General features: G+C 38.5%; 4 protein-coding genes across 18 annotated transcripts in view; 3 read left to right on the plus strand and 1 right to left on the minus strand.

Annotated features, from left to right (window-relative positions):
• The window catches only part of SYN2 (synapsin II), a 48,505-nt gene extending 44,682 nt beyond the window's left edge, over window positions 1-3,823 (plus strand). Inside the window, exons 11-12 of the mRNA XM_081071968.1 lie at window positions 1-63; window positions 2,908-3,823. The exon at window positions 1-63 is cut by the window's left edge and continues 187 nt beyond it. Of these exons, the coding sequence (XP_080928094.1) occupies window positions 1-63; window positions 2,908-3,043 (199 nt within the window). The 3' untranslated portion in view covers window positions 3,044-3,823. The remainder of the gene's footprint in view (window positions 64-2,907) is intronic.
• A 76,747-nt stretch (window positions 3,824-80,570) lies between these two features.
• PPARG (peroxisome proliferator activated receptor gamma) lies at window positions 80,571-207,081 on the plus strand. Of its 10 annotated transcripts, none has more exons than XM_081071982.1 (9): window positions 81,001-81,134; window positions 103,295-103,365; window positions 146,768-146,865; window positions 156,284-156,511; window positions 158,122-158,291; window positions 168,835-168,973; window positions 178,635-178,834; window positions 188,359-188,809; window positions 204,996-207,081. In XM_081071982.1, the coding sequence occupies exons 4-9, from the start codon at window positions 156,292-156,294 to the stop codon at window positions 205,241-205,243; spliced, it is 1,428 nt and encodes a 475-aa protein (XP_080928108.1). In that variant the 5' UTR covers window positions 81,001-81,134; window positions 103,295-103,365; window positions 146,768-146,865; window positions 156,284-156,291; the 3' UTR covers window positions 205,244-207,081. The 10 variants fall into 10 exon arrangements, with proteins under 10 accessions (XP_080928105.1, XP_080928101.1, XP_080928108.1 ...); XM_081071974.1 differs by lacking the exon at window positions 81,001-81,134 and adding an exon at window positions 81,183-81,246; XM_081071978.1 differs by lacking the exon at window positions 81,001-81,134 and adding an exon at window positions 82,088-82,166.
• A 38,599-nt stretch (window positions 207,082-245,680) lies between these two features.
• TSEN2 (tRNA splicing endonuclease subunit 2) lies at window positions 245,681-280,780 on the plus strand. 5 transcript variants are annotated; one of them, XM_081071984.1, is made up of 12 exons: window positions 245,681-245,801; window positions 250,803-251,009; window positions 252,467-252,548; window positions 258,276-258,312; window positions 262,525-263,056; window positions 263,930-264,007; window positions 268,940-268,990; window positions 270,912-271,050; window positions 275,768-275,804; window positions 276,320-276,431; window positions 277,564-277,653; window positions 278,627-280,780. In XM_081071984.1, exons 2-12 carry the CDS (start codon window positions 250,821-250,823, stop codon window positions 278,684-278,686), a joined length of 1,407 nt encoding a protein of 468 aa, XP_080928110.1. In that variant the 5' UTR covers window positions 245,681-245,801; window positions 250,803-250,820; the 3' UTR covers window positions 278,687-280,780. The 5 variants fall into 5 exon arrangements, with proteins under 5 accessions (XP_080928110.1, XP_080928109.1, XP_080928113.1 ...); XM_081071983.1 differs by having other exon boundaries at window positions 245,686-245,801; window positions 250,808-251,009; XM_081071985.1 differs by having other exon boundaries at window positions 245,791-246,127; window positions 250,808-251,009.
• Window positions 280,781-286,813: 6,033 nt separating this feature from the next.
• The window catches only part of MKRN2OS (MKRN2 opposite strand), a 4,283-nt gene continuing 2,738 nt past the window's right edge, over window positions 286,814-288,358 (minus strand). For both annotated transcript variants that reach the window (XM_081071879.1, XM_081071880.1), the window contains 2 exons: window positions 288,048-288,210; window positions 286,814-287,234 (listed from right to left, as the gene is read on the minus strand). In XM_081071879.1, coding sequence (XP_080928005.1) covers window positions 286,994-287,234; window positions 288,048-288,210 — 404 coding nt within the window. In that variant the 3' untranslated portion in view covers window positions 286,814-286,993. The remainder of the gene's footprint in view (window positions 287,235-288,047; window positions 288,211-288,358) is intronic.

Here is a 288,358-nt window from a genome sequence, read left to right on the forward strand (position 1 = left end):
GGCAGAGGTCCAGCCGCCCACGGCTGCTCCACCACAGAAGCCCCAGCCTCACCCACAGCTCAAGTAAGAGATGCCTCAGCAGCTCCCTCCCCGCCCCTCTTCCTGCCCCTCCTCCAGGGCCTTGGGCTCCAGAGCTGCTAGAAAACACCTTCAGTCAGGCCTCCTCCTGTAGATACTTTTGTGGGGTTTTTGGGGGTTTTGGTTTTGGGGGTTTTTTTGCTTTTTGTTTTTTGGTTGGGGGCCTGTTTGGGGTTGGTTAGGAAGGATAGGAAAAAGGGAAGTGAAAGTCTAAGATCTAGCTAGAAGCTCAAACCCTCCCCTTTCTCCTGGGGAGTGGCCATAAAACAGTTACTACACCGTCTCCTTTTCTTATACTAGCTTAGGGGTAGTTTTTGTTTTTGTTTTTTATCCCGTCTCCTACTCTTTTTTCCATTCCTTTTCTGTGTGTGTCTCTCTCTAAAAATTAAAAAAAAAAAAAAAAAACCATCTCTTTCCTGCCTCTGACTCACAGTGTAGGGTGTGCAATCAGCAAAGCTGCCCAGAAGGAAAAGGGGGAAGTAGTTAAATCCATTTCAACTTTTTACCCACGTCTTTGTCAGAAAGAGGTCAGTTTCTGGAGTGGTCATCAGAGAAAGGCCCAGCTAGAGACCCGATCCCCTCATTTCCCACCATCACGCTAAACCCCATCACACTGTCCTGCTTCAGAGGGGGAGCTGAGGATCCCTGGGAAACAGTGCAGCTGAACGGAGGAGGGACCGCACTGGGTGTGAATGGTGGGCAGTTCTACCCTCTCCCGCAGACCCAGAGATGCTTCTCTTCAATTTCCTCAAACGGCCGCCTTCTGTCGTCACTGTCAGCACAGACGGCTGTAGCTTTGGGGAAACAGTAGAGATCCATCCATGCTTCTCAAAGTAAAATGATGAGAATCTTCAGGGAGGGAGAAAAGGGGGTTGTAGAATTTCAGAGATTGTCTAGTCATTGCATAGATGAGAAAACGTGGCTCAGAGAGATTGGATTAATTTTATCTTTCAAAGCTGCTCTGCTAGTTAGTGGCAGAGCCAGGACTAGGGCTCAGGTGGTCCAGACGACCCCTTTCTCTGGGTCTTCAGTCCTACGTGACAGGAGGAGCACCACTCACTCCTGCTTCTGCTTCCCAGCTCTGGCCAGTGGCACATTTCACATCTCACTTGCCTGGTAACCTCCCATTAATCCAGTATTTTTTCTGTGTGGTGATTTTTTAATCTCTCCCAGCTTCTCATTTGCCAACACTGGCCCAAGTCTGAGGGCAGATCTTTGGTTTGTCACTGCCTCTGGGCTGAAGTTGTTGAGTAGAGCCTATCAGCCTTGATGACAAGCGGGAGGCTGATACCGGGTGCCCTCAGCCTGTGCGTGCAGAGGAGTCCCCTGTCTCTGAGCCCAGCATGTTGGGGCTCATCCCCAGCCCTCATGAAAGGCAGGGCATCTGTTCATAGTCACTGCAGGAGGAGAAAAGCTGCTCACGCACACTTCTGTAGAAGGGAGTTTCTGGGGCTGCACCCTGAATTTAGACGAGGGCTGGGAGTTCTAAGACACCTGGAGAAGAGTTCTGGAGCCAGGAACCAGGAGGAAGGAGACACAGTAGGAGTCAAGAAGGAGAGAAGATGGGCCACTGGAGACACCAGGCCTCACGTCCTCTTCTAGAGTGCTGGGCTTGGCCTCCCCTCGACCTTCTTGCCTTCACCTTTTTTCTCTCTGAATCAGTAATCTCTCAAGGGAAAAATTGGTCCCTAAAGTATGTGTGATTTGGGCTTTGTCATTTAAAAACTGCCGAATAACCTTATGGAGGCCTGATATGTACAGTTGTCCCCAGTATCCACAGGGGGTGGGTTCCAGGACCCCCTGCAGGTGCCAACTCCGCAGATGCCCAAGTCCCTTACATAAAAGAGTGCAGTATTTGCACATAACCTCTATTTGCATAGAGGCTACAGGAGGGGCTGCCTACACGTCTTTATTCACATGGATTCGGTGTGGTGCTCGGCTGAAGAGAAATTCAAGTTTGCTTTTGAGAACTTTCTGGGATTTTTTTTTTCCCAATGTGTTAGATCCGTGGTTGGTTGAATCCATGGATGCGAAGGGCCCACTGTATCTCTTGCCCCTGGGCACCCCGAACCCCACAGACTTTATATTAGGCCTCCTCTGAGGAAGGCTGCAAAGGGTGATTATGTCCATTTTAAGACCAGGTAAACTGAGCATTAGAGTCTGTGCCAAGCCAAAAGGTTCTTTTGGAATCAAAGAAAAAAGCAGAATAGAAAGAGCTGAAAAGGCCTCAAGACCGTTTGCCCAAACATCTAAATACTGCAAATTAGAAAACAAGTACCGGAGAAGCACATGGCTTGCTTCTAAGGTCAAGAGTGAGTGAATGACAGAACCAAGACTTTGACCCAAGTCTTCTGATGCTGGCTCCATTATTTACCAGTCCATAGAAAAGAGAGTGCAAGAGTCCACGCCCTGGCCCCTAGTCACTACGTGTCATCAGAGGGGAAGGGTGTGAGATTCCTAGATTAGTACTTACCAAGGGCCTCTGCAATTTAGCCTTTGACATTACATGAAAGAAACATCCTTTGAGTCACCCTTTCTTCCTCTTTCCCTTCTTTCTCTTCTCTTTTCCCCCCTTCTCCCTCTTTCTTTCTTTGTTCCCTTCTCCCTTGCTGCCCCCATCATTTCCTCTTTTAGCAGCACCGAAGGTGAAGAAAATAGCACAGGGACCTCCCAGGGTCCTGGCAGAACGACCACTGCTGGCTTTCTCTCTGACCCTAGTCTCCCTGGGGTGGGAGTGGGCGTTCTGGTTGTGTATCCTCATGTCATCGTCCTTCCCTACTTTGCTGGGAACACCACCCTCTCACGTTCTCTCTGGTTTTTATCTTCAAGCAAGTCGCAGTCCCTGACAAATGCCTTCAGCTTCTCTGAGTCCTCCTTCTTCCGGTCTTCAGCCAATGAGGATGAAGCCAAAGCAGAGACCATCCGGAGCTTGAGGAAGTCCTTTGCCAGCCTCTTTTCAGATTAGCTCTCCAGACACATGGGGGCACCCAGCCCAACCGGGAAAGGCATCTGAGACATTTGCCAACAACAGTCAGCCATGCTTGGTGGTAGTGTCCCATGACCTTGACTTGTGTGGCCCCTTCCTCTGCTCCGTTGTGCTCAGTGATGTTGTGCAGCTCAGAGAGGACCATCTGAAGGTCTCAGGGCAGGTGCCTAACCAGCAAGGGGCACCTGGCATCAGAGAGGATAGAGCTGCTTCCTCTGAGATCATCGTCGCTGTGAGTTTAGTGGCCTTATTGTGAAAGTGCCATCATGTCTTATTCTTCCTCATAAAAACCAGGATTCACTTCACTGAGGACTCCTGGGAGCTTAACTTAGCTCAGATGCAGTGCTAAGCATGCCGCCCCCTCCCCTCGCCCCTTATAGTCAGTGCTGCCTGTTTGGGGAGTACGTATACTTATCCAGAAATACTCTTGGCTCTAAGTGTTAGGAACTTACCACACCTGGGTCCTTTGTCACACCTGTTTAGCTGTTTAAAACACACCTGCCCAGCACACGAGATTCCTCTCCTGCTGTCGTGGTGAAGCACCTTTAGTCCTCCGGTACTGGAGAGAACAGGATCTGCTGTAGCCCCTTTCCCCTCCTCTGGAGCGTGTTTCTTCTGTGCGTGCTGCAGTGATCTTGTGCTCCGAAGCTGCACTGTAGAGAATGCATGCCACTGTAACAGCAGCATACCAAGTTTTGTGTTCATCTCCAAATAAATGTTAAGACCTGTGGTGTAATAAAAGCAGCAGCATTAATCAGCATTTGATTCAGCCATGAGGTATCCCCTAAGCCAGCCTTTTGACTGAGACATGAAGAATGTGTGTGTGTTTGCGAGTGTCGGGAAGGGAAAAGTCCAGGAGGGTGAGGCTGTTTGTGTCGGTATGTGTGTGAAGGTGTTTATGTGTGAGTGTGATCGTGCATGTCCGACTGTTTCCAAGTGGATGCGAGTATGGCTGCATTAGGTGCTGCTTTAGACAAGGCTTCCTGACACCTCCCCATTGAACCAGTCTCCTCCAGGACAGCTGGACTTCCTTCAGGGACTCAGCATGCCTTCCCATTTTACTGCATTTGGAGATTTTCTAATAAGCATAGCACCTTTGCTCCCATGGCAGCCAAGTTAGACTTCTTGTTTGGTCCATTAAGCTCCTTGGCTAAAGCCCACGTGGTGGTGCCACGAGGCTGGACCGACCTGCTCCACTGAATGGAGTCCCACAAGCCCCAGGCACCCTGGAGGTCTGCGATGGAGGGTGGGTTCTGGGGGATTTCACTCTGGCTTCTTCATGACTCTCTGGGACTTGAAAGTATGTTCCCCTAAACCACAATGCTGTGAGGATGAATACCATATCTGCACTGATAAAAAGAAATCAGCATATTAACATTTTATCTAAATAATCTCCTGTACATGATACCCATTCTATTAGGTTGGTGGAAAAGTAATTGTGGTTTTTGCATTTATTTTAACCTTTTAAACCACAATTACTTTTGCACCAACCTAATAGTAACTCAACAAAGTAATGCTCATCCACATGTCACTATCTTGTTAACCGTCCTCACAAGCAGTGGATGCTGGGAGGTCAGAGAATGAAGTTCTCTGGTGCTGGGGTCTCCTTTCTAACTCAGCCCATGCCTTCAGGGTTCAAGGATTTAGATCTGTACCTTCTTACACTTAAAAAGCCAGACGTAGAACCTCCCGTTGAGTGACACCTGGGGGGAGGTGGCGAGCCCTCCTCTCCCCACAATACGCATAACTATGGAACAAACTACTCACAAACCAAATGAAAGTGTGGGGGGTAAGGAGCCCCTATGCTCAAGGGAATTGATCTTTATGGTTCCTTCTCTTTCCAACCAAGAGTCTCCCGCTAGTAATCATGTCTATCCCCCGATTCCAAATATGTTTTAATAGAATGTATTCATTTCATTAAAAAGCATTTATCGACCATTTAATAGGAATATAAACATTGTGATGGATTCAAGGAAATATTTACTAACATTTCCATAGTACCTACCAAGTACCAGGTAGAATTTTAAGCACTTAACATATATGAAATCATTTATTCCTTACAACAATCCTATATTATAGGTACTATTATTATTTTACAAATGAGGAAATGGAGGCACATCAAGATCCAATAACTTGCGTAAGGTCACCCAACTGGTTTGTGGTGGAGCTGAGATTTGATCCCAAGCAGAACTCATGGCCTTGACTACTTCGCTATATTTTACTTAATCTAACAGAGGCAACAAGATATCATTTTATTAAATTGTATATAACATGGTAACAAAATAGAAGATGTACAGAAACATTCTTCACACCTATACCTATGTCCTTCCTTCACCTTCTATCTAGCCATTGGCTCCAGGGAAAGGAGGGGTGGGAGAAGGTTGGAACACTTGTTACCAGTTACCAGTGTTTACCCCTTATCCTTGAACCATGAGTAACATACACACAGTATCTTATTCTGCTCAGATATAATTCTGATTCTTAAAAAGTTACTCATTCTTCCACATTTGATGTCAGATCAAAAACCACAAGTGTCTTATTTAGAAAATGAGTCAGCCTGGAACTGCTGGGGTGACGAAAAGGGGAGGAATTTACCATAGGTCATGCAGCACCCCAGTCCAAAGGACGCATGGATTCTAGCCAACCCTTAGTAATGGGGTAGGGCCAGAGTGAGGGAATTCTGCTTAGAAACAGCCCTCTTGGTACATAATAAAGATGTCCCAGAGACTGGAAATTTGCCATGTATAACCATAATAAATATTTGATGAATACCATGATAGAAAGTGATCTAAAGCTGGGATCTCGAAAGGTTGGTGACAGTCCCTTACAGATCTTGAAACCTTTGGTGTATAGGCCAGTTGTGACCACTGTGCACCCCTCTGTGCAGCTGATGGGATTTCCTACCCACAGCTTCCTCCCAAATTCATAGATGGAACATACCTCATGCCTGCCCTCGTGGAACTCCCCATTTCCTTGGATCAAGATGGATTAATTCTGCTCGTCATGTATTTGTTCACAATATATACAACTCTTTATTGTATATTCACTAAGATCAATACATTTTGTGGGAAGGATATAAAAATGAGTTAAGTAACGATTCTGCCCACATACATAAATATAAAGAAGAAAGTGGTAAGTGCCATACGACAAATGCAGTCAAAAAGTTGGTAGCTACTGGTGAGGATATAGGAAATGGAAGTCTTACACACTGTCAATGGGAACATATGATGGTACTACCACTTCGGGGAAAAATTTGGCAATATCTAACACACAAACCCTATGACTGAGCAATTCCATTTCTAGACATGTACTCTAGAGAATCTCTTACACATCTACTCAGAGGCAAGTAAAAAAATTAGTCTCAGCACCATTTGTGAAAAATGGAAACAAACAAATGTTTCTCATGGGGGAATTAAAATATAAATTGATTTATTCATAAATTGGAATGATATATAGGAGGTAAATAAACAAAAATATTTGAGGAATTCAAATAAGTTCAGATAAGATATGGAAGGAGAATGAAAAAGATGAGCCAAGTAAGTATAAAATGGCCCAAAGCAGTACATGCTGTTGGTGTCAAGCATACTTTCAGCTGGGGTGGTCAGAGAAGGTGGCACCCAAGAAGTGAGCTGTGAGCAGTCCACAGGAGAGGGGGAATGCCAGATGGGGGGAATGGGGTGAGCAATTCAGACACTGAAGTGTTCAGCTGGAAGTCTCATCTACTTTTATGCTCTCATTTTATAGATGAGAAAACCGAGGCCCAAGAAACTTAAGGAGCTTGTCACGGTCATGAAGGAAGTTAGTTATAGAAGCAAATGAGTCTCAGTCCTAGGTGTCTGAGGGGCCATTCGATGACACTGTCTTTGTGAGGTAAATGGTTGGGTTTTATTTCCAGCGGCCCTCCAGGGAGGGAGAGGCTTTCTAGAGCATTTCAGAGGCCAGGGAGGAAATGGGAAGAGAGTCTGGGCTCTGACATTAAATCTGAGTTTAAATCCCAGCTTTACTACTTATTAGCTAATTGACTTTAAGTCTTTTAGCTTTTCTATGTCTCAGTTTTCTCATCTATAAATTGATGAGAACAATACTACCTTTCTGAGGAGGTCTTTTAAAGAATTAAATGAGTTCATTCATCTCACATCTGTTGCTAACAGTAGTTGGCATGTGAGGGGATGATAAGAAATCCTCTCTGTCTCATAAAAAGAACACAGTGTAAGCCCCAAATTCGCCTTGGCCAGGACTCTTCTACGAGCAGCTAAAGGGGTGCTGAGCCTGCTTTCCTTCCTCTTCCATAACCGGCTGGGCCTCTGCGGCAATGTCAGCCCAACGGACGCCTTTTCCTAGGGCTCTGACTCTTTTAGGTTGAGTAGGTTAAATTGAGTTGAGGTAGACACCCGGGAAGGTATATGCTTTTACCTGGGAAGGTAAAAGTATGTTCACATCCTGCTACAAGTGAACATACGCACATCCGAAACCACTGCCTCTATAGGAATGACAACACCAACCCCATGTGACTCGATGGGCTAATTTTTGAACACTCATAGCATACGATTATTTCTACAGCCGTGTGCTTTCCTTCAAGCGATTTCTTTGGGAGGCTAAACATTTATTCCAACAAGCCTGCTGCTTATGCTCAGAAAATAATTGCCCTCAGACCTATAGCCCTCAAATTTGAATTCTGCAACTCTTGGAAGATCAGGAGTTCTTTACCTGGGAATCTCGAGATTCCCATGCAACAGTTTGCGCATTTTGGCAGGTTCTCAACACACATAAAAAAGATTTAGAGTCATTGCTTTAGGGAGTGAAATGCGATGTTTTAAAAAACACTTAAAATTCTTTTGGAGTCAGCTCTATGATTAAACTAGATAATATGTAAGTTTCAAAACACAATGTGACTATAAATTAATGAGATAATAATTTTGTGTGGCTTGTAAACTGGTTCTGAAGGAAATTAATCCCAGAAAAGGAGTCTCATATGTTTTTAATAGTTTCTCTTTGAAATAAATGTCAAGTACCATCAAGATTATTGATTTTGAGAGAGAGAAGATGCATTTCAACAGGCAAATTCTATTATCTGCTAAAAAAATAGCCTTATTACTATCTAATTGTCAAGTCAAGGACTATATTCAGAATGTTTTCCTCCTCAAATAATCAATCATTGCCCCTTACATTTCTGTACTATTTTACAGCTTATATAGCACCTTGCAGTTTAAAGGAGTTATACGGTTTATAAAGCACTAATTCATCTATCATTTTGTTAGATTCTCACAATAGCCCATGTAGCTATCCCTCATTATAGGGGACTTCCCAGTGTCTGAGCTTTCGGCTCACATTCAAATCATATTGAGTCATCAATGTTGAATCATAAATATTGAACTCTTCCTTCTACAAATCGCCTTGGATTTGAAAGCCTGTTGATTGTAAACATGTGGGGGGAAAGTGCAGTTATTCATTTCCTCTGATGTTCTCTCCTCTCATTTAACACCCTATCACTCTGATAACTTGCTTTGTATCTCTCACACACACACACACACACACACACACACACACACACTCACACACATTTGTGCCTGTCCCCTGGTCTATATTTTCAGGAATCTTTTTTTCTGTTTCATGGTCCATACTTCCAAGCGTGTCACCTTCCTCAGAGAAATAACCTGAGAGAGAAAGGGGAGACAGGAACACCAAAAAGTTGTTTCAGGGACTCCACCCCACGTGTAAATGAATGCTCCCCAGGGAACACTGCCCCTCTGGTCATTTTCCTGTTCCTCCATGATAAGCGTTGATAAGCATTTGATAAGCATTTGCACCCTTCCTCTAACTCCCCCAAAGCACTTCACAGCAGAAAGCCACAGCCGTCCCAGTGGATCAGATTAAATTCAGTGACCACCTCACAAACCCTGGTTGTTCTAGATCCAATTCTTGGGGAAACGGGATTACTCTATCCGATTACTGATGGGATGACACAGGTTTGGACTTCTTGGATTCACTCTGGAGCTCACGGGTAATGATAGAGAATTGCTGAAACTAGGCCCAAAGGGGCCCCATCGATGGCTCAGCCACTCAGCACTCAGAAGACCTCCAAACCAGCCCTGAAATCTGAGTGGCTTGGTGAATGGACTGGAATGACACGTGGGCGGCTCATTTGCCTTTGGTGTGTCACTGAGCTGACACACTATAACTGTTGGGATCTGAAAGGCACTTTTCATTTCAATATTGAACACCTAAACAGTAAATTTCTTAACATATGTCAATATAATATTGGTAGGAAGAGGTCAGTAGATTATTTCTTCTTAAAGGCTATTCCTTTATTTTTGTCCTGGTAGCTGTTGTTCTGGATTAGGGCCTTTATTCACGCCTCTTCTTATTGTGACAGCCTCCTATCTGGGCTTCCTGGCTTCAATCTCTTGCCTATTTCTGCAAGGTACACTTGTTTAAAAACCTCTGATCATCAAAATTTTTCAGGGGATCTCCAGACATAGAGAATGGTGCCCAAACTCCTTATCTTGGTATTTAAGTCCCCTTAGAGTCTAGCCTCGATTTACCAGGGAGGGAATGTGTCTAATGGTTAGGTACGTGGACTTTGGGGCCAGGCAAACCTGGTTTCAGTACCGGTTCTACCACTTGTTTGCTGTGTGACCTCGGGCAAATGACTAAACTTCTCTAAACCTCAGTTTCCATACTAGTTACAACTGTAATAGTAATAGCTGATGTAGTTGTTAGAATTGAATGAAAAGCACTTTCCCACATGCATGGAAAGTGCTTTGTGCAGGTACCACACACATATGAGGAAGATCCTAATATTTTATTTATCATATTGTGTTTCAACCTTATCTTCCCCGTTTAGTTGCAGCTAAGCTGATGTAAACTTCACCGTCTGCTTTTGCATTCTTGCTTCACACATACGCGTGTACTCATTTTACCATTTTCAGCTATCCTCAGCCCCTTAAAAATTCATTTTCTTAGCCCCTATAGATTATGTATATCCTTCAAGGCTCAGCTGGAAATATCCCCTACCCTCGAAATACTTTCTGCCCACCTTAGTAGTCCCCCGTGATGGTTCTCTCTCCTCTAAACACATACAATACACTTATTGCCTCTACTATTTACATAGATTTTTTTTTTTTGCAGGTTCACACAATTTCATTAAAATGCATGTGTCTCTTTTGTCCCTTGTTCTATTCATGATCTTGAATTCACATTAATGATTTTCATATTCAATTGTTTTCTTCAGTTTTCTTCTACCAAAGTGCATGTGTTAGGCTATTCTGAACCCTACATTTCCCCCCAACTTATTATGAAAAATGTAAAATTCGCCAAAAGTCAAAGTAACTATAGTGACCGTCCTTATACTCACTACCTATATTCTACAAATAACATTGTATTATTCTTGCTTTATCCCATAGCTATCCATCCCTCTATGCATTTAACAATCCGTCTGACGTTTTTAATATTTCACAGTAAGTTGCAGGCATCAGTACACTTCAGTAATCAGGAAACAAAGTTAGTTCCATCGGATGAGGACTTTGAGGATGACCTAGTTTATCCTCTGATTTTATAGATGAAAAAACTAAAGCCTTAACAATCTACCATCAATCAATCGATCAACACAATAGACTGATCACCTACTGTGTGCCTGGTGATCACCTACTATGTGCCTGGTGATCACCTACTATGTGCCTGCTAGGCCCTGGGAATAAAGCCTGTGCCTTCATGGAGCTTACAACTCCACGCGGAAGATAGATATTGAACAGATATTTAACTATTGTTAAATATTTAACTATTGTTATAAATAGTTAAATAGTAAAGTACATGGGGATCCAATTAAGTGGTGGATTAGTAAAAGGATTCTGAGAGGAGGCATTACTTACTGTTCTGATCTCCAGGCCCTTATTGTTGCTGATCTCCATGAATAGGTGACTATACTGTAAGATCACTATCATAAAAATAAGAGATTCCTGCAGAAGAAACCAAATACTGCGAGTTGAAGATGAAGCCTCTGTGGAAGAAAAGATTTTCAGGAACACGGAGATGTTACCGTGTTTCCCCGAAAATAAGACCTAGCCGGACGCAGCTCTACTGCGTCTTTTGGAGCAAAAATTAATATAACACCCAGTATTATATTGTTATATTATACCTGGTCTTATATCATAGTAAAATAAGACCAGGTCTTATATTAATTTTTGCTCCAAAATACGCATTAGAGGTGATTGTCCAGCTAGGTCTTATTTTCGGGGAAACACTGTAGCTTCGGCCCTGTCGTTAAAGCTATAAAGCAGAAACATTGGCCTCTGAGAGCTAGGGCAGAGATGCTCTGGTCAGACTACAGGAAACGTATGAACTCAGGTAAAAGTTCCCTAGACTTGCTGGAAGCTCAGTGTAGGGTGGGATCAAAGAATTACAGATATAAAGAGTTCATTAAGAGAGGCCTCCTGAGCTGGACTTTGTACCTATTTTTAGAGTTGAATTTCCTAGTAGGCTGAGTACGTGTGAGTGAAACCTGACTTTTCCTTAGGAAATTTCTGTAAGTTTCTCTCATACTGAGTAATTTAAGGATTTCACAGTTTCTCTTCTCAGGGTCCTGCCTGTTTGAAATATCATTTTAATTAAAACATTTGCTCTAAGTGACAGGATCAGTCTAATGAAAGATTACAAAGACTAAGGGAAGACAATATTTAAAATGTGTTTCATATTGCCCTTTTGTCACTAACGCCCCTCCCAGGGTCTCTTCTACAATGAAATCCAAGACTTCAAAAGGTAGGATCTTCCAGGATCACAAAATGCATTGATTTTGTTCTTTCATGGAAAAGGGAGCTTCTGAAAAACGAATAAGCATTTAGATGGCATTGTGAGAGGACGGTTTCCTCATGCTAGCTTCCACATCCAAATGAACTGAGGAAAAGCACTTTGTGACGGATAATCATGGATAAACATGAGTGGGAAGCTTAACTTCCTACTGCTGGTTGTCCAGAGCTTGTTGGTGTAACCACAGGCGGGGCTAAGCCCGAGTTTCCACCCCCACCCCTAAGTTAGGTGTTCTTGCCTTCCAGCAAACCCTCAAAGGGCCCAGTGTTGTGAGATAGATGGGTAGAGAGGAAGGCACAACTCTGTATGAAAGAAAGTGATTCATTTTAAAATATACTTTGTTTAAATACAATATGCAAGTGAGTATTAGAGCCTACATTCTACTGTGAGTAAGAGTGTGGCTGCTGGAAGCCAACTTGGGAAAAAACAAAAATACCAAAGTTGGATTTTGGTAGATGGGTACCAGCCCATGGGTGAAATACCAGCAAGGTGCCAGCTGGGAGCATGTACATGAGTGAGCACAAAGGTGAACAGTGTTTCTGAGAGAACACCTGGCAAGCCCTCCGAACTTAGAATTCAGGCCATCAAACAGAGAACCATGAAACAAACACATCAACATAAAACCTACCAATCCAACACTTTGCTTCTTCTGAATTATGCTGACAGTGGTAGTATTCTTCCAAGTACAGGGGGCTTGTTATTTAGTGGGTAGCAACAAGTTGCTGGCATAGGTGGTTTCATGTTGTCAGTGTATAAATAAGTCATTTGGGCTCTTTGCTGCATAATTCCCCTCGCTGGAGGTAAACAGTGTGTGCAATTTCTGCCCCCAGCAGAACACAGTGTGAAGTGCCTTTAGTGAGATGCAGTGGCACTGGATGGTGGCCCTGAAAGCAGGGGCCTCTGGTTAGCAATGGCCAGAATTGTATTCAATCTTCTCCACTTTATTCTAAACTCACCTCCTCTTAGAAGTTTTCTACTTTGCTGCAGTCAGTCTAGGTGTGAGGCTCAGAATGAGGACATTTGCTTTCTCTTTGAGAGCCATACAATCTTTCTGAGGAGAGAAACATCCATGTAAAAAAAGAATTTTAAAATCTAATTTACAAAAAAAAAAATCTAACTTACATGCACATTTAGAATAATTGAATCTTAAAATTGGAAGTAATTTCAGGGGGCATCTAGTTCAAACTCACCCGTCACAAACCTGGCGTGGAGCTGTCCCTGGAGCTTGCAAAGTACAAACAGGTAAACAGTAAAACTTCATGCTTTCAAATTCTATTATTTCAAATTTTACCATATTTCACAAGGGGCACAGAGAACCAATAAAAAAGGTCCATACTATTTATGATATTTAAAATACATAATCAAGGAGCTCAAGGATCAGAGATGAAATGCAAAATGATATGGTAGACTTTCTAGAAAATCGTTATATTGAAAAGACATGTCAGAATCTCAGGAATATAGCACAATGAAATTTGCTTAAAGAAAATTAGTCTAAGGGGGATCAAATATATGGTGATGGAAGAAGAACTGAATCTGGGTGGTGAACACACAATGGGATTTATAGATGATGTAATACAGAATTGTACACCTGAAATCTATGTAATTTTACTAACAATTGTCACCCCAATAAATTTTTTAAAAAATAAATAAATAAAATAAATAAAAAAGAAGAAAAAGAAAATTAGTAGTATTAAATATCTATGCTAATAAATATTAAAATGAACAAATTAAATATGCAAATTAAAAATAAGAAAACATAAATGAAAAAAGGCAGAAGAAAAATTCATAAGGATAAAAGCAGAAATTAGTGAGATTTAAAAGCTGACACTAATATATCAAAAAGCTATTCATTGAAAAAATTAACAAAAATAAACAATCCAACAGCCAATCTAATTTTTTCACAGGGAGAAAACACCCAAAGACATGAAATAAGAAATGGCAAAGGCAAAGTAACCGTCAAGGGAAAGGTAATTTTAAAAACCACAACTCTATGCAAATACATTTTAAAACCTACATGAAATAAATAACTTGGTAAGAAAACAGTTCTCAAACTTTTTTAGCTCCTAAAACTTACTGAAGATCTAAAAGAACTTGAATTTATGTGGTTTATATATTAATATTTACCATATTAGATATTGTTTGAGAATGTAAAAAACATCTGTTTACTTTTTAAATAATAATAAACCCATTACGTTACTATAAATAACACTTTTATGAAAAATAATTATATTTCCTTTAAAACTTTGCTGACAAGAGTTGCTTGTTTACATGTTGCAGATATCTTTCTTTAATAATTGTCTTCACAGAAGACAACTGGATTCTCACCTGCTTCTGCATTCAATTTGTTGTGATGTCACACGCACCGTAGCCTTTGCATACCTCCACTGTGTATTTGTGAGAGAATGAGAGTGAAAGAAGTTGAGACTTGATGTTCTAAGAAAATATAATTGACCAAAACAAGTATAATTCATCAACAAAAAACTACAGCCCAATCTCACTTATGAATATTGATGCAAAAGTCTTAAATGGAATATTTGGAGACAGAGCCCAACAACGTATTAAGCAAACATCATGGTCAAGTGGGACTCATTCCAGAATGCAAGAATGTTTCAGTATTAGGAATTATAAGTCATCGTAAGTCAAATAAGGAAGTCATCATTTTAATAGAGCTAAGCATTTGACAAAATTAAAAACTCATTCCTGATAGAAATAATAAAATAGAAACCAATGGATACTTTTCTTAAAATGATAAAATACAAAAATTGTCATATTATTTTCTTAACATGAATGTATGTACATAAATTTTATATATGATATAGATATGGAGACAGAGACAGAAATAGAAATAGCGATATCTGAGTCCCCAAACCAGCATTTTACTTACTGGGAAACATTAAAGGCATTTGCGCTAAAGTTGGGTTTAAGACAAGAGTGACCACAATCACCATTATTAATTAACCTGATAATGGAGGTATTAGTCAGTGCTGTTAGAAAAGAGAAAGCAACCAGCATAAGAATTGAAAAAGATAACAAACATTATCTCTTTTGGGGACAATCCAAGAGAATTGATGGAAAAACTACAACTTTTGTTAAGAAGCAGGCAATTAGGTATTTTCCCCCATTTATTTAACATACCACATTCCTGTTTACTCTGTTTTAGTCCATTAGTCTATTTTTAGACCAGTACCACACAATTTTAATTACTATAACTTTACAATAAGTTTTGATTATGTTAGAAAAATCCTAGCCTTTTCTTCCTTTTTGAAGTCGTCAGATTGTTTTCTCTTGCACTTTTTCTCTTCTGTATGAAATGTAGGACCAAATCGTCAAGTTACATTAAAAAGCCTTTTGATGTTATGATTGGGAAGACATTGAATTTGCATATTTATTTTTGGGGAGAATCGACATCACTACAATAAAAGACTTCCCATTGTGTAGCATACCCTGTCCCTCGAAGCAACGCTGTCCCTGGAAATTGGAATTCCTTATTCTCCTCCCCTGCTTTATTTTTCTCCATAGCACTCGTCTACCATATTTTATACTTTATTATTTACCTTGTTTATTGTCTGTCTCCCTTACTAGAATGGAAGCTCAGTGAGGACAGGGACCTTTGTCTATTTTCTTTATGGCTGTATATGGCTCCAAAACCTAGGACAGTGCATGACTCTTAAAAGGTGCTTAATAAATATTTGCTGATTAATTAATTAATACATTTGGATCTCTTTTTATCCTTAAATAACATTTTATCGTTTTCTTCATATAAGATTTGCCAATTTCTTGAACATTTGTTCCAGTTACGTTTGTTGTTGTTGCTATTGTGAAGAGATTTTTTTTATCGATTTAATGTTCTAATTGATTGGAAATTAGAAAATTCTAAAAGTTTCTTACTTGATAGTCTTGAACTTTCTAAATACATAACCATATAATTTGCAAATATTATCCTTTCCTTTCTAATGTTTATACCTGAAATCTTTCCCTGTTTTGTATTTTCATTGGTTGGGACCTCCAGTAAAATGTTGAAAATTATGAGTATGAAGCATCTTGTTTTGTTTCTGACTTTTAGGAAATGCTCATCATGCTAAATTATTAAATATGATTAAATATGATAGTCTTTATCAGGTTAAGGAAGTTTCCTTTTATTCCTAGGAAACAGGAAGCTCAAAAAAATTAAACTGTAGTCTACTCAGATCATTAATATTTTTCTCTGTGGTTTGTAGTTTTTGCATCTTGTTTGAGAAATCCTTTCTTACCTCAAGGTCATAAACGTACTTTCCTGTACCTCCTTCCATGTATCTACCATATAGGTATTTAATGGAGCTGAAACTGATATTTGTGGTATTTGTGAGGTAGGAATATGATTTCATTTTTTCCCCATATGGGTAAACAATGATCTCAAAATTTCTTCTTGAAGAGTCCACTTTTTCCTTATCTACTTGCAGTGGTATTTTTGTCATATGTTAATGCTGGGGTCTGTTTCTGGCTTCTCAGCTTTGTTCCATTAATTTATTCATTTATCCTGCTCAAATACTGCACTATCTTCTTATAATTGTATAATAAATCTTAATATTTGATAGGAAAACTCCATCACCATATTCTCCTTCAAAATTATCTCTGTAATTTTTGGCCTTCTGTCCTCCCATAAGAAATTTAGGATCATTTGGTCAGGTTGACAAAATGACTCTATTGAAATAGACTTTGATTGTAATTGTATTAAATACATAGATTAATTTGGGGGGATTGCCATTTTTCTAATACTGAGTTTTACAGTCCATAAATGTGACATATCTCTCCATTTATTTAGGACCTCTTTTATGTTCTTTTATAATGTTTTAAAATGATCTTCACACAATTATCTTGCATAAGCTTTCTTAGATTTATTCCTAGATAGCTTATCATTCTTGTTATTATGATAGAGATTCTTTATTGTATTTCTAATTGATTTATTACTGGTACCTAGGAATACTATTGTTGTTGTTGTTTATAATGTTGATTATCTTCAGGAACCTTGCTGAATTCTCTTACTAGCTGTCTGGTTTAGAAATTTTTGGATTTTCTATGTAGACATTTATGATTGCCTGCCAAGAAAGACGATTGTCTATCTTCCTTTAGAATTCTTTAGACTCTCATTTACTTTCCTTATCTCTTGGACTGAAGTTCTTAATTTTAATAAGTCTAATTATCAATCTTTTCCTTCATGGTTATTGTTCCCTGTTTCTATTGGAAAAATTGTTACTTATTTTCCTTCTGTTATCTTCTAAAAGCTTAATTGTTTTTTCTTTTATATTTAGATCTACAAGTCATCTGGAATTGATTAGTGGGAGATAGGAGTCAATATTTATTTTTTCATAAACATATCACATTGATTCTACACTATTAAATGAAAAGACCACCTATTACCTACTCAATTACAGTGATGTCATAAAGCTGTAGAGGTCTGTTTCTGAAACTTCCTTTTATTTTATTCATCTATCCTTTTGTAATAGCGCATTGTCTGAATTACTGTAGCTTTATAGTCAAACTCATCATCCAGTAGCCTTGCCCTCCAACATTCGTCTTCATCAAAATTATCTTTACTATTCTTCAGCTTGTTAATTTCCACAAAAAGCCTTCTGAAATTTTTATTAGGATTATATCAGTTTGGAAAGAATTGACATGTTTATAATATTGAGCCTACCGATCCATATATAGTATACCTGTCTCCTTATTTAGGTCTTCTTTAATTCCTGTAAGTAATGTTTTATCGTTTTCTATGTAGAATCTTTTTTGCTAGGTTTTCTTTTCTGAATATTTGATTTTTTCTATTATAAATACATATCTATAATATATTATAAATATATGTAAAATAATTTTAAATTTTGTATTGTCTAATTTTTTATTTCTAGTGTATAAAATACAGCTGATATTTTTGTATATCGATCTGATATCTTGCAGTGTTGCTAAATTCACTTATTATTTGTAATGGTATGTCTACAAATTCTTTTGGATTCTACATATGTCATCTGGGTGATAATAGTTTTGTTTCTTCTTTTTCAATCCTATGTCTTTTTTCTTTCTGGCCTTACTGTACTGGCAAAGACTTCCAGTATAATTTTGACTGAAATGGGAAGTGGTAATAGCAGATATTCTTGTCCTGTTTCTGTTTTCAGGAAGAAAGCTGCAATACTTCTCCATTAAATATATTTGCTGCCTCTTTACCTGTTATTTGGTTGGTTGGTTAATTTTTAACATACCCTTTATCAGATTAAGGAAGTTCCCTTATATTGCTTGTTTATTAAGAGTTTTTCAAATCCAAGAGTGGATGTTGAATTTTATCTCCATCTATTAAGCTGATCATATGGAGTTACTTCTTTATTCTATTAATATGTGAATCACATTGTTTGACTTTCACATTTTAAATCAACTGTGCATTCTTAGAATAAACCAAACTTAGTCTTAATGTATTATTCTTTCTATATATCCAGGGATTTGATTTGCTAATATTTTGCTTAGTTTTTTTTCTATATTTATAAGAAAGATTGATCTGTAATTGTATTTGTTATGTCCTCGCCAGGTTTTGGTATCACAATTATATTGACCTCACACAATGAGTTGGAAAATTTTCTATTTTTCTTTTCTCTGTGAAAGGTTTTCCTTAGAGTGATATTATTTCTTCCTTTAAGAAATAATTACTTTGAAAATTCACTGATAAAGCTATCTGAGACTGGCATTTTCTTCATGAGAACGTTGTAAATTACAATTCAATTTCTTTAGTAGATATAAGACAATTCACATTTTCTGGTCTCTTGTGCCAGTACTGGTAGGATATGTTTTTCTAAGAAATGTGTCCATTTCATTTAAAATTATTCATTTAAATTTATTGCATAAAGTTTTTCATATCTTTTTAATGTCTTCAGTACCATGTAATTATGACTCTTTTTTCATTTCAAATATTGGTAATTTTGTTTTGTTGGGTATTATTATAGTTATAGCATTTTTTTTGATTATTGTTAATTTATTAGTTCGATAAGGCTACCATAACAAAATACTACAGAGTGGATAGGTTAAATAATAGAAATGTATTTTCTCACAGTTCTGGAGAGTAGAAGTCCAAAATCAAGGTGTTGACAAGTTTGGTTTCTCCTGACACATCTCTCCTTCACTTGCAGATGACTACCTTCTTGCTGTACCCATGCAATTCACTCCATTGAAACATCCAATTCAATGTTATTTAGTATATTCACAGGTTTGTGCAACCATCACTACAACCTAAGTTTGGAGCATTCTCATCAGACCCCAAAGAAACTGTGTACCATCAGCAGCTACTTCCCCCCAGGCACAGGCAACCACTAATCTACTTTCTGTCTCTATGGAATTGCCTGAGCTGGACATTTCATATAAATGTAATCATATAAGATGTGGTCTTTTATGTCTGACTTCTTTCACTTACCATAACATTTTCAAGGTTCACCCATCTTATAGCATGTGTCAGTACTTCATTCCTTTTAATGGCTGAATAACATTCCATTGTATGGAGGTACCACATTTTATTTATCTATTCATCACTGATGGACATTTGGGTTATCTCTACCTCTGGGCTATTATAAATAATGCTAGTATGTATATTTGTGTACCAATTTTAAATTTTCTTGGGTAAGTGCTTAGGAGTGGAATTGCTGAGTCATGTGATGAGTGTTTAACCTTTTGAGGAACTGCCAGCCTGTTTCCCAAGAAGCTGCACCATTTTACATCCCCACCAGCAGTGTATGAGGGTCTCACTTCACATCTTTGCCAACGCTTATAATAATCTGTCATTTTTATTATAGCCATCTTAGTGAATGAGAAGTAGTATTTCCTTGTGTTTTTAATTTGCATTTCCCTAATGGCTGATGATGTTCAGCATCTTTTCTTGTGCTCATTGGCCATTTGTACGAGTATATCTTCTTTGGAGAAATGCTTATTCAGATTCTTTGACCATTTTTAAATTATTTATTTTTTTATTGAATTGTGAGAGTTCTTTATATATTCTGAATACTAAACCATTAGCAGATATATGATATGCAAAACTTTTCTCCCATTCTGTGGGTTGTCTTTTCCCTTTCTTGAAAATGTCCTTTGAAACACAGTTTTTAATTTACCTATTTTTTTCTGTGGCTGCTTGTGCTTTAGGTGTCATGCAGATTTATGCCTTATTTTTTCTAAGTGTTTTTATAGTTTTCATTCTTACAATTAGATTTTCAATCTATTTTGAATTAATCTCTTTTGCATGTGTATATCCAATTGTCCCAACACTCTTTGTCAAAAAGACTATTTTTCCTTCCATTGAATTATTTTGGTACCCTTTTTAAAAAATCAATTGACCATAAATGTAAGGCCCTTTTGGGTTTTGCTTTTTGTGTTTTATAATCATGTCTACATATTTGAAGCACAGAAGTTACATGAAAGTGTGAACTAACTGCAGTATCTCAATGGAAAGTTACAGTATTATTTCACACTCTTCTGTTAGCTAAGGAATTATTGTCTTTATTGAGTTTGATGCTTCTGAAATCACACTATTGATTTCTTTCAAATATTTGGAGATTTTTGTGTGTGTGCTTATCTTGTGTTTGAGATTCCTTATTTGGAGACTTTTTCTGTTTGCCATTGTCTAATGCAGATGCTAAATCAGGGAGGGCAGACATTCTTCCACATATTATATGTCAAAGGTCTGTTTTTTACCTATGGAACCTGTATGTTTCTCCTTATGGTGGGCTTTTCCTGGTGCACTGGCCTACTGTTATTATTCCAGTGTCCACATTCAGTGCTTTGATCCAGATGTAGTTGTTGCTGACCATTTCTGAGAACAAGTGGGAATGATGAGAGTCTAGGTGGCTTAGTGGCTCCAAATGTACCTCCCCTATTAATAACCCTGATGAATGCTTCAAGGTCCCCTCCAGCAACTTGAAAATCCGGAGTCGGTAGTTGAAACTTCTCTGAACTGATCGTGATTTTTGAGCAATTTTCTCTTGTATATACTTTAATTATGGCTTCCTTTGAACTTTTTTCTCCGTAGATTGGTTGAATCTCCTATTTTTCACATATTATTCAAAGGTCTGGTCCGTGAGTGGTTTTTTTCTTGTTTTCTTACTATTTATTTTTTATACACATAATTTTTATTATTACATAAAATTTTGCATGGGAGAAATTTGTGGATTTGTTTCACATTTATTCCAATATCTTAATTCAATCTATATATTTCAATGTAATAAAAGAAATTTTTATCAAGAAATGGTTTTCTACATAAATTAAAAATATAAAGATCTTGGAACATTTAAGATACTAAAGAGAATGCTATCATATACTTTAGGACATCCAACTATGAATAATTGGTATTATTAACTGCAAATCGCTGATCATAGGACCTACACAGTGCTTTGAAATAATTGAAATACATGAAATGTTTTCTGAATAAATGACAAACACGGAGTGATTTTTCGTAGAGTAACCACCCCAAAACTTAACGGTACATTAGAATCATCTGGAATTTAGGAACAGAAATTTTAAATTCATGTGATCTGGTTTTCACAACCACTGCCCCAGTGATAACTTCTGAGCAACCAGGTTTGGAAACTACTGTTTTAGGGAGGTCCTACCAGGATATAACACACTTTTATCACCCCCAAAAGTTCCCTTGTGCCTTTTGCATTCAATTCCTGTACTTTTCCACCACCTACCCACCCCTGGGCAACTACTGATCTGACTTCTGTCACTAAAGATTAGTTTTACCTGTTCTAGAATTTCATTTAAATGTAATCACACGGCAGGTACTCTTTTTGTATCTGACTTCTTTTGCTCAGCATAATGTTTTTGAGAATCATCCATGTACACATACCAGTAGCTCATTCCTTTCTATTGCTGATGGTAGTCCATTATATACCACAAGTGGTTTATCCATTCATCGGCTGATGCACATTTGAGTTGTTCACAGTTTTGGACTTTTTAAGTGAAAGTGCTATAAACGTCTGTCCATTGACAAGTCTTTGTGAAGACATATGTTTTTATTTTTCTTGATGGGTATTTAGCAGTTATTAGGTTGGTGCAAAAGTAATTGCGGTTTAAAAGTTTAAAAATAAATGCAAAACCGCAATTACTTTTGCACCAACCTAATACCTGTGTCACATGAGAAGATTAAATTAACTTCGTAGAAGACTGTCAAATAGTTTTCCAAAGGGGTTGGACTGTATGACACTCCCACCAGCAATGTATAGCAGTCCTGGATGTTCCTCTCCTTGTCAAAACTTGATGGTAGGTCTTTTTAATTTTAGCCATTCTAGAGGGTGCATAGTAGTATTTCATTGTGGTTGTAAGTTGCATTTCCCTAATGACTAATGATGTTAAGCATCTTTTCATGTACTTATTAACCATTTGTATATCCTCTTTTGTGAATTTAAAAATAATTTAATTACAGTTGACATAATTACAGTTGACAATTACAGTTGACATAATTTTAAAAATAATCCTCTTTTGCCCATTTAAAAATAATTTATTTCTTTGTCTTCTTCTTAATACATAAGAGTTATATATTCTGGATAAAAGTCTCTTGTCAGGTACATGTACTGTGAATATTTTCTTCCAGTCTTTGGCTTGTCTTTTCATTTTTTTAGTAGTATTCTTCTAAGAGCAGAAGATTATAATTTTGATGAATCAAATTTCTCCTCATTTTTCTCTTATGCTTACTTCTTTTTGCATCTTATATAAGAAATCTTTGCTTATCCTAAGGTTGTGAAGATTTTTATCCTAAGTTTCTCTTCTAGACTTTACAATATTTGAATTTTACATATAGGTCTGTGATCCATTTTAAGCTAGCTTTTTGAGATGAAGGTTGAGGCTCATTTTTTTTCCATGTAGATATCCAATTGTTCTAGAACCATTTGTTGAAAAGACTATCCCCGTGGAATTACTTTGGAATTTTTTTGTTGAAAATCGATTCATTCTCTCTCTCTCTCTGTCTCTCTCAGTGCATGCGTGTGTATAAAGCCTTTTGTTTCATCGATATAGAGTTCAATCCATATGCTAATACCACACTGTCTGAATTATTATAGCTTTATATTAACTCTTAAAGTCAGGTAATATAATTTTCAAATTTGTTTTGGCTAATCCAGGTTATTTATGTTTCCATGCAACTTTTAGAATCAGCTTGTCAATTTCTTTTCTGTAGAAAGCCTGTTGGGACTTTGGTTTGGATTATGTTGAATCTGTAGATCAATTTAAGAAGAATTGAGTCTTAATTAATGAACATATTTTCTCTCTTCATTTATTTTAAGTGTATGAGGGTGTTATTTTTTCCACATCTTTACCAACACTTGGTATTAACTGTCTTTTTTTAATATAGCCACCATAGTGGGTGTGAAGTGGTATCTCATTGTGGTTTTTATTTGCATTTCCATGATGGTTAATGATCTTAAACACTTTTTCATGTCCTTGTTGATAATTTGTATATCTTCTTTGAAGAAATGTCTATTCAGATATTTTGCCTATTTTTTAATTCAATTATATGTCTATTTATTGCTGAGTTGCAAGAGTCCTTTATGTATTTTAGATGCTATTCTTTTACTTTCAACAGTTCTATGTCTTTATATGTAAAATTCACTTTTTCCGAATAGCATACAGCAGGGACTTTTTTTAAAGGAAAACAAAGAATATTTATTAGTCGACTGTGCAGTTGATTTGCTTGTGCAATCTTTTATTAACTTAAATAAGACATTGTGATTTCTTGAGCACTTTCTTTAAAAACAATGACTACACGTGGACTTAGCTAGGAAATATAAGGCGTGGAATTTATATTTGTGGAATTCAAGAACATTACAGTTGACTAACCACATATATAATAACTCTATTTGTAAGAGTTTTATTAAAATATAGCTAGCATACAATATTACATTAGTTTCAGTTGTACACCATAGTTATTCAACATTCATATATCTAAAGAGGTGATCACCGTGATAAGTCCAGCAACCATCTGACACCGTAACGCGCTATCACAATATTAGTGACTATATTCCCTATGCTGTACATTACATCCCTATGAGTTATTTGTTTTGTACCTGGAAATTTGGACTTCTTATTCTCCTTCACCTTTCCATCCCCTTTTAAAAATTTTCAATTACAGTTGACATTCAATATTATTTTATACTAATTTCAGGTGTACAGCATAGTGGTTAGACATTTGTATAATTCAAGAAATGATACCCCTGACTAGCGTAAAACTCACCTGGCTCTACACATAGTTGTTACCATATTACTGACTATATTCCCTCTGCTTTACTTTATATCCCCATGACTATTTTGTAACTACCATTCTGTACTTCTTAATCCCTTCATCTTTTTCACCCCGCCCTCAACCCCCTCCCATCTATCACCCCAACAAATCTAGTACCCATCTGACACCATACATAGTTATTACAATTTTGTTGATTATATTCCTTATGCTATACTCTACATCCCCATGACTACTGTGTAACAACCAATTTGTTCTTCTTAATCCCTTCCCCCTTTTCACTTACCCCCAACCTCCCTCCCACCTGGGATACAATATGTTTTCTGTATCTATGAGTTTATTTCTATTTTGTTTCCCTCCCACCTGGGATACAATATGTTTTCTGTATCTATGAGTTTATTTCTATTTTGTTTGTTTATTTTGCCCTTTAGATTCCACATATAAGCATAATCACATTGTATCTGTCTTTCACTGTCTTACACTCCACTCAGCACAGTATCCTCCAGGTTGATCCCTGCCACCCCAATGACAAGCATCCATTCTCATCCACAGTTGAGCAATATTCCAGTGTATATATGTACCACCTTCTCTTTATCCATTCTTCCATTGACAGACACCCAGGCTGCCTCCACATCTCGGTCATTGTAAACAACGCTGCAATGAACATATGGATGCGCATATCCCCTCGAAGTAGCATTTTGGGTTTCTTCAGATAATTACCCTGGAGTGGGATTACTGGGTCCTTCTTTGTGTCTTATTATAGCCTTTGTTTTAAAGCCAATTTTGTCTGGTATAAGTATTGCTATCCCAGCTTTTTTTTTCATTTCATTTCCATTTTCATGATGTATATTTCCACCCCTTTGTACTCCGTCTGTGTGAGTCTTTCAATCTGAAGTGAGTCTCTTGTAGGCAGCATATGTAACAAGCATATGTCTTATTTTCTTATGCATTCAGCCTTCCTACATCTTTTGAGTGGAGCATTTAATACATTTATTAGAAAAGTAATTGTTGACAGATGTGTAGCTATTGCCATTCTAGCATTCATAATTTTAATTTCTTTTTTTTCATCTCAAAGAAGAAGTCCCTCTAATATTCCTTGTAATACTGGTTTGGTGATGATGCACTCTTTTAGCTTTTTCTTGTCTGGGAAGCTCTTTATCTGTCCTTTGATTCTAAATGATAGCTTTGCTGGGTAGAGTAATCTCTGGTTTTAGGTCCTTGCTTTTCATCATGTTGAATATTTTGTGCCAATCCCTTCTGCCCTGCAAAGTTTTTGTTCAGAAATCAGAAGAGAATCTTATGGTAGCTCCTTCATAAGTTACTAGTTGCCTTTCTCTTGCTGCTTTTAGATTCCCTGTCTTTAACGTTGTCCATTTTAATGATAATGTGTCTAAGTGTGGGCTTGTCTGGGCATCTAGTTTGGAACTCTCTGCACTTCCTGGACTTGTATGTCTATTTTCTTCACCAGGTTAGGAAAGTTTTCAGTCATTATTTCTTCAAATGGGTTCTCAATCTCTTGCTCTCTTTCTTCTCCTGCTGGTACCCCTATGATGTGAATGTTGGTATGCTTGATGTTGTCCCAGAGGTCACTTAAAATATCCTCATTTGGGGAGATTCTTTTTTTCTTTTTGTTATTCTGATTAGGTGTTTTCTGCTACCTTCTGGTCCAAATCACTTATTCGATCCTCTGCTTCATCTAGTCTGCTGGTGATTCCTTCTAGTACATTCTTCATTTCAGTTATTGTATTCTTCACTTCAGACTGATTCTTTTTTATGGTTTCTATGTCCTTTTTTAAGGCTTGCTATCCCTTTGTTGAAGTTCCAACTAAGCTCTTTGAACATCGTTATAACATTGTTTTGAACTCTGTATCTGGTAGGTTGCTTGCTTCCATTTTGTTTAGTTCTTTTTCTCCTGTTCTTTCATTTGGGATGTGTTTCTCTGTTTCCTCATTTTGGCTGCCTCTATGTTTGTTTCTATGTATTAGATAGTTCTGCTATGTCTCCCAGTCTTGACTGGGTGGCTTTCCCTAGTATGTGCCCTGTGGGGCCCTGGCACAGTCTCCCTGGTCACCTGCTCCAGGTGTTCCAGGAGTGTCTCTTGTATTGGTTGGGTGAGCCCTCCTGTTATAGTTGAGCCTTGATTGCTCAACTATTAGCACATCAATGGGTAGGATTGATTTTCAGGCTGATTAGCTGTGGGGTTTTGCCACATCCATAGCTGTGCAGGATACTTACCCAACTGAGTGGAATTAGCCCCAGCAGGCTCTGGTAACTATTAAGGCTGCTTTTTGAGTATGCCACTTGTGGGGCTAATTGGGTGGTGCTCTGCTGTGGTCTGAAGCCAACCTCCAGGTATGTTGGTTCTTGGGCTTCTTGGGAAGGGCTTAGGTGCAGGCCCAGGTCACCCACTGCCTGTGACCAGCTGGGGGCTACCTGGTAGGAGCTACAAAGCAATCCACAGTTGTTTGCAGCCTGTGCTAACCCTGGAGGTGTGTGTGAGAGGCCACGCTGTGAACTGAGGATTGCTGCCACCAGTACCAAGCCTGAGGTAGCTCCACAAAAAGCCAAGACACACCGAGACTTGCCTACACCTGCTGGCTCCCTTAAGGTACAACCCCTGATAAAGCCTCATGCTGTACAAGAGTTGGGTGAGGCAGGGTCTCAGGGAGTCACTAGAGTGGAAAGAGTTATGGTCACCAGGTTAATGTAAATTCTGGTTTGGTGCCAGTACTGAGCCTGGAGATACTCAACAAAAGTCTCAGAGCACACCGAAGCCAGCTGCCACGTGCCGGCATCCTGCGGACTCCTCTGATAATTTTATCAAGAAAGAGTGCAATGGGAGTGGGGCTGGCTCCTCTCAGAGAAAGTGCCTCCAGCCTTGGGAAAGTTGGGCGTGGCTGGGTCCCAGTGAATCAGCAGGGTGCAGCAGCAAGCTCACAAGACCAATCAGATTCAGATTTGGCCAAAGGGGGCAGACTCAACACAGGAAAGATGGCGCCTGCCTGCTGGCTGCCCAGGAAGAGGATCCCACAAAGGCAAAATGCTGACTGTCCTCCAGCCCTCACCTTGAAGCTACATACCTCTTTCCCCGTATGCCTCCAACGTCCCCTGAGTTACTGTCCCTCCATCGGAGCTCAAGGTGAGTGCCTGGGAGTGACAGTCTGTGCACAGTCCATTTAAGAGGACACCTGGGTTTCCCTGACACCTTCCTTCCCACCCAGATGGTCGGAATCCCTACTGTTTTTCACAGTCAGATGTTGTGGGGGCTCCTCTTCCTAGCACCAGTACCCTGTTATGGGGAGGCCAGTGTGGAGCTGAGGTCTCTCACTCCTCTGGAGGGAATCTCTGGCTGAGATATCCTCCCTGGTTCTCAACCACCACATGTAGGTTTGGGACCTGTTCCGCGTCTCTGCCCCTCCTACCAGTCTTGACGTGGCTTGTTTATATCCTTAATTATAAAACTTCTGTTCAACCAGACTTCAGATGGTTCTGCAGGTTGATTGTTCTATAATTTAGTTGTAATTTTAATGTGGTCACAGAAGGAAGTAGGCACAGTGTTTATCTACTCTGCCATTTTGGATTCCTCTCTATATAATAATTCTGGGACATTTTTTGTTTTAATTCAGGCTGCAGATCTCTGCACTCATTTACCTTTATCTACTGCTGATATATTCTCCCAGTTTTTGTCTGATAATGTCTTTATTTCACCTTTATTTTTAGTGATATTTTCTGGTTTTTTTTTTCCTTTCATAATTTAAAAACCATCTGGTTTGAGTGGTTTCTGAAGAGAAATCAGAAGTTGTTCTTATCTTTGTTTCCTCTGTACTGTAATGTGTCTTTTTCTCTTTGGATGCTTTTAAGGTATTCTTTTTGAAACTTGTTTTCAGCAATTTGATTATTATGTGCCTTGATGTAGTTTCCTTTGTACTTATTCTGCTTAGGATTCATTGAGCTTCTTGGATTTGTGGGTTAATAGATTTCTTTTTTTTTTTTTAATTTGGGAAAAAATTGGCTTCTATTTATTCATTTTTTTCCTGTCTCTCCTCCTTGGACTTTCGTTACATCCATATTAGTCTACTTATTATCACACAAGTCACAAAGGTTCTGTCGATTTTTTCCCAGTCGTTTTTTTTTTTTTTTTTTTTGGTATTTATCCTATATAGCCTCTATAGCTACGGCTTCAAGTTCCCTGGTCTTCTTTTGCATTTCCTAAAGTACTGTTAATCTCATCTAGTGACTTTTTCACTCCAGATATTGTATTTTTCAGCTCTGGAATGTCCATTTGGTTCTTTTATATATCTTTAACTTCATTCCCCATTGTGTTCATGTTTTTATTCAAACCCTTAAACACATTTACAGTAGTTTTTAAAGTTCTTGTCTGATAATGCCACCATCTCTGTCATTTAGGACTAATTTTTATCATGACTGTGGATCACATTTCATGCTTCTTCATGAGTCTAACAATTTTTAATTAGATACTGGATGTTGTGATGTTTCATGTTGATTGAATTTTATCTTCCTTCAAAGAGTGTTGTGGGCTTTTGGCAAGAAGTTAAAATACTTGGAGATCAGTTTTGTCCTTTCAAGGTTTGGTTTTTAAATTTTGTTACATAGGTGTAGAATCTCCTTAATCTATGGTTAGTTTAGGCCTAATTCTAAATCATGGTATTTGTGGGGTCTCTACTGGATGCCTCAGGTGTTTAAGGATATCTATACTTGAATGTCTCCATTGTGTGAGCTCTACGAATTGTGTAGCTTATAGTTCCCTGATAGTTATGTTTTTCCCAGTAATCATTATAGTGTTATTAACACTGGAAGCGGAACTATAATCTGCTTTTTAGTCTCATGGAACAATGGTAGTTTATAACTGTGTACCCACTCCAGGTGAAGTAGAAATTAGTGAATGAATGAATGAAATATAGTAAAATAAATTGCCAATGGTGTAATCATATTTCCTATAGCTTGGAGAAACATTAAACAAGAATACATATTACCAGTTTATTTTAAGGTCCATTCTTCCTTCCGGGCCATGCATATTCTAGAAATTATCCCTTCACAGTGGGCCTTTAATTGATCATTAATACCAGTAGAATGCTACCTCAAGTGACATTGGCTGTCTTCTGTGATTCCCTTCAACATAAAGTTAGGAACACTGAATATATTCCAAATGTGCCTATTTCACTAAGCTCCAGGTTGATCCAGTCATGTTGGAATTAAGTCACCTAACCATTTTTTCAAGGTCAGGTAAACTAATTTTTATGACTTTATAGAGATAATAAAGTCTTTCTTTGTAAAATATAAAAATGTAAGTTTCTGCTTTTGAGATTAAGGCCAATTTTCTCACTCAATTTGTGTTGAGTGTTTGGATTTTGTTAAACATAGGGACATGATTAATAGTTTGAATGGATCTTACATATTTTCATGTATTTTCTGATAGATGACCTATGCTTCAAGGCTTGTAACATACTAGATATTTTATCTGGGTAAGATATTAACAATTAGACTAAATGTGAAGTTGAGTCTCTTCCTCAAGTATAAAAACTTATGATTTGAATAGATTTTGTTACACCTGGAGAGCTCTACACACGATGTTAAGCAACTTAACGCAAAAAGATAAGTAAAGGAGACCAGTGTTTTCCTGAATTAATGTTTATTCAAGTGCCCACAGCACTCTTGGTGCTGCGACGAAGTTACAATATAAACAAAACTTACTTGAAGAGCTGGAGTGGACTTAATAGTAGAGAGGTTCCCAGGGTATAATTTGTTATGCTTTTCACACTATGAAAAACACCAAGCTATGTGTATGTCAGCAATGCCATATTAGTCAGGGGACTTGACTGAGAACAAAGAATAAGGGAAGGAGAGAGGCAGAGAATGAATACGATTTTTATGCATTTAAGATTAGAAGATTCCCAGGTCTCAAAGAGATACCAGCACTTCCATGTTCATTGCAGCCCTCTTTACAACAGCCAAGATTTGGAGACAACTTAAATACCCTTTGACAGATGAGTGGATAAAGAAAATGTGGCATATGTATATGATGGAATTTTGTTTATTACTGACTCTGGGTGGTGAACACACAATGCCATATATAGATGATGTATTATAGAATTGTACACCTGAAACCTATATAATTTTACTAACCAATGTCTCCCCAATAAAAGTTTTTAAAAATGAAGGAAATTCTGCAGTATGTGACAACATAGATGAAACTTGAGGACATTATGCTAAATGAAATAAGCCAGTCACAGACAAATATTGCATGATTGCACATATATGAAGTATCTAAAATGGTCAAATTCATAGAATCAAAGAGTGTAATGGTGGTTGCCAGGGGCTAAGGGGAGAAGAAAAAAGTGAGTTACTAATTAATCGATGGGCATAAAGTTTCAGTTAAACAGATGAGTAAGTTCTAGAGATCTGCTATCAACATTGTATCTGTAGTCAATAACACTGTAGTATACACCTTGAAATTTGACAGGAGGGTAGAGCTCATATTAAGTGTTCTTACTACAATAAAAAAAAAGATGAGAGAATTCCTAGTTGTTTTCATGGTACACAGTTCTCATAGGAATGTTAAAAAGACTTCAAGGTAAAAAAAAAAAAAAGAATTGAAGTCTAATTCTTTAATGACTTTCAGGTTTTTAGCACATACCTCGTTCTTTCACTTTATGAATGGAAAAGGTGGCACGTATCCCACTGGCTTAATCTAAGGTGTCAACAATCTCTCTGAAGCCATTGAAATAAGAGGAGTGCCCACAATTACTAAAGATCTTCCGGTGATAAAAGAGAAATTGCGAAAATGTTTGGCTACATGCATCAGAATGATTCAGCATTTCGCAAAAAAAAAAAAAATTTATTTCTGTTGACTTTCCAGTTAGGTAAATTTTCAGGAATACTTTCTCCTCATACTTAGCTGAGTCAGTTGAAAGGCAACAACTGCTCACTCCCACAGCTGTCATAGCTTCTGAAACCTGGTCAGAGATCTGCTTATGTCTTCTATATATCTGCTTTTCCATCTGAGAACACTAGGGAAGAGACTGAATGAATGATTTAGCCAGAGCAGAATTCTACCTCCTGGTAGAAAGATTTTCTAAGCTAGGTTAGCATGGGGAAATGGCTGGTGGAGCAAAGAGCATGATCTAAACATCTTGCAATTGAGTCTAATTCCCCTGAAAGAATCTGTACCTAGCCTTTTGCTTATCAAGTGGACAACCTAGGGGACCTGATTAAGGACGGAGAGAAATAGGATACAGAGCCACTGCCACAGGTCTGTGGTGTGAACACCTACCTACTAAAGCCTCGGTTAAAGCTATGCCTATTAGCCTTTAATTTTTGTGTCCATGCATAGAAGAAAAAACTGGCGATGCAGATGCTTCAGAGAATAGGGTGGAGTTTCAATAACTATGAATAAGCAGTCAAGCTTTTCAACAATTAACTATTCTGGAAGGAAATCATTCTAAAATGTGTTTTACCTTTATAAACTGAATGTATAGAATACCATTTTTTTGAAGACCCAATCATTATAAATATCAATCCCAGTGATGGGCTGTAACGTGATGATGCTCTCAGGCATAGTGAGATGTCAGGACACGTTTTTTCTATGACACTAAGTGGTTCCAGACTCCTGTGCCCTATTAAGTGGTTGTTGTTGTTTTTCTCCCTCATGTCATTCTTTTTGGCTCCTTTCTCACAGGTACTTTGTTAGTAGACACAACTTCTTGTGTTGAGATTTTAAAATATGCTTCTTATTCCTCGTGGGATATCAGCATAGACAATATATGACCAGGTGTCTTACGCAGAGACTCTCCTATGAATCAAGTTCGTTAGCTTTAGTGTATAGACTTGGTGATGTCTGTTTTGTCTGCTAGAAAGCATTTTTTACTGAGTTTCTTTTATGGAAGATATGTTCCAAATAGGTGAGGTTGCTTGGGAGCTGAGCTCTTGTTTGTTGAGATGTTTTCTTTCTTTCTTTCTTTTTCTATCTTTCTTCCTTTCTTTTTTGTTTTTTTTTTGTTTTGTTTTTTACTATTTTAAATAGTTTTTTACACAGGAAAGTGCTAATTCCCATGCTATCAAGCAGAGCATCAAGCCCCAAATGCACCTCCCCCCTTTTCAGGACCCAGGTACTTTTCCCCCCAGCAGCTGACAGTATTGGCTGCTTCAAGCCACAGTCGAGTTTCTCTCTGGGCATTGCTCTCAGCCAAAGAGAGCTGCTTCCCCCAAGGTTATGCTCCCTACCCAGGTGCAGCTTACATCCAGTGACCAGTTTTTGTGAGTGTACAAAGGCCCAGGCTTCTTGTCTTGACTTGAGACAATTTCAAAGGGCCATCCCAGCTCCAGAATTTTCTGTTGGATTGACTGAAGCCTTGTTGTAACTGCATCATAGCCCAACTTCTCCTTCTGCCCAATACTGCTTCCCTCACTCCTTCTGGGTGTTGCTTCTGAAAGAATTCCCATTGAACCTCCTACAAGCAAATCTCCACCTCAGAGTCTGTTACCCAGAACCCACCTAAGAGAGGCAGTAATGAGTTCCTCCACCAACTGCAGCCTGGTTAGTGTCCTTCACAGTTCCATGAATGTTTAACGGTTGGGATAATATCTCTATCTCGCCCCTCTTCTGCTCCAATGCCTTGATTTCCATATTTTCTATAGAATTCCTTCTTTGAGTGGAAATTTTGAAGCTTACCGTGTTTCCTCGAAAATAAGATGGGTCTTATATTAATTTTTGCTCCAAAAGACGCATTAGGGCTTCTGTTTAGGGGATGTGATCCTGAAAAATCATGTCAGGGTTCTTTTCCGGTTAGGTCTTATTTTTGGGGAAATAACTAGTTGAACTAGCTGACCTAGCTGAACTCATAAAAATTAGGCATCCAAAGATAGATTACAGGTTAAAATGTAATCAGATAACCACCTTTATTGAAGAGGTTTGATGTCTTTGCTGACAGAAGTTCAAGGATTTTTTATGGTATGTTATTTTATTTCTTCAGTGTTATAAATGTTCATTTTGATCATCCTGTATGTTTTATAGAAACATAAAATATTTATGAACCCATATTTTCCCATTGGAGCCTTCTTCAAATTTCCTAGCTCTCATATTCTTGCTGCTAAAACTTAGACCAGTATTATACACCTCATCCTTTTCTTTGATTTAAGGTCTTCATCCCACTATTTTGACAGAGTTCTCTGATAATTTCCCTACCCCATGAATTCTTTTTGTAATTGAAGTATAGTTGACAGCCCTACCCATTAATTCTAACTAGAAGTTGCTAGTCTTTATTTAAATAGCCTGGTTAACCAGTTGAATGCAGGGGATTAGAAAAACCATCGAAAAAATCCCAAGCATGCTAATGCAGTATAACTTTTAATTTAATTAAATGCCATATAAACAAAAAATGTATCACTAATCAAAACCAGCATACCCTAAACCAATGTTACCTATTTCGCAGATTAATAGGCATGAAAGAAACCTTAGAGATCATCTAATCTGAGAACCTCGTTCTATAGATGAAGCCCAGAGAGAAGTGAATTCCACAGTGTGGCAACAAAAACTGGAATCTGAAGCTGGATCTCTTGACTGTTGATTCAGAAATCTTACTATCCTACCACATAACCACTGAATTCCTTTTACTTTCTCTTTCTCAAATCACTCCATGAACCCAGAGCATTTTCTTGACTCAATACTTTAGAGACCACAATTATTTTAACTTCATTGCTCTTTTAACCTCAAGTGGGTTTCTGGCATTCCCGCTTCCTAATTCGGTTATGCAATCCATCAGTACAATTTAACCAACTCAAGTTAGTTTGGGTGAGAAAATATTTAAGCACTTTCATTGATATAACCTGATAAGACCTTTTTATAAGCTCTACTTGAACCCAATGTACTAAAATAATTATCAGATAGTGTGCATGTTCCCTTTATAAAGTACTTCACATAATATGCTTCTTTGTGTGAATTTTAGTTTCATTTGTGGTAGGATGAAAATCTTATTCTGATCAAAAAGTACATACAAATTGGTTCACTTCCATATACGTAGGATTCATCTCAAATAAATTAGTTAACTAAACGAGTAACAAACGAACATCACTTATACAAATATTCATCATGGAAAGGCATCAGGGTGAGCTTTCAACTTGAATAAGAGTCTTAGAATTGCTCTAGAAAGATAAGAGTGGTGCCAAGTGGACGGAGCAGGGACTCTGATTCTATTTCACAAATATTTTCCTTTCATATCTCTGGTCTTTGTCAATCTCTTTAGACAGACAGGCAATTGACAGTTTCTTACTGTAAATTATTTTGCTTAGAAATCCGGCATAGCAGGTATTGCCTGACTTAGCTGGAAATGATAAACTAGCAATGTTGTTATTCAAGTTAGAAGGAACTGAAGGAACACAAAGCTACCTGCTGTGTTGTCATGGTGTCTCCTTAAAAAAGTGATAAAGAACTTTAGTTGGGTGGGGGTAGTTTGCAATGTTTCCTTTGGCCTTCATGACACACAGAACTAGAATTTTCCAAAGCTTTCCATTTGAGATAAACTACCCAGAGAAGAAGCTAAACCCTTACTTATAACTCCATTCTCTAGCACTATCTCCAAAGATATCACAGATCTACAAAGGTTTTAGTTATAGAAGTATTTCCCTGCTTCCTGGCTACTTAGGAAGGTTTCTCATGTGCCGGGTGAGGGTGACTCTGACCTTGCTTCTTCTATTTGCCTGAAGTGAATAGATCACACCAGAACGAACTACATCCCTACCATGGGGTTGGTAGGTGCTGGCACCCATGGCACTGTGGGCATTTCAGCATCATGCTGCTTTTCTAGAGTCAGGCATCACTTTTAGATATTCCTGACCCTCCTTGTACACCACCACCCCAACAACAACACCCTCCTGGCATTGTTTACTGGGGGTACTGAGATACAGGCTGAGACCTGCTTTCTCACAAAAAGGACTTGTTTCCTTCCTATCTGGCATATACCAGGTAGAAATCACGTTTCATAATGTTTTTCTCCTTTTGTTCTCAGATGTTCTAAGTTGGCTCCCTGCGGTGCATGTCAACATTAGAACACCTGGGGCAGAGCTGGGCTCCCAGATCAACAGGGAAGACTTGCCAACAAGCTTGCTTAGGATTTCTCTGCAGTGGAAATTTTGGGAATGAGGCCTGTTTGGAAATACCAGAGATAACTTGGGGTGGGGGGAAAAAGTGTCAACACTTCCTATTAGAACAAGACAGAAAACCACATGTATTATTTCAAAGAAGACAAGCTTTTGACTGATGTGAGAGGAAAGGGTTTAGAAAAGGTCACAGGTTACTACTCCTTTTTTGTTGAATGTTCTTTGACTTGGTTTCCTCCATCATGATTGGAAAAGACTGTTGCTAGGCTTCTATCACGATGCTCACCGCATAAGCTGGGGTTCAGTATTAACTCTTTGATACCAAATGTGTGTAGAACAAGAAGTCCTTCCCTCCCTCTATCTTTTCAATCACAAAGTATGTTGATTCATCAAAGTCTAAACTTTTGCCGGCACCATCTTGGCCTCTCATGACCTACTTTGGCCTCTCATGGTCACCCCCATAAAAGCTACGGGTGAGTCAGCTGAAATTGAAAAGGGTAAAGAGGTGTGTTTCTGGCTCCTCCACTCAAGATTCTGAACAATGAACGACTGCAAACAAAGTTTTTCAACCTGAAACTCTCAAGGGCAGGGTGTGGGGCGGTGTGTGGCACGGTGCGTGTTTAGCAGGTTGGACATGTGTACTTTCCTTCCATTTAATAATTAGAAAGGAATTAACTTTCCCCACTGAACTGCAGTCCAGCTTCTGATGCTTTTCATTGAAAATGCCACTAAGACAACACCAGGCTTCAAAACCCTTGTGTTTTCTGGCCAAGGGTAAAGAGTTCCCTCTTTCCCGGTAGTGATATTTTTTCCTAGCTGCACATGTCCTCGAATGTTGATTAATTAAATTTAGCATTTCTGGTTGATTTTTTTTTTTTATAGAAAGATTTTTTTTCCACACACATTACAGTCAAACATCTGCACACATGTTGGTTGACGCTCCATTGGCAGCCAAAGACAGACCAGAAAAGCCCTTTCCTCCCTGCTGTGCAGTGTGACTGCATAGCTCTACCTTTCGTGCAATTCTTCAAGTTCTGCATAACCACAAGAAGTTATCTGCAAGCACACAGAGAAGACAACATCACTCGTCTCATACCTCTGTGGAATGTTGCTAGGTAAGAAATAAGAATTGTTCATCTAAAGCTAGTAGTCTGCCCCTCATGAAGAACCAGCAAATATTTTGTAGGAATACTGCATTGTTTGCCTTAAAGTGAGGCTTAAAAATCTAGAAAAACATTATGAAATGTGATTTCTATCTGCTTGGCAGTGAGGATGTGGTATTAGATTAACACACACACACACACACACACACACACACTTCTGTAGAGACAAGTTTTAACCTATACCTTGGAACCCTCGATAAAATCCCAGGAGACAAAGGAAGAGTGACCGTGTAGAGTGGGGTTTCAGCATGTGTACTTGATCAGAATGCCCAGGTTCCCATCCTAGCTCCTTTACTTAGCAAGTATGAAACTTTGGGCAAGTCACTTAATCTCTTTGTGCTGGGAACAATGGAAGTCCCTACCTCAGAAGGTTCTTATGCACATTAAATTAATATTTCTAAAGTGCTTAAAAGTGTGCTTTGCACATAGTGAGCTCTATATAGGTTTTTGTTAAATTAATAAAAATAAGGATGTATGTTACGAATGCTGCCACAACAAAATATACCGCAGACCGGGTGGCTTAAACAACAGAACTGTATTGTCTCACAGTTCTGGAGGCTGGAGTCCAAGATCAAGGTGACCTGAGGGTTGGTTTCTTATAAGACTGTGAGGGAAGATTCTGTTCCAGGCCTCTCTCTTTGGCTTGTAAATGGCTGTCTTCTTTCTCCCTGTGTGTTCACACTGTCTTTCTGTATATTTCTTTTCTTACAAGGACACCAGTAATATTGGTGTAGGGCCCATCCTAGTGACCTCGTTTTAACTTAATCACTTTCTAAAGAGATGCCGTCTTCAAATACAGTCACATTCTGAAGTAGTGGGGGTAAGGACTTCAGTATATGAATTTGGGGGGCACACAATTCAGCCGATAACAACACTTTTAACAGGAGTTCCTCTGTCTCCAGAGGGACTGCATGGAATTGAAGTAGCCACATGTAATAGCAGCTACCAAACCACATGGAAGGGGGCTCTTTAATCTGCATGTTTTCCTTTAAGCCTGTTATAGTCATCAATTGGTTCAGAGTCCATTTTCTAGATCTATTGGATTCTCCTTAGTTCCAGTGTCCCTTCAAAATCTATCAATATTTACTAGACTTTGATGGCATTCTCATAATCCTTTATCTTTCCGGAATATGAGTTTTAATCCTTTAAGACTGCTTACGTGCACTCAATACATTTTTTGAATAATTAAAAATTTTTGTTTCTAATTTTTCTTCATGATACGTCTTCATGGGTGAAATACCAGGCCATACAGGCAAGGTTTAGCTTATGATGAGTGACAGGGTATGTGTTAGGGTCTACCAGATTTAAAAAAAAAAAAAAAATCTAATGTTCTGAATGCAGAAGGAAAACCAGAGATATATTACAGGATTGATCAGTTGTAGAAACGTAAGTGAAGATAAAAATCCAAGTATAACTTAGGATAAATTGAAAGGAAATTTTAAAAATCAATAATCGCCCCAAACTGGGACACAGTTAATTAGGTATTGAGCTTCTTAAGAGCAGTACCATTGTCTTATATTGATTTTTTAAAAACATATTGCTGGACGTACATAAGTGCTCAGTGAATATTTGTGTATTAAAAACATTTGATTGAGGCTAAGGTTTAAAAGAGACAATCTTAGGGTTTATCTATAGGACTCTTAAGAAACTCATAACATGCCAATAAAACTCATTGAAAATCTGAACAGACTCATAAAAGGAGTTCAAAAGGAGACGTATCTTCTTGTTAATGTATCACTTGCACAAAGGGAAAAAAAATCCAAAATACTCTCACACAAGTGAGGAACAATCTACTTGATTTGAGACAATCTTTAACCCTCCCTCCTGCTTTAAATATAAGAAGAGAAAACTGGAAATCATGGTCTATACCTTAGAAGAAGATTCATCTAGACCAAATCCCTTATTTTACAAATGTAGAGTCTCAGCGATGTTAACTAACTTGTTTAAGATCATACAGTGAATTGGATACCAAGATGTGAAACTAATTTCTATATGCTATGCTTCCTTCCTTTCTCCTGATGATTTCATTAGTAAATAAATAATTTAAAATATGCTTCTGTTTTCTGATATGTACAATTAAGGAAAATGGAAAGGAATCACTAGAAATGAAAAGCATGCACAACAGCCAAGAGGTGGAAGAACCCCAAGTGTCCACCGATAGATGAGTGGATAAGCAAAGTGCAGTCTACATTGCAACGCAATACTCTTCCGCCTTAGAGAGGAAGGAGATTCTGACACATGCTACAGCATGGATATTAAGGAAAATAAGCCAGTCACAAAAGGATATTAAGGAAAATAAGCCAGTCACAAAAGGACAAATGCAGTAAGATTCCACTTATAAGAGGTCCCTGTAGTAGTCAAATTCACAGAGATGGAAAACAAAATGGTGGTCGCTGAGGGCTGAGAGAGGGGGAAATGGAGGGTTGTTATATAAAGGGTGCAGTTCCAATTTTGCAAGATGAAAACATTCTGGAGATTGGTTGCACATATCCTTAACGTTACTGAACTGGACGCATAGAAATGGTTAAGAGGGTAAATTTTATGTTAATGTGTTGTTGTTGTGTTTTACCACAATTAAAAGAAACAAATAAATAAAAAGGAAAGAAGAGACTCACACAAAATGACAAGAGACAAAAAAGACAGAGAGCACAATGCCATGAGGAGAGTTTTTTCCCAGCCGTGGAACTCCTCACCACCCACGTACCCCACCCCAAATCCAGTCTTCTGTTCAGATTCTTAGTTCCACTGACTGTACTTATCCATATGCTTTCTAAAATCATGCTGCTGTTTATACCAGAAGTCCTTGCTCTGCTTTTAAATTCCTGATCCCAATTTACACACACACACACACACACACACACACACACACACACACGGTGGACCAAAACCCTCCTCCAGTTCTGCGGTCCTCTCCTCCCCACAGTTGACCTGTAACCAAAATCCTTGTTATCCCTTTTACTTTCTAGGAGGCCAAGGGCCAGAACTAAAGCAAACCGTGAAGATAAAATGTGTTTAGAAGTCTCTAAGTCTCCTTCTCCCCCTTGCTTTGGCTGCCCTGCACCCTCATGCAGCTCCTGGGCACACAAGGCACTCACTGTGCTCAGCCCAGAGATGCCTGGTCAGCACCCTTGCTTTAAACAACTTCCTCTATGTGGTTCATGTATCATCTCCTTCCCAGTCCTCGCGGGTGTCACCATCACTCCTCCGCACTACCCAGATCTGCTCTCAGGCAACTGTCATGCTGAGGACAGAATCAGACTACAGAAATCACACTGTGGCAGTATGGGAAAATAGCAGTTCATGTCTCAGGGAACATTCACATTGTAGTAGGTGACAATTCAAATGGCCATCTCTTTAGTGGTGTCAGTTAAGCTATGAGAGACAGGCCTTTGGGTGCATGATTTGAGGGGTGTTAGGCCTTTGGGCTACACATCCAAAGGACACTGAGCTCTGCCTCTTCCTTCTTCCCTGCTTTCCCACTCCTGAGGCAGCGGCACCTGTCCCTTGATAGTGTCACCTTAGAAAGAAACACTTGCAGTGTTTTGGTGCTCAGCTCCACAGTCAGAGAGTTAAAATGGCAAAAATCTCTACTTTTGAGGAATTTATATGTAATCCATATATACTGACTTGCCTAGCTCAAAATTGCTCTTTATTTAGATGGTCAATTCCAAAAAACTTTTCATTGAGTGACTTCGAAAGACTGGCCAGATGAAAAAGAATTCTTAAATTCCTGGTAAAGATTCAGCTTCGTCCTCACAGAAGCTTTTCCCAAACCTGCTGCTCTTGCATAGGATGGAAATTCTTGTTTGAGTTGTACGTTTTGTTGGAGAAGCTAATGAGCAGTGATATACGGTCTAAAATTGCTAGAGAAGGTGGAAAAGGAATCAAGAGTATTGAGTAAATAAGGAATGACCAGCTCCTTATTTTTCAGGGCACCAAGTTGGCTCATGTGACTTTTAAAACTATTTGTTTCTTATATGAGGTACACACGGATTGTCTGGGTGAACCCCTTAAAATAAATTCTTTGGGGCGGCCGGTTAACTCAGTTGGTTAGAACATGGTGCTGGTAGCACCGGTTGACAGTTTGATTCCCGCATGGGCCACTTTGAGCTGCACCTGCCTTGAAAAATAAATAAATAAATTCTTCACTGAAAAGCATTTCAGCAAATAGCACCTAAATTACCAAAAGAAGTTCAAGCACTGGGGTGAAACGTAGCTGGCCTCATGATTGATAAGGACATTTGCTAGTCATCCTGAATACAGTAATATAAAGATGTGCAGCTCCCTGTATGCCTTTTTAATGACAGCTTATCTTTTATTCTCTAGTAAGTCACCCAAATATCTGAGTGTCAGTCTTTGTCCTAATGAATAGACTTTCTGTTCTCACTCACCTTGAGTTGTGAGAATAAAAGATCAGATAATGTTCACTGTTTTTAATTGCACTTGGCTTAAGAGATCCCTCCCTTCATTTTCCCTTTTATTGCTCTTGCCTTGAAGTGCCATGCCAAATAAAGCAAGAATCTCTCCTATAGCATATTTAAAACCACCCCTATGATCCTACCACCAGTATAAAGCAGGAGAAAGTTCAAGATGAACATTTGTTTTCTAAAGAAGAACAATACCAATAAATCATCTCTCTAACACAGACTGCAATCAAACAAGCAAAAAAAGATGTAATCACCAGTAAACCAGTGAAACTCCTGTCATGCTAGCTCTTATGGTGCTCGATAGCTAGAATGTCTTCAAAAGACAAATCCAATTCTATAAGAAGAGGAGTTGAGCTAATGTGCTGGATAGTCCAATAAAGCTCCCAGGAATTCTTTTTTTCCTACTCTCCTTCATTTTGTTTTTGTCCTTTGCTTATCATTTGGAATGATTACTCATATTTGCTATAGGCAGTTGCCTTTGGCTATTCAACTTTCATTTTAGACTCAAGGTACATTGCATCCTTTCCAAGAGTATGGAATTCCTTTTCTAGGAAACATGTTATGGCAAATCCTAGAGACCATAAATGTAAGTAAATCTTATTTTTAAACAAGTTACCTTCTTTCATCACCCAAAAAGATTTTTTTTCTTTTAAATACACTTTAACAAAGAAATACCACCATCTTCCTAAGGGGTAAAATCTTATTTAGCCTATATCTCAACACTTGAATTCCAATATTTTTTGAATGGACTAAGTGAAGCCTAGTTAATAGGGGCCAGGAATGAAAGATGCTTCTCCTAGGATATATCTAAACTGAATTAACTTGCCCAGAGTTGTAGGCAATTAAAGACATACTCAGGCTTACAATCTAGGTATCCTAAATCCAAACTTAATATTATTTTCATTTCACTCTTTTGTCACAATGTTTGGCTAGGGATGGACTCTGAAGGTATTTAATTAATTTTCTTCTGCTAAAACCTATGTTTTATTCTTGATCTTTGAAAGGATGAGTAAAACAGAAATAACAGAGATGTTTCTATAACAATTTTAAATGTCAGGCATAAAAGACTATACTTTCAGGAATCATTTCTATAGTTCATTAAATGTCAGGCATTAGAATGTCTATGTTTGCATTATATTTTACCATTGTTATTATCACATTGAAAAATACTTATTAAGCCACTGACTCTGTATGGTGCTGTGGTAGGCAGTGTATAAAGAGAATTATGGGGACAATTCCCATCTGCTGAGTGAAAAAGGGAAGCTAAGACAGACGCACAGATTGAAGAACATAGATTTGTTCCAGTGGGTGAGGAATTATTGAAAATGAAGAAAAATAGAGGGTTTGTTGTTGTTATTGTTGTTGTTGTTATTTCACAATTAAACTTGTTTTTTAAAAAATCATACAACTTTAAAAGTAGAAGAAACCTTAAGGACCATCCAGACCAACTTTTTTATCTTATAGATAAGAAAGCTGCATGTGAAGAGGCACAGTGACTTGCCCAAAGTTACAGAAAATTAAAGACATATTTGGGATCACACATAGGTATCCTAAATCCAAATTTAATATATTTTTTCATTGCACTGGTTTGCCACAGCGTTTTCAAAGTTGTAGATACTACATTGTATCTCAGCAAAGATTCGACATTTTTAAGGTTAGAAGTTACAGGATTAGTTTAAGAGAAGAACAAGGAAACGATTAGAGGAAAACACAAGAGTATGTCTGGGAGAACAAAAAGTTGAAGAGGCAAGTGGAAATAAACAGGGGGGACTGCAAGTTAACACTTAGTCCCTATCACAAATGAGAAGTCATGTGACCTGTGGAGTACAGCAGAGGACACCTGGCAATTCTATGATTTGATGGCCACCACATGGGTAGTTCCTGAAAGAGTATCCTCTATTGTAATGGAAGAATGTGTAAGCTTCCCTTAGGGTCCCCTGTGTAAAGGTAGTATCCTGAATCAAGAAGAAGGATCTCTTTCACTAAAGACCTCAAACTCAACTGAAACAAACAGAAATGCTTTCTGATTTTCTGAGTTTCTTTATCACACAGGAGGATTTGGTTTTGGTCTTTATTCACTTATATGTTCACTCCATGGGAGTCCGATTTTTTGTTGTTGGCTCTAGGTTCGTATGTATGTACGTAAATTATACTAATAATTTTAAGAGTTACTGGTAAGGGAAGCATTTCTTTGTTTTAATCTTTTGATTAAACTCTCCCTCCATCTCCTAGCTCCAAATTGGGGGTCTTAGGTGAGTTTATTAATGTTCCTCTGGTCAAATGGATGCTCCTCACTTTTGAATCCCTCCAGAGGAAAGCTGTGGTTAGAGAGGGTAGTCATTCTTGCACTGTCCTCCAGTCAAGAAAAAAGACAACTAGGTCACACTTGGTTGGCTGCTTTCTGTGATGTTTTCAATTACAGCTACCAGGTTGTGCCCTCGAGACCAACATGACCACTGAGATAAATTTAACGGACTCCTGACCCAGGTTTGGAATAGGGTGCAAATCATTATTTTTCTTGATGTGCTAAACAAAATTGCCAAACTGCAAATGATTCTTAAAAGTATAGAGTTGCAGTCATAACTCATTTTAGCGAAAATTCAAGCTATCGTAAGGCAGATTTAAACGAAGCCTCGTACTTTGGGTAGCTGGAAGCCTGAGACGACAGCAACAAACACTTGGGCACAACCTACAAAGCTCTGTGAAATGTCTGTGTGTTTTGGGTTATGTCATTTGTATATTTTGTCTATATGGCACTAAACATCTAGATGTTTGGAAACATCCAGATGATGGACTTAAAAATTTTTATTTTGATGGGATATTCGGCATTATAACCAAGCATATCCAATCAATAACATTGATATCATCAGCCTTTGAACAAGCATATGCTTCGTGTTAGTTTACATTGTCATGAGAGAGTGAAAAACTTCATGCCCATAACATTTTAACTCAGTTTTGTACATTAATTCCCATTTGTAAGACTTATAGTTTGAAATGCCATGAACTATAAAGCAATTAAAATGTCTCTAAAGTGTTTAAAACCTTCTCACTCATTGTCTACTGGTCTGTCTTTTTTTCCTTACATTAAAATTTTGATCTTTGCCTTATTGGAATGATGAAGAAATCTAAAAATGAATAGCCCTTTTTATAATACACAGTCATTGTTTGTACTTGCAAAATTGGATTAAGAAATCACTGGTATTCTTACCCATGCTTTTTTGCCAAAGAAAATTCAGCATATTTCTGCTTAGCCTTGAAATTTCCACCAACCAGACTGAGAGATTGTGTACCACCCACACTGTTCTCCTTGGCGTCCCTACTTCCCCAGGGAAATCTCAGCTCGAAACCCATATAACATGTATAAACTCCTCTTATGCCTTGTTCTGTTACACCTGTCCTGCAGGTGAAATCATTCCCTAGCTGTACCACTTTACAAGGTTTAGCACTTAAATTAATAAACATCTAATGAACATCTTCCCTATGTTTTCCGCTTTTCCTTCTGTTTTATATCCAAAATGGCAAACAACAGACTTCTATTTGATGAGCACAACTTTCTTCATGCTTCCTTTTCTTATTTTTAGACCTTGAAGTCAACTTTGGTCATAATTACTTTCTTGAGCATAAGCATATTATAAAACATGTAATAATATCACTTCTCGGCCTTTTGGCTAAGATCAAGTGTAGTATCTGTTCTTATCAGTTTAATAAAACATGTAATAAACAGAAGTTCTTCTTTAGTTTTGCAAACACCTGAATTATTCAAAACCCACTCTTCCTTTTCCTCTCCTTTTCAAAACCAACACACATCACATGCACCCCCGCTCACAGCTTTAAAAAATTAACAAATTAAAATTTATAATTAATACAATTATCAAACATTTCTAATTAGCAGCCTCCCTTTGCTTTACCTAAATCCTAGTACCAACAACAAAAAAAGAAATACAAAATAAATACATTGTTAATCATTATAGCAAGAGAAATTCGGAGTTTTAAAATGTTTTTCTTTACGCAAACCTTGCATGTACATAAATCAAATAGTATTATAAAGCTTATTACAAACAAACAAATCCCCCCCAAACTACAGTTCACTTCCCCAAACCACCATCTCTGAGTTCTGCTTCTCAGTCACTTCTCAATATTTCACCTTTCTTCTGCTATTTCTGTTTCTTCTGATATTTCCCTCCATATTTCTAACTGATTTGCTTATATGACTTTATTAGTCCACTTGGGCGTTACCTAACTCGCAACTATGGAAGCTGTGAATTTAGCACTCTTTCCCCACCCCCACCCCCTTTCATTTCTTATTTCTTCCCTTCTCTTATTTATTTCTCTCTCAATACAGTTTTTTATCACAATTTTTAGACAGATGAATATTCTGTGTTTATATTATCATTACCATCTAAATATTATTAATGAATAAGCCAAGTAGTATATTATATTTATTTTCTTGTACAAGTTTATTCTTCCCTGGAGTTAGTCATTGCTTTTTTGTTTCTACTACCACTAATTATTCCCAAAGACTCCAAAAGAACTGGAAGACTCCTTTCAATACAGTCAGACACATCAGGGCATCTATTGTTATCATTTTGAGGGGTTGGGGAGACATCTTTCTGGAATCTCTCCATCCTCTGGCTTCAAGTAGGATTAGTTGTTTCTTTTGGCCTCTTGCAAATTTGCCAACCTTGAATTTGCCATTATTCTGAGAAGTGCCCTCCCTCTCTCCAGTGTTAGTTCCCCAGTTTCCTGTATTTTTATCTTCTTTGTAATGGGCTTACTCCACCTCTTTGTTAGAGTCTATTATCTAGTAGCTTCCTAAGAAAATGTGAGAGGAAGCAATTTTTAGCAATTTTTTATTTGTAAATAACTTCAAGATTACATGAGTGTAATCACATAATTTTCCCCACACTCTCCTATTAACATTTTGCCCCATTTGCACTCACACACATGCACACACTAGATTGTACATACATATGAACACTAAAAATATTTTTTCTGAACCATTTTAAACTAAGTTCTATATGTAATGGGACTTTATCCCCAAATACTTCAATATATATTTCATAAGGATAAAGATATTATGTTACATATTTATAGCTCCATTATCAATTTTGATAAATTTAACATTGATACAATACCTTAATCTATCATCTATATTCTAATGGATCAATTTTGTCAGTTGATCCAAAAATGTTTTTATATTATTTTTTTCCCCTTCAGTACACGATCCAGTCTAAGATCAGCCATTACATTTAGTTGTCATGTCTCTTTAGTTTCCTTTATTCTGGAATATTTCCACAGCCTATCTTTGTCTTTTATGATCCTTTTTTTTTTTTTAAAGAATAAAGCCCCTCTCACTTTTATTGTAAATTAAATGCTCCTCATTTTGATTTCCTGATGTTGCTTCATCGTTAGATTCAGGTTATGCATTCCTGGTCAGAACACAACAGGAGTGATACTGTGTGCTTTTTAGGGCATCACAGCTGGAGACACCCAGTCCTCATCTGTGATGTTAATTTTGGTCACCTGGTCAAAGTGCTATTCAATTTGTTCTCCTTTGGATAGGTATTTTTTTTCTTGCAATAAGAAATCTGTGGGGAGATATTTTAAGGCCGTGCTAATATCCTTTTCATCACTGAACTTCCCCCCTAGATTTTTCATTCATTGATGATTCTGGCCTGAACCAATCTTCGCTTTGATAGTTGCAAATGATGATTTAACTCCGGCACTCCTTTCATTTACCAGCAAGCACTCAGCATTCTTCTGAAAGCAAGAGACCTCTCTTCTTTTTTCATCCATCCATCCATCCATCCATCCATCCATCCATCCATCCATCCATCCATCCATCCATCTATCCATGAGTTCACCTATCCTTCTGTCTACCTTCTATCTATCAATCTATCTGTCTGTCTACTATCTCTCTATCCTTGGTATGTACAACTCATGGATTTTTTTCCCAATGGTTTATAATTCATTTACATCTTTCTCTTTCTAAAATTCCTATTTTTCAAATTCTGGCATGATACTCTGATTTTCTTATCTTTTCTCTCCTGTTTTTCACCTCCTGGTCTTTTAATTCTACTTTCTGGAATAGTTTCTCAACTTTGTCTCCTAATCCTCGTATTGGCTGTTTCCCAATTTTAGCTATCATATTTTTAATCTTCAAGGGCTCTTTCTTGTTTCTGATTGTTCTTTTTATTTTTAATTTTTATTTAAGTGTGTCTTTCTGGGACCCATCAGCTCCAAGTCAAGTAGTTGTTTCAGTCTAGTTGTGGAGGGCGCAGCTTGCAGTGGCCCACGTGGGGATCGAACCAGCAACCTTGCTGTTAAGAGCACCGCACTCTAATCGACTGGGCTAACCGGCCGCCCCCCTGCTTGTTCTTATTTCATGGATGTGGTGTATACTCCTGTCTCTCAGAATATTATTGAACCTGTTTTCTACTCCCTACATTGTTTCTGTTTATTTTCTCTGAGTTCTTTTTTTCCTTTTCTCCAGATTTTTTGTTTGGGTTATTATTATTGTTATTATTACTATTTATGTGTCTTTCATGTTGGAGGTGATCCTCAAATATTTCGTGATCTTTGACAGATTATATTTAAGAGTGAGGTGGGCTTCACTGTGATATGATTTAGTTGGGGGACGTTGGAGGGCTTGTTGGGGGAAATAGGAAGATATAAGCGTGGATACTGGAGAGCCAAGGAGGTGCTTTTGTACGGTGCTCACCCATACTCCCCATTATGCCCACAGTCCCTGTCCTAGGGCCTCTCTCTTTCTTCCAGTTTCCTCAAAGAATAAATCTCCATTCTGTATATGGTAAGAGAGGAGTAGTCACTTAGCTGGGTGTAGGGAACTAAATGTTCTTTTTTTTCTTTTAATGTTCTTGATACAAACTTCCAACCAGTCCTCAATCCTTCCCATCCCATGGTTCTCCTGATGCCTCCAATACCTGAACTTTCTAGGTTCCTGTAGAAGGAATCTTTTTTTCATTGCCTTCGGTCATCTGTAGACTTAAGTTTTAGCTTTCTGCACTCTATTGAGTGAGTTACCACTGGTCCTTCTACTTTCCATTGTTAGAAATTTGTGGAGACTTCCAGTCATTCTTACCGCCTTTGCCATTCCCTTTGTACTGGTGAGTTTATGACATTTTATTTTATTTATTTTTTATTAAATTTATTAAATTTAATTTATTAAATTTATTAAATTTCTTCTGCTATTCTTCTGCAATGTGGTGACAATGTGGTGACAATGTGACCATTGTCCCAATGTGGTGACAATGTGGTGACAATGTGACACCACAATGTGGTGACATTGGCTAGTAAAATTACATAGGTTTCAAGTATACAATTTTATAATACACCATCTATATATTGCATGGTGTGTTCACCACCCAGAGTCAGTTCTCCTCCCATCACCATGTATCTGACCTTCTTTACCCTCCTCTACCACCCCCACTCTAGGAACCACTAAAGTGTTTTCTGTGTATGAGGTTTTATTTGTTTGTTTGTCTTGTTCATTTATTGCTTTCAGTTTTATATCCCACATGTGAGTGAAGTCATATGGGTCTCGATTTTTTTCTGTCTGACTTATTTCACTTAGTACGATAATCTCAAGGTCCATCCACGTTGTTGCAAATGGCAGTGTTTCATCTTTTCTTATGGCCACGTAATATTCCATTGTGTATATGTACCACATCTTCTTTCTCCAATCATTTATCGAAGGACACTTTGGTAGCCATTTTAAATTCCTATTCTGTCATTTTGATGACGTTTCAATGGAGAACAGAAGTAAAGAGATGGATTTGATCCACCTTGTTAATTAGAATGTAAACAAAATTTTGAATCAGGTTGAGAGAAGCTAAGTCTAAGATTAGAATCAGCATCTGGCCTTAATTCTTTCCAATTCAGGTGGAAAGAGCTCCTGGGTGTAAATTTTGTGCACATAAATGTTTTGTGATTGAAGGGAAAGAAAGGATCCTAAAGTACTAATGTAGGGGGGAAAGGTGATATAGCTGCTCAGGGAAGGGTATTAAGAGAAACTATTTACATCATATTTTTAAAATAATGTGTAAAATTGTATCTCATCTCTACTGACCCACATACCTTTCTTTGCAAGAGGGATCTAGAAAAATGGAATAAAATTAAGAAGACCCAGTAATGGGGATCATCATATGGATATGATAGAAATGATCTACATTTCACCATTGACAATTATAATTCAAACACAACATGGGGTACGAAGGTAGATTTAATAGGAAATTCAACCAGAAAACAGAACTTAATTTTCACGTGTTCAACAACTAATATTGAACACTTACTATGTGCCAGATACCATACTAGGTGCTTATTTCCTAGGTTTTCTTGCTAAATTATCATTAATAGCCTCAGCAGGAGAAAATGTGTTTTTGACAGATGCATACAAACCCGAGTTGCAATGATGAAATGGGGAAACTGTGGTTGACTGTATACAGCCGTAAAACTGGAGAGTGACTAAAATATAATCTGCCTTGGCTGCAGTTTGATTTATTTCAGAGGGATTTGACTAATAAAATATTACTTAGATATCCAAAAAAACAATATTTTATGATTCCATAACTAACTGGAAATTAAGCAATTTGGCTGAATCAATAGTTTACTTATTGTGTGTGAAACCACAGCCAGTTTTCTGGTAAAGTTTATCTTCCCAAACAGTGGCACAGTATAGGAAAAGGAAGAGCCATTGGATGGTTCACTAGGTAAAGGGGAAGAAAATCCATTTGTTGTTCAGAATTTTCAACTTGATAGTTCATTAAAACTTGACTGAGTTTTAGTTCAATTGTATAATAAAGGAAGAAAGGAATATTTTTTCTTCCTTGACACACAATTCCTTCACAGAATTTGTTGTTGGTGGGGTGTGGAGGGAAGGGGATTGTGCAACCCTGCACAACATATTGTTGTATGAAAAAAGGTGGTCATGACAAGTATTGTAATATCCAGTCTGTGTTTAAAATGGGGAACATATTCATATATTTATAAAGAGAATTAGAAATATTTACACAAATTGTTAAAAAACATTATATCAAAATTTTAGGCCATGTTAGGCCAACTGATTATCATCTTCGTTTCCCACGTGTCAAGTATAGGCAATGATGGAAAGCAAAGTAATGCTGATACACTGCTAATGGGAATGAAAGTTGGTATAACACTTTGCAGTGTCACAGCACATCAGAAAAATGCAAAATAAAACAGTAATGAGGTACCCTTTTGTGCACATTAGATTGGAAACGATTTTAAAATCTCACAATACTAAGTGTTGGGAAGCAGGTGGGAAAGTTGATACTCTGTATGCTTGATACAGTGTAAATCCAGAGGACCATTTTGAAAAGCATTTTGGAAATCTCTGGTAAAGTTGAAAATAGGCATACTCTGAGACTCAGACTTACGTGCCTTTATTTTATTTCTACTCTTGGATCATCAAACAGACTTTTCAGAAATGGTTTATCTCCAGCATCCATGCCTGTCTGAGACTATGTATTGTTTGTATGTTGCCTGCACTATCTGTTGCCTGAGTGACACTCAGTATAGAATTTTTCAGTAAAATCTCTTATCAGTCAAAGCATTTAGATGTTGCTTCACTGTTTTCAGATAAAAGTTCCTGCAAAGCAGTCTGAAGACAGCCTAATTCCTTTTCCCTGTGTAGGTGGTTTCACCACTTTTCTAGGAGGCCTGTAGCAATTTTTCTCATCATTCTTCTCACCAGTATTCTTGGTGTTCATTCTTTTCTATTATTTTATTCCCTGAAATTCTTTGATATGCAAATTCAACTAATCATTTCAGAGACACTTTTTCCTGACTTTGTTTTCCACATGTTCATTCTGTGCCTTTCTATTTCTAACACATTTCTTTGTTCTGTATTATTTTTTCCTCAGTTCCTTTTCTTGGCGTTTCCAGCTCTCTTTGGACCTTACCGTGTCATTTTGTTATTTTATACTCACCTTAATTTTGTAAAGAGTGTGAAAAATATAGTACCTAAACATTTCTTCTTTTTCCGGGGTAAGTTATCTTCCGGTTTGGATTCTTCACTGCATTTATGTATTTTTTGGGGGGGGTGCTTTGAAGGGGAGACTAACAAAGTTTTGCACAGGTCCCATTTCAGCTTGTTTTGCTTACTCATCTTTAGTACAGCAATCCTAACCTTGCCCTACATATAAATAATGTAGGCCCCAAAATAATGTAGGCAAATTCTCCTTGACTCCAGCCTTGTTTATCTGGGTAATATTTGAATCCTCTCCTCAGAATACGAGTTCAAGGGCTCATATTAATGGGTTGTGGTTTTAGTCTATCCTTTACCTGCCTGTGGGAGCAGGTAGGGGTTTGAGAGAGTTGGGACTTAGAGCCGATGAGATCTTGGAGTTTTATCACCACTCTCTCTAAGGAGCCCTGCATAAAGAGGTCATTCTGTTGAGTTGTGGGGAGAGGATATGCCTTAGTAGACAAATACATCTGAGCCTTGAACAACACAGGTTTGAACTGCGTGACTCCACTTATACGTGGATTTTTTTTTCCCCATAAATATATTGGAAAAATTTTTGGAGATCTGCAGCGGTTTGGAAAAAACTCACAGATGAACCATGTGGTCTAGAAATGTTGAAAAAATTAAGAAAAAAAATAGGTCATGAATGCATAAAATATATATAAGTATTATCTCTTCCTTAATAATATTTTCTCTGGTTTCCTTTAATTTAAGAATACAGTGTATAATACATATAACATAAAATATAAGTTGATCAACTATTTATGTTATCTGTAAGGCTTCTGGTCAACAGTAGGCTATTGACAGTTAAGTTTTTAGGGAGTCAAAGTTATACATAGATTTTCGACGGAGCAGGGTGTCAGTTCAAGGGTCATCTGTAGTTGGGGCAGTGAGGTTATCTTGAGTTTCAGTGTGTCCCTGTTTCAGGGTCATCAGGCTGGTGTATTTAGTAAGAAAGAATTGGGTGTTTCAACGTTTACTTTGGTGTATCCTAATGTTCCTCACTCCCAGCCACCATCCAGAGACTTTATTTGCTGCTTAAAAAAACAAAACAAATCAAAACAAAACCCTCTTTCACTTTCACCTGGCCAAAGTGAAAAAGAGCTAAATTCTGTGAGTTTTTCTAAATTAGGCTCATGAATTATTTATCTGAGGTTGGAGAGAGGAATTTCAAGTTGTAAGTGCTTCTATCTTTTGTCATCTGTATCTCCAGCCTTCATACCACCAAACTTCAATGGGGTTTTCTAGAATTTTTTCTGATTACTGATTGCCCTCACTGCATTTCTCTCTCGAGAAAGCCAAGAGTCTATTCCCTGCATCTCCTTTTAATTTACTAAAATTTGTGTTCTATCTGATGATATTTCTTTTTTTTAATTAAAGTTTATTGGCATGACAATTGTTGGTAACGTTACATAGGTTTCAGTGTACAATTCTGTAATACATTGTCTATATATCACATTGTATGTTTACTGCCCAGAATCAGTTCTTCTTCCATCACTATATATTTGATCCCTTTTACTCTGATCTACCATCCCTTCCCCCCTTGAAGTATGTAGAATGAGATGGAGACCCTGGCATGGTTTCAGCATTAGTAGTGTATTCCTTGCTTTTTGTTTTTTACTTCACTTTGTACATTTGGCTTAATTTGGGAGTGGGAAATTCTTTTGTGACCTTACATTTTAGCTGCAGCTAAAGGTCTTTCTAAGTTCATATTGTATATATTCTCCCTGTTGTGAATGTGGTTGGATTAAGTATAGAAAATTATTTACAGTAAAATGTCCTATGGAAAATTGTGCCTTCAAATTCTTATTTGAATGTTTTCAGCTGGTCTTCTTTAAAAAATATTTTGTGGTCATTATTGCTATTTCTATACATTTATTCCTACAAGCAGTCTACAGCCCAGAAGAATATGAAAGATAGGGCCTTTTAAACACAACACATTTTATTGTTTTTAATCCTTGTAGAAAGGAGTAACTATAATAACAACCTATTAGCGCAGACAATTCTATTTAGGTTAGTGAGTAGCATTATCTTAAAGGTTATCTGTCCATTTTTAGTTTACCTTTAATATTAATAAGTAAACTGTGAAGAAAAATGAAGAAATTTAATAACTTGCAAGATATTCTTAAATTAGGTTTTCAGAGAGTGATTTTTGTCAGGTTTTTTTAAACAAGTATAATATATTCAACTTATATATACCCAACTTATGCCCATACATAAAAAGGTCACTTGGGAATTTATATTAATAGTCTAACACTAAAATTTCAATAGGAACATCAGAAAATAGAATTAACAAGTCATTTGAGGAAAAAAAATACAAATGGCCATTAAAAATGATGTTCACCTCATTAGTCATCAAATATATTTAAATTAAAAGACATCATTATTTGCTTATCAAACTCACAAAGATGAAAAAACAATTTTGTTCTAAGCATTGAGCAGAGTGTAATGAGACACTGTGATATACAGAGGGTGCCAAAAAATGTATACACATTTTAAGAATGGAAAAAACTATATTAAAATTGTAATCCTCAATATATACCAATAACAAAAGATGAATACAAGTCATGTGTATACATTTTTTGGACATCCCAAGTATATTTTTAAAATCAAATACAACCTGTATTGAATGTAATTGAAAAGAAAATTTTAAATGTTTTGCCCTTTGACCTAGACATTCTACTGGCCGGAAACTATCCCAAGGAAATGATCAGAGAAGAATATAAGTATATATATACATATACACACAAGAACATTTATTGCACTGCTACTTGTAAGAAGAAAAAATTTAAAACAACCTAATGTAAGTACTAGGAGAAAGCCTAAATAAATCGTACTACTTACGATGAATCATCGTACTACTTACGATGCAATCATTAAAATTGTGTTTTGGAAGAATTTTAGCAGCATGGGGAAAGTGCAAGATATAATATTAAGTGAAAGAAGCAGACCATTCTACTTATGTTAAATAACAATATCTCATATGCATAAAATAAATCTGGAGAGAAATATGCCCAACTATCATCGGTGATACTGAGTAATGGGATGATAGGTGATAGTTATCTTTTACTTTAAATTTCATTATATTTTCCAAATGTTTGATAATGTGCATGCATTATTTTATTAAAAAGTAGATTTAAAAATATGCGTTATATTTGCGAGGTCTGACAATTAAGTTCGTGAACTTGCCCCAATGCGCTTCATTAGTAACACTGTACAAACAGCTCGGTAAGATGTCATAACCTTGGTATATCAGTGTCTAACAGCTGTGTTCGTGTCGATGTGTGGCGGTGTCTTCCTGAGTGGAATTCATTATTGTGTGTTTTTGTGTGCCGTCGCGAGAGTGTCTGAGCTTGAATTAGAGCAATGAACAAACATTAAATTTCTTGTTAAACTTGGTTGGCAAGAGTAGAAGTGAAATCAGGGACATGTTAGTCCAAGTTTACGGGGATAATGCCATGAAGAAAACGGCAGTGTACAAATGGATTAAACGTTTTTCTGAGGGGAGAGAATGCGTCACTGATGAAGAGAGGTCAGGGCGGCCAGTAACAAGCAGAACTGAAGAAAACATTGCAAAAATTCGTTGAATTGTGCGTCAAAATCGTTGGCTGACTGTGAGAAGCATAGCAGACCAAGTAAACATCAATAGAAACAGTTAGGAAAATCTCAACAGAAAATCTTGGCATGAGAAATGTCTGTGCAAAAATGGTCCCGAAGGAGCTCTTGCATCATGACAACGTACTAGCTCACCCAGCACTGTCTGTGAGGGAGCTTTTAGCCAGTAAACAAATAATTATATTGAAACACCCTCCCTATTCACCTAATCTGGCTCCCAGTGACTTCTTTCTTTACCTAAAGATAAAGGAAATATTGAAAAGAAGATATTTTGATGACATTCAGGACATCAAGTGTAATACGATTACAGCTCTGATGGCCATTCCAGAAAAAGAATTCCAAAATTGCTTTGAAATGTGGACTAGGCATTGGCGTTGGCGCATAGCTTCCCAAGAGGAGTATTTCGAAGGTGACTGTAGTGATAGTTAGCAATGAGGTATATAGCACTTTTCCCAGGATGAGTTCGTGAACTTAATTGTCAGACCTCGTATATATCCACAACATGTCTTCAGCAGGTTTGGGACATATTACACATTCTTACATTAATATGAAAGTTAAAGTCTTTCATGATATATTCTCTTCTTACCTTTTTCATTTTATTGTTCACTCTTCTCAGATTTTTCCACTTCATTTTATTCATGCTTAACTACTTGCAATCTTCCCGAGCATGCCCTGTTTATCTACAGATACTGTATTTTTCCTTCCTGGAATGCCCTGGGCTTCATTTCAGGAGCAGAGACTTTCATTAATTTGGAAGAAAGACTTGTAAGACCAAAACAAGGTCTAAGTTATAGGGAGCCTGGGGTCTCAGGCAAAATCCCAACACAGGAACTCAGGCAGAGGGGAATAGGATGAAACTCGTTATCAGAATCAAGATACCAAGAAATCCATTAAATGGGGAGCTAGAGCTACTTGATGCTGGGCTACAACACTTTCATTCCCACTACCGAAGGATATTAGAGATGGTCGTATTTTCATCTAAACCAAAATCAAACCCTAAAGTTAAATTCAAAAATGACTTGTCATTGTTGTATCATCCTTTATCTTCATGAGAAGGAATGATGGAGAATTTATTACATGGTTTATCCTTATTGAATAATCAATCATCTATGTCAGCTTCCGGCAAACTTCATCTAAATATGAGCTTCATGGAGCACGTAGAAAATGACATTTATATGGCACACACGGGTAACCCAAAAGGATACTTGTGCACAAAGATGGTCAGCCTCCCCGAGACCCGCCCAGCTGTCCTTAGGGCTGGAATGATCACTATCTCTGCACACCTGAGACACATTCCCCTCCCACCAGCTCTGATCTACATCATTCCAGGTGGAGATACATCTGGTCTGTTTGGAAATGTCCCCAGGAAAAGATATTCTACCCCTCTTCCTGAGTTAAATTTTTCCTCTGGCTATTTTCTCAGATTTTGCCACTTGAATAGCAGCCAGAGATCCCTTATTTCAAACCACATCCTAGCCTAGGCCATCACTAACATTTTTAAGGACTTTATTTTAGGTGTACAGCCATGATTTTAGTCCTTAAAGAAGCAACTTTCTCTTACTCTTTTGTATAACACCCTTATTTAATGCATACCTTATATATGGGGACCAGACTGTGACTTGCATTTTCACAGATTGCTTAATAAGTATCTTTTCTATCGGGAGTCAGCAAAATTCTACAAGGAGATACAGAAGTAAATCAGTTATAATCAGCCAACAGTTATCTTAACTCCAGTTGTGTGTGGGACGCTATCTTAGATCCATGGGGAGGGAACACGGAACAAAAGAAGACATGATGAGTTTGTGTGGATCACTATCTTCTGGTGTTTTATTGTTCATTAAAAACAGACTTATTTCCATCGTTCTTATGCTCTGCTAAAGGACTAAGCCTAAAAGTATCCTGCTTAATTTTGGTGATTATATTTCCAAGGAATAATGGATATAGTCAAAGGCAATTATATAGAAGCACTGACTGAATATGTATTTTTAAGGAAACAACTTAAATGATATCTATGACAAACTACTTGAGTTTCATTTCTTTCCACCAGCAACAGGAAAACGATTAAATATCTTTTGACTTTTTAAACTTGCTGATTACCTAGATTAGTTCATACTATGAGTGGTTAACGTGAAGGAGTGGTAGTCTAGACTTTAGAGTCGTTGTTCTTTCTGTCTGCCCTTCCTCTCTTCTCCAGTGTAGGAGTCTCTGAGCTAAAAGCTATATAATCATGTATTTTTTTCTTCTACTAAATAACTTCCTTAAAGTGATACATATATCCCTTACAGTAGAAAGTAGCAGCTACTGCTCTCCCTCTTTAGTTCCTATTTCTTGATAAATAATACTTAGTCTCAGTAGTGATAGTTGCAGCGTCCTAAGAGTTTCTAAAAGAGGATTTAGGCAAACAGCTTAAGAGAGGCAGAGCTATCTCATAACTTTTTAACAGAAACTAGTGATACAGTTTCAGTGCATATAATCTATGTTATTTGCTATAGGTTCATAGACTGGGATATGTAGGCAGGCTTTTATGAAGCTGTTGTCTTTCATCTTAGTCAACATGCTTGCAATTTGAGTACCTGCCAACAGATTTGAGGTGGGGCCTTCCTTGTGTTATGGCTTTATAGGGCATGCGGCTAGGTTTTCCTAGCCCTTGTGGATAACTGAAAGCAGGGACAGCCCACAGCCTAGTTGGCCATGTTTTTCTTATTTTAAAAATAGCTCAGTTATACTCAGCAACTCTACTCCTAGGTATTTAGCCAGGAGAAATGAAAACATATGTCCACATGAAAACTTGTGTACAACTGTTCATACCAACATTCTTCATAGTAATCCAAAAAGGAAAGCAACCCAAATGTCCATCAACTGACGTGGGGGTAAATTAAATGTGATTTATCCATAAAATAGAATATTATTCAGCAGTAAAGAGCAATGAAGTAATGGTACATACTGCAACAGGCATGTGCCTCAAAAACATTGTCGCTAACTGAAAGAAGTCAGTTATGAAACACCGTGATTCCATTTATATGAAATGTTCAGAATAGGCAAATCTATAAAGAAAGAAAGTAGATTAGATTGCCATGGCTGGGGGTGGGGGGATGAGGGGAGCAAAGGAAGGACTGTCAATGGGTATGGGGTTTCTATTTTGGGAAAAGAAAATGTTTTAAAAGTGATTGTGGTGATATTCGCACAACTCTATGACTATACCGAGAACCACTGAATTGTACGTTTTAGCTAGATGAATTGTATGGTATATGAATTATACCTCAATAAAGCTGTTATTAAAGTAATAGCTCAGTTATAACTCTACATCCAATAAGTGTGGCTGGGAATAGTGACTTTCTTTCAAAGAGTAAGGTAGAGAAAGAGGGGGGAAAAGAGTCACTTCATAGTAGAGAAACCTTACAAACACTACCTCAGCCCGGTGGTCAAGTGGACATGATATGATGAGAATGGCACTTTACCTCTACGGTCTTCCTTCCCCATACCAATAACCCTGGTCTAAATATGAGAAAAATATCAGACAAATCCCAGTTGAGGGACATTCTACAAAATACCTGACTAGTACTCTTCAAAACTATCAAGGTCATCAAAAACAAAGAGTCTGAGAAATACAGCCAAGAGGCGCCAAAGGGGACATGACAATTAAATGTAATGTGGTATATTGGATGCGATCCTGGAACAGAAAAAGGACGTTAGGTAAAAACTAAGGAAATATAAAGTATAGACTTTAATAATAGTGTATATCAATATAGGTCCATTAATTGTGACAAAGTTACATTAAGGTAAACTGTTAATAACAGAGGAAACTGCGTTACCTAACTTCCCTGTACTGCAGTTTCCTCATCTATAAAGTGGGGATAATAATAGTTTGGTTTGGGGATTTAAATGATTTAGGCTATTTTATGAATAATGTTTGAACAGTACCTGACAAATGATAAATGCTCAATAAATGTTAGCTGTTATTACTACTATAGTTAAACACTTTATTTCAGATATTTTATTTTAAAATCAGGGAGAGAGATTAAGAAAAAAAATCTACCTAGTGCAATTATAAGGGTGACTGTTTCATAAGAGATTCCAAAATGCTACCCTTTATACTATTTATTAAGGAAATAAGTGCCTGTTTTAGAGGGAAGTGATAGGGAATTTAATGTATGGGTACATTTTTCTCCATAAACCATCTATATTTTTGATGGAATTGGAAAAAAGTGAAATAAAACATATACCCAAGGGGGAAAATATAAAATCAATACATTATTTTGAATTCAGAATTAACGGGGGACAAATAAATGAGAAATGTGCTATTCCCTCCTTAGAACCTCATGCCAGAACAAGTAAATAGGAAAATTAACTAATTTTAATTACAGTTTTATTCACTGTCACTCACCTTTATCTGACAGCCATCCTCAGGAGCAGTAAAATCTCAGTGAGAAACTGCACAAGCAACTCTACATCCAGAAGCAACAAGGAACTCTAAATAGAATTGGTCCCCAAACTAAAAACACAAAACTTACAAATATTACATATATATAAAAGGTCAATCATACTTCTGCCCAAAATACTAAATGCCCAGCTAAATTTGAATTATATATAATATATATGTATATATATATATATATATATATATATGCCTCAAATATTGTGTGGGACATAGTTATAATAAACAATTATTCATTATTTATCTGATATTTAAATTTAAGTGAGTGTCCTTATTTTTATTTGCTAAATCTGGCAACTGTAGGGTAGCTAAGGATGATTATGCTTTTCAATGTTTATCATTGTTTCTTTCTAAGATTATCATAAGAAAAAATTGACAGAAGCACTTTTGAATATCTCATACATTTTTTAAGCAGTAATTCTGTAAGCCATAGTGAGAATACTTTCTATCAAAAGTCACTGGCTCATAGAAAAAAATTAGAAGTTACAACAATTATGTCATTAAAGAAATAGAAATTTGTCAAAGCACTTTCTCGTCTAAATTCAAGAAAGAGTCTAAAATAATATTTTAGAGGTTTTGATGAGAAAAGAGGAGAGAATGTGAATAAATGAGAGAGAAATAAAGAGGGAGAACAGCAGACAGAGACAAAGGGAGGCATGCAGACAGATACAGAAAGAGAAAAAGACAAACGTGAAAGACAGGAGGGAGTAAAAGGGAGAGGGAGAAGGAAATCTAAGAACTCAGCATCATGGGCTGTGAGGCATGTATCAGAGATGACACAATGCTGTACAGAGGCTACCATCTCCCTGGGATAGCCTGGCCGCACAGCTGGGGTTTGGGGGTGTCAGGGGTCAGAACAGCCAGATCAATGTCTCCCTAAGGATCAGATGCAATTAAACTGAGGGTTGATCGTGAAGGTATTCTAGCTACCCTGCTGCAAATGAATCCTTTGCTTTCGGTTTAAGATGAGATTGTTGGAAATGAAGAAAGGAAGGAAGAGAAGGAGTGAGAGAGGAAAGAAGGGAGGAAGAAAGGGGAGAAGGAAGGAAGACTTCCTGGAAGGGAGGGAGGGAGACTTCCTGGGAGAGAGGGAGGGAGGGAGAGAGGAAGAAAGGTTCCCAGCTTTCTCTTTAGTTATATGTATTTTTTTTTTTTATCTACCTCAACAAAAGGGAGACTTTTTTTTTTTTTTTCAAAAAAAAAAAAAAGGACAATCTCCAGTTTGGCTTGGGAATTAAATCAGTCTCTCTCTCTCTCTCTCTCTCTCTCTCTCTCTCTCTCTCTCTCTCTCTCTCTTACACACACACACACACACACACACACACACACACCACGATTACAGTCTACATCATTGACCCTGACTCAGTTCAGCTTCCTTTTCAGCATCCATGAACTTGGCTAAGTGGCAAATATGAGGAAGAGCTGAGTCACTCACCAAAGATAAAATATAAGTCAAGTAATTCATCTATAAATCATAAAGATTTAGTCGTATGTTAAATTGTTACCAGTCCTAAAGAGTCAGACTTTGAGAAAAGATTCTGAACTGCTATATTTTGGATCATTCAAAAACTGAAAAATGATATAATAGCATTTTACTACTGAGGATGGGAAGATTAATTTCTATTATGTGTATCTTTTTTAAAACACATGGATATGGAAATTTCAGAGAAAAATATCCTTATGTATCATTGAAATAAAATATAAATGTGGTCCTGGTTATAATGTGGACATATCAAAACTCTTTCTTATATGTGCTCCAGTTATCTGGAGAGAAAATACCTAATATCAAGAACAAGGATGGTGAGAGTAGTGTTTGGGGTTGTTTAATTTAGAAAGAAGCCTGGATAATAGCCAATAAATTTCTTGGCTTTAAATAAGACCCTGGTGACATGTTTCATTTTGATTTCTGAGATTAATTAATTATGGGAAAAATCTTAGAATTTATTTAAAGCGTCACATGGGAAAAGTCATACACTGTAGAAGGGTTTGGTCTAAGGCTGAGTAGTTCCAAGACAGGATAATTGACATGTGGAAAATTACTGAGAAACAAATTATGGCTAATGTTCTTATTTTCCAAATTAGAAAGAAGTGGTTTTTGATACCACTATAGAGATCATTAGAACCTTTACAATTTTCTTTTTTTTGGAAAGGACTTGGTGTACAGTGAGTCTGAGAAACTTTTCCCAATTGTTCAGTGTTTTATTTCTAGTACCTAGAACAAGATGGTAGATTGTCTTACCAAAACTTTAAATGGAAGATAGCAAATTCAAGAGCAGCTTCAAATCGTGACAAATGGAGCAACTGGAAGATTAATAAAAATGTTCAATAAAGAAAAATATATAGATCATTTTACTAGACTGGCACTGGTTTTAGCAATTTAGATTCTTTAAGCATTGGCTAAGATTATTGCAAAAAGGACTGAAAAACTGAATTCAGCTAAAACATCAAACTTTAAAGAAACCTACCACACTTATATTGAAATTTAAAGTATCATGGTGAAGATTTGTTTTTGGTCTCTTATCTATGTTGAGAATAGTTTCATATGCTTCATTTGCTTTTCAATCTTTGTTGAAAACGGTAAAATATTGGAGAGATATTTTTTTCTACTATGAAATACACCCAAAAAACGAATACTTTTTTTTTTTTAAAGGAATAAGATAGGAGCCAAAGATCTAGTCTAGAGAGCTAAATTTTAGCTTGTCTTCTTCTCAATCCTCTCTCCTCATTAGTCTGAGGTAATAAAAGATAATAAAAATAATGGCAAAGTCACATGTCCCATTACATACTCATTCTTCTTTCTCAACTTTCTTCTTTATCTCAGGCCTCTCCTCTGTTGGAATTCTTTTACAGCTTCTGGTTATTTTTAAGAAGTTGTACTAATAGCTTGTCCAAAAAAGTCATATTAATAGTATGTTCCATATATTAATTACTACTTTTGCCAGAAAAAAATTTTGCCATGATTTAATTCTTCTTTTTTAAATACCAAATGTCCCTTGCCTAATCTGCCTGTAACTCCAGATTTTGCAGTTTTTCACATACATTGCTTCACACTTTCCTATGAAAAAGAACACTTTTCTAGAACTGGCATTATGTAAGTGTTATTCTTCTTACCGAAAATACTGCTAAAGCTAAATTCATCCCTACAAAGGGCATCAGCTTAGGTAAGTAAATCCTCAAATACACAATGTTCTCTGTTTGGTACAAGTAATAGTTTTGAGGAAAATAATCAAGTTAATTCTCAAAACTTACAAAGTAAATAGCTATAGTTTAATTCAAAAATCATCAATTCTTCAATTAAAGCACTTAGTTATAGTCTACAATATCTACTCTTCCACTTAAAACTGTGTAATAAAACTCTGAAAAATACCTTATTAATAAGTACTATCCCATGAATTCTATCACATGCCAAGAGAAAAACTTTCACTTTTGTGCTTAGTAGTAAGTGGAAAAGTGGGCTTTAATTCTTTTTCCTAATTTAGGAAGACTATTTATTCAGTAACTGTATTTTTTTGGCGCTGCATCGGGATACAGGTGCAGTTCCTTTCTAGATTTCACATTGTCTGGAATGTTCCATGTTTTGATCCAAAATATACTTTATGTTCCACAAATGAGAGGAAGAGCTTGGAGGCCTGGATTATTTTACAAAAGTAATTTTTAAATTCTTTGAAAAAATTCAGCGTTTTACATATTTTACTCATGTTTTTATGACCAATGGGAGACCCTTCCCCATGTCTTACTATTTTGCTAACTAGAAAAGTAACACATGAATGTCTGAAAAATTCCAAAAATATCAAGAAAAGAAACATCCCCAGTATTCCATACCCCAGAGATAAAACCTTTTAACAATTTGGAGTATTGTCTTCAAGTTGTGTCAATTTTAAATGTCATGAAAGTTTTGAATCTGCTTTTTAAATAATATATTGCAAGCCCTCTGTTTTCAACTTCCTGAGATGGGAAAACAATTTTGTTAGCTACTGTTTCTCCTCTAAAACAGTCCAGGATTTGATTATGTGAAATTGAGGGGGCGTGAGATTTACAAATAAAAATTTCTGTTGTGACAACAGAGAAAAATGCATCAAAGGGAGTCAGCCTGAAGACAATTTGTGCAAATTGACAATGCCCTAACTACACAGCACAAAGCTTAAATTGCTTTTAATTTCTGCAGATTTCTGAAGTTACTTAAATAAATTTCACCCTACTAGCCCTTCTAGATCCTATCCAGTATTTTTTTGTCTGAAAGGTTATTTGTGGGCTAGCAATGTTCAGAAAAGTATTAGGGTACAAAAAATGTTCATTGGTATCAGTATTCTAGGTTTAAATAATGGTAACAACTCTTAAATATTTTCCAAATACTTTTTTGGCTTGAATAAAATCATAAATTCTTTCCCTCAAAATATAGTAATAAAATAATAACAATCAAGGTCTGAGATATTATAAAAGTATTACCTTTTTATCATATGATGTATTTGGGGTCCCTAAACTATATTTCAATATTAATTAATCATTTTTGAAGGCAAACATTTACTTCCTTTCAAAATTAAACAAACAAACATGAAGTCTTATTTATTATTTAAATTGGGTGATTTATTGTAGGATCTTAGGTTTGTTATGCTTTTCTATGACTTGTCGTTTTGGATGAATGCTGAACAAACATATTTATGACTCCATTTAGCATGCAAAATAGTATGCTTTTGTTGATGTTTGGTTTGGTTTTTGACAATCAATCCCCTGCACTGATGGCCTGGGTGACTTAAACTTGTACATTTTCTTCACGATTTTCAATTAAATTTATCAAAATAACAGTATATATTAGCCTTTGCCCTTTGTGTTCACTAAAAATTAGCTAATTCTTTAAAATGGAATTTTTTTGCAAGAATCTAGAAAAAGAGAGAAGGGGATGTTAGTTGCCAAAAATATTGAAATAAATTGTAATCCTATTTTTATAATTAACTTGTAGAAATGTACTGCAATTTTCCAATAAATATCACTTGATGTCTCAGGCAATTTGCTTCAGAAATTACACTCTCTCCCACAATACAAAAAAGTAATGTCACAAAGGTGAATTCTAAGATACATATTGACAATAAAGGGCCGTAAGCACACAGTGGGCAAAAGTCCTAGCAAACTTGAAAAATATTTAACTGAACAATAATGGAGCAATGCCAAATGCTAAAAGTCACCAAAGATAATTTTAATTGTTGTAGATATAATGGTGTTCAATGACAGCTGTTTTGGAACAAAAAGGTTATTTCCTGCAAATTTCAGTAAGTTTTCTCCTAAAATAAACTCTCATTGATTGTTAAAATTACCAATTGTCCTTAATCGCAAATGGACACCAAAGTTGGCTAATAACTTGGAGTATGGAGTCACTCCTACATGTTGATTTGTAAACACTATCTGGAGGAAAAATTAAAAGACATAATGTAGCCCAGTGTTATTTCTCCCTATGGAGATATTACAGGACTCTTATGTAAGAGAAGTAGTTGAAAAAAATATCTAAAGCAAAAAGTACTTACGAACTGAATGTTGCAATTTTCCCAGTAAGCCCAGCTTCCTCTCTCCTTTCCCCTCACTTTTTTTGGAAATGACAAGAATAAGCTTTTTTAAAAACTAGATTTTGCTAGATTATAAATAAAAATGTAATTATTTAACAAAAGATTTAACTTATTAGTCAATAAAAATGTATTTTGTTCTGTCCTGATAGTGCTAGAATAAGCTACTTTGGATTTTGATTTTATTTGTACAAATCTATTTTTATGTTTATTTGACCCAAGGTTATCATTTTATACATTATGCTTAATGGGTCAATGCTATTTTTTGTTCTTATATATTTTAAAAATTTGTGTTGATAACTACTTGAATAAAAGTAACATGGAGAAACATAGAGAGGGTATAGTTCCCTTAAATCTAGAGACACAGTCATTTAGTTCATTTATTAATTCCTTTCATTGCATCAATATTTTTCTAATTAAGAAAACTAATATGTATTCATTATTTTTAAAGTTGGAAAGTTCAGGAAAAGATAGAGAATAAGAACCACCTTGAATATATCCCACCACCCAGAGATAATGTTGAAACATAAACCTACTTTTTTCTGTACGTATTTATATACAATTATATTTTTAAACAAGATGTAGATGGTGTTTCATGTTTTCTTTTAAATTTAGTTATCAGTTTAACAATGATGAGAAAATAACTGAAACTTTTTTTAAAAAGAACTCTCATTAACGATTCCCATTATCCTTAGATCTTTAAGATTTTTTTTCTTTTACTTGGTTCTATTTCTTCCTTGTGGAATCCATATCATTCAATTATATATATATGCTTTTTAGGTGGTATTCCAGTATTTTCTACTTAAATATTCTTTTTAAGGACACTTCGTTTTAAGCAAAACATTTATTAAGGCCTTTTATAGATCAAAATAACACATTAAATCTATGTTTTTAAAAGATTAAAAGGTAAAAGAAAATTTCTATGAGGCTTGGTCTTCTCAAACAAGTAATGAACCATGAAAGTAATTTAATATAATAATGATTATTATGCCAATCAGAAGTTTTAGAACTTAGTCATTTTGGTTCACTCTCTTTTGTGGAATATATTTAAAATTTTATTCTGTAGTAATACTATACTAACTTTTAAAAGGGTAGATCTGTATGTTCTAACACAAAAACACCTTATTAAGTGAAAAATTCACAGAACCATCCATTTCAAATAATTTATGCTGAACAACTAACTATAAAAGTGTATATGCTAAAGTACATATGTACTTCTATCTGTATGAAAATACATAGAAAAGAGGCTAACAAGAAACACCTTACTTTGGGATGGGAAGTGGAAGTGGGGAGATAGTAAAGGGGAGCTTTTACAATTTATTCTAAATATTTCTGTATTCCTTTCAACAAAAGTAAATTCATGCGTTTCTGGTGTAATGATTTTAAAATGGAAGAAATTAAGGTGACCTAACATCATATGCCCATTTATATTGGCCCTTTTTACTACTCTGAATTCTAGTCATTTGCACTTTGCATTTTCCCCACAGCCCTGGAATTAGTGCCTTCGCCTGGTAGGTCCTAAATATGACTGTCATGTGTATATAAAATTGTGATGTAGAATATGATTTAGAAGCCACTATTTCAACAGAGCAGCAAAATAATTATCTTTTGGAGACAAATCTTTTAAAGAGCTCTGGTTATAGATTTCATTATAAGTCCTTTACAACAAAACAACAACAATAAAAAACACATTGGATTCTATTGCCCTATCTAGTATAATTACTAGAAGCTCAGTTTAACAAACTTGAACCACACTTGGTATATATATACAAATATTTATATATAAATATGTATATTTATATATATTATATATATAAATATATATAAAATATATATATTTTAATCTGGGAGAACTGAAAGTCTTCATTTCTAGTACCACGGCAGGGCCAGCTAAGAGCTCTGCAATGGGCACCATGTTTTCTGTTGTGAAAGAAAGAACTCTGGGCACTCCATTGGAGCAACTGATGGAAGGAAAGTAGGTATTCGATTTTATAATGTCAACATAGGAAGCAAAAGTGCCAAGGGAGCCTATCCATGACTATTAATATTCACCTTGAACCTAGGTAGATATGGCCTACTTTGATATGACAGGTACAATTGTGAATTGTAGTTAAACAAGAATTACAGTCTACTTCATCATGAAATATATAAATGGATTCCAAAGTAAGAAAAGAATGGATGGATATTCATTGCAGGTGATTTCATTCACAAAACATACTTATACAATAGCAAATATCTTCAGTTATTCAAACTGACAGGTTCTTTCCAGATCTACCCTGATCCAGCCACCGAAATACAATTATGGCTAGAAATGCGTCAACCCCTTTATTTTTGAGGCTTCTCTTTTTTTACACTGTCTCTTTTTCCTTAGCTTAAAATTATGTGCAAATCTTTCTCATCTTGAAAACAAAAATAAAAACAAAACCCACCATGTTAAGACTCTGTAAACTCTACTCTCTTTTCTTCACTGACAAACATCACTAAAAGCCATCTGCATTCAATATCGCTACTTTCTCACCACCATTGGTAACCAGAAATGGCTGAGAGACTGGACTCAGGAGTTAGGTAGAGCCAGTTATCTTAGATCTATTGCAAAGTTGTATGACTCGTCAAGACCTTTCTGTGTCTCAGTTTACTAATGTGTAATATGAGGATGACATTATTAATAACATTATTGCCTTACCTTAAAGGGCTGTAGTGAAGATTAAATAGCACAGTGCTTGGCTCATAGTTGATGCTCAACAAATGTTTCTGACTAACATGGCTTCTGCGTCCCGCTGGTCTTTCACCCAAGTTATCAGGCCAATCTTAACTGACTTCTCTGTGTCATCTGAGAGTGGTGTCTGCTCTCTTCCTTTGACCTTCATTATACCAGGCCACTCTCATTTTTCTTTTTTTTCTTCCTACTTCTCTAGCTGTTCCTTCTCAGATTCCACCTATCCCTTAAAATCTCATCTTCCCCAGAGATTTCTCCTCAACCTCCTCACCTTTTTGCTTTCCCTGGCAATCTCATTCACATCCGTGAGCTCAGTTGCGGGGTAAACAATGACAACTCCATCACACACCCCTTTCCGATACTGCAATCTACGATCTGTGGGCATCATCACTTGGCTAGACCCCACAAACACCTGAACCTCAACATGTCCAAACTGAGCCCATCAACTGCTCAAGTCAGAAACTTGAGCATCAGGTTTAGACTCGTGCTTTCTAGTGCATATGGGTTTGTTTGTTTTTGTTTGGTTGTTTTAAAGGCCTTGGATCCTACCTCCTAAATGTTTTTATATGGCTACAGTCTATTCATCCTTTAAGATTAAGTGCAGGCATTATATTTTTGGGAAGCCTTCTTATTAACCACCCCCTTCCTCAACCTGATTAGATTTCTCCCCTTCTATGTACCCCCATAGAACCACATGATGCCACTTTCATAGCATTTATTGCATTGTATTCTACTTTAAAAAAACAAACAACAAAACTTGTCTGTCTCCTCTATGGTACTGTGAGATCCCTAAAAACAGGATTTTTGTCTTTCAGCCTGATACAGTATGTGGCAAAGAAGATGTGTTTAAAAAAGGATTTGAAAGTGAACCTACACTAGCTTGATTAATTCCACTTCTGTCTCAGGCATACTATCAATAGCCTAGAATTTAGCGCAATGATGGAGAGAAGCTCAATGACGTTATAAACAATTTACAAAATATTAAATCTGCTCCTAAATAAGGAAGAGTTAACTATATTACTAGAGTTAAAGGGAGCTTTGCCAAGTCAATAAATTACTTGGTGTTTACTGAATACCATTTCCCCCAAATATTGAATATGTTTACTATTTCCATTGCTCACATTTCTTAGTGAGAGTAACTGGAATTAAACTTTTTTTTTTCATGAGAAGGAGGAGATTCTTTTGGTAAGAAAGCATTTTAAATGATGGCCCTTAAATACTGGAACAGGCAATTCTTCTCTGTCTCAATTGGGATTTGGACTCTGTAATCACATGATAGAAAACATTAAAAATCTGGCCTTATGTTTTGAGTTCTAATAAAATTTTTCAGTTTATTACTTCTGACTTTTTTTGTTACAAGAATGATTCTCAAATTTTAATGTGCATAAGAAGTGAACCCGTGTCAGGAAAGGAGAGAAGGAACCAAGATTGAGAATAATAATGACAATTTGTCATTAATAAAACACCACAAATACTTCATACTAAACATACAATTGTTACTTTGCCAGAATTCTGGGATTTATCTTAGAAATAGTCACTAATTATATCACAGTTTTCACATCAGATAGTTTCCCTTCATTACCTATAGGTATAATTTAGGATCTATTAAGTTCTGTGGTTGTTCACCAGTGTCTAATCTTTAGGTATCACAAATAAACTTTAATTGCTCTTAATTCATTGACAAATATTTATTGAGTACCTACTATGTGCCAGGCACACATACACTTTGAATGTAAAATATCAGGATTTGGAGGTTCTTCCTGTTTGGAATAGAGTGTTATTTTGAACATAATAGTAATTCAATCAATGTGTGTTGACTCACTGATTAAATTTAGTGTAGAAAATACTATTATTTGAGCTCTTTTAAAATCTATACAAGAACGCTGTCAGAAAAGTTGCATTGTTAGAACAAGTTAAGTATCAGGAAATCCCCTTGGTAGTGGTGACACTTTAGTGATAGCAAATATAAAAACTGCATTGGAGGATCATGATCTAAAGTTAAACAATACACCGAATCCTTTTTAAACAAAAAAGGCAAATTTAAAGGAACTGTATAATACACATTTACACTAGAAATGTGCTTTTTAAGATTAATCAAATAATTTACAATTCAACTTGCAAACAGAAGACCAAAGGATCTAGAAAATAATCCATTATAGTAAATCCATTATACTATCATAGTTAAATGAAGTTATCGACTTTTAATACAAGATAGTAAGTAAGTGGACTGAGTATATGTATTTACCAACCTTCCCTACCCCAGAAGCCCATTAAAATGATTAAAGCCACTGCTAGTCCATAAGGAATTTTGGTGTGAATTAGGAAAGTCACCCCTTCTTTCAGGTAGAATGAGTGTGTGGCTAGGGCTTCAGACTCTGTCCACCTAACTGGCCTCTTAGGACAGAGTTATAACCTGCACAACAATCTGATGTGGCCCTGAAATAACAGAATGACATAATAAGGTAGGTGGGGGGAGAAGGAAAAAGTGAAAACATGATCGTTCTTATTCAGTAAAGGAAGGATATACATGATCCTTTTTTTTCCTCAGCATCATTTTTAAATATTGAGATATAAGTTACATAGCCTGAAATTCACTCTCTTGAATGTACAGTTCAGTGGGTTTTAGTATACTTAACAAAGTTGTGTAACCATCACCACTGTCTAGTTCCAGAACATTTCATCACCCCAGAAAGACACTTCCCTATTTTCTCCTCCCCCACCCTCTGGCAACGGCTAAGCTATTTCTGTCACTATGGATTTGCCTATTCTATTACATTTCACATAAATAGAATCTTACAATATGAGGTTTTTTGTGACTGACTCCTTTCACTTGGCATAATGTTTTCGAGGTTCATCCATGTTGTCGCATGTAACAGCACTTCATTCCTTTCTGTTGCTGAATAATATTCCAATGTTTATCCATTCATCCATCAATGAACATTTGGATGGTTTCCACTTTTTGGCTACTATTAATAATGCTGCTATAAACACTGGTATACAAGTGGCTTGACTTTTTACAAGAAGCTTGTAATACTTCTGTGATTTTTTTTAAATAATAAAGAGAGAGGGAAAAAAGTCATTATTCATGTAAAAGGCCAAGGCTGTAATTTCTTTTTCTTTTTCTAGTCTGTTTTGTTTTTCCTCTTAGATTTAAGTATCCTGTCATTATTTGGTTGTATTGACTTCAGTTGCCCACATATTACAATTGTTTTTGAAATTTGGTGTGTAAATGTTTGTTGTATACAACGTTGCCTCCTTTAAGCATGCTATATGCTAGACAGGCAGATTTTTTAAAAAAATTTCTTTTGGAAATGTCTGGTGATACTCTAGGATTATATTCCTGAATAAATCACAGTGAGAATTATGTTTTATAGAACCAGACTAAACAATGCCCTAATGCGAATAATTTGCTTTCTATCATTGATCAATTAAGCAAATTGTCCAGGCCACTACAATTCCATTTATAGGAGAACAGTTGAAGAGGTCAATTAAATTTATCTTTTAAAGTTCTGTATTTGGAAGAGTCAACTTCCTGTTACTGAAGGAATAAAAAAAATTTTTTTCACAGAGCAGGTGCTCCTTATATGTTTACTAAATGAATGATTGAATGAATGAATGAGTAATGTATTGGTGACTCTAAAATTTAGAAAATAGAGATCAGTCATCCTGTTGCCCAATAGCTTCAGGGGCTTGTGAGGATTACAAGGCTGTTTGAACATAAATGGCTCTAGACTGCCGTGCTCTTGGTTGGTTTTGCATTACCTATCTTTCTCTCTTTTAAAAAAAAATTTTTTTTTAAATTAATTAATTTATTTTTCACCCATCCTCTTACCCTCTTCCCTCTGGAAGCCATCAGTTTATTCTCTGTATGGGTCTGTTTCTGCTTTGTTTTTGTTTTTTTAGATTTCACAAATAAGCGAAATCACACGGTATTTGTCTTTCTCTGTCTCACTTATTTCACTAGCATAATAGTGAAGACTGTAAGTCTATCCAAATGGCAAGATTTCATTCTTTTTAATTGCTGAGTAATATTCCATTTCATATATACATATATGGTACTACATCTTTTTTTATCCATTCATCTATTGATGGTACCTAAATTGCTTCCATATCTTGGCTATTATAAATAATGCTGCAATGAACATAGGGGTACATATATTATTTTGAATTAGTGTTTTTGTTTCTTTGGATGAATATTCAGAAGTGGAATTTCTGGGTCATATGGTAGTTCTATTCTCAATTTTTTGAGTTATCACCATACTATTTTCCATAGTGGCTACACCAATATACAATCCCACCAGCAGTGCACATAGGTTTCCTTTTCTCCATATCCTCGCTAATACTTGCTGTTTGTTGACTTTTTTATGATAGCCATTATCACAGGTGTGAGGTGGCATCTCACTGTGGTTTTGATTTGTATTTCTCTAATAATTATTGACATTGATCAACTTTTCATGTACCTGCTGGTCATTTGGATATCTTCTTTGGGAAAATGTCTATTTAGATCCTTTGTTCATTTTTAAACAGATCGTTTTGATTTTTGCTATTGAGCTATATGAGTTCTTTATATATTTTGAATATTAACCCCTTAACAGATGTATTATTTGCAAATCTCTTCTCTCATTCCATAAGTTGTCTTTTCATTTTATTGATGGTTTCCTTTACCGTGCAGAAACTTTTTAGTTTGATATAGTTCCGTTTGTTATTTGTTTGTTCGTTTGTTGTTGTAGTTGTTGTTTTGTTTTTGTTGCCTTTGCCTGAAGAGACATGTCCAAGAAGACATTGTTGAGACCAATGTCAAAAGGTTTACTGCCTATGTTTTCTCTCAGGAGTTTTAGAACGTCAAGTTTTACATTTAAGTCTTTAATCTATTTTAAGTTTACTTTTGTATATGCTATAAGAAATTGGTCCGCTCGTCTTTCCTTCCTTTCTTCCTTCCTTCCTTCCTTTCTTCCTTCCTTTCTTCCTTTCTTCCTTCCTTTCTACATGTATCTGTCCAGTTTTCCTAACACCACTTATTGAAAGAACTGTCATTTCCCCATTTTATATTTTTGCCTCCTTTGTCATATATTAATTGACAGTATAAGCAAGGGTTTATTTCTGGGCTCTTTATGCTGTTCCATTGATCTGTGTCTGTTTTTGTGTCAGTACCATGCTGTTTTGATTATTGTAGATTTGTAGTATAGTTTGAAATCAGAGAGTGGGATACCTCCCATTTTGTTCTTTTTCCTCAAGATTGCTTTGGCTATTCAAGGTCTTTTGTGGTTCCATATAAGTTTTAGGATAATTTGTTCTAGTTCTGTAAAGAACGTCCTGGGTATTTTGATAGGGATTACATTGAATCTGTATAATGTTTTGGGTAGTATGGACATTTTAACAATATTAATCTTTTCAATTCATTAGCACAGTATATCCTTCCATTTATTTGTATCCTCTTCAATTTCTTTCTTCAATATTATAGTTTTCAGAGTATAGGTCTTTCACCTCCTTGGTTAAATTTAGTCTTAGGCATTTTATTCTTTTTTTTCATCTATTTAAATGGGATTGTTTTCTTAATTTCTCCTTCTGATCTTGCATTATTAGTGTATAAAAATGCAACAGATTTCTGTATATTAACTTCGTATCTTGCGACATTACTGAAGTCATTTAGTTCTAATATGTTTTTGATGGAATCTCTAGGGTTTTCTATATATAGTATCATGTCATCTCCAAATAGTGACACTTTTAGTTCTTCTTTTTCAATTTGGATGTTTTTTTATTTCTTTTTCTTGTCTGATTGCTGTGTCAAGAACTTCCAATACTATATTGAATAAAAGTGATGAGAGGGGGTAGGTATCCTTGTCTTGTTCCTGATCTTAGAGGAAAAGCTTTCAGTTTTTTCACCATTGAGTATGATATTAGCTGTGGGTTTGTCATATATAGTCTTTATAATGTTCAAGAATGTTCCTTCTATATCCACTTTGTGGAGAGTTTTTATCATAAAACTATGTTGAATTTTTTTCTGCATCTATTTAAATGATCATATGATTTTTACCCTTGGTTTTGTTGATGTGACTTGTCACATTGATTGATTTGAGGAATAAAATAATATTTAAAAAATTCTGCATACTAGATAAAGGTATGTAGAAATTGACCTATTGAAATTTTACTGAGAGAATGAATAGATAGTTATAAGATATTAAAATCATAAAAATACTTTGGGGAACAAAAAATATCTATGTTGTGCTGGTAGGAAGAGTTGCTGTCAAGACATAATGTCAATAAACAAAGTATTACTCTTTGGTAAAGCATACACGTCTCCCCAACTACCTCCCCCACTTCCTTCCGCTACAGTACAAAACATTTTAAACATATAAATGCAATGCATAACTAACGTACCAGTTAGTCAAACATTTAAAATGCAGTAGAAATGCAAAACAGAAGGAAAAAGTCACCCTGTTCCAAAGTGTCACCTCCAGAAAGGAGATCCAAATTCCATGTTCTAGATGTATGAAAAATGCGCCTTTAGAAGTCAGTGCATGGACCGGCAAGCTGAAGACTGGAAAGAAAGCTGTTGTGATGGCCATAGCAGCAAGGAATCTGTTGGTAGCTTAGTGCATATCCCTCAGGCCTTTAAAAAATAGGTATCTAGATGCCTGAAACCTCTTCTGTGAAAGAGAATAAGGGAAATTATATTATTGAAAAACCATAGTGGGAACAGAACATTTGGAATGTTTCTAAAAGGCCCGTTCTTGAGCTATAGGCTCAGACTTCCCAGTCCTCAGACTGTGCTCAAAACAGAAATTGTGCATCAATAGTAGTTGTTCCATGTATCAAGAGCAAAGTTGGCACAGGGGTTTCCCATGTTCAAAACAAAATTATGTTCATAACAGCAGAAAGGCCTGTGGTTACCTAAGTGAGGCTCATTCAGTAGCTGAGCTTGGGGTTTACATAAATACTAATCAACTTTGTAGACATAAATGTTGAAAATACAACTTTTAAAGGTGATTGAATTTATGACATTCCTATTGTTTCAATAACAAACATTTGTTGAGAGCCTGCCACTTGCCATATGTTAGGCATAACATAAGCTAAGGCTACCACGGTGAATTTAAAAAATCCCTATCTTAGCAAGTACCTGGGAAATCTCTGTTCCTTCCTCTTACGTTTGCTGTGAACTTAAAGCTGCTCTAAAATAATAAAGCCTAAAAAAAAATCGCTGACTTCGTGGAGTTTACAGAGTACAGGGAGACAAACAATAAAAAAATAAATGTTTAAAATTTAATTTCAGGTAGTGATTCATGATATGAAAAAAAATAAAACAGTTAAAGGAATAAAGAACAATAGTGATGGAAGACCTCTTGATGAGGTGACATTTGAATTATTTACTTAATACCGTGTTTCCCCGAAAATAAGACCTAGCTGGACCATCAGCTCTGATGCGTCTTTTGGAGCAAAAATGAATAAGACCTGGTCTTATATTATATTACTTTATATTACATTGCATTGAATTGCATTATATTACATTACATTACATTACATTCTATTATATAAGACCCAGTCTTACATTATAGTAAAATAAGACCTGGTATTTATATTATATTATATTATATTATATTATATTATATTATATTATATTATATTATATTATATTATATTATATTATACCCAGTCTTATATGATAGTAAAATAAGACCAGGTCTTATACTAATTTTTGCTCCAAAAGATGCATTAGAGCTGATGGTCCGGCTAGGTCTTATTTTCGGGGAAACACAGTAGCAGGCTTCAGTTTGCAAGTTGAACACTCAGCAATCAATCATTCAACCAACACTGATTGCCCACTTATTTGGTTTCAGACATTGTAGTGCAGTAGGTCCTGGCATAAAAAGATCAATAAGCCATGGCCTCTACTGTCAATCTTAATGTTAATCTTTGTAAGGGAAGAAAGACACTTCACCAACAACCTACACCGAACCATAACAAGTATCAGACCAGAAGACTGCACTAAGCGCAGAGGAACAAGCAGAAGCACTGAGGAGTACTCTTACTCCTAATGAGGTCTTCTAGAAGGGGAGTGGGGTTTTGCAATGCTCCCCAACCTTCACCACACAGTACTCATTGTACAGCCCAAATAGGGGGTAAAAGACAGTCAGAGAGTGCTGCCAGTGGCTGAAGGTGAGCCCCCCAGGGTTCTGCAACCTAAGCCCCACTAGTTATCCCAAAGCTTAGGGGACCCCTATCTGCTAAAATCTGTTCTTGGCACAGGTACACAAGAGTTGTGTTTTTGTTTTGGGGGAGTTGTTGTTGTTAACAACTGAAACTACCATAACTACCTTTCCCCAGGTCCAAGTTCCTTGTCCATTTCTCAGCCTGAATATATTAATGTCCTTAGGTCCTCTGGAACTCTGTTGCTGCAGACAATGGTCCTTTCAGCAATGAAAACCTTTTACAACTCACCCGTGAGAGACGTTGAGTTGACAAAATTTCAGTAGATAAACTTTTCTGATAAATCCAAAATCTCCCAGAGAAAATCATTCAAACCAGCTTTTATTAGACGATTGAAGAACAACATTTTAAAACAATTTGAAAGTTTTATGATGAACTGTGTTTTGGGAATTTGCTCTAGAATTATATAGAAGAGAGGGAGATGGGAGAGGGTATAGGTGAAACAACGTTGGCGGTATACTGAAACTAGGTTATAGATACCGGGGTTGGGGGTCATTATACTATTCTATTTACTTCTGTATTTGTCTAACATTTTCCATCATAAAAAGTTTTTGTTTTTTAGTTTTATGTGGCAGAGCCTAAGACCTATAAATTCACATGGGCGTCCTGAGAAAACCATCCTCCTAAGGGAATCTGGGTTCATAGCTATTTCAAAATCTACTTATTAGAGTAGTGAATTTTTTTACATGGAAGAAAGACAGTAGAGTATTCATGTAGATTGATGACTAAATATGATGCATATATGAAAAAAACCCTTCAATTTAGCATCCAAACTGGGCTTTAATATATTATAGAATGACTATCAGAAAAAAGCATCCTCAATGCTCTCACCCAGTTGATATACAATATTTATTGAGTTCCTACTAGGAGCCTGACTTGGCATTTTCTCATGTTATTTCATTGATGAAATTATAAAAATATATTATATTTGCACGTTAGAGATGAGGAAATTAAGCCTCAGAGAGGGTGAGTCTCCTGCTCAAGGTCACAGTGAACAGAGATAAAGGTCAGGGCTCTCTCCATTCTACCAGTTCTTAATTAAAACAAAACTCTTGAAAGGAAAAGACAAATGGAAAGGATAACTTTCCTGTCCTGAAAACTAATCTGCTACCCCAAGGTGACTAGTTTGTGTACTTCCTACCTCTTGATAGTCATAGATCAATCTGGTGTGCAAAATTGGTCAATTTTTAGGGGAAAGGATGGAGAAAATTGATAAAGCAGGTCTAAAGTCTCTCTTTTTTATTTCCTGAAAATCAGAAGTATTTTTGAACCTTTAAAGATGTTTCAAACCCTTAAAACTTAACTAGTCTAACTCCAAACTATTCAAACTGTCAAATGGAATTTCTTTGGAATTAAATATCATTATTAATTTCATAGGTGTCCACAAATTATGAAAAATAAAATATTTTCAAAAATAGGGAGTTATTTCATTCAATGTTAAAGAAAAGTGTATTATTGAAGAAATGGCCTTAAAATTATGTTTCTTTTAATTTTTCCAAATTATCTGAAAGAGAGTTCTAAGTTGGGGTATTAAGAAAAAATACTAATTTAGTTATAGTCTCCATGTTTTTTTATTTTGAACCAATACATAGCTGTATTATATTGTAGCCTAATGATTTATACATAATCAAGTATTAACTTTTATTAAGATGGTCCAGAGAAAAAAATTTTATTTACAGGCAAACACCAACAGAAATAGAATGCTGAATTAAGCAGAGACGTAGAGTGAAAAGATCAAGCAATTTGAAATCAGAAGAAATAGGTTACAAGCCTGGCTTTGGTACTTAAGACCTTAAAAATAAGAGACAAGTCATTTGGTGAGAGGCAAAATAAGAGGGGACGGAATAGGGAGAGGAGGAAAAGAGGACCTTAATAATATTTAAAGGTACAGGTAAAATTTCATAACTAGATTTAAAAATCATGTGTGGGAACATAATAGAATCATTCAAACAGTAGATGTATTTGTGAATATCAATGTGTGTGTTTAACCTGTCCAGCATGTTGAACTGGTTATACTTTTTTAAATTTTAAATTAAAATCTTCTAAATCTCCTGAGAATTTATGGTGTCTAAAGACTGATAAATGGTATCTCAGATAAAGAGGAGGAACAAATGTCAGAGCCACGATTGTACACGGCTGCTGTAGATAAGTGACTCGACAGGATGACTGGAAATACAGCACATTAATTTTCCTAAACTCATCTGCAAAATGGTTAAATATCACTATTAATGCCAACATTATTTTGCTGAATCCTTGGAACATAAAATTTTTGACATGATTTAAAATGTTTCCCTTAAAAAGTTATATACCAGAATTTTAAAATACCTGACGTCTGTCAGTGGGACTAGTTTAAATATAGTGGGAGTAAAATGGGAATCAATTCATGTACGACCAACTCCCACTACCAGGCCTGTATTTCCTTCCCAATATAACAATCATATATGCAATTATGAACCTGGGAACAAAGTTCCCCTAGTTGGAAGAAAAGCAAATGTATCGGCAAATCTCAAATGAAATAAACAACTGAGCATTAATTACAAAAATTAAGTGTCACGGGACCAAACATCAATATTCTGAAGGAGTCCCTGTAGTTGGGGAAAACTGAACCAAGGCACAATCTTCTGTCCCTAGAAACTCCATATGGGTCAGACTGCATATGTATACTGTTGCAGAGCGGAGACCATGTGTTGTGTATCATTTTATCCCCAGCACTTAACAGAAGGTCTGGCACAAAATAAGTACTCAATAAATGTTTGTGGAATGAATGAATCTGCAACTGTAGTTTATACAGTGTTATTCCAACTTCTTAAAATGTGGTTAAAAAACACATTTTACACCAACTCGTGGTACACAAAATTGCACATGCATGTATAACACAAAAGTTATGAGGCAATGCTTTCTTTAATTCGAGGTATGCCTTCTGATAGTTTCTGTTCTCTTTTGTTCCTCTTTATTTGACATAAAAAAGAATGCTGGCTATGACCCATTAAACTGATTTAATAAACCACCAATGGATCAAGGCCAATAGTTTAAAATACAGATTTAAACTATTTCAATTTATATTGCTTCTTACATTTATAGGCTTCAGTAATTATAGACCACTTTTTATAATGACAAAATTTTTGTATCTGGAAGGGAATTTAGAAAGTATTCAAATCAACTCTTAAATGTTGCACTGGTTATGAGTTCCCTGCAGTGGGATTCCTTTTAGTCAGTGTTGTTCAATCCAAATTTCCCCCGCCGAAAGCAGATTGGCCCTACCTCACACTATACACAAACTTTAACTCAAAATGGATCACAGACCTAAATGTAAGAGTTAAACCTATAAAACTCTTAGAAGAAAACTTAGGAGTAAATTTCCATGGCTTTAGGTTAGGCACTGATATGCTATTCAGAGAAAAAATAGATAAATTAGATTTCACCAAAACTGAAAACTCTTTTGCTTCAGATGACTCCATGGAGAAAAAAAGAATTACAAGATGGAAGGAAATATTTGCAAATTAAATACCTGATAAGGGACTTGTATGTAGAATATACTATAAACAACTCTTACAAATTAGCAATAAAAAAGACAAATAACCCAATTTAAAAATGGGCAAAGGATTTGAATAGATGTTTCTTCAGAGGACACACAAATGGCCAATAAGCACGTGAAAAGATGCTTGTATAACTAGTCATTAGGAAAATGCAAATCAAGACCATAATGAGATACCATTTCACACCCATTAAGTTAGCTAAAATAAAAAAGACAACAGTGTTGACAGAGATACAGAGAAATTGAAACCCTCATACATTGCTGCTGGAAATGTAAAATGGTACAGCCACTTTGGAAAACAGGCTGGCAGTTTTTTAAAAACTAAACATAAAGTTACCATATGACTCAGAAATTATGCAATGAGGTATATGCCCAAGATAAATGAAAAATATATGCACACAAAATCTTGGACATGAATGTTTATAACTGCATTATTCCTAATAGACAAAGAGTGTAAACAACACAAATATTCATCAACGGATGGATGAATAAACAAAAATGTGATATAGTCATACAATAGAATAGCATTTGGCCATCGAAAGAATGGAAATACTGATACATGCTACTACTACATCGATGAGCCTCAAAATGTTGTGCTAAGTGAAAGAAGCCAGTCACAAAAGACCTTGCGTGATTCCATTTATATGAAATGTTCAAAATAGGTAAATCTATAGAGACGGAAATAAATGAGTGGTTGCCTAGGGTTAGGGGGAGTGACTGTTAATGAGTAGGAGGTTTCTTCTGGGGTGTTCTAAAATTAGAGGATAGTGATGGTGGAACAACTCTGTCAATAAAGTAAAAATCATTGAATTGCACATTTGAAATGTATAGTATTTAAATTTTAGATTTTGTATATTACATCTCAATAAAGCTGTTATTAAAAAAAAAAAAAAGAGCAGATGGGACCTCTGGAATGATCAAGAAGTAGGAAGCGTGCAGCACTTCCAGGCCTGAAGGTGGAATGCTGAGCCACCTCAACCTGACTACCTAAATTGCAGGCGAAGAAACAGGGTTTTTCAGTGGTCAATAAAGTGGTTTTCTTTGAAGTCCCTATAATAGAATTGTGGCCCTTGGCCTGTTATTTTAGGGGATGAGTGGAAAGATACGCACCTATTGATTTAAACTCTGAACTTTCTTTGAAATGATACTCGTCCTCACCAAAAATTGCTTCAAACTACAAATGAGGGCATTCTGCATTAGAGAGCAAAGAACTAAGTAGGCATCCCCACCATATTAAGATGCTAAAGGACTAGAGAGCATCCTGGGCAGGTAATTGATACGGTTCTTGAAATCAGGGATTTTATTCCCCCTTGGGAGGGCCAGGCCTAGAACAGGAGGAGTAGTAAATGAAATTGTTAGAAGGCAAAGAAAGGAGGGCCTCAGGTCCGGAAGACCAGAGGCTTTCTGATTGGGCGTCTGTCAACCCCCTTTGAATGGGTCCTGATGGAGAAAGCAGCAGGAAAAGACGCTGCCCACGGTCTACCTTGCAGATTTATGACGCAGCATGACCCCAACTGCTTCTCAAGCTTGAAAACTTGACGTTCCCACACCTAGCATGTCACCTCTACCCCATGTGTCCGGGTCCCTCCGTGTGAGGAACACTTAAAATAATTCAAGAAATTATGTTAATGATTTAAGAAATACTTTTAATGATTAAAGCTAAAACTCTGACTAATGAATACCCGTTTGAATTACAAATGAAAAAGGGGGCGCTGAAAGTGTGCAGCACCATTGGGATATCAGATAAAAACCAGGTGATCTTAAGTATGCTTTTAACCACTTTTTGTAAAGAATGTCATTGCGAAGCGCAACTGCGGGGCGGGTGGGACTCTCGCAGACCACTCTGCGAAGGCGCGACACACCGGCCTGGAGAGGGCGGGCGGGCTCCGGAACCCCACATCCCCGGCTCTACCCTAACGTGACCCGGGCCATCTTTCGGAGCTTCGCCCGGGGCCCTTCTCTGTAAAATGGGACTATTCGGGGCCGCCTCCCAGCGGTGATCGTGAGGAACAAACGGGCTGGGCGCCGAGTAGGCGCTCAGAAAAGGCAGCCCCGGAGGCGAGGGGCCCTACTGTGCGCCCGCGCGCGGGTGCCGCGGCCGCTCCCTCCCGGCGCGCCCGCCGCCCCCACCCCGCGCCCGCCCCTGGCCCCGCTCGGCCTCGGGCAGGCGGAGCCGACCGCACTCCCGGCCCCTGCGGAGCAGCCGCCTGGGGCGCTCGGTCAGCCGCCGGGACGCGAGAGCGGGGCGCCACGCCGCCGCCGCGCCGCAGGTCAGAATCAGGGTGCCCGGGGCGCTCCGGCCCACGGGGCCGCGGGGCGGGGGATGCGGGGCGAGGGCACGCGGAGGAAGGCGGCGCGCAGAGGGGTCCGGGACCGAGGAGGGTCTGTCTAAGCCGGGAGCCGGCGGGGGCGGAGGGCTCGCTCAGAGGGGACCCGGACGGACTGCGGCGTCGCCGCTGAAGTCTCTGGCTGAGGGGTCGTGGGCAGAGGGCTCACGGTCCGCGCGGACGGGGGCTGACAGGTCCGGGGCTGAGCACTGCGCCCCGAGAAGTTCCGGCGCAGCGCGGGCAAACGCGGCGGTGCAGGGCAAGGGCTGCACGCGAGGCGCGCCGGGGAGCGGCGGTCCCGCCCCGGGGACGCGAGCCCCGGCGCCCCGCGCTGCCCTGGGTGGAGGTCCTGGAGGACCCGGGACCTCCGATCCCCCGCGGAGGGGCTCGGGCTTCCGGGAGCGGCTCGCGGGGACACTGGGGTAGAAACGCGGGATCCCGTGCGTGGCCGTCTGGCGGCCGTGAGTCCTCTTGCTCGGTCTGCAGAACCCAGGCGGCGATCGCTGTGTAGGGTCGTAGTGACAGTTAAGCGAGGGACGCCCTTGGGGTCACCCAGCCCGGTGCCCTTAAGCTCTCTGCTGATTCTGAGCCGAGTGGAGGGGTGGGGGTGAGGGTGGGGGCTGGAGCCCCCAGGGTCGTCGGGGATGGACAGTGCGGCCCCCTCTCATCCCCGGTTCGGAGAGCGAGTGTAGCGTGTTGCAGGCCCCCACTCGTCCGCACAAGCTTTACTACTGCACTTGTAGCCTAACCGAGGTGGGTAATCACGGTCCCTGTGTAGGGGGTGCAAGGTGGGTGTGTAGTCGTGGTACTTTATGCCTTGGTATTTGGGGAGGAGCCTAAGGTAAGGAGGCAGAAACTGGGAGTAACCTATCTGCGGCTTTTATATAAGGTCAGTTAGGTAAAGAAGGGGCCTTTACCACTGCTGGTGAATCAGAAGGCTGCCTTTCTAAATTCTTCTTAACTCCCAGGGCTTAGGTGAGTCGGCTCACTGTAACTGCATTTTGTTGAAATGTTTTGGTGATGTATCCAACATGTGCAAGATGACGATGATGGTTAATTGTATTATATCATTATTATTTTGCTGTGCTCTTGCTTTACGGTGAGAATCTAATTCACTTGAGTTTGAGGATAATGGTTGGAACAATGAAAAATTATTTCGGGAGAATAAAGTAAAACAGTAGTGTGTCATGAAGAAGCTAAAGTTTTTCTTCTTTTCCTCCTTTTAAGCGTGGGGACAAGATGTAAAATTAATTTGTGTAAATTATCATCTGAAAACAAAACCGAGCAAGATGATGAACTGAGTTGTGTGAAACCTATTGCTGGAGAAACTCGATTTTGAAGTACAGTTTTCATGTTAGGTGTTTTTATCATTCATGAAACAAATTGTAATGAGTTATTGGGAGAACAATGACCAACTTACTTTTTAAAGGACCTGAGTAGCTGTTCCACGGATCTCAGGTGTTCTGTGGCAGTCTTTCTTGTTTAGGGCCAAGTGTTCAATTCCTGGCTGAAAGTAGAACCAACCTGATGGTGCTAAATGAGTTAGAAAACCCTCTGGTGTAGAGACTAACATAGACATTCACTGTGGCTTCTCTCTTAAAGAAATACCTTCTACTCCTATGCAAGTTTTATAGAAAATACTCATAGATACTCCCAGTTAGCATGTGGAGTGCTTTTTCAAAAGATCCTATTCAAGTTTTAAAACAATTTTTGTGTTGTCTATTTTTCAATCAGATTCACTCTGAAGGTTACATATGTTCCATAGAATTCTTTAATATACAACATTTTAAAACTAATGTGTTAGCCGAGCAATGAAGTCTGTTACAAAACCATCCAGTTTTGTCTTACTGTGTACTTCATATAATTTTTCTCCTCTATTTAAATTTGATGATATCTGATACTCCACTTGCTGATAATTATATCTTAAATTAAAACACCTTAGAATTAACTAGTGGCTGCTCAGCCTTTTCTTACTGGAAGAAAAATAACTGGTGATTTAATTTTTAAATCAAAACTCTTTTTTCATATTTAAGTTGATTTGTAGCTTTTGCAGTAACTATTGTGAAAGCATGGCATCAATGAAGTATAAAGGTTGGAGAATTTCAAGCTAAGTTTTTTGGTCACAGTTTTTTCATTCTTAAATTTAAAAGAATATAATTTCTTTTTTAAATTAAAACTGCAACTGGTATTTTAAATAATTAAATACACTATTTTCTTTGAAGAGACTAGTTTCCTTACTGTTCATTTCTTTGTATATTTCAGACTTACATTTAAAAGATAAATGATCATTTTTAAAAATCACAATGTTAATTTCAAAATCCCTGTGACATAAAATTATATTATCCCTATATATTAAAATTTGTACAGGAAAAAAGAGTTACTGTAGGAATTTGCATTAGAAATGCACTGCTGATCATGGCTAATTGCTTTTAATTAGTAAGTAACATGACTATAAGCAAATACCTATTTTCTTTCCTCTGTAATTCTCTGAAAATAAGGATGCTAGCCACTAACTTTAATTATCAAGATAATCATGAGTGTAATAGCAGTGTGAAAGGCACTGCTATAAAAACATATGCAAGTATTAATAATGCATTTCGTTTTTAAATTGTGAAGTGGTTGTTAATAACTGGAGACTTTTGTGAAATAGGGAAAAAATGTTAAAATAATACATTACAAATGTCTTATATATTCTGGCCCATACTTTTGTTTCTTTCATAGGCTCTACATATGCCCAATGAATAGAACAGAAAATGTTAGTCATTCTAATTTGTGAGTGTTTTGCTGAATTCATTGTCACTTGAATTTGGAAATATAACATATATCATAGGTGCGGCAAATGTACTGGAACAAGTTTTTGGTCTCATAGGATTCCACTAAATAAATATTAGTTGTAGAGGATGTTTTTTGAATCACTAATCAAGAGCATTTAAGACACCAGTCTATAAGCGTAAACATACGCCCCTCCCCGCCTTAAAAACTATTAAACTGAATTTCTAATTTACTTTTCTTATTTTTTCCTAGCAAATTCCCACGTTAGGGTAGTTGACTCTTGAGCTGTTCCTTTCTCCCTCTTAAGACTAAAAAGTAACAAAAAGAGCAGCGATGTAAAATGCTTGCAAAGGTCCTTTAAAACTGATCGATTTGACTTCACAAAAGTACAGTAAGATCTGTGAATAACCATCTTGCAAGCGTAGATAGCCCCAACATATCATACTTCAGTTAGTTTCATAGCGTTCTAGATAAAAATTTTAAATTTAAGATTATTTGTAATCTTCCTGGGGGTTTCTTATTTACTATTTGCATTTTATCACAAGACAGAGGTAGATTTGGGGGAGTTATATGGCATATGTTTTAAGCTTATTTAATAAAAATATCATATTTTAATTTTTATTTACCTAAAATACTTAAGTACGTTCTTGTAAGGAAATCGGCTCAAATACAATAGGCCATATTTTGGGCGAAATTTTTGTAGATACTAAGACAACAACTATCACCAATAATAGTATATACTTAAATTATTTTTTATTTTAAATTTGGGTTTATGTAATCTTAGTATTTTTCTTCACCAACGCACACCAATATTTTAATATGAAATATTTAATTCAGTATATGAGTGTGTTTACATTTCTAACTGTTTCAGTTATTATAGCGGGGCAAGTCTCTTAACCTTTCTAACTCTCCATTTCCTCATCTGTGAAATGGGAAAAGTATTGCAGTTACTGTTCTGTGCTTTTTTTTTTTTTGTATGATTTTTAAGACTTGATCAGCAACCTGTGTATCTTAAATGATATGATGTTGGCCCTGAATTTAATTGAGCAGATATTTTAAAAAGAACCTTCATAGTTGTCTGCATTATATATAAGTAACTCTTTTACAACTGTTAATAGTTCACCCTAGCACTAATTTTGAGATTATTCTTACGAGTGAACTGAAGATAATGCTTGCCCTGTGGTGATCAATTTATAAAATCCTTCTGGAAATATTTCATTGTTATTTGATTTTAAATTGTCATCATTTTCTGATGACTTTGGATAAAAATCCGCCTAGTAATTATTTTTGGTTTATTGATATTATGTTTGCAAGTCCTATAGTAGACATAACGTGGACCCTCTTGTATCAGTATTGTATGTCTAATGTGTCTAGAAGACACGGATTGTGCTTTTTATATATATAAAGTTCTACTCTGTGTATATATTTATGGTGCACCTTCTGAGTATATATTATAACTTATCTGGGAGCAAGTTTGTTGTATAATGAGGGCTGTGATCCTTTAGCTCGAAATATAGTTTAGTATTACAGCCTTAAAAGCTAAATAGTGACTTATGCTTGTCATAAAAACTGGGTGTCTTTCTAACAAGCTGTAACCAAAAAAAAGGCTTTTAGTGGCTTGCAACGTGAGTATGCCCCCAAAAACCCATCAATTTACTAATAGAGAGTAATTCGGAAAGCATATAGTTAACCATGCATCGTAAATTTTAAATTCTCCATATGAATTGTTAAATAATATGTTTATTATGAATTGTCTTCTGTGCAAGAATGTAAGGGACATGTTTCCAGACCAGAATTCCATTATGTTCCTGGAATATAGAGCTATAAAGCTCAAGTGGGATCATAGTTAAAAGGAAGGGGGAACAGAGAATAAAGAAAGGCGTAGAGCAGTGATTACAGGTGAATGTCCATTTTCCTGTGGCTTCCCTTTGGGATAGGGAGTGGGGAGAGGCATTAACTTCTATTCCCTGAAATAGGTTGGGCTTTACTCCATCATTGCTGTACCTTCAGGTATTCCAGTGACCAGGCCCATTCTCAACTTGAAAATCTGTTTGTGGACAGGGTGCAATGAGTTTCCTTACCCTCCTACTATTTCTCAGATACAAAGGAAAGAGATGAAGTCATCAATTCATGCAACATGAATCAATTAAAATAGAAATTTAAAACCTTGTGGTCAGAATTTAAACTAGACCATATAATGGTTTAGTTCGGTTGGATTCAGTATCTGTTTAGGAAACATTTTTATTCCACTGCATTGATTTTAGAAAACAAATTCATTGCCAGTTTTAACTTAGTTTTGGTTTTTTAGAAACTAATTTGTGGACTCATCTAGGAGAATTATAATACGTAGTTAAGGCTTTTTGAGATAAATTTTCTGACCTTCTGGGAAGAGTTCAGATTAGTACAAACTTGGGGTGAGAAGTCCTTCACAGTTTACCACAGATAAGGAGGCAGATATGAGGGAGGTAGAAAAATAGGGAAATACCCTGAGTAGGAGTCTTTAAGAATCTCTGTATGCTCAACTCTCACTATCAGCAGGTTACATAGTTACTGTGCATAGACCTAAAATATAAGGTTGGTTTCTAAGAATTCATCTTGCTCCTTGGTGACATCATAGCATTTTAGATTAGCTTTAAATTTAAAATTTGTCACTTTGCACCAGTATTCTCTCTGGCTCTCTAAGTTGCCTTTGGGAAAGTGAATGGAAAGAGAATATTCTCAATCTGTATGTTTAAGGAATAAACTTTCCTTTATAGTGAAGGCAATGGGGAAACATACCTGTCAGACTGCCAGAGTGCAATGATGAAATGCTGGGAAGAACCCCTTAACCTTGTCCCTCACCCCCACTGGCTGTCATTCCACCTTTAAAACTGCCTTTGTCATTTAGAGGTTTGGAGTCAACTTTCAAGATGCCAATATTTCTAGCAAAGTTAATTCTTTAAATCACCATCAGCAAAAATTTGAGAGGTTAGTTCCTAGTTTCCTTGCTACCTGAAACAAGGCCTTTAAGGAATGGAAAACACATTTGGAGTTTGAAAGAGAGGATCGGGTTAAAGAAAAATAAAATTAAAGTGATTCATGTCCCAATTTCTCCACAAACCAGCCTTCATGAAACTAAATATGAAGATATCCATTTGACATAGTAGTGATAGAAAAGAATGTATTCTCCCATACATGCCTTTATTTTTCTCCTACAAATCAACGCAATTTGTAGTTTTTCCTCGAACCATTTTTTTTTTCAAAGAAAACAAGTTGTTATTTCCAAATGTCAGTTTACTTAGGAAATGTTATCAAAATTGAGGTTATGAATTAGTTGTTGGTTAATGCAGTTCAATCTCTGAATATTACTTTTCACTCTGTCTTTTATTTTCTCTGCATTGTTAGACAAATTATCTCGTCTGTTCATGAGTTAATTCTTCCAGACTTTTAAACTAGTTTTCTAATAAATTAAAATGAGAGGACTCTTTCAATCTCATCAGAAAAAAATACGGCAAAGAAGTATAAGCAATGCTTAATACTTTGGCCGATCAACAGATCATAAAATTTCATACATGCTTTATTTTTTTTCCAAAAATAGTATGGCGAGCCAACACATCTATGTTAGAAATAGAAAGAAGCTTAGTAGCCACCTCAATAGCAAGTTCATTAATTCTGTGAATCAGCTGATAGGCAGTGTTTAACAGATAGGTAGGGGCCACCCACATGCCTATGACTAAGCATGTTGCTTACTTGTCATTCACTTTTTCCAAAGTGTCGCTGAAGTCTGAATCTAAAGCACAGAATCCCAGTCTTACCTGACTAAATGCCATTCTTTTCTGTCAATTGATAATTACCTGTGTAAACAAATTTTTGGTTGTATATAGAAAAGTACTTATATCAACTCTTTCTTTTGTTTTATATAGAGGATAGAGTTTAGGAAAGAGAAAACGTATGAATGGTGTACATGTAAATGAAGAAGGTACTTTAATAAATTATTTGCATATGTCAGTAAAATCCAGGAGAGTGAGGAAAATACCCAGGCGTTTGCCAATGCGGGATTACTACATGTTTCCTAAAGCATTTGGAACTAATTAGAAACATCCTGGCTTTATTTAAAGGCGATATAATATATTTTTAAACTTGGTTTTCAACAAGGTCCAAATTGTTGTCTTTTAGAACTAGAGTAGTACAATGTCTACAAAAATATAGATTATCCGTTTCTTAAAAAAGGTACTAACTAGGTTTTATTCTTTCTGTCTCCAGCATATAGCACAGCGTACAGCACATATAGGCACGCACGTATTTTCATAAGTATACAGAAATAGTCTAAGGCGGTGGTTCTCCAAGGTGGTGGTGGTTCTCAAAGAGTGGTCCTTGGACGAGCAGCATCAGGATCATCTGGGAACTTGATAGAAATTCTCTGGCCCCACTGCAGACCTACTGAATCAGAAATTATGGGGATGTGCTTTAACAGGCTGTCCAGAGAATTCTGATGTATACTGTTTTGGAACCCCTCACCCAAGATGATCCCTACATTCAATCTGATAGCCTGGAACCCATTAGTTAGTTTGGATTATTTTTCATAGGCCTTACTCTTGCCTACACTTAAGTTCTTTGCCATATTCTCCCCATGGGTAGAATCTCTTGGGATCATCATATTAAATTACCCCTCTTGGTTTGACATTTTATTACTTAAAGAAGCTCAGTGTTGTTGTCAATAAGCTTGTGTCAAGAGAAACGAGCTGGCTCACTTCTTCGTCCAAGCGTCACTGGTTCTTCTCACCTTAGAACGGTTGCTTAGGATCCCGAATCTCCAAGTTCAGAGTATAATTTCCAAGACTGGATTTTGTAAGATCACCGAGGATGCTCTTCCCTAGAGGACTCACATTAAACAGACATACAGGATATGGATTTGTAAACCTTAATGCGAGTTTAATAATAGAAAATAAACCTTTCCTAGGGATTGTTGATAGTTGTTTTTTTTTTAATTCTGTTATTCTGGAATTGAAGAAACTTGTACTCTTGTATATCTCTGATGTCACTATGATTTACTCCAGGCTCTTTGGAAAGCAGTTGGGCAGTATATCGCACACTCTGATGCTATACCCCCACTTGTGGGGCTTTTTCCAAAGAGATGGAGGATATAGGAAAAGCCACATACACAAGAACTTTCATAAAAGCATTGTTATAGGAACCAATATTTGGAAGTAACTTAAATATTCAACAGCAGGGGAATGGTTAAATAAATTATGGTGTAATTACTAGGTGAAATGTGATACAATTATCAATGATGATTTAGAAAACTATAGCAAATCTGAAATTAAATTTTAAAAAGTAGCATTAAATGTATGTGCACTATTGGTTGTAACCTTGTGTAAACATAGGTATGTGAAAAAGTCTGGAAGGGAATATACAAAAATTATGACAGTTATATTAAAAGAGTGAGGTTATGGAGGGCCTTTTTTTTTGTTTCTATATTTTTCTCTTTTCCAAAGTTTAGCCAGTAATATAAAATTACTTCTACAACTAAAAACATACGTATACAGCTTTTTAAAATGGGTCTATGACCCTCATCAGTAAAAATCAAGGCAAAGAGTAAATTAAACATTGAGAATTCTTTAACTATTTTATTCCTTTAAAGCCATTGAAGATAATGGAAGGCACTACATGCATTCTCTTTTGTTGTACCCAATTTTATTTCATAATTAATTTTATTTCATATATTGTGTTTTCCTGTACTCTTTGCTTGACTAGCCTCAATTTGGAAGGGAAGAATATTCCATCTCTGTTACAGCCTCTTGGTTTTGTCAGCCATACCTAAGATGTGATTTTTGTTGATTTCTGGACCTGTGTTCTTTTTTTATCTTTTGTATACACTGACCAGCAGAGCTTTGAAAAATAGTTTCCAGAATTATTTTTTTAAAGTCACCCTCTTTTAATTTTTTAAGAAAAATATGTATATCTATTATGTTTTTTCCCCCTGAAACTAAATAAAGTCATGATGGAGTTATTTGGCCTTCCAACTCTTTACAGAATGCTGAACTTGTAATCAGAAAGAGCTAATGCAGAAGCATGTGAAAGTAAACCTCTACTACTTACAAATGGTCATTATGAGACCTTGATATAATCTGTGATAATAATTTTAAAAATAAAAAAAGATTTAAAATAACGAGTGAGTAGAGGTGTCCCCAAATCTAGTCAGATCTGTGAGTGAACACTTGAAAAAAATATATCCATGTGTCTATATCTATATATCTATGTGCACACACATGTGTATAACACACACACAGAAGTAGCTTTTGAATTAATTAATTTTTCCTTTTTTCTGTTGCATTGTTTTAGAAATCTCAAAGGGAAAATCAAGTATTTTTGCCTTTGACCCAGATTACAGGTTACATTTTTCTTGTCACTTTAATTCGAGACTTTTTTTTGAGAAATTTGTATCAGCCTGATGACGTGAGAATAAACTTTTTCTAAATAAAAACAAAGTCCTAAATGCTTTTTAGATATTTCACATCAGCGATACTAAATATGTCTCTCTTCTTTCTGCCATTTTTGATGATTTAATCCTAATACAGCCCAAGGCAAACCTCAGCTAACAAAATTCGGTTTATAGCTCTTAGAATTTCTTTGTGGATTACACAGATTTGATATGATGATACCTTAGAACACATAGGAGAAGCTTCTTTTTACTGAAGTTGTATTTATTCAATCGATATTTATTGAGCACCTATTTTGTGCCAAAAGGTGTTTTAGAGAAGGAGGATAACGCAGTGAACAAGACAGATAAATTCTGTCTGTCCAGGAGTTTACGATTATTGTTATATAGATTTAACAAGAACATTAGTGGAAGAGATGGTGACTCAGGAGGGGACAGTCTTGACCCAGGCCTGTGTCAGCAGCATTGCTAGGCCAACCTTGAGTTGGCTGTCTGTCTTTGAGTTAGCATGCTATCAGGGAAAACCTGTATGCTTGACTATTTTTTCTAGCTCTCTTAGGATTATCATTATATTATTTTGGGTTACATGTATGTATTGTATCTTATATACAATGTATTTATAACATTACTTCTCTGTCTGTAATAAAGTTATTAACAAAGAAGATAGAAATGCATCCTTTGTTAATAAGGCATTACTATTCTTGAAAATCTAAATGACAAGGTGATTATTCACTTTGCAGAAGGATTATTTATTTTATAATGCTCTCACAATAGATATATTTAAGTGGTGAACTATCCAAGTCAATTTAATTCATAATTTTATTTATAAAAAATTATTTATACCTAACAAAAATGTAAAACAAAGTTCACTGGGACTTTCCCATTAAAATTAAAAAAAAAAAAAACCAACCAAACAAACTTTTTTCCCCCTGGGAAATAAAGTTAGCTACTTTCCTTTAAAAGCCTATTAAGAACTTCTCCATATTTGGAATATAATATTTCAGTAAAAGGGGACCCAGATCCTATTTCAGGTGACCATCCTTTGGTCAAATTAATTTTATAGCTATTTCCAACTTCTATTCGTATAGTCAAAATCAAATTGTCTATTACTTCAGTTCTGTTTTTAAATAGACAGAAAATATCTTATTGACCACTTAGAATAAATCCTGAACGCAAAACTTTTGGGGGGAAAAAGATGAGGAAAATAAATTTTGGAGGAATTTATATGAAGTTAAATGGAATTGACTTTCATATATAGAGTGGCATGGAATATTAGAGCGCAACTCAATGCGGATGGAGCCAAAACTTTCAAATTTTGCAAATTTCACCAGCATTTATTCAATTCCACAAACTCTATAAACATTTATTGAATGACCACTCGCTTTTCAGCATTGGATGTCCTTCTATGGGAAACAGTATCTGCCCACCTGGAAACAGGGCCTTGTAAATGGTGAGTCAGGTGCTTTTTCAGTGTAGAGACTCCACACATGGGCTGAGTAGATGAACCAGCATCTAGCGTGAGGCAGGCAAATAACCCCAGCTCAGTAAAACCTGAGAACATGACTCAGTGATTGAACACAGCATGTTGGCATGGTTGTGTCTGTAGGCCATTCACACGATTCATGCTGTGTATTCCAGTATGCCTGCTGGGACAATCTTTGATCCTAACAAAGCACAACACACACACACAGTTAATTCGTTCTTACTATGCACATTCAGTTTTTAAATGTCAGGTTGATTTCCTTTTCTGTACAACATGTGTGTATGTGACATAGTTACCCTGACCACCAGTTTTTGAATTCAGAAAATGCAAACTAATTTAAATCTTAGCTGAAGTAAAACAGAAGGCAGACCTACTCTGAAATGTAATCTGATGTGGGTGGATACTGCACATTTTAGATGCTGTCATGTCTTACAATTCTTATGTTCAAGTTCTGTGGACCAGGCAACAAAGTTAATTCCTGATGGATAGGAATGAATATTGTATTTCTTATTATTCCTCTTACATATATGTGCATTGCAGACCTTCCCTAATTCACAGCCTGTAACACAGGGGACTGGGTGCATTATAAGTACTTTATAAGTACTTTTGAACTTGATTTGATTTTGAGGACAAGTTTTGCTTCCTCAGTATCACTTGTATGAGATTCTCAGTGCTCCTGCTCTCCACATTTTTAGGGAATTCCGTAAATTACTCTTTAAAAGGTTAATTTCTATTTTATGTAACATTTTTTTATGATACATAGTGATATGAAATTAGTACCAGAAGACATTTCCATTTTGCTATTCTAAAGCGGCAAAATGGGATACGAAAGGGAAAAAAATGTTAATTATAGACTTCAGCATTCTACGTTGGATCTTTTAGTTCTTATGGTCAGAAGAACAGGTTTTAAATGGCCTAAGGGCCAGCACACTGTTTTACATTCTTGTTTGGAGCCTTCCAATGGCAACTGTAACAAATTCTGTTTAGTACCTCTACTGCTAGAGAAGAGTTCAGAGTAATGTGCAGTAGGAAATGTTATTTAGACTTATTACTTCTGCATAAAATGAAATTAGCTTCCTTTCAAACTTTGTGTTAAGTGTTAGAAAAAAATTATCAAATTCTGGTCTATTATAATAGTTGGCTTATAATATGTTAAATAATGTAATCGCTCAGCTATTTCATATATGAATCAAAGTGTTATCATAATTATTTAATAGTTAATCTCCTTTTACAAGGTAGATACCGGTTTATGAGCAACTGCAAATCAAAATACCAAAGACTGATTTACATATAAAAGCAAAGCAAATAGACAAACCTTTTTTTTTTATGTGGACTTGTGACATCTCTGCACACCCACTCTTCTCTGTAGGCCTTCATCTGTGGATGTAGAACGAAGGTAGGAGTCTGTTAACAGACTATCAAGGCAGGGAATTTGCACCCTCTCCACCCTTGGGCATGCTGCCATCATCCTCCTACAGCCACATCTGTTCATCTCCTACTAGGGCAAAGAAGTGCCCTACTAGATACAATACCAAGAGAGAAGCAAAGGGACATTGAGGATAGAGCATGATAGAAGGAAGAACAAAAAACTGAAACAGGTGGAAGCTTTCATGGATGATCCATACTTCAGTTCTCTTAACTTACTATTTATTCACATATGGCTTAACACAATGAATTGCACACACGTTCCAGTAGGTTCCAGTCACAAAGGGACATGCCAAAGCTCCGGGGAATAGGAGCATGTTATCGACATGAATCAAAAAGGGGTCCAGTTAATTGTTGTAAGCAACAATTCAAAGCAGTATATGGCCCAGGACTCAAATAAGGAAGGCAGAAAACAAACGCTACAGAAATTCAGAGAATGGCAGGATCAGTGTGGCGCCGAGAGTATACCCAGGAAAAATCTTGTAGAGAAGGTAGGAGTTGAACTTGACCTCAAAAGTTCAGGGATAGACAGAGTAACCTTATGGGGGGAAAAAATATATGGAAAAAGAAGCAAGGGAATCCAAGTACAATTCTGTTACTACGAAATGTCCAGAACAGGCAAAGCCATAGAGATAGAAAGCAAATTAGTGGTTGCCAGGGCCTCGGGAAGGGGGAAGAGGAGTGACTGCCTAATGGGCACAGGATTTCCTTTAGAGGTAATTAGAATGTTTTGGAACTTGGTAGAGGTGATGGTTGCACAGTTTTAAGAATGTACTAAATGCCACAGACTTGTACACTTTAAAGTAGTTACTTTTATGTTTTGCGAATTCTACCTAAAAAAAAAAAAGGTTAAAGATTTGAGATAGCTGAAGAGGAGGGGGAAAGAATTTCCAGTGTAAGGAAACAAATCCTGCTCACTAGTGAACAAGCATGGATTTGGGGGGAACTTGGCAGAGATCAACCCATTGGACATGGGTAGGACATGTGGGTAAGTTAGTGAGAAATATGGTTGGAAATGTAGATTTTAGGGAAGATGAGAAAGGGCCTGGAATGCAGGCAAAGCAGTGTGGATTTTATCTTATAAGGAGTGGTGAGATTCCAGGTCTTGAGAAGACAAGTGAGATGATTTAGTCAGAAGATTAACCCGGCAGCAGTGTGCAGGGAAAGCGCTCAGGAGAATGTTGCAAAATCTGGATGTAATATGAGGAGGGCCTGTAGGAACGAAGAGGAAGCGAAAATGTGAGGCACGTTCTAAAGCAGTGAGTGGTACTCCAAGTACGGCCTGCGGACCAATGCTCCTCATGAACTTAGTTACTGACTTGGCACGAGGTAAGTACAGATTTGAGGCTCAGCCTTTGAAAGCTTTTATACTGTCATGACCGTCAAGTGCAAGGTTTTGCATTTCTGCATTTTAAAAGTATCCACGATGCATTGAGAAGAAAAGAAAACTTCCTTCATCCCAGGGTTAGAGCACCACTGCCCTAAAGGACGAAGTAAGTGGATTTAGTGACTGGGACATGTAGGGTGGTCATCCGCCATTTGCTCATTTTTATGGCATGCTTACTATGTGCCCCATATTGTACTGGCCACGGGGATGATGGCACTAATGCAAGACAGACTGGTCCCTTCCCTTATGAGGCTTCCTGCGTCATACTCAGTCCTTTGTCGAAGAATTTCTAGATATTAAAAGGAGGCATACTTCAGCTCAGAATAAGGAAAGCATTCTAATAACGATAGTTGTCGAGTGGTGGGAAAGCGAGTTCTTTGTCAGTAGACATATTCATGCAGTCTGACCATCTGTCAAGAAGTCTTGCTTTGCTAGGAGAAACAAACGAGGTGACTTCCAAGGTCCCTTTCAACTCAAAGGTGCCGTGATTCTCTGTTCTGTATTATTCACTTAGTAGAACCTATTTCCTTTGTAATTGACAATGGTGGAACATCAATGCATACTAAGCTTCTGGCCATTTTCATCCTTACTTGTAATTACATTTCCTAAATTTGAATGCAAGTTCTATTTTAAACATATCTGTACAGTTAGTTCCAGTTCTTTTTAAAGAGAGTACTATTCTTTAATGCTTTCTCAGCCGTCATTTATTTCCAATTTTAATATTTATAGTAAGTTCCTCTTCCGCGTGATATTTTTTGCAAGTCATGCAAATTTCTGCAGAAGTGAGTTACGTAAATCATAGTCATGCTGCTGATCTTTAAGTCATTTGTTCTTGCTCCTGTGATGTAATGTCGTGGTTGATCAAGACCAGGCATGATTAGCCTTTTTGGGAATGTCATTGTGATTCCATTTTGATGTGGGTGAAAGTTCAAATAACTTTGATTATTCAGCTTATTTAACTTGCTTATGACAAGCTTCAAACTGTTATTGTCAACATTTAGCAACTCGAATGATCACAGATTAATTGCACTTTGGAGGGTATGGAGAACTTAGGTTTCAATAGGAGAGATATCCTCACTATATTTTGGAGGAATTCTTAAATAAGGGACGTCATTTTCATAGGATTATTTTAGCCTATGGTATCAGGTGGAGAAGAAGTTTAGCTGAAGAGGAAAAATTCATTTCACTTCAAGTCTAGTAGAATATTTTGTTAAAATAGCCCATTTTCATTGTGTGTTATTAAAACAACATGTACTTCTCACAAGAATATGTGTAAAATTTTGAAGTGTGCCTAGAGTGGTGCCTGGCATATAGTAGGTAGACAATCAATATATATTGAATATTGTTCATTGAATGTGGGCTGATGGTGGACAAAGCATTTCAAATGGAAAAATAGTATGAGCAGAGGCATGGAAGTAGGAAACTGTGAATGTGAGTTTAGAGAAAAACAAAGATAGTTTCCTGAAGGTATTAGTATGTATGTGTGATTATGAATGTGAAAACTTTGGCTAAATAATTTTGGTGGCTTATTAATTTCTGCATAATATTTAAAATACCAGTGATGACTCTTTCTGATGCTTATATTCAAAGTGAATAGATTAGCTTAAATAGTAGCAAAAGTTATTACCTCTGACTAATACGGATTTCTGGGCCTCTCCTTTCTATCTTCTTTCCTTTCTTCTTCTCTCCTTCCTTCCATATACTCCATAGTTTTGCTCTAGCTCTAGTTCTTATTCCTTCCTTTTCCACCTTTTGTTTCATTCCTGGAGTGTCCCATATTCCATCTCTCTTTTTCCTTCTTTTTCTGTCTCTCCTCTCTCTGTGATGACTGTTCCTTTTTCTGTTTCCCAATTCCCAGCATCTGTCTTTGGCTAGGTCTCTAATTATAATATGGAAATGAAATGTATTTTTATCTGCTAATCACATGATGAAGTAGAGATTTCTTTTTCCTTTTTGAGATATAATGGACACATAGAATTCTAAGATATTAAAAATGTATATTGTGGTGACTTAACATATGTATGTATGCATTGTGAAAGGATTCCCTCCATCTAAGTAATTAACACATCCATCAGCTCACATATTCATCTTTTTTGTGTGTGGGAATGTTTAAGTTCTACTCTTTTAACAAATTTAAATTATACAATACAGTGTTATTAATTATAGTCATGATACTTTACATTAGGGATGTTTTTATTCTGAATTTAACATGAACACAATGTTTATGTTCCTCTTTCTGAGACTACATAAAATTGGTTATAACTTATAAATGGATTTTGATTGATTTTTCAAAAAAAATTACTGAGTCACTAATCCTCAAATTGGGAGAGGGGGATCAATAGACCTTATGTCATGAATTCTGGTAAAGCATAGTGGCTTGTTAAAATAACCCCTAATTGTCTTTAACAACCTTAATTTCTATCCTTTTTTTCCCAATGGCCGATATAGTATCATAGCATCCTTAGGCATCTAATTACATCTTTACATATGCAGTTACACAAGAGCTGGAATATTTGTCCATTTTGTTCATTCTTTATCCCCAGCATAATGCTGCTAACAAGTATCAGATGCTCAACAAATAATTGTTGCTTTTTATTTCACATCTGTAGTCTCGTTCTACTTCCTAACCCTAAATAGCTATCAGGACTTTTTAGAGTAACATTAATCATTAGGATAACTTAGTTGATGATGGCTTTATAAACATAAACATACGATTTCCTGTTTAGAGAATGCAATTCTTTCCATTTAGCCTACCCTTTAGTGTACTCCGCAATTTTTAAACTCAGCCAAAATGTCATTTAATCATTCTTCTAAAGGACTCTTCCTTAATTATATCAAGCACCAAAAAAATAATCTAGCTATTGATAGTAATATTTATTGAGCACTTATTCTGTATTGGGCTCTATTTTAAGCTCATTCCATACATTATCTCATTTTATTCTTCCAACAGTCACATAAGGTATACACTGTTATCTCTATTTTGCAGATGAAGAAACAAACAGAGAGCTAAAAATAAGCTGACAAATGATAAACTAGGATTTAACCCAAGCAACCTGAACCCAGCACCCTGTGTTGCACTCTTTAACTCTTTAATTGTCCAGTACTTAACCTGCCAAGGAGTGAGATATCTACACCACCCCCAACACCGCCCATTCCACACTTAACAATTAGATCTGCATAAGTATAACCATATTCAGGTGCAACCACGGATTAGATCTAAACTTTTAGTGGTTCTGGTTCACTGCAAATCAGTTTGTGTGTTTTGTAAGTGGTAAGCAACTTGAAAGTACTTGTTTCTGTTACTTGTGACAAGGTAAATTAGATCACCAAACCTTGAACTTATATTCAGTAACTCTGCCATCACTTGAAACCAACCACTGTTACGAGATTCTTTATTTCCGTTTTTCTTTTTCTCCTAAACTCCTCTTACTCTAAATCAAGTCATTTTATTTTGTCATCCCAGGATATAGAGGTGAATTTAATATCAAATTTTATGTGATCATTGTAAAAATCTAGCAAAGGCTGTAATTGATCCATCTTGAGTCTGGCCTCTAATGGAATCAATCAGCAATTTGAGGGAGGGGAGGGAGGTGGCAGATCCATGCATTTAGTTTGATGGGATAAAAATTAGTCATTTGGGAGTTTTCATATACTTTCACTTTCTCCCACTCCACCAAAGAGAATTTTTATTTGACAGCACAACACCCCCTTGCCCTACCTTTAGAAAAGTTGGTCTTACAAGATCGATTCCTAGATTTTTGTGATGAAGTATTGGAGAATGAGTGGAAAATGACTGGACATGAAAAGCTGGAGATTTATGTTGATATACATAATAAAGTGCTGGGAAGGAGAGGAGGAGGGAGAGATTATGAAATTACTGGGCTGAGGATGGAGAAAGCTTTTGGTAAAGGATACACTTTGAGAGTATGGGGTGTGAAAAAAATCAAAGGGAAGCAGGAAAAGGAAAATCAAAGGGGGAGAAGAAAAAAAAAGGAAGGGTTGCTTGCGGTTATGAATTGATCTCCTTCAACATATTTTGAAAGACTGGAGTAGAGGATGGAATTTCTTTTAATCTTGCAGGAAACAAGGAGTGGTCCAAGTATGTTGAATTGTGCTTCTTTAATTATTCCGAGGAAAAAGTCCGTTTGGGCGATGTTGAATTTGAGGTTCCTGCAGAACCTCAGGTAGGGGTGTTCAAAAGAAAGTGGGAAGCAGATTTAGAACTCTTGAGAGAGGAGTTATGGTTAGAGATAAAGATTTGGGAGCTGCAATCAAGTAGATGTGTTTATGGGGAAGTGTGAGGTCGATAAGGCACTTGCAGAACACAAAATACAAGGGCTCCGAGAGGAGAGGTACCAAGAAAAGGGACAAAAATAGTAATGCTGTGGTAGGATAAGAATTCAGAGAAACTGGTCTCTGGGAAGCTAAGGGAAACGACAGTTTCAATAGTAGAGGATGGACAAAATGTCAAATGCTGCAGAAGCTGGAGCCAGCGCAGACCGGCTTGTGCAAGTCAGTTGTGAAACTTTCAGGATTTTTGAGTGATTGTTGTCCACAGCTATTATTAAAAACTAAGTTGTATATGCTGAAGTTAAACAAGTTATGTTAAAACAAAGGCAATAAACACACCAACTGCATCTCTTCCTAATTATGTCACGCTGTTGAGGTGTTCATGTTGATTGTATCTGCAGGGTGGAAATACTATCCACTGCTGTGACCAGCTATTCCCCACTCTGGTCTCAGGGACGGCACATTGTAACCTGAAATCAATCACGGTGGGAGTATATACACCACAGAAATTGGCAAACACTACACATCAGAGTATTTTTCCCTATTAGGACAGCCATTGTTAAACATTTACCAGCACACCATTGGATAAACAGAATGCAAATCAAGAAAAGTCTAATGACTTTAGCAAGGAGACAACTTGTCACTTTTGCTTGAGTTTCAGTAGAAAGATAGGTGAAAAAAAACAGTCAAATGGGGTTGAGGAGTGAAATAATGGCAAGTGAAGAAATAAATGTCTCAATAAATTTGAGAACTAGTGAGTTAAAAGTTAAGAAGATTATTATTTTTGATATTGTTTTTTAAGTTAGAGCTTACAGACTATATATTAATATAATGTTAATGTACTTTATTAATCTCCAAAAATGAACAATATATGCAAATGTATTTTTTGGTGGAAGCTTTTCTGTTGGAAAGTCTTAAGGAACTAGTTATTGATAGAACACATTTGGGGAAATGCTGTTGTAGTATTTCACAATTAAGGTGATATTGTTATAAGTTTGAGATAAATATTCTTGTTATTGAAGTTTCTTAGTTTTTAAAAGAAATATTATCAAGAATGGATGTTGAATTTGGTTGAGTATTTTTCGCATTTTTGAGATTATCATATGGTTTTTTAAAAAATTTAGCTAGTCCTGTGACACATTATTTTAATAGGTTTCTAATATTAAATCGTCTTTGCTTTAATGAGATAGATCCAACTTGGTTATGGTGGTTTATTCTTTTAATATACTGTCAAATTTTTGTATTAGCATTTTATTTATAATTTTAAATTAATATTAATAAATGGGATTAGTATTTTTCTCTTTGTCATTGTTAGTTTCTAATACCAACGTTATGCTACTTTTGAAAAATTAATTTGGTCACTTTATTTTTTCTACTCAGAAACAGTTTACATAGCAAGAAAATTATCTCTTCTTTGAAAATTTATCTATAAAATGATCTAGACCCAGAGCTTTTGGGGAAGTAATTGTTTGATAAGTTTTCAGTGGTTTCCACTGTTAGTTATTTTTTTATTTCTTATGTCAACTTTTACCATTTATACCATTTCAGACAAATTAGTCTGAGTAAATTTCCCCTTGGCTGCATTATTATCTGGTTAGATTCTGGTAAAAATCCTATTTCAGATAAAAAAAAAATTGGATGAGTAGGTATGAACAGCACCTCTCCAATGTAGGTTCTATTGAAATGTGAGGGGCTTGTTTACTGTCTTCACAGCCTAGTTCTCTGACTTAAAAAGATGAGTAGAAGGATTTATAATCTAATAAATATAAACCAATCTTAATTTAACTGAACAGATGGAGAACGTAAAAAACTATAATCCTTGATATTTATTGGCCCCAGAATGGATCTTGTTTCTACCCTATAATAAAATAAATACTATATAGTATATTTTATAGTATTTTAGTGTATTTATAGCATAAATATAATTAAAATGAATAATTATATAATTAATAAATATGAATTATAGGTAACAAATATGATAATTATACTTTATTAATATACTATAAATGTAATAAAATAAAATATATCTAGAAGACAATATATAAATAAATATAATATATAATGAAAATATAATTACACCAGGGGTGCCCAAAAAGTGTATACAAGTGGACACTTTGGTCAACGTTGCTCAAGCAGTAGTTCGCTGTAATCAGAAGTGTCTGGATGCTGATGGCAACCACTTTGAGCACCTCTTATACTTGCAGAAGTCAAACGTGGCTTGTATTCACCTTTTATTACCGGTATATATGGAGTACTACGATTTTAATACAGTTTTGCTTTCTTAAAATATGTATACTTTTTTTTGGCACCCTCTGTATATTATATATAAAATATATTTTAAAAATTTATGTCTGGAAACTATACCTTCTATGGTACAAGGCAATACTGAATGGATACACAAAGGAAATTATGGATCTTAGTTATAGGAGAGGGTTTTGGGAAAGGGTATAGATTTCTGTCTGCTTCTGAAAGTCGGAGCCAGCCCGGTTTTCTGTTTGATCAAATTCTTAGGGCTACAGATAGCAGTTCCCAAAAATCTTTATTCTTTCTTCTTTACTTTCATTCCTTCTTAATGAATTCACATGTATATCAAAGGGACATTAGGATGAGTGTCAGGGAAAACTAGTATGACAATCTTAACGTGGAGTTAGCATTCTTTAATTTTTCAGATAGAGATTTTGTTCAAATTGTTTTAATTAACATTCTTTCCTATTGGTTTAACCTATTAAAGTCCTTTTTAGTTGACTTAAATGTAGAAAAGGTCAAAGTGGTAATCCATTCTAGATAAAGTTGTTTTTCATATCTTATGCCTGTTAAATATAATGAAGAGTTTTGGTCTGGAAACTGCTTTCATTTTGACAACAAATTAGACAGTATTTATATAAATTGCTATGATACAGGTCAGCAGTTAGTCAGAAAACAAAACCTACAGGTCTACAATACTGACAGATTAGCTCTTTCTATAGAAGAGTATGTACGTCTCATTCTGAAAACAAATTGGTACTTTATTATTGATATTGAGTCTACATTAAGAGGTTTTCCATTTCCAAACAAAAATATTAAACAATGCTAGAGGAACAAATAATTAGAACAAATTACATTGGCTATAGTTTATATTCTTTCATACCAGAAAGAACAAAATAGGGAAATGTTTTATATTCGTGATCTACTATTTTTATGTCATGCATGGATAACAGAATAGTTTTTGAAAATTCCAAATTGAAAGGTGTAGATTAAAAAAGAAAAAAATTAGAATTTTTTGTAGGTTAGACTGTACAGAACATTGAGTCTGGATATTGGGACTGTTAAGGCCCTGATGATAAAGCTTGTGGCAGTAGATGGCCGTTTTGTCTTTAGGGGATAGACAGCTATTCTAGGATCCCTAGGCCCTTCATAAGAGCCAAGGATATGTATCCTAAGACCTTTGGCACATTTACTTAGATAATGTGCTCTCTGGGTCTTCCTTTTAAAAATCTGCTTCTCATGGAATGTGCTGCATTTACTGTCCCTAAATAGTTGTGACACATCATTGTACTTTACCTCAGGCGTAACAGCCGTGTGCCATCTAGAATGAGGTTATGTTTTAATATCATCTTTGCTGTGTATAACTTTTATCAAACATCTATCTTTTTTTATTAAATTTATTGGAGTGACATTCGTTCGTAAAATCAAATAGGTTTCAAGTGTACAGTTCTGTAATATGTCATCTATCGATCACAGTTTGTGCTCACCACCCAAAGTCAGTTCTCCTTCCATCACCAAATATTTGACTCGCCTTACCTCTTCAACCTCCTCCCGCCCCCTTACCTTCTGGTAACCACTAAACTGATGTCTGTGTCTATGAGTTTTTGTTTCTTTATTTGTCTCATTAATTTGTTGCTTCCGTTTTATATGCCAGTTTTATATGCCACATTTGAATGAAATCATATGGTTCTCAACCTTTTCTGCGAAGCGAAATAAGTCAAACATCTATCTTTTGAGGTTATTAATCCTTTTCAAATAAGTATTTCTTAAGTCTGTACAATAATGATGGATGAGATAAAGGACCTTAACTCATGATCAGTGACACAACTAGGAAAGTAGGTAAATGAATATGATCCGTTTCTGTGGGAAGATTGTACAGCCCTGTATGATTTGTGAGTCAGTTGGTAGCCTGTTGGTTACTTCTAGAGAATAAAAAAATAAGCTTAGGGAAAGCAAGCGTTCAGAATGAAATCCAACAGAAAACAATAAACTTATTTGTGCTTGTGCACTTTGGCAGCCTAGGTTGTCAAGGGACTTTGATTATATGTGTATATTAAAAATCTTCTTTCTTTTTAATTGTTCAGGTTTGAAAGAAGCCTATTCTAAACCACAGATACACGAGGTCATTTTCTCAATCAAGAGTCACCGTTTAACGGTAGGTAAACTCAGAATTTATTATACTAAATTTGTATTTAAAATTATTTTTTTAAAAGAGCATTCAAATTCTTCATAGTATTTTATTGCAAAATTTCTTAACTTTTATTTTGACTATCAGAATACTTTCTACTGTATAGTTTACCAGTCAGTTAAGGGAGAACACAGTAATATATTTGTCTAAGACAAAACAAAGATAGGAAAGTGACCTAGAAGTTGAGAAATAAACGTAGAAATAAGTCTCAAGTACAAGTATATTATTTTAGGTTATGACACTTAAAATTAAATTGAGATGAAAATTAAAATATCTTTCTAGTTCCCTGTAGGCCACGCAGCCATGATTCCTGGTTAAAAAGTTGCTGCAATATCCAGTACTCATGTATATATATATTTTATTTGGGGAGGGGGATTATAATCCAATATACTTACTTATTTTATTGCTCAAATTGTTCCAGCTCCCAGTGGCCAAAGCTGGAAAATTTGAATAATAAATAACTGTAGTATAACCCCCCCAAATAAAAAATATGTACATGGTTCCATACTGATATAAATAAATGCTGAATAAATAAACAAATGGAAAAAGAAGTTTTCCTTACAGAAGAATTTAAATTAGTAAATGTAAGAGGGAGGTGGGAAATAGCAAATTGCCGTTAAAGAACCACAGTAATAATTGCAGCAGGCAAGATGAATAGTAAAATTGGTTAAAGTGTAAGAAGAAGCAGAATATGTACATAACCTCAAAGTATCCCCCCAAATATTTATGAATTACAAAAGGAAAAATAGTATCTTTACAGTGGAGAATCCTGGCAGACACCACCCTAACCAACTGGTTAAGGTTAATAGCAACAGTGATAAGACATATTGAGCTCATATACCCCCTGATAAATTGCCCTGAAAAGAGCATGTCTTGCCTTTGGTAGTCTTCCATAAAAATCCATCATCTCAATTGAATCGTTAGAAAACCTTAGACAAACCTAAAGAGACAGACATTCTACAAAATACTCAACCAGTATTTTTCAACAGTGTCAGAGGCATAAGAAACATGTAAAGACCAACGACCTATACGTTAAATATGTGCAATGTTTTGTATGTCATTTATACCTCAATAAAGCTGTTTAAAAACTGAGGAACTACTAGATGTTTGGAGGAGAATAAGGAGACATGGCAGCTAAATGCAATGTGGGATCCTAGATTGGATCCCGGAACAGAAAAAGGACATCAGTGGGAAAATTGGTGAGATCCAAGTAAAGTAGTTTGTAGTACTATGTGCCAATGTTAATTTATTGTTTTGACCACTGTACCATGGTTGGGATATGTAGTGTAACAGTAGGGGAAGCTAGTTGAAGGGTACATGGGAGCTCCCTCTTCTATCTTTGCAACTCTTCTATAAGCCTCAAATTATTTCAAAGTAAAAAGCTCTTTAAAAGTAACATTGGAGTCACTAAATAATCACTCTTACTAGATTGTCACTGATCTATAGAGTAAGTTTGTGTGTGTTTGCAAATCTTGGAACAAAGAGAAGCAGGGGTATTGTTTTCTTCAAGGATATTCTTTGCGCTGTGTTGCTTAATCCCATCCCTACACACTGCCATTCTTACCTCCACAAGTTTGGCCTCCACTTAATAATACTTAGCCAGTTACTTCCGGTCACCCTACAAGACTTGTGAAGGGGAAAATTCCATAAGGCTCAGCCTCCCCTTAGCAAAGGTGTTAGTTGGTGACAATCGGTGTGTGATTTGAATATTCAAACCAAAACTGTGAAAATATTTAGATCTCATTAATAATCTCTTGGTCCACTAGTCTTACCCAGGACATCATTTGAACAAGAACTTAGAATTATTAGTCTTGTATTTGAATGGCGAAGATGGGAGAAGGTCATATGGTTTCTAGATAAAATATCTGGGCCTTCCGTGACTACAAGTCGTAGTAAGGGAACTTGGATTCTCCAAGGAAATCAATAGCGGCATTATGTTTGCTTAGAAAACCAGTTCTGAAAAACAAGTTCGCAAAATCTAAAGCCACTTAAAATAAAAAAGACCAAGCTCTGAATTCAAGTATTTGGGCATGAAAAATGAAATGCTAAGTAGTGGGAATTCTTCCCTAAAGCTTTTTGTTTTGCCGGTAACTTGATTGTGTGTTCAACCAATTTAATGAATTACACTAGTTCACAGACTTTAGGTGAAACAAGAAATAGCAGAAGTTGTACCTACAGTAGTCAACTTCATAGAGACAAAAAGTAGAATGGTGGTTACCAGGGGCTGGGGGAGGGGGAGTGAGGTGTTAGTGTTGAATGAGTATAGTTTCGGTTTGGGAAGATGAAAAAGTTTTGGAGATGGATGGTGGTGATGGTCACACAACATTGTGAAAGTACTTCATACCGCAAAATTATACATTTAAAAATGGTTAAAATGGTAAATTTTACGTTATGTATATTTTACCGCATTTTTCAAAGTAAAAAAGAAAATAACAGAAGTCTTCAGGAGTTACATTTCACTTTTTTGCTAGGGTGCCAGCTAAAAGGAGAATCTCTGCCTGTGTGTCTTTATCCTTAGGAATCTCTTTTCTTTTTTTTTTAATCTAAAGATTCCCCTGGACATCATTTACGAACTGGCAGTTTAACTGGCCTCTAAATCATAAATTGTGCTAGTAAAAAGAAACCTGGTGCACAGGAAACAGTAGAGCTGGGGTGGTTGGGAGAGTTGTTTATGGGGTTAATTTATAACTAAGACAAATGAATCTATAAAAAGAAGAAAAGAACATAAGAAATATGTTAACTGATGGTAAGGGAGAAAAAAAAAAAGGTTTAGATAAAAGATATCTGAACTTGTTTGGTCCCAATGATTTTATAGCTGAGGAATTCAATTATAGGTGTACTGGGTGGAGCAAATCACAATTCTGTAAATTACTAATAGGACACAACGATCTTTATCATTTTCTGTATGTGTTCTCATGCAAAGTTCAGTCCTGCCCTCTGTACATAAACTCTTAGCTAGCTATACTGCTACCTATGCACGCATGGCTTCAGGATTGGAACACAGATAATGTGAAAGGTGGGTAGGTAGTACATTTACAAATAAGATTAGAAACCAGGGCACATAACGTTTGCTTATGAATTTTGGCCAATGGTTTTGTTTCATTTTACATTAAAATGTTTTAAGACGTGTTTATTACCGAAAGGCTATGAAAATATTTTTTCAAAAAGACCACAATTAATCACATATAAACTACTAGTCTTACTTCTGCATAGTTTCTTCCAGTTCTTGTCAGCCTGTATACGTTTTCTACTTACTAACAGTTATGGTATATGTAGCATTTTTGCTTCTTTCACTGTTAGATCACATAAATCTTTCTTTGTATCTACCTGACTTTCAGCTCTCTCGTGATGGCAACAAAATAGTCCATCTTAGTGATATCACATAATTTACTAAGCCAATTTTTAGGTGGTTTCTAGTTTTTTTATTGTTGTAGAATTACTGTGTATTCTTATACCATTACATCAGTGGATATCTTTATGTGCATATTTCACTTTTTAAAAATCATTTTTGTCATCTAAATTGGTGAAAGGGAAGTTTCTATGTTGAAGGATTTGAGCAACTATATTGCTTTTGCATTATTTTTATGACATTTGATATTGTCTGAGGATGTAGTAGTAGCAAAATGAGCAAAAACTTATTTCCAAAGCATACGTTTAACTGATTTCTATTCTTTTAAATCTATTATCTTTTAGCTTTGGCTTTGTGGTCGTTATAGTGGAACGTAGGTAGAGAGTGAGGGGATTCACCAATTGTTTAGGTATCAGAATAATATGGGGTTTTTGGTGTTTTTTTGGTTAGGAAAAAAAACCCTGCTTAATTAATTGCAAAGCATTTGCAGATTATTTCCTAAGGCTGTTCTAAATTTAAATAAAATTTAAAGACTGAGCTGCGGGTGCCTCCTAGCCTTTTAAGTCCACATGCTGCTCGTTGTTACTAGAAAGGAATGACTGCTTTTGATCGTGCAGGTTTAACAAATAGGACTTCGAGAGAGATGGATACAAACCAATTTTTAAAAAAAATATATTTAAATTAAATGTTTTAAATATTTGAGGGGAATATTAATTTTAGAATAAAGATACAATGATAAAAAATTTAAGATACAAAATTATGGTTAAAATGTATTACAATAATTAGGAAAAGATTATGGATGATTGTCTTTTCTTTTTATTCTAATCTTTCATTGGGGATTAAGTTACAGTTAATGAAATGAAATAGAGACTATAGCTTTTAACTACAGTACAGGGTATTATATTTTTTAATATCAAATAAGCAATGTAATAGCAAAAAACATCATTTTAAAGAAAAATTATAATCTTAACATCCTTATTCAAACTATTTTAATTTCTGTAAGTTGCCTTCCAATTCTTAATACATATACACACATTTTTATATGTCTGTGTAGTATTTGATAAACTAAATGCATTGCTATCCCTGACCCTCAATGTCTATAAAATTAAAGGATTGTGATAAAAGAATTCTAAATTCTCTTTCGATTCAAAAACGTTTTAAAACCTAGCTGTGTCTACACTATATAATATTTTCTGGAAAAATTATGAGTCCATCACAATGGGTACTATCTTTACTGAAAAACTATGTCGCTACTGTAAAATGTAGAGGGTTAATTCCTAAAAATTAAGCCTGAAAGAAAAGCTTCTACGATACAGAAACTGTGAATTAACAGTTTGTTAAAGTGCATGGTAGGGGGAGGGGTTTGATTATTCGAGATCCTTGAGTAATAATTTAAATAAAGCAGTGTTCTCAAGTAGTAGTTGTAATGAAACCTAATGTACAAGAATGTCGGATAAGAGGGAATACGAAAATTACTTTTGATGATTACTTAATTTTCATTTCTAGCCCACACTTTTATTCTTATAACAAAAAAATTAATCTTTTCATAATTTCTTAATTTTAATCTTTTTATTAACTAACACTATGTAAAGTTATTGATTTTGGCATCTAGCTAAACTAATTAGGAAAAATGTACATATCTTCGTTATCTCCTCTGACACAATGTTGTTTGCCTTTTTAAAAAATTGCCAACAATATGCTCTATCGTCCTAGCTGTAGCGTACTTGATTCTTTGGATGTTTTCAGTAACTCATATATTACAAATAATGTGCATACATTCTACACAGTATCATGTAGTAAGAGATGAATAATTGGACGCCACTGTTATTCCATGGAACATAACGTGAAGCAACTGTGATCTTGTTCACGTTTTTCTGGCTCTTTTTCTTTACATTCACGAGCTCCTTGTCCTTCAGTCCAGATCCTGTGATCTGAAATCATCTAAATTATTAAAAGTTTGATATTTTTAACCTTTTATACTCCCAGTAGACAGGACATAGGAAATTTAGTGACGTAAACATCTTTAATAATCTTTAAAAGTCATAAGACTTGGTAGCTGGGACAAGAAACAATTAGGAATAAATTTCAGGGAAATACCATAATGGCATAACTTTTGTTTTCTTTTGTTAGCAAGCCACATGGCTTTCCTCTCAAACCCAAGGAATACGTAGTATGGTCTCCTCTTATGATTTCAGTTTCATCAGCATCATACAAATATATGTTTCCCTAAGTTTGCTCACTATAATTTGTGATTGCTATTTTTCTTATCTGTGAAGGAAGTACAACAGCTCCCACTGGGGAAATACCATGTTAAGTCAATCCTAAAATAAGAAATCTAAGGGAAAGGTCACATCCTAATAACTTGTACAAATCTAAATTCCCATGGAGCTTTAAAATTATTTTGTAGGAGTAGAGTATTAACAATGTGTTATTGAATTTCTTCCAGATAGTGTCGTAAAATTGAGAGCACTTTGTGTACAGAAGTAACCACTGACGTATAAATACAATTGACAAGACCTAATTTTTTTAGCAATCTATTTGAAAAATCCAGAGAACTCTTGTATGACTAATACACCAACCACAAAATAGTTGTTACTCTCGCTGGAAATATAAGGAGTATTACTCAGGAAGTATTGTAATAACTACATATGAACAGTGAAAATGACTTTCCTATTACTACAGAGATGTTTAATACTCAGTGTTTCACCAACACCAACCTCCAGTTGTACTTTGGAAGAGTGCTATGTAATTCCAGAGAAAGCTGCTGCTTTGGGAGTCAGGACACATGGGATGTAGTCTGTCCTCTTCTGTTAATTGGCAGTCTTTTAAAAACTCTGCACCTCTATTTCCTTATCTTAAGATGTTTATTGTGGAGGTCAACTAAGATCAAATATCTAAGGGCTTAGAAAAAATTTTTACAGCATTATATATCTTTAAGGGATTACTATAATCATTGCCTTTAATTTTACCCAAATGAAAATGTCAGAATAGACAGAGGACAAGTAACTTAGTCTCTCCCACTCAAGCTAAAATTCACCGGTACACCCTAACAGTGGTCTACTCACTGGGCTTTCCAAGTCATTCTTTAAGAGGATGGGATTTGAGTGGAAGCTGTGCCGTCATTCCGAGTACCCAGGTATTCACATTTTGCCATTAGGATAGATCTTTTCCTAACATGTACTACTACTCTATTTTTGAAGACACGTTGTTGGAAATGTGTCTCGAATGTTTGTTTGTTTGTGTGTTTGTTTATTGCTTTAGAGAAATGTACATCTTTATTCCTTAGACTCTACTTTCTTATTACCAATTGAAGCAGAGTGAATGTGGTTTTTGCCTTTTGGACCTATTGCTATTTATTTTCTTAATGGTGATAATATGTTTTTGATAATTTAAGGATTTATAGAACCGTACCTGAGTGGCTTCCTGTTAGAATTCAATCTGTAGCAAGACATGTGTTGAAATGCATTAGATATTTCTGCACTTAGTTATTTCAGTTTCAGACCCCACAATAATATATTGCCACCTAATAAGAAACATAGAAGGCTAGAATAGTTATTTGTACTGAGATTTTTTTTGGCTCCTATTTGTATATGTTACTTATTAAACAAGTATCCATTGAACTACTTTTATATATCCAGCAGTGTTCTGGACAAAATAGAATTATGAGATATTTTTGCTCAGTCTTGTTTCAAAGACAATACTTACATGTACGACTTGAAATAATTAAATACTAGAGCTGGGCAATGGGTGATTGAGGAAAAAACATGTCGTAAAACTTCACAGAAGAAGACACACGTGCAGAGCTGGAATCCTCAATAGTTGTTTCATGAGTGGTTGCCCTCTGAACCCTGAAAGTAAGGATATGCAGGCATGCAAAGGAAGACGATGGAAATTTTAAATATAAGGAGCATCTTGGGGAAAGAATTTGAAGATATCGGTGGGCATGTCGTACTCTAGAATCAGTGGGAAGTTCACATAGGGAAAAGATATGGGCTAAATTTGGATACAAAGGCGAGGGTGAGGAACTTGGACTTTGTCTAGAAGGCATTGGGGAACTTAAAGATTTGGGGATAAGAAAATGGTATGACAAATGCAGCTGTCTTTGGAAGGGACAAGTGAAAGATATTTTGATAACATAAGATTTGGTGACTGAATGACAACTAAAAAAAGTGAAAGAAAAAAGAATCAAAAATGAATTTTTGGTTGATATACGATGTGATAGAGCTATTAAATGAAATATAGGGGATATTCCCCCGTTTGGGGAGAAGAAAGATGCGTTTGATTTTAGACTTGTTGAATGAGAAGTGAAGATGGAATCTCTCACTAGAAATATCCTAGAGAACTGTGAAGATATGGGACCAAACTTTGTTTCAGAGGTCAGAACTAGACATGTGGATAGAGTGTCATTAGCATAGAGTGAAGAATGTATTGAAAGCTGAGGTCTTAAGAAACAACACATAGGTAAAGTTTAAAAGAGGAAGATAAATCTATTTTTAATACTTTGAGGAACCTCCATATTGTATTCCACAGTGACTTTACATTCCCGCCAACAGTGCACAAGTGTTCTGTTTTTCCCGAATCCTCGCCCACACTTGTTATCTCTTGTGTTCCTTTTTTTTTTTTTTCATTTTATTGGGGAATATTAGGGAACAGTGTGTTTCTCCAGGGCCCATCAGCTCCAAGTCGTCCTTCAATCAAGTTGTGGAGGGCACAGCTCAGCTCCAAGTCTAGTCGTCCTTTTCAATCTTTAGTTGCAGGGGCGCAGCCCACCATCCCATGCGGGAATTGAACCGGCAACCTTGTTGTTGAGAGCTCACGCTCTAACAAACAGCCATCCAGCCGCCCCTCTGGGGGCTCAGCGGCAGCACTGTGGAGTGCGCAGCTCACTGGCCCATGTGGGAATCGAACCAGCAACCCTGTCATTCAGAGCTTGCACTCTAACCCACTGAGCCATCCGGCCGCCCCTCTTGTGTTCTTGAGGACAGGCATTCTAACAGGTAACATCTCATTATGGTTTTTATTTGCCTTTCCCTGATGATTAGTGATGTTGAGCTACTTTTCACGTACTTGTTGGCCATTTGGATGTCTTCTTTGGGGAAAATGTCTATTTAGTTCCTCTGCCCATTTTTTGAAATGAATTGTTTGTTTTTTGTTGTTGTTATTGAGTTGTGTGAGTCCTTTATATATATTGTATATTCATCTCTTATCTAACATATGAGTTGCCTTTTCCTTTTGTTAATTGTTTCTTTTAGTGGTTGGAATAATTAAGTTCTAGTCTCTTAGCAAGTTTGATGATTATAATACAATATTGTTGTCTATATGTATTATACTGCGCATCTCTCTGGGGCTTATTTACTATCCATTTCAAGTTTATACCCTTAAATGACATCTGTCCTATTCCCCCACCCACTGATAACCACCATTTTACACACTCTTTTTCTCTCTCTCTCTCTCTTTTTTTTTTTTTTACAAGTTTGGCTTTCTTAGGTTCCACCTGTAAGTGAGATCATAAAGTACTTGACTTTCTCTGTTCGACTTATCTCACTTAGCATAATATGCCCAAGGTCCATCCATGTTGTCCCAAGTAGCAGGGTGTCCCTTTTTCTTGTGGCTGAATAATATTCCGTGGGTGTGTGGGGCGGGTGTGTGTTACTGAAAATTTATAAAATGAAAAGTCAAGAAGAATGAAAAAAGGAGTAAGGCCATTAACAGTTACAAGGAAGAGATAAGTGTTTAAGATTATAGCTTAAATGTAATGGTAGAAATGGATACACATATATCAGGGAGCTTAGAAGGTGATAGGCAGTTTTCCATCTTTTGTTGATGGAGGAATGGTGTTGATTTTAGACCACTGAGAATTTTGGCAGTGACTAGGACAGTTGGGTCAACTGGGAAGAGTGCAAATCAGTGGAGAAGGAGGAAATATTATGGGGGTGAGGTCTCAGATCAACATTAAAAAGAGACAGGCCCTCTAAGGAAAAACTGCTTCCCCTAAATTTGGAAGAAGGGTAATGAAATTAATGTGATGGTTGTCCCAGTGGAGATCTAAATGAGTAAATGAGTAAGGTGTCAGACAAGCATAGATTTATAAAAGCATTAGTTGTAATGATACCTCCAAAGTTATATCTTACTTGGAAGAAAGCTCATAGAAATAAAGACATGGCAGGTAAACGACCTTAATCAAGTCACTTTCCTTCTTCCAGTCTCAGTTTTCCTGACAAATTAGGTTAGGTTAGACAAATTGATCTTTAAGGACACTTCCAATACTTAATTTTCTAAGCATGCACAGATATGGCAATCATCTATCTTTATATATCAAAGGAACTTGAAGGAATCACTAAAATCAGAGATACAAAGGAAATTTTTAGAATTTAAGTCCACAAGTCAGAGTTTCTGGATGTACCCCATTTCCCCCTTATTAAAAATTATTAAAATGTCTGAATGTATTGCTGACTGTAAACTCTCTTGAAGGCAAGGACTGAGTCCTATTCTCTTATGTGTTCTCAGCATGGAACATAATGCCTGATTCACAGTAACTACTCAATCAATATTAAATGAATGAAAGTTGAATTACAAAATAAAATATCACCAATAAAGAGGCTTTGTATAGTATTCTTCCCATTTTTTTTCTCCTCTTTAATCTCTCTTCTCATTCTCTTCCATGACAATTCAGGGACATGTTAATTTTGTTAAGTTAGTCACTTTTTATATACTGCCTTGTTTTGTAGTACTTGTTTTTTATTTAGTTACAATGGTAGTTTTTTGGTAAAAAAAAAAAAAAGGAACTAAATTTGTGAAATTGATTAACACTTAACGGAAATCTTAGGATTTTTTAAAAATCCTGTTACTACAAATCTTTTGTAGTAACTTAAAAGTTAATTAGTAGTCTAGCTTCCCTTCTTTTGTTGGTTTAAATGTTACCAAGAATATCTCCTTTATAAAAAGGAATTGTGCCTTACATTATGGAGGAAAAATGATTTAGAAAAAAATCCAGAAATTATTTGTGAACAAATTGAATGATGCTGGTGTAAGAAAGAAAAAAAAAAAGCCAGAAGAAGTCATCCCAAATTTAGTAACACTTCCTATCTTAAACACATGATTTCAGTTGTCCCTGGGCTAGCTAAAGGTTACAAAATGTCACATAATACCATTTACTTCCTTATGGGTTCTTCCTACCTCCTCCTCACCCCCAAATATGGTAGATGGAGTTATAAAAACCCTGCAGGGTGACAATATAGTTTATTACACTGTGAGTTAGCAGTATTCTGCCAAAATGAGCTGAGAACTAGAGGAAATGGACTGAAATTTACAGCAGTCCAGTCATATAGAACATGCTTTTTCCAGACCGCTCAAACAGCAAGCCAATTTGTAACTTGAAGGCTTTGTACAGTGGAAAAGTTACAGCTGTTACAAAATCAACAGATACATCTCTGGTTAATGTTCTTAAATGAGAAAATTAACTGCAGGAATATTTTCCCAACTACATGTTTTTTTTATATACTTTATACTAATTTCCAGAATATAATCCATTTTACTTAGTTCTATTTTGGGAGGTACGGATTCTTCTCATCTTTCTGATGAGGAAGTACAGCCAGAGTTGACATTTCATTGTCAGCCGACTTTATCTTCAGTGATCTGGTCATAGAAGATATCTTTGTTTCTTATTTCGTTACCAAGCTTCAATCTTACAGATTGTCGTTGGTTTTCCCTTTCCCTAAGGTAGAGTATTTGTTTACAAGAGATACAAAGAAATGCAGGTTTTAGTAAGTACTGTTTGATTCTTAGGTAGAAAGTAAAATATTGGGCTGGACAACCAAGTATCCAAAAGCTGAATGAATATGCAGTGGAAGCTGCACATTTATTCTGGGTTTTCAGTCAAAATAGTAGCATAGTTTATGGAATTAGCCATCCTGTGAAAATATGGACTTGAAGGAAGAGGGTGCTTGATTTTTTTTTTTCCCTTAAAAGTTCATTCAATTTTAAGTATTTGTCTATTTTTTCAAAATATGCACTGTCAGCCGCTATGGAAGGCAGTGTGGAGGTTCCTCAAGAAATTACGAATAGAATTACCATATGACCCAGCAATCGCTCTCCTGGGTATCTACCCAAAAAAATCTGAAAACATTTCTCTATAAAGGCACGTGTACTCCAATGTTCATTGCAGCTTTGTTTACGGTGGCCAAGACATGGAAACAACCAAAATGTCCTTCGATAGATGAATGGATAAAGAAGTTGTGGTATATATACACAATGGAATACTATTCGGTGTTAAGGAAAGATGATATAGGAGCATTTGTGACAACGTGGATGGATCTTGAGAGTATAATGCTAAGTGAAATAAGTCAGACAGAAAAAGCAGAGAACCCTATGATTTCACTGATATGTGGTATATAAACCAAAAACAACAAAAGAACAAGACAAACAAATGAGAAAGAAAAACTCATAGACACAGACAATAATTTAGTGGTTACCAGAGGGTAAGGGGGGTGGGGGGTGGGTGATGAGGGTAAGGGGGATCAAATATATGGTGATGGAAGGAGAACCGACTCTGGGTGCTGAACACACAATGGGATTTATAGATGATGTAATACAGAATTGTACACCTGAAATCTACGTAAATTTACTAACAATTGTCACCCCAATAAATTTAATTTAAAAAAAATGCACTGTCACAGAATTATTTTAAGAGACGACCAATTTACTATGATATACATATAAGTGTCAAAAGAGGTTATATTGTCATTTAAAATCTGAGAGGTAGGGGGAAAAAGAATCAGGTGGTAAAGAGAAGGAAACTGGATGTTTTAATCCAATTCGCTTCTTCCTTTGAACTGCTATTGATTTTATGTTAGCCTGACCACAGGCAGTGTCACCTCTCTGTTACAATCTTCTGCACTTAGAAAGTTAGAACCACCTATAAATCAGCAGTCTGAGTGGAATCTTGGCAGATGAGGTCTCAGGAAACAAGCATTTTGTTTATATTCAGATAACTTGAGAGCCTGGCCTCTGGGTGTTCAGTAAGAAGTCCATTAAAGCGAAGCCTGAAGAACAGAATATTTATTAAGAATAGATGTCACCTTTCTCCAGTCAGAGGTTTCATTCCAAGCAGCCTTGGAAAAACTAAGGACACTGTCTCTTTTGACTTATTTGGCAAGGTTTTTTAAGGAGAGTCAGGAGCCCAAATCAAAAGCAAATGAAGACCACAGCAGAGAATGTAAGGTGACAGCTGGCATGAATGCTTTTTTGGCCCTGTTGAGAAAGGGCTCAGACCCAAAGTCTGAAGAGTTAGGAAGAGTGATAATTGTTCCACAGTACAATTGAGTTATATTTGGGAAAGTCCTTTGAAACATATATTCATGTCACAGAAGAAATTCCAAGGATTTTCAGCCATGAATGCCATTTGCTTCCATTAGAACCACTCATCAAGTTGAAAAACAAAGTAAACAAATTAAACAATTAAAAATAGTATGTAAATGGTGCTGGCAAGCTCTATTTTTATTTGCAAAGCCTAAGTACTGTAAGGTAAAAGCTGAAAGAAACAGTATTAAGTTCCACTCTTAGAACCTACTGTGTAGAACAGTCGTGCTCTAACTTTTCTCTCCAGCATTCTGGTAATCATTTAATCACTTATCACCTCCACTAGAAGGAGATAAAAAGGATAATAAGAAATGAGAATATTTAGATTTGTTTTTCAGTTATCCTTGAGGCCTTTAACATTCATTACTAAGGATGATTAATAATTAACTTGAACCATAGAATTAGAGTTTGTACGGCTTGATAGGTGTAAACCAGTTATGGGGATCTCCATAATTCCAAAATAAACAGGTAGTTGGTGATTAGTCATACACTTATTACACGTATTACTGCTAATTCTTGAAGTCCCTGATTGTGGAGCTAGTTTGCCTACTAAAGCAATTATTGTGTATTTTATATCTATTAGGTTTAGATGTCCAACTGGTAAAAAACAAGCTGCCTATCTTCTTTCACTGTTTTTTTTTCCCATTGTGGCAAAATATATGTAATAGAAAATTTGACATTTTAACCATTTTTAAGCGTACAATTCTGTGACATTAGTGTTCACAGTGTTGTGCAACCATCAGCCCTATCTATATCCAAAACTTTGTCATCACCCCAAACAGAAACTCTGCCCGTTAAACAACTCCCCATCACCCACCTCTCCCCCCACCCCCTGTCGCTATCTCTATTCTGCTTTCTGTCTCTATGAATCTGCCTATTCCATTTATTTCGTATTAAGTGGGATCATAGTATAGCCATCCTAGTAGGTAGGAAGTGGTATCTCATTGTGGTTTTGATTTGCATTTCTCTGAGGACTAATGATGTTGAGCATCTTTTCACATGCTTGTTGGACATCGTATATGTCCTTGGAGAAATGCTTATTCAAGTCTTTCGTCCATTTTTTAAGTTGGCTGTTGGCCTTTTGCCTTTTTATTGTTCTTCACTCACTTTTAATTCACATTCTCACATACTTCTCTATATAATAAAAAAGATAACTTCATTTTAGCCCAGGGAAATGCTTTCTATCAGGCTTTCATTGCCATATACATTGACTTAAGGTCAAATGCTTTTCATCCTGTTGCCAAAATCAATACCTGAGAATCTGTCTGTCTTCAAATGAAAGAATTTTTCTGGATGCCTTGATGCTGTGGAATTCCTTGCGTTCTCTCCCAAATCTCAGTTTAACAAGCCCAGGTGTAAGGTATGATTCATTACAAAGTACTCTGGAAAATAAACATTGATTTTTTTAGAATGATGAAATTTTAGACCTGGAAGAGACCATCTCTTTCTCAAAGTGGGATCCACAGATTCTTAGGGATCCACAAATATATTTTTAAGCTCTGAGAGTTTAAAATTGAAAAATCATGTGTTTTTATATCAATATAATAATCTAAAAGATGATTATAAAGCCAAAATGTCACAAATCAAGGACATTTTAATGGCTTCTTATATCAGTTTTCTCAACCTGGGGTTACAGAACCTCTGGGGAGTGTGAGGACACAACTTTGGCAGGTCTGCAGGGTTTTTTCTTCCTTTTAAAGGGACTCATACGTTGGTAACTGTAAGAAACTCTGGTCAAATCCAACTCCTCTTCTTTTACAAAGGAGGCCTAGAGAAGTTAAGTAGCTTCCCAGAACAACACAGAAAATTAATAAAACAAACCAAAACTAAAACTCAAGTCTTCTAAGGCTTTCGTGAGTGTCCTTCGTGCTAGTGTGGGCATTCTGCAGGGGTCATGTCTTCATGGAGTTTATAATGTAGTGGAGAAAGCAGAAAATGAACAAGTACGACTAACTGAGATGAGTACTGTGATGGGGATGTAATGTACCACGTAGAAATATAGTCAATCACGTTGTGACAGCGTGGAACGGTGCCAGGTGGTTGCTGGGCTTATCATGGTGATCCCTTCTGTAATATAGGGAATGTGGTCAATAATGTGGTAATAACGCTGTATAGTGCGAGGTGGGTCCTGTTGAGTCACTATGATGTACACCTGAAACTAATATAATATTATATGTCAGCTATATTTTCATGAAAATCTTAAAAATAAATAAATAAATCTAAAAACAGTTTGTTTTTTAAAAAAGTAAATAAATAAAATGAGTGCTGTGAAGGAGGAAAAGAGTCATATACGTTGTATAGAATGAGAAGCCATGATAGGGTGATTTAACCTCCTCGGAGGGTTTGGGGAAGTGATTTTTTTGCTGACCATCAAAGAGAGAATAGGAGTTAGCTGAAGGCAGCTGTGAGATGAATGATGTTACAGAGGAAATAACACGTGGAGGCTCTGAGGTGGGAAAAAGCATAGTTTACTTACTGGTTTAAATGGAGAAAAGGAATGGGAGGAGGCTCCAGATTATTTCAGTTTGGATTTAAGACAATCAGAAGTCAATGTACTACTGGTATGTGGTGATGCTCGGATTCTAGCTTGAGTTGATCTAAATATAAAGCCAATGTTTTTTTCCATTTAAAACTGTATTCCTCACTGAAAGTCAGGAGACCTATATTCTAGCTCCTGCTGTATCCTCTAACTATATACCCTTGGATAAATCACCTACTAGGCGACTGTAAAGCACATAATTTGTTTGCACTCACCATCCCCCAGGCATACTTTTGCTCCTTTCCCTTCCCTTGAATGCTCTATACTTCCTCTCCATGTGTTCATTCATTCAATCGTTAATCAGTTTCTCAGTTAGCCAGACCATGGTCTTTATTCTGACAATAATAGTTACTGAGGTTCTGTGACATAGATGCATGGTCACTGTCTTTGAGGAGGCCATGCTCTGGTAGTCTCTATGTATTCCTCACTGTAGGAACTCCAGCTGAAATCCCATTTCTTACATGGAGCCATTTCCATGAATCATCCCATTTCGACATGCTCTTCAGAGTCTCTGTGAAACTTAGTCATTTTTCATTTATTTGGCAACGAACCAAGTGCTACCTTGTGACATCTCTTCTGTCATTGGCTGGAATTCTTATTCAAATCATGAATCATTATTTTTCACCTCTTTGCAGCTTGTTTTCCAACAAGATATAAATTCCTTAAGGGCAGGCTGACACTGCTCTGTATTTCCCACAGTGCCTTATAAACAGAAAAGTTTTTTGACGGCTTTCTTTCATCATATGTTTGTTGATTTCTGTTAAATTTTTAAGTTCAGATTTTACATCCTGTTCAAATGCTCTTGGCCATGTTGCATAGTTTCCCTGAGCCTCAGATTTCAATAAAATGGAAAGAATTCCAACCTCTCAAGACTAAATAAATAATATATGTAAAAATGCATTGTATACTTTAAAAGACTAAACACTATTACTGTGTATTTTATATTTTGTGGTGAAAGTCACCCTATTCTGGATTCTTTTAATTGATCCTTCATGTCCCCACATTTACTTCAGCTGTTCACTTGATGTACTTTCATCTCTATCATCCTACCATGTTGCTCTTTACAGTTTAACGTATTTATTTGCTCTAAGTTTATTTCTAATTTTTTTCTCCTTCATTTTGTGTATTCCCAAATCTTAGTCTTATTTATGGCAGTGGACATGCATGACGTGAACTGTCGTCAGACTCACCTATTCTGATGGGTCACACGTCCATCGGATTAATGGGCCCATCATACTACAAAATTGGGAGTAAGAGAAATTATTGTTTCTTGTCTTTCAAGGTGGCTTAATCCACTCATTTGTAGTTTCAGATTGCTATAAAGGGTTCGTTGTTAGGAATTTGATGTTGAGGTGTATTTTAATCTATATGAGAGCTCTGTATACTCTCCAAAGCATATGTTAGAACTGGTACTATCGAAGCCCTTATTGCCTAGTAGTGTTTAGGGCACTTGGCAGTCTTAGTAATAAAACCCCAAAACAATCATTTTGATAGCTAAGTCATATGATTAAGACTTTCAAGTGGTCAGAATTTACTGAATTGAATTATTCTGGTGTTTGGTACTTTTGGCTCTTTGGTTCATTGTAACTATCAAACCAAGCTTTATTTGACTCCTTTCACTGAAATAGCTTTTTAGATTATTTTAAAAAATACTTTTAATAGGATCATTGTTTTCTCTAGCTTTTGTACAATGTGGTTTCTATGTGGCTAATGTCTCTCACTTTTTGGAAGCCTTGAAATAAAGATATTGACTATTGTTATTGTTATTTATGTTGAAAGATATTAAAATGAGATTTGTAATCCAAATGGGCATTACTTACTTCACATCTGGTTGCTTGAAAAGTGGCCAGATGCAATAATTCTTAATGCAAGACAGCCTAGGGCAAAACCGTTGCAATTCCCACCCTCCTTTGCAAAACAACTGCCCTGTGTGAACCTTCAACATTAAAAAAAAAAAAAAAAAAAAAAGGAAAGCAAGGAAAATTTGCTTCACTTCATTTAATTATAGAGATCCAACAAAAGTGTTAATAGGATTCCTACATTCCTGAGCTAACAACCATTAGAAATGGAAGGCAAAATGAAAAAAAAAAAATCTATGGCAGCATTGACCTAGTTTCTAGTTGCCAGGACCAAAGACATCATGACATTTCTCTCCTCTCTTAAATCTCATTTTGCTTAATTTTAAAGTGATTGTATGTCCCAGTTGCCTGTGACAGTCTCAGCTTGTGCCTGTTGTCAAAGCATAATTTTTAATATTGTCCTCTTTCATTCCTAAAAGTGTCCTAGTTTGAGTAGGACGGTATATGGTCATCTCGTTTAATCCCTCAGAGACACTAATCAGAAGGGGTAAGAAGCGAGAATGATGAGAACATTAATAAAGGGAAAATGATATTCAGGATGAGGCAGTGTTGGAACCGAAAGGCTACTGATCAGAATTTTCAGTAAATATAGTACAAGCTGAGCTGGAAATTCATCTGTGAACACATCCTGAACATCACAAGATCCACCAGATTAATGGTCGTTGCTCTTGGGGAGTGGGGAGAGGCGGGGGACAGTAACCGGGTCAGGAGTTTGTGGTCTCTTTTATGCGATACTAACGTTAGTTAAGCTTCCTGTCTGAGGTTTTCCATTGTGTGAGTCTTTCACCTCTTGATACTCTTTAAGGACTAGTGATGCTGATATCTCATAGAAACACTTAAGAAAGAGAAAAAATAGGTGGGAGATAATAGTTCTTTAGAAAAATGGAAACACCATTATTCTTGATAACTTTCCTTTTCTTTGAAAAGCTATAAACATCTCTTCCATTTACCTTAATAATCTACTCAGCAATTTAATGTTATCAACTGTAGAAGGCTGGCTTGATATCTCTTTTAAAGAATCCTCCATATTTGAAGGCTGTTAACTTTTTTATACTCAAGTTTTGCAATGGCTTTATTTTATTTAAAGTAACTTTTTAAATTCTAAGAGTAATAGCTAGTATTGAAAAAGATGCAGAAAAATATAAAGCAAAAAATAATCCGTCATAATCCCATCACTCGGAAAAAACTAACGTTAGCATATTTAGCATATTTAGCACTATCTAGCATATTTCCTTTCAACTTGCTTACACATATATATATTTTCAATGAAGCTCTTGCATTATAACCTTAAGGAAAATTGTTTTAGTGTTCTGGTAGCAATAGGAAAATAATATGGTACATTTGCACAGAACTTTAAAATGTGTAAAGTTCTTTCATATAGAAACATATTTAATCCTAATAATAGCCCTAAACAGCAGGGCAGATATTACATCCCATTTTACATATGGGGAAATGGAAGCCCAGAAATGTTCCGTGACCCACCCAAAGACACTGGCAAGTAGTAGAACCTTTATTAGAACCCTATGTTCCTTCACAGTCCAAGACTCTTGCTATGTATAACTTAAGGAAGTAATTATATGAGAACTTTCAAGTACCAAAAACAAAATCAAGTCTAAAGAACTAATTATGAGAAACCAATTCTTCAAATGGAACAAGAAAGTAAGGAAGAGGAATATTGTATTTGAATAATATTCTTTAAGAGTTTATAGGGGCATTATTCAAAAAAATGATAATCATCTTTCTTAGAACCTCTTCTGAAAGTAAAACAAGGGGGCTGAGCTTCTTGTGGACATTTAAGTTTGGGGTAGGGTACTTTCCTGAAGGCTTTCGAAAAGATACTATACCATCTGTTTGGAATTAACAATCAATCAAGTTTTGAACACCTGATACTGTACTAAGAAGAATAAATGAAATAAAAGGCATACTCTCTTATGTTTTCAAAGGATTTAATATATCTGGAGAAATTAAACAAACATATAAGAAACAACTGAGGTGTAAAATACGTGGCATTGACTCTGTACAATGAACTATTAGGGGTAAGAACTAATGAATTGACATTCAAAGACCATTTACTTTGCACTAATCAAGGAAAACATATTACGTGTTATAGTATAAATAAGATCAGGAAGCCAAAAACAAGTCCTGATGGATGGCAGAAAATAGGAAAATACACATTCATTCACATGTTAATGCATCCACTCAACATTTATTGAGCACCTACTACATACCACAGGTACAAAGGAGTGAGTAGATATATCCTTTTGAATAGAACTCAAGTTCCTACATGTTAGGAAATAGTGAACAATAAAATGGGTGAGTGGGTGGGTGTGCAGGCAGATTATAGCAATAATATTCTTAATCAATTCAGAGGTTAGACATGATTATGATTAGGGACAAGAGTTTAGAATAGATGAGCCCTTAACACTTAAAATTCATTGAATGGAAATGCCAAAAGAAAATGTTATAAATCATCTAATCTATTCTCCTTTCCTTATCTCCACTTTATCTCCACTTTATCTCCTTATCTCCACTTGAAATATGGAGAATTAAGACCAGAGCCATTATGACCTGCTTAAGATTATAAACAGAGTTCGTGGCAGAACTGAAGATTGAAACCTGGTCTTCAACTTCTTTGCAGTTGTACCATCCTGCCTCTTGACTCTCGAATTTAGCTAAAACATTTTTCCTTCTTCCTTATGCCAACTTTGTAAATACCAGATCTTGGATCCTAAATTAAAGGTTTGGACTGTAATCATTATTCAGTCATAGGTAGAAAATCAGGATTTAGAGAATGAATCTGTTCCAGGTCTCAATGTCAGTGGATGTCTTATTTATAAAATGACCCAAGGCTTAATAAGATTAACAATATACAACTAGCAATAAATGTTTTGTAGCTATGGCAGTTAAGAGCCTGTGTTTTCCACCCAGTTCTGTCACTAATTGGTTATGTAATTTTGCACAAGCCGTGTATCACCTCTTTTTTATTTATTTGTAAAAAATGAGAGAATTAGAAAGTCTTTAAAGTTTGGTTCAGTTATTTTATATAGCGATACCTTATTATTTGAGTAAAGCACAGACTTCCCTTAAGGAAAAAATTTCCTAAGATTCTCAGTGTTCACATAATTTTTATTATAATTGAAATATGTACAAAACTAGCTATTATATAAGCTTTTTATGCTTGTATCTCTTATATACAATCAAAACAAATTAACTAACAAATTACGAGACCCTTAACATTCAAATTAACAGTTCAAAATGGAAATGACAGCGGTGACATGTGCTTTTTTTTGAGGTGCTACATGCTGTGCTCCTCAGTGCCACATATGATTCAGTTCTCTCTTGACTTCTCTCTTGTTGGACCCTTCTGTGAAACAGTGCTTCCTACAGCATTACTGGGTGTTATTTGGCTTTCACCCGACTCAAACGACACATTTATATGTTAAAAGTCTACCTTTGCCCTTCTATCATTAATCCTGGACAACTAAAGTAGTAATACTGGGCACCAATGGAATCATAAATACAAACTGTGGTGCTGACCCTGCTTGTAAGTTTTCAGTTATAAAATCATCCAGATATCCAGATAATCTAAAAAATACATATTTGTAATTTTATGTCATTAAAATGAGAGAAAATTTGAAAGTACAGAATTAAGAACGTCTTATCAAAAATTGGAAACAACTGAAGTGTCCTTCAGTAGATAATTGGATAAAGAACATGTGGTACGTATATGCAATTGAACATTACTCGGCCGTAAGAAAAGATGAAATACTGCCTTTGGCGACTACATAGATGGATCTTGAGATTATCATGCTAAGCTAAATCAGACAGAAAAAGTTGAGAACTGTATGATTTCACTTATATGTGAAATATAAAACTGAAAGCAACAAAGACAAACGGACAAACAAAAACTCATAGACACAGACAACAGTTCAGTGTTTTCCAGAGGGTAAGGGAGGAGGGGTAGGAGAGGATAAAGGGGGTCAAATATATGTTGATAGAAGGAGATTTGACTTTGAGTGCTGAACACACTATGCAATATATAGAAGATGTGTTATAGAATTGTATGTACACTAGAAATCTAAATGATTTTATTAACCAATGTCACCTCAATAAATTTAAAAAATTGGAAACAATTTAAATGTGCATCAACTGAATAATAAACAAAATATGGTATTGTCATACACAGTTTAGCCTAGATTATTCAGCAATAAAAAGAAGTTTACTACTGATACATTCTATAGTATGGATGAGCCTAAAAGATAGTATGATAAATGATAATTTATCATATGGTCGCCAGACACAGGCGACCATATATTGTGTGATTCCACTTATATGAAATGTCCAGTAAAAACAAATCTATAAAGGCAGAAAAGTGGATTAGTGGTTGCCGGAATTGGGGGTGGGAACTGGGATTGATTAAATCAGCATGGGAGATGTTATTGAGTGATGAGAATGTTCTAAAACTGATTTACGGTGATGGTTACAAAACTTGGTAAATTTACTAAAATTCATTGAATTGTATACTTGAAATGAACTTTATGATGTGTAAAATATACCTCAAGAAAGCTGTGAAAAAAAAAGCTTTTTATACAGCTTTTTTTCCTAGGACTTCCTAAGAATATATATCTATAGATATATATACTAAAGAGACCAGTTGAAAAAAATACTGCTTTAGTAGAACTAGAAAGAGGGTCCAGTAATTAGGATATCATGGATTCTAGCTTAGACTTTGTCATTAACTCAATATTATCTATCGTAGGCAAGGGCTCGGGCAAGTCACTTCAACTCTTTGTGCCTTGCTTTCCCCATATGTAAGTGAAGAGGGGGTTAGATTAAATGTTCTTTAAGACTTCCTGCAGCTATGACAATCTCATCTTCACATTTCTGTGAATACCATACTCTTTCTCAGTGCCCCATTTATTCTCTCACCTCCAAAGAGGTGAGACAAGCACATACACATTGCTTGTCTCATTAACTCTTGGTCACTAAAACTGTTTGTTTGTTTCAGGTATACAAAACAATGTAATAGTCAGACATTTATACCCCTTACAAAGTGATGTCCCCCGCCCCCAGAATACTACCCCTCTGACATCGTATACAGCTGTTACAGTTCCACTGACTCTATTCCCTGTGCTGTCCTCCACATCCTGTGACTATACATACCTATATAGCTGAAATTCATTATTATTCAGCTTCAGCTTCAGGCACCTACACCGTCCATGAAGTGGTCTCCCTAATAAGACAAGTGTTCTTTTCAAAACCCCTTTAATCAACTTGGGATATTGCTTGTCTCATTAACTCTTGGTCACTAAAACTTCCTGACCTTAATGCTTAGGTCTTTCAGGTACACAGTTCCCAAAATATTTATTTGAAAGTTCCATACTAGACTGAATGGTGTTATCATTCATTAATCTTCCAGAGGCTATGTCCTCATCCTCTGTAACTCTCTTATGGAAGCTCTCCCATAGATAACAATACACTTCCCCTTCAGGCAGTACATGAAAGAAACAATAGAGGATACAATGGAATCCTATAAAATTACACAGAATGAGAATCTGGCCCATTGTTTTCTCCTGCTGCCTAAGGAAGAAGTTGTACTCTTTGGATCCCCAGAAAGATTTTGGCTTGTCCACCTCCTCAGATTCCCAAGTAACAATTAGGCAATCTGGCCTTCTTCCCACTTCTCATTTCAATGTGTAGGATACTTGTCAGCTTGCCCAGAATGACTTTAGGCATTTTGAACTATTCATCTGACTGTATGCAATAGATAAATAAAAACATAGTTAGAAGGAAGACTGACTTAAGACTACTTTTATTGGGGGAGCACATATTTTAGAATTGAAAAAGTTATTTCTTGTCTGTCTTCATATTTTAGTCTTCCCCCTTTCTTTTACATTCAATGAGGTATTTCTGGAGTGTTTAAAATGAAAAATTTATTAAAATGGAGTTCATGTTTGTAAGTATAAAAACATAACATCTTACTTCCTAGAGCTTAGTATATTTGAAGAAAAGCACCCCTGGAGTGTAAAGAAACTAGGTTGTTGGAATGTGGTTTAATTAGTCCACAAACCTGTCAGGAATCTTAGATTCTTTTCCTAAAGCTATGCTGACACACAACATAACTTTGGAAGAACCAGTTAAGTTTGTATTCTACTTATCCCCTATAATTTAGGAGTAAGCACTTGCTAAAAACTGAAAATCCCTGTTAATAGAAATTGTTAGGTAAAACTGAAACATTAGTTACATTATTAGGGTTGACTAGTGGTTTTGCATATGCAATAAAAAGAAAAAGGATTAGATACCTAAAGAACTATATAGGGACGTGTGTCCTGATTGTGACTGTCATAGGACCAGGGACAACAGAGAAAAGTAAAATTTAAATAAAATTCAATAAAAACAATTAATAAAAGAGAAACTAGGTATGTAAGTATCTTATGATATGAACATTCAATGCCCAAAAGAAACAGATGCCTAGCTAAGAAAGTTTGGTATTGAAGATATTTACATTTTAATAACAGAGAACAAATTAAACATTTAGTTTTCTTTTTCAGTAGAAACTATATTTCAGGGTATCCATAAAGCTTTAGTTCCTAAAGGAAAGACCTATCTCATAGAAAAATGCCAGCTAATAAATGTAGAAAGAGTGATAGAATTAGAAAACTTTATTTCATAAATTCAAAGTATTGATTCAGGAAAAGATTATTAAATGTTAAAATCTTTAGGTGAATGATTGGTGAAACTGAACATCCATATAATGCCAAAGTAATATCACACAGATTACTTTCTAATTGCAAGGAGAAAAAGTAACCCTACAATGGAGAGATCAGACTCTCATTATTCTAAGTTAGTAATCAATCTTAGCATCACTAGTGGTCCGTCACATGCCATGACATGACTCTGAAGTGATGGAATAGGAAGTACAGAACATTACCTATATTACATTTAAGTCAACAATGTTTAGCTTTAATCCATAAACCCTTAGATATAACATCTAGTTTATAGGAAACATAAACCCTTAGATATAACATCTAGTTTATAGGAAACAGGGATAGAGAAGAAAGCAAAATGGTACCACAAGAAAACAACCATACAAATCCAGAGGGTGAGACATTCTACGTGACAACTGGCCTGCTCTCTTCAATTAGTCAGTGGCTGTGCTAGATTTAAACAGACTTAAGGGACATATAACCAAATGTATTTCATCATCCTGGGTTAGATTCAGGTTTTGAGTAAACCAGCTACAAAGAACATTTTGGGTCAACTAAGGGAATTTGAATATGAACTGGGTATTGTTTGAAATGAAAATTTACAAAAATGGAAAGATGGAAATTATTGACTTTTTTTAAAAAGCGGGTTACCATCAGTAACTACCACATTTCACTTTTATTAAAAAATCCAGGGGCCGGCCCGGTGGCTCAGGCGGTTAGAGCTCCATGCTCTTAACTCCAAAGGCTGCCTGTTTGATTCCCACATGGGCCAGTGGGCTCTCAACCACACGGTTGGCACCCCCTGCAACTAGCAACTAGCAACGGCAACTGAACGTGGAGCTGAGCTGTGCCCTCCACAACTAGGATTGAGAGGACAACACCTTGACTTGGAAAAAAAGTCCTGGAAGTGCACACTGTTCCCAATAAAGTCCTGTTCCCCTTCCCCAATTAAATCTTTAAAAAAAAATCCAAATACTCTATGCATATGCATGTATATATGTATATACTTATGTATATGTATATACTTATGATCATACCCATGCCTAGAAAAAGATCCAGTTAGATAAACACTAAGAGTTCAACATTCATAATCTCTGAGTAATAGAAATATAATTATTTTTTACCAGTCTATATTTTTTAAAATTTTCAACAATGAACATAGATTAATTCTGTAATAAAAGCTATTTAAAAAAATTTTCATATAGAAAAGTAGCAGTGTATTTGTCCATTAAAGAAAATAAAATGTTTCCTTTGAAGAAAGAAGGTGCAAAGACTAGAAAACACTTTAGTATCGTTCAAAAAACATTTGGTAATGGTTTCGGCTATAAAGCTTTGTCTATTTGTCTTTAATCAATATGATATAAAGAGTCAAACAGACCTGTGTTTGAATTCAAACTCTGTCGCTTACAAGTGGTTTTACTTTGGGCATGTTACTTTATCTCCAAAGCCTCTGTTTTCTCATCTAAAAGAGTAGTTGTGAGAAATAAAGATGATTTAATTAAATCAGTGCCTGGAATAAAGTAGGCTCTCAAAATTATAATATTATGAAAAAAAATGTAACATTATGAATTCTTATCAAAAATTTAACTCTTACACATGACAACTTGATTAATAAAATAATAAAAAGAGCAGTCAACTAACATCTCTATTGCTCTTAAATACATTTCATGAACATAAATATGTTTCATGAAGAAATGGTATACAAGTACAGCCTGACATCTTCAAAACAAGTATCAATTTTAATACTTGTTAGCAGAAATCTTACTCGTGATAGCAATTAGAAATTTGATAGGAAATAAAGTCTAACTTTATGGCCAAAAACCATTACCAAGTTCCATATTGAAGACTTATTCAACAGCTGCTATTATTTTCTTGTTTTTCTTTGAATACCCTCTCTGTGTCACTGTGAATTTCAAATGGGATAGAAACACTGAACAGCTCTAAGGTACTTTTTTATTAGCGTATTATTAAGTCAGGGTAAATTTTCACATAGTGATTTTATTATTTTCATAAGAGCAAGGAATTATGTCAATAGAAAAGACAACTATTTATACCAGAATAACTCCAGAATACTAGGATGACTCGTGAAGAGTCTATGAATGAGGCAAAAGAACATTTGTCGACAAAATGAATTCTTGAGTTGATTGTTTAGACATTACCAGATATGAATTACCAAGTTGTTATTGAGTACTCTCTGTAGAAAGCACTGTCTCTAAACTCTGTGATGAACTATGGCATTCTCATGGGTGATTCATCCATATTGAGTCATATCAGAGTTCAAATGCTTTCAGGCTGAGACTTCTAACATGATTATTGGCATTAAGAATAATTGATTGGAACAATTTATTTGAACATTTTATTGCATCATTTTAATGAGATAGAGCACAGTTTGGAGCTTTGAACTGGGAATGAGGAAACCTGATGTCTAGCTCAAAGTCTGCTACTAATTATCTGGGTAGTACCTTGGGCAAATCATTTAATTTCTCTAGAACCCATTTTGCTTATGTGAAAAATTAAGAGTTTGAATGTGGTAATCTCCCTGGTATTAAGTTTTGTAAGTCTGTGATCTCAGAAGTCCATGTATTTTCTTTAGTATAGTCACAAAACAGGTAAATTGCTTCTTTTACATAAACTAAACTTGCATGGAACTGAGGTGCTAAGCTTGCTCTAGGATTCTTGTGGATCCGTCGTGTGGTTCACTAATGATAGAACATGTTACCTAGGGAATCTCCATATAACTGATCTTGAAAAATTAATTGATAAAATCTGCAGAATGAAGAAGATACATGTTTTAAAGTTTTAGGATTTCCCACAATGTAAATATGGATCAGTTGATGATGTAGCCTCTGGTATTTTATTGTGCTAGAAACCAAATTACTGGAGAGTTTTGAATATTGCATGCAAAGACACGTTAACATAGTTTAGGTGGGATGTCTTTGGTTCAAAGTATAGTGTTTACTTGATCCCTAGAAAGTGGTTAGACAGGTTAGGCTCTTTTTCAGGTATTACAGGCAAATTAACTTTTAAAGGGGAAAAAGAGGAATTTTTCAGTCGATTTTTCTCTTTGAGACTTTTAATTTATTTCAGGCTTTATTTTTTGAGATAAAAGTGCCTTTCATACTGTCATCCAATTAGCAGTCAGGTATGCAAAGGAAATAGTAACTCAGGATTAGAACATGCATAAGAATACAATATTCAGAATTTTCATTACACTTTAAATAAACAAATCACAGGCATACTATTAGGTATCTCAAAATCAGAACCAAAACGGGCCTGTTAGCTAAACACTAAAAGTTCAACGTTTTGGATAGGTGGAAAGATAGTCAACAAAATTTTCTATTTATCTGCTCACAAATGTGAGCCAATTTGGGGTAGAGTGGAAAGAACAGTTGAATATGAGGTCAGGAGTTTGGTATTCTAATTCCACTTATTTTACCAACTAGCTGTATATGTTCAGGTAAAATGTATTAAATTTTTCTGTGTCTGTTTCCTATAGCTTTCCAACAGAATGATTACATGCAACAAGACTAACCCACCAGTTAAGATCATTTCAACAGAAACTGCTGTGGGGTAGTATAGCCCACGACAGATTTAATGATGTAAACAGGAAATGTCACAAAATGCAAGTCAGGAACTTACTTCTTCTCATCCTAAAGATGAGAAATGTGAACCCAAAGAGTTGACACAAATCTGTGGCTGAACCCAGATAGGAACTGAAAACCTAGGCTTTCTGGCTCCAATGTCAGTGTGCTTTTCCATATACTACACTGCGTCAGCATCTGGAAGACCTTTTTAAATATCAAATCTACACCTACTGGCACTATTGGCTCCAACTTAACATCATTTTCTTGAGTTATTTTTCTTTAAATCAAAATGCTATATTAGTTTAAAATATGAATCTTATATAGACATTATGCGACTTTCTGAAAATCTGAACCAAATTACAGTTTTTGATTAAAGAAGAATGGATTTTGCCTTTTAGAAGAAAATGACAGATGTGTTCAACAGCGGTCTTCCTTTGTCTCTTCCTCTGGGAATACCCAGCTTGCTGTGATGGTCGTGATGGAATTTACATGTAGGATACAGGATTATTTGTTCTTCTCAAAGGCATGTGTCCCATCGGAACATCGTTTCTTCCATATTGTATCCCCTGTGACTATGAAGAAACCCTGAATTGAGGCAACCAGCACTAGAAGATGAGGTTCTCAGCCAGCTTGAATTGCACTAGGAAAAGGCAGCAGTTCTGGGTAGGGGGAGAATGAGCTTAGGTCGTCATTCTAGTTGTTAGCAATTACCTGGCTTCCTTTAAAGTACATCGGGAAATCTAAGTCTTGTTGGAGCAAGAAGGAAACTGATACTGTTGTCAGTTCATTAGGTCTCGAAACTCCTTGAAGGGTACATGTGAGACAGATGTGGCAAGCAGCTGTTCTTTCATCATTCTTGTCACCAACAGAAACAATCAACAGATGTTTTATGCCAACTAGGGACACTGTGCTAGGCTCTAGGGATACAAAGAGGTATTAGATATTGTTCTCTCATGCATCTCCTGACCTCTCAGGAACTAGTGTAAGTGTTCTTAGCACTTATAACATGAAATACAACTTTTAAAATGAGGTTACAGCAAAAGCAAAAACTATTATACCCACAATTGTATGCCAATATTAATACCGATACTGACATAGCTTATTTTACGTAAAAGAAAAAGAAAGCAATGAAAGCAGTTCTTAAAATCTAAATTCAATCTAGAGAATGAAATCCAAACTTAATCTACAGCCGAAATAAACAAGGTTTCAAGAGTAATGCAGCACAACGAGTATTCAATATTTTATTTCCTGGGAATATTTTATGTAAATCATGCTAAACACTGAATAATGTTTTAAAAGCTTTCTACAGATATAATACTATGATTTTATTCATTATAGATTTTTAGGCCTCTTTTTGTTATGAATCATTCATAGCTGCTATTAGTCTAGCTGCATTCTCCTAAATGTACTAAATGTACTAAATTTTTGGTAGTTTTTTGGCTGAGTAATATTCGGATCCTTTTGGCCAAAGACAGGTTTCATAAAGTAATACTGAAGATTAAATATTGAAGAGTAGCCTTCTCAAATACCAAACTGTCCACTGTTTTCAGCTGTCATAAACTGCGATGGTTAAATAAGCTTTACATCCTTCTCATTATATAATCCTCCCTGATTATCCCCATTCTTTTTCCTGCTGAGCGCGTGTACCGTACCCACATCCACGTCCATACCTCTGTGTCTCCAGAGCCCAAGGGGAAATGAACTTCTTCTTACCCTCTACATCACACAAAGCCCTACATCCCTCCATAGAAAAAGTTGAGTTCGCTTTTGGGCATAGTGCGTAAAGAAAGTGGTCTTTTACCACTTATTCACTCTAAAATTACCAAGGACTGTCCTTTAAGGGAATTCTCCATCGAGTGAAAAGCAATAGACTTCTGTATAGAGATACCTTTCAGATACACAGTGCTGATAACTAGTTGATAAACAAAGAATCTAGACACTCTCTGAAGCTCCAAGACCTTACATTACAGTGTAATTCACCAGTATGCTCTTTTGTAGATCTTATAATAGCCATCAGGTTTTGATATAATAAAGAGTAGGGCACTGAAGAATCTTAAGGCCTTGAAGATAGAGATATTCACATGCATGTCAAAACCCATAAATTGTCTTGTGATCCATACTGTCCGTTGATAGTAACAACTTTAATTAAGCAAATATATTATTTCTGATATAAATGCATGCTAACTGACCTTCAAAGTTATTTGGATCATTTTGATTAAATAGTTAAATGTGAACTCCTTGAGGATAAGAACCTCGGCTTATTAGTATATTTATCTCCGATGCCTAGAATAATACCTGGCACGCAGTAGGTATTTGATGAATATTTGAGGAATGGATGGATGGATAGCTATAAAATAAAATATAAGTTTTTTTCAATATCTAAGGACAAAACAGATGCATAATTAGATACAAATGAGATTGGCTCAGTTTATCTTTGTTCATTTTAATGTCCGTGTAAGCAAGTTATTTCTTCAGTGACATATTGCTATGGTGTGATAGGACAAAATATTATCACTAACATAATATGTGATTAAACAATCCACAGTATATAAGTATTTTTTAGTAACTTGGGATGGCTTTATATATTGCTTGATTTGTATGTGCCATCAAAAGTTTAAACATTTATTGAACTTGCTATATGCCAGGCTCTATGTTTATCAAAATTGTGATTTTTGTTTATTGACTGTTTTTGAACTTTACCAGATAAGAACACATCTTATTCATCAAGCCAGCACCTAGCTCAAGGCCTGCCTATATATTGTGATATATTGTCAGTAAATATTTGTTGAACAGATAAATGTGTGAAATACAATGAATAGGACAAGGTTTTGCTTTCAAGTAATATAGTCTAGGGAGAGAAAGGTTAACATGGTAAGTGCTGTAGATGCTAGTAAAGTCTAGTGCTATGGAATAATTAACTATTAAAAATAAAAAGAGTGTGAGAACTATTAGAGGCTTAGAAGGCCTAGCTACATAGTAGGTAGACAAGTGGAATGGCATCTGAGGGGAAAAAAAGAATAGAAGTAACAGTAGGTGAAGAGTCCAGAAATCAGTCCCTTTCAAGATAGTTGGAAGAGGGTAAAAGGGATCAAATATATGGTGATGGAAGGAGAGCTGACTCTGGGTGGTCAACACATAATGTGATATATAGGTAACGTATTACAGAATTGTACACTTAAAACCTATGCAATTTTAGTAACCATTGTCACCCCAATAAATTTTAATTTTTTAGAAAAAAGATAGCTGGAAAGCACGGATCTGTGCATTGCACAAATTGTAAAAGAGACTAGTACAAAACTTGAGAACCAGGTAAGACTACTAGCTTAAGAAACAAACTAGGATCTTCAGATAGAATTATGTGACATAAATAAGCTACATCATAAATGAGCAAATGTGGGAATAAGGACAGTGAGGGATTCCTCAAACATTCCCTCCTCCAGCTCCCAGTATCCATAGGTATTAAAAAACGAGTAACATAGTTATTTATTGATATTCCTTGAAAGAGTTAACATGTTTTCCCATAATTTACCAAATACTCTATCCGCATGGTTCCTGATTTATGAAAAGGTGATTTAGACACTTCTAAGAGTAGAAATTGATGAAGGCCAGTAGAAGACTGGCCTGAAAATTAGAGGCCTAAAATCCTAGATTATATTTCCAGCCTTATTGCTGACCTCGCTGTTTAACCTGGAGAATTTACATGTCATTTGGGGCCTCATTTTCTCATCTTATTAACAGAGTGTTTGACTCTAAAGAGTTTCTCTTGCTCTAAAATGGTATCACTCTGCCCATTTTATCATTCTTATAATCTGGCATAATCTTAAAAACATTTTAATAAACGCCCACTTTTTCAAAGTTGAAGAGACTTTGGAATCTGAGGGCAGGAATGAGGTGATGATCAGAAATTAAGTGAGACACTGCTACTTAATAGGAATAAGGCTGAAGTTTGCCTTCCAGACTCAAACACATCTTAAGATGTCAAGTAGGAGCATCGATAGGCAGAATGGGGCTTAAATTTGTATTCTGTTTTATTAACAAGAAGAAAAGTGTTCTTGACTTTAATCATTTATTTTTGTCTAACATAAATTCAACCAAAAATCTCAGATTCAATCACACTTTTAAATATTGTGTCATTCTGTATGTAATATAAGTAAATTTCCCAGCATTAAGGGGAAAGGGGAGACTCCTTTATTGAGAAATCAAATTGAATATAAATAAATCTAGTTCTATACAACTATAATTACCTCTGTCGTGTGGACTTTTAACTTAATTTACCTTATAAAGGTTTCGGGGCTTTAAGTGATGATGTAATTGCCCAACTGTCCATTTTATTCTGCACTGTTGAGATCCACTAAGCATTTCCCCACCAAGCTATTGCTCTATGACTGACAGGGAAACTTTTGCTAGTTCCCTTGAAGGATGACTAGTTACTCAATGTAGATTAATCAGATAGATATATATTTATTCCACTTGGGGAATATTGGCATAAGTGTAATTCAGAGAATTATTGCCACCTGATATATTGCCCTATGTAGGGCATCTTTTTAAATCCGCAAGTCACCGTAATTATATTAGGCCACTTACATGATGAGAGGAGACCAGCTCCCACATTGAATTTTGGCACAGCTAGTGTTTCTCCTTGCCAAAAAGGGCAAAAGGCCTTGAGCAAGAAGCCAGCTTTTTCCTGATTACAAAACTGACCACATTCCTTGCCAACCTATCAGTATAAGTCGATTTTTTTCTGGTAGTGCATTTTTCTTTTCAGAGCGAACTCCACTTTTTTTCATTATGATATGGCATTTATCATTTACACATCAATCAATGCAACATTGTTGCACAGCTATTGATGGATAAACTTAATCATCAAGTTTTTAAAAAGCAAACCCTGATATATAAAATCGAAAGCATATCAGGCCCTACCTTCATTCTCTCAACTGTTTAATTTTATAGAATTTGGATAGCAGTCAATGTCATTTGGGGCTTTTGTAAAGTAGTAGAATCAATACCTTAGAATATAACATTTCAGTAGAATCCTGATAGCAAATTTTAAAATGTGACTACATGTTTGAAATCAAAATTTTCTTCAGATGATATGATTAGAGATTCAACCAGGGGTGGGCAGTGAGAAAAAGTTTGTCCAAGTAAGTTCATCTTGTGTTTCATAACCCAGAGATGGAAAGTTTTCCATTTAAGAAGCAATTGAATATTGAACAATCTCTTTGCTCTGATAGTTCTAAATACTGCACAGCTCGCTCCTCTCACAAGACACTAAACATGTGGGTCACTGGCGAGACAGTGTGGCAATGTTTTCCTTGTAATGTACCAAGTCTTGCCAAAGCAGTGAACAACATTATGACACAACATTTTGTCACAGCTGGCTCTCTAACAGAAGAGTGCCAGCCAATTCAGGCCTGGTTCTTTGTGTGTTTATTCCCACCTCTCCCAAATATTTGGAAACTGATGTCTTGACTCATTGGTGTGTTCACAAGTTCTACCACTGCAAGTCTTTTTCTTTTAACGGACTCGTCTTTTGCAAGAAATAGACAAAATATCAATGTGAATTACAGCAAATCCCTATTCCATGCTGTTATGGGTGAAACTCTGGGAGATTCTCTTATTGACCCAGAAAGTGATTCCTTCGCTGATACACTGTCTGCAAGCACTTCACAAGGTAAAGTCCATTCTAGATACGGCTATTGGGATACTTTGGGCATTTATGGAAGGTTAAAATTGCTCTTGTAGTTTGCTTTCCGAGTTATATTTGTTTTAATACTGTTATATGTGTAGTCCAGTATTTTAATACTTAGTTTATTGCTAAGTTTATTGCTATAGTGTTCACTTATAAGCATATTCAGAACTTTAAAAAAGAAACCTAAACTCATCCATATTTTATGTCTGTGCGTGGCTCCCGTTTCCTGAATTTTAAGCATTTTAAAGGTAGATTTATATTTAAAAGGCCTATTCATTTTTGTTTCCTGGATTTATATGTTTGCCAAAAATACTTAAGGTCTTTTTATAATACCTGAAAGGTCACTTTTCCCCTTTAATCATATGTTAGATTTCTCTCATAGCAGTTCTTATCCCTCTTACAGCATTTTTATTCTTCTTAAAGCCCTGTCAGCATGTTTTTGTTCTACTTTGAAATCAAGACATTTGTATGTATATTTTAATCTGTAAGCTTCCAGAGTGTAGGAACAACTTAAATACTTCTTTATATTTCTTAGGATATCTGGCATAGTGCCTAATGCATTGTAGAATAGATGGTGGGGACCTTGGCGAATGTCTATTCTAAGCATCTCATTTTACACATAAAGAAAATGAGGTCCCCGAATGTCTAGGGCATGCTAAATAAATGATTAACTATTACTTTTACTCAGATATATAAGACCCAGATACCTAATTTTTCAACATTTCTTTCTTGGCCATTGAAAAATAAAAGTTCTTCATTTCTACAGCTCCTTCTACTGGAGTTTCTTAGCACAGCTTTTTCTGTTTTGTATTTATTGCTATATTTCTATTTGTTTTGTTATTTTCTTCTCATAGAAGATTAGATTGTGTTAAAATAGTGTGATTAATGTTTTATAATATAAGTGCTAAAACATTACAATTAAGTCACTTAATTCTTGAAATAGATGGCTTTACATATTAATGTTTTAATTTTTATGGAAGCCTGAAGTTTGAACGTATTAACCACCACTTTTTAAAACATTAAGGTTTTTTAAAATTAATAAAGAATGTTTCCTGAAATATTATTTTATTTTATTATGATTTGACTCAATGTATATTTCAATCATTGGAGCCTCTTCAATAGATGTTTAGATTCAGATATGACATAGAAGTCTGTTATTTTTCTGCAAGCCATAAAAATTATTTCTCTCTTTCTCCAGTTATTAATTTAGCTGGCATCAAGGAAGAATGTCCTAGGTATACTCTGAAGTCGTTCTTGATTCAAAATTTGGTAGTTTTGCCTATTTGAAAAGACATGTTCAGAATGCAGTTCAACAAATATTTTAGATTATCTGGGGGACAAGTACTGTGGATCGTAAGGGACAGTTGTGTGATTCAAGTTAGTTTTCATTCTGTACTAATCTCTTTATTCTTGTGCCTTGAATTTGCCCTGGATTTAATTCTATGAGGGTCTCGCATCACCTCCAAAAGAACAACCCAGTCCTTTTCTTCCTAATTAACATGGTACAGACTAGAATTATTGGCCATTAAGAAATTATACATCGTACCAAGAAGTTAACTCTTGTCTTACATGGTCTCTGATGACTTCTTACTCCTAAGTGTTGTTTTTCTGTTAAAAATATGAGCTTCTAAAGGCCAAAGACCGGTCGTTGTTCAATTCTGTTGCATTTTATAGGTGACCATGCAACATTTACTCCACCCTTGCCAAAACAAACAGACAAGTTTGAAAATAAACAGGGAATATGATGATAATTAGCTGGTTGGGGTCAGCAGAGATGAAACACTGGAGAGATCAGGTATTTGGCCTTGCTGCAGTAATTATTGAGGTGCTCCTTCTTCCTCGTTATAGGCAAAGTGGAACTGGAGGCTATTGCAAGTAGCTGGGTGCTGCTATTAAAGAAAAAAATAGCTCATTGTGCTATATCGGTCATATTCATGAGATTACAAACTCTCCGCAGCGACTATAACCTAAGAGCACTTCTCTACTTTTTCCTGGGCTCCTTGATCCCTGCGACCCACTTATTCCCCTTTCTGTTTTCCTCATGAGCTTCTCAGGCAACCCCAAGTAACCCCGTGCTGGCTTGGAAACCATTTCCACTAGTAAAAATTGGCAAGGTTGAAGGGAAGCTTCCACAAACTCAAGCTGAATGTGCCTCCTGCTTTTAGTGCCAGACCTAGTCCTGTGTGAATTCTCTAATTTTAAGTTGTTGCACCAGAGCATTGAAAGATGATGACACGCTTGTCCTTTGGAGCTGATTGAGCAATGGAAATATGCCTTGGAGACATGATAAATGCTGCAATAGATGATTCTTGAAACGAGAGTCTCTCCTGAGATAGGAGTGCCTGATTGATTGCCCATCATTTTTATTCAGGGATACTTAAACTGTGTCTGTGTGACTCCAGGCAACGGTATATTTGGAAGCACTTAGGTAGTTGATCAAAGTTTTCACCTTTCCAGAAGTGTGAAGGGACCCCTGTAGTATTAGGGGATGCAATCACCAATCTTGTTTTGGCCATATACTTTCTGTGTGATTCTGAGCACGTCACTTATTCTCTCTGCCCGCCATTTCCACATATGTTAACAGAAAAGACAGAGTTGTTGGGAGGATTAAGTGACACAATATTTGTGAAAGCACATCTGAAGCCCTATATAGTTTATTGTCTTGACCTTATAGTATGACTCACTTGTGGGTAGAGCCGAAAACATGTAATCTTCCTAAATTCCTAGATTTGAAATATTTTAAGGAATATGGGGGTGGAGAACTGCAGAATTCTTTATGCACCAAAATAAGTGGCAGTTTTGCGTGAGATGAGGCTTCTGCATGACCTGTTTTGGTAAGGAAATGATAAAACTTAGAGAAGCATCATCTTTGTGTCTGATTTTTTTTAAATGAAAGAATTACCTCCCACTTTCATTAACATTTGTCTATGAAAAGATTGATTTTATTAACCAATGTCACCCCAATAAATTTAATTAAAAATCGTTAATTAATAAGATTGCATTTCCAAAAGTTGAAATCATTCTTTGGGCCTAAATCAGAGCGATGATTATGGTTTCTTCTCATTGAAACACTGTCTTAGATTATAATGTTCTCTGTATGATAAAGATTTAGGTTACTGATGCGGTTCTGAATTTCATAATCTCAGATGTAATAATAACTCAGGGCCCTTTTCTGGAATTTTACTATTGCCCATATTAATTTTTTCCTTAGAATAGCTCTAGTTTTATCATTTATTTCTGACTTAACTGTTCAAATCTCTTTTCTGATCACCAGGACTTAGTAGATTTAGTAGATTTGTAGACTCTGAGAATCTCCTTATTATTGTTTCCAAAAACTGTCATTTCTCTTGTACTTTCCCCCAAATTATGAATTCCGGGAAACAGTCAAAACAAATGCCATTTATATGAGATGCTTATAAGAAAATACAGCATTTTTAAAAATTTTAATTTCCCCAAGCAGCCTTATGGAATACAACTTGTCTTGAAAGCTACCTGACAGCAATTATCCATTTAAACTGTTAACTCTAGTGTAAAACGTGAGTTGTTAAATGAAAAACAATGTTTATGCCTCTGATAGAGGTTGTCATAGGTGAGTCTGTCAGCATCTCACTTATAACTTGAATAAGACAACCTTGAGAAAATTCTGAAATCATCTTAGCTCTTTGTAAGGTACATAGTCTTTGCATCAGAGGAAATCTGAGCAAAGCACATTTCTTCATTGTTTTAGATCGACATAATTGACACAATGTTTCTGTTATCTTAGCTTCCTGTGGACACTCTTAAGTTAGAAATTTGAAAGTTGTCCAGCCCATGCCTCCTGTCCATCTACTAGTGTTGAATAATTGCAAAAATATGTGATAGAGAATGAATCAGACTCATTTGAATGGAACTAAGTTTCTGTAAAACTCTACCAGATTACCCTTTCTTGGAGACACAGTTTTGCACCTGTAACAAATTTAGGGACATAGGAATTGCACATGTATCTGATAGCAACTGCAATCCAACTCTTACAACCTTGGAATTAAGATCACATGGATGTTTGAGTACACAGTTTTTTAGACCTGTGGAATTTTTATTTGAGTAAGGGATTTGGCAGCACAAGATTGAGATTCCCACAGTGGTGAATGGTTTGCTTATAAAATAGATTTAAAACAGTCAACTGTCAATTACTTACATGTGAAGTATCCCTCATTACCTCATGTCAGGATTTCTATACAACTTTTGAGGTGACCTTCTAAATGAGTAATTTAGCCAGCCAATCCAATCTGCCCAATAAGTCATCCTAAAAGCCTGGCTTTATTACCAGTCTTCTAATATGTACTAAGCACAGACTATATACAAGGCACTATAGTGAATGTTGTGAAATCTGAACATCTTTGCCTGACTTTCAAAGCTCTTTACATTCTTGTTCCACTTTATGTACCTTATTTCCCTACAAACCCCAGAGACTGGCCTGCCTTACTCTCATAGGGCTAATCTCATTATCCGGAGAAGAAGCCATACTCACTCTGACCTCCAAGCCTATCACATCCTGGAAGGCCTTTCCTAATTCTTCTGCCTTTTCACGTCCTCCCTGTCCTTCAAAGTCAGGTTCAAGTAACGTCTAAGCCGTGGAGCATTCTCTGAATGCATTCCTGTTAATTGCCATCCCTCTCCTCTAAACTGAAAATATGTTCAAAATATATATCCTCCTCCACGGCCACTATCCTGACCCAAGCCACCATCCCTTTCCTGGATTGACAGGTTTTCCTGCCTCTACCCTTACCTTCCAACAGCCAAGTCTTAACCCATCATCCAGAGGGATCATGTTAAAATAAGTCAGATCTGTTATTCTGCTCAGAACCCTGTAGTGGCTCTCCAACTTCACGAATGACAAAAGGCCCACTCACCCCGCATGCCCCACCCCGCCCAGGCCCCCTCTGGGCCCTGTCTCCTGTCTGCCTGCCCTTTCCTCTCTGCTCCCACCACACTGGCCTCCTTGCTGTTCCTCCTGCATTCCACACATGCTCTTGCCTTCGTGTGCTTGTTCCTTCCTGGAAGCCTCTTCCTCTGACATCTTAGCTGACTCTCTGAGTGCCTGCTAATCTTTGCTCAGATCAGATCTTACCTTCTAGGGAGGACTGCTTTGACCCATATGTTGAATTATCTGTCCTCCCCACTGCTCTCCCCTTTCCTCTGCTCCACATTTTCTTATATCTACAGTATTCATCATCTTCTAATATACCATAGAATGTATCTATTTATGTATTTTTGGTTTATTTTCTGGTTATCCACTAGCATATTGACCGCAGGACAGCAGAGTTCTTTGTCTAGTTTGCTCACTCACTGATATATCCCAAATGCCTAGGACATGCTTGGTGACTAGCAGGGCTCATTAATACTTGCCAAAATGAAAGAATAAAATCCTCTAACCTTTTTAGTCTATATTACACTATTTAGTCCTTAATTGGAGACTGCCTGATAAAATTTTGTTTTACATACTCCCTAAGCCAAATTATATAGTCCCTAAGGATGAGATCCAGGTTTTATTCTTTATTCCACAAGTATCTAACACATAATAGATATCTAATAAGTGCTTGTTACTCTAATAGGACTTACTTACCAAGCTGACCTCCTGCTGCACCTCAGCATTTCCTGAGATCAGGCACTAGAATATGTTTAGTAAGTAAAAACAAATGTTTAGTGTACACTAAATACTAGTCTAAATAAAGCCAACACTAATATAAACAAAGCAACAATATTATATATGCTAAAAACAGGTTCAAATACAGTTTGAATTACCTACTAGTTACAGTTATTTGAACCATGTCCCTTTATTGGTTCGAATATCACTAGTTGAGTGTCCTTTGAAGATTAATTTGAATATCATAAATTTGTGAATTATCCAAATGCCTGGCTTCTTCTGCAAGTCTGCCGACTTTTTGATGCTTCCAATATTTATCTGAACTTCCAAGAGACTTATTTGCTAGCAGTGCTAAGAAAAGTAACTTATTTGATTAAGTAACTAATATCCAAAATAGAAAGCACTCACAGCAGTGCGGAACAGGTACCCAACACATGTTAGTTTTGTCTTCTCACCCTTAAATTGGAAGCTACCATTTTGGGGATAATATGGATTTTCATTATTCATGCTATCAAAAGTTTTCTACTACCATGGTTAGTTAAGTCAGACTTGTTGCTTACTCTCTTATACTCTTTATTTTAGCATTTTCCCCAAAATATTTAGATATTATCTGATAGATACATATTATTAATCCTTGTTCTATAAAAATGAAACCAAAGTTTAATGTCTTATTTTGGCAAAGAGCCACTGGCAAAACTTAGTAATAGAACAGGAGTTCTAATATCTCCTTTACATGTTCCAGACATGCAAACACAATGGCTCCTCTTGCTTCTTTTAATTAAATCACAGGAAAAAGTAAAATATTCATTATTCTTATTTTTTATTTTGCTTGGCACTAGCAATTAAACATTTTTAATGTAAAATCATTGGCTATTATCTTGTCTTACACTTTACCTAAAACCCTGCGTTTATTTTAGTTTTTAAAATTGTAGACCTATTATATAGACATCTGGGTGAGTACTTAGTTGATTAACATATGATGTTAATAAGAGTCAAAAGTGTGCACTTGACCTAAGTATGGCCAGATTTACATAGAAATCTTTGCCATTCACAAAGATATGGCTTTGCCCCTGATTCAGCCACCTCTCTAGCCAATTGCAAGATACCAACAATTGACCCAGGAGAAACCAATTCAATTTGCAAGTGTATGTCCTATATAAAATCTAATCATCTTTGATATTTTATTCATTTAGTTATTACTTAAACAAACTCAGATAATATAAGGGGCATGCCCCTTATATACAAGTATCTTTTCCTTGAAATTTCTTTATCAATAATAATCCATATTCTAATCATCCCCTAATCAGCCCTCAAAATTCAAAACCCGTCTCTACCAAAAAGTTATTCCCGATTATTTCAGAACATGTTGATGTCTTTCTCCTCTACATTTCTAGAGGAGAAATCGAGAAAGCACTTATCATCGCTATCACTAGTTTGGTCTCTGTACTTTTTTCTGTTATTAAACATCTTTCACCTTGGTAACTTGTCAAGGTGAAGAATTTACTTATAATGTACTTCTTGTGAGGCCTGAAAAATACCTTGCATGTAATATTAGATAATTGGTTGTCTTGATTTGAGATGGTTTTGATTTTATATTAATGATTGCACATATACTGAGATTAAGATATTGAGAAAGAAAAATGCTGAAGAAAAGTAAAACGAGGAAAGGTTTAGGGAAGAGAAACACCATAGTAAAATGTAATGATAACTCTTCTAAGAAGGGCTTATAAAATAAATTGTTGATACAAAGAAGAGTTAAATAATTAACATAAAACTGGTAGCTTGAATTTAATCTACTGACTTTACTTCATTTGGATGGAATGTCTCAAAAGAGAACTCAACTGATCCAAACATATTAACTTTCCAAACACAAGACTCCTGATGTAGTAGGCATTAGTATTTGGAAAAAGATTTCCTACATTGTTAAAAAAATACAGGATCCTTATAAAGCAGAATAAGCCTTAGGTATAAGCCAAACATGTCTAAAGCAAAAACAACTTATAATAGTCAGTCCTTAGGATAAAATGTGTACCCTTTGAATTTCTACCTGCCCTGTTTACACTGATTTGAGGACCTTGGCTGAATATATGTTTAGCCTTTATTGTACAAGGAAGCCAGTTAGAAATATAGGTAGTTTATTAACACTTATTTTAATACTATTTTATAACTTCTGAATAGGAAAATTCTTAAATGAATGCCCTAGAAATTCTATAACAATCCTTTTAATTACAAACGGAAGAGTTTTATTGGCTTATCTGGTTGGTCTGCATGTTTCCTTCTACCAACCCCCACTCCTAGGACCCTTTATGGAACATCTCTCTATTTAGCCTTTTTATTGAAGTATAATATACATAAAGACAAGCGCATAAATCATTTTCACAGATGAACATATCTGTGTAATTCACACTCCGATAAAGAAACAGAACAACACCAGCACTCCAGAAGCCTCTTTTGTGTCTGGATTCTTTTGTTCAACCTTTGCTTGTTGGATGAATCACATTATCGAGTATACTTGTACTTCCTTCTCATTAATGTATGGTATTTCATTGTGTGAATATATCACAATGTATTTATCCTACTGTTGATGGGCTTTCAGATGGTTTCCACAATTGCAAGTACTACAACCGAGAACATTCTTGTACAGGTCTTTCGGTGAACAAGGGTTCATGTATACTTGAGCCATAGGGTTTACGACCCTATAATGATTACATAGGGTGTGTTCAGCTTTAAGAGATGCTGTTAGGTTGGTGCAAAAGTAATTGTGAGTTTTGCAATTATTTTTAATCTTTTAAACCGCAATTACTTTTGCACCAACCTTCTACCAGTTTTGAGCATGGCTGTAGCAAGCGCTTCTTCCACCCACAGTGTCTGAATGTCCCAAGTTGCTTCACAGCTTTACTGGTACTTGGCATTTTCTGTCTTCTTCATTTGAGCCCTTCATTTAGCCACCACATTCCATAGAAATCTTTGCCATTTACAAAGAAATCTCTGCCATCTATACAACCACCTCTCTAGCTTGTCACAAGATACAAACTATTGAGTGTGTGGTGGTATCATATTATAATTTTTATTTCCCTTTCTTTGATGACTAAAACGTTAAGCAAGCACCTTTTAAAATATTTGCTGTCCATTTTGTCTATCCTTTTTTGTGAAGTGCCCATTCAGGTCTTTTGCCCATTTTATAGTGGGTATGAGTTCTAAAGCATGCTTTGTCAGATACATGTATTGCAGATGTCTTCTCCCATTCTCTGTGTTGCTTTTTTATTCACTCAATGATAAGTTTTTAATCTCAGTATAGGCCAATTTATCTAATATTTCTTTTATTATCAGTGCTTTTTATATCCTGTTGAAGAAACCTTTGCCTATTTCAAGGTTGATAGTGTTTTCCTAATTTTTGTTTTAAAAGCTATTTTGTTTTATATTGCACATTTAGATCTGCAATCCACATAGAGTTGATTTTTGAGTATGGTGTAAGGTGGGGGTTGATTCATTTTTTTCCATATGGATATGCAATTTACCTACTCCATTTATTGACAAGATCATCCTTTCCCCCCTACACTTTTTTGTCATGAACACAGGTGACCACATACACGTGAGATTAATTCTGGACTTGTTCTTTTGCTGCATTAGTTACGTTGGTCTTTTTTTTCTTTCACCAATTAATATATTGTCTTAATTACTGTAGCTTTATAATTGGGTTTAATATTTCGTAGCAAAGTCCTCCAACATTGTTTTTCTCTTCAAAATTGCCTTGGCTTTCTTGGTTCTTTGAATTTCCATATAAATTGTAGACTCAGCATGTCAATTTCCACACAAAAATGCTAGGATTTTGATTAAAATTTTTCTGAATCTATAGATAAATGTGGGGATGATTTACAGCATTACAAGATTGAGTCTTCCAATCCATGAACATGGTATATTGAGATATTCTTTAATTCTTTTTTTCAATAATACTTTTGAGTCTTCGGCGCAGAGATCTTACACATATTTTGCTAGATTTTTCCCCCTATGTATTTGATGTTTTGACGCTATTGTAAAAATCATTTTAAAATGTCATTTTTAATGTGTTGCTGGCTTATGGAAATACCATTGATTTTTTAATATTGACCTTTGCTAAATTCTCTTATTACGTGTAGTTTTATTTTTTATACAATTATGTCATCTGGGAGTAATGTCAGTTTTATTTTTTTCTTTTCTAATCCTTATGTCTTTTTTCCCCTGTTGTATTAGATAGGGTTTCCAGTACAGTATTGAATAGAAGTAGTGATAGCTAGTACCCTTATCCCATCCCTTGTCTCAAGAAGGGAGCTTTAAATATTTTACCATCAATATGACAGCTACTTTAGGTATTTTGTGTTTTAGTTTTTTATAGATATTCTTGACCAGATTAATGAAGTTCTCTTTCCTTCTTAGGTAAGAGGTTTTTACAAATCATGAATGAGTATCAAATTATATCAAATGCATTCATAGAGAGTATTTTTGCTGATGCTCAGGAGGAATATTTAAAATGTGAAAAATGTTTCCTCTGGATATTTTAATATCACACTGTAATATGGCTTAAGATAATATGTAGCATAACTAGTTAAGCTCTGCAAATCAGCCACAACCACTAGTGATCTGACTACATCTGTTTTAACACTTTTGTTCTCAATGTTTGTCTAGCTTCAGACCATTGTCTTCTCATTAAGAGTGCTTGGCACACTACATTGAAAACAAAAGAAGAAACAGAAGCATCGTTTTGCCCGACTAAACCACTCCGAGTAAGATAGTGCCTTTCTCTTCTATGACAATTTCAAGCTATTAGAGGGGCTGCAGGGGTAAAGCATCATTGAAAACCACCCACCCACTCCATCTTTTCCTGGTTGCAGGAGGTCCTTTACAATGTTTGCGTGGTGGACAAACCAAAGAGAAGCAGTACTTTGGCAGATCTTTGGCTCCCTCCTTTCTGACTAGTTACAAACTTCTGGAGCATTCTTTTCATTTTTTTTCCCTTTCCATTCAATCTCTTCGCTCCCATTTTCAATTCCCTATCACTGCAAAGCCAAAACCAAAATGTGAAGAGGGAGCTAGCCAGGGGGAAACAATCCAGTTCCTTTTTTCTGATCTAAGCACCATTCTTCATGTGCTAGCAGGCAGTGTAGGAATTTCAACTAAACCAGAGTAACTAACTATTCAACAGATTTAGCCTTCATCCTGATTAGATTATTGGTATTAAGTCTCTTTTCGAAACTTGTGAAGGTTGTTTTAGCAGAAAAACCAAGCTTGAGTTAGTTTAACCATAGGTAGAAAGAGGACATGAATCTCCAGCTAAGGAAGCAGAAAAATTGATGAGTATGGATGAGGACATGATCCTGTAAGCTTTCCTTTGTCCTAATACCTCAGGACTAGATTAGGGAAGCCATCTAAACAACACGTGGCTCATGCAAGAGAAAATAAACATGGTCTCTAAAGTTGATGTTATGCCCCTTGTTGATCTGAGTTGAATATTTGCTATGAGATCTTCTGGTTTATTATAAAGAAATGTGCATATACAGATACATATTGGAATGCTTCGACCTCGGCCAAGGCTATCAATGGGACTGTCAAGGGAGAATCAAAGCACAGAAGCATTGAATTTGGTTTTCAATATGGTCTAAGTAGGCGACAGAATGAAAATATGTTTTCTTATATTGAAGAAACAAATGGCACACCAAATAATCCATTTCTAATCCCTCTCTTAATTCATGGTGTCCAAAATAAGAGGTTCTCTATTCAGAGAAACCATAACAGAATTCAAACTCCAGCTCATATATATATATATATATATATATATATATATATATATATATATATATATGTTATCTATGTGACATTGGGCAAATACTTAACCCCTTTCTGTCTAATTTTTTCAATCTGTTAGGTGGTAATAATAATTGTATGTAGCCCATAGGACTGTTTATGTGTAAATTATGTATTATGTATACATATACGTTTATAAATTATATGTATACATTAATAAATTATAAATTTCATATGTAATGGTTTTAAGGTACAGTGCCTGTCATATAATAAGTGCTTAAAAACTGTTAGCTGTTATTAAATTGTACTTCTGCTAATGGAATCCAGAGTCTTTTTCCTCCTTTACTAATCAAACTCCATGATACCAGTGAAGGAAAAGAAATGAATTCATAGGTTTATTTTTTAAATGTTTGAGTCAAAAGGGCAGTCATCTATTGGTCAAGTATCAAAAATATTTTCTGATTTTCCTTTATTTTACTTGAAAGTACATGAAAGTTCTCTCTACTTTTCCAGGTTATTGCATGATAATTCCTTTTAAGAGGACTGAGAAACATGCAAGAGATATATTTACTCCCTCTGTTAGATGAAATCATGGAGAAAATATTATAATTAAAAGATATTTAACTTAATTTTTACTTTTATCAAAGTCATACGTATACATAGTTTTGAAAGTCAGTATAAGGCTTTTAATGAAAACAGAAATCCTCAGCCCTACACCCAGATTCCACTCATCAGAGGCAATGATTTTTAACTCTTTAAACACTTCTCCTGGTATTTACCTCTATATCTTTAAAATACATGCTTATACTGCTATTTTTAAAATTATGTTCTTTACTCACTGACTTCATACTGTAGAAGGTAGAATTTATCCCTTACCACCACATAACCTTTCCCAAAACACACACTTCCCCTTCCTCCATCTTCACAATATCTTTATTTGTAATTTTAAGTAATCAGTTGTCATCGTAATAACTTTGAAAGAGCTGCTTTCAATTGAGCCAGGCAGTGTCCTACAATTCCATTTCTTTTTTTCTTTTGTTTTCTTTCTTTTTACTGCAATTCTACTTCTGATACCGACTAGCTGTTTGTTTTTCTGGAGTTAATTTTCCTTTTTTTTTTTCAACCTAGTAGTTGCTCATTTTTATTGTTTTTCCTTTTCTACTTTATCTATCATTAGTTCATTCTCAAATTCTCTGACACAGTAATAAAACCTCTCAAAGTGGCCAAATATATGAGGCATTCTAATTTTTCAGGTAGTTTCACATGGCCTTCTTCATCCTCCTGTGCTATTCTCTCTAGGTTGCTGGTATCTATTATCCTGGGATTTCCTTTCACCTCCCTCCTGTATTTAGATCCTTTGTTTCCTGGAACCCATATTTTCCTTTTGTTCTGGTATAGAACTCTGAGAAAGAGTACGTGGGCGGTGACTTTCTTTTGAAACCTTATATTTCTGAAAATGTCTTTATTCTGCTCTTACACTTGAGTGATGATTTGGCTGAGTATAAAATTCTAAATTGGAAATAATTTTTTTCTTTGTATTTTGACAACTTTGCTCTATTCATTTTTAGCTCCCGGTGTTGCTGCTGAGCAGTTGATGTCATTCTGATTACTGATTCTTTACGTGGGACGTTTGTTTTTCTTTCTTTCTGAAGGCTCTTAGGATAGACTCTATTAAAAGAACATTAGTTTTTACAGTGATTCCTTTTTGTGTACTGTGTAGCTTAAGCAAGAAATCCTTTCTGTCTTCTGTTTTGTTGTTGTTTTAACCAACATAAATCCTTGCCCTCAGTCACTCTAAAGTTAAAGAAAACTTGAGGGACAACTTAACACTTTTCAAGTACACATGGTAAAGGACAAATATGCAGACAATGATAACTGTATGTTTAGGAAATGAAACAAAAGTTGCAAACTGCAATATAGATTATACAATTATTTCACAAACTATATTTCATCAAATGTTAAACTCCTCAAATATTGTATACTGTGCTCTCCCCTCTCTTTTGTATTTTCTCATGAGTTATTAGTCTAAGAAGTCCCACAGTAAACCTATTTAACTTACTTACTGGCATTTCCTAAATTTATTTGCCCACTAGAATTTTCTTCTTTTTAATTATTTTCAAAGGAACATCGTTAACATATGTATAGCACAGTTGGGGAAGTGCCAGAGAAGACGTAGACTTTCCTGGCTACAAAATAGCAATTAAGCAATGGAATAAGTAACCAAGAGAAGCTGTGGACTCTCCTTTTCCAGAGGTCTTTAAAACAGGACATCTGTTTTAGGCGTAGTCCTGTTTAAACAATAGGACTTTGCTGGTGTTTCTTCCTCTTCCTGTCCCCTAGTGGTAGCGTTGGAGGCTTTTAGACCACCTTTTGCATGATTCTAGTACTCTGGTTACTAATATGTACAAAAATGACTACTAGTGCCAATAATTATATTTATTGAGAACTTATTAAGTGTCTGGCGCTCTGCTAGATGCTTTAACAACTTCATAATGCAGTGCAGAGTATGCTGGGGTAGGAGACAGAAAACCCGATTCTCATTCATTCAGTCAGTTGGATTTGCCCTGGTGCTCATGGGCAAATCACCTGGCCTCATTTTCATCTGTCAAATAAGGAACTTAGGTTATCTCAAAGAGGCCTTTTCCACTCTAATATTTCAGGATGACTTTTGTCTCTGGGTATCAGCCATGGTAATGGGAAAGAAATTAGAAAACTCCCAGGTCAATTTACACTGTGAAATGATGTGCATGAGTGGGTACAGAGGGGCTGGATAAACAAGTTGGATCCATATTTATGAGTGCTATGATATCAAACTGAAACAAATTAGAAGATACTGAAAAAATCATTGATTGTGTTTAAAGGCACTTCCAACAAGACTACTGAGTTTTAGAGAATCTATAAATGGCTTTTTCCTGGCACCTACTCATATTGCACAGCTTACCACCTTTCTCTAATAAAGCTTTTATTTGAGAATTATTCTTCATAGTATATCCCCAGCCCACTGTACCTGCCACATCATAGGTATTCAGTTTAGAAAGTCAAGTGTGCAGGCTATGGAGTTTTAGACCACCTGGGTTAATAACCCATCTCCACTACTTAGTAACTATGTTCTTAGGAAGTTACTTACTTTTATATCTGTGCCTCAGTTTCCTCTTCTTTAATGAGAATTATAAGTGTACCTATCTCATAGGACTGTTGTGAAGGTTAAATGGGACAATCCAAGTGTTGTAAATGACACAATACTTAGCAATGATTTAGGGTTCTATTAATATTAGCTAATGTAATTATTAAGGAGATGCCGCATTTCCCCAGACATCCTAATAGTTTTTCTTTTCTTTTCATAAGAGACAACATAAAACCCCAAAGACAAATTACATAGTTCTGGTGCTTGATTTTATAATTTAGCATCTTTTCTAACCCTCTTCCGTTTGCACAAATAATAATGCCTACCGGAGAAGTTACTTTATTTTTGCCTGATAGTGATTGTATTTTTATTTGAAAAACATTGTGCTTTGGAATATTGTGCAAAGTCTGCTCACTGACTATAAAAGAGTTTCAAGCCAAGTTTTAAGGTCTATGATAAATGGCATATTTTCAAGCCCTTCCTCACCATGTCTGCATAAAGACTTTTGCCTGCTTGAAGCTCACTAAAGATTGTGAAATTGATAGATACACCCTAATACAACACACTCCTGTCACCCAGCTGGAAAAGTAAGGCCCTGTTACTTATCCCTGAGAAGGGCTGTTGTCCATGCTAATATTTCGTGCATTTGTTTTTTCATGGGTAATTGCACGGAGTAACAAAAAACACCTACTCGACTTACAGCTTGGCAGAAACAGTAGCTTATGTTTTCTAGAGACAAAATTAGAAGCAGGCTCCCTGGACCCATCTCTAAGTCAAAATAAAATAAAATGTCTAGGGAACCACTGTGCCTCCCAGTAAATATGGTCCATGGAGTAATATTGTTCAGGTCAAGATGTCCCAGAATAAGAGGACAGGGAGAAGGAAAATGAGTATTGGAGTAATATGTTTTCATAGAGATGAAGAGGAAAGCTGTTTTTCTTTCTTACTTTGTCTTTTTTCCGTAGGAAAAATAAAACCCAAACTTTGTAGGACTCTAATCTTCCTCCTCTGATTATCAAAAGAGAAAAACTGAGTATACATTGTTGAGAGAAGGGGTTAGAGCCTAAGTTGTGTTTTATTTATAATATTGAAGATTACCATCCTTTCTGGGGAGCTTAAGTCTTAGCAAAATTAAACCACTGAGAAAGTAACTTTAGTTTTTCCATTTTTGCAGAAAAAGGAATACTCATTCTACTCTTCTCTATAAAATATGATTATTACATTGGCAAGCACTTAGTCAAGAACTGCGCATAAGAGCTAAAGGGAAAACAGAATAATAAGACACTGTCCTTTTGCTGCAGATCTTGAAATTTAATGGCAGAGATAGTTATCCAAGTAATGATATCAGAGTTAAAAGAAAACAAACAGTGGAGAGTGTTTTTAAGTTGGAGAACTCCTGGAAGGTTTCATGGAGGAAGTACCATTTGGACTACTGTGGGGAAGAGATGGGATAGGAAGAAGGTAGAGCAGCCTCGGCATGAACAAAGAGCATGTTGAACCTGGGCAGAGTATGATATGCCTCACCACAGGTGACACCAAGAATGGGAGAGAGGTCTGGGATCACTAGTGGGAAAGATCAGTAGTGGGAAAAGTAAGTCAGGGCTGTGTCAAGGAGGACCGTGAATGCCGAGTCAAGACTTTTAAATTTATTATGTAGGTCACAGCTTCTCCTGCTTTCCCACCAATGTGCCCTTAATAGGACAGCAGCAAAAATAGCATTCTTGAGGAAGGGGTGAATAGGTGGAGAACAGGGGATATTAGGGCAGCGGAACTATTCTGTATGATACTATAATGGTAGATACGTGACATTATGCGTTTGTCAAAACCCGTAGAATATACAGCACAAAGAGTAAATAAACCCTAATGTAAACTATGGACTTTAGTTAACAATAATGTTTCAAAATTAGTTCATCAGTTTGTAACAAGCGTACCTCTCTAACTGTTAATAATAGGGGAAATCCAAGTTAATAATAGGGCAAATCGTGTGTGCTTCAGAGGTGGGGGGAAGGGAAAAAGAGGGAAGACTACATGAGAACTCTGTGCTTTCTGCTCAATCTTTATGTAAACTTAAAACCACTCAAAAAAAAGAATCTATCATTTTTTAAAATGGCATTCTTTTTGCCATAAACTATACTAGTAGTATAATTTTAAGGATTTTTATATTATATCTTTATCACATGAATTTTTGTATTCTATTCATTTCCACAAAAAGAGCTATTTTAACATTAAAATTTCCCCCAAACCTTTTCAATAAAATAGATGACTCATAGGGATATGATTCCTGCATTAAGCATGGCTTTGTTGAAGTCATATGTTAAAGTGAAACAAAAGAAAAATAACCCAGTAAAATGATGAGCAACGAATTTTTCTTGCAGCACAGATATTTTTGCATCCTTATTTTCATTTCCCAGTCTTCATACAGAGGCATATACACTAACTCACGTAGTCAACCTTTATTTTGTTTGCATAGACATAATGAGAAATTGTTGATAAACTCACTTTTATGTATATTACAGTCGAGACAAGAGGAGGTATATTTTGATATGAAAGCAATTTATACTAAGAGAAATGGGTAGAGAAATGTGAAATGATCATGCTGAGGACATGGGCAAAGTAAATGGAGTGACCTGGGTTAGGTAGGTTTAGATGAATTTTGATACAAATGATTCAGTTCGATGGGTGCCCCTGTCATTGGGAGCACAAACCTTTTTTTTTGGATGTCATTGAGATCTCAGTATGACCTTTAAGCTATCACCAATGTACGTTCCTCTTTTTTGGCATGTAGTATTTACAGTGTAACACCGATAACTTAAGATTGTTTGGGTACTTATTTATGTAGATAATTCAGACATGTGAACCCAAGGGTGCCTAATGAGTCCCCTTGGAAACACGGAAACACATTCACAGGACTAGTCTCCTTATTTGTGTTTTCAAGGCACTTTGTTTTTCTTATGACGACCACAACTGGAATCTTTAACCTCATGCAATAATCAGGCTTTGAGAGTAAATTCCTTAGCTCTCCACTTGCTGGGAAAATACAAGAGACCCATTCCCAGATACCCTTAGGAGAGCAGGCCTTCCTCCATAACCATTGCCATCAATGAGAGAATAAAGAGAATATCAACAGAATAGGGTTTCTGGGTCAGTCTCAAGTTTGAATTCTCTGCTTACTAGCTGTTGGACACTGGGCAAGTCACTTTACTTCCCTAGTCCTAGCTTTATCTCTAACATGGGGATAATACCTTGGGTTACATGGAATAAAAGGTAGAATGTGTCTAGTATGTAGGAGGTACTCAATAAATACCAATATGCTTACCCCTTTCCCCACCTCTTCTGCTAAAATTTCACAGCCGCCTCATCAATTCATTTAGTATTGAAGAAATAAATGTTTCATGAGCACCTACCATGAGCCAAGCCCTTTGCTAGGTGGTGGGCATATGACTGCAAATAAGGCATGTAAGCCTGTGATTTCAGGAGCCCTAGAGTTTATGAGCAGTTCATTTGTTTGTCTCCAATGTCAAATTCCCACAGCTCTCTACTGGTGTTTTTAACCAGAGTTAACATTTAAAATATTTTGTGACTGCTTTTTTGACACCACTTTGAATAGTGAACTGATTTGAGATAAACCAAGGCAGGCAGCTTCCTATTGCATAAAGGTTTAAAGTCTACACGCTCCAGTCACTCACAAGTCCGCATTAAATACTTAGAACCAAAATCTCAGGGTTTTAGTTTACTGACTGTGACTACAGATAGTATTTAGAAAAATGCATGTGTCATGTATTATCGTAAGGAGGCAATTCATGAAATGAGTTATTCGGTGGCCTTAGAATCCTTATCAGTGTTTTTGCCTTTGTCTTTTATATATTTTCTTATTTCTGTTTTTGTTTTGTTTTGTTTTGGGTTTGCGAGTGGTTTAAAACTAATGCTGGGCTACATTCTCATTTTAACATTCTCACATTGATAATCAAATATGTCCACATATCTCTAATGTCTCCATTCTATGGGGAACACTTTCTCCTCTTTAAGGAAGGCTGTCTACACAGAAAACAAAAATATTTGAGTAACTTTTCATAGCACAGAAGGGATCTTCCCTTTTTAAAAAGATTCATTTTGGTATTACTTTAAGAAGAAAGTTATTTTATAACGCAGTTAAATAATAAATTCTTATCTAAATTTAATGTACCAACTCTTCTGTCACACAAAAGCATCATAAACACAAACGGAAGAGCAAAATTTTCAACCTAAAGAGAAAAATATTTAGGACCTCTAATTTCAAGAAAGTGAAATTAGCCCAGTGCTCTATAACAAGAAACAAAGAAGGACCCAATAATCCCAGTTCTGAGTATTTATCTGAAGAAACCCAAAACACTACTTCAAAGGGATATGTACATCCATATTCATTGCAGCATTATTTACAGTAGCTAAGATATGGAGACAACCTGGTGTCCATTAATGGATGAATGGATAAAGAAAAGGTGGTACATATGTACAATGAAATATTAGCCATAAAAAAGACTAAAATCTTGCCATCTGCAACAACGTGGATGGACCTAGAGGGAATTGTGCTGAGTGGAGTGAGGCAGACAAAGCCAAATGCCATATGATTTCACTTACATGTGGAATATAAAGAACAAAATTAACCAACAAACAAAACAGAAACAAACTGATAGATACAGAGAACGTTTTGATGGTTGCCAGATGAGAGGGGGATTGGAAGGATGGGTGAAAAGGGGGAAAGGATTAAGAAGTATAAATTGGCAATTACAAAATAGTCATGGGGATGTAGGGTGTAGCATAAGGAATATAGTCAATAATATTGTAATAACTATGTATGGTGCTAGATGGGTACTAGATTTATCAGGGTGATCATTTCATAAGTTATATAAATGTCTAATCACTATGTGGTACACCTGAAACTAATATAATATGTGTGTCAATTGTAATTTTAAAATGAAACAATTATCTAAATAAATAAATAAATAGTCATTAACAGACTGGATTGACCATCTTCTGTGGAAGATAGTGAGAGCAAGGCTATTCGCAGGACATCCATAGTATCATAGAGTCATTACTATGATATCCATGTAAGGGGTGACTTCCTTCCTGTAGTAAAACAACCTGGACAGCACTAAGAAGGTGGTTATGTTCTCTTCTTTCATTGTGATGACCTAGATGAGATCACTTTACCACACAGTCAGTTCCCTTTCTGTGTGTCGTTAGAGGATTGCCCTGTCCTCCATGACCAACTTCATAGCTACTGTTTTTTTCCATTTCAGAAATTACCATGGTTGACACAGAGATGCCATTTTGGCCCACCAACTTTGGAATCAGCTCCGTGGATCTTTCTGTAATGGACGACCACGCCCACGCTTTTGACATCAAGCCATTCACCACCGTTGATTTCTCCAGCATTTCTGCTCCACACTATGAAGACATTCCATTCGCAAGAGCTGACCCAATGGTTGCTGATTACAAGTATGACCTGAAGCTCCAAGAGTACCAAAGTATGATGTTTATTTCCACTTTTCAGATGACTAAGACCAGAATTGGGCTAATTTCAATAATACTAGAATAAGTGCTCCAGAAACTAAAACTCTATAGAGAAGATATTTACCATCCATTTATCCATGACATGTTAGGTGTTCACAGTATACCAAAAAGGAAAGCAGTGTGTAAATATCCCAGATCATTCTTTCCTTTTATCCCTCATTCCTTCCCTTGTCTCTTCTTTCTTTCTTTCCTTGCTTCTTCTTAGGAGTACTTTCCAGCATGATTACGTGGCCAGGTTTATCTCAGGCTAAGAGTCCATCACCCAGACTTTGAATTCTTTTGGTCACTTACAAGTTAATAAGTAACAGTGGGCTACCTTATATAACTTATCACCAAATTACTAAATTATAATCCATTTCTTCTAATTCTGACATTTGAGAACCTATTTTTCAGCACAAATTTAAATTTTGACATTTTAGCCTCTTGATAAATCTTCATGCCATTAACTTAATTCACATAGAAATATCAGACTCAAGAAAAACTAAATCTGCACTTTTCAAGATAAAATAAATTTCTGTGATGCTATTTCCTTGATTTTTATCTCTTTGTGTGCTGATATGCTGGTTTTCCAAAGCCACCACTGTGTAATTGGCAACCATTATTTGACAATAAGTAAGAACTTCCTGTATTTCTAGGCTTTTTTAAGATAAATGATAAACTTGGTTATACTTATGTGTGTGGTTTTCAGTTACAGCCTGATGTGGAAATTAAATAGGCCTGATCCTAACCAGTGAAAAGGTAGAGCTTACTTTCCATAGGTTCTCTCACTCTCTATCAAAGATCATTTTACAAACCACTTTTTCTGACTCAACACTGACGGTAACATGGTCTCTTATTTTTCATGTACCTTCAAGCTGGGCTTGCTATTACCTTTTCATGGCAATGTTCCTTCGGTGTCCCTTTTGCAAGAGTCGTTTAAAAATACTTCTGAAGTGCAACATTTAAATAAAAATGTACAATTTAATATTGTGAAAATGCCAAATACACCACATTACGTAGCAAAATAACCTCAAATATTATCTGTCATCTGTTACAGCTTTAGTATTATGGGGTGTTGGAAGGTCATAGAAGCACAGTCTTAATTCTTTTTTTTCCGACTATAATCGGGGTTTCTTTATTTTGTCTGTCTCCCTTATTACATACAGAGGGTGCCAAAAAGTGTATACACATTTTTTTTTAATTTATTGGGGTGACAATTGTTAGTGAAATTACATAGATTTCAGATGTACAATTCTGTATTACATCATCTGTAAATCCCATTGTGTGTTCACCACCCAGAGTCAGTTCTCCTTCCATCACCATATATTTGATCCCCCTTACCCTCATCTCCCTCCCCCCACTCTTCTTCCCAGTTTTATTTTTACAGGTGAGGCTCAGAGGTGTTGTGACTTGTCTGTGATTACAAAGCCTACTTTTTCCTCTGTTTTTCATGTTCCATAATGGTGCTTTTATACATAAATAGTAAAAGACGGCATTAAGGTGTACTATACTGACTTGCCCTATTGCCTTTTTTAGCTTTGTTTTTTCATGTGATAATGACCTGCTCACATTTTTCTATACACAGGTGCAATCAAAGTGGAGCCAGCATCCCCACCTTATTATTCTGAAAAGACTCAGCTCTATAATAAGCCTCATGAAGAGCCTTCCAACTCCCTCATGGCAATTGAATGCCGTGTCTGTGGAGATAAAGCTTCTGGCTTCCACTACGGCGTTCATGCCTGTGAAGGATGCAAGGTAATAAAAAATATTTTTCTTTCTTCAAAGACTTTGCCGAAAATTTACCTATTATTTCATTTCCTGTTGCAAATTCATGACAAGGAATTGAGATAATATTGTCAAACCTTTTTTTTTTTTTGTAAAACCCATTTTTCAAATGATATATTTGAAAACCTAAAAAAATTAATAAAAGCGGGCTACTTTGCCTCGTTTTCCTTTCTCCAAATTAGTTCTAGGAGCAACTGATCTAATTCAACCTTTGCATCTTGCAGATTGTTTTTAAAAAGTGACTTGAGTTAATTTTGGTATGTGGTGACAAATAGCAGTCTAGTTTCATTTTTTTGCATATGGCTTTCCAATTTTCCCAGGACCATTGATTGAAAAGGCTTTCTTTTCTCCATTGTATGTTTTGGGCTCCTTTTGTTGAAAATTTTTCCCCATCTATATGTGGGTTTATTTCTGGGTTCTCAATTCTGTTCCATTGGTCTGTGTGTCTGTTTTTCTGCCAATACCATGTTGTTTTGATTATTGTCACTTTGTAATATAATTTGAAGTCAGGGAGTATGGTAGCTTTGGCCTTGTTCTTTTTCCTCAGGATTGCTTTGGTTATTTGGGGTCTTTTGTGATTCTATACAAATCTGATGAATTTTTGTTCTTTTTTTTAAAAAAATGCCATTGAAATTTTGATGGGGATTGCATTAAATCTTTATATTGCTTTGGGTGTATGGCCATTTTAACTATGTTGATTCTTAACTCAAAATGGATGAAAAACCTAAATACAAAGTGTGAAACAATAAATTGCATAGAAGAAAGCACAGGTACTAAACTTATGGACCTTGCGTTTAGAGAGGATTTTATGAATTTGACCTCAAAGGCAAGGGAAATAAAAGCAAAAATAAAATAATGGAACTATATCAAACTAGAATGTTTCTGCACAACAAAAGAAACCATCAACAAAACAAAAAGACAACCGACCGAATGAGAGCAAATATTTGCAATCAACACTTCTGATAAGGGACTAATATCCAAAATATGTAAGGAACTCATACAACTCAACAAAAAACCCCAAACAATCCAATTTAAAAATGGGCAGAGGACCCGAACAGACTCTTCTCCCAAGAAGACATACAAACAGCCAACAGATTCACTGGCTATTAGGGAAATGCAAATCTAAATCACAATGAGATACCACCTCACACCTGTGACAATAGCTGTTATCAACAAGTAATAACAAGTGTTGTAGAAGCTGTGGAGAAAAAGGAACCCCATACACTGCTGGTGGGAATGTAAATGGTACAGCTACTATGGAAAACAGTACGAAATTTCCTCAAAAAATTAAGAATAGAATTACCTTATGACCCAGCAATCCCTCTTCTGGGTGTCTACCCCAAAAACCTGAAAACATTTATCTGTAAAGATATATGTGCCCCTATGTTCATTGCAACATTATTCATGGTGGCCAAGACATGGAAACAGCCAAAGTGTCCATTGATAGATGATTGGATAAAGAGTGGTACATACATACAATGGCATATTACTCAGCCATAAGAAAAGATGAAATACTGCCATTTGCAGCCACATGGATGGATATTGAGATTATCATGCTAAGAGAAATGTCAGACAAAAAAAAGAGATGAGAACCATGTGATTTCAATCATATGTGGTATATAAAACTGAAAGCAACAAACGAACAAGACAAACAAGCAAAAGCTCATAGACACAGACAACAGTTTAGTGGTTACCAGAGGGTAAGGGGGTAAGGAGATGTTACAAGAGGGTAAAGGGGATCAAATATATGGTGACAGAACGAGAATTGACTTTGGTTGGTGAATACACAGTACAATATACAGATGATGTATCACAAAATTATACACTTGAAACCTATATGATTTTACTAACCAATGTCACCCCCAATAAATTTAATTTCAAAAAACTAATGAAAAAAGTGACTTGATCAAGGTGTCATGGCAAGATAGTGATGAGCTGGCCCAGAACCCAGATTTCCTGAATCCTCTAGTGGTTTTTTTCTCACTATACCATGTAATAATTTATATATGTAAAGCTTGGCAGATTAGATAGATAGATGATAGATAATCTTTATTTGAGCCTTAGAACAGTCCTATAAGGTTGAACTTATTTATGGCTACTTTGCAGATGTAGAAATTAAGAATTAGTGAGACTTGCCCATGGTTATCCATTAGTAAGTGGCAGGGCTAGGACTAGAACATATATCTGTGACTCCTAAAGCAGTGGCCTGTGTTTTCTTATTCAAGCATCAGTTTTGAGCCATATACTCGTACTATGGACAGGCAAAGAGATATAACTATTTTGGAAAGAAGGTACTGTTTCTCATAACCTTTTTCTTTGCGAACAATGACATTTTGGAAAGTTCAAACATTTAGTAATATTCTGTCCAATTATTAAGAAAATGTTAATTCACTCATTTTAATATGTGGTTTCTTAAAATAAGTTTAATATTCTAAGTGAATAAAATAGTAATAAAATAGTTTTTAGTATATACTCCAGGACTCAGAACAAATTGTTCATATTTACCTTATAAAAGAAGTATTTATCTTTTATGAATTTTTATAAATATAAATTTTAAATAAATATTATATATTTTATAATATAAAATATTGTTAAAATATTTATCTTGTAAAATAAATACTGCTTACATAAGTCAGATTCAATCCACAGTTGGGCTTTTTATTCAGAGTAAAGATATACAATAGCATTTAGGTAAGTATTAGTATTAGTATTTATCTGGGTTCCTAACTGGATCACGGGACAAAAAAGGAAGTAAAATAAATATTTATTGAATTTCTACTATGCATCAGATATTGTGCCAGATGCTTTTGCATGTATCACATTTAACCACCTTTTGCCTAAGTTTTCACATCTATAAAGTGATGGTGTTGAGTTAGATGATCTCTAAAATTTCTGCAATTCAGTTTATTACTCTAAAGGCAACCTTATAAAGTGAAAAGAGACAAGCTAGTAGTCACCTGGGCCACTTGCCCAAAGCCACTAGCCAGTCACACAAACGCTTTACCCTCAGTCACCTCATGTATAAAATGACTTGGTTAGATTAGCTATCCAAGTTCTTACTCACATCTAAGGTCTAAATTCCAAAATGACTGCTTGTAAAACTACTGACAAGAGATGCTTTCATTTAAAACACTAAAACTCACTCATTATGTTATTAAAACCAAACTAAAATATTGTGCTCTTATATGAAATCATCATATCTAGTTAGTTATTTAAGATGTCAGTGAGTAGTAAAAATGTCATTTTGTTGAGTTAGAGTTATACAATTTTTTAGTGAGTAAATTGTTGCTAAATTCTGAGAAATATCTGAAGAAACCATTCAGTTTGGTCATCTTGGTAATTTATGTTGATAAATAAAAACAGTATGATTGGTTAAGTGTCCACAATAAATTATTGTTTTTTAGGGGCTGATAAAGCATTTAGAAAACTAGAACATTTAAGCAAATTGTTCCACCATGATTCTATTAGTCATATATTTGTGGAAAGTTAACATTACTGAGAAGAGCTAAAAATTGAAAGACAGAAACATTACCAGTAGTTGGTTATGATGATGAAAGCTGTGTTCCGAGGGCACAAAAACTTTGATGATAAAAGCATGCAAAGAAGCAAAATTTTAAAAAAAAACAGAGGGAGGAGAAAATCCTTGTGGCATCAAGTTAGGAACAGGAAGGGTTCTAAGGCAGAGATGGAGAATAAACAAACACTTAATAAAACCTGAAGAATACATGGGAGTCCTTGACCAACTATAGATAAACAAATAAAAACAACAGAAGAAAATTAAGAGTATTGCATACTCACCTACAGTAACTTGCAAACCATGCAGATACAGATTACAGACTTCCTAGATTAAAATGCAATGAAGGACACCTGAAGCTGAAGTTGAATAATATTGAATGTCAACTATAATTAAATATATACATACACACACACACACACACACACAGTCACTGGATGTGGAATACAGCATACGGAATATAGTCAGTGGAATTGTAACAGCTGTATATGATGTCAAATGGGTGGTAGATTAGGGGGATTCACTTTGTGATGGGTGTAAATGTCTAACTATTACATTGTTTCGTACACCTGAAATTAATTTTAAAAAAGCAGGTAATAAGTAAGAACATAAATCAATGAATGAATGACATTTCCATTTGAGAATTAAAAATATAAATCTTCATAAGTGCAAAAAAATGCAAAGAAGGTTATGCTATCTTTGGAAGGGAAAATAGACATCTACTCATGTTAGAGATGAGAATAAAAAAATGTTAGTGGAATAATATAATTTGACTTCTCCAAGTATAAATCAGCAGTTCTCAAAGTGAGATCTGGAGATCCCTAAAGATCCCTAAGACTCTTTCAAAGCACGCATGAGATTGAAACTATTTTTATAGTAATACTATGTTATTTACCATTTTCACTCTCATTCACTCAGGAGTATAAGTGGAATGTTCCAGAAGATATATGACATGGAACGATAATATAGCTCTGATGACTAATGTAATGTTTGCCTGTACGTTCTAATACATAATAATTTGTTTTAATTTCTAGTCTTGTAAATATTAGTAAATATAGCCCACATAAATTAAAGTTCTTTGAAGTACTCAATTTTTAGGAGAGTAAGGGGTCCTGAGTTCAGAAAATTTGAAAACCACTGTTATAAGGCATGGAGGCTGAAGAAATACTCATTCTATGCTACTTTGGAACTAAACAAAATTGCTGCCATTCTCTGAATTCAGCTAAATTAGACCAGTGACTGGCAATAGTCAAAGATATCTCCTTAGCTTATCAGCAACACTCAATGACATGCCAGGAAAGTGAAATTAACTAATATGTTCTACTCACCTGTTTGATTTTCTGAAAGTTACTTTGACAGTTTAATGTTTGCCATTGCAATAGAATATAGGATATACCCATAATTAAAATACAGTTACCACAACAAATCTGCAGACTGATTTATGGATTGAAAAGAATAGTTATATTGCTTAAGATAGCTGTTAGTAGGCCTTCTTAAATGATTTTACAATGCCAGTGAAACAGGTTTATATTAGTAATTCTTGCCAAAATTCAAACACAAATAAAAAGTTTGGGTTTCGATTGAAATGAAATAATGGCATATTCTTGGGTGTATTAATATTACAGACTTAGGTAAAATATAACCTTTGGCTGCTAAAACATATAAATACCTTAGAGCTTTGCAGAGCTGTCTTTTTTTCTTCTTCTTACGATTTGGACACTTATTTTTTTTCTCTAATAGGTTTTATTATGTTTTGATATCTTTAGTGAAAGATCATTTTAGAACCATAGACTTACCTAAAGATATTTACTTAAATGTAATCTACTTTTGTATTTCTGTGTAAGAGCCTACCTCAGGAGGAGTTTTTAGTGTATGCCCACCTGCCAGTGGAAGCTCATTGGTTCAGCTTCTGTGTGCCATGCACTTCATAGGAAAGCTGAACACAGGGCTTTTAATCTCATTGTAGAATTAACAATAGCATTCTTAGGTCTCATTGCACCTGGAGTTTTGTTAAAAGGAAAGCAATTAAGGAGAGATGGGAGAAAAGTTTTTTAAAGGCAAAACCAACAAAAACAGGCATCACCTTCTCACAGGCAAATATGAAGCCTTTTGAATAAATAATACACAAAACAATTTTCTGAAATGGTGACTGATGCATCTTCATCACACCAATTCACAGACTCCATGATAATCATAAAAGTAAGTTTCTGAGTGCTCGCTTCGGCAGCACATATACTAAAAACTAAGTTTTTGAAATTGCAGATTTTTTTATAGTCCCTGAAATAATACATAAGAGTGTTGTTAAAAAGTGTTTATCCGTCTTTGAAACTTTGGAGAAGCCTGCTTCATTCTTCAAATCAATAATTTTACAGAAAGACACTTAGTAATAGCCTATATCTTCCTTGCTAGATTTCTTGAAAGAGTCAAATGACAAGGAAATAGTTGGTTATCATGAAGTTGGTGTTTTAAAGAAAAGTAAGTTCTAATTGGTGTACGGAAGTCTGTATGAGTGTATATTCAGTTCAAGATTTTATGTACATATACGGAACATATGATATTCAGAATGATTATCCTTTAACATTGAAAGACCCCGAATCATCACAAAAAGAATGTGATGCACTGTGAAAGACATCATATGAGTCAAAACAAAAATTTGCATTATAAGGTTAAACTTAAATAACGTAATTCTCTCATCAAAAACCTTCCTTTCCAACCATGCCAAATAATGGAGCACTCTGGGACCTGCCTCATTGTCAGCTAGCCAGGCAGCATTTTCAATCAATAATATTAGTTTTAAAAAGTGAAGATCAGAAAAGCAGTACAAAGAATATCATAAAACATATATGATCACAATGGCAAAAAATCAAAACAAAATTTTCCCACAAACATTTTCAGTGAGAACAGTTCTGTACATTAGCCTTCTATTAATAAGTAAAAAAAAAAAAATCCTTTTTAATATTCAAAGGTCCTCAGAACCTTTTGAGAATTAAGAAGGCTTTGGCTTCCAGCATCCTATACAGGATATATTCTTTGCGAGATCACTGATCTCACAAGCAATAGGGAGAACTCTCAACAATAATAAAACTAACAAACAGACAAATCCTAGGTCTTCAGCTGTGAGCTGAAGGCACACTTAGAAGGGCGGGATTTCCCTCATGATAGATGCCTAGAGGAGTACTGAGACGCAGCACTGCTGCAAAGGCAGGTGCCTGTTGCAGTATTTGGAGCCATCAGTGAGGAGGAGCTCAGTCTGGAGCTTTTGAATTCAGCCAGAATTCTCAAGGGAATCTAAAATAGTCATAAGTAAGTGGCACTCCTAGCTTCCAACAGAAGCATCTACAAATTCTTTTTGGAGGAAAGAATTCCCACATTAGACCCTGTAGGGTTCCCATAGTTTGAGACCAAGAAACGAGTTCAAAATAAAATATCAGCAAGTACATAAAAGGCAGCCGACTTGAATGATAGTCATCAGAATTAAACATACAAAAACGGAGTTAGATCCCTCAGCCTCTACCCAAGGAAAGCAAATGTTGGGATTGCCTGATACAGAATATAAAACAGCTGTACATGTTTAAAGAAAGATGGCAGAATCACAGCAATCAACAAGCAGCACTAGACTATCAAGAATGACTACCACGTTTGCCCGAAAATAAGACCTACAGGACAATAAACTCTAATGCATCTTTTGGAGCAAAAATTAATATAAGACCCAATTTTATATTGTATTGTATTATATTATATTTATTATATTATATTATATTAATTATATTATATTATATCATACTATATACCCGGTCTTATATTATAGTAAAATAAGACCGGGTCTTATATTAAGTTTTGCTTCAAAAGACACATTAGAGCTGATTGTTTGGCTAGGTCTTATTTTGGGGGAAACACGTAGGTGAATTTGAAAACAAACCAAGTGAAATTCTTAAAAGTAAAAAATATAATAACTGAAATAAAAATTCAATGGAAGGGTTAGATAGCATACGGAAGACAGCAGAAGAAAGAATTACTGAACTGAAAGATAATGCAAATAAATTACTGAGCATGAGATGCATAGTGTCTTAAATGATGCAGAAAACATGTCCAAGAAGATAAATGAAAAGAAATGCATGTCTAGTCACTGCAGTAAAAACTTTAGAATACTAAAGACAAAGAGTATATGAAAGCAACCAAGATAAAAGAAAAAAAGGAATTGACAACAGACTTCTCAACACCAGCCATGGAAGCACAAAGATAACGGAATTCAAAGTGAAATAGGAAATAACTGAGTACCCTATAATCTTTCAACAATGAGAATGAAATGAAAATGTTTATAGGTTGAAAAAAAAGACTGAAGTAGTGCACCATGGGATGGAAAGACATTTGTAACATCTATATCAGACGACAGATTGGTATCTAGAATATATAAAGAATGTCTAAAATTCAATTTTAAGGAAAAGACAATCCATTAGAAAACTGGGAAATGAAAAATCAGGGAAGTACAAATTAAGATCCTACTTAGATTCTATTTTACACATACTACATTATCAAAACTTAAGAAATCTGACGATAACAAGTGTTGGAGAGAATGAAACTTTCATAAATTGCTGGTGGGAGTGTAAACTGATATAATCACTTTGGAAAACAATTTGACATTATCTTATAAAATTTCACATTCGAATATTATACAATCCGAAGCTCCACTCCTAGAGAACTTTTGTACATGTGCATCATCAAATATTTACAAGAATATTTACAGTAGCACTGTTCATAATAGCAAAAAATTGGCCACAACTCAGACATCCATCAACATGAGAATAGGTTAATAAACTGTGGTATAGTCTTATAACAGGATATTATGTAATTGTGAAAATGAATAAATCTTAACTTCACAAAAGAAAGTGGATACATTTTAGAAACCTAATATAAAATTTTAAAAAATTAAAATCAAAAAAAATCTACATGATACCATTTAATAAAGCCCAAAACATACAGAATTGTACACCTGAAATCTATGTAATTTTACTAACAATTGTCACCCCAATAAATTTTTTAAAATAAATAAAAAATAAAGCCCAAATTAAGCACAACTAAGAAATGTATTATTTAGTTTTACACACTGTGTGATAAAACTATATTTTCTTAAAGGTCAACGAAACAATAAACACAAAATTGAGAATGATTACTCTGTCAAGGGCACATGGTCCTCGGGAGCTGGATAGGAGAAAAATGCATAAGTATTCTGGTCATGATTTTAAATCTTGGATTGGACGATGGGCTCATGTGTGATAATTATCTTATTACATTTTATAATTACATGTATTTTCTACATGTTTGTAATTAATATTACATTTACTAAGATCACCAAAAAAAAAAAAAGGAAAAGAGTATGCCAATGGCCTATAATATTTCAGTCATAGTTTAGGACACAAAATATCAGAACTGGAAGTACCTCCTCATTTTACAGATGGAAAAGATAAGGCCCAGAAAGGAAGTTATCATGTATGTCGTATTCATTCAACAGTTTTTAATGGAGCACTATTGTTTGTGTTTGGGTTACATCCAGAGGTGTAAGATACCATCCCTGCCCCAATAGAGCTCACAATTTTAATTGGTCAGTGGGGGAGGGGCAGAAAATAAATACAAATGTAATAAGTAAATTATATGGTATGCTAGAAAGTCATAAGTGCTATCAGAAAAAAAAAGAAAGAAAAAACTAGAGCAGAGTAAAGGAGATCAAGAGTTCCAGAGGAGGGGTAAGGGCAGTGACAGGTCACAGTGTTACATAGGGTTGATTAGCCTCATTGAGAAGTTGAGGTGGTAGCAAAACTTGAAAGCCATGAGGGAACTAAGCAAGTGTATATTTAAAGGAAGAGCTTTCCACAGGAGAGAAAGAAGTCAAGAGTGACTTCAAGGATTTTGGCTTGAGAAAGTGGGAGGATGGAGTTGCATCAACTAGATGGAAAAAGCTGCAATGAAGTTAAGTTTGCAGGGTGAGATCAGGATTTCATCATTGGACATGCTGGGTTCGAGATGGCTGTTAGATTTCCACGTGAAGATATCCAGTAAGCAGTAGAACATATTTGTCTAGAGTTAAAGACAGAAATGTGGAGAATGTACATTATGTACATTATGTACATAATGTGGAGAATGATTCTGTCAGTGGCAGAATCAATACTAGTTCAATGCTTTTTGTACCAAACAGGACCATATCAATTTGGAATTAAGAACTGAGTTTCATGAAAATGAACACAATAGAAATGAGTACAAATGCTGTGAACAAAAAGAAATAGAGTTAGAAAACACTTCTGATTAGAATTTTTTTCTGGTCTTTTCAAAAAATATAAATATAACAGCGTTCAATTAGCCTCAAATTGGCATATTTGCTATTTGGGGATAGCAGTTGATTTTCTGACGATGTATATATTCTTGTGTTATTTTCTATTATTTCTTTTTGTTTGTGGGCTGCAACGATTATGAGGCACTCTTTCAACTGCATAAATAAATGAAACCAATTCTGTAGGAAATTATGCAACATAGAGAATTCCAAAACGTTATCCACATGTGGATTTTTATTGGCCCCGATCATATTTTAGAACAAAATGATTATAACTTTGCCAAACTGCTTAGCACAATTTTAAGGGCTGGGGCATGCTGTTGGAATGGTTTGCAGAGAGACTGAACGGATTACATGGTGTTTTATTCACATTACATTAAATCCAGAGCACTTCTTAGAGCATGCTGAAATGTGGAGCCAAAATACATTGAATGATATTAGTTGGATGTGGTCACTGTCTAAGAGCTAAAACAGGACACTGGAGCTCTCCGGTTCTTTATTTTATAGCAAAGAAAATTGAGTTGCAGAGAGGTTAAGTGACTTGTCTCAAGTCACCAGAACTCTATCAAGAACCTATCCTTTCCGATACCCAGGCCAATGCTCCGTGAACCATAATGCTCCTTCCATATGTCACGAAGTCCTAAAATGTGCTTCTTTTTCTCATTATCCCTTTGCAGGGTTTCTTCCGGAGAACAATCAGATTGAAGCTTATTTATGATAGGTGTGATCTTAACTGTCGGATCCACAAAAAAAGTAGAAATAAATGTCAGTACTGTCGGTTTCAGAAATGCCTTGCTGTGGGGATGTCTCATAATGGTAAGTGAGCACTGAACACTACATACTTTACAACTCGCATTATGGCTGCCAGATCAGTAGACACTAGGGCCATTGGTGAAAATGTGCAGTTTTTCCACAGAAGGCCAGATTTTAGAGTATTGCATGCTGATAAAGCATTTTTAATTTAAGTTGGACTTTTTAAGCTTTTAGTGCAGTGTCCTTTGTGTGGTTGGACATCTGCCATCATGGGAGAAAAAAGACTTGAATCTGGGAAGTGATGGACATAACTGTAGTATTTTAAAACAAATGTAGTGATTATTGTGATTAATTTTTACCTGGCTTTAACAGTATGAAAAACAGAATTACACTTTATTTATGTGTATCAGTAGTTTCTTCCTATTTTAAATGTAAGAAAATTCTGCAGATTTCTGGATATGGAACTTTATGTGGCGTATCAGAATTTAGATTTATATACTTTTCTTTTGCTCTTGGTTATGCAAAGGTATAGCAGTAGCCTTGATTTTGAGGAGCATACAGACTTGTGGATAAAGCAAATATTTTAACATTCCACAAAACTTCAGTGTCCACAAAAACATAAGAGAATAAAACTTTCTACTTTATAAACCCCATATCTAATGTTTTCATGAATTAATAGAACTAAATCAGTAAACTCATGGAAAATAGACCTGTTTGAAGAAATAGTTTTTGATTTCTATTTAGCTATGATTGGTTAACTAGCTTACAAAACAAATTTTTATGTAATTTGATATTATTGTATTTGTTAAATATCAGTTCTTTAAAAATTCATTACGGGTTCAAGAAATGTAAAATGCCAAAGTGATCAAATTAAATCCAAAGTCTCACTTCATTGCACATCCTGTTTTTTCTTTCTTTTGCCTTCACCTCTCTCAAAATTGATCTAGCAAGAGGATAATCTTTAAAGTCAATCTTCATGTGTAAGGACTCCAAACCATCTGTATAAATTATATTTTTGTTCCATCTTGCTGATATTTGGTTTTCACAGTGGAAATCATCAAGATATTTGGGAGTCACTAACTGGTTGATACCCTACCCTTTAAAAATAGTTTACAAAGTTGTATTTTTCTCATGAATATGGGTCATTTCCTCTAAAGGCAAGAATGTATAATGAATAGATCTATTAGCTATACTAGACAGGATGGAAATTTAATCCAACTTGCCTCAACAATTAATTACATGTGCTGTGTAGCAGTATACAACTGCAGTCATTGATTGCAAAATAATTTGCTGGTTTGATTCCATCCATTTCCTTTTTATTTCCGACTTCATAAAATATAAGGGCATGTTTTCAAGTCAAGGGTTGTATTTTAGGTGATGCAATCAAGTTACAATAAACTTATTTTATCTTTATGAAGAAATCTTTGACTTTGAGGTCATTATCTCTAAGACTGTCTAGTAAAGCATGCCAGTTCTGCTTTCAATGCTATTTTTTGTCCTTAAAAAGTTGCCACTTCATACATTGATGTGAAATGTATTTCCTGTTGGTTGTACACATTCATGTAAAAATATATCTGCTATTGCTTATTATTTGTAAGCAAATATTTAAAACCCAGCCTACATGGTATTGAGAGTATAATTTTCCCCCCAGAAAATCAAAGAAAGTTATCGTGAACTGAATAAGGTCATCTTTGGACGTCATGTGATCATTAGCTTATTCTATTTAGAAAGGGGAGCTGTCTTGATAAGGAGTGTTCATTCAGTTAGTTCTTCTTGAAAAGGCAAAAAAAAAGAAAAAGGAATTAAATGTCATGGCATCAAAGACTTATGCAGTTCAACACTTACAGGATTGCAAACATGACTAAGAAAATCCCTTCTCGCAGGGTTTTATAGAAATATGTTTGCTGCCCAGAAAAGAAAACATCCATTTGATCTACACACAAGGGAACCTCAACACCGGGTTTTGCCTATTTCCCTGATGAAGGAAACATTTGCAAATACAAAGTTTTCTAGGGGATCTTAGTCACTATTTAAAATTCATTGCTGTGGCCAATGTGAGGCCAACAGGAATGAGGTTTCCATTCATATAGAATGCCTTTTTATTAATATTTTATGTGAATGGACCTCAACGTAATAACCCACCAACTTATCAAAAGAGGCTTCTAGTGTTATACCAAAATCAGCACCTCCCTGTTTTCAGTATGCACAAAAAGAAATGAACGTCCCCCAAAGTAAATTTGCTCCATTCTCTGTTACTTTTATTTCTGCTCTGAGGTCTCTGTTTAGTCCATTCTATGTGTTTAGCTTCGCCATTAGCTACCCACTCCCAGCTTTGAAGGAGGCTTTTGAAGTACCCTTCACGGAGTCCTAAGGACCCTGGAGAATATTGGTGGAAAATCATTGAAATTAGTGACTACTAAGACCTTTCGCCTTTGAAAATTATAACCTACCTCACCGAATTTTCCACTTCTCAACCAGCTGTTCCATATCTTATAGACAATGTCACAGTCTTCCCAAATATTTAGGCAGCTGGCATCTGTCAGTTGCCTGAATTTAAAAGTATCCACCTATATGTTTTGGTGCCATAAAAATATAATTCATATGCCTGAATCAGATCTTCTATATGTTCTGATCAGTTAACTCAGTAATTTAAGACAATCCATTTGATCATCACATAATGATGTAACCCCAGAGTGCAAAAACAGTCTGAGCTGAAGAAAGTATAAATGGTATGGTTGGTTAATCGTATGTGGTTCCATCCTCAGATGGAACTTACATTTTGATTGTGATGTGCAGCCTCGACATCGCAGAAGGACATGAATTCAGCATTCTTCTGGTTGGAAGCTTCTCGTTGTCTCTCAAATATCCATTTTCAGAATTGGGTAGAGAAAGCACCCACATGTTGGGCTGATGTGCTTCGGGAGCCAATTTTTTGTTTTTCTGTAATTATCAAGATACATACAGGTTGCAGTGATTTTAGTCATTTAATAATCCATCATTTCTAGACCATGGGTCAATCCTGCTGATTGCTCCAAAGTCTTCCTGAGTTGTCCCAAGCACAGCCAGTTCAATACCCTGTCCACACACCTTTAGAGGAAGCCTCCAAATACAAGTAAAGCAGAAATAAAGCGCCAACTTTCTGGGCTATCCAGAATAAACTTACTGAGGGATCACTGCATCAGCTACTATTTGTTTTACATTTTTAATTAGTGAAGCTGGTATATACAGAATCTTGATTAAAGTACTCTGATAATGTTGCTTCTTCAGTTAGATGGGCACTCACACATTTTTATAAACTTTCGAAGTATAAGTTTTGTTTTCAATTTTTGCTGTCAAAATCTCTGACATTAATCATATTTTATTTGTGTTCTCTTCATTTTTAATGGTTTAGTCATTAAAAATTTGACTAGTCAATATTTCATATTCAAAGCTGCTTTTCATGTATGAACTAAATAATAAAATAATAAGTGTAGGCTGTGCATTTAAAAAAATAATCTGAAGTAGAGAAGAATTGGCTTATATTACTCATAAGTCATTCAGTTAGGTTTCCCTGTGCAATTGAGATTTGAAAATAATGCTTTTCATTAAATATAAAAGTTAGTGAAACTTTAGCTTTGCTGATTAGGATGTCCTATTTTATATATATATGTATATATATATATATATATATATATATATATATATATATATATATATATATATTTTTTAAAGCTGACAGCTTAAAAATAATTTTCTAGTGGTTTCATAAAAATCAAAAAAAATGGTTGCATAACTTTTTGTGGCACTCAGCATTTTAAAGGTAATTCTCTCCTTCCTTGTAAACAGAAGCTCTAGTGTATATTACAAAAAAGAAAAGCCTGAATGGCAAATAAATTTAAACTTCAACACGTTACTCTCTTTTTCTCTAGTCATCTTTGTGGTATAATGGAAAATTGCCCAAATTTTAACTTTCAGGAAAATATAGCAAAGTAAAAAGTCCTAATACACATGATAGCTGTCACTCAAACCTGCCTGGCATTCATGATTGTCCACAGTCTAGCCTCCACCACCTGAACCCACTGCCCCTTTTTCCTGAAATATTTCAGGCAAACTGTGTACTTTGCTGTTCCTGGGAAATGCCGTAAGATGTGTACCTGTGTACTTTTGTGTTTTATGTTCTTTGGTTCCTTGTCATAATTCGACCTGGCACTTCAAATGACTTCTCTTCCATGTGACTTCTAATTCCCCATCCTTCCTCTTTGTGTATTACACATTTCCTTGACACTGCATTGTGCCTTATAACGCAAGGGAGTGATAAGATCACTGTTACCAAAAGCCAAACTACTGTAGACAACAGTAAAAAGGATAACTGAGAGAGGGAAAAATCAGGGAAATTCATCAGAACACCAGTGAAATATTATGAGCCAAGACATTGGGATGGGTGAGAAGAAATAGAATTAAGAGGAATATGAGAGCAGTGACCAACGAATACAGGTGTCTGAGGGGGACAGCGGTTGTCAAAGATTATTCAAAGTGTCTAGTTTGGGTGATAAAATGAATCAACAAAGAAAAGAAAACAGGAAGGAGAGACAGTTTAGAGGGGAAAATGAAAAGTTCAGGTTTATGTTGTATTTGAGTTGCTTATGGGCTATCCAGCATCCATGTTCAAGGAATATAGGAGGAGTGAAAAATAAGGATCCAGATCCAGGAAAGAGTAGGCAGGAGTCGTTTATACATTTTGTGAGTTAGAGAGAAGATTGAACGAAGAACAGAATATAAGTGAAGGACAAACGGCCATCAAAAAGGTCTGGAAAATAGCAGGCAGAAAGATAGGAGAACCAGAAAAGCAGAAACCAGCATAAGAAATTTTTGAAATAAGAGGGTGGAGAAGGTCAACAGGATTCAAGGCCCGGAGAATGCAGGAGAGCTCAAGTAGAAGATGTCTTATACTTAAAAGAGGCCCCTAGATCTGGCTGTGAGAAAAGCATTAGGGACTTTTAAGAGCAACGTTTTGGTAAATTTAAATGAAGTGAAAGCTAGATGCAGTGGATTGGGAAGTAAATAGTAAGTGACAAATGTAGACGAAGAGGGAAGACCACTCTTTCAATAAGTTCAGTGACGGATGAAAGATAGCATGAAGGGGAGGTAATACTAGGGTCAGAACCTTAAACACCTGTTTAGGTGGAGAGGAAGGAGCTAGTAAAGAGAGGTGCACGAGGAAGAATAATCTGTGTATGTGATAAAATGTATAGGGTCTCCCCTATTAGACACGTCCTTTTCATCCTGGCCCCCATCACCTGCATCCAATCTGCCTAACACAGTGTCTTGAATCAAACAGGTATTCAATGAATTAATTAAATAATGTCACGTAAGGCTCCAGGGAATGAGAGATTGAGTCAGAAGGTGAGGCAGTGGAGTTTCTCTACTTTGAAAACAAACCTAGGCAAATGTTTAAATGTCCTCTACAAATAGTTGAAAAATGTTACCCCTACATTAAAAAATTAAATATTCAGGCTGTGCCTGGTTTACTTTAGAGAAGCTAGAAAATTAGAGTTATTAGATTGCCAAATTCGGCAAAACTTCAAAATGCACAGGTATTTTTTGTTTTTTTAATCAAGAGAGGTGGAAAAACATAACTTATTGGCAATAGCCGTATGAAAAGCAATAGTGTTGTCTAGGTCTTATTTATATGATAAGGCTTTTGCAAAGTAAACATGTTAAAAGTGGGGGAATGGACCATGAGACATTGCCTTACTAATTGTCAAAAGCCTGAGATGATAGCAAATTCACCCCTTAGGTGTTGAAAGACAAAAATATTTTTAATAAGACTCAGCTTATTTAATTTTTCTATCTTCTTTTGATTTGTTACTTTGAAAATCTGCTTTAATTTATCTTTATACTTAAGTACTATTTGTCACTGATGCTTCTCAATAAGGTATATGTTTTTAAAACATGTCATTAATTGTCTTTAAAAAACCTTGTTTCTAAGTGCTATACCCAGATCCAAAGAGCAGGATATCTAAATATTCATGTGTTTGGAGTTTGTGTGTTCAGTAAATCAGTACTAAATACACAATGCTGAAACTGTCATATGCTAGTTTAATAAAAATGGATTACATATGGTATGCTGATGTACTTTCACCAGAAATTAATGAATCTCTACCGAACTTAGTTTTCCTGAAGGGTGTGTATTGATTCTGATATTGACAGTTTTTTAAAACTACATGAATTCTCTGTAGGTGATTAATTATCCCAAATATGACACTGAATGCCAGTATTCTGGAAGTTGCTCTATGTGACATGTTCTAGGTCTGTAGAACAGATAGCATGTGTCTTTTTATTCAGGGCCTCAAAAACTAGACAAGTACTGCTTTAAAAAGAGAGATGTTCCCCAGTATTCTGTGTCATCAAGGTTTATAGAATTTTATAGCTAAATTTAGAGCTAAAGGAGGAAATCTTTGGGGATCTTTTCCAAGCCCCTCATTCTACAGATAAAGCAATTGAAGACCTGAGAAGTTAAGCCACTGAGATCGTTTTTCACTGAGCTGAAACTAGAAAGTAGACTTTCTGACTATCTGAACTGCAGTGTTCATTCCATTGCCTTCCAGAGAAGCCAAAAGTTCTCACTGAGTGACTCATGGAGCATTTCCCTTCTGTCTTTTAAGATTAATCAGCAGTGAGAGAAGATTTGCAAAAATATACCTGTATATGGGCACACTCAGCCTTTATATTTCTGGTCACCAGTCTCTAGAATTTTGATCTTCTATTTCTAAGCTTTAACTTCAGTCTTTTCAGAAACAGTAGTCCAAAGAGAGAATTATTCCCTCTTTTGGTTCTCAGATTCTCCACCCAGTGGGTTCAAGAATTGCTTCACTGAAAAACACCATTCCCTAAACAAGTTAAAGAAAGAGAGATAGAGATATGGATGGATGGATGGATGGATGGATGGATGGATGGATGGATGGATGGATGGATGGATGATGGATGGATAGAGAGATTAGGTTTTCAGGGTTTGTTCTTCACCTGTGGGAAAGAATCTAGGTCAGTGTGCCATGGCTACCATCCTGGTCTATCTCCAGCCCACAGCAACCATAGTTGCCTTAGACCTCTTCATCTACAGTAATAAAAGTGCATTCATTTAGCATTACTATGTGCTGGGCACTTTAGCATTACTATGTGCTAAACACTTTCTGTGCCTTGTATCATCACTTCACATGAGGCTGGTAGGTCTTATAAATGGGACTCAAACACAACAAAATAAAATCAACTTTTTCTCCCTTAAAAATGCATACAAATAAAAAATTATATTTCTTCTACCACTTCAGATTTCCATATATTTTATGCAAATTTAGTCCTACCAAATGGAATGTATTTTTCATCTCTTTTGTTGGACCTCTGGTATGTAAAGATGCTAAAATCACATATATATTAGTTGCACTGATAGTTGAATCTGATTTACAGCATGAGCATTTAATAATACAGAAAATTTGTTCTTAAGATTTAGCCTTTTGGGGAACTTCAACTTACAAATTTCACATTTTATTTAGGTTGTAGCAAAAGGCTTTTGCTTTAATATCTCCTAATTCTAAAATTATGTTTAAGTTCTTTTGGCCATTTTGTTAGGTTATGGAAAAGCAGAACTAGTAACTGTAACAAGTGACTATCTTTGGATGTTTATTTTAAATTAACTTTGGATTACCTGTTAGGAAAAAAGTGCTTTCCTAGGTATTTAAACTTTTGTGTGTATTTATAGTTTATTACCTGTGAAAAAGTAACCAGAGCATAGAACAACGTCTGGAACACAGTAGACATTCAATTCTTATTCATTGAGTGAAGAGACAGTATTGTGTGTTCCGGTAAACAACTAAAGTTAAAGAGGAGAAGATTGTTGGTAATTCTAACTACCTCTGTTTCAGTATATGACTCTGATTTTCTCCAAATTTTACACCAAAATTTCTTCTACTCTTAATATGCTGTAATTCTTACTGGATGCTCTCTTTCATGATCACTTTCCCAAACTTCACAATGTGCAGATTGTCTCACGTTCTGTTTTCAAACTTGATATTTTGGAGTTTAATTCATCGAGCATGTATTATTATACATCAAGTATGTATATACAACCCAAGTGTTCATATTTGGATGAATGGATAAAGAAAATGTGGTATATATACACAATGGAATATTATTCAGCCAGGAAAGAAGGAAATCTTGCCAATATGGATGGACTTTGAGGGCATTATGCTGAGTGAAATAAGTCAAATGGAGATAGACATATACCATATGATCTCATTGGATGTGGAATCTAAAAAACAAAACAAAACACCCTAAGTCACCTAAGTCATAGATGCGAAGAACAGTCTGGTGGTTACCAGAGGCAGAGTGTCGGGGTGACAAAATGAGTGAAGGGAGTCAAAAGGTACAAATTTCCAGTTTTAAAATAAATAAGTCCTGGGGATGTAATGTACAACATGATGACTGTGGTTAATAATACTGTCCTTTATGTGTGAAAGTTGCTAAGGAAGTAAATCTTAAAAGTTCTCATCACAAGAAAAAAAGGTGTAACTATGTGTGGTGATAGATGTTAACTAGCCTTGTGATCATTTCACAATATATACAAATACCGAATCATTATGTTGTACACCCGAAACTAACATATTGTTATATGTCAATTAAATATCAATAAAAAATCTTTAAATAAAACAGTATTATAAGCACCTGGAATGAGGTATGATAACTAGTAAAAAAAATGATTAACAATAATATTTTGCAGATAGTATTGATAGGGAGAGAGAAAAATATATTTGAGTTGAAAGAGTTACAAACACATGATTTTTTTTCCCCCAACATAAGCCTTGTAAACCTCTCTTAAATGTTCCTCTTTGCCTTTCTTTCTTTAGTTTTCTTCTTTCACACTTCCTCACCCCCCAGGAAACCAAATGTTAAGGAAATTGTCTTTCTGACAAATATCGTTAAGTGATAATCCTGGAGAGTCAGGGGAATCATTATGGCTTCTCTCCACTAAATATAAAAGTACTCTCTGGCCTAATAACGTGAAAGAAAGCTCCATCCCTCTTTCTTTATAACAGGGACAAAACAGATTGTACAGACTCCCTGAGAACAAAGTCTGTGTCTGTACAGCTTTGAATTCTGTACAACTCCTTCCTGTAATTCATGAAACAAGTTGATCCTTTTAGCGCCCGCCCTTATTTAAAGTGCTGGGGATACAAAGATGAGTAAGGCATTGTCCCTAGCCTCCAGGATGTTGTTCTAAAGTGGGACAAATAGGCGTGTAAACTAAATAAAGTATGGGGTGAAATATGCATGAAGGGCTGTTGGAATATAGGGAAAGGAATAATAAATTCTGCTTGAAGGTATCAGAGAAAGTCTCACAAAAAAGGTGACATTTGAATTAGGTCTTGAGGGATGGGTAGTAGCTGGCTCTCAATTATTTGTAAGTAAATATACTTCCCTTTCTTTGTTGAACTCTTAGATTCTTTCACCTTCCTGGCAAGATCATGCATTACTTTTTTAATTAAAGACGTGAACAATTTAATTTTTAGTGATTGCCTGTGCTATTGCCATGGTATAAAAATGTGAGCATTGTTGTTCATAGAAACCAGGACTTGAGATTGGTAGAGGGGAGGAAGGGCTCTTCCCCTGTGGGCGTTAGGACTACGGGAGAACAGTGTGCATTAGGAACGGCAGTATTTCAATGATTCATCCTGTCATTTCTCTTCCTCTATAGCCATCAGGTTTGGGCGGATGCCACAGGCTGAGAAGGAGAAGCTGTTGGCAGAGATTTCCAGTGATATCGACCAGCTGAACCCAGAGTCTGCTGATCTCCGGGCCCTGGCAAAACATTTGTATGACTCATACATAAAGTCCTTCCCGCTGACCAAAGCAAAGGCGAGGGCCATCTTGACAGGAAAGACAACAGATAAATCAGTTAGTTCTCTTCTACTGTCTTCATTTGGGGTGGCTGGGTTTATTGTTATTGTTGTCGTTATTGTTGTTATTGGTTTTTCCTTTGAGGAAATGATTTACCATGTTACACACACATATGCAGGGTACTGTTCAGCTGTTGGCTGTCACATATTGCAGGCCTGAGTCTGAAACACTGGAAAGGAAATGTTTTCAGATAGGACAAGTAAAAACTATTTTGAAAAGGACAAAAGTCCTCAGGTTTTCCTAATAAATTATTTGAGAATAGTATAAAAATATATAGGTCATCTAAACTTTAATGAATGAACTAAAAAGCCCTTTTCATCCCAGCACGCCCCGGTCAAGATCTGTCTCTTTTCTTGGCATCAAAGTAACTGATCACAGTTATATTCATTCACACAGTCCTGCTTTCCTGACCTAGGTTTGGAAAAGGTATTTAGTCCCAGTATTTTACCTTTTGGGAAGACTACTAGAGTTACCTCTTACAAAGTTCCACATGGGACAAAAAATTACATTCCAGATATTATATTCCCTTTCTATCCTTGTAGCACTCTACTGATAATTCGTGAGTAACTAGAAGCTTTATCCTTTTATTGTGTGTCTGACTTTTATCTTCTATGAGGCTTTGAGCTGCCTGGGCTACTCCAGTGAATTCTCAAACATCTGCAGGCTCGTTCATTACCACTGTTTAGAAAACCCAGAATTGTTATTGAGTCAAGTTTTCCAAGAAGCAGAATTCTTCTCTGATAGGAATATGAGAAAGCAACATGGAATCATATTAAAACAAAATACAACCATGCCTGAACTCTAGTCCCAATTCTGCCATCAGCTTGCAGATGGATTACATCTCGGTACCTCGCTTTATATCGGCAGTGTCTGACTTTGATTGTAATGTCTGCAGCAGGGTCGTAAGGTGCACAGGATACATTCAGAAGATAGCATCCGAGCCCCGGAGAGCCCTTTTATGCTATCGTTTATTTTCAGATGAACACCTCCAGGAGAGATATGCAGCTGCTTGATAGATAGGTGTAACTTTATCCCCACTCAGTTATACATATTTTGGGGAACATTTCATTACCCTTTAATGTACTTTGATGACTGTCTCAAGATGTTCTTTTCCCTCTTTTTAGCTAAACAGAGTAGAATCAGCTAAAGGAAAAAGAAAACTCCTGTGGGATGTTACTGTGTAAAGAGCCAAATGCCAATGTAGGACCATAAGTTTTGACGTACCCCTTAATAGTAGTTTACCTATATCCAGTTCTTTGTGATTTCAAAAAATCTTACACATTCCTATGTTCAAGGCACACAACCCTCTTATGGCTCCTGTTACCATGTTTCCCCAAAAATAAGACCTAGCCGGACCATCAGCTTCATTGCATCTTTTGGAGCAAAAATTTATATAAGACCCGGTATTATATTATATTATATTATATTATATTATATTATATTATACTATACTATATTATACATATATTAATACTTATATATTTATATATTAATACTTATATATTATACTTATATATACTTATATATTAATCTTATATTAATTTTTGCTCCAAAAGACGCATTAGAGCTGATGGTCCAGCTAGGTCTTATTTTCGGGGAAACATGGTATTACCCTCTTTTTAAAGATGAGGAAACTGAAGGTTAAACATTGTGCCTTGAGATCACACAGTAACATGTGGAAAAATGTAGACTCTATGGCAGGCCTTGGGCCCACTGCTCCTGCCGTTCCGAGCATGGCTTCCCTCCTGGAAGCTGGTCTTCCCCATTAGCTAGCAGTGAGCCCGGCTGACCTGCACATGAGAAAAGTTTCACTTTGAGAACACATTCTGCAGTATGATTTATTTTTATCAGTTTTGAGAATAGCAGGAATTTTCCACCTTGTGCGGCTAGTCTGATATATTCACAGTGAGGAAATTTTCCTGGTGCTGTTTTGTTCTTCCTGGATCATAGTGACGAGGACTGTCTCCCGCACACATCTACAGAGTGGAGATCATAGTAAAGCTGAGTCTATGTAGTCATTGAATGGTGGGGGGGGGGGGGGGAATGGGGCAACAAAACAAAAGCAAATGAAGCCCTCTGCGTAGCTGATTTGACAACGGAAAAGAAACTGTTCCTTTAAAGGGCTAGACATAAAAGGAAAACTTAAGTGATGTGACTCAAGAAGGTTAACAATTTAAGGCAGATTGCAACAGTTTACTGAGAGCTAGTATGGGATAGGGAAGTGAAGGCTGGGAGCCCCAGAACTAGGAAGGAGTGATAAGGAAAGAGTCCTAAAACAAATGGTTTACCACAATGTTGCCTTGGGCCATTTAATTTCCAGGAACTGCTTTCTCACCTCTTTATTCTCCCAATCCAGACCTGCAATCCATGCGGGAAATCCTACCAATTTAATAGTACCTGAAAGATAGGAAGACAGTTTTTTAAAAAATTTTCCCCAGTAGCCCAGAATTTAAATTTACAGTACCAGTGGCCAACATACTCTTCTGTGTGTGACTGAAGGACACAGAGCCCAAATCCACTGTAAGTCACTTAAAAACCTCACTAAAAACAAATTGTCTCCTTGGCTCTAAATCTTTGAGTTAAAAATAAGATAATTGCAGGCTCTTTATGGGATAAATAGGTATTAAGTTATTTTAAGGGAGAGGGGGCTGCAAAATGCTTGATTGTAGGCTTTTCAAGTTCAGAGGCCAAGTGTTTGTCATCTTCCCCCCTATAGTAACTGGGACTGTGCTTTGCCCATGATAGTTACTTGGGATGTGTTGCTTAATTGAATTAAAAACTGTTGCCTATGCCCTTTGATACTCTGGACTTTCAACAGAGGGCCTCTAGCCCAATATTTGCTCGCCAAACTGGACATCATTAATGATCTGGATAGAGACAGAATTGCCTCTTGTTAAGGTCTGGAAAGGAAAGAGAGACTGGGCCAAATTAAAATAATCCATTCCCTGATTACACAAAACTGAAATGGAATTGTTTGGCTCTCTCTTTTCTCCTTATCTTGCAAAATCAAATTAAGCACTGGTGGAAAGAAATAGTTCAGAGAGGATATATGGGAGAGGGGAAAAAAATCCAAAATGTGATTTCCAATGAGACTAGAGATTTGTTCTTTATCTTACATGGTCATGTTATTCATTTGATAGCATCTTTCTCAGGGGTGTTATGTAATCTCTTGGCCAAAACTTATGAAAGTTAAGATTTGAATTGATAGGATGAGTTTTGCAGAAGTATGGACTCTTGAGAGGGTGGGAGATGTGAAAAGTGGCTGTGGCTGATGCAGCAGAGCAGTTTGGGTCTCATTATACACCCTGCTTAAACTGATGTCATTAATGTTGGTTAGGCCAAGCCTGGGGAAGGCCACTCAGCACAGTGGATGACCAGTTACCCAGAACCTTTGGAAAAGGAAATGGCTTTATTGAAGAAGCCATTCTTTACATTTATCTTCCTGTTTAATTTAACCATTGCCTGTTCTGTCTCATTTATGGAATGCCGGCTAATCTTGCTTCTCAGGCCCAGCACCAGCATTTGCCTGCAGGCCAACCAAGGCTTCTCCCTTGCCAGCTTAACTTCCTTCTCCTCTGTCTTATTCCCTGGTGCTATGTACACCTTTCAAAACAGATAAATGGACAGATAAATGTTCCTGTTCCCCTCTTATCTTTTTTACTTTAACATCATGTCTTTGGAATATGATATATTTTTCATTGTCTTGCCTAAAAAAGTAATGCTTGGGAATTTTAGGCTCAGGGCTAAAGAAAAGATGGGATATGGAATCACCGAATATGGATCACTGGAGACGAATTTTAGGAGCAATAGGCCTTTTAGAATCCTCGGATAGGAAAGGAACTGACTCTCCCACAGTCTATGTCCCTTTCAATGGCTTGCTCCAGCCTATACTCTTCCTTTAAGAACTCCTACTGAGCTCGGAAACTGTGACTGTGCTAGAAGTAGGGTGCTACGTTTCATGAAGGCAATTTGAGAACTGAATGGACTTTGGAAGTTCCCAGTGTTTGACCATTACCCCCTGTGATCATCATACTGGGTGTATCATTGTCACATGATCCCATGTTTGTTGATGAAAATAAACAGAGAGTGGTTTTCAAAAACCATTCAGTGCCATGGTTTGTCATAAAACAATAAATAGAAAAACGCTTGGGGTGCCTGCCAACTTTTCACTCATATCTGAGAGATGGTGAGGCCCTGGCTGTACTCTGTCTGCAAATAAGAAATAAAACTGGTTATTTGTACTATATTGGACTTTGCATCCCAAAGCAGCACACTGCTTATGATGGATACATGTGGAGTCGTTGTTTTTATCATTAAAAGAGCAAACCAGTGCCCTTATGACAATGGTTTTTCTAAGTCGTGTATGAAAAATGTAACTAGCGACGAATAAAACCAATACGGAAATGTAAAATTTTGTAAAAATAGTTTTATACCCATTTAAATTTCACATTCTAAAATTTACAGTGGCCATCAAATCTAGTGGTTCAAACTATTGGAAAGATATCTGTCCTTTTAAATCCTACACTTACAGCTAAACAAAGTATGGTGTCTTTCCTTTATCTGTGGAAAATCCTGAAGGAGCCGGAACTTGCTCTCCTGAGAAGAAAGATATCAGACAAACCCTCAGAGAAGAGACCTTGGAACCCCAATATAAATAAAGAGCAGGATAGTAGTGCTGTTTTGTTTCAATGGCTACTGAGGAAGTTGGGCTCCTGGGATCATTAGTTCATATATTAATGCTAATAAAATAAATTCCTTTATTGCCGGGACTGTCAGGAGTAGCTAAAGATGGAATATAGTTGAACCATAGTGTTCTTTCAGACGATAAATTTTAAAAGATAACATTCTATATAGTTAAGTAAAAAAGCACTTGGATGCTTTTCCTTTTCAATGATTAGACTCAGTTGGCCAATACCCTTGCTTGCCAGCTGAGGAACGTTTTGGCTAGCAATCGATGGTTTTTTTAAGAGCAATGGTTATGCGCTGCTAGTTCATTAGAGTGTGAATAATTCTTCCTGTAAAGTTTTTATTTGTCTTAAATCTCTAAACCATGCAGGAAAACAAAATTACATTTGAGCGACTTTCAAACTTAACTTCAGTCTCATACAGCACTTAACTAGCCCTCTAGGAAGTAATAATTCAAAAGGCATTGCCCCCAAGATCCCAGCTTCAGTTTAAAAGAGCTTCAGTTTAAAAGCCCCAATTCCTCCCAGAATAATGATTTTATTTAAAAAAGAAAAAGTGGGGAAGTCATCTAGAAAGCAATAGAAAGAGAAAAGAACTAATCATGAGTCAGGCGATCTAGTTCTAGTTCATATTTGTTATGAATAGCTATTTGACTTGGAATATCTCTTGGCTTCAGTTTATTCGTACCTAGTCAGAAAATGATGATGTATGTTATTTCTAAAGACCTCTTTAGTTCTATAAATCCCATGATTCTCAACAAGAGGAACATGGGAATAACAGGGGCAGAAACTAGAAAGAAGTTGAGGAAATCCAACCATTGCATTTTGGATTAACATTCACCCACTATAGCTAATCAAGGAGAACTACGTGTTGGATGAAAAAGGATGAAAGTCAGTCTGAAGTGTAAAAAGAAAGAAAGAAACAAAATGAAGTGTGCCTTTACTCTAATTTGTCAAGAAAACTAAGACTATCGGGAGAACCCCACAACATGAACTATACATTTTTCCAGGCCATTTTTAACTCTGATATGGGTACCAAATTATCATTTGAGAGAGGATAGAGTTGTATGCTACACTCATTTCAACCTCCCAAAGTGGAGAAATCACCAGAATAATCTGTTTTATTAGGTGACTTTCTCATTTATCTCCTTTAACTTGCTACTTGCTTATTCAAGGAGCTGTAAACATAGAGCGTTCATATAGAATTCCTTTTATAGCTCACATATTAAAATGATGACGTTATTGGACTACTAAGGAACACTATTGTTCTATGTCTCCATTATTAAGCCAGCTTTCCACGTGACTTTTGTGTGACATAGAGGAGGCATACAATATATCTATAACTAAATTTAATTATCTATATAAAACAGTACCCCTACGCCCATCCTGACTTTGATATGTGGAACCATTTTTGAAAATCAAAATATATAAAAATAAAGCACCTTTGATGTATCTCTCCAAAGAAAACTTTTCTGTAATTTCTCTTTACAGAAATCGTTTTGCTTCTCTGGAAAAAACATTGTGTTCAAGTGCAGTTTTCTTCATTTCATTCTCATCTTTTTCTGGTCTGTCCAATTAAGAAGAAGTACAAGCATAATAATGGTCAGAGGCAGATTCACCAGGAAACTACAGCAGCTTGAGCTTCAGGTTCCCTCCCTTGCACAGAGCCCTTTACAAGGCGTTAGGAGAGGGCCTGAGCAATTGTGTTCTTATAATTTGTGTTATTGAACCCAACAATTGTTGTAAATGTACCCAACAACTATATAAATTGTATGCCCCACAAAACCTGGATCTGTCCCTGATAATGTCCTAGATGTAATTAAATATTCTTTCCTTTTAAGGAGAGATGCTAATCTAGCCTTTTGATAGAGTGTCTGAATATAGTCCCAAACTAGAAGTGTAAAATGATATGGTTCTTCTTACAATGGCAGATCATCAGATGATGCTATGCAAGCTAATAGAACATGTAAAGTTTCCCTTTGCTTTATAGAAAATACAGAAACATGGAATATTTTACCAGAAGTGTAATGTTAAATTAATGATTCAAAATAAATTCCACAGACCTAATTCTACCCATACTTTTAAGAGGTTAGGTCTCTTCACTGTTTTTTTAATGTTTCAAGATTAGGAGGTCTCATTGTGAAATGTTCGAGTTAACTGTTTGTAATCTAGGAACTGGTGAATTGGTGGCAAAGAAAGGCTGATCGATCTCCAGGCAGATCATATCTGGTGATCACTTGCAGTTTGACAGATCCATGTGGAGGCTGAAAGAATCTATGCAGATTTAAAAAATGCAATGAAAACAACATAATCACATATGACTGGGAAAAACAAAACATCCACCTGGTATTCATTTGCATGTCAATACCCAGAATTTTCTGCCAGCTCACCACTTTTTTCAAAATGCTGAAGGGATTTAAAAAAAAACTGAAAAAAAACTGGAATGGTTTGGCATAATGGTGGGGGCTGCTGATTCCTTTCTCTGTCCTTGAGTGTTTACTGCCAGGAAATCCTGACCAACATGGATTGCCAAGGGGTTAAAGTCACATTGTTGTTAAATTGGGAGAGAAAATTAGCAGGATTTTGTGCCCTCTGCTCAACTATCACAGAGTTTCAAAAACAGGAACCTGGAGCTTTATATGAGGGGACAGGGGAAGTTAAGGGGAAGAGTCACAGGGTGATTTATCAGGGCATAGTTCCAAATAAATTGCTTACATGGAGGTGGAAGAATTTTATGCATAACATTCTGTGCCAAGAAACCAAATGGTTGAGCAAAAGCTCATCCAAAAGTTGAAGTAGGTAGTTCTAGGTCCAGTCTTTCCGTATGTGAAGAGGTGATGATTTTATATTCGTGTAATTTGTACACATGCATGTGCAGGTGGACTTTTCAAGTATCTATGCCATCAGATTCTCATGGTAAAAGAAAGCTAGTATTTTATTAACATAGACTATAATAAACTGCAAAACTCCTAGAGGACAGAAACCACATTTTCTCTAGGTTGTATAAAAGTAAGTTTTTCTCATGACTAGAATCTGACATTCTGGGGAAATAGCACATTATAACTGATATAACATTCTATCCACTCTGCCCTTTTTTTCACCTCCCATTAAAAATATCAATCCTGAAGTAGGGGTACAAGGAAGCAAAATGTCCAAAAACATCGAAAGCATGATTTGCTCCTGATTTACTTGAAGAATTAGAGCCACCAGGCAAACCTACTCTTGGGTCCTCACATCTGTCCTCCTATGTGGTTTGCTAAACAATATAATTGAAGTTAATTGTTTTGGTTTTAAAAAAAAAAGAATTTCTGGAATAACTCCAGTGAATGGTGTTGAATGGTTTAGATTTAATCTGAAACTGCAAGATTACTTTATGTTCAAATGTGTCTGTTCAAATAGTATGCAAATTTGGAAATCTACTCAACATCTAAGAATCCTTATTGTTAGTGTTATTTTCAGTGTGGAACAGACTTTACAGTTTGATGAAAATCATAGATTCGTATAGATATTAATAGTTAGAATCTCAAACCAGTAGGTCTTGAAGCTGGTTTCGGCTGCCACTCATTGTACCCACTTCCTCTTGCCAATCAAGAGAGAATTCTCAGCCTCTCTGTTGAAAAGAAACTTTATTTATAGTACATCAGAGACTTCATGTTCAGTGTACATGTACTCTCACACATCCACTCACACCACACACATGCACACACACACATGCACGCATACACACATGCACGCACACATACACAGTTTCTGAGAAATGCAACTAAAATATCGTCAAAAGAAGAGATGGAAACCTCCAGTTTAACCCACTTCCCTCAACTGAGAAATTTGAGGCCTAGGAAAGATAAATGACTTTCCTAAACTCACATCGTTAACCATAGAACAAAAGCTAGAACCCAAGTACCCTCAACTCTTATTCCAGTGCTTCCAGGTATACACTTATTTGAATCGGATTGGGGGTTAAAATTCCTTATGTAGTTCAGTATACCCAATGTAGATAAAGCACTGCCCCTTCTCAACCAGAGTAGCCTCGAGGGTTTTCACAATGACCACAAACCTTTGGTTAGTTCTATGCAAGGAAATGAAGGAGAGAGATAATTTCATGATGACACAACTTGCTTTTGAAAGCAGCCTATTGCAAACCTGAGTAACTGATGCACATGTTTTATTGATTATTTGATCCTTAAGGACAGATATTTTGAAAAATAAGTCCAAAACTCTTTTTCTATTTTGCCACTTTTTGCAGCACTTACCCATTGGCCTTATACATCTGCTCTTTCCGAAACAGATTGCTTCCAGAACATTAAAAAAAGAAGTAGACATTTTCTTGGCTCACTATTTCTAATCTGCTTTCAGACTGATTTTTTTATAGTTAAGTATATTTTACATGCACACTGTGTTTCATTTGTGATCTCAGTAGATTTAATCTAAAACTGCAAGATTACTTTATGTTCAAGTTGCTAAAATAATTTTTATTGAAAGATGGCTAAAAACATATTCCATTGAAAGCCAAGATAAACAATAGGTTTTATATCATTTTTTAAAATCAACAACAAACACTCTCCAAACAACAGAAATTGGAACTATTAGCCAGTCATAGGTAAAGTGTTGTGGTACAAATTGAAGGAAAACAAGACCAAAATTGGTAAAATATGTTTGGTCCCAGAAGAAAATTAGGAGGAACAATCGGGAGATAAGAGTATTTTGTCATGATTAAATGTTGTTGACTTTAAAGATGTTAGTTATTAAAATAAATGTGTATAAAGAAACTGGGATGATGTTCACTGTGAATTAGAAATCTCCAACTCAACTGCTTTTTCTCTTCTTTATTTGCAGCCATTTGTTATCTATGACATGAATTCCTTAATGATGGGAGAAGACAAAATCAAGTTCAAACACATCACCCCCTTGCAGGAGCAGAGCAAAGAAGTGGCCATCCGCATTTTTCAGGGGTGTCAATTTCGTTCAGTGGAAGCTGTGCAAGAGATCACAGAGTATGCCAAAAGTATTCCTGGTTTTGTAAACCTTGACTTGAACGACCAAGTAACTCTCCTAAAATATGGCGTCCATGAGATCATTTACACAATGCTGGCCTCCTTGATGAATAAGGATGGGGTTCTCATATCAGAGGGCCAAGGATTCATGACAAGGGAGTTTCTAAAGAGCCTGAGAAAGCCCTTTGGTGACTTTATGGAGCCCAAGTTTGAGTTTGCTGTGAAGTTCAATGCACTGGAATTAGATGACAGCGACTTGGCAATATTTATAGCCGTCATTATCCTCAGCGGAGGTAAGATTCATCTTTTTTGATCTTTTATGAAAGGGGGAGGGATGGTGGTGGAATGGCTGAAACATTTTTGACTTTCTTTGGTGTTAGTCTATGTTCCTTTTCTCCTTACACTTACTACACTTTTCATACAGAAAATGCCAATGGTATAATGCCATGAGAGTGTCCCTACATGTGTAAAATACCAAGAAAAAATACCGTTTATTTGCTGTTTGAAGGCTGTGGGTAATCCAGACTCTTTTCTTTTATCCCTCATAATATTTTTTCCAATCGCATCAAACATGGGCAACAAATGCCCTCTTCTCCTTTTTCTTTCTCCTTATTTTCTTTTTCCTTGTCTTTTTCCTCTCCCTTCCAGAAGGCCAATCTAATATTTATTTCATTTAAGTAAGGACATATCTAACTTTGCTTAAGATATTACTCACTTGGGATATAGAAAGCACTACTAAGTGTTTTCGGTCAAATTATGCTCCCACCCCACCATCAGTAAGATTTTTCTTTAAATTGCATTTCCAATATCAGGAATCAAAGAATACATACCTATTCACTTCTCCCTACTCTCTCATGTAGCTTCCTCCGATGGCTTCCCTTAAAGTATCTTAGTGAGGTGGTTGGCTGTGATTAAGAATTCACTCTGAACCAAAGAACACACAGCAGAGAAGTAAATTGAGTTATTTAGCAGTTCATTGTATTTTGGGCCTTGCAAGTACATGATCTAACTCACCAACTAGGAAAGCCAGGTTTTATACTAAATGCTACTTTCACTGGCCTCTCACTTGTTTCCAACTTGAGTAGAAGAAAGTTTTACTGTCATGTCGCTCTATAAAAATTGTTTTGAATGATGAATATTCATAACTGAAAAACGCTTCAGGTGAGCTTTTTATGTGTCCTTATAGAATATCCTCTGTTTGTGAAAACTGATTGTGTGGAGGCATAGTACAGTGGTCCTCTAGATGTAAGCTGTATGTAACTGTACAGGATGTTATAAAGATCACAGTGATCCACTCTGTAGTCCTTTGTTATCCAATTACTTAAGAGTGGAATGCTTCTGAAAGCAGGTACATAGTGTATTAGTAATAATAATAGTAATAATAGCAAACACTTATTAAATAAATACCGTGTGCCAGACAATGTTTACTTCATACACATTCATTTAATTGTTACAACCCAATGAAGTAAGTATCAATTTGCAAACAAGGAAACCAAAGCACTGAAAGGTTCATTCACTTGCCTAGGGTTACCTGGCTAGAAAAGATGGAGCCAGGATTATAAACATGGGCAGTCTGGCTCCAGTATCTATACTGATACTGCTCTTTACATGACTAGGGTGCAAATAGATAACAATATGGCATAGGTTAACTCTGGAAACTCAAGTCCAGTGTCAAGTTGTAACTCATTTAAAAATGACTTTTTTTGGTGTTATGTTTAATATAACAAAAATATACTATCCGACATGTCTTACTGTCTTGACTGGATCTACTTCTTAAACAAATTAACCCTTGATTCTCTCCGATCTGTGATTAATTCAGCAAACAAGAATGAGATTCCAAATTATTCGAGGTTCACTGTGAAGAAAAGATTAAATTTTGAAAAACCAGATTAGGAAACAAGTTAGTATTGTTTAATTGGCTAATACTTTAAGGCATATTTTATTTTTAATGAAAAATAGAAATAGAATTATTAATATCTGACATTTTTCTAAGATTTTTCCTAAGCACACTATATATATATATATATATATATATATATATATATATATATATACAGCGTGCTTGTATTTCTTTTTTCACGTAATTATTTTCCCAAAGAACCATTACATATTCTTTGTTAATATTTTTTAATATTTTAATTTTTAAAAAATAAAAGTAATTCTTAGTCATTTTATAATTCAAAGAGAAAGGTGGAAATGAAAAGTAAAGTTCTCTATCCTCAGAATAAAATTGGATTAACAAAGTCGTATTTCTCCTACCAAAAAGTTTCTATGTACATGCTAGCATATGTTTATGCTACCATCGTTAATAACTATAAAATATCCAATTTTATAAAAGACCATTACATACTAAATTATCTCCCTATTTACGTTTGGGTTCCTTATAATTTATCATAAAAACCTATAGAAAAAAATACAGAAAATTATTGAAAATGTGTTCCAAATTTTGCCGTAGTGGACATTCTTAGGTGTAAATTTCTGTTCAAATTTCAGATTATTTTCTCATTCCAAATGACCAGAAGTGGAATTGCTGGGTATATGGCTATGAATATTTTAAAGTCTTTTGTTACATCATTGCCAGATTATTTTCCATAAAGTTTGTACCAGTTTACATATCCACATTAACTGGCTAAAAATAGTTCTGTAAATAGCTTAATTCAATTCAATAGATATTGCAAGCTTTGGGTTTCAACTATGAAGATTAAAAATGGTGCCATTGTAAATGTAGATGCTGTATAAATGAGTTCCTTTAGCCTTACAGACTGTCTTCACTGTGACCAATTTCCGGATCTCATTGGGTCCTCACGACAGGTAAAGAAATCTGAAAGTAATCACCACAGATTATTAAACCAACCACAGATTATTAAAATCTTGTATCTGTGGTTATAATGAGAAGAAAAGCTTACGAATAATTTTAGACTTCTTTAAAAAATAAATGGAACTTACCATTGACTAGTTCTCATATCACAAAAGGTAAATCCTTCCCTAATCAAAGTTTGCTTTTGTAAATAAAGTCTACTCATAGGCCATACATAAGAATAGATATGAATAAACTGGAACCCATGTTTGTTCAACACACAGGAATTTGATTCTTTTTACTCAGAGAAGCTGATTGGGTACAGGTCAGAAAGAACTCAAATCCTTCCCAATCCAAAGACTGGATTCCAGTAAGATTAGAATCCCAGTCATCTGTAGATGGTGAGATCAGTATCCCAAATTGTGGTTTTATTAGAGTATGACATATAATTTCTCAATTAGTTTTAACTTTTTTCCCCATTGAATTTTCCAAAACAGGAACACATTCATGTAAGCAAGAGGTTTTGATCCACTCACCAAATTTCGGATCTTATCTGATCTTAACAAGAGTGATTATTTTCTCCTCCATAGTTTATTCTAAAGTCTATAGATAGCTTCAGTGATTTGGGGAACAAAGAGCTTTTAACAGAGCTCCGTTGACCTCATTCTGAGTGATCCTTAGCATCACAGAAGAGCTTCATTCTGGTGAAGGCACTATGACCCTCGACTGAAGGAAGAAAGGGGCAATGGGCATGCTGTAAGAGTGGGATGGGAAGGATTGAGGAAATTAAAGCAGGGACCCCGACTACACCAAGGGGAGTTTTTGGATGAAAGTATCTGACTTGACCCAACAAATGTTTGCTGAGGAAACTGAAGTTGCTATAGTAAGATCACTGTCACTCAACTTGAGCCCTCGAAACTGCTGATACCATTAGATCTGGTACTTAGATTGGCCTGATGCTTAGCATCTCTACTATTTACTCAGCTCTCAAACCAAGGTTGCTGAGAAAGATGACCCAGTTCTGCTCAAGTGTTTCTCCTCTCTCTTTTTCTCCTCTGAGCTTGAGGCAAGAATGAGACCAAAAAGAACATCAACTCTCTAGAACCAGACAAAGTAAAGAAGCTCTGTGTCCCTGTTAAGAGCATTTCAAATGCACGCTCTCATTAGATCCTGGCAATTCTCCTGTATTTTTATTCTCATTTCATAGAAAGAAAAGAGAGGGTCATAGACTTAAGCAGTTTGTCTAACATCTAACAACTCGTGACCAGTGGAACCAGGACTGTCACCTCCCAGTGCCCTGTCTGCCACGCACCCTGCCTTCTGCTACCTGGCTACTGGATCATGGTCAACTCCTTGACATTTGTGTTGGGAGCTGCAACTTGCACTCCCTGCATGGTACTAAGATATGGATGGACCCATAATCCATACCTTATTCCTTGGTATTCGTAATGAGTAATAGCTTTCCTTGCTCCCTCTAGTCTCATCGACTGGATGGGTGCCGTCAAGAGTAATAAAACTGCCTCCAGCAAGGGCATGTTTGCAACTGGCGCCACAGCGTTATGCCAGCACCACCAGCAAACTCCCCAAACCTACCCAGCAACCAAAGCCAAGTGGAAAGCTTAGTAAAGCTGACAAGCTCCGGGACACTCCATTGGACACTTTGCCCCTTTGAGCATTTGCTGCTTGGTGAAGAAAAAGCATAGGAGGGTTCCAGCTGGAACTCTGAAACAGGAAAAAGCTCTTTTTGTTAATTCAAAACAGTTTGGAATCCATTACAGTTCTTCCCAAACTTCCAAGATATAGAGGAGGAAATTCACTGGATTTTACAATGTATTTTTCTAGGCAGGTTGCCATCCCCATCCTAATGACAGAGGAGCTATAAATATTGATACAATGGCCATAGATGGCAAGTCATCCAGCCTTCTCATTTACCCTCTTAAGTCTGGCTTAGCTGTACCAACAACCGATACCGCAGCTCCTTCTTTTTCTAGCAACCCCAGCCACGTTCTTTTCTCTGTGAAGCAATTTTGGACAGCTGCTCTTGGAGTGATCATGTGTGTCTGCTGTTGAATAGGGTACAACAAGGGGGACCTATTCTCATAGCTATACATTTGCAGATCAAGGAAGAGTTGGTATCCTATGAAATATTGGATAACTGCTAGTCCCATCAGGTCATTAACCTGGGGCCCCTATTTCTTACTCTTGGTCATGACTACACAGGATGGATGGATGGATGGATGGATGGATGGATGGACGGACGGACGGATGGATGGACGGATGGAAAGATAGATTTAGATTCAGACTTTTAAATTTGTTGGAATTAGAATAAAATCAAAGCACAGCACCTGGCCCAGAATAAGTACTTAATAAATGCTTGTTGAATGAATAATAATTAGATATTAATAATAGTTACCATTTATTGAATACTGGGTGCCAGAATATATGCTAAGCACTTTACATACATTCCTAATCTTTGTTTAACGTTGCCTGCAGCTCTTCAAAGTCTATTATTATCCCCATTTACAGATGGAGAAAACAGAAGTTTAGAGAGATTAAGCAACTTGCTCAAGGTCACTGAGCTACCACTTGATGAAGCCAGTGTTCAGACCTGGGTCTCTCTGGCCTTAAAACTGATGCCCTTAACTACTGCTGCCTCGTGTGCATTGAAATGTAGAAGCGTCCCAATTAACTACCTTGGTCTTGGAGTTCTTTGGGAGTTTTCCAAAACTACTGATTTCCATATTGCCTCAAAATATTTTTTTAATTTATTACAATTTATTGGGGTGACAATTATTAGTAAAATTACATAGGTTTCAAGCACACAATTCTACAATACATCATCTATATCTCACATTGTGTGCTCACCACCCAGTCAGTTCTCCTTCCATCACCATATATTTCACCCCCTTTACCCTCTTTTACTTACCCTCTGGTAACCACTAAACTGTTGGTGTCTATGAGTTTTTCTTTATTTGTTTGTCTTGTTCCTTTCTTGCTTTCAGTTTTATATCCCACATATCAGTGAAGTCATATGGTTCTTGACTTTTTCTGTCTGACTTATTTCACTTAGCATAATAATTTCAAGATCCGTCCATGTTGTCACAAATGGCACTATTTCACCTCTTCTTATAACAGAGTAGTATTCTACTGTGCGTATATACCACATCTTCTTTATCCAATCATCTATCGAAGGACACTTTGGTTGTTTCCATGTCTTAGGCACCATAAATAAAGCTGCAGTGAACACTGAAGCACATAATATCTTTACGGATAAATGTTTTCTGATTTTGGGGGTATATTCCCAGGAGAAGGATTGCTGGGTCATATGAAAAGGTGCTCAACATCACTAATCATCAGAGAAATGCAAATAAAAACCACAATGAGATATCACCTCACCCCAGTTAGAATGGCTATCATCAACAACAAAGCAAATAATAACACGTGTTGGAGAGGCTGTGGAGAAATAGGAACCCTCATACACTGTTGGTGGGAATGCAGACTGGTGTAGCTGCTATGGAAGGCAGTATGGAGGCTCCTCAAAAAATTAAGACAAGAATTACCATATGACCCAGCCTCAAAATATTTTAATCAAGAATTTACAGGTTATATAGTCCAGATATTGCTTACTAACATCCAAAGCCCTTCTTGAGACACCATTTTAATCTAACTAACAAAATTACACCCTAGGTTTAAAAATTGCTCTGGGAAGGAACAGGGCTCAGTGATAACACTGAAGACTGGTGGCAGGCGTTCTTAAACTTATTCAGGTAGCATAACCCCTGGAAATAACATCGCTGTTTACAGAGCTTCCCGCAAAAATTGACAATAAGGTTTAAGTCACTACATAAATACATTCACATTTAATCAGATACCATCTTAGACCAGGTTCTAATAGACATAAGCGATTGCAGAAGAATTTATGAGAGAAATTTTAAATTGTTAAAATGTCATCCAGTAGCTTCGTTCCTTCCTGCCCATCGTAAACAAACAATCAAGACGACACTTAAGATTCAGTTGTAGCAGCAGACCACTTCACTCCAGCTCACAGAACACTAACATTCCACAGGCACAGAATTTGAGGAGCTCTTGGTTAGGGGATATTCCATCTTTTCCTCACCCCCAGCCCTTCAAAATCTTGAGGATATTTCCAGCTCATGTGTATTCTTTACATTTTACTGCAGAACTATTTCTACAAGTTAGAATGGACAATAAAGCATTCCTCTGAAACAAAAGACAGCATGTACATGCCTGAGTGGGTCTACACTTTTCTTGAGGAAACCCCAGCTGAGGTGGCCTCTGATTCTGCAGGGCCCAGCAGCCTTCACATCTTCTTTGTTAGTATCATCCTTACTAGTTAACTGGGAAGAGACAAAACCCAAAAAGTCCAAAACTTAGGTGTAAAAATACTATGAACCATAGTAAGACAACTTTCTTCTACTCGCCTATGCCCGTGAAATATTCAGCCACCTTATCCATACAGCTTTTTAAGAAGACTCGGTCTGGTGTCTAAGTGGTGAAAGTTATTTTTCTGGCTCTTCTCATGATATTGAGAATAAACAAGGACATCTGATTTCTCATATGACTAAGCCTTAAGCAGGACCGTCGAGAAGTGTTATTGATTCACATCCCCCATCGAGGCCATGATTGTGTCCGAGGGGAATAGCATTCATTTACTAATTGAAAAATACTTAATGGGCACCTATCCTGTGTCTTCTTCTACCCTACTCCTGCCACCACGCTGCCATGACCAGTGGGAAAACCCTGTCAGGTGGCCAGTGTGGCTTTGAATAATGACTCAATTTGAGTTATCTAGAAATGTCCTCATTAGTTCATTCTTTTCATAACTTCGTGGACTTAGTTTAGACAGAGGTGAAGTATATTTATAAGTTCTCTACTGGCACCTAAATTCTAAACACCAGAGAGCTGAGTTGGGGGTCTGGGGGACAGGGAGAAGATGACATACTAGAATCATCTGAGAAACTGAAACACACACACACACACACACACGCACACACACACACACGGGCTCTTGTCATTTGTAGACTATAGAAGCATCTTTATCTGTGACTGCTTCAGAAATAAAATCCCCTTCTCACCCCGGGCCTGGTAGGCTAGAGAATCATCTTAGTGAGTGAGCAAACGATTATATTTGACCTCAGAGACAGACAAGGGATTGAAAGCCAAACTGCTGAGTCATTCCTGTCACCACACCGGCAGTCTTGGAAAAGGTTCAGTCAGGCAGTCACTGGGCCGCTTTTTAGAGTACTTTATCATTTTGGGTTCTCACAATGTGTGTTTAAACTCTGGGTGACCCCAGGCAGCCTTCCAGAGTGGCACGATTCACCAAGACATTCAGACAGATCTGTAAGTGAGGAAGAATGAAACCGAGGACTGGTTCGAGTCACTCCTAACCGAGAGGCCACTACAGGTAGTGAAGGAGTCATGCAAGGCACCTTTCAAGAGTCTTGCCAGATTCACCAGGAAGTAAACCAGAAGAGGTGGGATGGGCATCGGAAAGCTTCCAGATCACGTGGACTGCCCTGAGTTCAAAAACCCCCACTCCACTGCTAACTACTCGTAGATGTGTAACTTCAGGCAATTACTTACCTCCCCTTGCCTTAAATTCCTTATCAGTGTCCTAAGTAAATGAAATAACATTATGTGAAACCTTTGGCATCATGCCTGGAATATGTTAAGCACACAATACATGTTAATTTTCCCTTTTCCTTTGTATGATATAATTTGAAGTTGCTCCACTCAATCCTGCCAGTCAAATTGCTTATTTCCAGCAATAGACATTCTTAAAATCCTTATTATAATAGAAATACCCCTAGGGAGATATCAACTAATCCCTTTATCAGCTATCACTTTAAGGGGATTAGTTGTGGATTGGGAACAAAACCCCAAGAGAAAGAGATACTAGAGAAGGGAGAGGGGCCTGAAAAGCTGAGAGGAGAACTCAACCCCATTGCCCTGAAGGAGATAGGAAATAGGAGGAGTAGAGTGGGTTTTTACACTCCTTGAATTCTGATTAAGTTTGGAGGGACATCATGTGTTGAGAGGTCATGTTTAGAAATTAGATTACACCTATATTTTGAGATTCTTCTAAAGAACAATGGAAAAGAAGAAAAGAGGAGGTGGTTGCAGAGAACTTTGACTTCGGCCCTTTTTATTTTTGGATTGTTGCTGGCTACCTTTGGTTTGCTGTTGTCATTTGTAGAGATTAAGGAAGTAAAGAAGAGTAGTTGGACTGGGAACATGAGTGTGCTGGGCTTGATGAGAAAGAAGAAATCATTCCCCTTCATCTTCCCACTCCAGCCTTCTTCCTCTGCTTTGCACCTACCGCCCATTTCCAGTTCTAATCAGAGCCAGTGTTGGACATAGAAGGAGCAGAAATTTATCTCCACCCCTTGGGTGGGGGCATGGATACCCTGCTCTCTAGGTCCTGACACAGAAAAGGGGAGGGAGCAGACCCAATGACTGAGCTTCAGCTGAGTGACCTCGAGTAACTAGAACAACAAGAGGACCCTACCCTCAGGGTGAAAGGAGATAGGAAAAACAAGGATATCCCAAGGGCAGGACAGAAGTCTCAAGTCCCATTTCCATTCTGAAAGACCTGGAAATAAATCAGCCCAAGCTTAATTCACTAGAGGTACCGTTGAACAGTCACCAAGCTTTGAACACAGCAAAGAGGAAAGTGCTATCCACTTGGTTACTAGACGCCTTTGTGTTCTGTGATGTAGTTTGGGAGGGGGCTTTTTGGAGGTGGTAGTTGAGCATTTGCGATGAGGGGAGTTGGTATGGAATTGCTACTTAGTGGGCAGATAAAGGAAAATATTGCCTGGGCTTGGTTTCATGGTGGTGATTACCCCACTCCACCCTCCTATCCAAATCCTATGTGTTATTGTTGTGAAGAGCGGTTATCATTTGGACATAGAGAAAGTATTCATTAAACTATTTAACAGGGCAATGTTAGAATGTTAACCCACTTCTTAATGAAGGAGCCTATCAGCAACATGTGCGTCGATGGCAGAATGTACTTGTTACAGATGTCCTTTCTCTTTTGGTAAAGCATTTACAAGCCCTCTAAGTTGTGTTGTTCCCTTTCCCTGATAATAGCAATCAACTCCATGTCTCCCAAAATCATCCATTGTTCAAGGTTCTGATTAATTTAGGCTGGCCCTGCTACAATTCCTAATATCAGATCCTCAGCAAGGTGCAGTCCAGGAAAAAAAAAACTTTGGTGATGGTGGGGAGAGCAGGAGGGATGGCTGACAAGAAGGGAGCAATTATGGGGAAAGAAATAGCAAAGATATAAAAAGGACCCAAGAAAATTGGAGAAAATAAGAGAAGAAAGGTAAGAAGCGAAAAGAGGCGAGTTACATTATACTATGACAAATAGAAACAGCTAACTTAGCATGTGTCAGACACTACTCTTACCTCATTTAATTATCTCAACAACACTATGAGTTGGATTACTGTTAATGTCTTCATTTTTTAAAAGAGGAAACAGGAACAGAGAGGTTAAGAAACTTGCCAAAGATTACCCAGCAAGTAGGTTTTAAGGTTAGGATTTCAACTGCTTCTCCCGAAACCAGTAGTGCTTGCTCTTGACTGCACGTTAGAATCGCCTGGCAGCTTTTAGAAATATTGAAGGTCATACCCCAGGCCAAGTAAATCAGAATCTCTAAACATGGGACCCAGGTATGAGTTGGCGTGTTTTTAATCTCCCCAGATGATTTTAATGTGTAACTAAAGTTAAGAATCCCTACACTTGATCAAGCTCCAGTTCAAATTTAAATATGAAAAAGAAAAACATATGTGAAACTTTCTTACATTACTTTTTCCTATAGGTAGGATGGTGGGAGGGAATTGCTACAAGCCATACCATACTTTCCCAAAGATAAACTTTGCTGAGTTCACAGGTTTTCCTAATGCTCGCCATGATTCTGATGGTTAGATCAGAAGTGTACCGAAGAATTCCTAACACCATCTCTTCAAGGAAGAAGTGAATTTGGGCTCTGGCATGTCTTTGTTTTATTGTTGTTGAACTGCCTTGCGTGCGTTCAACTACAAGGATGGGACCTTGCCCAAACCCCCATATGTGTCTGCATCAGGAATTATTTTCTTGCACTCTTGAATTTATGCTCTTACTAGTAACAGCTCAAAAACCTTCCTTTTCCCAACTGTGACTATGCCACCCTACCCCTGCTTACGCTCCTGACCCATTCCTATGGAAATTGCCTTTATTTGAACAAACACAGAAAATAATTATATCTTATGAAGTTCCTTTACCTAACTCATTCTCACCATGACCTTAGGAAAGAAATACTATCTGTTGTCAAAAATTAAGTCAAAACCACGGAAGATTGGATGACTTGTCCAAAGTCACAAGGAAACTAAGTGGAGGAAAGACAGGGCTCAAATCAAGTCTTCAATTTCCAAATCCATGGCTCTTTTTAACACACCTGTGAACATAGGAAGCAATGGAATAAAGGAAACTGGGGAGGAAGTGTGAAAGGAAGTGAGAATACCAAGTGCCAGGTTCCCTAAGGAGCCGTGCCTCCCTTTGGTTTTCACCCACACCTAAGGTCTTTCACAACCTGTGGATCAATTACAGCTGCCCAGCTATCAGACTTCTTTTTTTTCAGTGCCCTGGGTACAGTCTTTTTCAGATTACTAGTGTCTATCAGAAAGCCAGTAGGGAGATTGGAAAAGCCATTACAGCAGCTCCTAGAATAGAGAGAAAACCATCCACTTTAGTTTTTCTGCCTCTCCTTCTGAAGACTACAGTGGCCATCTGGATCCTTAACTTAGACGCCTCCTGAGAAAATCTGTGCTAGGGAAATGCCTGGCCCAGGTGGGCAGATCCCAGGAGGGTCAAGAGAATTTGAATCTGCTTCAGATAAGCTGAACCAGATCTGAATGCGATGGGATCTTGGTGGATTTGCCCATAATCAACAATGCTCTCTAATCAATTCCAGCACTCTGTGAATGGAGACCGGAAAGGTTTCTTTCCCAATTCTTTGCTGCCTGGGGAGTAAGAAACCAGTAATTGACTCCAGCTTCCTCGAGTGTTGTGTCCTGGAGTATGAGTCAATCCACACTTTCCCAAAAGGGCCTTCTAGGCAACCTAGGCCAGTAAACGGGGTCCCTTGACCCTAGTCCTATTCTAGACCTCAACTCTAACCCTCAGCAAGATGCAGGGAGAAAGTCTCAATATTTTAGCAGGCACTGGGTTGATGGGGAGTAGACAGGGAAGGGAAAGGCCCAGGACAGCCCTAGGTGTTTAGACAGATTTCTATGGCACATTTGTGGTACCTAGCTCAGCTCAGTAAGGGTTTGGGTGTGAGTACAAGGAAAGCGGGAAGAGAAAGGTAGGAGAGGGGAGCAGGGAAGGTCTAGAGCTGATTGGAGGGGAGAGGGTAGGGAGCAACCCTGACAAATCCCTTTTGCCCTTTGACCCTAGGAACTACTTAAGACCCAAAGAAGCTTTTTTTTCCTAAATAAGCCAAGTGTTCTAAGTTTAATATGTAAGCCTGTTAGTATACTTTTCTAATTAGATTTTGAGTTTATTTCCCCAGTTAATTATGTGCATTAAGTAAAGGGAATTACACATAAGAATAAAGCTTAGAACTTTTGAATTAGGGTCTTAGAGATCATCTATCTAGTCCAATTCTTTTCATTTACAGAGGAGAAAATTGAGCTTAATAGGTTTGCCCAAGGCCACAGAGCTGGTTAGTAAAAGACCATACTACTTCTACTCTGCTGCACTCCATTTTGCCTTGACTGAAAGCTCAGCAAGGACAGTGAGACACATCTATAGATGATCTAATTTGTCACTGGAAAAAAATATGAATTAATGGCCACAAACTCTCAGTCCTTCAGCCAAATTTCATCTATCACATCGTAATAACTTGCCAAAGAGGGGTTTGAAAATCCAAACCAGATCCTTCTCCGTTCCGAGATCGGGGGTGGGGGGGAAGGGGACTAGTTCCATTACACTGTAGTAAATCTAAGTGTTTCCAGCAAGCCTTATCAGCTGCACTTTAGGGTTTGGTTGTTTGAACTGTCATGATAAATGAAACCTACTAAATTAGCGTAATCTCTTCAAGCAGAAGTTTTGACCCCACTGATGCTGCTTAAGAGAAAGGAGTAAGAAGAAAAGGCTCTAAGGAACCAGTGCCCCAGTGAGCACAGGGTTCCACGCATGGCGTGCGGTCCCAGCCCATGGAGGAGCCACATTTAACACCTGTCTAGACACAAAATACTGCCAATTTCCAATGCATGTGCATTTGCGCTGCCACGGGCCTTTGAAATCTGGACCATTTATTCAGGGGAAGAATCAGCGATGATTAAACCAAAGGCACCAATCCAGGATCTAGTTTTCCTTGAAGTATCAGTATCAGGGGTGTTCATTATTGCATAGCAACTGTCAGAAAGGTTGCATTCCTCCAGGGGTGTGATTCTCTAGGCCAGGACTCAATCATTTGTCTTATTCTCTGAGTTTGAGATTTTTGCTGATGGTTCCAAAATTAAATGCTGAAATTAAAAGAAAAAGCATACTTATTCCAGTCAATGGGACATGTTGGAGAAGTTAGGGAAGAGGGAGAATCAAACCAAAAGTAACTTTTCCTTGTGTATTTTTCAATCCAGGACTCCTAGCCAAAACAACCTTCTCAATCATTAACTCAGCCAACTGAGTGCTTCCTATGTTTCTACTTGGTCACAGATGATCAAAACTTTGTTTCTGCCCTCTGACACCTCATGGCCTCGTATGGGATACAAACAAGAAAATCAGTATTTATAATACAAAATAATGAGAGGTGAATACTGTATAGCGCTTGGAATCAGACAGACTTCGATTCAAATTTCAGCTCTGCAGTTTACTAGCAAGTGCCAGATCTTGGGCAAGATTACTCCTTCCTCCAAATCTTTGTTTTCTCTCACATAAAGCCCTGACTTCATGGAGTTATTGTGAGGAATAAATGGTATATTGTGTATAAAGCCCTTAGCACAATCTTTGGAAAATGATAACCAGTCAATAAATGTCATCTATTAATATAGTAGTGATTGAGATGTTTAGAGGGTGTTACGGGGTCCAGAGAAAGGGGATTGCTAAATGGAAGAGGAAGGGAAACTGTCAAAGAAGAGTCCCGGGACATAATGACACGGATTATATTTAGAAGAATAGGTTGAAGTCAGTAAGATAGGTCGAAGGCTATTTCAGACAAGAGCAATAGAATCTGCCTAAGCACAGAGTTATGACAGAACATAGGATGTTTGAGGGACTTGGTATGGAAATAACTTAAGATGGTTGGAACAAAGGGGTAATTACAGAAACTGAGGCTAGAGGATGAAGGATATTAAAAGGTAAGTAAAGACTCTTAGTGCTTTACAGTGAAGGGGAAAAGAGGTAAAATTAGAACAAGAGGGTGAATAGCCTTCAAAAGCTAAAATTTGGAATCAATACAGGGTATCGAGTGAATGTTCTGAATGTTGTACATAAACCCCTCACCCCTCTGGTGAGCCTGAATGGGAAAACCTTGTATTCTAACCACAATGCAACAAACTTAGAAATTAGAAAATAAAACTTAGAAGCTAGAAAACAAAAACAAACACCCAAACTTTCCACTTGGAAATTTTAAAACCCTTTCTATATAACTCTTGGGTTAAAAATGAAATCAAAATGGTAAAATAGACTATTTAGAAAAGAACAATGAGAGTACTGCTTAACAAAGCCTATGGAGTAAAACCAAAGTGACACAGGAAATTTTACAGCTTCAAATGTATTTGTCAAAAAACAAGAAACACTAAAACTACATAAATGAATTAAGCATTCAATTCAAGAAACTAGAAAAAGAGAAAAAAATAAAGCTAAAGAAAGTTCAAAGAATGAATTACTTAAAATGAAAACAAAATACCATGTTAAAAAAACAGTGGATTAGTAAAACCAAAAGCTGTGTTTTAAAAAAGGAAAAAATAGATGAGCTTTTGGCAAATCAGCTTTTTAAATGAGAGAATACACAAATAAAAAGCATTCAGTTAAATAAAAATATTACAATTTCAGATTCTAAGAATATCGTGTAAAATTTTATTCCAATATAAACTAGTAAAAGTTTACTTATAAGTAGTACAAAGCCTGAAAAGTCTAAAGTCTATAGAAGAAAAATTGAAGGTAGTCAAAGATTTACCTCCAGGCTCAGATGGTTCTGCCAATGAATTCCAAGGAACCATCAAGGAAGAGATCATTACTACATACAAACAAAAAAATAAAAAAAACTTCTCAACTCAGTCTATAAGGCTAGTTAACATTTAATACCAAAGCAGGCAAAGGATGGCACAAAAAAGAAAACATTGGACCAATCACAGTTACAAATTTTAAAACCCTAAGTGTATTATTAGCAAAATAAGTACAAGGATACACGGAAATCTATTAATATAATTCTCTATACTCGACTAAAATAAAACCATATGGTCATCTCTTTTGGTAGGAAAAATTTAAAAGTATTTGATGAAATGCAACAGCATTCCTGACCAAAACAAATTAAAAACTTGAAAACTCTTAGAAAACCAGGAGTAAGACATATCCACCATAACATATAGTAAATATTATACTTGTGGTAAACCATTAGAAGCATTTTCTTCAAGATTAGGACTAAAACAAGAATCCTCTTACCACTGCTATTATTTAATACCATATTAGCAATATTAGCCTATGAACTATGGCAAGGAAAAGAAATGAGAAGTGTAAACACTGGAAAATAAGAAGTAAATAAAACTGTCACTGTCTGCAGATGTAATTGTCTATCCAAAATAGAAAAAAAATCCAGGATAAAAACTATTTGAATTGACGAGAGCTCAAGAAATTGAAATAGATTCATTATGCTAAAATTAATAATTTTACTAAACATCAGCAGGGATATATTAGAAAACATAACAAAAAGAAGTATAGAATACTATAAAGAATAAAAGTAAAGTAATAAAGTGAAAGATACTATAAAGTATTTAAGGATACACCTAACAAGATCTGCATGAAGAAAAACATTTAAAAATTTAAAGGTAATTTAAGCTCAGCACTTAAAAATTCAAAGGAAAGAAAGTATAAAGAAGGAAGTGAAAACTACTTGCAACCTCACCACTCAGAAGAAACCTCTGTTAAAATCTGGAGAGTCTATCCTTCCAAACTGTAACAGTATTTAAAAACTATATCTGTCTCTTTGAAAATATACGTATGCTACATTAAGCAAAAAAAAGAAGACAAAGCTTGTTTTAAAAAGCATATTTCAAGCTGTAGTGAAAAAGTAAGTGGAGGTTGTAAACCATAGACTCATCAGGAAGGAGAAGTTGAAAATGAGATTTCTGAGTGAGTAGAAGCAGACTGGCAGAAGAGTCCTCAGTCTGGGGAGGAAACAGCCTTGCTACCATGTTATGTCGACTCATCACACAGAGTTGGTCCTGGCCAGGAAAACAATGCGCCTGGAAAGGGCTCTAGTAGTCTTGCTTTCATTCCATCTTCCTGTATGCCGTTCTTGCCCGCTATCTACTTACCCTCCCTGTTGACTTTCAGAACCAAAGCAAAGCAAACCAACAAAAAGACCGGTGAGTAGTTTGGCTGAATATGCCTCAGACATGGTGCCAGAGAATTTGTAACTGAACCTCCTGTTCTTCTGCTTCCCCAGACCGCCCAGGTTTGCTGAATGTGAAGCCCATTGAGGACATACAAGACAACTTGCTGCAAGCCTTGGAGCTCCAGCTCAAGCTGAACCACCCAGAGTCCTCTCAGCTCTTTGCCAAGCTGCTCCAGAAAATGACAGACCTCAGACAGATTGTAACAGAACATGTGCAGCTATTGCAAGTAATAAAGAAAACAGAGACAGACATGAGTCTTCACCCACTCCTACAGGAAATATACAAGGACTTGTATTAGCAGAGAAGTCCTAATTCACTGACAACGTTTTCCTTCTTCCAATTGCACTATTATTTTGAGGGAAGATCTGACACCTAAAAAATTTACTGTGAAAAAGCATTTTAAAAAGAAAAGGTTTTAGAATAATAGATCTATTTTATGCATATTGTTTATAAAGATACATTTACAATTTACTTTTAATATTAAAAATTACCACATTATGAAATTGGTGGTTGTATTTGAAGACTGAGTCTGATGTGTTCCCCACCTCCTCCCACCCCCTCTTGGGCTTTTTTTCCTTTAATTTTCTTCTCATTCTTTCCTTCTTTCTTTCCTGCGTGCCTTCCTTCCTGTGTGCCTGGCTTCCTGCCTTCCTTTATTTTCCTTTCTTCTTTTTTTCTTACACATTTTTAAAAATGTAAATGAAACTGCTGATCAACTTTCCATGCTCAGTAAGTCAATTTTTTTACTCAACTTACAACTTTTCTGAGTCCTCCATCTGCTTTAACACTCACATCTTAAGAATGGAAAGGGAACTTCAGGACCAAAAAACTGCTCAGGGCTTGTGTTTCTTAACCTGGATATGCTAAATGGGGGCATATCCCAAGGCTTTACCAAGAATTTAATCTTCGTCCACAATCCCAACCAAGATTTTCACTCACCAGGCTACCAGGGCATCCGCAAATACCTGCAGCAAGTTATGAACTATTAGAAGCCTCGAGTAACACAGAAGTGTTTTAAAATTGGTCACCTGCCAAAAAGAACCTACAGTAGAATTCAGGAGAAAAGGTTAATCTTTCATAAAAACAGATTACGATGCACAGTAGAACCATTGCCAAATGAACGGTTCAGACTCTAAGAACTATTAGGAGTTCAAAGGAAGTGAAGATTAATGAAGATTGGAAGACTGAAGAGTACCACCAAATTCACTGAAGTGGGCCTCAAAGGATGGGCTGGATTTGGGGTAGGAGGAGAGTAGGAGAGAAGACGTTCTAGAAAAGCGAGAGAGCAGGAACAAAAAGAAGGAGCCAAACCAAAACAAAACATGAATAAGGAAGAAGAACCAAGTTCTAGTTCTAATGAATGTAGAGCAGTTTTGCTAGAATTCCTGTTGTCCTCCTGGGGACCACCTTGCCCAGCGATCTCTTACTTTTCTGATCTCAAAGGTTAATTCTCCATGTCATTTAGGGAATGCATGCCTCCCCAGCAAATAGGTTATATGTTCCCGAAAAGCAGGGTCCTTCTTGGCATAATAAATAGATTTCATTGATTGTGGCCACCAAATTCACCAGCATTGCTTACCACAAACTTGTAATCCTCTGACTTTGAAGAATGCCTTAGACGCATTCTTCAAAGTCAGAGAGGTCTCTCTTCACCAGGATGATTATTCCCACTGACCTAAATTATTTTCTTGCTGCTTCTCCCTTAGTTGATCTTTCCTTATCGTATCGATACTCAGGAGAACACAACTTTACATTTGAGGCTTTCAAGACAAAATATCAGGAAAGACTTTTTAATCCTTTACCCCCAAAATAAACAGATCTCCCAAGAGTCAGGTTAAAGAAGGGAGTCCTGACCCCTGCCCTCAACATGTAGGTTCCCTATAACCCATTAGGAGAGACAACTGCGGAGCTCAAACCCTGAGAACAACAGATAAAACCAAGTCATTTTCAGACTGGTGACGAAAGCCATTGTCTAAGTGACACCAAAACGTGAGGAAGAAATGTGGCAAATTCAGGTCATCATATGGCTATTTTTTCTTTCCTTCCTTGATGCCAAACATCAGGATATTTGGAAATAGCCATATGACTGACTAGAGGATTCACTACTGTTCCATGTGGAAAAGTTATCACCCTGGAGATCTTAAAAAAAAAAAAAAAGAACAGGCAAGCAGTAGACAAGGTGAGGATTCCACCTCAGAGGAATCCCTTGTTTACAAGATTTCCCCAACAAAAAGCCTTTCAGCGCGCTGCCCGCTCTCCGTTCCCACCAGCGCTCCGAAGCCTGTCCAAGTCCTTTCCACATTCTCAGAGCTGTGGCTGCCAATGTGGGGAGGAAGGGGGATACTCTCCACACTCTGGCACTGATGATTAGCATTAAATAGCTTTTAAATCCTGGCAGCTTTCAAATTCCCATCTCTCTGACTTTTTCCCTGCGGTTTGGACGATCATTTGCTACATATTTTATGACAAATCATATACAGCCACAAAGCTCCTGCTCCTTTCTCCGTCTCCCTTTCCCCCAGGATGATTTAATCAACAACTATATCATCAGTTATTCATAGTACTTTCTCCGGACACAAACACACTTATGGATTTGTGTTAACAAAATAGGAAGAAAAGGAACTTTGGTCAAGAGTCAAAAAAAGGGTTTCCATGCTCCCACGAGGCATCCCCTCAAGCACCGCCCTTGCATATGACCTGGCTCATCTCCCATCCCCATGCTGTACATGGAGCCCAGGAGCAACAGACTGCATATGGAAGAAACCATAGCTGTGCACCCTGTTTCTCTAGCCACAATCAAAAACTGGCCTGACCTGAGTTTCTGACTTCTTTTTGAAAATTTGGGTGAAGAGCAAAAGGATTGGGGTTTTCTCAATAAGAACTCAAGAGAGTCAGGATGTACTACTAGCTGTCACACTGCAAATTCTCAACTATAAGTTCGGGGGCAGAAACCAGAGGGACAGCTCCATCCATTCCATTGAGGAAAAGGGGTGGGGGCGTGGGAAATAAGGCTTCTGAGGTAGGCTTCCTTAGCTGCTACTGGATTCCAATGGCTTTTTCTTGGCTCCCTTGAGGGTAGCCAAGGCAGATCGTTTTGGTGGGCAGGCCTTGACTTGGTTGACATCTACTACTAACTGTTTGGTGCTGATAAAGCAGGTCAGGATGAGAGGGGTTGGGAATTGTCCCCCATTACCTATTTCCTTGGAAACACCTACTGGGGAGCCTCACCTACTGGTGAGGCGGGGACTCCTAAAGAAAGCCGATTTCGGTTTGAAATCCTGAGAGAAAGAACTGAAGTTCATTTCCAGCAGGAACATCCCCCTCGCTTTCTCTTTCCTCCACGTTCCCCGCACACTCACTGGAGGAGTTTGGGGTGAAGAGACAACAGGACTGAGACACTGGTTCTTCGCCAAGTAGCCACCTCCCTGTTCTTCTCTTTCCTCCCCTCACCCTGCGTCTTGGCCTGGCTCCTGCTGTCTCTGTTTACATAATTATCATCCTGACTATCTCTGTAGCCCCAACCCTTACCATGTAGTTGTCCATCCATTTAATGTTTATTGAAATTAAATAAAATAGCAGGATCAAACGAGTTTAAAAGACCATCAGATGTCATCTAATCCCCCCTCAGTCATCAAATATATACTCAGTTCATGCTCTAGTCAGTCGGCCACCTTATGAAGTTGAGGGTGACTAAGCCCTGCCCTGGGGGGGGGGGGGTGTTGATGAAGTCAGATGCGTAATTACAATTCAGCATAAGTGACAAACTGCCTAGAGATGTGAAAAAGGACTCAGAGGATGTGGGTAGACAGAGAAGTATAACATTGCACAATGTGTTCCTAAAACAGCAAGAATTTAGATATGGCTGCCATAGCTTAGGGGGTGAGAAATGAGGTGGCCAGGTCAGCAACAGACTGTGACAAGCCTCACACTCCACGGTAAGGAGCTACCTTGGAGAGTCTTCCTAGGCAGTTGGGATCTGGTAGATGTTGCCAGGCAGAAGAGGAACAAGATTCAATTCGCATTTTGGAAAGTCAGCAGTCTAAAAGTCACATCCCCTCTACAGTGCTTCTAATGGCTGTCCAGACCCTGAGCAACTACCCGAAGGGACGGGAAGCTCTCTCCCTTCTCACCTCCTTGGTGATTTCCATCTTGTAGGCCTAGCTCTGCCCCTGGGGTCATACATTCCATATGCTTGTTCCTCCCTCCCCTCCTTGGGGTGCTGACTCACCTCATTCTCTTCAATCAGGTTATACTCTTTTGACCCAATCTTTTGGCCAGCTGACAACTCTGGTTCACCTCTCCCCCTTGCTGTCCATTCCCTACTGCTTCTAGAAACCAGGGCCTCACATCCCCCTTACTTGCAAAGTTCTTCTGCCTTGATGGCAAGGTCATTTCTACCCCCATGTATCAAAACTTGCATATTCTACACCCATTTCCAGACAGGCCCTGCAGCTGTCATAGAATTCTAGAAAATTAGAGCTCAGAGGAGTCAATCAACTCAAATAACAGATGAAAACCCTGAGGATCAAAGAAGTTAAGTAACACACCCAAGGTTCTAAGAGTCTCCTAGGATTAATTTATTAAAAGGTGTTGTATGACACAATGACACACATAGTATTATCAGCACTGACACGGCCACCAGGGGGATTGGCAGTTTAACTAAAAAAAATCACAAAGTCTGTGACAGACATGAAGCTACTATGAGTATCTGCATTGGGGAGCAAAGGGAAAGAATGGAATCAAGTCTGGGAGGGATTATTGTGACGATCAAGAGATTATTATATAAGTCACTTAGGTGGCACATAGTAGGTGCAACTGTTATGGGAGACAATATCATAGTGTGGACTTTAAAGTGAGTGATTTGGGTTAAAATTCTAACTCTACCACCTACCTGTTCTATAACCACCTTATGGCTTTTGGCCAATCTCTTAACCTCTTTAGGCCCTAATTACCCTCGTATGTAAAATGGGATAATACCCATCTTATATGGTCATCATGAGGATTAAATGTAATGATGGTTGTAACACTCCACGAAGTTTCTTGGCACACCTTAACCAGTCGATCTGTGCTGGCCACAGAGATCATTACTGCCGTTGTTATTGTAAAAGTGTTCTTCATTCAGGAAGGCATCCTGGGTCCATGGAACAGTCTCTTCCTGTTCAAGTCTCCTGGGCCTTCCCCTGAAGGCAGGTAAAGGGATTGGATTTCAGTATTTGGCATTGCAGTAAAAATATGTTCTTTCAAAAATATTTTGCCCCCAATCCATAAGTATTAGGAGAAAATAATTGTTTGAAAGACAACTGCTGTGTTCTGATTTAGAACAAATGCTGGGATGAGGCTAAGAAAACATTTTCTCAAAAGAAGTGAGACTTTTCTCTTGTGACTTATGCTCCTAATTTTAGACTGATATTACATAGTTTACATTTCCAGAGGGGTTATGAAGAATAAGAAAATTGCTAATTTGGGTCTGTAGGGAGTGGGTTGGGATATTTCCATCCCCTCTGGAGTTTTGTAAATATGTTCCAGGCCAAAAGGTCCCAGGAGATTGTCATTCCTGGGATCTATTTAGTGCCATGGGTTGGGCTCAAAGAGGATCCAAGTGGCTTTCTTCAGGAGTTGGGAAACTGATCTTCTGGCCCCTTCTTCACAATACTGGAGGCCATGAAGTATATATGAGAGAATCCACTGTTAGTTTGGAGCTTAGTTCTGCCACTTTCTAGGTGGGTGGCCTTGGGTAAGTCGCCTTTCTCTCTGGGGATATAGTACCTGGCCTCTAGAAGTCCCTCAGCAAATGATATCTAACTCATTCATCATGAATAAAGAAATGGGTTTCAGTTTCCCTATCTGTAAAATGGGGATAATAGGACCTACCTTGATGTCTTATAGAATATCACATGAAGGAAGCAGGACAGACCTGATCACCATTTTTCACAAGTGAGGCCTGATGAGGGGAAGGAGCTAGCCCAAGGTTACACAAAAGAAAGGCAGATGCAGAGCTGAGGCTAGACTTCGGGCTTCCTGAAGCTCACTCCACCTAGGGCTCTGTTCTTCTGTGTGCTGCTGCCTCAGGAATAACCTGGTTAGCAGAGTGCAACCTTACGGCATGAAAGACTTCAGTTTGAATATTGGCTCCGCCATGTACGAGCTGTGCAATCTCAGGCAAGTTGCTTTCTGTCTCTGGGCTTCAGCTTCTTCATCTAGTTTGTGAAAATCCCAATTCCTACCTTGTAGGATGGTTGTGAGGACCAGAGGTCATATATAGGTGATGTGCCTAGAGCTGCTAAACAATTAAAATCTTCTAAAGACAAGTACCTCCAACCGGACCCAATTTGCTAGGTGTTAATCCTGACCTGGGGACATGGGTGACCAGTGTCCTCAACCAGAAACCACGAGACTCCACCCCGTGTTGGCCTGGGTTCTGACAGTGATTTGCTGTGGCTCTTGGGAAATCACTTTCTCTGGGCCTCAGTTTCCCCATCTACACAGTCAGAAGCTCTGTTCTGCCCTCCCAGTTCTGACACCCTAAGACCTTGGGAGCTCCAGGAGAGGCTGGAAGGAAGACAGAGTCCCCTGGCTGATCATCACAGGACTGTGTTCTCTGTTGCCTGAGCTTTCTCCCCTCCACTGGCGTGGGCCTGGACAGGACAACAGCCAGCACTCATTAAGGGCCTAGGGCTGCTCCAGCCAGAGGGGGCGCCGCCTCCAAGGGGAGGGGAGAGGCCACCGGATGGCTGGTTGGTTCCCACCCAAGCCAAGCTGCTGAGAGAGGGGCGTTGTGCTGAGTCAGCGCTCTGGCGGCCAGGCGCTGGGGCTCCCTGGCCGCCTGAGCCTGCCAGATGAGATGCAGCCAGGAGGGCCTCCAAGGAGCCCTGCATGTTATCAATGATGCTGCCGCTGCTGCCACAGCCACGGGAACCGTGCCCTGAAAAAGCCTGTCCCCAGCCAGGCCTCCCAGGGCTCCAGGGTGGGGAATGGCTGTTGAAGGAAGACATTTTTAGGAGCTGCCTCCTTCTGGGAAGATTCTAGCCAGGGCTGCCTCTGCCCTCCCCGGTCTCCCCACTTGGTCCCTAATGATAGTCATAATTCCTCTCAAACACCAAGTACAAGCTTTACTTATAAAATGCTTCGCAGCTATTTAATCCTTCCAAAAACCCAGTGAGGTTGTTTATGGGTCACAGTCCCACAGGAAATAACTAGCTCACTCAAAAGGGACCATTGGAGAGAGTTTAGTCCAGGGACCATTTACAAAGTTTGGGATGGGGATGTAAGTGAAACCAGTAAAGGATAGTGAGACACCCCAAGTCTGGCCATGGTAGAAAGCCTTTCCCAGCCCTACACACTGAGGGCAAGAGAAGAAAAGGTTACTAGAACCCCAGAGAGCTGTAGCCATAGAAGAGGCTACCTGGCAGGAACTGTGGACCGAGGAGTTGAGGTATGCCATCACTGCTATCCTCCACACAGCAAGTGGGAGATAAAAACTTTGTCCTCCCGGCCTCCTGTCTGAGTATCCCCTTGGCCAAATCCTACCGGAAGCTAGAACAAAAGAGCCCATTCGCGAGAGGCATAAGATTCAGCCAATAGGGGCACAGAGCCGAGTGGAGAAGGGTAGAGGGGGAATCTGCAGGGGCAGCAATGGGTAGATGGTATCGTTAAGCCCATGACACTTGAAAAAGAAACAGAGAATCTTCAGTCTGAGGTCACAAAATGGTAACTGTCCCCTCTAGGATTCAAGCTCAGGTCTGTCTAGCTCCAAAGCCGCTTCTCTCCATTGTATTAGACCAGCTATAAGAGCAGACCTGGGCAACCAGGGCAGGAAGGAGGGATGGTTGACGCATTCAGCCTCTCGTTAGATCCCTAACCAGGGTGGCCCCAGTAGCTGGGAACTGGCACAATCTTATTGAGTGCTTCCCACATATTTCCATCATATTCCCTGAGGAGTGTAACCCAAAGCAGCCCATGCGTGTTTTATCCTGAAAGTCATGTAAGCTTTGTATAATAGTTTACTCCTCAAAATACATATTTTAAAAAATTAAATTGTTTAAAATATCACTTGCCCAGCATCACACAGATGATAATCAAACATTGAGTCCCATGCCTCGGCTCCCTGCGTGATTGAGACGCAGGAAATCTGGCCCAAATAGAGCCTAGGAGAGCACTTCCCAAGGGAAAAGGGTCACCAGTGGTCGCAGAGAGGTGAGGAGGAAGAGATTTGAGCTCAATGTCAGCAAATGTTCACTGACATTCTCTGTTCCCAGCTCTGGGGATATTCAGATAAACCTGGTATGACTCACACCACCAGGAACTCACAGTCTCGTAGAGGAGATAGGCATATAAGCTGGCAATGCCAATATCACCATGATTTCTAGTTTATAGTGTTTGCAAAGCATTTTCTCCTCTCTTTTTCCCATTTGACCCTCCAAACAGCCTTGCTAAAATGTGAAATTTTAATGTAAAATGATTATTACTTCCATTTTATGGATGAAAAAACTGAGGCCCCAGGCCTGAAAAAAATGGGCGAGGAAAGGAAGCACACCCAGGGAATCAGACCGGGGGCTGAATTTCAACCACAGCAAGTCTCGTTTTTGGCGCTGGCTGAGGTGCAGAGACATAGGTTGAGGTAAGATGAGAGGTCTCCTGTGCTAGAAAGTGGAGGCAGACAGGTGGGTTCAAAGCCCAACCCTGCCAGGTCTTGGATATATGACCTTGGGCAAAGCCATTTAACCTTTTCTAGGTTTATGTTTCCTGTTTTATAATTGGGAAAGCTCATACCTACCTGATAAGTGATGGTGAGGAAAACTGAGATGAAGTGTGAAAGCACACAGCCCTTTGTCTCAGCAAATTTGAATTATTGTCGTCTTACTACAACAAACATTAGGATAGAGAACTGTACACACCATGGCTAAGTAAGACAGCCATGATTTTCCAACCAAAAATTGCACTTACGTTCCTACATCAAAATGGGTTATCTTAAATTTCTCAGATAATCTGAGCTCTCTGGTTTTTGTTGCTATGGAAATGTGGGAGAGGTTTAACTCTGCCTGGTGTTGGAGGTAAGAGAAGGCTTCACAGAGAAAGTGACGTTTTGAGATGGACTCAGAAGATTTATAAGCGTTGTCCAAGCAGACGGGGAAGGGTTGTCCAGGCAAAGACTTCATGCTCAGAGGTACATGGCATGTTGGGAAGAATGAGTATTTTGGTGTGACTGGAACAAAAAGGTACTGAGAGGAGGGGAAAGCCTGGAACAGTAGGATGGAATCCAATTAGGGTGGGAGCGTATTGAATGAAGGGTTTTGAACTTTATCCTAGGGGAAGCGGAGAGCCATGGGAGATTTAAGTGGGGAAGTGGCAAATCAGATACATTTACTCTGTCGGCCCTCTGTCTGTGATCCCTCTGTGATCCCTCTGTCGGCCAGAAAAGGGATAGGACATGATGGGAGGTGGGAAGACCATTGAGAGTCTTGACAGTCTTATGGACAAGAGGTATGGACAACAAAACGGGTTCCATGGAAAGTAACCTCACAGGGTGCCGTGATCGTAAATTCCTAACTGGGCAAGTCATGGTGGGTAGTCCTGCCCCAGGCATATAACTTCTTTAGTGAAAGGTTTTAAGCAAACCCTGTCCATTGTTCTTGTGCATCTAGGTTAACACACCTTTGAAGAGCCAAAGTAATACCCCTTGAAGAGGGGATTAACCCTCAAGAGAGCACCTATTCTTGTTAACTATCCTGTAATCCAGTCCCCGCCTTGCTTTCTCCATCTTCTTTATGTTCCCTCCTTCATTTCAAATGCATAAAAGAAGCTGCAAAACTCATTCTCTGGAGCATTTGAAATCTTGCTGCCCGGCATATGTCATCAGTGTGGCTCCAATAAACTGTTATAAAAATTCCCTATAGGTTTAGACGTTTCTTACGTCTACAGAGGCATGACCGAGGGGAGGGTGTTGGGACTGGGGACAGAAGGAACGGACGGATTTGGGAAATAGTTCAGGGTCTGCTTCACGTGGAGACAAGAGGACAGCAGTCCAGGCTGATTCTCAGGGTATGACTTGGGCAACAGGGCAGGACAGGGAAATGCCCATTACTGAGATGACAGCTTGTTTGAGGGAAGGATAACAAGTTCTGCTTTATAAATAGTGAGGGTGGGAACCTGTTGGATATCCAGATGGGCTGTAGGGGGGCTAGCTGGCTGTTAGATAGATGGTGTCTGCAGTTGCAGGTGAGGTGGGCCGGCAGGGCAACGTGGGAGCGATGGAAGGTGAGGTCAGTCACAGGATGGTGAAGTAAAGGAAAAGACCAACAAATATTCCAAAACATGGCCCCATTTCCCAAGGTCTACAGGAGGTTTGACTGCCTCGCTCTTCTTTTTATCCATTAGTTCCCTAACTATAGCGTGGTTTCTACATGCTAGAGGCTGTTGGCAAAATAAGATTCAACTACTAGCTCTTAAGAGTCTACCTTGGGCAAGGACGTATGTATGTCACCTCATATCTTCTACACTTTTCATTTCGTTATGGCCTCCAGGAATTGGGGTTTAGAGACCTACCTATACAGGTCCCCCATAGGTGCTTCAATCTGATCTGTACACTGAGACACACACTCTCCATTTCAGAGGCGTGCCTTGTTCTGACTCCACAGGACTTTATTCTCTCCCGTAACTCAACAGAAAACTCCCTTGAGCTCCTATCTCTCCTTTTAGAGCAAGAGTTTTATTATCAGGAAGCAGTGGCCCAGACAGAAGGCGGGGCCCAGGGCCAGAGTCCTTTCACTCTTAGATTCCTTTTTCCTCTGGGCTCCTGCCTTCAGTTTCCAGCCCAGGAGACTTCTCGCTTTACCCCACCTGAGTCCCTGCACCTCGGCCAGGGCCAAAAACATGACTTGCTATGGTTGAAATTCAGCCCCCTGGTCTGATTCCCTGGATATGCTTCCTTTCTACCCCCCTTCCCCCCTTCCCCCCCCCCTCGGGCCTGACACCCTGGGGCCTCTGTTTTCTCATCCATGAAATGAAGGTGATAGTCATTTTACATTAAAATTTTACATTTTAGCAAGGCTGTTTAGAGGATCAAATGAGAAAATGAGAGGAAAAAGTGCTTTGCAAACACTATAAACTAGAAATCATGGGGCCACTGTGTTATTGTTACTCTTATTAGGGCTATCGTCTCTACCTGCCTCCCTGAGCTCGGCCTCTGGGCAGGTTCACCCAAGACAAAAGCCCACACTTCAGTCTGAGACTAGGAAAATAACCCGGGGCACTACAATTCCACTCCAGGGAATCAGCTTTTCTCCCTGGAGCTATGGGAGGTTCCCAAGCCAACTCTGCCCAAGTTTTATGAGCTCAGAGAGGGTTTACACTATGACTAATATCCCATCCTCTCACTCCCCAGGTCGCCACTACCTGCTGGGCAGGAAGTCTGAGGGACTCAACCCCCCCTTAATCACCGCCACCTCCCCATGACCTGCCTCAATCACGTCTCTTTACAGTCAGACAGAGCCGGCTGGGCCTCCTCAAACTTCCATATCTAAGCTGGGAGATCACTGATAGGGCTAATGGCGTTTGCCTGCCTCCACGCCCTGGGCCCAGCATTCCAGAGTCACGCAACCCCGCAGGCCCAGGGCGGAAACTGATTCCCACAGCAGCGAGGCCTGAGCTGGGGAGCCTCCCCACCCCATAAAACTCATGAAATGAACCCTTCTTCATGGCCACCTAGTCTCAAAGCCATGGGACAGTCTTTCTCCTTCCCAATTACTGCCCACATCCACCACCTACCTACGTTCTCTGGGCTCCCAGGGATCTCCAGATTCCCAATCTCTCCTGCCAGGGAGGAAGAAAGTGCTAACATGAAAGCCACTCCATACATCCCTTATTTATTCATTCATTCAGTACTCACCTGGCCTCATCTCTGAGACAGGCCCTTATTGCTGAATGCTGGGGACCTTAAGATGATTGAGACAATCACTGCCGTTGAGATGTGCATATTCGGGATTGGAAGGGGGAGAGGGGACGTCAGGAGGCCATTAGGGCGGCTGTTGCAGAATCCAAGTGTAAGAGTCCCACTCATATCCCTAGCCAGCTGAGTGCCCGCAGCCTGACTTGAGCTGCCAACCCCTATATTGCTTTGCCTGATTGGGTTGTCAGGGTCTTAATGCTCCTCAGGAACAGCCCTGAATCAAAGACTGATAGGAATGGGGGTAAATACCCCAGTTCTCTCACTTCCCTGGGGTGATACAATCCATATGGACTCCCAGAGTTTCCAGTGGGATGAAGATCCAGTCTCCCACAGTGGTAACCAGTTTGAGAACACACCTTCCCTTCCAGGTCTCACCTCCTCACTTCCCTACTGGTGTTCTCTTCACCTTCCCAACGAACTGCTAATACTCGGATCAATCCTTGCTCAGAGTCTGCTCGTGGGGAAGCCCAAGCGAAGACACCAGGGTAGCGATTACAGTAGCCAGAGTTAGGACAATGGCATTCACCCATTCATATGTACAATCAGGGAGAACACCCTGAGCACCTACAGTATACCAGACCCTGGTTGCTGGGGACACTGGGGGAGACCCCATCAGGGGCTCTGCCTCAAGAGCTGTCCTGTCTAGTGAGGGAGGCAGACAAGTAAACCAATCGTTACCAGTCAGAGTGACACAGGCAATGACACAACTCGGGTGAGGACACTATGGGTACACAGACGGGTGCCCCAAACTCAGCCTGAAGGATGGAGGAGGCAGCAACTAAGCTGAGTCTTAAAATTCCAGTAGGAGTCCATCAAGTGGAGAAAGTATGCAAGGGTATTCCGGGTAAAGGAAAGGTATAGGTGAGGGCACAGAGGTATGACCAAGTATGGCCTGGTTCTGGAAACGTTAAGTACTCCACTGGTGATGGGACACTGGGCTCATTGGAAAGAACAGTGGGAAATGAGGCAGAATCCAGATCCCAAAAGGAAATAAGAGTATTTTTTCAACATCTGCATTTTTAAAAGGGAAATCTGAATAAAGTAATGGTTAACCGCATGAAATCAAGCTCTAATGGGGGGGAGGGGGTATTTCAGACATCTGAGGAGCAGTTGTGCTAAGCAAGGTCTCCTTGTCCTGCTTCATTGATGTTCCAGGACTGGCTGCAGCCAGAAGGCTGTTTGCAAAGGATGCTGGGGGCATCTCTGCAGCAAGGACTCAAAAGATTTGGAGCACAGATTAGACCAGAAGGTCACCAATCAGAGTGCACCGAGCTCCCGCACTTCAGCCGGCCAAAACCAGCCATTAAAGCCCTTCCTTGGCAGGACACCTCCCAAGTCCAGCTCCCACTCTACTCTGTCTATTGAAAATGTGGGGAAATCAGGTTTGGGTTATAATTTATGTGGATTTAGGGGAGGTGTGATTCAGACATGCCTGAGCACCTCAGGTGAGCCAGTGGAATGGAGCCACGGAAAGCCAGTTCCCTTGGACAACTGAGAAGACTGTGAATTGGGACTGAACAGCCCAATTGGGTACAAATGCCTTTAGTGGAGGGAGGTACAATTCCAAGCACAGCGGGAGGCTGTCGCATAAATCTCTTCCCCCTGCCCAATTCCGTTGACATATCTTAGGAAAGAAGTCCTAGGAAAGAAGAAGACTGGGTAAAGCCTAAAAGAGCTATTTTAATAAAAATCTTCATTCTAACTTCTTATCATGAGTTCTCAGATTTAGTCTTACATGAATCCAATGAGGCTCTTGTAAAATTTGTATGCCCCTTTTTAAGAATAGGTAAGTGAAGCTCGAAATTGCTAAGTCATTTGCCCAAGGGCACACTATCTTTAAGTTCAGCAGAGAAGGAAGGGAGCCAGTTTCCCACACTGCACTTCTGCTGTTCAAACTCTGGCACCCTATAGACGTCCAGGCAGCCCCAAAACAGGAATTGCTGGTGTTTTGAGGTAGCACATACCGAGGTCCAAAACGTCAACCTGATTAGACCAGCCAAAGTCATATGATGTACCATGTAACCAATCACTGTTTCCAGAGGAATGCAAAAGCCAATAGGCTTCTCCCTACACCACATACCCACCCCTGAAGCAGAGGAAGTGAGAACATTTCTAAACAAAAATCAGGGGAAAATAAAATGGATTCTGATGGAGCAAATACTTTGTGACCACTGCAGTCACGTGAGGGAAATGTGATTTATTCCATCCACAGCAAGAAATGAAGCAAATACAGAACTGTGTCAGGGTCCCACCAGGAAACAGCAGGCACACTCAGATGAGGTAATTTGAAGAGAGCTTATTAAAGGGATTATCTACAAAGGCATGAGGAGGGTGTTAGAGAAATCTCAGGAATAGGGCAGAACCCAGGGCTAGTCACAATGACAAAGAGAGATAGCAGTCACCAGAACCTGGACAGAGACGTATGGAACGAACGTGACCTGACAGGAGCAGTAGACTTGATCCAGGGAGGTAGCCAGCTCATGGGGACCTCAAGGGAAAGAAGCAGGGGAATGAGCTCCAGTCCCTCTCTCCTTCTCTTTCTGGTACCCTGCATGTGTCCTGTTGACTGAAGCAAGCCAGAAACCAGAGGGCAAGAATGTCTGTTGAAGCAAACCATTCAGGTCAGCCGCCAGGGTGCAAAGCATGGAGGAGCAAGGTGGGGCATGTACCTGGAGAGGCAGATGGGAAGTGGCCAGCACATCTGACAACTCAGCAACTCTTGGAAGCAGATTGGAATCCCTGGTCTTCATGCTGGGAAACTACTTCAAACAGCATTCTCAACATTATTGAGAATGTCTCAACATTATTACCGTGGAGCTCAACAAGTTGTACTGTAGACAAGCATCCCAGGTGCTCCTGAAAGAGATGGGTAGTAAACCACAATTGGGATAACTTCCATGCAGGAAGGAACATCAGGTTTTGGACACTGGGACTGTGAGCAGGTCAGAGTCCCTCAGAAGACGGAATGAGTGGTTAATTATACTGTATGTCATTTTGTAATCTGAGTGCATTAGTTATCTACTGCTGCATAACAAGTTACCCCAAAATCTGGTGGCTGAAAACAATGATAATCATTTATTATCTCACACAGTATCTGTGGGTCAGAAATTCAGAGATGGCCGAGCTGGGAGGTTTTGGGTCTATCTCATGAGATTGCATCAAGATTCCAGCATCTCAAGGCTTGATTGGAGCCATGGAATCTGCTTTCAAGATGGTCCACTCACAGGGCCATTGGCAGGAGCTCTCCATGTACACCTCCCTGCCCGAGTGTCATCGCAACACGGCAGCTGACTTTCCCCAGAGTGAGTGATCCAAAAGAGCAAGGCAGAATCCACAACGCTTTTTAGGACCGAGTTTTGGAAGTCACATTTCATCGTTTCCACAAGATCCTATTGGTCACACAAGTCAGCCCTATTCACCGTGGGAGGAGACTACACCAGGGCGTGAAGACAGCAGGAGGCTGGTATCATTGGGGCCAAGTATTAGCCCGGCGCCTGGCACGGACAGGTAACTCAATAGGTGTTTAGTAAGTGTTGACTAGGCCCTAGCACTGTGCAAGGCCTGACCCGTAGCACGTTCCCCCAGGCACTTATATTATTTTTGGAAAACTAGGAGAGAGGTTGAATGAGAGGCCAGCACAAGCTAGTGCTCAAGAGAACCAGGACTTGAAGAGGCATAAGTAGCTAAAAGTGGCCCAGGAGAGTATCCGGACACCCTCATGGCAGGCAGAGGGCCAGCTGAGCCTCTATTCTGACAGTGCCCGGGAAAGTTCCTCACTGCTTGGAAGCTGGGGGTGGGAAGACCTAGGCCTCTCTATGGCTTACTCTGAGCCTCTAGCTGAGTGGCCGGGTGACACTGAGCTGATTCTGCCCTATTTTCTGCCTGATGGCTCACACCACCCAACACTGTTGTTCCAGTTTGGTTCAAGCCTAGAGGCTGTGAGAGCTGGAAAGGCCCTGAAAGGCCATCGGGTCTCATGTCTGATGTGAAATACAGATCTCATGTCATCAGGTCTCATGTCTAGAGAGAAAGGTAGGTTATCTAAGGTTACTGGGGAACTAACACATACTCAGCAGCCATTTCATGCCAGACCTTGTGATGGAACCTTCATACCCACCATGCTACTTAATCAAAACTGAACTATAGGAATGATAAACCCCATTTTACAGATGAGGAAACTAAGAGTCAGAGAAGGGAAGTGAGCTGCTTCATGGTCACAAAGCTGAGAATCGGTGGAGTCTAGATTTGAACCCTGGTCTCTTTGACCCTTAAGGCCATGGTCTTACAGGGTAGAAGGTAGACAAATGGAAGAGATGGTAGGGTCGGACGTCTGTGCCCCTACCAACAGTGGGCTCTGGGGACTGTGTCTATCTCCAACCCTGGCATGAGCCCTCTCAATGGTGCCAAAGGCACATGGCCATGTTTAGCAATCTCTAAGCAGAGTGGGCCGACTCTGGGACGGAGCACACGGTGATGACACTGCTGAGCTCTTGGCTGCCTCCACACTCCCCATTGCAAGAAGGGCGGCCGCCATGTGAGACAATTATTGCCACACGCATGGGGCTCAGCATCTTAGGATAAGGCCATAGGGACTCAGGGGACCTGAGCTCTGGTGCAAAGGCTCATATGATCAGGACCAATGTTATGCAATGGTTTGGGTGAAGGGTTTGCCAGTCAGAGGCTCCGATAAACAGTGCTGGGCTCCTTGGATACAAACACAACATTGAGTGACAGCTACAAGACAGGGCACTAAATACACATTATTTCATATTTTCACAGCATTTCTGGGATGAGGAAGTATCATCACTTTCTTGTAGACGAGGAAACTGAGGCCCAGAGAAGGGAAGTGACCCATAAGTTTGAGTTATTAGGTTATTTGTTTGAGTTATTAAATTTGAGTTATTGAGTTATTCAGGGCCTGAGGCAGAATTCAAACTCAAAGCTTCGTGACTCAGATTCCCTCACCCCCTCCCCAGACTGCCATCTCCATTCTTAAGACGGGGCTCTCTGCACCGAGGCTGCACGGTTGGGGAGGAGGCCTTTCCCTTGTGTTCACAGCAGGATGCCTCTTGCAGCAAGTGTCCAGATTTGCAGGATAGCCCAGGGGTTAAACATACGGTGGCAAGTGCCTGGCAGACGTGCATTCAAGTCCCGATCTGCCACTTGAGAGTCTGTGGCTGCAGGCAAGCGCCGCGGCCTGTGTGAGTTTCGGTTTCCTCATACCTACAAATGGTGAGAATCTCCATGTTGGCGGTCACTGTGAGAACTGAAGAAGCGGATGCCTCTGGAGTGCCTAGTGTCGGGTGCACTTAGTTAATACTCATCACCCCAGTGGGTGTTTTTCAATCAATTTAGACTGTTGTCCTGCAAGGCAGATGGGGGATCGGGGTCTCTGTAACAGGGACCTTGAGTTCCCCATGAGCCTGGAACCCCTTAAGGTGGGACAGTCACTGTCTTATGCTCTGCGTCTCCTGAAGCCAGAGCCTAACGAACTCCAACCGATGACTCAGGCCCCTCACAAATGTCATCACCTCTGAGAAGCCACCCTTGATCCCTCTGGCTCCATCATCGCGTTCTCACTTCTGTGTTCCTTTCACACCCTAGACAGACCTTGGTGTTGGCATTTATCAGATTGGACAAGAATGTGATAAATGGCCAAGAGCAAGACAGATCTAGAGTCAAGCCCACCTCTGCCATTTTCTACTTGTGTGGCCTTGGACAAATTACTCAGCCTCTTTCAGCTTCAAGATTCTTTCTGTAAAACAACGATGGTAACCCTGTTTTCTTGGGGTGATTATGAGAATGAAATTCTGTTCGTGTTCTTAGCACAGGGATCAACACAAAATAAACGCTTAATAAATGGTAGCATCATCATCATTATTATTGCCATATTGAGTAAATATTCTTCTATCCATCTGCCTCTCCCCTCAGCTCTGAGTAGGTAAGTTGCAGGAGACCCAAGAGAAGAACAGAGGAGCAGGACCTCTACTGAGCATCTATTATGTGCCAATCTCCATGCTGGGGGCTTTGCTTATGATGTGCAACGCCTCCTTCAGGGCAGGTGGCATTCTCCTCATTCTTACAGAGAAATGAACTGAAGCCCAGAGAGGTTAAGTAACTTGGCAAAGGCTGCACAGCCATAAAGAGGTGTACTTTGGGCCCGGTGGATCAGACAGGTAGAGCTCCATGCTCCTAATTCCGAAGGCTGCCAGTTCGATTCCCACATGGGCCAGTGGGCTCTCAACCACGAGGTTGCCAGTTCAATTCCTCAAGTCCCGCAAGGGATGGTGGGCTCTGCCCCCTGGAACTAAGATTGAACACGGCACCTTGAGCTGAGCTGCCGCTGAGCTCCTGGATGGCTCAGTTGGTTGGAGCGCGTCCTCTCAACCACAAGGTTGCCAGTTCGACTCCCGCAAGGGCTGTGCCCCCTGCAACTAGAAACAGCAACTGGACCTGGAGCTGAGCTGCGCCCTCCGCAACTAAGACTGAAAGGACAACAACTTGAAGCTGAACGGCACCCTCCACAACTAAGATGGAAAGGACAACAACTTGACTTGGAAAAAAAGTCCTGGAAGTACACACTGTTCCCCAGTAAAGTCCTGTTCCCCTTCCCCAATAAAAATAAAAAAAATATAAGTGTACTTTAATCCAGGTCTGTCTGAAGAAGAGTATGCTCTTTCCATCAAATCTATCACATTCATCTCTGCATCCCAAGGCCTACAAATGCCTGTTGAATGAATAATCACAATCCAAGCTCACATTGAGTGAAACACGAGAGGCCTACCCTCCACTTATCGGGGCCTCAGGGCTATATACTTTACAGGGGTAGATAAAGTCGTCTTCACAAAAGTTTGATGCAATGCTAATGTGGAGATGGATGAGGGTTTGATGGACAGCCTTTGGAATCCGGGCCCTCTTTCCCTGCCCAGCCCAACCTCCTTGCTCAACACAGGCTCCTGTAGGGACAGTCTTCAACTCCGCCCCCGGCCTTTGCTTAGGCCACCCCCCACCTGATGTCCTTCCTTCCTCCCATTTGTCCAGGAGGGGCTGAGATGAGGGTGACGGGAGTGGCTCTCTACCGCCCCTTTTGAAAATATTTTATTTAGTTTTTCTTGACTATACGATTCATTTTCCTGTAAAAAAAAAAAAAAATATATATATATATATATGTATGTATGTATGTATGTATATATAGTCAATGAAATTCTCCATTCATTTTAAAATGAGAAATTAAGAATCATCTGCAACTTGACCACTATGAGACAAGTGCCCTTAACATCTCCCAAGCTTTTAGTTTAAGTGGATACGTACAAACATTTACATACTTTTTTTTTTTTAACCAGAATGCTGTTTGGAGACTTGCTTCATCATCTTTAAAAAATGTTATGTGACAAACATAATTCCTGTTCACTATTGACAAAGTTCAAACTGTAGTTACACAGGCCAAAAGCCGACATCACCACTACCGATACGTGGTGGTGATTTCCTGCCAACCGATTTTTCTATGCCTATAGAATGAGGTAGGACATTGTTCCACAGCACTTGAGTAGAAATGAAAAGTAAGTATATTTTCTTTCTAAATCAGACAAGTGTGTCTTCAGGGTGGGGGCGATTTGGAAAGTGGAGGAAGGGCCTCTAATCCCACGGCCGCCTCTGCACTCCTCACTGGCCACTCAGAGGCAGGGAGCTCCACCCCTGCAGGCCAAGCCACAGTCCCCAGGTCATGGCCCCAGTGTCTACCCAGAGGCCTTTCTGCCTGCCCACCGGTCAGTGGTTCAGCTATCTCCAGACCACTTCCCAGACCTCCCCCCCAGGCTCAGTGGACACAGCCCTGTCCTTCCTACTTCTGTTCCCTCTGAACCTTGAATTCCTCTTCATGTCCAGCGCCCTCCCCTATGGAGCACATGCTTTGGGGGTGAGGGGGGAAGCTGGTAAATTCTTCTCTGGGAGAAATTTAATGTGGAGGAATGGAGATGATGCCTCTTTCTTACACTAGCAACAACATGTCAGAAATGAATATGCCAACACATTATCCTGCCAAAGGCACACTCCTACACTAAACAGAAGTGCAAGTACACTGTTTTATAACCTTTTCCATCCCCTCTTCATAATATTTCCTCTCTTCCTCAAGCTCTTCTCCTTCTCTGTTCACTTTTCTGGTCATCCCAGCCTTCAGTGTCCTCGTCCTCTTTTGACCTTCTAAGGCTGTGAGATCATGGATCTCAGGGTCCCTGGACGGGTGACTTGAGCCACTGCTGCATGAGCTGGGCTTGGCTGGTCTTTGAGCGCTAGAGGCTCAGAGCAAGCCATAGAGAGGCCTAGGTCTTCCCACCCCCAGCTTCCAAGCAGTGAGGAACTTTCCCGGGCTCTGTCAGAATAGAGGCTCAGCTGGCCCTCTGCCTGCCATGAGGGCGTCCGGATACTCTCCTGGGCCACTTTTAGCTACTTATGCCTCTTCAAGTCCTGGTTCTTTTGAGCACCAGCTTGTACTGGCCTCTCATTCAACCTCTCTCCTAGTTTTCCAAAAATAATATAAGTGCCTGGGGGAACGTGCTACGGGTCAGGCCTTGCACAGTGCTAGGGCCTAGTCAACACTTACTAAACACCTATTGAGTTACCTGTCCGTGCCAGGCGCCGGGCTAACACTTGGCCCCAATGATACCAGCCTCCTGCTGTCTTCACGCCCTGGTGTAGTCTCCTCCCACGGTGAATAGGGCTGACTTGTGTGACCAATAGGATCTTGTGGAGACGATGAAATGTGACTTCCAAAACTCGGTCCTAAAAAGCGTTGTGGATTCTGCCTTGCTCTTTTGGATCACTCACTCTGGGGAAAGTCAGCTGCCGTGTTGCGATGACACTCGGGCAGGGAGGTGTACACGGAGAGCTCCTGCCAATGGCCCTGTGAGTGGACCATCTTGAAAGCAGATCTACAGCTTCAATCAAGCAATGTATCCTCAAAGACATGCACTGAGAATGAGCTCGGTAAATATCTAGTCACCATGCTAGGTGTGTTTCACATGCAGATCTCTAATCTCTATGGCAACCTAGCAAATTCGGCACTGCTTTCCCCCAGTAGAAGTCTCAGGTTAAGTAACCTGCCCAAAGTCATATTCGCTTAGCTTCAAAAGCCACAACTCTTTCCAATGTGTGTCTCATTATGTCTAATGTGTGTATGCTCAAACACACATATACACACAAACACACACAAGTCACTCTGCTTCCTAGAAGCAGCATTACCTGGACCTAATCCCACCTCTCCTTTCTTGGGCCCACGTGTTTTTTGAGCTCCCTGCCAGGCACACATCCCCTTCTCTCAATTTCAATATCCTCAACTGTCAAGAGGCGTGATATTAATAGCTTCCTTCTTAGGCTGATAGAGATAACAGCACAAAGCATGTGACCTTGTGATAAGTCATCTTCCTTCCTGGGTGCCCTGCCCCATCTCCATGCAGCTTAGGTGCTTCATAGATAGCTGAGAAGTGCTGGCTGGGGCAAGGCAGGAGGGCAGGGCCCGGTCCCTCCTGGTTGTCCTCCAGAATCAGACATCTGGCTCCTCTGGGTGGGAGGGGTCGGGAGCCAGCCTCCCTGGATGCTGATGCAATGTGTCTGTTGCGGACCTATTGGGAAATGCTGAAACTGGGGAGGAAGGAGCAGCAGGGTTGTGTGTCCCGCTGCCATCGGAGGCAGCTTGAGCAAGCCCCCGGCAATTGCTCCATCTGCCAATCCGGACGATGAAGCCCCAGGGTGGGGTGTTGCACCACATTCTTAGAAAGCTGCCTCTGTGCATGCATTTCCATTGGGGGCCTGGACTGCCTTTATTTAATCACTGCCTTCTTCACTTCCAAATTTCTGAGGGCAAATTGGGAGACAGCAATGTGGTGAAATTATCTTTATTAGTCAACTTTCCCTAAGTACTTACTCAGCGCCCTACCCTAAGTGTGAAGTGCCTTATAGACATGATCTTGTAGAATCCACACACCAACCCTCTGAGATAAGCGTTATTTCTCGCCACACTTGCCGATGAAGAAACTGAGGCCCAGAGAGGTCAAGCAACTTGCCCATGGTCGCACAGCTTGTCAAAGGTGGAACCAGGCTTTAAGCTCACACTGTATGATTCCTGGACTCTTCACCACTCGTACTGCCTCCCATGAGTAAAAAAAAAAACAACCGTGGGCCGTGAAATCAGGCTGCTCTGGAGTTGTATCTTAGGAATGCTCCTGGTTTACTACATGTCGCCAGCAGGCCCTTTCTCCTCTCTCCTCTCTGGGCCTCCATTTCCCCATGTGTTGAATGACTGAAGAAGGAATGATGTGTACATTTTTTAGAAGGGTATACCAGGCTTTGGGCTACTTGGAGACAGGAACTGTGTTTCATCTCTCTGAAACCCAACCCCGAGCACAGACCTGGTACAGAGTACATATTCAGGAAGGATTTGTTGAATAAATACATGAGTGAATGAATAAATGGCTTACATCCTGCTCATGTAACAACAAGTGGAGGAGGCAAGAGAGTATATTTATGCACACTGTGTGTTACTGAGAATGCCTCGGTTGTAAGCAACAGAGAACAACTGTAACTGTAGGACCAACAGGATGTCCTGGGAAGGTATGGGGAAGAGGGCTCGCAGATCACGCTATGGAACGCATGGGTCAGAAGCAGCCCCCAGAGTCTAGGCAGCAGACCTGGCTCTTCTCTTTAGGATTCCTCTATGGGATAAAGCAGCTCTATTTCTAGTCCTTGCATTATTCCCTTCAAGATTCAGATCCCAGGAGAAGGGCATCTGATTGGTTTGCTTGGGGTCAGAGACCCTCCCTTGTCCAAAAATAGTTGGGCACTTCTAGTGACGGTATGTAAAGACTGCATTTAGTGAAGGGAGAATGGCTTAAAACCAAAGTGAAATTAGGATTCTAGAAGGGAGATAAATGCCGGGCAGATGAAAACAACCAATGTCCACTGAAAAGTTCCATTACAGCAAAAGATGGTAATGAGAGTTGAAAGAATTAAGGGAGATGTCATCCAAGCAGGTAAGCGCAGAACCAGGAATGTGGGGTTACCCTTGAGTGCCATGGGGGGCAGGAGTCAGAGAAAAAAGTGAGCAGGTGGCTAAGGAGCTAAGAAAAACGGGGCAACGTATACTTTTCTTTTTTCTTTCATCCTCTTTTCAAAGTCTTGGCTGAGCTACTGACCAATAACCGATAGCCATCTCTTAGCACCAGGGCCATTTCCTCTATTCTGGAAACCTCAGGATGCGTTGATTAAATCAGCCAACGAGGACTATCCTGAGCAAGGTGCATTGAGGGTTCTGCGTACCTACCAGGCCTTCTCCCGAGGCATTTGCTGTGTAGTGCTTGCTGCCAGGTCTCAGTTCCTGCTTGTACTTCAGGGAAAATGGGGGAAAGAAAGAATACTCGCCAAATTCCTGTGGCACATAGTGTGAGTCTATTTTCTGATTTAATGCTCCCAGGTTGTCGGCGAGCTGAGTATTATTCACCCCATTTGGCAGGTGAGGCAACGGAGACTGATAACGTGACTTGCCCGGTGACAAGGGGCAAAGTCAGGATTTGAACCCAGGACCAGCTAACTCCCAAAACCCTGCTTTCTTGCTATACCAGGTGCTTCCCTACTGGTGATTTCAGCTTAGACAAGTCATGTAACTTCTCTGGGTTTCCCCCTCTGCAAATCCATAGCCTAAAAGACAAGGTCATCCTGCCCTAGAGAGACTATTCAGAAGCGTCCCAGATGGCCCCAGGGGGCCATTGGTGGGGGCAGCCCTTTGGGATGATGCACCTGATGTGGTGTGGGCCCACAGTGAGTCTGTCCAGCTGGAGATGACTGATTTAAGTGGCTTTCCGCAAGAGGACAGCCCGCCCACTACAGGCTGGAGGCGAGACCTGAGTGTTTGAGTCACCCCACCCCTCCCTGCCACCAGAGGGGATGGTGACAACCCCATATCTGGTCCCCCTGGGCCCCTACCCCACCCCCAGGGGTGTCCTGTCACCGGGGCACAGTGATTAGGAGTACGTGCTCAGACACACACACAGACTTTGCAAACAATGCAGGGAAATAAAGTTCGCACAGGAAACATTATCATATTGACTCACGACAGACCCATCCATAAAACAAACTCCGGGTACCTGGGGCGGCTCAGAGAGCAGTGGCCTGGGAGATAGCAGCCAGGCTGCTCTCTCCTGGGCCCCAGAGGAAGTGGGTGCCACCGGGGGGAAGGGTAACATGCCCTGACCGTTCTAACGCTGGCCCAGGATCTGAATTATTTGTCAAAAAGAGGAAAAAAATGATTTTTTAAAAAGAAGCACAAATCCCAGAGCACTGTGACCTCTTTACCTTGTCACAAGAGCTCTGTTGCAAAAACCTCTCTTAATACCGTGGTATTATGCAAGTCATTTGCCATGTGCAGTGCGGAAAGTATTACTCTCTCCAGAGGCCTGTGTCTTCATCAATCCTTGCTTAGCAAAGCAGGCTTATAGAAAGAGATTTTGATCCAAGTCTGTTTTCAGATTTGGGGAGGCAGCTTAGGGCATCTGCCAGGCATCAGATGGACAGGCCTCTTACTTCTTGTCTAGAGCCTCAGTTTCCCCATCTGCAAAATGGGAGTCGTCAGAGAATTAAAGTAAAAAAATGTATGTAAAGCATGTGGCACAGTGTTCATCTTCCTGAGACTATATGAGAAGAAGCCTGGAAAAGTAACTCTACCCTTTCTTAATCCTGGGAGCTGGGGTAAGCTCCAGCCCCTTTCTGGACTTTCATTTCCTCCTCTGGAAAAACAAGGGATATAATCATCCCTGGCTGCCTGCCCACCCAGGTATGGCGTGACTGTTAGGGGAGTTGGGTTGTCAGCCAGGCTTAGGACACTGGGTTGGGAGGGGTTTGAGTACCAAGGAGATGTTGCAATCCCAGCTGAATCCTAGCCATTTTCCCATCTTGGATCAGAGTGACATGTGAAGTCCCAGGATCTGCCCTAAGAGAGGAAGAGGGTCAACATCCCCTTTCTGGTTGTGGAGATGCAGCTGGGTGACCACTGTGAAGGGGTCATTGGTGGAGCAGAAGGCATCCCTCCTTCAGCCCGCAGCAAGCTCTAGCTTCCCCTGAGAGTACTGTCAGCTGACATCCAATCCCAGGTACCTGGCATGGAGTTGGCACATCACACGTCCACGGGCCATGCCTAGCACTGACTGAGGCCCTCATGAAGTAGTTCCCAGCCTTGCTCTGTTCATCCATTCTCCTAGTGGTGACTAGGGTGCTTTCTCAAGAATATAGTCAGACCAGGTCACACTCCATATCCTTTGTCCTCAAGGTTCTTTGAGATCTGGCCTCTGCTGAGCTCACCAGCTTCCCTCTCACCTTTCCTCTCACCCACCGTATACTCCAGACTCACTCAAGGACCCACAGTTTCAAGAAACCTACCATAGTTTCACATCTTAATGCATTGTGCATGCTCTTCTGACTGGTAGGCTGTTCCTTCTGTTATCTTCCAACAAACTTCTATTCATCCTTCAAAGCCCAACTTCAATGTTCCCTTTTCTGTCCAGACAGCCCTAAACCAAACAGTTGCTTTCTCCTCTGTACTTCCACAGTGCCCTTTCCATCTCTCTGTCATGACACCTTTAATGCCATCTTATCATTTACTTCTTTATAGATCTGTCTCCTACTTGGGACCACGACCTTAATAAGTTAGGAATTGATTTCTGAGCATTTTGCTCTGAACTCTTAAAACGTCCACACCACATTTAGGAAATTTCCCTCCGCAAACTGGTGATTGTGTGGATTGTCGCTGTTTAAGGAATCTCTGATGGTGGCCAGATTTACAACCAAGTGTGTTTCAAGGGAGCCAACTTCACCTTGAAGCTTTAAGAGCTTATTTTTCTACCAAATAGACTCCAAATGGGTCAGCAGTGGCCGGTGCACTAATGGCAACTGATGCATGCCTGCATTTTAAAAAGGTTTTTAATGTGTAACTATTTAATTATTCCCAGGGAGATATTTTCTGGGCGATAGAGATATTTTGTAAATAATGCACTTCTTTCATGTTGGAGGTAAAGCAGGGAATGAAAAGTCAAAGCACCAGATGTACAACTGTCTTGCCAGCCCCTAAGTCAGCTCCAAGGATGAGAAATAGGATGCATTTCAGCCCCAGGGAATGAACTCCTTGGGATGTATGTCTGTCAGGCAGAGTTGTCTGGAGCACTTCCTAGAAATCTTGACCTGTCGCCGTCAGGGGGGGAAGGCTAATTAAAGGAAATAAAAGACTAGTAGCCAGGAGATTCCGATGTGCTGAACAAACAAAGGCAGCCAACCTACAAACTGCAAAGTCAGCTCTCTGCTTTGCCCCTGCCTGGCTCCCACACCTGCCCACCCAAATGTCCTTTCTTTTCTTCATCCTATGCAACAGATGTTTCCACTACTGACACCTTTTTGCTGTTTAGCTGGAGAGATCAGCAGAGACAACCTTTGAAGTGGAGGCTAATGCAGTAACTGAGTCCCCTCAAGAGCTAGTGTGGTCCCCTCCTCATCCTATGTCCCTTGCAGGACCAGCCAGCTGACCATGGTGGTTCAGAGTGAGGGCAGGTAAATGCAGATTTAAACTACTGGACACCTCTATGCCTCTATCAGAACAATGAAAACTAAAAAGATTGACCATAGCAAGTGTTGGTGAAGATTTGGAGCAACAAGATCGCTCGTACACTTCTGATGGGAATGCAGAATGGTACAATACACACCTGAGAAAACACTTTGGCAGTTTATTATAAAGCTAAATATATGCTTTACCATAGGACCCAGTCATTCCCTCCTAGGTACTTTCAAAAGTGAAGTGAAAACATGTGTCTGCACAAAGACTTGTATGTGAATGTTCAGAGCAGCATTATTCATGTAAGCCAAAAAGTAGAAAGAACTGGAATGTCCATCAATAGACAAAGGAATCTACAAAATGTGGTCTATCCATACAATGGAATATTATTTGGCCATAAAAAAGGAATGAAATACTGATAAATGTTATAACATGGATGAACCTTGAAAACAATATGCGAAATGAAAGAAAGGATTGACATAAAACCATATATTGTAAGATTTCATATATGTGAAATGTCCAGAATAGGCAAATCTATAAAGACAAAAAGTAAATTAGTGGCTGCCAGGGGCTGGTATGAGGGGAGAATGAGGAGTGACTACTGTAGGGTAAGGAATTTCTCTCTGGGGTGCTGAAAGTGTTCTAAAATTGACTGTAGTGGTGGTTGCACAACTCTGAATATTTAAAACTCTGTTGTACACTTTAAAAGGTTGATGGTATGTACATGAGTTACATCTCAGTGGAGCTGTCCCACTCTCACAGACGTACATCGTGGTGACGAGGCCCATGCCTCGAGCCGGACAAGCAGCAGGCACGTGAGGCGTCTCATCATTAGCCCTGCGGATTGAACTGGGCTGGGAATCTTGTTTGTCTGGCAGCGTTGGAAAACACTATTTGATCTCTGTGCCCATAGGCGAGGCATGTGCTCTCCAGTCCTGTTAGGCACACAGGATTTACTCATTTCTATAACCTGCCTGGCTTAACGTGTCCACCCCTGCAGGAAGGCTGGGGACCCCTGAAAGCCCAGGGGTGGGGGGACACCACCTGACCTGGAATGAGCTCCTCTAGAAGCCGCTGGACCTCCTGCGCTCACAAGTGTTATGTTACTATCATGGGATGCCATAATGCTGGCGAACCGGCCTACCACGTTTCTGAATTGGCAGAGACTGGCGCCTGGGACGAGGCCCCACGTCAGTCAGTGTGAGACGGGTCTGTTGTACCATTGCACGCTCTTTTGCATAAGCGCAATAGTAGAGGACATTTATGGAGTGCTGACTGTGTGCCGGCCTGAGCATAAACCTTAGTGGGTAGCACCTCATTCAATCCCCACCATGACCTGAAAGGGGACATTCCAGTATTACCCTCCAGTGTACCCACTGGTGGGTGTGGACCTTGCTTAAGGCCACCCAGCGGTAAGTGACGGAGCAGGGATTGGAACTCCAGTCAGTCAGGCTCCAGACAGTGGCAGAGCCAAAGGGGCTGAAGTGTCACCTGTTCCAACAGCACCTGCACCAGGAGAAAGCGGAGGGTGGGGAGGACACAGGGCTTGCCCGAGGGTGAGGCAGCCAGAACTGGGCTCTTCAGCCTGTGACTCTCCAGCCAGTCACATTGGCTGCAGGTCAGGAGCCCAGGAGCCGGGCACTTACCCTGTGACAGGTGAGAAGAAAGGGAGAGGAACACCCTGGGAGTTTGTCCTGAAGAGTTCAATTTGGAAAATTACCAGGTAGAAAGGGGGCTTTGCATTGAAAGAGGATGGGAGAGAAAGAGTGGGGCTGGAGAAGAAGAGGAGGGAAGGAAGGAAGAAAGGTGTCTTCTCAGCCCAGTGACTATTTAGAAGGTGAGTGGTTTTATTTCTTGGTTGGATGTTTTTCCAGGTCATTAATAATGGACAAAGCATAGGTTCAGTTGCCTGTTCAAAGTAGTTCCTGAACTTTCTCATTGAAGAAGACCCCGGCAGCCAGGCATTTAGCTCCCCACCATCCCACCCTGCCTGATTCTTCTTTAACAACCATCCCTCTGTGTCTCTAGTCACCTCCCACTTAATAGACTCAAAATCTTGATTTTGAAAAGTGTATCCATTTAGGAATACTGGGTTGAGTTCACCTTTAGACGTAGCTACAGGTCATGTTCTTAGGTACGACTCATTTTAAACTTCATGTAATGAGTCCAAAACCTAAGTTGGCTTTATTGCCACATCATAATGGTAAGAGTAGCTGGCATCACTGTGAGACTCGGCACATGTTATCATCAGACCTCTCAGTGTCCTTGCAAGGTTAGCTCTGCTTCCTCCATTTTACAGGTGACCATCCTGTGGCTTCGGGGGGTCATGTCACACAAGGGCACATAAGTGCGAGCTCTCAAATTCTCCAATCTTTGAGAGCAGATGCTTTTTGTTTTTATCTGTTTTAGCTTTTGCTGATGGCTGGCGATAGGGATTTCTATAACTGGGCCAACTTTCCCTGCCCAGCTATTTGACAAACATTCCAAGTGGACTTATCGTCCTGTGGGTAATATGGGAAATTCTCATTCATTTCATTTGTATCACAGCCTGAAAACAAAACAAACAGGGAACTGCACTCATACAAATATGCATTACATTTTACTAATCAAAAGAAGTCTATAGATTTTTTTTCAGCGTATTTACAAATTTCTTTCTCCTCCATACTTCATTAATTTAAGTGAAACTAAACTAAACTAGTTTAAGTGAAACATTTCTGGTATCAAGACCAAGACAGCTACCACCCAGCTGCTGTTTCTGCCTTCTGGCCAGTCCAGAAGCATTCGCTGACACCTCTCTGGAGAGGGTAAAGGGTTCAATGGGCACAGATGAGTAAGACCCAGGCCATTGGAGCGATAGAGCATGCTCATTAAATAGCAATGGGTGCCAGGCCTCGTCTGATAAATGCTGTGGGAAAGGCTTAGATAAGATGCCATGGGTGTGTGAAGGGAAAGGCCTTTCTGTTGAGGGGCATCAGGCCAGGCGGAAGGATGGGTAGGGGTTGGATAGGAAGACACCGTGAGGAAGGACTTCTTGCTCTGAACTTCTTCCCTCCCATTACTACGGCTCCCATGGATGGCCATTTGTCAGGCCCTGGGCCACACACATTATCCACATCGGAAGTTACTGCTATTACCCACTCCTTTCAGATGAGCAAACTGAAGCTCCAAGGTCACAGGAAAGTTCCAGAAACAGCCTTTGAATCCAGCTCTATTGGAAGCCAGAGCCCCTGCTCTTAGGCTGATTTATCATTTTCAGAGTACTTTCAAATATGTTATCCCATCTGATCTTCCTGTACCCGAAGTTTCTCTATGTCTCACCAGCCTGTTGGCACAGATGAGTCACACTACCAGTAATAACATGAATTTCACTTGCCTGGCCCCTCCACCTTCCCTTGCTCACCCTGGTCCTCCGGCCACCTGCAAAGTCTCACCCACCCCTGGCAGGAGTCCCCAGGGGGATCTATAGTCGCCTTTTCCTTCATCTCCCCCTATTAAAGTTCACTGCCCAAGAAGGCCCCACCCCCTCTGCCAGGTATGGGCCCCCTTTGAGATTCCTTTCCCAGCAAGCGGCCTCCGGATACTCAGTGCCCACAGAGCGGGTACTCCATCATCGCCCCTCTGTGATCCTCGGTTTCCTTATCTGGGAAAGGAGAGGGGTTAGTTCAGTTCCACATATGTACCCTGGACAGCTGCTGGAACTGAAGGAATCAGGCAAGGCCCTGGATAAAACACATAAGCAATTACATCCCTAAGCCCCAAGTGTGTGTGTGTGTGTGTGTGTGTGTGTGTGTGTGTGTGTAGTAAGTGCCACGAGACAACCAAATTGTTCTGGGGAAGGGGCATTCCTGGCTTGGGAGAGACCCATATGGTGGACATTCAGGGAGGTCTTAACTCTTAAATAGGCCAGATCCCAGGCTCCAAGCTTTACCAGCATTAACCCATTCAGTCGTCCCCCATAGCCAGTTGGGCAGGGACCAATATTATTCTCATGGGAGAGACAAGAAAACTGGGGCGCAGAGAGGTGAAGTCACTCTCCCAAGATAATACAGCTCGTAAGTGGTGGATTCTAGCAGCGTTAGGTCTGAAGGACGTGTGATCTTAATTGCTGTCTTCACAGACATGCGACCCGTAAATCTGGACATTGACATATCAGCTCAGTCCTGATGCTTCTCAGCTCCATCCCTTCCTGCTCCATCCCGTCCTGATGCTTCTCAGCTCCATCCCTTCCCTTCTAAGCTTCTTGGGCTAGAATCATACATTGTTCCCCCATCTAAACAGTCAGCTGGGACAAGAATTCCTGGAGCTCACGTAAAGCCATGGGGATTGTCTCCCAACTCATGGAACAAATCAAGAGGACAGTCAGAGCGGTTTCAGTCAGGAGTTCTTCCCCGGTGCAGTTTTCAGAAAACTTGGGAGCCCTGTGTCCCTTGTTCCTGCTGGACCTCACATACGATGGTGTCTGGCTGATCAACAATTATTATAACCAGGAATGTCATCGAGTACTGGCAAGCACTGTACACGCATTGCGTCCCTTAATCCTTATCACCGCGTGTGGCAGGTATCTGATCTCTGTTGTACAGAGATGAGAACCAAGGCTCACAAAAGGGACGTGTCCTGCCAGAGGTGACCCAGACCATAAGTAACCGACCCTTGAACCAAGTCTGACTGCCCTAAAGCCTGTGCTCTTAACCACAACCTGTGTAAGTTTCTTTCTTATTTTCCATTTTCTCAGTGGTTCTCAGCCCAGGCTGCACATTTGAAATGTGATAGTTTTTTCAATACTATGGCTAAACCCATCCCAGACCAATTCAATTGGACTCTCCAGGAGTGGACACAGCTTGAAGATCTCAGCCCTAGGAAATTCTTGGTGCTCCACCAAGAGCCTCAGCTTGACCTGGAACTGAAGGGAGAGTTGGATTGTGGTGAGGGAGAGATGAAGGTTAACAAATTCTTCTCCCCCTCACCTTCCTTCCCATCTCCTCCTTTTCCAGCCCACCCAAGAACTGGCCACCAGATTCCCTCTGAGTCTGAGACCATTGTGCATTTGGGTTAAGATTTCTATGTGGCCCCTACCCCACAGGGTGTCTAGTAAGACTGGTGCATAATAGGTGCTCAGTAAACATTTGGTGAACAAATTCATGAAGAGACCCCTCCAGCCATTCCTTCCAAGCAGATGAGATTGCATGGATCTGTTCTGCAGGAGTTTAAAGAACATACACAATAGGACCAAGACTTGACCACCCTGGCAGGGAGCTATGCTCCCATCAGCCCCACATGAACTGGGTGCCCCTTGCACCACCCCTTTCCCAGCAATATGTATTAACTTAAAAAAAGAAATCCTTTCTAATTCAATAGGTAGAAAACAATCTCGGTTTTGGTTTGAATTTACATTTCTTTGACTACTGGTGAGGATGAACATTTTTTTTTCATATGCTTATTAGTCATTTGTATTGCTTTTTCTGCGAATTGTCTGTTCCCAATTTACTAATTTACAATGAAATATATAACTGCCAAAGGGACCGGATACACGTGTCCTCCAGCCAACACACCAGCTCCCTATAGGCACACCCCACGGAAAGCCAAATTCTAATCAGAACGATGCTTGGTGAGCACAGAATGAAGGGAGGGGTCGGTTATGGGATTCCAGGGTTTACCGGCATCAGGGCAAGCTAGACCTACCACTGGGATCACAGAATCCTTGGCCAGCACATCCTCCCTCTTTCTCTTTCCTCTGCCTCCCTGGCTTCCCAACACTTCTTCAGATGGACTCGTTCTTTCTTTAGAAACGTTACTACATTCACTTAGGGTTCCCTCCTGGTTTGTATGCTTGAACTCTCAAGGCAATCTTCATTCCTAGTTCGTTTGCCTCCTTAGACTGCCTTCTCACTCCTCGGAGATTTACAAAGTGTAGCTGATACCTTGTGTGGTGTCTGCCTTCCTTGCTGTCTTGGAGTGGCCACCTTCTATAAGTAAAAGCAGCTCCAGGGGGTCTGCGAGACTCCACAACGCATTCCACGCTTAGAATGTTCATGTACTTGTGCAGTTTTCAAGACTTGCCTCAGCTTCTCCCAGGGTTGTCTGACCTCCACAAGGTTAAGACCCATTGCCGTAGAGGACTTTGAGAGTGGAGAGGAAGGTGCAATGGCCTGGCCCAAAGAATAAGAACTAGAGGAGCCAGGAAGAGGGGCTCCAGTGAGATATGTGATCTGGAAGGGTGCCTGGAGCAAGAAGGGCAGGAAAGATTTCATTCAAGGACAGGAGGAGAAAGAGGATTTTAGGTGGATAAGGGCTGGGTATCTCTGGCCTAGAATACGCAACAGCCTCCTTCCTGGTGGCCCTCGCCCTCTTTATCCTTCTTTACTCCAGACCTCCAGAGTGACCTTCTTAAACCAAATCTGACCAAGTCACTCCCCTCCTGTAACCCTCCTGTGTCCCCACCACCCATGGGATAAAATCCACATTTCTCAGGACCACACTCAAGGCCCTTCACAGTAAACAACTTTCTTTCCCAGGCTTGCTCCTCTTCCCAAGATGACTACTGGATGGTTGCTGGATATGCCATGCGTGGTCACGGCTCCAGGCCTTTGCTCAGGCAGGGTCTGCTGCCTGGGATGCCCCTCCTAACTTGGCCAATTCCTCCTTATTCTTTAAGACCCAGATCAAATGTCTACTCCTGCTTAAAGTCTTTCCTGAGCCCCCTCCCTCCTTAACACCCTCAGTTTTAGCATTTACCACATTTATGAGAGTGTAACTTTTCCAAGCATCCTCCCCATGAGAACTTTGACATCAAATATTGTGTTTGGTTTACCTGGCATCCTAAGCTCCAGCATGGTACCACATGTCGTAGGGGCTGCATGAGTAACAAGTTCACTATTGTCGACTTGCTCATGGGGAAGCACCGTGCAGGGAGAATCGGGGATCTGGATTCTGGTTCTGGCCCTCTGGGGCCTCACGCAAATCCCTTATTCACTCTAGCCCTTGGGTTCCTTCTCTGTAGAAGGAGAGCATTGGGACATGACTATCTGCAATGCTATTTACTCTGTACAAGGCACTATTCTAGAAATAAACATAAACATTATATAATGTATGTAAATATATCTGATAGCATGAAAATATAGAAACAAAGTCCTTGAAGTTATTTGCAGTCTAGTTCTGGAACCAAAGAACTCTTAGACCTCAAAGACCTTAGAACTCTTAGAACTCAAAGACCTCTTAGAGAGAGGGGTTTTAAATGGGAGGGAGAGGTGTATTTCATTACAAGAAACATTATGCCACTCTTGGCTCCACAGTGGCAGTATGATGAAGTGATGATGTGAGAGGAAGAGCACAGCTCAAATCCCAGCTCTGCAACCCTCCTGCTGTGTGACCTTTATCAAGTCACTTTACTTCTCTGAGCCTTGAAAATTGGAGTTTGTCTCAAAGAGTTGTTGTGAGGACTCAGTTGAACGCAAGACCCTATGAATTCTAGGAATCCTTTCCTTTTAATCCCACTGGACATAAGCTACAGGAAAGGGAGTTTGGACAAGGGACTTCATCTTTCTAAGCTTTATTGTCCTTATCTGCCAAATGAGGGCTGCCAGGAGGGAGGGCTGATTTGAGGTGAGGTGATTTGTGGGTGATTTGTGGGTGCAGAGAACTGCTCTGGGATGTCCCATGAATGTCATCTTCTCTCCCAGCCTGGCAGGGTGGTATAAACCCCAGCTCCATCTTCTTGGGCAGAAAGCTGGGAACAAGAGATTCAGAGCTCTGGAGACAGCTGAGGAGGAAGCATAGTCAAGAAAAAGAGTCAGAGGAAGGCTCTGGAACACGTGATGATTGCCTCTCCCATCAGAAAATGCTCTTAAACAAACAGCAAGTTTCCTCCATTAATAAGGCCTGTGGAATGCAGATGAGATTTTTTTCCTCCTCCTTTTTTGCTGATTAAGTTCCCCCAAAACCCCCTTAAGAATTTTAATAAGAAATGCAAAAATCAACAAAAGTCCAGCAAACCCTTTCCTGTTATTAAATAAAGGGAAAGTAAATATTGCAAATTGGACATATTTCATAAGAGGATGTTTTGTTTGGGCGAAAAAAAACGAGAAAGAAAAGAAAAAGCTATTTGCTTTCTGGCAGCAAATACATGTCTTTGCTGAATTTTGGTTTCAAATTTGATGACTGGGGCATTATTCCTGGTTTGCCTGGAATTCAGGCCTTTTGACATCTGAGGTGAACGTAGCCAGGCAAGCAGGAAAGCCAGGTTTGGGCCATGTTGGGCCTATTCTCCCCTGTCTCCTGTGAGCAAACCAGAGTTCTTCAGCCACCCAGGAAATGATGATTCCGAGCTCAGAGGTGGGGACTTGCAGGGGGTCATATACAAAATCAAAGCAACTTGGGACAAAGAAGAATTCTATGAGAGAGAGAAAGAAACAAAACACAAAAAGATAAGTAAGATATGAGACCATAAAACATACTGTATGAATGCAGCACAGCGGCCCTCCAGGTAGCTGGGTTTAAAGCTACCTCTGTCACTTCTTAGCTGGGTTACCTTGGGTAAATAACTAACTTCTCTGACTCACTTTCCTCACCTTCAAAACGGGGATAAGAAAAGTCGTTACTAACAGAGCTGGTATGAGCAATAAATGAGTGGTAAAATGAGCCAATGCAAGGAAAGTGCTAGGCTCTATATCTATCCCGTATTATTTTGTGTAATATGACAAATGTAAAGGAAGAGGGGGAACGAGAAAAAGCAATAAGATTTTATTTTGCTCTATTTCTTTTTAGTGATTGATAGTTTGCAAAGAACCTTGGTGTTCGTGACTTTACATGCTGGTCACCTCAGCCCTGGGAGATGGGCAAAGTGAGAATTGCCCTTAATTTCCTGTTGGAGTACTCGGTGCTGGAAAGTGGGTGTGGCTCCTCAAAGACACCCATTCAATGTTCTTATATGACCCTGAATTCAGAGAAAATGATGAAAGGAAAGGGAGGGAACGAGGGAGAGAAGCCAGAGGGTGTGGTCACTTCCGGCCATCTCTCTCCCATAGTGCAGGCATATTTTCCCCAGGGCCCCTGCACCTCTTCCTGGTCCCCCTGTCCTTCTTGTGGGGTTCCCATAGCCTCACCTGGTGCTCACTTCTCCCAGATGGGAAGGGCATTCACAGGTGGTGGGACCTTTTGTGGGATGCCAGGAGTTGGACCCCATCAGCCACATTCCCCTAACAGAGTCTAGGACTGTGCTTCTCAGGGCCAGAACCTGTCTCACTTCCTCTGATGACCTTCTCCCAGTTTCCTCTCAGGCCATCCCAGAGTACTGGCAACTTGTCGTTTTCTAGTTTTGTATTTATTTGTTTGCCCAAAGCATCTTTCTGTGCAAACATTAAAACAGATAAAGAAATACAAGTAACTTATCATCTATATTCCCACTCCTATATTTGCTTCTAGTGTTGTTTTTTTTAAGAAATTAAACATAGAGCTAAAGTCCTCTTATTTCCTACCCCACACCCACAGATAGTTAATGGATTTGGTGTTCACCCTTCCTGCTATTTTTAGTTTAGCTTACCTATAGATACATTTAGTATTTTATATTGTTTTGTGTGTATTTTAATTTACACAAATGGCATCATAGGACTCATATTGTTCTGCATCTTGCCTTTATCACCATTGTTTTTTAAATCTATCCATGTTGTTCTGTATGAGTATATAAGAGCTAGTTCATTCCTTTTAATTTAAGATGCACAGTATTGCATTCTATGAACTTTTTAAACCGCACTTTATAAGTCCATTTCTCTAGGGATGGTCATTTAGGTTGTTTCCTTTTTTTAAAATTACAAATCACCAGGCTTTAATAAAGAAAAAAAATGTTGTGTGTGTGTCTCTTCCAACATCTTTGCAAGTTTCTCTAGCAAATTTACCCAGAAGTCAGATGTGTTTGATTGTTAGTCACAGGGCAGAAGTAGACATACCTGTGATCCAGTTCCCCCTCTGGTGCTTACTCCCTGTGTGACGGTGGGAAATTCATTTCCCCTCTCTGAATCTGTTTTCTGACCTGTAAAATGGGTGCATGATAATCCCTAACTCACCCCGTTGTGAGAGAATTGAGACTATTTCTAAAAAGCACCTGGAATTGTGCATATAGTAGGAGTTCAGCTCTCATCATCCATGCTACAAGTTTTTCTGGCAACCAAAGTAGGATTTAAAGGCAATGCCCAACGCTTTGCACAAGGGCCCAGCAAAGCAATGCCTTGGAGGCTTGCCCAGACAACCTCTTACCACATCGTATCAACTATTTCCCCTGCCTAGCCTGATGTCAGCTTGGTAAATAATAGAGCAAATGTACCCCCCCGTATCTCAGTTTCCTCACCTGTAAAATGGGGTAATAGCACCTGCCTTGAACGGCTGTCGTGAGACTTAAAAGCTAGATAATATAAGCAGAGCACTTGTTAAAACTGCCCTTTCCTGCTCACCCTGACCCTTTCACTCTTTCAGTTGTGAAATTATCTGAGGTTCCCACCTCACAGGCAGGGTGAAGCTGGACTAAGTGTTCTTGATTTGATTTTGGTTTCACGGCCCTTGCATTTTCTGTTGCGGATGCTGCGAATAAACACGCGGAGGGCTTGCGAGGCCCCTGTGTTTGTTTTCCTCGCCGGAAAGCAATGTCCTCGAGAAGCTGGGTGGTTTAAATTTGCTAAAATATCTCCATCTAGTGGACTCGCTGCAACACTGCAGGGTTCGGCCCTGTCTGGGAAAAACAATGGGGTGACAGCTGGGGCCGCCCTGCCCTGCTCAGAAACGCCAGTGGCTCCCCATTGTCTACGGGGTGAAGTCCAAAGGCCAAGCCTGGAATTTGAGCGCCGGTACAATCGGGCCCCGCCCTGCCTATCGGACCTTATCGGCAGCTTCGACCTCCTGTCCCCGCCAGGCCCAGCTCCTCCCCGCTCTGGAACCTTCAAGCCCACACCTGCCTGGCACGTGGACCAGTCCTGTGCGGCAGACCCTCTCCCTTCTCCTCTCCATTCTCCCCAGGCTAAACCTCCTTCCAGGCTCAGCTTAAAGGCCACCTCTTCCGGGAAGCCTCCGGGTCTTTCAACCCGTCTAGGTCTTCTGTGACTTCCCACCAACACTTGCTGTCGGTCATTTATGTATTGCCCTATTTAAAGCTGTGTTTTGTCAATGCACTACCTTCCCATATCTGGCCTGATGGGTTAAAATAAATGCAAGCCCCGTTGTCTCCCGGATCTGAATCCTCATGTGGCCTCCACTACTTCCTAGCTCTGAGAACTTGGGTGAGGGAAGGAACCCCAGCTGGGAAATAGAGATGAGGACACCATCTCACAGGGCTGTGGTGAGAATGAAATAAGACAGGGATGCAAAGTAGTCGGCGCATATTAACGCCAAATGAATTGTCCTTAGGGTGGTCAGATAAAATACAGGATACCCTGTCGAACTTGAATTCCAGATAAACAATTTTGGTTTTAGTATAAGTATGTCCCAAACAGTACATGAAGTTTCCGTGTAACATATCACAGACAAACGCTATTGTTCATTTTGTTAGATGTGCTAATGATATTAGGGATATATATGTTTGTGTGTGTGTGTGTGTGTGTGTGTGTATCAGTTCATCCTCACTATTGGTGGATTCTGTACTTGCAAATTCACCTATTAGCTAAATTTTACTTGTAATGCCAAAATCAATACTCACAGAGCTTGGTCATTTGTAGACATACACATGCATACAGCGGAGAAAAATTTGTATCTTCCAATATGAACGCTCTCAGCTGGAGTCGACTGGCATATACTTTCTTGTTTTCAGCTCTCATACCCTAAACAAGTGTGCTTTTTTTGTCTCTTTAGTGCTATATTTTTCTCATTTTTGCACTTTCTGTTGGTGATTTTGCTGTTTAAAATGGACCCCAAGCAGAGTGCTTGAAGTGCTGTGTAGTGTTCCTTAGCCAAAAAGGCTGTGATGCGTCTTACGGAGAAAATAAATACACGTGTTAGATGAGCTTCGTTCAGATGTGAGTTATAGTGCTGTTGGACATGAGTTCAATGCTAGTGAATCAATAGTAGATATTAAATAAAGTGTCTTTAAACAGAAGCACACATAAAACAAGCTTATATATTGATCGGTGTTTGAAAATGTTGTGTCCAGAGACTGGCAGGAACCTAACCCTGTATTTCCCCTGGGAGCAATGGTTCAGTATTCACTAATTCAGTGTTCACAGTGACACTATAGAATTACTGGAATAATGAGAATAATGAGAAATATAGGTATATATATATAATAAAATTTAAAAATTAGAGGTACATACTGAAATACTCTGAGTGAAATTATATGATGTCTGGGGTCACTTTAAAATACTCCAGGAGTGGGATAAAAGTGTGTACATAGAGCATGTAAAAGAAATAAGATACTAAAGGCTGAAGATGTGGAAGTGATGATTTATTAGATAATTCTATTTTATGTATGTTTGAAAGTGACCGTAACAAAAGGTTTAAAATACACATTCAGGAGAAAGTCTTGAGGAAAGACTATTTTATTCAGTAACTTCCGCTCTGTGGGGACCCTCTGTGGGGACAAGGCTCCAGATGACAGCCATCTAAGATTCCATTATGGGGGAATCCCAAGCCCCTGGCTGTGGAGCAGGAGGAGGTTCAGGAGACTGGCTCTAGTCTCAGTATCCCCCTCAGACCGCTCAGCTACCTATGACAACTCACAGTGCCTCTGAACCTTTTTTCTTAACAGTTAAAATATGAAGTTGTACTGGATAACCTGTGAGTTTCCTTTCATTGTTAAAACTCTAATTCTAAAACCAGTATTTCCTAAACTGGCACATTCTGGTACAATATTATATCTCACCCAACTCTCTGTTCCCTGCCCAGTCCATTCTGATACTACTCTTCCTGCTGAAGTTCTCCCTTTTTTGCAACACTAACAGAAAACTATTCTGATTTTGGTTTATCTAAAGCAGGGGTGTCCAAACTTTTTTCAACGTTTTTTATCAAGGGCCATATGCGGTAAAATACACAAACAGCCGGGCCACTCACTCGAGGTGAAGCACGTATTGCCTCACCTGATTTATTTAAGTAAACTAAATATATTTTTGGAATTTTCTGCCAGCCAATTAACAATGGATTGCCGGCCCCAGTTGGCCCGCGGGCCGCAGTTTTGACACCACTGATCTAAAGTCTGAACTCTTCAGCTGAGCCATTTAAGGCCCATCGTGTCTTGAGCTCTTTCTACCAAGAGTTCATAGACCAGTTAAGGAGGACCAGGAAACGGGACACAGAGGAAAGTCATCCAAGGTGGTCTAGGGAAGCAAAAGGAAACCTCCTGGAGGAAGAGATATCTGAACTGAGACCTAAATGGTAACCAGGAATTACTGCTGCAAAGAGAGTAGGGAAGAATGTTCCGGGCAGAGGCAACAGCGAGTTGCAAAGCCTGGAGACAAGAGAAAATTGGGAAAGGTCCAGATTTCAAAGCCCATCACACCTAGTCCCACCCTTCCGTTACCCACCTTCCCCAACTGCCTAGCCTGTATGGTATGCGCCCTGAGGACCCTGGAATTCATATTTGGGCAGGTTTATAGCATTGGACTTCCTACCAGGCCGCCTTTAAAATAACCAAGTCAGGAGAAACTTTGACACTTCCCAACACACTTTGGCTCATCCTTCATAATCCTGGCGACCCATTTTTCAGTAGAGGGAACTGAGGCTCAAAACGATTGTCACGCATTGACGATCACACTGCCAGTGAGCTCGCAAATGCAGATCTGACTCCTGGTCTGTTCCTTTTACTGCACAGGGCAGCCAGCGCACAGTGGTTTGGGGTCAGGTGTGTGCGAAGGGGTGCTTCCTTACGCCCTGCATGCTGCACCTTATACGTATGCATAGAGTAAGCTGAGACCAGCGTCAGGGCTGACTTCAGCAGCCTCATTTCCTCGGGCCGGGGTCGTGTAATAGACTGACTGGTCGCTCAAGAGTCCCATGTCGCCAGGGGCGAGGACTCCGGGTTAAATCTCGAATAACGAGCAACTTCGAACTTCATCTGTAAAATGGGTGGTGAGGGACTGTTGTTAGGATCAAACGAAAACAGCAACTCTGCAGGAAGACCTCCGTATAACACCCGGGAGGACAGGAGAGAGGACGCGCGGCCCCGCTGTGTACTCGAAGGTCGAGACGTACGGAGAAGATTGCTGTGCGCAGGCGCGCTCCGTCAAGACTGGGCGGGCGGCCTCTCGGGCTCTGCGGCTGCGCATGACGCCCGGCTTTGCGGCCGCCCTGCTTGACGGCAGCGGTGTCCGCCCCCCTGGCCGGCGTTGTCAGGGTAACGGCGAGTGCGTGGGGCCGGAGGAGGTAAGATTCTTGGACCTAGGAGCGGGCGGCGTGTCCCGGCGCTGAGCGCTGTGGCCCCAGCACACGGGGCGGGGGCGAGGGTCTGTCAGTCCCAGGAGGGGACGTAGCCTTCTCTGGAAGCCCTCCGGGGCGACACTGAAAAGGCCGGAGACTTTCTCCGGGTTGCACGGCCGGACTAGACTGGGCCGGGGCGAGGAGCTCGGCTTCCTAGTTCTGCCGGAATAAACCCCTCTCCCCCTTCTCCGTGCATCTGCAGTCCTTCGTACTTCTCTTTCTTCCTTCTTTCCGGAAACATGGACGCCTTGTCCAGGGCTGGGGACGTCGAGGTACACCCGGCACCGCCGCTACGCGAGAAGACCTCAGCCGCTGGTGGGGTTGCTGGGGGGTGGGGGGCCCGCGAGGAAACCCGCAAGGGGATGCGTTCAGACAGCTGCGGATTTGTTGAGCCCTTAACGCGTTTTGGCTTGTGTGCCATCATTTATTGCCGTTGCAGCCACCGTCTGGCTAACACTTGCCCGTGGTAGTAGGCCCTGTACTGGGCACCTTCGCACAATTACCCTGCGAATCCTCACAACACCCTCCAAAGGTTTATCGTTTGTTTATGTCTTAGTCTCGGGTTCTAACTTGAAAGATCCCCCGAGGGACCACTGTTTGCCTTGTCCCTTTTATCCCCCTCCCTCCCCTAGCCCAGGAGGTAAGCAGTTGGAGTTTCAAACATTTTTTAATTGGGAGAAGGTGAACTTGCTAGATGGTGGGTATTAACCAGGCTTGTTTGGCAAGGCTGACCCGGGGCACTGGAAAACTAAATGTAGCTTACCTTCCCCGCTCTGTGTTTTGCTTTGTTTTGTTTGGAATAAACAACTGAGCGCCTAACAGGTGTTACCTGCTCAAGGGAAGAATAAAGAGCAAGCCCTGGTTTCGATCGAAAAGTAAATTACTTAATGAACACTGCTGTTGTCTGGAGTCAGGTGTGCCCAGGTTTGGGAAAGGAAAAGGACCCACCTCTTACTGGTGCATAACCCTCAGCCCCCCTGAGTCCTTTTCCTCTTCTGTACAATGGGAAGAGCAACGTCCTTAACCTCAGAGGGTTATTGGGATTAAGTGTGTATGAATAAGCCATCCTCTCACCAGTGGTTGGCGACTTTGGTTACATGTTGAAATCATCTGGGTCCCACCCCAGAATTTCTGATGTAATTGCAGGTAAGGCCTGGACAGTAGGAGTTTTAAAATTTACCCAGGTGATTCTAAGGACAGCCAAGTTTGAGAGCCATTCTTACATGCCACCCCGGGTTAATTTTCTTGATCTCTTTTCAGTTGTCATAACCTGCACTGGCTCTTAAGTCTAAACCAGCCTTCACATCCCAAACTCCCTGACAACTGATGTAGTTGTTCCTCGTTATATATCTTTGTGCTTCAGACATACAGGTCTTTTAGGCCAGTTTTCTTACCTTCCTTCTCTCCCTACCTTACTAACCTCTTACCTTCCCTCAATATGGGGATTTGGGCAAATGACTTGCCCTCTCTAAGCCTCCGTTTCCTTGTCTGTGAAATGAGGATAGTACCACCCGTGTAGCATACACCACAGTCAGTGCCTACTTCAAATGCTGTACCTACCCATAATGGTTACCCTCTTCTAATCTTACATTCCACATCTGGCATCATGCTGTTCTCCTATCATGGCACTAAAGGAATATTTCTTAAATGCCTGTGGCAGTTTTGAACAGTAGTGAATTCAGTCCTTTCTCCCCTGCTTTGCCTTCTAAGTTCAGCACAGGACAACTCTTCCACAAAACTATGAAACTAGAGATCATCTGGTTTGTTCTAGTGAATCTTTTAGATACAGCTTTATTGAGAGATCATTCATATACCATAAAATTCACCCTTGTGAAATGTACAAGTCAGTGATTTTAGTATAGTCACAGAGTTATGCAACCACCATCATCACTGCAGTCTAATTTTAAACATTTTTATCACCCTGAAAATAAACCCTATACCTATTCAGTCACTCCTCATTTCTCCCTTCCCCCAGCACCTGGAAGTCACTAACCTACTTTGTGTCTCTGGATTTGCCTATTTTGGACATTTCATATTAATGGTCTATAATATATGGTCTTTTGTGACTGGCTTCTTTCACTTAACATAATGCTTTTAAGATGCATGCACATTGTAGCATGTATCAGTACTTCATTTTTTTATTATTGCTGAGAGTATTCTATTATATGGATATAGCACATTTTGTTGATCCATTCATCTGTTGATGGAAATTTGGGTGGTTTCCTCTTTTTAGCTATTATGAATAATACTGCTGTAAACATTCATGTACATATTTTTGCACGAACATGTTTTCAGTTTTCTTGTATTTATACCTAGGAATGGAATTGCTGGATCATATGGTTACTCTGTGTTAACATCTGAATAACTTCCAGACTGTTTTCCAGTCCTGTTCAAATTGAAGATGAAGAAACTGGGCTCAGAGACCTTCAGTGGGTTGTGAAGGTCAAATGATAATAATGGCAGCTTCCATATGTGGAAGGCCTCCTATGAGCCACGTTTTTGATGTACATTCTGTCACTTGGGCAGAAGTGACACTAGATCCCGGATTTTGAGGTTTTTGTGAAAAACAGTGTTTTGTGGCAGGAACCCCTCTATCACACACTCTGTTGGAATACAGAGTTCTTGCCATCAAGTATCATAGCTCATTCTTTCTTGTTTTAGAGTAACAGCAATCTGAAAGCAAAAACACTAAATAAACCCGGATTAAAATAATACCTTTTCATTTTTGCTTGTTTGAGAGAATTTAGTTGGAAGTTCTAGAAGTTAGCCCTTTTAAACATTTTCTCTTTAAAAATTCCAAAGGTAATATATACAAGTCGAATACTAACCAGAGGTTAAGTTATAAAAGTGAAAATCTCATAAAAGTCTGAATCATTCCTGTAAATCTCTAGAAAGATCCTCATTAGAGTTCAACATCCTGCCTCAAAATAGCCAAAAGAGCATTGTTTGAGTTTTAGGATAAATTGTGGTTTCTTCAGTTGAATACTAAATGCAATAGTTGGCTTGGATTGAGGAATAAGGCAGCAAATGAAAATCTAGTTAAAATGTTCTTGGAAGAAAAATACCTTAATTGCGGCATACATGGTTTTGTTATGAATGCTGTACAGCAATGTGTGTGTGTGTATAAAATGTGTACAGTCGTGCTCAGTATGTGATTCCATTGAGGGATCTTAGAAATTAAATTATTCTAGCGTTTTGCTGCTTGGAATACTTTGGCAATTCTATGAAGGTTCCAACTTGCTGACCCTTTTTTTTCTTACTTATCTGTAAGATAAGTAACTGATGTAACTGATGTATCAGTTTCTCTAACTCTTCCTTGGTCTATGTTTTTGTCCTCATTTAACTCCTCAACTTCTTTGAGAGGGTGGGTAAAGGTAGCACACATTGGACAAAGCTTTTAATTTATTTTGAATGGTCATGAACCCTTAAAACCACTGACCTTCCTTCCTCACCTTTGGCCACCTTCACTGCTGTGTGAGGCGTGATTACATCCATCGCCCAGTGGAATGCTGCTATTGAGTGCAGGAGGCCCCTCAATAGTTGGTCCTCCTTTTCTCCTTTTGAGGGCTTGGAGCCACATAGGCTAAAGGTGTGTGTGCTATGGCTCCACTGGATCTCCAAGCACCAGATTCTGCTCTCCGTTTAAATCGAGTCCAGACCGGGGAGTGAAACAGGAGCAGATTCAAATCTCCTGTCTCATTCCAGGGCATCCGTCCGCCTGCACTGTTTGCATTTTTTGCTCTTGCGTATGGTTAAGTTTTTCCTAAGTTAAATGCATCAACTGTGGCTCTATGTCTTTATCGCACAATACACTCAACTTTACTTCCTTCCTCTAGCCATTATTGAATGGCAGCCTGTTGTGTGTTAGATGCTTGTTTTGTCTCCTCAGGCTGAGTGCAAAGCCTGGAAGGGAGAGGTACTGACTTCAGCTTCCTTGACTGTCTTGTAGTGCTGGGGGCATAGTAAGTAATCCCACAGTTCTCTGTAACTCCGACATTCAGCAGACCTGGGAGTGTCCAGTGCCCCTACTCCCTGGAGACTTTTACAAAATCTCCCAAACCTGAATCTGTTTCCTCATCTGTATAATGGTGTTGGTAGTACTAACCCCTTTATAATAGCTACAGCAAACACATGCATAGCACTCGGTGTGTGTTAGGTACTCTTCTAAGCAATTTATGGGTCTTAACTATAAGACAGAGTCTATTTTTACCCTTATTTTGCACATGAGGAAACCAAAGCATGGAGAGATTAACTTTTGCCCGCAGTCACACAGCTAGGAAGTGATGAAGCAGATTTCTATCTTGGCACTCTGGCTTTAGAGGGCCTACTCTTAGCCATCACCTATGGAGGTATGCAGTAGAGCCTTAAATGAGAACTGCTGCTATCATCATTACTTATCAATTTACCTTAAATATTGAAAAATGATTGACATAATGTTTGGAATGTATTTTAAGATCCTTTTTTTTGGATAATGAAGTGCTCACTAGATTTCATTCTTTGAGGACAAGGTCTCTTTTGGTTTTATCTTTATCTCCCCAGCACCTCTGATTATTATTTGCTGCTGGTAGGTGTTCAGTAAATGCCTATTGACTGAGTAAAAGAATGGGAGTAATCCTAATAGACAGAAATCCTATAGCCATCAGGAGACTGTGCGTAGCAATGTGACTTAGGGCATGTCCCTAGACCTCAGTCTTATCAGCATAATTAGAAGTAATGCCATTGACTGCTTGGGTGTCGTTATGAGAATTAATTGGGATATTCTAGGTGGATGAGATTTACACTGCTCTCAAAACTATTCTCATTACTCTGTCATTTAGTTCACTGCTTTATAAATATTTTCCTACAGACTACAAAGTTTTCTGAGCCTAGGGATAAATGTATTTGGAGTTTTGGCCAGTATAGTTATTGATTCACTATGTTTCTTTCTCTTCATTATACTCTTCAAAGAACAGTTATGCTTGAGAAATGGCAGAAGCAGTTTTCCATGCCCCAAAGAGGAAAAGAAGAGTGTATGAGAATTATGAGTCCCCATTTCCAATCCCTTTTGGTCCAAACTGTGGTCCTAAGAAAGACTTCAAAATGTTCCACGCTGAAATGATAAACCACAATGTAATTGTAAGGAATGCAGAAGATATTGAGCAGCTGTACGGGAAAGTAAGTACAGGTGGCCATGGCATGCTACTTCCTGGCAGCCCTGAGCCAGCTATTGTTTCTTCTTCTAACCCCAAAAACAAACCGTATGTGACACATATTCTTTCCTTGCTGCTTGGACACATGTAGGAACACTACAGTTTGACTCAGGTGCTCCAAAGCCATATATCATAACACCCATCCTGAACCCACATTTCAATGATGAAGTAGGGTCAGTACATTGACTTTTCTTGTCTTTCAATTATAAAAACAATGTGTGTTCATTTTTTAAAAAGCAAGCAGTTTACAGAAATTAAATTAATGGGTAAAAAGTAAAACTTCCCCATTTACTCCTGTTCCATCCCAGAGGACCACAGAGTGGCATATTCTGGCTCATCGACAAATCAAATGGGGCTTCAGCATGTACTCTGGCTCCTTATCTGCTCTCTCTCCTAGTTGGGGACCTCTCCCTAGATAAGAACAAATTCTAGTTTTTGCTGTTTTCCATCTGTAATGGATTTGGTTTGAGATTGGTAGCTTACTTTCCTTTCCCCCACCCATAGCCAATTCACCACTGAGGGCATTTTTTAAACAGCTTTATTGAGGTATAATTTACAACCATAAAGTTCACCTATCGTAAGTGAACAATTCAGTGATTGTAGTAAATTCCTAGAGTTGTGCAACCACTGCCACAATCCCGTTTTAAAGCGTTCCCATCAGCACAAAAATTTCCCTCATGCCCATTGCACTTAATCCCAGCCCAGGGCACCCACCAGCCTACTTCCTGTTTCTATAAGGTGCCTTTTCTAGATATTTGATATAAAACATACAGGTTGTAGCCACCTTCCCAAAGTGGGGTACACTGGGTGGCATTGACCCTGGTGAGATTGGGGTCTAGGCCAAGGGCATTTTCTCTCCACTTTCGTAGTATGTAACATTAAGCAAGAGGCCATTTATTCTGATTGTTAAGTCTAGGCGAAGGGTAAAGGGTGTTCATTTTATTACTCTCTCAAATTCCTGTGGGCTTAAATATTTTATAATTTTAAGAAATGTGGGGGAAAATCTGTGTTGTTTTTGGAATCAGCTGGAAGAAAAGAAATGCTTCCATTCTAGGTACAAAAGAATCCAAGAGCTTTCTGTACCTGGGAGACTTGTCTCTTGCTTTTAGGCACACTGTTCCTGACCCACATGTGAAGACAAAACCCTGCCTCTGCCTGCCCTGTTGCCTTCAGCTTATCAGACCTAGACTGAAATCATTAGTTATGAGACAAACGAGGTGTACTAAACACTTACTAGTACTCTTCAAATAATCAAAGAGATAAAATGCTAAGATCCTCATTAGTGATCGTTAGGCAATCAGAGGAAGATGTAAAGCTGTAAAAAGTGGAATAAATCTCTTATTAACTCAAATAGTTAATAGCCCTCAGCTAAGAAATTATAAGTAAAGGTGAACTAACCTTATTTTTCTCTCTTCCCGGAAGGGTTATTTTGGAAAAGGTATCCTGTCTAGAAGCCGTCCAAACTTTACAATCTCAGATCCTAAGCTGGTTGCTAAATGGAAAGGTAAACTTGGGCATCTTTCAGTTCTTTGGGAAAGTTATTCTTTTCTTTTCTTTTTGATCTTACACTTCAGAGTACATAGTAAAATTCTGTTATATAGAGGAGGAGTCAAAATATTAACTAGAATAATTCTAATCAAGGTGAAAGAGTTCTTGTAATTGGTAAAAATGTGTTTTGGCTAATTTCTGGAATTATCAAAAGTGTTATTCAGGTTTTTCTGTTGTTAAGCATTGCCTAGCAGAGTACTGTGCATGTGGAAAGTACTGGTAATTAAGTACCTGCTCAACTGTATGCAAATGAGTTTTATTTCTAGAATTAAAATTTACAACAATAGCCATGACATTGATGTATCTGTTAAAACATACTAATGTGTATAGTTCTCACTTGCTGGCCCTCTCCTTTTTAATTTATAAATCTTTTATCTTGATGTATTTCTCTAAGGCATTCTCATGGTAATTACATAACCAATACCAGCAGGTTAAAACATAATTAAAAAGGATTTTCTAAAACATTTTATTGAAAGAAAAAATACAAATTAAAACTGTGAAGAGATATCATTCCAGGAATCAGATTGGCAAAAATCCCAAAGTTTTTGACCATTGGTAAGGACCTGAGAAATACCCTCATGTGTTGCTAGTGGGAGTACAAGTGATAACAACCATTACGGGGGAAGTTTAGCAACATCTAGCAAAATTATATATACACTTACCCCTGCCATTCTTCTCTCCTTCTAATCACTGGTAAGCTTCATATGCTTTTTTCGTTATGAATTTGCCCATGCTAGATTTTTCATGTAAATGAAATCATACATGATGAAGATTTTTGTGTCTTTTACTTAGGATAATTCTTTCAAGTTTCATCCATATCAGAATTTCATCCTGACTAATATTTCATTGTGTGGAGATGCCATGTTTTGTGTATACATTCATCCAAAGATGGATATTCGATTGTTTCCCCCTTTTAACTGGTATGAATAATGCTGCTGTGAACACTCACATACAGATTTTTGTGTGGACATACTATGTTTTCATTTCTCTTGAGTATATATACCTAGGAGTGGATTTGCTGGATCATATGATAATTCTATTTTAATTTTTTGAGGAGCTGCCAAAATGTTTTTCAAAACGCCTGCACTGTTTTACATTCCCACCAGCAATGCGCAGGGGTTCCAATTTCTCTACATCCTCACCCATATCAGTTATTTTCTGTTTTTGTTTTTGATGATAGCCATCCTAATGAGTGTGAAATGGTAAGTTTTTAATTTTATAAGTCCAGTTTATTTTTTCTTTTGTTGCATGTTGTTTTGGTATCATATTTAGGAAACCATTGCCAAATCCAAGTTCTTGCAGATTTTCCCTGTGTTTTCTTCTAAGAGTTTTAATAGTTTCAGCTCTTAAAGTTAGGTCTTTGATCCAACTTGAGTTAATTTTTGTATACGATATAAAGTAAGGGTCCAGCTTCATTGTTTTACTTATGGATATGCAGTGCCCCAGTATACGCATTTACTTTTAACCCCACAATTCCACTTCTAGGAATTTATCTTAAAGATACAATGGCAAAAATATGAAAAGAAATATCACAAGGCTATTCATTGCAATACTATTTCTAATATTACAAAACTGGAAACAACTCAAATGTCCATAAGGAGGGGACCAGTTGAATAAACTATAGTGCATTTATATAATGGTACACTATGGAGCTGAGATAGGAACGAGGGATCACTAGGGTATATTTTTAAGTGAAGAAAGCAAAGCCTGCATAGTGTGCTATGGCTTATCTCAAGGCGGGGGGTGGGGAGGGAATATAAATATATTTTTGAACTAAGGATAATTTTAATTATGGGGAAGGGTTGGAACAGGATGCTGAGAGAGGTGAGATTTTATAGATTTGACTTTGGGTCCTTGTAAATGTATTACGTGATTACAAAACAGTTAAATTTTAAAAAGTAGTGCTTAAAAATAAAAAATGGAACTTGTATACCAATTTGGTGGTAAAACTGTTCTAAGAGTTTTGTTAATAATAGTTTTAGCCGTTAAATTTAGGTCTTTGATCCAATTTGAGCTAATTTTTGTATATAATATAAAGTAAGCGTCCAGCTTCATTGTTTTGCCTATGGATATGCAGTGCCCCTGTATATACATTTACTTTTAACACTGCAATTCCACATCTAGGGATTTATCTTAAACATATAATGGCAAAAATATGAAAAGAAATACCACAAGGCTACTCATAGCCACAAAAGGGAATCAGTTTTGAGTGACTTGAAAACATGGTAATTTGACTGTTCAGTCCTAATGGGATAAATAGACTCTGTGCCAGTTGTCTCTTTCCACAATGTTGTTTAACAAACCACCCCAAATTTCAGTGGCTTTCAACAGCCACCAAATTCCTCACAAGTCTGTAGGTTTGCTGGGTAGGTCTGCTAATCTTGGCTGGATGTGCTCATCCCTCTGGTTAGTTATGGATCAGCTGGCTGCTCTAATGGATCAAGTCCAGTAGTGGGTCTAGCTGGACTCACTAATAGCTGGTTATCTGTTGGTCAGCTGGTCTAGGATGGCCTCAACTGCAAGTGGGGGCAGGAGGCACCATGTGTATCATCCTCCAGCAGGCGAGCCTAAGCATGTTCTCATGGTATGGTGAAAGGTCAAGAGCAAGCCCCAATGTGCTGGTGCTTTTCAGGCCTCTGATTGCACCATGTTTGCTAATATTCCATTGGCCCAGAGTCAAAGGATTTGGCAAGTGGAAGACCTGAAGAATTGGGGCAATCAACTTGCCATCTAGAAAGAGCTACAAAATAATCTTGACATTGTTTTCAGCAATTATTTCATGGGTGGTAGTGTTTTTACGGTTATGCTGGGACTGTAAAGCAAATGAGGGATTGTGTTGGAGTGGTTGAAAGCAGCCAGGATTTTCCACACGAAACGTCTTGTACCAGAAAGCAAGGAAGGGGTCAAAAACTAGTAGGCTGGTTTCAAAAGAGACTTCCACTGGCCATGGAAACATTTGAGCATTGATAAGAATAAATGCTATAATTTATTTTAAAATCCATTCATAGTAATACTCCAAAAATGCTTAAATCCTTTAGTTCTTACTGATACATGCCAGAAGAAATTCATTATTCATCTGTGGAGGATGCATCGTTTTGAAAGCCAGTGAATCTGCACTGGTTCTTAGGGTAACCAAATGGTGAGGGATTTCTCTTTATAGTAGAATCCCGCTAATAAACAAAGAAGGAATAACAGGATTAGAATATCACCATTTTACAACCTCTAATGAATTATTAGATCTGGGCATTGATCAACAATGGTGCTGATGACATAGAAAGAGCCAATAGAACATTTTGTGTCTTCTAATAGAAACATGCGACATCACCTTTGAAGTAGGCTTGCCAAAAAATTGAGCCTGAATCTGATCAAACCTCTAGTTCCACCAACTCACAGAAGACACAGGACAGGGGAACTTGTTAAGCCAGTGCTGCTCAAAGTTCTGGAGTGAGGCAAGATAAGACCTTTGCACCAGAATGGAAATGGATCCCTTCCATTTAGCTTCAGCTATTTAGCTATTTACCTACAGCCTCCTTCTCCATGAAAATCTGGCTGTGAAAAAAAGGTGAGCAGAACTAAGCAGTGTACTGAGTAAGACAGTTATTTAAAGGCTGGCACAAGCCCTTCATCTCTTCTTGAATCAGCAGGCCTGTGACCGCCTTTGTGTAGCGCTGTGTTAATAGCATCTGAAGGGATGCAATCTGAAGCCACACTGGGGGCAGTTGTACAAGGACAGAGGACTCATTTCTTCAACAAATGAATTCCAGAGAAAAAAGTCATGGCAGGGAAACCTATATATTAGAATCAACTGAAGATACATCAATTAATTGCAATGTATGGGCCGGATTTTGAGTCAGACTTTCCTTAAAAAAAAAACAGCTTTGAGACAATGCATAGATTTTGCTAAGAATAATAATGCTAAGAAATTAATATTAATTTTTAAGTGTGATAATGGTATTGTGGTTATGTTTTTCAAAGAGTCCTTATAGAAATACATACTGAACTATTTTGAGATGAAGTGATATGACATAAAGGATGTGTTTCAAAATAATCTGGGGGTCGGGAGTGGGCAGAAAAACAGATGGAGCAAGATTGGCCATGGGTTAATTGTTAAAGCTGGTTGATGGGAACATGGGGATTTATTATACTATTCTCTCTACTTTTGAATGTTTAAAAATTTTTTGCTAGTAACTATTTTAAAAAGAGAGAAAAAAGGCAGAGCAAATAGCATAATGACCCTGTCTATGCCCATTACCCAGCTTGGGCAGATACTAATGTTTGGCCAAAATAAAAAGAGAAAGTTTTCAAATTGTGTAGTCATCTTTCAAATAGTGTAATAATCTTAACAATTGAGAATTTTTTCCTGGTCTATGTAGTAATTAAGTTTTAAATGATGATAGAAATTTGAAGAAAATGAATTAATGCCAAGGAAATTGAAATTAAGGTTGTTGACTGTCCTCTAGAAGTAAATAAATCTCAAATGTCCACTTTAGGAGGCTCTGTAAAAACTGGCTTCAGCCTCATCTTTCACCCTCCCCTCTACGCACTCTCTTGTGGCACTGGCCACCTGGGGCTGCTTGCCATTCCATGAACCTGCAGCGAGCATTTGTTGTGTCTCAGGCTTTGTGCACTGCTTTCCTCTTCCTATCCCTCCCCCCACCCCAGTCCACCAGTCCACCCAGCGAACTCTTATTCATTCTTCACAGCCCAGCTCAATTATTCCTCCTCCTTTGTGTTTTTTCCTAACCTTTCCGGGTAAAGTTAACCTGTCCCTTTATAATACTGTTCTTGAACATACATCAGGTTGGGTTAGAATCAGTCATACTGCTCTGTCTCCCCAACTAGACTGTGAGCATCTCAGGAAAGGGGATTTGCCTTGTTCTGTATCTCTAGTGCTTGGCACATGGAAGGCTGTCAGTAAAACTTGCTAAATTGCCATTTGTTGCTAAATTACCAGGGGAGGGAGGCCATGACACTGAGAAGACAAATTCCTAATGAGGTAGAATCTGTGAACTCACTTTCATAGGGTCTTAAAGCAGAACCTCATCTATTTTAAGACTTTAATGCCCTGGAGAAGAGGCTGAGTTTAGGAAAGGAGAAATGACTTGCCCAAAGGCAGAGTCAGGGAGGACCAGGACTAAAACCCACACCATTAGGTGACAATAAACATTTTCAGTGGAAAGAGTCTTCCAGCCAAATGCCCAGACCTAGAAGTAGAGACCGGAACTGCCAAATCCATACCTAAAACTAACACTGCTATGAAATGTACTTTAACAACCCTTTCTGTAGGCACAGCTTTCGCTGAAGATGCCTTAGGGAGCACGAGGAATGGGAATAAAATGTGTAACTTTAGGGCCTCCGTATTCTCATCTGAAAGCTGAGGGCATGCGCATTCCGAGATGGCAGAGAGGCTTCCTCTTACATGCTTTCACCTTCGCAGAGTGTTGAGTTAAGGAGTCCAAGCTCACCCCAGAGCCCAGCAAGAGCACTGTGACTGGTCAGCTGTGCCCCCCAAGGGTGTGTTTGGGTGCAGGGAGTGCTGTTGCTGGTTGGACAGGATTAGTCAGCCTTCCAGGTGTGTAATTTTGTGAACCTTGAAATTCTCTTTGTCTTTTCTAGATTTTTCAGTGTTTTTTCCCCTTAAAGAAAATATGTCTGAACTCATAGAACTTCTTTGTTGTTACAGATATGAAGACAGACATGCCTATCATCACGTCAAAGAAGTAAGTCATGGTGAACTTTGGTCCTGATCAAAACTTTTGGTTTAAGTCAGATCTATTTTTAGGTAATCTTTTCTGATGTGGTAGTCTACTCACCCCCTTTTTTTGTAGTAGGTGTGTGCTTGATAATTGTCTGAATTTACTGTGGATCAAATCATATTTGAAATGCACTAATTAAGTTTTTTTAAACAATAATCCTAAGCCAAATCCTTTGCCAGTTGAACTCCTTCCAAAACATGAACTACTAACACGTAATGTATAAGTCTTTAAGTGCTAAGGTGCTGAGATTTAGAACCAGCCTCCTGTGCTGTGTGGGCATAGATGGTCTGACCTCTTTCCTTACTCTACACCTGTAGGGTCAGAGAAAGAGGCTTACCCAGAAGCTCTTCCTCGTCCACTCATAGAGTCGTGACTCCTCCCTCTGGGTTCTTGTTTGCACTGTTCCCATTTCCCAGAACATTTCTCCCTAACCCCCAAGCACTCACACTGCCTGGCTATTCCTGCACATCCCACATAGAGCTTACTTATCACTCTTGGAGTTTCTCTTCACCACCTTCTGTCAGCCGAGCTGGGGTCATTCCGGCCCCCTCGGGGTCTGCTGTGGTGCCCGCACTGTGCCGTTTGTCAGACACCTAGATTTAGATTGTCAGTTCTTGGAGAACAGGGACTATGCCTTGTTCCTCTCTGCAGCCCCAACACTTAGTGCTCCCTTGGTAGGATTTTGTTGACTAAATATTCATCCATCGAAATCCTCATCATCCCTGGGGTGCAGCTTGAGTTGCAACTCTTCCTTCTAAAACTACTCAAGCCCCCGATGATTTTCCATCTTGCTTCTAGCACTACTGGCAGGATCTGACAGCTCCTTTTTGGTTACATGCCCAATAACCTCATGGCCAGAGACGGGCCCGGAGGCAGTGGCACTAGGGAGACACCAATGGCTGCTTTGGCTAAAACCACAGGCTGGGGAGAGGAGTCGGGTTCTAGTCTGTGAAAGGGGCCTGCTAAGAACCTGGCAGAACCCCTATCCGAGGAGGGGCTGCAGTATAGGCAGGTTGCTGCAATCAAACATTAAGACACAAATAGATCAGAAGCCCACCCCTCAGAACTGCATCCTGATCAGGCTGGCATTAAAGATGACATAACGTCAAGCAGTTTTAATATATGAGGTTCTGGATGGGAGAGATTGGCACCTACCTGAAGATTATCCCTTTGTAAGCTACACAGTGTAACATTCCAAGAATTTTATTAATCTTTGTATTAGTTTCTTAGTGCTGCCATAACAAAGTACTGCAAACTTGGTGGCTTAAAAGAACCAAAATTTATTCTCAGTTCTGGAGGCTAGAAATCTAAAGTCATCCTCCCCTAGAACCTTTGGAGGGAGCAGAGCCCCCAAAGGGGAGGATGCCTCATCTTAGCTTCTGACGGTAGCCGGCGTCATCATCACCACCATTATCGCCAGTGGGTACTCATTGCTCCAACAGTGCCAGTTACTTGTCTGTATAACTGTATCATCTCAGTTCATCTTCTCAAGAAAGCTTTGAGGTAGGTATAGTCGTCTCCATCCCATATGTGGGAACCTGCAGATATCTTGCCCTAGATAACATGAGCTCAATCTAGGCAGTCCCGCTCCAAAGCCTGAGAGGAATTGACACATAATAAGAACAATAATAAAGTTTTACATGCTGCATTTCTTGAGTATGTTCCATATGCTAGATACTATGCTAATAACATGTTTATGGATTGTCTTCTTAACTCCTTGCGTCACCCCTATGAGATAGGTCCTTTTATAACCTTCTCTGGTTCTGTTTCCTCTCCAGTCTTTGACAGGTGGGGAAACAGAACCAGAGAAGGTTAAGTAGCTTGCCTAAGGCCAGTACTTGGACCTAACCAGATTGACTCAAAACCAATTTGCTGTGAACTTCCTGTAATAAATGGGCATTAATCAATAAGATGGTAGAGAAGGGTGTTCTATGGAAATGGAAGAGGGTGTGTGTTCAGGATTTAGAAACATGAGAAGCTGAGGCATATTCACATGGTACCACTCAGTATTCTCGCTGCCCTAAAATGGGTCTGCTTCTCATCACTCTCATTACTGTTTCTAATCAGAGCTGCCAACTTTCTCTTCTGCCACGTTGCCCCTGATGTTTTCTGACTTTTGCTTTTTACCTTTCTCTTCCTGCTGTTTCTCCAGCAGTATTTGGGGTTAATCACAGCAGGACTTGGCTTTTGAAGGCATTACCAGCCAATGAGAGGAGACCTGCTCTGTGACTCATGTGCCATATGTCATTTGTGTATCTGGCTGTTTTCATCACCAGGCCTACTCAGAGGCAGCCTACATTCTACATACTTTTGTAGCCACAGTCTCATTTGAGCTTTCATAAACGAACACCTGAGGTCATTATAACACAGGAATGAAGGCGTGATTCTGGCATTTGGCAGTGGAGCAAAAAGACGTAGAGATGCTACGTGACTTAGCTGAGAATCACAGAGAGCCAACTCCAGAACCCACATGTGGTGCAGCGCTGGTCCCCACATGGGTGCCCCTGCTCTCAAAGAACAGTTACATAAGGTGTACATTTCCATTCATTAAAACGTTATTTGCATTTTTTAATGTGATACGGATTGAATCAAAATGTTTTTATTTTTCAAGTCTCCTTAAAAACCCCACAATCATATAGTAACAAATGTTTATTGAGCACTTACTATGTCCTGAGCACATTACACATCCTGTCTCCTTTAATCCTTGCAACAAATCTATGAGGTAGGTACAGTTGATCCCTGGTTCACAGAGGAAGAACTGAGCCTTAGAGCAGGGTCTGTAGCTAGTCTGAGAACATGATGGAGTGAGGGTTTGCACTTACATCTACCTGGACCACTCTTTTGCAAAGACCAGAGCAGTGACCTGTGTGTGTTCTGTCTCTCTCAGTTCTAGACCTTCTGCTCAAAGAAAGGTCTGTTGAACCTTTAATTCAGTAGTTCTTTTGCATACGAGTTGTAATCAAACAATGCGATGAATGTTTAAATTTTAAAAAATGTTTTATAGTAAAAGATACGTTGTCATTAATCCCTCTCAAAATACTCCCCCTTGCTTCAAACACACTTCTGCCATCATTCTTGCCACTTTCTGAAGCAGTTCTGGAAGTCCTCTCTCATGAGTATCTTTAGTTGCAGTGTCGTGGCTGCCTCAGTATCCTGAATCATTTTGACTTTGGGGAAGAGCCAGAAATCACACAGTATCAGATCCAATGAATAAGGTGGATGAGGACACACCGTAATGTTTTTATTTGACAGCAGTTGCCGTACCAGAAGCAATGTGTGACACGGAGCATTGTCATGATGGAGGATGATTTATAAACACACTTTAAAACACACCTTTCAACCATAGCTCACACCCAGCTGACTACATCAAACAATTTGAAACTTGTCACACACTGTTACTAAGGTTTGATGTACCGCTTCCGGTATTGAAGATCCCTGCCTTTCTGTTGGATGGTACTCGGCACACTGTATTTGTTGATCATAATGGAAAGGCTCCGTGTCACATATTGCTTCTGACATACGGCAATTTCTGTCAAAAGTTTGCCTTCAAGTTTAAGAAACTAAGTGTGTATTGTCTCATTAAAATATACTTTAAAATTATTATGGAAAATGGGGCCATTTCTATTAGGATGCTTGGCTGTATGTATATAACCATAATAATAATTTTTTTCCATGTGCAGTGGAGACATTAGGAGCTAGTGTGAACAATATTTTTTGAAATTCTCATGTTTGTTTTCCAATACTAAACAAAGGCTCTTTATATTATGAATGGGATATATATCTGAAAACATGACATCTAAAATGGAAAATAATACAGAATAAATCCTGGAAAGGATGGCCATTTTCTTTTTATATTTATCTAAATCATTTGGTCCACCAGTTTTAAATTATAAGAATGGTCATACTTTGTTAAACTAGGATCAACTTTTTTTCAAATTAAGCAAGTTAAATGAAGCTCTGTAATAAAAACAAACACAGAGTAATACATGCATATTTCAGAACAATTAGAATCTGTAGAAGAGAATAAAGAAATTTATACTATTTACCTGTAGCCCGCCACTGAGACAATCACTATAAACATTTTGGCATACTACCTTCCCATCTTTTTTACATGCTCTGTTGTCTTTTAAACATCGAAATTCAAATGTTGTTACTAACAGTATTTCTATTTTGCAGGTATCAGCGTAGTGTAGAGTGGGCCACAAAGCTCATGCGAAGACAGGGGCAGGATGAGAATACAGTGCATAGAATCCTCGAGGATTACACAAAACCACTTGAGCACCCTTGTGTAAAAAAGAACGTAGAGATTCAGTTGCGTGATGAGCTGAACTCTGAAATGGTTTCCAAGATGGAAGGCACAGGGGATAGAGAGAATCTTTCTGTGATGAACGGGGACTCGGGAAAGTCAGAAGGTTTGGAGGATCCCAGCAAGCAGTCAGACCTCCTGCAGGACACTGGGCAGGACCCACGAACTGCAAATGACCTGGATGAACATGTGGTAGAGGTCGTGGCATCTCTCCCTCAAGGGCATTGCGGCACACCGGATGTTCTCCTCCCCCAGTGTGGCGCTCAGCCTGAGGACAGCAGTCGACAAGTGGGTCTCATCTGTGCCAGGGAGAGAGGGCCTGATGATGAGTACGTTCTGGTGGAAGAAGATATGTGTGATGTGAGCGATGTGAGCGAAAGGGAAGATGCCCCAAATGAGGAAGTAAGTACAAGAAAAGACGTCCTTTCCTCCAAAGCCCTCTCTTTCTAGCCTATAGGAGGTATGGCTAACCGGATGTCCCCTACTTGGAACTGGTAGCAGGCCCATATTACGCACCCAGGGTATGTGAGAGGTGGTCAGGACACCAACCTGCAGACACTGAGGGAACCAGCAGGCACTGGGCCCTGCCCTGGTGGCTCCGTGGTTGTGAGGGCTAGTTCAACTAGAACCTTTAAGTTTGTGAATAACTAACTTTTAAAAAAATGTACAAATTAAAGCAGGTCCAATAACCCCTCCCTTGTTTGGGAGAAAAAGAAATGCAGTGGTGACTGCAGGAGTCTTTTGAGTATAGCCGTGAGGGTAGGCCTCAGGTGTGGAAGTCGGCCATCACCAGAGAAGTAATGGGAAGCAGATGAACAACCACTTCATTAAGGGACGCTCTATCAGAGTTGCCCTAGAATTATCTGTGATCGCTGAAAATGAGAATCAACCTAATGGTCAGTATGGGAAGCACCCACTTGATGAAATATTATCTAGCTTTGCAAATGAGGTGTATGAAGTCTCATTAAAAACCTAGACACACACTTGTGAGGTACAGCTGGGTAAAAAAAGCCCATAAAATCTACCAACAAAATGATCACAACTATGGGGAAAAAATTCATGGGGGCAAAAAGAAAGGAAATAAATCAAAATGTTAATAATAGAAAAACTAAAACTGCTTTGTCCACATAAGTAATACAAAATTATTTTTTAACAGCATGAATCCAACAAATGTGAATCTGGAAAATTTGTAAGAAAATTGTTCGTTTTAAAATGCAATCTCTATATAACATGTAGCGCTTCCATTTGTTCTATATGTGTTTTATTTCTCTTCAGTTGGCACAAAAAAAGAAACTAATATGCAGAAGAAATCCATATAGAATCTTTGAGTATTTGCAACTCAGCCTAGAAGAGGTATGTTTCCAGTATGATCTCTTTTCAGCTATTGGTCTCTGGGCCTGGTGATACCATATAGAGGAGTCTACCTCAAAATGAAGTTCTGTATGTAATTCAGTAACTGAGAATTTGGTAATTGAATGTCGTAATTTAGTATTGACCCTAGGCCGTTTCCAAAGTAAGCCTGCCAAAATTTCACTCCTTAACTTCATTTTATCAATTCTAAGATGTGCTTTGTGGGGGTGGGGGTGCTCCCTATGTCATTTCGCAAAGGTTTCAAAGGGTGTGTCTAAGCACTTCTTTTCACATCAAGGTTTTAGATTGGCCAAATATTATGTTACCGATTTTCACCAGGTTCTAAAAATAAAAAACAAACAAAAAAACAATTTATTGAGATAGTTCACATACCATACCATTCACCCATTTAAAGTGTACATTTCAGTGGTTTTTAGCGTATTTATGGAGTTTCATCAGCTTTTAATAAGCTATGATGCATGCTTCAAGTCGTATGACTGCTAATTGCCTAATGGTCTCTAGGTATTTCCTTCTACAGAATTACTAATACATGTTATCTTTATTTAAAGCAATAGTTGCATTCTCAAAAGTTGACCGTAAAAGTGGCTTTCTAACGATTGCGTCATGTTTTTTCCTCTGATTTGGAGTTCCTCTATCCTGCATTCACATGACTGTCAGTCCCTCCTTTTTGTTTATGTCTGTGCTGTCCACAGCAATGTTCTTTTTGCCCTTGCAGACAGCACCCTTTCCTCAGTCTTACACGCGTGGGTGTGCCTCTTCTCCAGGAGCACCCCAGCCTGTCTGGGATAGCTTCTGCCATGTCGAGCACAGTTCATGGCATATATGTACGTCTCCAGGAGTGCTTGTTGAATGCGTCCACATTGGTAATTTCATAAAAGTGTCCACAGAGAAGTAATTGTGTCTCCATATCCCCTTGATCTCCTGGTCTGTGCTTGCTTTCTCGCAGTGAGTCTAAGGTTGGTGCAAAAGTAATTGCAAAAAACGCAGTTACTTTTGCACCAACCTGATAGTACAAAGAACAGACTTTCCAAGCAGGAAAGGATGTTTGGAATTACTTCATCTCCTCATTTTACAAATGAGACAAGTTTAGCCTACTGTTGAATACAGTAGCCACTAGTTGCATGTGGCTATTGAATTATTAATAAAATTGAACAAATTTAAAATTCTGTTTCTCAGTCGTGCCAGCTACATTTCACATACTCAACAGCACATGTAGCTCGTGGCTACTGTATTGGACAGCACATGTGTAGCACGTTCTCCTCATCACAGAAAGTTCTATTGCACAGCACGTTCCCTAAGTACTTACCTCTGAGCCTTAGCTTTCTTCTCGTAAAATGAGGGTCAGGTAACCCCTTGTTCATAAGATGTTTTAGAAATTAAATCATGCATGGGATGTACAGTACCTGGTATATAGTAAATACTCAGTAAGGGTTAGTGCCTGCTATTCTTATCATTATCATCATTATTAAGTTACTTGTAAAAGCTGTTTAGTAGTTAATTGGAATTCTTTCTTTTGCAATCAGTACTTTGTGAAAATATTCTTTGGGTATTTACTACATGCCTGGCATAGGGCTAAGTACTAACGGTACAGAAAGAAATAGAACGTGGGTCTGGTCCTAAAGGTGGCCCAGAAATAATTGCAATTCAGTGCGATAGGCAGTGTGGTAAGTGGGTTGTACCAGTGTTGCTCTTCTTGTGTCCTTGTGCCAAAGCCTGACATCTGTGAGGTGTTTAATAGTTACTTACTAAATGGACGTGTACAAGACATGGAATTTGCACAAAAACTGATAGAGTCCAGAGGGACACAAGCTAGCTGGAAAGACTTACGGAGTCGGTGACATCTGGGGATGCTAAAGGATAAATAGGGGATTGCCAGACGGACACAAGGGACAGCATGGGCTCTTTCATGTAGCTCCATCCTGGGAGTGGCGGCGCAGGAAGGCTAGATCGTGGACAGCGTATCTGTGAGTAGGGGTCTGACCTGGTCCTCCTGGCACCAGGGCACTGCAGATGGTGATGTACGGGAGTGGCAGGGACCAAAGCTGGCATCAGTATGAGTGTGGGCCGGAGTGTGAGGCCGGAAGAGCCTGCCAGCCTCTCAGCTCTGGCAGGCAGCAGCAGTAGGCCTGGAGAGAGTATCGGGTGTCAGAAACTGGGGGTTCAGCCTCATTGTTCCAGGTGGGTGACCAGTTGATGCTTTTTACTGACAGTAAAAAAAGATGCTGCTATCTGCTGCCTCCTCCCAAACACTCCTGAAGAAACGCAAGAGTAGTAGGAAATAGAAGATGAGGTTGCTCTGCATTCTTGGAAGCTACTTGGCTTCTGAGAACATTCCAGAAACATGTTGGAGAAGTTTTCAAGAAGCATGCTGTTAAACCTGGCTCTGCTTCTGAGTTCTGTTTGGCAGATTTCCTTTGGATGATTCACCCATGTTTGGCACACCTCTTGTACAGTTTAATGTGTTTCCATAAATGTCCGTCAGGAACACAAGCAGCCATTCTGTGGTGATTCAAAGCAGTTCTTTTTAGGGATTGAGAATGGTAATAGCACAGCTGACTTAAAGATGTGCTTCTTAGAAATCTGTTACTGAGAGCTGTTTTTCTGTTATAATGTTATAATGATTCTGTTATAGTGATATGATATTAAAATCATCATTAAACTCATCTCTCCATCTTATTAGTACTATCAAAGTAAAAACTAACAAGATCTCAAGGGACATAATCACTAGCCTCCACAGACCTCCCCAGTCTACTAATGACTTAATTCTAAATAAAAGCAGTGCAATTGAATTAAGATCCTCTTCATCTGTAATACGTGCCTAAGAGCAGTTTGCATAGATTCATAAAAGCCATTTTAGGCCAATAAAAATGAGGCATTGATTTCATCAGTTCTTAGGGAGATACACATTTGCTGATAATGGAAAGTTTCTGAAGAACTTAAATTCTAACAGATAACTAGGAAGAAATCTCTTGCTAGGCAAAATTTAGATTGAATTTTTCCTTGCTAGGGTATAATATCTGAATGGTTCTTAGAAAGGGAGGGAAACTAAAATGAATTGAGCAGTTGGGTGCTTTGCATAGCTTTTAAAATCTTTATGAGATTTAACCTGCATTGAATCTTTAAGAAGGCATTATCATCCCCATTTTATAGATGAGGTAGGAAAGTTTAATAAGTGAGATGTCCAAGGCCTGAGCTGTTAGTGAAGATTCCATCCCAGGTCTGTCATATCTGAGTTCATTCTTCCTATCACACCATTCTGAACCAAGAAGTGAGAAAATGGAAAAAAGGACTTGGCTGTTTGAGGAACCAACTTTGTCTTTTCCATTGCACCTGTTGGCCACCGTCTGTGTCCATCTGAGGAAAAAAATGGTATTCTGTATTAATAAGTAGTGGGCCATGGGAAGAGAAAGGGTCAAAATAAGATTGTAGGACACCGGGGAAGTCACCAGTAGCTGAAAGGAGAAGTAGGATGTAGTGTCCACACTGAGGAGAAAGGAGCTGGAAGAGCCAGGCCTGCAGAGACCTGCTCTAGGTGGCTTCTACCCCTGGGGCCTAAACCAAAGGCAGGATCCAGGGACCTATGTCGTTATTCTTTCAGCACAGGCATTGAGCACCCTCAGGTGCTAGACGTCTGTAGGCCAAGGGAGCAGCAAACAGTCTCTGTTGTCACAGCGTTGACATTCTCTTTGGAGAGACACCTATAAGAAGGATATCTTCGGACAAGAATAAATGCTCTGAAGAAGACAGTCAGGATGAGGGTTACTTAAACTGGTGGTCGGGGTCTGTTACTTAAACTGGGTGGTCTGACCTCTCCAAGAAAGGACCTTTGAGTCTGCGGCAGATTACACCAGATGTGGGAACAGCGACTAAAGGGTAAAGGCAGAGATGAGCTTAGTGTGTTCAAGGGCCAGAAGTGAAGCCATGACAGCTAGAGAGTGGTGGTCAGACATGCAGGGGCTGCAGGTGGTAGGAAGCAAGAGTACATACAGTAAAGCCCTCCGGAGAGTTTCAGTCATGGGAGCCACATGGCCTTCACCTGTTAAGAAGACGGCTCGGGCTGCTGTGGAGAAAGGACTGTGAGGGACTAAGAGCAGAAAGGCCTTTGCAGAAGTCCAGGCAGGACGTGATGCTGGACCAGGGTGACTGGGACCAGCAGGTAACCACCTGCATTTCAGAGAAGCTATAGATTTGGTTCTGGGTGAAACTAAAGCAGTAGTTCTGAAACCACTTACTCTCTTAAAAATGGTTGAGGATCCCAAGGAGCACGTTCAAGTGGATTGTATCCGTCGGCATCTACCAGTCACCTCGTTGATTAAATTTATTCCTAGGTATTTTCTCTGATGCAATCGTAAATGGGGTTGGTTTTCTCATTTCTCTTTCTGTTTGTTACTAAGGGTACAGCAACTCAGCAGATTTCTGTAAATATATTGTGTATCTTACAACATTACTGAATTCATTTCAGTAGTTCTGAATTCAGTGTTACTGAATTCAATTCATAGTAGTTCTAATAGTTTTTTGGTGGATTCTTCAGGGTTTTCTGTATATAATGCCACTTGCAAATAGTGACAGTTAACTTTTTCCTTTCCAATCTGGATGTCTTTTATTTCTTTTTCTTGCCTAATTGCTCTGGCTAGGACTTCCAATACTATGTTAAATAAAAGTGGCGAGAGTGGATGTTTTTTTACTGAGTTTCAACCAGTTTGTGGCATTCATATTTTCTTAGATTTTTTTTTAATTTTTTAATTTTTAAAAAATTTTTAATTTATGAATCGTTTCTGTTAAAAATATGTGACCATTTTGGTGATGATTCAAGGACTTTAATTTGTATTTGAGGCAAAGAGAAATCAATCTGTAAAATTTCTCAAGAATGTGGAATAGTTTCTAATGAGAGTTTTCTGCTTGCTCTGTTTTTAGGCTTTCTTCCTGGTCTATGCTCTGGGATGTCTAAGTATTTACTATAAGAAGGTAAGATGTTTTATTTAGATATAATCCACTTTAAACTTTCCTGATGTTTTCATGTTGCTTCAATACAAATGTACCACTTGCACTAAATAAAACAGGAATTGAATTTTTCTCTAAGTTTCAGCTTTGGGTCTTGAATTGGGACTGTTCAGGCAAAAGCCAGCTTTGACCCATTTAGACTGAATTTCATTCCCAGAGGCTAAAAGAAGAGCAATATCTTATATAATGCTCAGGAAATCTGTGTCAGAAGAGTACTACAAATTAACAACCAAAATAAAAGCAACCATTGTTTAGCACTACTTCAGTAAAGGCTGTGTGTTAGGTGCTTTACATCTAATACTTCTAATCCTTACCTCCCATCTGCTAAGAATTTTATAGATAAGGTAACTGAGTCTCAGAGAAAATAAATAAGTCACCCATGGTCACACAGCTGATCTGGTTAGAATTAGTATTTGAACCTCAGAGTAGCTCCAAAGCCTGTGATTCTGTATTGCAGCCTGCTGCCCTTAGAAGAATGGTCATCCAATAAGAAGTGGGCTGGGTGCACAGTTGGGAGAGAGACTTTTTACTACACAGTGTTTGTACTTTTTGAATTTTGAACCATGTGCATATAATACCTATTCAAAATAATTCAAATGAAATTAAAATTGAAAAGACAAATGTAAGTAAAACAGTAACTATACCAAGGAAAGCATATTTTATTCTGTTCATAATTTTATCATTCATCAAATTCTAATTATATAAATCTTTTTCACAAGTATTACAGTGATTTAGAAATGAATATCTGGCTGAGGGGTGACTCATTTTCCCAGATGGTGGCCATTTACAGCCCACCCTGCCTCCTCTCCTGGGCCCTAGCTGAAATTTGTCAGAACATTCCAGCTGCTCCATAGAATCTTCAATGTCTGGAACATGGTGGGCTACTCATATTGGAAGTTCAGCCTTCCCACAAGACTGTTGCTTCTCACAAGAGGGGATGAGTGTTTCCTCGCAGTGGGATTTGAAGGCCACACACATAGGGAGTTTCCACCTTAGGAACAACTGGCCAAAAAAACCCTACAACTCTAGCTCATATTTGTGGTATTAAAATCTTCGTCTGAGCCAACTGAGCAAATCTTATCAAGTGACTGAACCCTAAACCAATTGAAGAACTGATCATTTTACTGAGCACTTACATGAAGTGAAGAGCTTTCCAGACTTACCTAGTTTTTGTGGTTGTATTTTTTTGTCTTGATACATCAGAATGTTCTCTGAAGTGAACCATTCTCAGCCTCTTCAAGTCCTACATGAGAAAGTAAAATTTTCTTTTAAGCAGTTGGATTATTAATTTGTGCCACCAGATAACAAATTCTCTAGTTTTGAAGACTAAAGGAAGCATTTTTAAAAGCTTTTACAAAGTTATTTGTGGCTTTTCTGAATGTGGCCTGACGTGCAGTCGCTGCTCTTTAGGGTCTGTGAAATGTTTGGCACGTGCTGCCCTTAGGGACGTGTTACACTAGAGCATCCCAGCATGCACTCCTTCCTCTGCCTGGAATGTGCGTCCCCAGCTACCACCACCTCCTCTAGGACCGTCCGGCACCCCCTTTCACTTGGCTACTGCCTTCTCATCTCAATGTTACTATCTCAGGGCAGCCTGTCCCAGGTCCTCTAGAGCAGTGCTCTCCACTCAGAATATATTGGGAGCCTCAGACGGGCGCCCCGTGTAGAATTTAAAATTGTCTGGTAGCCACGTCTCAGGGCAGGTATGTGGCTGGTGGCCTCCACATTGGACAGCACAGGTCTAGGTCTAGTGAGAGACCTCTGGTATGAGTACCATGTTTGTTTTATTCACTGTTTCAGCTTCACACTTAATGATATTGATTCACTGGCGGAATGATGAGTGAGTACATACATAATAATGCCTTGTTTTTTTCAATAACTTTAGGAGCCTTTAACAATTGTGAAACTCTGGAAAGTTTTCACCGTAGTTCAGCCCACATTCAGGACTGCGTACATGGCGTACCATTACTTCCGAAGCAAGGGCTGGGTGCCCAAAGTAGGGCTTAAGTACGGAACAGATTTACGTAAGTAATTCTTGGCTTAGTAGGTGTCAGAACCAGGGTTTGCCTCAGATTCTAGGGTGAAAATTGAATTGGTTACTAGGTGCTGTTGCTGATCTTTTCTAAGAAATGTCTTACTTCTGGCTTAGATGAGAATATTGGACATTTGGATTGGGTGCAGGGTATGTCCAGAAGGAGTGAAAAGGCAGTCTAGGAGAAAAGGCCGGGAATAGAAGCTTGCCACCCCGAGTCAGGCTTTTCCTATCATCTACTCTAACCTGAGGGAAGAGTTCTACAGTACCCATCCCCCACCTCTCATTAACCATGTGATATGGAGCAGTCCCTTATGCTCTGGGCCCCCATTGCCAAATGAGAATAATCATATCATTGTAATAATAGTCACAGCTATCATTTATTGAATATTTGCTATATACCAAACATTGTGCTAAGTGTTTTACATTCATTGTCTCATTTAATCCTTACAGCAGTCCTATGCAATGGATACTTAGTACTCTCATTTTTCTGATAGGGAGACTGCAGTTTTGGGACAATAGGTCATTTGCCCCCAGTAGTTTTCAGGGCCAGTAACTTATAGAGCTGGACTTTGAATTTTGGAGCCCAGGTTCTTAGAAACTTCTACACAGTTCTTCCTCCCCTGACCGTTCTTTAAAGTGAGGAGTCAGAGGCAGGTGAGCACCTCATTTAGGAGATAATTACTGAGGGTGTCCTGTGGGCCAGGGTGTTTTAGATGCCACAAACACAGAGGTGAACAAGACAAACACAAAGTTTGTGTCCTTGATGGAGCCACTTATATATAGAGGGAGAGGGGGCCACAAACAAGCAAACAAATGCCAACATAATATAATTTCAGGCACTGATCAGTACTCTGAGAAAAGTAGAGCAGAGTAAAGGGATAGAGAGTAAAGGAGTTAGTGACTGCGGTCAGGAAAGCACTCTGAGAAGATGTGATCACAGTGAGGGAGCAGGTCGCTTGAGAATCTGGGGAAGAACATGCTAGGCAAGGTGAACAGCAAGCATAAAGGCCCTGAGGCAGGAACAAGCTCAGCAGGTCCCAGGAACAGCAAAAAGACAGTGTGTCTAGAACTTAGAGATCCAGAGGAGAGTGACGTGAGGTGATGTCTGAGCGTTAGGCCAGGCCCAGGTCACATAGGGCCTGGCAAAGACTTTTGATGTTACTCTGCTGATTGGACATCTTGGGAGATTCTGAGCGAGGGAGTGACTTCAATGTAATGATTCAATTTAACGGGACCCTCTGTCTGCTCTCTTACTGATGGACTGAGAAGGGCAAAAATGGAAGCAGACTAGTTAGGGAAGCTGAGCCCAACCAACTCTGCAGATGGAATGGGCGTGAGGTTTGTGGTAAGAGAGGAATCAGGGACGATGCCTAGCTACTTGGCTTTCTGTTTTGTCCAGTGGAGTACTGGGAAGGTAGGCAATGCTGGAGCCAGGAGAGCCTTGAGAGGTAGGTTTGGAATTGTCGTGACATACCTAGCACTGAAAGCTGCAGGTGTGGGTGAGCGAACATGCTCGGAATTGGCACTAGCATAATGCCCCTCCTTCAGTAAGTCCCCAACACTCATTTTCCTCCTCTCCAAGTGGCAGCACTGCCTGGATGCTTTTCAGGATTGTTAGTGAGGGTCAAACAAACATTTCAACATGTATGGGGGCCCTCTAGGAAGTCATGGCCCTTGGGGTCTTCTGAGCTCTGTCACATACTTGTTCCGTGCATTTTTGAGCCTTTTTAAATGTTCTAAAATCGAGTGTGCTTAACCTAGACTCATTGGATGGTTCTAAGTGGGCACCTGCACCCCCTGACATTTTATTCAAAAGATTGTGCTTGTATGATAGTGCGTTTTTCTGGGTCGAGTTTATACCTTTCATTAAATTCTCAAAGGGGGTCAGCAATTCAAAATAAAAGTTAAGGATCACCTATCCCTCTAAATAAATGGTTTCTTTTGTTTCTTCCATGCCTGGATTTCAGGTACAGATATCCTAACTCAGTTACCACATGAATGATCAGGCTTAGCTTGAGATTAGTTTACTAGGTTTACAGATAATTGTGTTGGCCACAGGTCATGTTTAAATAAGTGATGTGCCTGTTTCGTTTTTCTTCATGGGCTTCCCAGCCTGTTCTCCTTTTCATGCCCCTGTAAGGATAGCACTCACTGTAAATGTTCGGTAGGTCTTCTTTAGCTTTTTCGTTATATGGATGAAATTTGAGTGGAATTTTCCAGTGGACAAAGCTACAGTGATGCATTAAGAGGTGGCATGGTGTGATGGAAAGAGAGCGCTTTTGGGTTCACAGCCGGCCCTACTTCTTACTCCCTGTGTGACTTCAGCCAAGGTTTTTCATCTCTCTGAGTTTCCGTTTGCTCATCATATAACATGGATAACAACACCTTCTTTAGAAATAACATCTTTATTTTAAAACATGAGTTGCAGGGGAACAGGGCCATTGTTGCACGCCTTCTAAGCATACCTTATCTCCTGTATTTTCAATGCTCAAGCCATATTTGTGGATGAGGAGACAACTTTTCTAATTTAAAAATAAACTTCCTTCTAAGGATGGATGAAAGGACAGATGGATTTTTTTTAAAACAAAAAATAAATCAACTGCTATTTCCCAGCTCCCTGGAGGCCTTTGTCCCAGCCGGGGCGTATCATGCACTTCAAGCCACTTGTATAATTAATGTGAGACCAGGTCTCTAGCCCAGCAGCAAAGGGAGGATATCTTCACAGTTCCTCTTTAGCAAGGGTTCACGGGCAGTGCTAGCCTGGGATGAGAGGATTGACTTCTTGAACTTGACTCCCTTCTCCAGGTACAGCTGTGGGCTGCCGCTGGTTTTTAACAATATTATTTTTGTCCTGAAGGCTGGTGATCTTCCCCCATGTACCCTAGAACTGCCAGCACGGGTTAAACCCAGGACATTCTCTTTTTACAGTTTGTTTCTGCTTACAGAGCTAATGACTCATGACAAAGGGCCGTTATGAAATTCACATCTTATCAGGGAAACTCCTCCTTAAATAAATTTTGTCAATCAAATTTCATTCCAGGAGCAGTATTTGGAACAAATATTATGGATCTCAAATCAAGTGCAGCTGCTGAGAGAGTTGACCTTGATTGCCCAGTGGTGAAAACCAGACTAGAAACGGGGAGCTTTTCCTTACATTCCCACCCAAAAGCTCCCATGGCTACTGGCTCCTTTGGTGACCAGGAACCTTGCTTGCCTTGGTGCTTTTCTTCTCTCGCCTTTTTTAATCTTCATACACCTGTGAGGCGTGTAGTATTCGCCTCCCTGCCACATACTGTGCGCCTTGGAAGGGTTCCCTGTGCAATTCCAGGGTCCGTGTGGCAGAGTCCCTGCCCCAGGATCCTTCTCTGGGTGGCAGCTCTTGACCTCCACACATTGAATTACAGCAGTCCCCCGTTACCCGAAATTTTACTTTCCTTGGTTTCGGTTACCCATGGTTAATGGTGATCTGAAAATATTACATGGAAAGTTCCAGAAATAAATGAGTCATAAGTTTTAAATTGCGCGTCACTCTGAGTAGCATGATGAAATCTCTCACTATCCCCCTCCGTCTCGCCCCGGACGTGAGTCATCCCTTTGTCCAGCGTCCCCACATTGCATACATCTCCCACCCAGTAGTCACTCAGTAACCATCTCAGTTATCAGATCAACTATTGCATTATCGCAGTGCTTGTGTTCATGTAACTTTGTTTTACTGAATAATGGCCCCAAAGCCATTCACATAACTTTTATTACAATGTATTGTTGTAATTGTTCTATTTTATTATTAGTTATTGTTGTTAATCTCTTACCATGCCTAATTTATAAATTAAACTTTAATATAGGTATGTATTCATAAGAAAAAAACCTATATATACAAAACATACATACCCTGTTTCCCCGAAAATAAGACCTAGCCGGATAATCAGCTCCTGATGTTTTGGAGCAAAAATTAATATAAGACCCGATCTTGTATTACATAAGACCCAATCTTATAGTAAAATAAGACTGGGTTCCTATGGTAATTTTTTCTCCCAAAAGACGCATTAGAGCTGATTGTCCAGCTAGGTCTTATTTTCGGAGAAACACGGTAGATATATTAAGGGTTTGGTACTATCTGAGATTTCAGACATCCACTGGGGTTGTAGGACCGTGTCCCCCATGGATAAGAGGGCACAACTATAGTAAGGCAGACTGATCTCTTAGTGGCGTGTATGGTTGTATTATTTTTTTCCCCCACTTTCCTTTGAATTTCTTAAAAACAGGCGTGAGTCTTGTTCACCTCTAGCACCAACACCTAAGTCAGTACCTATCCAGATTAGCTCAGACACTTTGAATTACACTGATTTGACAGGAATGACAAAATGATGATCCCCAAACTTCACACTCTTGGTACCCTTTCATGATCTCACTCTGGAGAGCATAAGAGGCAAGACAAGAATCACTTGTACTTGACTCCGAAATTCATTTGTGGGGTGGGAGTAGGATGAGGGTGTTAGGGTCTTAGCAACAGATTTGCTTTACTAACTGCATTTTGTTTCAGGGGTGAAAAACAGTTTGTGTTTTAAAAATAGACTACAGGGCATATTGCAGATCAGCCATGTAAAGATAATTGGATGTTTATGTCCCTTTGGAGAAGAAAAAACTTAAGTAATAAAATAAGATTTTCATTTCAGGTGGTTATACATTTTCTTTCTTTTTCTTTGCAGTGCTGTATCGAAAAGGTCCTCCATTTTACCATGCAAGGTTTGGAATGATTTTTAAATAAATTAGTGGCTTAAAGGGACACGAAGAAATCTCTGGCTTCCACTTTAATTTCAGTGCCACAGAAACAATCATATTTCTGTTGGCCTGATAGGGTTAGATACTATATGTTGGCACCTTATACACGACACATAAAATAATAAATAGGTTATGATAATGTGTCTTTTATTATTAAACATTGAGTTTATGTAGTAATTGTTCATCTTAATATCAGTGACTGCTAGTATATAAACAGTTGAGTGAATTCTCAGCTTTCATGTTGGGAGAGAAATATTTCTGTTCCTTTCCTCTATGTGTTGAAACCAGCCTGAAACTTTGTAACATAAATTGTGAGTTTTCCATTAATATTTTCTCAGTAGCAGTCTAGGGGAGTTTAGGATCAGATGATGTACATTTTATTTTTCATGTATCTTCATTCTTGGTAGGACAAAATATTCTTCTTTAACAGATTGATTTCATGCTTTTTGTTTTTAAAACACCCTTTATGTGTTTTTCAGTTACTCTGTCATTGTTGAGTTAGTCGATGACCATTTTGAGGGCTCTCTTAGACGACCTTTCAGCTGGAAGTCGCTGGCTGCTTTGAGCAGAGTTTCAGTGAATGTCTCCAAGGTAACAAACAACAGCAGCTCTGGCATTCACGTGTCACTTAAATGGTTGGATTTTTTTTTTTTTTTTTAACGTAGTAGAAACAGAAAAGTCATTTGTAGAGACTTCAAAGCATTTCTGCCAGAGAAGTTCTGAATGACTGGGCTGGAAGCTGTCCTTCCCTTACGCCCCATCCCACTACCAGTTGATTCTCAGCTCCAGGAATTGAGCTTTCGAATTTCCCATAGTGATTAGTGTCAGTGAGTTGCCTTTCTCCCCAGGGTTGGTAAGACGTGGGTAAGTGCAGGCAGCGCATGCTCAAAATGTACATTCACAGAGGAATCCAATCCTTAACACACTTCTTTTCAGTTTGCAGATCTCTTGAAGAGGACAGAAGGGAATTAATATTTATTGCTAAACACTGTACGTGTTTTTTCACCACCTGTTTACTGTCCTTATCCTAAGAGTGAGGAGTCTGAGGGTCTGAGGTGTTGAGTGAGGAGCCCATGACCTTGCAGCTCATACACAGAACTGGGATTCCAACCCAGTCAGCTGACTGGCTGGCTGTGTTCTGTATCCTGCTACCCTCGAGATAGAAGGGAAATTTCATCTCACACTAGGACTAGTAAGGATGAAAGCTTTGCGTTTTCTCTGTTATCAGTAACTTGCTAACTGAAAGTGAATTATGGGCCCCCTCAAACTCTGTCCCACTGTTGCTGGAGGCGTAGTGGGAGCTGAGCTGGGAGGTCCAGAGGGGCCTGGTGACAGCTGTTTTGAGTGCAGGTTAAGTTGCTTAGGCCTTAGTCTGTGAAAAGCAGCTCTATCCTGTAGAAATAGGGAGTCTATCCTGTTTCTAGTATTTTTATGCCCACTTTTGGGGACTTGTAGCATATAGTAAATATTTTAAATGCTCTGTTTATGACCAGTATACCTACTTTATTTGCATTCTCTTGCCATGTCAATGATGAGTAAATGGCAGCTCCTTAATCTGGAATGCGAGCCCAGTTATGAAGTTCCCCGGAGGGAACTGATACACTTGTGCTATTTCCAGGAGCACACAGTGAGAGGGAATGGAGACAGCCTGCATTTCCTGCTGATGCACTCAACTTTGTATGATTTTGTGGGATGTGGAGATTGTTTTTCATTTTTTCGATAGGAACTTATGCTGTGCTATTTGATTAAACCCTCTACCATGACTGACAAAGAAATGGAGTCACCAGAATGTATGAAAAGAATAAAAGTCCAGGTAGGTAAACTCAGAGATAATTTACATTATCCTAAAGATTCCATCCACTACATTGTGTCCTCTTGAACATGTGCTCCCAAGAAAAGAAATGAAACCCACCTTCCTTGTTAACAGAAAGCCTTCTCGAGCCCTTTCCTGCTAAATGCGTTCTTACTCCCCCTTAATTCCTGGTGCTTCTTTACCTGCCATGTGATCTGGTTTCTGTCCTTACCACTCAGCTGAAACTGCTCTCCCAGACAGCCCGGGACCTTCTATCCAGGCCAGAGTCCCAGTCCCAGAGACGAGAAGTAATTGCTGTTGACTTGTTCCTTCATTGAACTTCTTGTCTTGCTTCCGGGGTTCTGTGTTGAGCTGAGTCTCCCGCTGTCTTCCTGGTGGGGTTTTCTCTGCCAGGGCTGCCAAGTTCATTCTCCAGTCACCCAGTGTTTGTTACTATTCCCATCCCTTCCCTGTCTGACTCCTAACACCCAGCGTTTCCTTGTTCTTTGGCCTCTAACATTGCACCCTTCCCTCTTGTTCACACTGCCCCATCCCCTGCAGACCTGCTCGCGGGCCCCAGCGACTCATCCCCCCAGTTGGTCCTGTTCATCCCCGCTAGATTAGCTTTTCGTGAAATGCCAGTCCAGACCCACTTCCCTCTCCGTGCTGACCTGGAAATACCAGCACCAACATAGACGTGGTTCTGATGTTAAGTGCGAGCTTTTGTGCTGGCACTCCTAATCCTAGAAAGTGCCAGTAGAGGCAAGTTTAGCTTTTACAATCTTTGCATGATTACAGTAGATACTATTTGCATGTAAGGTTGATATTGCTACATTCACAGTTTCTCTAAATGTTTAGTTACAAGAAATGGGAACAGGTATCCTCATTATATAAACAGCTTTTTGTGCAATGAAGCTATAATGTCACATGCCTTGCATGCTCTTTCATTTCTTTTTCTGAAACTCAGTCGCCTTTTTGTTTTGATTGGTTACAGGAGGTGATTCTAAGCCGTTGGGTTTCTTCACGAGAGAGGAGTGATCAAGACGAACTTTAATAATTCAGCCTCAGATTTCTGATTTCACCAACAAATACTTATTGTGTCTCCTACAGTAACCCAAGTTCAGGGCGAGGTAAAGAGTCCATTTATTGTAATTGTCCATTAATTTAAAAGTTTCAAAGGACATGGTGCTCCCAACCCCAGAAAACTATTAGTGTTTTAAGATAAAATTACACAGGGAAGAAAAAGAGCCCTGTGCCAGGACTTGAGATTCTGTCCTTGAATCCATCACTGACTGACCGACCCTGAGCTCCTCGCCTCTAGGCCTCAGTCTGTGTCGTCATCCGTTCAGTGAGAAGGGTGGATTACATGAGTCCCAAGAAGACTCTTCCAGCAACAGGGAAATTCTGTTGTTACTGATTTTGCCAGAAAATGGTAACAGTTCACGGTTATGTGGCACTCTGCAGTTTCCAGAGCACTGTTGTACACAGGGATCTTTTGTTACCCACATCCTATCTAATCCTGAAAGTGCTGGAGAGCAGATTGGGGGATTGCGGGATGCTGTGTTCCATTATTTTAAATGGAAAAAATAAAGTGTCTCAGCTTATTCCAACCCATAAAAATCCATTTAATATTTTAACAAGGATTTCTGTATCATAGAAAACATTTAAAACATCAATTACCAAATTATTTGTCAATGAACTCATTGGTGGGCAAATTTGTATAGAATATACAACAATAATATACAATATTAGATAAAAATTGTATCTTGCTTCAGTGAACTTGCTATGAAATAAAAATAGTTGGTGAAATAATGTATGAAGATGCATAATGAGTACAATTAACATTTAGTAAAACACAATAAACAAAGCCTTTTTAAAATTGGTTAGATCCCAGTGAGGAGTTGCCTGAGGAATGGCATATGGAGGCAGGAGGGAAATGGACAGAGGGCATTGGGGAGGGGGCGGAACAGGAGGAAGTGAGTGTGGGTCTGAGGTTCATCCACCGTCCAAATTCAAGACAATGGCTGACAGTCTTCTCCTTGGCACTAAATATCCCAGCAGTAGATGGTTAAGAACCATCTTTGGAAGCTGAGATAAAAAACAAAAATGGGTTCTTGTTTGCATTCCCATGACACGTGATCTTAGAGCTTCTGACAGGCTCCTTAACAACGTGAAAGATTTCACTATGAATCATCACTTTCTCAAAACCTTGAATGTTGGCCAAAAATTTCAGGAGGCATTTCTTTCCTATTTCATTCTTCATTTGTGGTAGCACTTCTTTCCCAGCCTAATCAGTGCATCAAATGCCCTTATGGTAAAAACTCTTCCAGGAATTGTTCATCAAAGTACAGTCATCCTATCAGCTCTCCACCTCAGATGCTTTATCATCAGCGAATATGCCTTGAAGGCTCTGGAGACTCCTTAGTATAAAGGCTACAGTAAAGATGTAGAGAAGCCAAAGACCACACCCATATTTGTAACTGAAAGCTCTAAAGGATGTCATCCTCTTTAGTCAAAGAGCCTTGTATGAAGGATTTGCCTTCTTTATGTAGAAGATTTGAACACCATGCAGCAGGCCATGCACTCTTCAGTGTTACCTGAGGGCCCTCGGGGTTCTGAACTCATACACCAGCAAAGGCTTTGGTTTACGTCACCCTCACAGTTTCCAGCTGAAAGCAGAATTAGTTTATCTTCGGAGCATTAAATCCTAGCACTTTATTTCTTACCTTCTGAAATAAATGTACCAGATGGCATTTGTTTTCAAAAAAAGCTCAGGTTCAAATTGGAAATTTGCGGTAAAACCACCATCAGGAGATTCTGCAGTTCACTGGGAGAGATGTTACAGCCTCACTGAGAGCAGAAGTTGCTTCTCCCACACTCTTCAAAGCATCACGCTTACATGGTTCTTAACTCTCTCAAACCATCCAGACTTGCTTTAAAGCTGAAATCCTTCGCCAACTCCTCTCTCTCTTCCATCACTTTCCAGCTGTCCTGAGGTGTTCAAAGCCACCCACTGCACCACACGTCAAGCTGACTGGCCACTCAGGAATTTCACTACCTTTATAAAAACTACTTGCCACACTCGAGAACACTATGAAACTCTGTGGACCCAATATTTTTCACAAGTTGTATTTTCACAATCCAATGCAAAAGAAAGAAAAAAAAATCAAGAAAAGGGCAGATACCTGTTTGACCAAGAATATATCTTTTATACGATCACCTTTCTCAATACATTATCACTTCCAACTTTTTTTTTTTAATGTAGAGGGATTTCTTAGGCCTCTAAAACTCACCTACTTTCTTCATGGGCTTTTCCATTTCCACAGGAGACATTTTTGCTTTAATGAAGTTGGGAAAAGGATGTGATAACACACTACACTTCCAAACAGCACAAGCACCGGGCAGTCAACTAACACAGCGGTGCCTGCGGTGTCCTCTTTCTGGTCCACACACGCACAGCTGCAGACTCTTACGTAGTCGTTTTTTATTTGGATAACCAAGATGGGCTACCATTTTTTACAAATCGTTACAGTATATATTTACATCGTGGGAGCTGAGATGGACAGACATCTGTGTTCTTGTTTATCCCACAATAACCTTTGGAGTTCAGGTGGAGTTCCTCCATGGGAGGAAGGTTTGAGGCTTAGAGATGTGGCTGTTGTATGTCACCACCAGGAAGTACAAGTGGAGGACTTGACCTGAGAGCTCCTGGTCCTACATTCAGTGCCCTTATGAGATCTCCACAGCTGACGTGACACCAGCCTAGAAAATCACATGAAGTCAGAAGTATAGCCCCACTAGGGCTTGTCCAGGTGGAGGTTAAAGAGGAAGCCTGCCCTCCGCGCCAGGCCAAGCCAGGTATATGCTGGCACAGCTGGGTGGTGGTCCCCCATGTCAAGGCTGGGGTGCAGCCTGAGATCCCTCTCACCAGGAATATGCTCGTGCGTATGATTTTGCATACATCTGAAGGAGGTTCACAGGTGCAGTGAGGACCACCGGTGGATCCAACGTTAAGAACCTGGGAAGAGTGTGTGGTTCTTAGCTTCTAGTTAGTTTCCCCAGAGATACTTTTATTGAAGGCTAGGTAGTGGAGTGAGCCTTCTAGAAAGGAACCTTTCAGATCTCAGCTCTGCCTCTCAGTGGTTATGTGACCTTGTGCAACTTACCCTTTATGAGCCTCAATTTTCATACCTCTAAAATGGGGCTGATGATATTTGCCTCGTGTGTGGTTATGTGGATAAAGGAGAACTCAAAAAGTACCTGACATAAGGAGTTTCCCATCTCTTCCCAGAAGGAATGACTCAAACCCACCAAACTGGCAAGAGACATAGTGTCAGTTTACATTCAGAGCTAATTTCTGGGTCAAGAACTGAAATGTGTTTGTGGAAGTTAGGCCCACCTGAAAACAGACACAAGCACTGTTTGTTCATAGAAAGTGGAGAAAGATGAGAGGACATTTGTAGAGGGCCACCTATGTGCTGAGGGGCTGTTTTGTTTTTGGGATGAGCCGAATTACCTTTATCCTGCCTTCTGAAGAACTTGTGACCGGAATCAGGAAGTCACCCTTGGAAGGTTCTGGACCTGCCCAGAGAGCAGCGGGACAATATTAAGTGGTTCTGTATGCTCAGAGCTGCCCTGCTTTTCGATTACCACCTCCTCGGGATGGAGTCCGTAGCTTACAGTTTCCAGGAGTTTTAAACTATTTATGAGACTCTGGCTTTGGTATTAAGTTTCAGCATTTCCTTGGTCTCTGTGCTTGGCCTCAGGTGGATGGCAGGATGGCTAAGAGCTCCTTGGTTTTGAGTCAGACCCACGTTTGCATCCCAACTCATCCACGTGCAAACTTAACCTCAGTTTCCTCGTCTATAAAATGAAGTTAATGTTATTAACATAAACATACAGTGGAATTCTATTTAGCCACAAAAGGAAATGAAGTACTGACATGCTACAACATTGATGACCTTGAAAACATGCCAGGGGAAATAATTCAGATACAAAGGTTGCATATTGTTTGATTCCAATTATATACCCCAACTAGGTAAATCTATGCAAGAGAACAGATCGGTGGTTACAGGGACAGGGGAGGGAAGACTAAGGAGCAACTGCTTAGTGGGTACAGAGTCACCTTACAGGGTGATGAAATGTTGTAGAACTAGATAGAGGTGGCGGTTGCACAACAGTGTACTAAATGCCATTGAATTTTTTGCTTTAAAATAGGCTTATGTAATACGAATCTCACCTCAATTTAAAAAGTAAAACTGATAATGTTATCAACCCCAGAGGGAGAATTACGTGGGTTAGTCCTCCCAAGGTACTTGTTAGTACAGTGCCTGGCTCATAATGTACTTTCAGTAATTTGCAGCTATGATGATTCATTTTTGGAGGAAGGTGGAAGGAAGCACTCGTGTCCTACGAATCACGGTTACCTGTCATCTATTAAGGCGGTTACTTGTGCAGTTGATTATTATTTGTTGATTCTCTTCGCTTCCGTTTTAAACGTGAGCTAATGTTTTCTGACCTCATCCCCAAACTGTAAGGGGAAGTGGTGACATCTGTGCCTTTACTGTCCTGAGTTCTCTCATAAAGAGATTTACTTCTATAAAGTAACTGATTCATAAGTAACACTTGGCAGGGATTAAAGCAACGTGAATGGGACTTGGTTTTAGGAAGGTTAGGCTGATGTTGGTTAGGCTTCCCTATGATTTTGAGCATAGTATACTAGTCTGAAAATTCCTCATTACTTATTGAATACTTTTTATTTTGTTTTCATTATTTTGCCTTTATTGTTGAAGCATTTTCATTTTCTTTTTTTAAAAAGGTACTATTTACTTGAGTGTGGTTCTTAACTTAGTTTTACCCTTGTGGGGGAGTACTTGGGTTAAAAAGAAATGAAATGCCTCTCCACCACCCTCCCTCCATTTATGATTTTGCCAACTGAATTGAATTTTTAAAAATCTGATTACAGACTCAAATAATTATCCCACAAATGTTAACTTCCTCAAAACTGTAACTGAGGCCCATTTCTAAAACTGATTGGGAGATTTAAGCCATCAATTTATCTTCAATCTTTGCTTTTATATATATATATGCTGAAAAAATGTAGTCTTTTTACCATTTTGTGAAATACAGGGATGCCTCACTTAAGAATACATGACATGAAAAAGTACATTTGTGAAATTGTTAAACTAGGAGGTAATATTTTTTATTTCAAAGCAGTTCATTCTAATTTCTTTTAAGTGAAAGTTTTCAAGCATTTAAAATTTTTTAGAATCTTTACATTTTCAGAAACAATATGGCAAAGGTAAATACGTAACTTTTTTTTATGTTTTCATTTTTTTACATTTTACTTCACCAGTTTATTATAAAAAGATATAACTCAGAACAATTTCCAACAGATAGAAGAGATGCATAGGCCAAGGTATGAGGAAAAGGCGTGGAGCTTCCATAACCTCTCTGAGGCACCACTCTCCCTGAATGTCACCAACCAGGAAGCACTCTTCTTAACTTTTAAATGGAACATTCTGATAGAATAGAAACAGTGGAATCAGGAAAACCTGGGTCCACAGTCCCTAGGGAAACAGGGACAATCTTGCGAACATTGCCTAATCACTGAGCCTCAGTTTCCCGAGCTGTGAAATGGGGATAATTACTACCTCCTGAGTTTGTTTTGCAGACTAAATGAGATGTCATATGAAAAGGTCTGGCACATGGTAGGTCTCCCTTTTTCCTTTTCAGATAAACCAAGAGTGTAAGCATTGGCATAATTATTTTCTCTAGGGATCATAAACCTAGTTTATGCCCTGGTAGTTAACACAGTGGAGAAAGAGGTGATAGAAAAATAGTTTGAGGTAAAGTGGTGAAGACAGCTCTGGAGATTAAGGGAGATAATGCTATAAGCACCTCCTGTACAAAGGGAGCTAGCTACGGCCATTGGGGGGGGGGCATTTAAAAAATGTTTATTGGGTTTTCCTGGCAATGAGACTAATCCGTGCACAGTAGGCTTTGGAAAAATACCTTTGCATGGGCCATTTTAGTCTTTCACATCGGTAACGCTGAGGCAAACTCTCTGACCTTGCTGTGAAAAGGAGCCCAGTCATTGGTCATTCAATGAGCACTGATGGAGGACCAGATGTGTGCCCAGTGCAGTGCTAACTGCTGAAGTGAAGAAGTGTATTTTGGGAGGTTCTGGGGACACTCTGAGACTTCATCTGGGAAGTAGAGCTGGTGGTGCCAGTGCTGAACCTCCTCTTCCTTCAGTTAGTGTTGAGCTGGTCTGATAAAGGAAACAATCCAAGGAATCTCAGTTTTTAATTCTAAAAACTGGAACAACATTGCCATCTGTTGGTGTCATGAGATGCTTAATTCCCTTTATGAGGGGTAAAACCTGTAGGGTGGTGCTGTGATTTTATGAGTAGGGAATGTACAACTTGCAGAAGTGAAGACTATGAGGTCGGCTGTTGTCAGTGTCACCTCCAGGTAGAAGAGCGGCCCCTAAAATAGGGAATGGGGACTGTTAAAGCTTTGAGAAGCAAGTAATGCTGCACTAAAAGGAAGCAGCATGAAATTGGCATTTCTAATATTAACAATTCTTGTTTTGTCTGCATTGTTTTCTGACATTTTCTACTTCCTTTCCATATTTGAATGTTGTTGAAAGCAAAATTCTTATTTTCTCCTTTATCTTCTCTAATGCAAAAATTGCTGGCCGAGTTACTGTACATCCTAGGTATCACTGGTCTCTTTCACGTTACCAAGTGGCCCAGGAGTTAAGTGCATGGGCTTTGCAGTCAAATTTGGCTTTGAAGCTAGGTTTTGTCACTGTGTGAGTTTGGGCAAGTAATTTCCTCAGTTTCCCTTTTCATCTGTAAAATGGGCATAATGTTAGTACCTCTTCACAGGGTGGTCTTGAGGATTAAAAAGGAAAAATAAAAGTGTTTATTCTGGTGTGGAGATACTCATTAACTGCAGCTGCTGTGATTACCAGTCATCAGGTAAAGAATGGGACCAGAGAAGTAGAGCCCTTAGATTGCATGTTAAGAGCATAGGGGCAAATTGGAATATTTCCTAAACCCAACACTTTTTCATCTTTACCCACTGAGGTGCTTACGAATTCTTGAACACCACGGAATAGTAGTCACAGTTCTGTTTAAAGTGGTATCATATTCTGGGTGGGAAGTTTTGTTTCTCTTAAAGAGAAGTACCAGAACTTAAAAGTGCAAACATTGGCATGCTGTGTATTTTTTCCCACTGCAGTTGCTGGTGCTGAAATGATCTGTAGCAAGTTTTCTTAATATCTTTATTACTAAGTAATTATTGGTAACTTGATTATAGGTACATTGAAGATGTGTTTGGTGCTTTGAAGTTGAGTACCTTGAAGATGGGTTTGGTTTTGAGAAATTAGACATCGTTTGGTGCCCAGGCTGGGGAATAAGATTAAGTGGAGTAATATATCACATTTGGCCAAAAACAAAGTGATTTCTGGAAACAGATTCCAAGGAGGAATTCTGGCATGTTTTGCTGATTGGCTGTTTAAAGTTTGATGATTACTTGGGTATACAAATTCTAATACGCTTGTTAAAATCACTTCGTTTTGTTATAGTTGCTCACTCCAGTTTTCCCATTTCTTCTCCTGAGTATTAGAGAAAGAAGACAACCTTTCATTGAGTCCTTTCTGCATTCTACATTTCAAGTGGGCAGAGAAGTTGCTGTTTTACGTGGTAAACCCAACACCTCAATCTTTTTATGTCAGGTCAGGCAAAATGAGAAGGAAACAGACTGGTGTTACACTGACAAGGAATTGCCAGTCCATTTTGTGCATATGGATTAGAAAGGCTAATTCAGGAGTGCCTGTTTCCTAACTTAAATTCTGAGACCTTTTCTGTTTTGTTTTTCCTTCTTTTTTTACTACTGTTGACCATCAAAAGGTTACCATATCCTTTTTAAATATAAACAATGAGGTGAAGGTGCTCATTCATAAATTTTAAGCCTCGCTCACCTTCTCACAAATCCCCACCTTCTGGACTCACACTGAAAAGTACATTTGTTTAGCTCTAATTAATTTATAGGAAGAGCTTTCATTGCTCTGTGAATAAAAGATGCTGCCGCTTTATGCTGTAACATGGATTCTCAGATTGAAAAACGAACTGATAGGAAAAGAATTTAATTATTACACATACAATTTTGGAGACCCAAGGCAATTTTTATTACTAGTTTTATAAATTCCCATACTGCAATAAGCTGAAATATGCTTAAAGGAAAGCCGAAACACTTTTTTATTAACCAGAGTTTAATATATTTAGAAATCGCTGATACCTACTAAAGGTAGTAACCCCCAATGTCCTGTCCCTTCTCTCACACTTCGCACTCAGCACAAACCGCTTCCAGAAGCAGGGCTTGGCTCTTGATCAGGGTGGTCAATCACGTAGAAGCCACGCTCTTCTATTGCCCGGTAGAGTGTGATGTACTTAGAAGCCTTCCTGGTCCTCGGGACCACGAATTTCTCCGTGAACTCATTCTTGGCCAGTTGCTCCTTGCCTTCTGTGGTCAGAATGCAGTTAATGAATGTGAGGGTGTAACTGTAGCAGTTGTGGTGGTCTTCTTCATACCTTACAAACAAGGACATGGAGAAGAGAAGGCTTAGCTTTAAAAGCTGCTCAGGGACAGACTGAGAAGCTGCTGGGCCATTCATAATTGAAACTGGGCTCACTCAGTGAGCTGGGCCCCTACCTGTGCCAGCCCACTTGACGACAAAGCTCCGAGGGACACTCGGCATCTTGGGCTATTTCTGTTTGCAACTTAAGAACAGATGGGACTCAACTAATTGTTCAGAGTAGCGACTTAAGTTGCACATAAACCCCAATTGGGAGAACCTAATTTCACTTAAATTCTAGATTCTAGAAGTGGAATTCCATATCTTAAGTTTTAGGATAGCCCACAGTATCTAAATTTATTTCCAGGGAAGCCTGAAAACAATTGAAAATTTTAAGTATGCTATATATCTAAAATACTGAGGAATTGAGAAATTAATTTCGAAATTGTTAACACCAATAAAAAGCTTTAAATATTTATAAATTTTGAACATTTTAAAAAGTGTTTGTATTAAGAGAATACATCACAGCTTTTGCTGTACATGTTATTAAATGTTAAGTATGTGAAAATACCTAGCCAAATAACTAGAGTACTAAATTCTGGTCCTTTCAGTTCTTAAAATGCTATACTTCTATTAATATTATTTAAATGTTCGTAGGCTCACCTCTGCAGAAACCCCAAAGTAAATCAACCCCTGCTTAAGTTCTGTTCCAGACACTACTATCTTGGTATGGGCTCACATAAACACAGCTCAAAGTCCTCTGTGACCTGAGATCACACTTGCATGGCGAATGAGGGCCAGGGAACGGGTGGTCTCTGCAGCCCTGTACCTGTGTGGCAGCCAGGCCCCTGTGGTGGAGAAATCTTCCAGGTACTTGTCCCACTGGTCCATCAGTCCAAACATGCCAGGCTGCAATAATGGGATACTTATGCTCTGCTCCCAGCCTGCCTCATCTCGCTGGATGCCGTGCATGGTGTAATTATACACAACTCCTGCAACCAAAACCAGAGTTGTGCAGAAGCTTAAGGGAAAATGCACCTCTGTGAAAAGGGGATGTCAGAAAAAGACAGCCCACTTCATGGACGGTGTAGATGCTTGACTGCACTGTACACCTGAAGCTGAAGGTGAATAATATTGTAT

The sequence above is a fragment of the Rhinolophus hipposideros genome (assembly GCF_964194185.1).
Source record: "Rhinolophus hipposideros genome assembly, chromosome: 14".
In the NCBI taxonomy this organism is placed as follows: domain Eukaryota; kingdom Metazoa; phylum Chordata; class Mammalia; order Chiroptera; family Rhinolophidae; genus Rhinolophus; species Rhinolophus hipposideros.

Excerpts from the sequence above, each read along its gene's own strand:
- PPARG (XM_081071973.1), top strand. The coding sequence starts at position 136,383 with ATGGGTGAAACTCTGGGAGATTCTCTTATTGACCCAGAAAGTGATTCC. Across the intron at positions 136,465-156,283 it reads GTCTGCAAGCACTTCACAAG|AAATTACCATGGTTGACACA; the intron begins GTAAAGTCCATT and ends TTTCCATTTCAG. Across the intron at positions 188,810-204,995 it reads CGTCATTATCCTCAGCGGAG|ACCGCCCAGGTTTGCTGAAT; the intron begins GTAAGATTCATC and ends CTGCTTCCCCAG.
- TSEN2 (XM_081071984.1), top strand. The coding sequence starts at position 250,821 with ATGGCAGAAGCAGTTTTCCATGCCCCAAAGAGGAAAAGAAGAGTGTAT. Across the intron at positions 263,057-263,929 it reads AAGATGCCCCAAATGAGGAA|TTGGCACAAAAAAAGAAACT; the intron begins GTAAGTACAAGA and ends ATTTCTCTTCAG. Across the intron at positions 264,008-268,939 it reads TGCAACTCAGCCTAGAAGAG|GCTTTCTTCCTGGTCTATGC; the intron begins GTATGTTTCCAG and ends CTCTGTTTTTAG.